At 40.2% G+C, this 288,358-nt stretch overlaps 1 protein-coding gene, 1 non-coding gene and 1 pseudogene across 5 annotated transcripts; 1 reads left to right on the forward strand and 2 right to left on the reverse strand.

The window, feature by feature from the left end:
* Positions 1–369: 369 nt before the first annotated feature.
* GAREM1 (GRB2 associated regulator of MAPK1 subtype 1) lies at positions 370–194,813 on the reverse strand. 3 transcript variants are annotated; one of them, XM_027576738.2, is made up of 7 exons: positions 194,660–194,813; positions 122,462–122,602; positions 42,221–42,351; positions 22,640–23,812; positions 7,469–7,635; positions 4,929–5,778; positions 370–529 (listed from the first exon to the last, which is right to left on the reverse strand). In XM_027576738.2, the coding sequence occupies exons 1-7, from the start codon at positions 194,778–194,780 to the stop codon at positions 500–502; spliced, it is 2,613 nt and encodes an 870-aa protein (XP_027432539.1). In that variant the 5' UTR covers positions 194,781–194,813; the 3' UTR covers positions 370–499. The 3 variants fall into 3 exon arrangements, with proteins under 3 accessions (XP_027432539.1, XP_027432538.1, XP_027432537.1); XM_027576737.2 differs by having other exon boundaries at positions 386–5,775; XM_027576736.2 differs by having other exon boundaries at positions 386–5,778.
* LOC113912893 lies at positions 135,528–136,059 on the forward strand (annotated as a pseudogene). The gene has a single exon (XR_003517028.1). The product of XR_003517028.1 is annotated as a 60S ribosomal protein L30-like (transcript).
* A 28,388-nt stretch (positions 194,814–223,201) lies between the features above and the next one.
* Positions 223,202–223,326, reverse strand: LOC113913418. Its single transcript, XR_003517202.1, has one exon. It is a non-coding gene; the product is annotated as a U6atac minor spliceosomal RNA (small nuclear RNA).
* Between the last annotated feature and the right edge of the window lie 65,032 nt (positions 223,327–288,358).

Consider the following 288,358-nt stretch of genomic DNA (forward strand, 5'->3'; position numbering starts at 1 on the left):
TACCAAGTGCTTAATCATTCTTTTCAATGATTTGGCTTTTTCTAACCTCAAGATATTTGACTCTAACCCACCTTATTAATAAACTCAAATTTACTTTGCAATTTTCAGTTTGGGGGAATCATATGTCCTAGTGTCCGTTTGATGTAAGTACTCCTAGGACCTTGAGATAGATCCTTGCATGCTTTAGCCAACCCCCTCCTACAGGTTCAACGCTACATGGTCTTCCAGTGCTTTTCCCCAAAACCCAGGGAAGTGGCCACCTATGGATTTAGTCATAAGCTTTATCCCTGTGAAACAGGACAGAAGGTTGAAGGCTTAAATAGAAGATGATTCGAACTGCAAGAGGATCAACTTTTAAATTTTCTTTATTTATAGACATTTCGGAACCATTTAAATCAACAATGAATTTTTTTAGACAGAACATACCATGTTTATCTTGAGGTACACATTGGGCCCATTAGATAATGCTCTGGAAAGTAACACAACTGGTAACTGGTAGTTAACACCCCCGGTTTTCCAAGCGAAGAACCTATAAAGACAGTTACAAAATTCTTAAGAATATACCCTTTCCATTTAAATCAAGGAAAACTCCCCCAGTTTTTAATTAATTGAGTTCAATTTTTAGGCTTAGCTTAAACAATTATTTTAAATGGAACTTAATATGAAAATGGGAGAAGAGGTTGATAGCTAAGAAATGATCTGAGCCCGACTACATGAGATTGTAAACAAAGGAAATTTATAATCTGATAAGCTCATTACAAAATTCATAGCCTAAAAATTAGACAGAGCAGCAAAATTACAGAAGATATTTATTTGTACATAGTTTTAACTGATATCACGTTTACCCCTTGTTTCTGGTTTTCACAATGAGATCAATTTTAAAACAAGTTTTTTTTAAAGATTTTATTTATTTATTTGAGAGAGAGAGAATGAGAGACAGAGAGCACGAGAGGGAAGAGGGTCAGAGGGAGAAGCAGACTCCCCGCCGAGCAGGGAGCCCGATGCGGGACTCGATCCTGGGACTCCAGGATCATGACCTGAGCCGAAGGCAGTCGCTTAACCAACTGAGCCACCCAGGCGCCCTTAAAACAAGTTTTAAAGACTAAACTGCAATGTGACTTGACAAGAAGGGGCCATGAGAATTCCACAATATTACAACCCCACAGCATAAAAAATCCTACTTTCTATCATTTGCATTCTGGGCATTTTACTCTTTTTGCCCTAGCAGCCCATTGCCTTTATATTACTAGATAAAGAGTGGGAATTGATAGAATGGTCATAGTTTCTGAAAGTCTCGTGTGTCCAACAGCAGATTTAACTTTTCTGGGGGACTGACGTTGAAATTTCCTTTGAATGGTTCATGAGGTACTTTGGAGAATGGTTTTGTTTTCCAGTTTGTTATTCAAAATGTTAATTTCATGCTCTTTAGGCACGATAAGTAGTGACTTGTTACACAAAGTGTTTGGAAAATGAAGGACCCTCTATCCATCCACATCCACCCCCTGAACTTCTCAAGGAGCTGTATGGATGGTGTGCAGGTGGTTCTGGAATGTGAGCAGAGGGTGTTTATGCATGTGTCTGAAAACAGTTGGAATGGATTGTCATAACAGTTTCCCATAAGATTGTTTTATTTCTACATGAGACAAGAATAAACGTATCAATTTAGTCGAATGGGCAGCTTGCTGAAACTTCATAAACTTGAATGGTATATGTGGGTTGAAAGAGTATAAATGTAAATTTCACAGTTCATAAAGTTGAGCAGCTCAACTTCAAGGAGAAATGGGCTGGCATTTACAAGATTCTAAGAATCGGTCTGGGAGTGTGTGAGTTCTCCCTTCCAGCATGAGTTAGGTCCATATTCTACACTTTAGCTGCTTGGTTTGGCTTATTGCTGATTTTCTTTTCTGATGGGGGCCATGAATTTAAACCCCAAGGAGGGTCCTGTTTAGACAGACACTTTCCCCCAAGCCCCACGGTCACCGCATTGACTGCAGGGAACCTGCCAGATATGCTGTCTTGACCTGGTTGGGTTAGCAAAAGTTCTGCTTCTGGGGATCTCTAGAACATCATTTCTCACTGCGAAACTGCAGCTCTCAGCAGGGAAAGGCCAGTTCCTCCCCATCCCTGCGCTGCGTCTCTTGCTGTGATCCTTTCTGCCTATACGTGCCTTGTCTAGTCAGGGTGCCAAGGTCCTCTACAAAGTGTTCAGCTCAGGAATGGCAACTACATGTATCTGTGCCTTTGGAGATGCCAGGAGATAGTTATCACAGTTAAAAACATTCCTAATCGGTAAAAGAGAACATTAGCCAGTAGGAGTCCGAGACACTGTCAGCCTCCGACATATTCTAAGTTTTCATGATCAAGTGGCGTTGATTTTCTTACCCCTTTAATAAAGCCTGCCATTTCTTCCATCTGTGATTCTTTAAAGACAGAACACACTTAACTCTCCATACATCCAACTGCCCAGAAGATTTCCCGTCTCTTTTACTCACACATTTGCAGTCTCAGCAACTGTGATTTTAAATATAAACATCATGAGCTCCAAGAGGGCTTTTTTTTTTTTCAGCACTGTCGAGTCATACCAGCATAGTGCCTGGCAATAAACGGTGCTCAACAAATTTGAATAGAGGACCCAAAGGCCATAGCGCCTGCCCCCAAGTAGTCTCTATATTACCACCAATACAAACGATGTACACATGCCAGGACAAAAACCAGAAACTATTTGTATCAAGTTTTTGCAAAAGAAAACACAAAAAGAGAAACATACAAGGTGTCAGCTGTTTATGTGGGGCAGCCTTCATAGTAAACCCAAACCCACTCTGTTCTTCCAGCCGGAATCTGAGAATTGTGTCCAAGGGTCAGGTGCTTAAAAGCAGACTGAGCAAGGATTTGCTAGAGAAAAACGTGCAGCGTTTCAACTGCAACCTCTGTTTTTATTTTAAAAGGAAGTGCTGAGAGGTTAATGTTGCCATGGAAGTAGTTGCTCACACAGAAGGATGTTTTTTTAAACATAAACGTCACTGAGGGGTCTCATGTCAGGTGAGTGTAGGACCGGAAACTTCCGTATAGATTTTTCAATTACTTCTGAAGGGGCGCTCCAGTTTTCCTTATGGGATGCATTTTACCAAGAGTATTTACATTTTGGGAGATGTGTGAAGGGAGAAAAAAAAATGCCTTAAAAAAAAAAGATTTAGGATGGAAAATGAGAAGAGGTTCAATTCACCTCAATTCTAAAACAGGAGATGGATTAAGAATATCTTTAATGTCAAGAAATAAAGCCATATTGCATATTGCATGTTGCGTTATCGTGGGTCTTGTCTTTACCTTTGTTTAGGTATTATGGTGAGCAGGAAGAGTGGATAAAAAGATAGAAGCTAATCCTGCAAGTCATATTGACGCCTGGTGGGCTGACCTCAGTCACAGACGTCTGCACATCCAGAATCAGACTAGTGGGGGAGGCAGGGCTAGGGCTGGTGGCTTGCTCAGAGAACTAGAACTTTTCTAAGATTTACATTCCTTCAAAAAGTCAACAATGATGATGAGGCCCTATTTTGGAATTTTTAATTACATCTGTCAAGAACTGTCAGAATAATGTCCTGGAATTCTTGGAATAAAAGTATGGTAATAATGTATTTTCTTTGGACAAGAGGAAAGAAGAGGCTTATGAACGAAACAAGTGTACTTACTGATACTTTATAAAAATTACTCAAAAGATGAAGGTCGTCAGTCTGATTTTTGAGCTCTCCTGAAGCACAAGCGTGTGGAGAACACCTAACACACTCTGAGAAATGCTCTTCAGGCCTCTTGCTGTTAGACACCGGGGAAAAAAGAAGACCCTCAAACTGGAGATGAATTACCCTCTGACAAGAAACTACCATTTTCCCAGACATTGGCATGCAAGTATTACATGCAAACCACCGCCCATGGGCTTACAATCAAATTTAATTCTTTAATACAGACCCTCTACTGATTTCTTCCAAGCTTTCAGTGATGAAGCCGAGTCAGACTGAGCTTCGAGGGGAAGGGTTCTGAGAATCTTTGGAATCATTCTGTCCACTCTTCCTAAGAGCGTCAACTTAGTTAACGGCCCCAAACCTCAATGGATCTTTGAAAGTGAACAGATGTTATCTAAAATATGAGACTAATAATGATGTTTAAAACATGTTTGTATTGTGTATCAAACATGTATATATTCTGGGTTTTTTTCCCCACTGCTCAATAAAACTAGCAGCAGTTACAGATAAATTATTGTGGTCATGATTTGTATTATTTCATACATCCTCTATCAACACGTGACTTTTGGAAAATGCCTTTTGATGAAAAGATCCCCACCAAGCATATAACAAACAGTAAAGTGTCATTTCATATCACTAACATTTTCAGGCACAAGAGTAAAACAATTAGCATTGAGCAATCCAAACGACAGAGCACAGAATAGTTAATTGTCTAAAGTCGATTCCCCCAAAGGAGAGAACTGTTGTTCAAAAAGTGTTTTTTTTTTAAGTTCTTTTTTTGTTTTTTTTTGTTTTTTTGTTTTTTTGATTCTTACGGTTTTCAGCTTTGGCTATTTTGTAATAAATATCATACCTTCTCGCATAAACCTACTTGGGTGAGAATTAATTCTCTGAACATGCCTTTTGTCTTTGAGCAGCTGCTGAGTGATGTACAAGGCACACCTCTAAGTGTTCTGTACGGCATTTTTATTGATGTACAAAATAGCCTGTTCACCATTCAAAAACGTAATCTGCATAGTAAGAGTTTCTCTTATCCCTATTTACAGAGAAGGTTTTTAGTGCAAAAAACATGGAATTGTGTCCCAGCCCACCCCTTCTGGCACACACATTTGTCCATTTTGTTCAATGCTAGCTGGGGTTATTTGGCTATATTTTGGGCCTCCAGCCATTAATGAATTGCATTATTTTCTTCACCTGCAGTTTGCTCAATTTGAAATCCTCGGAGAGGATTTCTTCCGTCAGCTGAACGAGCAAATTCCCATCGATCTTTTCAGTAACGAAGAATGATATGACATCTTCAGACAAACCAATAAACCGTAACGACTTGGACACTTCTTCTATAGAGAGTCCTGACAGGTCAGCGGGCGGCTGCCACGGGGAGCCATCGCCGCAGGACCTGGGGGCCAGCTGGAGGTGGAGCGGAGATGAGAAAGGGTAGGTGACGGAGAAGATGTCCTGCATGCCCTTTTTAACAAAGTACTGGTCTTCAGAGAGGTCCGGTGACCCAGACTCGGGGTCTTCCTCAGCACCATCAATTTTCAGAGGCAAAGGAGAAGTGTCCAAGGCAGCTTTCTCTTCCACTGGTTTTGGAGCCCTGGGGGGTAAGGCAGGGCATGAAATACTCTGCTTGGTTGTGTCAGCAGCCAGAGTTTTCTCATCTGTGCTCTCCACAGAGTAGCTGGCCGACTTGGGACAGGCAGAGACGCTGCCGCTGAATTCTGAAGTGACGGAGCCAGGGGGACTGGCCGAGAGCTCGTGGCCGTCCAAATCAAAGGGTGCTGGGCAGTTTCTCTTTGGTGTGCCTGGCATCTTCTGTCTGGGGTAACTGTAGCTCCTGCTGGGACCCAGCAGGAAGTCGCTCCTGGTCTGGCTCTCCGACGCTCCCGAATAATGGTTGGGCCATGAGAGCCTGGAGGAGAGTGTGTCAGCAGAGGGACTTCCCATCGGGGACTTGAGGTCCACAGAATCAGTTTTCATGCGGTTGCAGGGGTAGCAGGACACAGGTGCACTTTCGGAAGGACTTGTGTCGCTTTTAGGAACGCTGCTTAAGAGCAAACACAGAAAGGGAGGGGAGTCAAAAGTAGAAGCCAAATATCGAGCTGACCCTTATCCCCCAGATGTCACTTGTGAGTAGAAAAGGACAGCTAGGAAGAAAAATACAGTACTTCTTATCATGAATCCGATAAAGTACCTGCTAACTTCACCGGGTTTTAAAAAAAGTCTTTAAGTTACTAAAATTCATCGATAATTACACAGATATGAATTATAATGATTTAAAAGGTTATAGTAGAGGTGGCAAATATATATATATATATATATATTTAATTTAACTAACAAGAAAATCACTGTGAGTGGGTGCCTGGATCTTTACAATGAGAAAAAAAAATTTTTTTTTTAAGATTTTATTTATTTATTTGACAGAGAGAGACACAGTAAGAGAGGGAACACAAGCAGGGGGAGTGGGAGAGGGAGAAGCAGGCTTCCCGCCGAGCAGAGAGCCCGATACGGGGCTCGATCCCAAGGCCCTGTGATCACGACCTGAGCCAAAGGCAGCCGGTTAATGACTGAGCCACCCAGGCGCCCCATGATGAGAAAAATTCTTAAGCCATGTTTAGGCTTATCACCAGTAGGTCGTGTGAATGACGAGTAATGTCTGCAGCGGGTCAGGGTGGCTCGAGAGCTGCAAATGGGGGCCTCGTGCCTGTCATCCTTGGGCCATGTGACAAGACTACAGCACCAGCACCTATGACTCTATTTCCATCCCAAAGTCTGAGGTGAGAAGAAATGCGTCAAACACAATGCTTGCCTTGGCTTCTATTCAACTGAGTAAAACTAGCATAAGGATTTCAACGTCCAGAGAACAAAAAATAACTGCAAAAGAGAGCTATTTTACATGGTGAAGACCAGACATGGAGCAGTGCCTTCAACTCGGGGGCCATATTTTAAGAGTGACAGGGAAGCCAGGGTGTGCTCAGAAGTGGGGTGACCAGGCTAATGAGGGACCAGGCTGCGATGCCAGGGGAAATAGCTGGAGGAACTGAGGCAATCTCTTTGGAGAAGACTTCCATCTTAGCTGACTTCAAATTGTTCACAGGCTGACAAAGAGAAGCAGGGACGATCTTTTTTTTTCCCCCCCAGAGGTAAGAAACAGTTGAAACTTACGTGGAGATAGATTTCAACTGGATATAGGGAAAGATTACCAAAAAATCACTGGCATTTGCCAGCGATGGAATGAGCTGCAGTGCAAAAGGAGGAGCTCACAGCACTGGAAAGATCCAGACAGAAGCGAATGGCTACCAGACTGCAGCGGTCAAGAAGGGATTCCCGTACTGGGTGGAAAGGCAGAACAGAGCCAACAGGACCCTTTCAGCTCTAGGTCCCGGTTGAAGGTGCTGTCGTCTGTCTGCTTGTGCAGAAGTGGGAGTGCAAAGAACGAGAACCTGGTTTGTGAGAGCTGGTGGCACTCCGTGGCTTGCTTTAAAGAGAATCCAGTCGGCCCTTATTGCGGAGTTTCTCACCTCTACTGTGGTTTCTTTCCTTCCTAGGACACTGGTTCTTCCATCCTCGCTTGAAACCAACAGGGGCCCCGTCATGCTTTTCCAGTGAAATTCTTTTGTGTTTAAAGAACATGTCCTCTCCCACCTCCTGCCCAGGCTACAGCTACCCTTGGCACTGTTCTCAAGAACCGGCGAGCTGGCCGACAAGAAGGCGCGTGCCCTGGCGTTAAGACTTACATGTCGTGCAGCCCTGACGAATAGTAGGACAGGGTGGGGCTGGGAGAGCGAGTCTGCTGCCGCGCTGGCTTGGCCGTACGAGGAGGGACCGAGGGGCTTGTGGACAAAGGCTTTGCGCTTCGGGGTGGAACAGGAGGGGCGTTCAGGAGCCGGCACTCTTCCCTGACCTGGCGCAGAAAAGAACACTCCGGGTTAGCAACAGACTGACAGTGGGTCAAGTTGCTACTCTTAAAACAGTAACGGCAGGGGCATAAGGCGGGGGGTGGGGTGGGGGGGGTGGGCGTGGGGGGTGGGGGGTGGGGGGGGGCGGAGCGAGAAGACCGCAGCACATAAGGAGGATGATAAACACAGGTGCTGCCCAAGATCAAATCCACGCCTGTCACGAACTTGGCGGGACAGACCGATTTTCAAGGGGACTGCTTGGCAAAAGCCAGTTGCCACTGAACCGTGGCCAGTAACGTGAACGACAGCGAGTTCAAGGGCCAGTGATGTGTGAGCTGTATAAAACGGAAGTATTAAGAAAATAAGGACGTAAGGCAATTATGATCTTAATAGAGGATCAAACTCTTCTATTGTGTTGTTGTTTATCCCCTGTTCAAACTGAATTCAGTGTGATCCAAACCTTTGGGACTGGAGGCTCTTCTCCAGGGTGGAGGCTCCTTCTGAAGTTATGTGCAGGGCTTCTCCCTCCTAAGTGTGCATGTGAATCACCGGGGATCTCAATGGGCAGACTCTGACTCAGCGGACCTAGGGCGGGGCCCAGGAACCTGAATTTCTAACTAGCTCCCGGGTGTCACGGATGCTGCTGGAACAAGGCTGCAGATGGGGTAGTGAGGCAGACTTCCAAACCCCAAATAGCACTTTTCACGAGGGCTGCCTCTAACTTCCTTCAGCTTCACCTGGGAGAGGATTAGGTGACCTGTGAGGTCCATGGCTTGCACGAGTCTGCGGGCTGTTGCCCCCCCACACCCTCCCTTTTCTGTTCCATTCACAGAGGCATTCGAGAATAGGATTCTTTTTAATGAAGCGGACATTTTTAAATGTACTTCTCTGTGTCAGGCAGCAGGGGGCAGTTTATACCTGGTTCTGCTAGTCTACCCTAAGCCACACAGGTAAAAACAGCCAATTCTGACTTCGTCAGAAAGGTCCTTGCCTGCTTTTAGGCCGTGTTCCCAACAATTTTTTCACCTTTGCTTTCAATTTCTTTCTGTCCCCGCAGCTCTGGGGGTAACGAGGACAATGAAACAGCAAGCTTCCATTAGCTTTGGTATTGGGTTTGCTTAAAACCAAATAAAATAGGTTCACGTGACATTGCATCCTCTACCACCTACATGGCACACTGGGCCTCTAACTGGCTTCCCAGAAAAAAACAGATGTTACGAAAAGTCACATGACCACGCAAACCTCAGTTCTAAGCGAAATGGAAGCAATTTAAAGTCTCATCTGTTACATTTCTTCCTAGCACAGAGGATCATTGCTCCCACCCAGAGGACCCGCAGCTCTGGTTACTGGGACCCACTGGTGATCGTTTTTCATTTGGAAAAGCTCTTTAGGCTGAAACGAAGTATTCTGAGCAGCAGATTCTCTTCTCCAATAGCTGTAGGCTTTTCCCTTTTGAGTTTTTAAAAAAGAGGTAGTGGAATACTACAGAAAGAAAATCTGGGAGGACATGGGTTTGGATAAGGGAGAGAGAGAGGATTATTCAGCTGGCTCGGGGTGGGGGGCGGGGGCTGGGAACTCCTGCACCACTGGAGGGTCTCCTTTTCTTTTTTTTAAGATTTTATTTATTTATTTATTTGACACACAGAGAGAGACAGCTAGAGAGGGAATAGAAGCCGGGGAAGCGGGAGAGGGAGAAACAGGCTCCTGGCTGAGCAGGGAAGCCTATGCGGGGCTCGATCCCAGGACCCTGGGATCATGATCTGAGCCGAAGGCAGACGCTTAACAACTGAGCCGCCCAGGCGCCCCCAGAGCGTCTCCTTCTCTTAAGGAGCTGAGAATCAACTAGGACACTGAAAAGCTCTGGCCGGGTTACCCCACTGGGCTGGCTTTCAGGATTATATATTGGTTACAAAATAAGTAACCAAGATAGTGAGTCAGTTTCCGTCTTGTTAGTGATTTGTACAGGAGCCAACTATGTTTCTTTTCTTTCTTAGGGACTATCTATAGAATCTAGGATGGATGGGTGTTACTTTATTATACATATGCCTGATTCTGTTTATGCTTACGGTAACAGGAATCATGGAAAACATAAGATAAGGAGCCTGCCCTATAGCTTTTTAATTTTTAAAATAAACAGTCCCTTTTCAATACTGGGTTAGAGAAAAGCAGCACGGGGAGAACATGGTTAAGGCTGAATTTGATTTAGAAATTTCTAAGTTCTGGAAGTAGTCATTAACTGTGATGTTTCATTAGGGCTCACTTACCTAGATGTCAATTATGATATGCTGAGATATCATGACAATATGCATCTTAATTCCAAGTAACTGACTGACTTAGGTCTCGGAACACAGAAAAGCGGCCACCTGTGACCTATGGGAAGTCTCCTCTTCCTGTTCTTATAACTAAGGTCACTTTGAGCTGGTTCTGCCAGCCTCTTCTGTAACGGGGCAGTCCCGAAGAGCTTTCCAATAGGTTTCCCACATGAGAGGAGGTGTGGAGAGGAAGTAGTGGAAAGAAGCATTTGTAGGGCCCGGAGCCCGGGGAGGTGAGCTATGGCTTTAACTGGAGTGTTTATAGCTAAACTCCAGTCTATATCAGAGATACAGGAAGCGTTTGGGGTGGCCACAGGACTCCTGAAAGGAGTAACTGTGTGTGTGTGTGTGTGGGGGGGTTCTCACTCTTAGGAGATGGGGTGGAGTCAGTGAAGAGATGCTACTAGAAGGTCAGAGAAAGGTTCTCTTCCTTTGTGAGGAGAGGGCTATTCGGGTGTCATTGTGAGTCTAGTGGCAAAGAATCAGGCTGATTTGAAATCCATTTTGGAGAACAGGTAGTTCTCCAAAAAACCAAAACCAAAAACAAAAACAAAAATGACTTTAAAAGGACCTGGCAAGAATTCAGATGTAATTTTGTAGAGGCACAAAAGGGCCAGCTTATGCTGCTCCAAGTAGGTGCATTAGGGTTGCTTGGCACTGAGCACAGCTGACTACCTGTTCTCTACATGTTACGTTTAACTTGTAGAGGCACAAAAGGGCCAGCTTGTGCTGCTCTAAGCAGGTGCGTTAGGGTCGCTTGGCACTGAGCACAGCTGACTACCTGTTCTCTACATGTTATGTTTAACTTGTTACTTCCTTTCTTTCTATTTGAAAGATTTTGTTTTAAGTCATCCCTACACCCAGCGTGGGGCTCGAACTCACAACCCCGAGACCAAGAGCTGCATGCTCTACCGATGAGCCAGCCAGCAGCCCCCCAACTTTATTACTTTCAACTTATTGCTGCAGATTCTCAAATGAAGTCATATGCAGTTTATGGGAAAAACTATACACTTTGGTGAAATATATACATTTTGGGATCCAGAAGTTACAAATAGTGAGGGTTTACTGTGTCATCTTACTTCCTACCTCCTACGCCCTTATAACAATAATTGTTCTACTTTGCTTCTTGATTGAATTCAACATGGGACATATATATCCAAGAGGAATGTAGTTCTTTTTGAAATGAATTTTATCTGACAATAAAAAGCAATTTACAAGACTGGATGGCCAATCACCCTATTTCCAGTTTCCCTCATATTCAATTCTACTTTCAAGTGCTACATTTTCAGTGGATTCCTTGTAAAAGTCTCAGCATGTGGCTTTCATCACGTTACTTCCCATCTCCAGTGGCACCCTCCGATTGCTGGATAAAGTTCAGCCTCCTCTGCTTCACATTGAAGCCTTCTGCAGTCTTTCTGGCTATAGCTGGTAGCCACAGAAATTATTCCATCTTATTCCATCTTTCTAGTTATTTCTCCCACCACTCCTCTATATGAGCACAGGTCCATCCAAAGAGGCAGGTTCAGCGTCGCCTGGACACGCCTGTCCTTGACTGTTCCTCTCTGCTGTGGTTCTTACTGCCTGTCTCTTCCTAAATGCCACTTCCCAAGGTCCAGTCCCAAACATTACATGCTCGGTCTGGGACCACTGCTCGTGGCCACCTGTACGTGTCACTACTTCTGAACTCAGCTCACACTATTTATATGTACTTACTTTCCGCGTATAGTCAATTAGCCTGCAAGTGAAAATGGTAGGGACTCTCATCGTTGTTATTGGTACCCTGTGGATGACAGAGTTTGGGGATTCATCACCTCGGGTGCAAATATGTCCCACAGAATGCTAGGTAGAGGTTAACAGATGTCACAAAGAAATACAACAAAAAGGCACTTTTATTTAAAAATGTATACTGTAAGAATGCCTTTTATATTTTTATGTGGAAATTGTTATTGATAAGTCATTTGGGCTGGATGTTAATTTTTTGTGTGTCCTCATATTAGTGTCGATCTTGAGAAAAAGTGCGCCAGCAGACCTGGCACATGACCACCCTCAACTCTAGCCCCACCACACTGGACATAGCAGGACTGTGAAAATGACAAGGTATTTCTAAATCGGGAAATTGTCAATCCCCCCGAATAACTACTATTCTCAGTGAGGATATTACAGAATACAGCATGGCTGGTGGACTAGAGTCCTTCTCTTCCTGTCCAACACAACATGTATGGCAGCATGGGAGGGTGAGGTACCTGGATTATCAGGAATAAACCTCCAACGCTAGTCCTGAGCGAGGGGCTGGCGTTACTGTCTATTGCAGGTTATGCATGACCTTTGCTACTGGTTGATCATTTCTGGTTATGAGCAGTTTGGGTGTTTGCAGAGAAGCTCCTGGCTCCTGCTGGTTAGGACAGGGTCAATGAACACAACATGGACTCAGGTGGCAGCAGGGACAGCTGGCTCCCTGCTGTCCCCAGAGCCTTGCTTCACGAATTCTCTGGTCTAAGCTCTTCTTTCCGGGGCGCCTGGGTGGCTCAGTTGGCTGAGTGTCTGACTCTTTTTTTTGGCTCAGGTCATGATCTCAGGGTCATGTGATCAGCCCCGAGTTGGGCTCTGCACTCAGCAGGGAGTCTGCTTGAGATTCTCTCTCTTTCTCCCTCCCTCTTCCCAACCCCCCCCCCCCCCCCCCCCGCTCACATGCACACACAGAATTTCTCTCTGAAAATCAATCAATCAATCTTTTCTTTCCAGGAGTTACACCTCCAGTACAATTACCTCATCCTTGCTCCTTCACGGCAGGGCCTTCCCTTTCATAAAATGCTCAATGATTACATTCTTATCAAATGTAAGATACCACTACTCAGGATTAAGACAACTCTCCTTAGCATTCATGCAGCAGACTGCTAACCCAGGGCTAAATATAAAGGTAATTTATTGAAAGGTGGAAATGGTGAGTTCTGCTCTTTCTAGAACACTCTCTAGTCACCTTTCTTTAGTGTGCAAGGCTTATTCATGTGACTGCCATCTAACACACTGACATAATTTAATAGTCAGGGTTTGAAGTAAGCTGTAAAAGGTCTCTGGGGGCTAAGAGCTGAGATCAGAGCCACTATCTACTTCCACTGTCCCTAAATGTCTGAAGAACATGGCCATCCCTTTCTCTTTTCCTACACACATTAATTCCATTTTGCTATTGATTTGTTCAAATGTATGTTGAGTGCCTATCACATGCTCACTGAGCTAGTGTTACATATACAAAAATGAGTAAGTTCATGGAATTAGTTGGGAAGAAGGGAGACAAACATATAATCAAGACACAAATTGCTCCTGTAATAACAGAAGTAAGAGCAAAGGTTTTATTCAAGGGGACAGAAGAAGAATGAATTCATAGGAAGTTGTACTGAGAAAATCTTCAGGAAGAACGAATTATGAGTGTGCAAAAGGCACAGAGGCATGAAAAAAAAACCCAACAAAGTGATGCTTGGGTCTGGGGGCTTCAATGATGAGGCAAGTACTGGTGCCATTTATCAGACAGAAACTTAGAAGGAAGAACAGAGCTTGGGAGAAGCCAAGGCATTCCATTTTGAAAATACTGAGCTTGAGTTTGATGCTCTACCAACAGGATCTGCGTGATGGTGGCATAGGGATCTCAGACGAGAAGCAAAGCAGGCTGAACCCCTAAGGAATGGGCAGAAGAGGAGACAAAGAAGGAGGAAACGAGTGACTATTTTACCAGTCCCCAAGCAGAACCCTGCCCGAATGGCGTCAAAGAAGTGAAGGGAGGGGAGGACAGCAGAATGGCGGTGTAAGGATGACAGCATGTCAGGAAGTCAGGAAAGGTCTGGAAGATATGTGAGAGTTAGCAGGTCACTGGGGCTCTTAAGTAAAAGAAGTCAGAATGAAAAAAAAAAAGAAAAAGAAAAAGGCTTGGAAGACAGATTCCAGTGAGTCAAAGGTAGAACAGGAGGTGAGGGTGGACTCGGGAGGGCACATCACTCTTTTCAAGAATACTGACTAGAAAGGAAGGGAAGAGGCAGTTATTAGAAAGGGACAGAGGATTGAAGAAAGTATGGCTTTTTTCCCCTTAAGCTTGGAAGAAACTTTAAAAACGTACCCGGCTATATACATGCACACACATAATAACCTGGAAGCCTCCTGGAAGTGCTTACTGACTCCTAGGACCCATGCTTTCCCTTCATCTAAGAAGACGGAGAGGGGAACAGACATTTTTCCATTGCTTTCTGCCTTAGCCATTCCATCACTGGCCACTGTAAAGCTAGGAAAGAAATTAAGGGTAACTTATTGTCTAACAGCCAGAGCAAAGATGGAACACACACCCAACAGAATGAATGACTTAGGAAAAGTTTCATGTTTCTAAGTGAAGGTGGTCAACAAAGTCAAAACCCAACCCCAATCTTTGGTTGAAATCAAACGCGTCACAGAATGGGACTATTTTCTTTATTTTCAGAATACTGTCCACAAAGTTTAACTTGCTTTCCTGACTCCGGGAATAGCATTTAACTGTCCTTTCCCCTCTCCGCTCTCTTCAGCTCTAACTCCGTGTGCCTGGGAGGGAACTGAGCACAGTGTAAAGGACCAATCATTTGTGAAAAATGGACAAGAAGGTCTTCTCCCTAAATAGCCACAGTTAAAAGTAATGCATGAGAATTTATTCGAAGTAACAAAGCTCATTATTGCATGGTTTGAAAACAAGGTTACATGTATTTGTTAATGTATGTTTATTATATGTAACGTTTGTTACACAAAATTGGAGTATTTTATATACATTACCTATGATCTAATTTCTTTCTCCTGTGACATTAAGTTTTTCTGACACTTCTAGGGATTAAAAGAACACAAGAAACCAAGGACACACCAAGTGTTTATGAAACAGCACAGTGTAGGAATGGGGGGTTTTGGTATAATATTCCTTGGAAAGTTTTCATTTCTTTCTTGGAACTCTCTACTTGTCTTCTCTGGAAGAAGTAACACTTTTTATACCTTTTCACTAACTGGACCAAAGAGACTGCTTAGGAAAAGTAAATGGAACACTTACTGTGACATCTTTCGTGTAGCCATCTTTTTTGGGGAAAAAAATCAGTTTTATCGCAGTGTACTCAACTTTTTTAAATCCATGGCAATGGATCTGGAGACACCTGCTGACAAGGACATACACTTCCCTTGTCTGTGGTTTAAAATGTACCATCACATGCCTGAGGGTGAAAATCTTCTGTCTCAAAGATCATGCTGCTTAGAATCATAGGCAGTCACCGAAGAGATTTCGGCATCACTTAGGCGGGGTAAGGATCATTTTGTTTCTTTGTTGACAGTGATTCAGAAAATACCCAGATACTTTAAGTGAGCTTGATCTACAACTGGACTCACCTGTACTGTGAATTTTCTACTCTAAAAAGCCAACTTCAGGATAATGTGAGCAATCGAAAGAAAGGAGTTTTGTAACCATGCTTCCTTGAACTTTGCAACTTTGCCTTCAGTGCATGCCCTCTGCCCTGGGTTTTATATTGCTTCCCACACTCCCTCTCCGAGATAACAAAATCATTACAGCCTTAAGAAATCTTATTTATAAAGAGGCTTTTATACAAAGAGTTCATAACCCTGTCACATACCCATCAGGATATTTTCAGCCAAACAGAAATGAAAGTTTATAATGACAAAATAGCAATAAATGAAACTCTATGTGATTAATTACGCAAGGGTAGATGTGATTTACAGTCAAAATCCTGATTCTTAGATGAATACTTTTTTTTTTTCCTTCCAGTTTTATACACTGACGATAAGGACCTAAAGACAGACCTGGGTTTGAAATGACCTCCAATCTCCAAGCCTCAGGCAAGGGAGGCAAGGCGGAGGCCACTTACTGGGCGGCAAGAAGGGCAAGTGGTTCTCAAAAGAATACTTGTTTAAATTCTAGGGTGCTTCTATGGACTCAGAAGAAGGAATATGCCATTGGGGGAGAGAATAAAGCCCTTTTCTGAGTAAGGAGTATAATACATGATAGATCTATTTAAATAGTATATAACCTTCACATTAATATGATTTTGTGCAAATGGTACTCAAGAGTGCAGATCTGAAAACAAGAGCTATCTCACAGAATATTATAATTATTAGCATTCTCATCATTGAGACTTTCAAACGGACACAGGAGAAAAAACACTTCTTGGTTTAGAAGGTTTCATTTAAAAACAAATAACCTACACGAAACCAGAGGCAATTAATTTCAAAATTACCAAACACAGTAATAATTTAGTCCTTATTTCAATTAACAAATGGGAATGTAGGTATGGCTTGCTCTCAGAGTACTCCTCAAAAGTTGTAATTAAAATTAATTAAATGTCAAATGCCTTAGGAGACCTCATTAATTAGTGGAATCCTGAGAGACAATCTTTTTGTAGAGCAATTACTTTGAAAAATAAAGTCACTTCCAGATTAATCTTTTTAGTACCTAAACCTGAATATTAATATGTCAGATTTATTTAAGAAAATCTGGCTTTTAATGCCTTTTCTAAAGTTAACATTTGATACAGGGCAAAAGCCCAAAGAGAAAATAAAATAAAAACTCACAGTCAAATCAGTTCTCACAGCTACTTCCCTTAGTTTATAACAAGCATCTTTTTACAGCTTTTTTCCTAACTTTGGTAGTCATGTGAGGTCCCTAATTCTGTAGGGTGGATACCTCCAGGTGGTGACACCTGGTTACACTGTGATCTAGCTTAGCCATGCTGAGGAACAGAATTTGCCAAGGCAACTTGTTAGTCTTTTTTTTTTTAAAGATTTATTTATTTATTATTTATTTGTCGAAGGCGGGGGGAAGGAGAGCATGAACAGGGAGCCCGATGTGGGACTTGAGCCCAGGATCCTGGGATCGTGACCTGGCTGAAGGCAGATGCTTAACCAACTGAGCCACCAGGTGTCCCAGCAACTTGTTAGTCTTAATATTTCTATACAGGTTTGTCTGGGAATTCCAGTTTCTTGACATGAGTTTGTAGCCTTGAGCCATGTGTGGCTTTTTCACAGGTACTCTAAAGCTCTTCAAAACCCCAACTGCCCCCACGAAAGGATTAGACATTACTGGGGTCCAGGATGCTGAGCATTTCTGCACCTCTTCGATGAGTACAAATCTGGCTCCACAGCTGGGTAACTATAACGTTAACACCTAGCTTATCAAATGGATATTTTAAAAGTCAGATGAAAAGAATGTTTTGTTATTTTTAAACCCAATTAGGTTTTTGTAATATCTCAGAGACCAGTAAAATGAAACTACCACACATGCTTTTGGAATGTGGGGACAAAGGGCCCCTGCCTGGGTGCTGGACTGACTATGGAGGGAGATGCGCCTGTTCCCGTCAGCCTCCTTGACTCTTTGAAGAGGCCTTATACCCTCATTAAGAAAGGACTGAGGGAAAAAACCTCCCAAAAATCATTTTCCATCTGACCCTAAATTGGAATCTGTCCCATATTAAGTTATGGCTACTATTTATTGAACGCTTACCAAGTGCCAGGGAACAGTGCCAAGTACTTTGTACAGTACACCATGCAATGAAGAAGCTGTTATTCTCCCCACAGGAACTGACTCAGGGAGGTTAAATATTTTGCCAAAGGTATGAAGCTACTATGTGGTAGGGTGAGGAGGATTCAAATCCGTGGCTCCTTTTTTTTTTTTTTTTTAAAGTAGGCCTCACACCCAGCATGGCGCCCAACGCGGGGCTTGAACTCACGTCCTTGAGATCAAGACCTGAGCTGAGATCAAGAGTTGGATGCCCAGGCACCCCTCAAATCCACGGCTCTTAAAGTGATGTTACATGCCTCTAATTATCTACCACATAGTGTGGCAGATCACTTCTCTCCCTGCTTCTGTAAATTCCACTGAGAAGGGGAAATGAAGACTCCTGGGAGGTGTGGCATTTCTTCAACTGTTCAGCCTGAGGCAGATCGGATACTCTTGACTCACTTCGGTATAGCTCAGTCCATTTTTCCAAGCACCTATTGGACTAGGTCCCATCAAATGTGGCATTAAATTCACATTTATGAGTGAGTCTTATTTTTCCCAAATACCAACAACACAGCGTGCTCCACCACAAGAGCTTTATTTATGATGGACTTTCAGCCTTATATAGTGAGTATGCTACCAATCCATCTTATAACAAATCCCTGCACCTAGTTTCTCAGGGGCTATCGGGCATCCCTGTCTATCACCATGGTTAACAAACTCTTCACCAATCTGGCAGTAATAACTGGTTTAAACCAGTGGCTCACAACCTAGTTCCTTTTTTTTTTTTTAAAGATTTTATTTATTTATTTGACAGAGAGACACACAGTGAGAGACGAAACACAAGCAGGGGGAGTGGGAGAGGGAGAAGCAGGCTTCCCGTGGAGGAGGGAGCCCGATGTGGGGCTCGATCCCAGGACCCTGGGACCATGACCTGAGCCGAAGGCAGACGCTTAATGACTGAGCCACCCAGGCGTCTCACAACCTAGTTCCTTTTATGATTTTCTTTTTTCATGAACCTCAGAAATTGCTGTAATGTCAACAACCAAGCAAGAGTGAATATACTTTTTTTCTGTTACTGAGGTTGTGGGAGGATACTAATCCCCGGGTTCTGGAGTCCCCAGGTTGGATACTGCTGCATAAATGGTTTTACAAGAGTCGTGATCCTGCAGTTTTGATAATGACTTGTAATTCAGTGTGTAGACTCGGGCAGTCTGGGACTCAAACCTTCTATTTATAGAATTTTATGCAATATAAAGCCTTTCCATTATTGTTTTCCAAAACGGCATCTTCTAAAGAAGGGGGAAAAAACCCAGCTTGTTGAGTGTTTCTGGGTAAATATTTTAGACCAATTAGCCAGTACCCAGAAAATTAAGATTATGGATAGAGGCCCATGACGTTACAAAGTAGAGGATGTGTTTAGAATAAATGTACAAACCAAAAGGATAATCCACTTAAGAAGGACTGTCAGGTCATTCTGATTTGAGGGCACGTTGCACAATTTAAAAAAGTGAGAATGTCGCCATTCAGTGAGCTGGGTATGCGCCCTCAGTTTGGGCTCATCTGCAACAATTCTGAGGGATACAAGTGGCTACATCCTTCTTAAACTTGGAACTATGCTTACTTTTTCCCGGGATATTCCTATTGGGAAGGGAATAGCCTCTCATATTCTGGAGAAATAAGTGGCAGAGTTTTCTTTAAAAAAAAACCTGTATTCAACAATCTTTACAAAGATACATGAAGACTAGCACATAATTCTAAATAGCCACATCAAATACAAAGTGTAGCACGGCTACACCAATTACTCCCCCACTGAGGATTTTCTACTGAGCCCCACCACCTAGTTTTCCGCTTAAGATAAGGGGAGGAAAGTGACCCAGATGTCGCCAGAATTGCAGCACAATTCGGGAAACACAGTAAGCGTTATCGTCGTAGGGGAAAGATTTACTCTCACGGTCACAGAAAGAAACAAAGACCACCAAAATGTGCTGGAGACAGAGCACAAGTACGTGTTATAACTTCAGACACTGAAGTAGGAAGGGAAGGAGGAAGAGAAGAATTAGGAGAAAAGAAATAGGTGGACATGCAATGGAGCCATTCTATCCCTGGATGTTAACACGAATGGGTCATGCACTGTGGCAAGGAGAGTGCATTCGCCAAGTACCAGCTTTGCTTCCCTTACTATGAAAGACATGCTTTCTTTGACTCCGTTCCATTGCTCCAGCACCTTCAATCCGTAAAGACCTGGTGGGAGTTGTCAACTTCCCAGATAATGTCTCACTTGAAAGCTTATCACTGTCTTTAATTATCAGGCAGGATAGCTGTTGGGTACATGGTATGTCTTTCTCCCAGGACTCACTCACTCCAGTATAACTTTCCAGAGAAGTTTTATTTAATTCTGTGGGAGCACTTGAATTTATGCCCCATTAAAATTCCCTTTTGAAAATTACAAGCTGAAGCCACATCTAACAATTATGACGTTTCTTTGGATCCCACATAGTTCCTAAAAATGGAAAACTCATTTCATGGTCACAGAGCCAAGAAAAAATATGACTTCATTTGGAAATGCCTAATTTTTTAAAGTAAATTAAGTGATTTCAGGTGTTTAAAAAAATTTTTTTTGAGATTATAGCATTCTGTAAACACTGGACATGCTCTGAAAAGACTCTGTTGTAAGATATTACATCTGAGACTAGAGACCAAAACTCTTCCTGTGAAGTTTGCCTTTGCTTTCAAATTTAACTCTCATATTTTTTAGTACCAAGGTCAAGAATACAGCTTCTTAATATTTATGTTCTTACTCATCTTTTATTATGCCACAGAAAAAACAACTGGCGCTAGCTTCCTATTTCTAGACTTAGTTACATAATGACTTAGGGTATGACCATCATGGATGAGTCAATCATCTGACAAACATGAGTTCCGACTATGTGCCAAGTAGGACCAAAGTTCTACAGGAACAGCTCACCTGGTCACGCTCCTATTGAAGATCAGGGTTCCAAGCTTCCAGTAACATCAAATACATAGTTGAATTGAGACACACTGACCACTGCTTACTTTCCAGGAGGACTGTCCCCTTACTTTTTACCTGCTTTTTTGGGGGTGGGTTGGGGTGGAGGAATATCCTCTGACATGAATAAAAATACCAAGGACTCTAACTTCACCAAGACTTCCCCGAAATTTTCCACAGCCCCTACTAGGTACTGGGATCTCTGGGCTTGTGTCTTGGGATCTATGAAGATCCTCCAAGGAGCAAGGTAAAATCCAGGTCTGCAATCTCTGAGGAGTTCCTGCATCTTAGAGCAAATAGCCGGTGGTCGGGGGAGTCCCCCTCAGGAAACTCTGCAGCAATGAGGTCCCTGCATGGACAGCTAAGCAGGATGCCTGCCCAACATTCAGGGCTGTCCATGACCTGGCTCCAGCCTTTTCAGCCATCATTGCCCTTCATACATTCTAGTCACCCTATTCTACTGACTCAACAGCACTTTGTTTTCCCTCACCTGTCTGTCCCAGCTTCCTTCCATACCTTTGCTCATGCTATTCTGTCTGGAATGTCCTTCTTTCTCATCTCTCTGCTCTTTTCACTCATGCATGTTCCGTCAGCTCATTTAAAATGCCATTATCTTCATGAAGACTTCTCTCATGCATCACCCAACTAGAAGTTTCTTTCTCCTCTGAATTCCCACACATCGTGTCTATCTCTCTTCTATTGTTTGTCACTTTTTTTAAAATATTTTTTTAATTTTATTTATTTATTTCAGAGAGAGAGAGAATGAGAGATAGAAAGCACGAGAGGGAAGAGGGTCAGAGGGAGAAGCAGACCCCCCCGCTGAGCAGGGAGCCCGATGTGGGACTTGATCCCGGGACTCCAGGATCATGACCTGAGCCGAAGGCAGTCACCCAACCAACTGAGCCACCCAGGCACCCTGTTTATCACATTTTAACTTGTATGCCAGTCATTGCATTTCATTTGTTAACTTCCCTATAAAACTGAAAGATACCAGAGGCCAGAGGGCAGGTCCTATTTATTTCTTGCATCCCACTCAGTGTTTCCATGGTTTTGAAACTGGGTTCTGCCACGGCTACAGGGTTCCACAGAGGTATCCTGAGACCACCAGGGAGAGCAGAGAGAATGGATGCATACAAGACATCCTCCCCCTAAATGTGCTTCAGTCAGATGGGTTCTGAATCCTTCTATTTACTGTGATTTGTGTAAGCTTTTTTTTTTTTAAAGGATTCTGCCAGAGAAAGGAAAAAAAAAATTGCAGTAGACACTGTCAAATAAATGAACAGAACTATACCCAATGTCTCTAATGCTTCCTCGATTCAGATATAATGAAATCCAATGATTAAAAACAAGGAGCAAAGGTGCAGAGAGTGCCTGTCAATCAAAGAACATGGTCAAAACAGAGGGCCCTTTCTCCTATCCCATACTGACCTTTTTACAGTAAGATTTGATAGAAGCCTCTGGAGCCATGAGTAAGTTATGTTTAAGGTGTCAAATAGAACCACTCTGGCTTGGGTTCTGCTCTGGTGTGTGTCCATGTACACAGGCACATCTACCATGCTTTGATCTCAATGTAATTTCAGGGAAGTTGGAAGGGTTAGAAACGACGCTGATGTCTCTTGATCTTCATTCTCACCCCTCTCCCCCAAATAAATCTACTCTTCCTTCAGTCGGCCCCACCACTGTAACTGGCTCTAATATCCACTCTGTTGCTCAGGCTAAAATTCTAGGAGTTTTCCTTGACTTCCCTCTTTCCTTCACTACCCACACCCAATTTGTCAGGAAGTCCTGTTGGGTCGTTCTGAAGCAGCTCATTTCTCCCCGCCATCCACTGCTACCAGCTGCTGTGGTTCAGGGCATCATCATTTCATACCTCCCTTACCGTAATGTCTCTTCTCTGGTCTCCCACTGTCTTCCCCCTCCTCCCTATTATCCATTCTCCAGGCAGCAGCGAAAGGCATGTTTAAACCTTTTCCTATTCAAAAGTCTCAAGGTTTTAAAAACTTGAACTCCTAACTGGTAAAAATAATCTAGCCAGCATTTATATTTCACTCCAAATGAAGCAAATTTGCTCATCCCGATCATTTCCCACTGGGAAGTTTTCCTTTCATTAGGAAAGAAGATAAATTAGTAGGTGACCGACCAGAGAGACGGAAGGACTGACGCATCACTAGAGAACACAAATGACTTACGGCTTCAGATTTGGGAGGCACTGGAGGTGGAGGTAGGGCAATCTCTGAAGACTTCATGGCTACTCCCAGAGTTCCGGGCACAGGAAGAGGAGAAGTCGCACATTTGGACCGGACGGACCCTCTAGACTGATCGCATCGGCTCTTCTCGCTCAGGGAACGCGTGAGAGGCTGATGGCTGGGCTTGCCGTCCTCCAGCCAGAGCTCTTCATAAGGAAGCTCTGACTTCCCCGGGATGCCTGCCGATTCTTCACCGGCTTCTGGGAAAAGGTAGTCGCTCCCACTGTCACCCAGGTCCTGATAGGGCAGGATGTCATGAGGAAAGGGGGCCCACTCGCCCCCCAGGTCCCTGCAGCCATGGAGGTTCACCTCACTGTTGCCATGGAGATTGTTGCCATACACACAGACGGAGAGCCGGTGGAAGGACTGGGTGAGCTCATCGCGGGCATAGCTAAGAGAATTGGGCACGTGGTTGTGGCCAGAGCACCTGCCCTTCTTGGGGCTCTTGCAGTCCTCATTCCAGTCAGTTTTCACATCTCGGACAGCCCGGGAATACTCGTCGATGTCGAACTGTTCTTGGCAGATACCCAGCCAGTGATGGACCAGGGTCTCGGGCCACACGTCTCCCTTTACCAAGTGTTCTGGGAGGCTAAACTTGGGGACCGTCAAGTGCAAAGGGAAGTGCATGGGGAGGATCTTGTTGTTCCGCAGCACACAGCAAACCACCACCGTCTTGGTCTGGATGTTCACAAACTTGTAGCGATGCCCCTCGCGGATGAAGTGGAGGTCGTACGGGTTCCTGGGTGGAGGGCTGGGCACAGTCACGTTCACGGGGAGCCTGGTTTTCTCCACAATGTTGCGGATGGTGTGTTCGCCCTCCTGCATCTGAAGTTCCAGGGGACTCCGGGTGCTAAATCTGCCCTTGCACTGGAATGGCAGGCTAATGCTTTCATTGGTCCGGTGATTCATGCAGATCAGGCATGGCATTTTGCCTTTTCCCAGCTTGCTGATGGAATTGAGCTTCCCGATCTTTTTGAAGATTGTGTTGAGTCGTGACTTTTCCTTGAAAGTCTTTGCGTACAGGATTTCTGCCTGCCCCATGAGAGTGAGTTCATCCCCAGTACAGAGGGTGATGTTATAAACTTCGGTGTCCTCATTGCATTCACCTGAAGCAACCTACAATAGGATAAACCAAGTTTGAGGTGAGCTGCCTTTAGTCCATTTCCACAGAAAAGTAGAGAACTCGCCATTAAGACACACAAGCACGCATACAAAAAGGAAAATGCTGTTCCCAAACTAAATTTAGCTACTCCATTTCTTTTATAATGTTTATATGGCTAACAGTAACAAGAAGATATTCGTTTAGACTTGTAAAAACACACTTTGTTCTGAAGAAATGAGCAATCTGTTCATTAGTAAAAATTTGGGAAATACAGAGAAAAGACACAAAAAGAAATAACACCCACGGGCCTGATTCAGAAATAGGCACGGTTAATGGTTTGATAAACATTCTTCCAGTTTCTTTGTCTATGCAGAGTAGCATATCATATGGATAATTATTTTGGGACATTACTATTATCATTCTGTCTCTTCCAGTTATTAAAAAAAAAGTTTCCATGAACACCACTGTAGAAAATCCCTTATTTTTTTTTTACTATTAAAATTTTATGAAATTTCCTAAAATTGGAATTGGGACAGAGGATGTAAAAATGTTTTATTTCTCCCTGTTCTTTAATTTTATTATACAAACTATTCATGTTCATTGGCAAAAATATTAGAAAATATAGATGTAAAGATGAACAAATTCTATGGTCTTACTACTAAAGATAATCTGTATTAACAATTTTATATAAATAGAGAAAAAGAGAAATAGATGTGTCATCTATCTTGGAGATATATAAATACACACACACAACTTTGTTGCTTTGTTTCTCACTATATTTATTTTCTTGTGTTTAAGTATAAACGGTCGGTTGCCAATACTGACCTTATGTATTTGATTATCTGGGCATATGCCTTAATTTGTCTGACTAGCTCCTTATTGTTAGACAGATGGGTTTTCCCAATGTTTAGCAATTATAAATAGTACTGCAGTGATTTTTTTTTACAGTTCAACTATTTCCTTAGGAGAAAGGCCCCGAAGTAGAATTGCATGGACAAAGCTGTAGATATATATTTGAAAGGTCTAATATGTATTTCCTATTGTGCTTCATCAATGTTACACTTATTTACACTTCTTCCACTTTATGAAATTATCTGTCTCTCCATACCCATGCTAAGTAAGTTTAAGGTTTACCAATATTAAAGGTAAAGCACGCATCCTGCATTTATTTATTCACGTTTTATTTTGATTTATTTATTAGGGTAGTTGAATATATTTTAGTATTCATTTATCTGGCCATTTAGATCTCTTCCTTTGTGAATGTCTGTGCCCTTCACCCATTTTTCTATTGGGATGGTCATCTTATCGATTACTTTTTATGTCATGTGAATGTCATTTATGCTATATATTTTCCAATTTGTTGGGTGAATTTCAACTTTATAACTTAAGTGCTAAAGTTTTTTCTTCCTACGTAGCAAACATTTTCAAAAATTTTCCTTTGTAATTTCATCCTTGGGTGGTATGCTTCTACTAGTTGAGATATCAGTGGTTCTGAGTTAGGGGTATTTTGCTCCCACTCCCCAGCCCCTGGGGACATTTGACCATGTCTGGAGACATTTATTGATTGTCATGGCTGGGAAGGTGCTACTTATATCTAGCAGGGAGAGGCTAGGTATGTTGCTAAACATGGTACAATGAACAGAACAGCCCTTCACAGCAAAGAATTATCTAGTCCAGATTTCAGTAGTGCTGAGGTTGAGAAAAACTGAGATGATTAGCCAATATTTTCTTCTAGTATTTTGATGGTTTATTAACTGTTTCACTGATTTAATTAAAATTTCTTTGATGGACTATTTAAGGTAGAGGTCTAACTTCAGTTTTTTCTTAAAGATTTATTTATTTGCTTGAGGTGGGGAGGGAAAGAGAGAGACAGAGTCTTAAGCAGACTCCGCGCTGAGTGCGGAGCCCTACACCGGGCTTGATCTCACGACCGTGAGATCACAACCTGAGGGGGAAGCAAGGGTAGGATGCTTAACCGATCGTGCCACCTAGGCACCCCCAACTTTAGTTTTTTAAACAGTTAACTGACTGTCCGGTATACTTCTTAAATAACTATCTCTTTTCATCACTGATTTGAAATGCTACTTTGATCATGTACTAAATTTATAAAACACATACACATTTGTATACTTATATTTGCATCTACTGTGAGACCATTTATCCAAATGACCTTTCTGTCTATTTTCTCATTTTAACTATACTGATTCAATTTCTACATCTTTATCTTACATGTTCAGATCTGAAAACAAAAACCCTCATTTGTGGTTATTCCAATTCAAAAAGTTTTTGGATGGCAAGAAACAAGAGAAGCAAAGTCAAAAATCAAGTAACGGTCTGAGAGAAAATATCTGCAATATCTCCACAAGAGTGAACCTCCCTAATACATAAGCAACTTTTAAAAAATGACCTAAACTGCTCCAGAAAAATAGGTGAAAGTCATGAAAAATCAATTCACTAAAAAAAGGAACACAACAGACTTCAAATCTATAAAAAGACATTCAACTTCTTTTGTAATTAGAGAAAAGTAAATGAAAATTATACTGAGATACCACTTCTTTATCTAGAACACTGATAAATATTCAAAAGCCTGACATCATACTCAGTGGGTGAGGCTCTGGGGAAAGAGGCACTCTCGTTCACAGCTGGTAGAAATGCAAAATGATACAAGTCCTATTGTGGGGAATTTGGCAATACCTAATCAAACTATGCACGTTTATCCTTCCATTCAGCAATCCTACTTCTAGGAAATTACCCGATGACATTCCTCCAACAGTGTGAAAATACAAATGCACCAGGTTATTCACTGTAGCATTATTTGTATTTGCAAAATCTTACAATCAATCTAAATGCCCAAACATAGGAGACTGATTGAATAAACTATGATACAAACACGAAATGTATCATGCAAAAAAGAACAAGAATGATGAGTTCAATGAATTGATAGGAAAACGACTTTCAGGATATAGTAAGTAAAAAAACAAACAAAAAACCCCAAAAAACAAAGTGCATAAAAGCTTATACGGTATACTACACCTTTGGAAAAATCAGTATATATTTTTCTGCTATTTTTGTAAAAAAAAAAAAAAAGGAATACAAGAAAAATAAACCAGAAAACAATGAAATTAGTACTTAAGGGAGGGAGGAAACTGGTGGAAGGGAGTGTTAGCTCTGTGAGTGTACCTAGCTATAGAGTTTTGATGTTTAGGAGGTAAGCCAATGTTCTAACATCTTCAAAAATAAAATTAAGTCAACAAAAAGTTAAAAGAAACTGAAAGCTAAATGCAAATGGAAACAGATGAATCCAATCTTATTTCCAGTGAATAAACTAACCACACAGGGGACGGAGACAGAGAAATCATCCAAGTAACTAAAATGCTTTGACTACAAATTGCCAGTAGGGAAAAAAGACCAACAAATATTGTGTTCTTTTTGGTAGATTTGTTTTGCATATGAGAGTGGGTACGGGGATTCTGAAACAACTTTTTATGTATATTGTAGAAATAAAACATGAGTAAATGTGTTCCTTTGGGAATCAGAGTTTTCACTGTGGACAGAAGACAGAAACATGGAATTAGGAAAGGTAAGAGGAACTCCATTAGGTTGACTGAAATTGGAGGTATTGGTATTATAACCTGAAGAAACTATACATGCACACACATCTATTTCTTAGCTTTGTTTTTTCTAAGGGACTAGACGCAAAGACTCCCATTATCACCGAATATACCTAGCACCCCAAACCATTCTCCACTAAAAGGAATCATGGCTCCTTGGAGAAATGCCTGATTCCAGGGCTAGGGCAGGAAAGTACAAGATGAGCTTGAAATACTGTGTTGTGCAGGAAAGTAAAGAGGTGCTCTTAAGATGACAGGAATGTGTCAAAAGGACACTGGAGCCAGCCTGAGCTGGCCTCCACAGGCCAAACCTGGGACGATTTGAGCATCACAATACACAAAGACTGCAATGAATGATAATCTGCTGAACAAAGTAGGAATGTTGAAGTCCATACTGTTAACAAAAATATGAATGAGTGGAAAAAATGAATGGGGGAAAAGCTGACAAATGTGGAGGAGTGAAGGGACCCAAGATCGGTACATACAAGAAACATCAATGGATGCTCATTTATAGGGTAAGTTTGATTGAGGAGTAGGTTATGTGCCTGGTCTTACAGTGTCTTCTCTTGGAATGCTTACTGATTGCGAAGGGAGAAAAAGTAACTACAGATTGGAGAAACTGGACAACACCTTGACCAGGTGATCACATTTAATATAACTGGAGGGGGATCCCCATGTGTGAGCCTCTGGATGTGATTCCCTGAGAAGGTCAAGACCTCAGTTACAGAACATTCCACCTAAAAATGCATTACTAGAACCTAATTATGAAAAAATATCAGACAAACCCAAATTGAGAAATACTGTATGAAATACCCGGTACATATTTGTGAGAAACGTCCATGTGATGAAAGATAAGAAAGGTTGAAGAATTGCTCCAGATTAAAGTGAATGAAAGACAAAATGCAACATCAATGCAATATGCATGCCTGGAATGGATCCTGAACTAAAGGGAAGAAATGCTATCAAATACACTTTGGTGCACTGTAAAGAAGAGTACCACATCACTGCTAACTCTCCTGAATGTACCGTTTTTACACAAGAAAATATCCTTATTCTTAGGAAATATACACTGATGTATTAAGGTGTAAAGGGTGTAATGTATGTAATTCACTCTGAAATTATTCAGAAAAATGTAAGTTGTGGTCTGCATACGTATGTGTATGTCGGGGGTAGAGGATGAGAAAACAAATGTGGTGAAATGTTTAAAGCTGGTGAATCTGGTGGTGTCGAGGGAGATATTCTATTATGCTTCCAATAATTTTTTAAGACTTCAAGTATTTAAAAAAAATTAAAACATGACAACAGGAAAATCTTGGATATTTTTGCCTATTTTTCCAGATGAACTTCACAATCATTGTCTATGGTTTGAATTGATAATTTTATTGAAAGTGCATTTACCTGCTCTTTTGGCAAGGAGTGACATCATCAAAATATTTCTAAATAGGCACATGGTAATTCTCATCATTTATTGAGATCTTTTATTTCCCTTATTAGTAATTAAGTTTGCCTTCGTTATCAATCTCTGAACATTGCTGTTCGTTTGCCAAGGGCACATATGGTTTGTTGCTATTCTCTATGACCAGTAACTTCACTCTAAGAGTTTTTTCCAGTTGATTATCTTGGGATTCTTAAATGATTAAATCTTATGTAACCAATGCAAAGTTCATCTTCATCTTTTTAGTTTTCATCCCTTTTCCCGGACAACAGTGTGGTGGTGAGAATGTTGTTCCATATTTTAATGTGAATTATTTGATTACAAACTGATCATATGAAAAACTCATTGGTTTGAGATGGATTTTTTTTCTCATATTAGTAATGTCTTTCCAATTCTAGATTTCTAAAAGTTTCTATGAAAAAATTAAAAAAAATTTTTTTAAGATTTCATTTATTTATTTTAGAGAGAGCATGTGAGCAGGGGGAGGAGCAGAGAGAGAAGGAGAGAAAGGGGGAGAGAATCTCAAGCGGACTCCATGGCTGAGCATAGAACCCAACTCGTGGCTCGATCCCACGACCCTGAGATCATGACCTGAGCTGAAACCAAGAGTCGGACACTCAACGAGGTGAACCACCCAGATGCCCTAAAAAATGTTTTTAATCAAATGCCATTTCTGCATCCAATAACAATAAAACAGTCATATGTTTATTTTTAACCTTGAGGTCCTGGTTTTATATTATAATAGTAGATTCCCAAATATTAAAACAACCCTACATGCCTGAAATAATCTGTGTATGATCATGGTGCACTTAAAAGTGTACTGCATGATTCTCTTTGATACTATTTGATCTATGACTTATGTATCTTAGTCACAGGTGAAATTAGTCTATAGTTCTGTTATGTTATCTTTACCAGGTTTTAGTACCAGGCTTATATTAAGGCTAAGATTGATTTTTTCCCTTTTATGTTAATGAAAAAGCATCTGGGTAAAGTGATTGGCAATGTTCATGTTGTTTACTGAGCAGTAATCATCAGTATGTGTTTAGAAGACTTGGCAGTGGCAATCTTTGTAAATAATTTCTCACACACTATTCTAGGTCATCTCTATATAAATTTTAAACTTTGGAACAAGCAATTTGTCAATCCACATTAGTGCTATAAAAAACATTTCTGTTGTCTCTACAGTGAAGTGCATTTCTCTGTAGCAGGCATTTTCAGTACATAAATAACAGCACAATATTATTTTAATGGCAGTTCAGGTCCCTAAGGTTTAAATTCCATTTTAGGTGATTCAGATTAAGTGTTATTAATATTATTTTAAACAAGACCACAACTTAATTGTATTTACTTTCAGACTCAGTATTCACTGGGCTTCTATATTAGAGTTAAGTTTAGGAATCTAAATAAATAAATAAACAATAAACAAACACCATTTAACTTTTTATTTGCAGTAATTCCAGATTTGCGGAAAAGTTGCAAAGCTGTATACCTTTGTCTAACTTCTCCTGTTAACATTCTACACAACCATGGCACATTATCAAAACTAAGAAATTAACACTAAAACAAGATGACTAACTTAACCACAAAGCTTTATTTGGATTTCATTATTTTTTTCCATTAAGGTCTTTTTGCTGTTCCAGGATCAAACCAGGATACCACACCACATCCAGTCCTTGATTCTGTGAGTATCTTGGTCTTTCCTTGTTTTTTATGACCTTGACAGTTTTAAAGAATATAGATTAGGGTTTTTTTTAAGCTAATAAATCATTTATAAATTATAGTACTTGGCCCATATAAGGGCTGAATTTCTTTTCCTACAGGACCTATAAATTCAACATTTCAGTTACTTTATTTCGTTGACTTTGGTCACCAAGAGTCCTTAAAAGGGCTCATTTGCTATTAATTTTAATTTTAGTTTATCCCTAAGGCTTTTATTTTTAGCTAGCATCTAGCTATGTTTACAGCAATACAGATCAGAGGTCAGCAAACTACTGTGCATAGTCCAAATCTGACCCAACATCTGACTTTGTAAATAAAGTTTTATTAGGACACTGCTGTGTCCATTCATTTATGCGTAAGTTATGAGTGCCTTCACTCTGCAGTGGCAGTGTTGAGTAGCTGCAACAGTAACTGTAATGGCCCACAAACTAACATATTTATTCTTTGTCCTTTTATAGAAAGTTTGCTGAACCCAGGTATAGATGAATGAAAAGAACTATGGCCTTTGGAAATTAATTGGGCCAATACTATTAGCTAACTTACAAGCTAAGTTTGAGTCTGCTTTCACTATTAGGTGACCTCAGAAAAAGTATTTTACTTTTTTGAGCCTCAGTGTCCTCATCTATAAAATGAGAACACCACTGTGTACTTCACAAGCATAATTAATGTAGGTAAACAACTTCCCACAGTGGTAAGCTCTCAATAAATGGAGGCCATTACTGTTATTATTACTTCTGTGAACAATAAAACCATTTAAATTCTTTTTTTTTTAAGTAAGCTCTACATCCAACGTGGGGCTTGAACTCATGACCCTGAGATCAAGAGTCATACGCTGTACCGACTGAGCCAGCCAGGTGCCCCCAAAATATTTAAATCCTTTTTTTTTTTTTTTAAGTAGGCTCCATGCCGGGCTTAAATTCACAACCCTGAAATCAAGACCTGAGCTGAGATCAAGAGTAAGATACTTAACTAATCCCTCCAGGTGCCCCAACATTTAAATTCTTAATAATTCTGTTTCACAATGCCTCTCACATCTCTGTATTTTCATGTAGGTTTCTCTTCCTACCCACTACTGTTTTCAAGCCCAAACCACTACTTTAAGCATTATCCTTTCTTCTGTACTGAAGAATTGCTCAAGTTTTTATTCAATGTGTTATCCCAGAATAAAACTTAATTGTCAGAAGAGGGCTTGAAATATCCTTACAGTTATATCCCAAAGGAAGTAAACATATTGAAGTGATTCAAAAAAATATACCGTTTTAAGATAGACCAGCCTCCAAAAACACTCAGATGCACTGCTGTACTTCCTTTCTGGTGAAACTTTGTAAAAAACTTGGCAGTTCATCCATTTGGATCAGGATGGAGACAGAGATGTCGAGAGAAAGAGTTCTCAGGAGACTTCAGAAACACACACACACACACACACACACACACACACACACACACACACTTACTCACACAACAAACTATTTCCAGTTAACACACAAGGAGCCAACAGTGCTTCTCAAATGTGAAGCAATAACAAAGTATATGTTTCTTCTTAGCTCTTTAAATCAATACTTAATATATTTTTCCTAATTTACCTTTATAAACATATACCCTGTAGAATGAAGAAATCATATGGTCTAGTGAGTACCATACACCAGACGAGCTGAGAGTGTCTATGCTGCTTGGGAGATACCAATCAGCCACTATGTGTGCAGATTAAACAGATCAAAATTATCCTTACTAAATGTCATTCTCTGAGCACATTCAACAGTTTTGTCTACGTTTTTGTGTATGTGTATACTTCTAAAGGAAGTTACTCCTACTCCCATACATAAAAATGCATAACATATGTGAGGACAATCTGTAATTCCATGCTCCCAACCTGATGTCATCATTAATGCTAGCAATTAGCTTTGCATAAATTGTGAGACTAACTCCCGACCGATCTTGTGGTCACTGTCAGTGACAGATGAAGAATCTCATAAATAAATGCTCTTCCTTTGGCAATTGAGCCAAACAGTCTCCTCTGGTTTCCACAGATGTGATTTATTTGCATAATTTCTTTCCTTTTTTATTTTTTTAATAGCAAAAGAAACAATGCGTTCTGTCTAAGTGCTTCGGTATGTGTGCCTGGTTAACATTTCCAGTTTCAATGTTTCCTGAGAGGAAGTAATTCAAAGTGTGTTATCTAAACAACTCTAATAGGTCTAATCCAGGAAACTATCAGGGTTTTACTGTTCATAATACCATTCAGAATTAATACCCCATGGTCAAGCAACATTTTAAAACACTGATATAAAATTTTATACACACCCACACTCACAGATGGTTCTGGCAACAGATAATCTGTTTTCTAAGAACAGTTGTTCTAAAGATCAAACATGTAACAGAGGTTAAAATTGCAACTCTTGAAAAAAAATCAGGATTGATCTGACTGCTAGATTAAATAGCTAATATTTGATTAATATTAGATCATTTCCCCCAACACTTCAATTTTTGTAACTTTTTCCTTTGGGAAAATGGCAGAAAATGAGAGACAAAGGGGCGTGAAGAGTTAATTGTCAATCCTGAGTATCTCTCTCTCTCTTTTTTTCAACAGGAAATAGGGCAAAGATGACAAGTACAATGGCAGTGATTTAATTAGTGATGGTACAAGAGAGGGCTTGCCAACTGGCAGCTTTTCAGACAAGGTCTCAAAACCTCAGATGACAAGACAAAAATAAAACAAAACAAAATAAAATCCAAACAAACAAACAGATCCCCACCAAAACCAAAACCCACTAGGCAATCTTCAAACACAGAAATAATTAACCTCACAATTGTATCCAATTTATCATTCTGAATTAATCCTGAAAATAAATGACATCTGACTCATGGTAAAGAAAACATGCCATTTTAAACAACTGGAAAGTAAAAATAAAAATTGGCTACCTCCAAATCCATTCAATCTTCATTTTAAAAATTTGTTCTTACATCTGACAAAATTCAGGTTGCACAGTAATCGATAATTTCTGATCTCTCTGGAATACAGCCAAGAACAAGGCAGTGAGCTAAAGGCCTCTGGGCAGGCAAAAAGATGTGATGTTGATGTTAGGGCTTATAGAAAAGCCTTTAAGGGCCATAATTCAGCACACTTACTCCCATACAATCAAAATTCCATCCAACCTGGTTACCAGCCCACAGGATAACAGAAGTGGAAATTAAAACTGGAAACAGGGATGGTTAATTAAGGCAGGTATTCTAATATAAGAGGCAACAATTTGAATGAGACCACAAAACACCCAATTCTCAGGGTATAAGGTCTCTCCACATAAAGACAAAAGTCATACACATCTCAGGAGATGGAGCGGAGTTTAACTTTTGTTCAAGTACTTCTCGTTAAGACGGCAGAAACATTTCATTTCAGGACATTGAAATGAAATTATAGTTCTTTGGACAGAACTTTTGATAAAATTCACAGCTCCCCCAAAAGCTGGCTAAAATTACTTGTACTCTAAAGGTGCCAGAGAGGAGGTAGAAAATTCCAGAGCAAATGATCCCTATTCACTTTGAACCCTCCTAAGAAAAACCCACCCCTCTTGATTATTATAATCTTACAACATGCGGAGGAGATGCTTTTTCTGAGCTGTCATGACAGACCCTAGGAATGGTATATTAAACTAGGAATGGTGCTTATGCCTGAACTACACTCTTAAAACCACACACACACACACACACACACACACAATTTCCCCAAAGAACACTAATGTTTCAGCACCTCTGTTTTGTATTACTTTACAGGACGGCCATAGAATGGCCAACAGACGCAGAACAGAGTCAGAGTCAACATAGCAAGCTATTTTTGCCTAAAAGACAAAATGATCAGAAAGATGTCAGAGAATAAAATAATTATGACAAGAGTAGAATCACAAGCCGCCCCAAACCTCTCCATTAATATATTCTCAAGGCCTTGTGTGTAGCTGTTCTGTCAAAAGGAGTAAAGAAAGTTAACAGGACATATGTTTAATTTGTTAACTACTTTTACATGGAAATAAGATACAGTCTAACTAGTTGGCAGAAGAGGAAGAGCTTTATTTCTTCACCTTTTTCAGATGGCAACTTTAAAAAGGGTAAGGAATATGTTAAGATAAAAGGCACATGAATTGCCTCAAATTTGTGACTTGGGGGGGAAAAACCAGCTGATTCTCAGTAACTTGGAAGCCTTGGAAAAAATCCAAAGTTTAGCACCAAGTTGCACAAACCACTCACCTTAAATTTTAGAACTCTTGCTTATTTATTCTGTGGTGCGCTGTTGCCATCTTTAACACCGCTCCAAGCAACGATCAAGAGCCCAACTGTATGTAGCCTGGTTTCTATGATAATACTGGGTAATACTTAAAAAATTCTGGGTTAATACTTTACAGAGGTATTTTTGTTATTTTCAAAAGGGTTCGTTTTACACATGCTGCACTGATGTTGATAGTAAGTTAACTTGTAGGATTTTCTTTTTTAAATACTGGCATCAGGAAAGATCTAAAAATCTACACGTAGAATATTCATAAAAGCTGCCAAGTCCTGTGTGTGAGACCATAGCTGTTTCCAAAGTACAAAAGACAGAAGGATTTGGCTGGGTAATAATTATAGGACACATTTATTTAGATTTTTAAATAAGAAAATGAATTAACTGTGTAAGCTACTGTGTCATTGGAAAGCATATTTTGATCACAATCATGAGCCTTATCTCAAATCCACAAATAGCATTCAGGGGAGCGCAAAGATGACCGGACTGAATCGGGAAACCTGGCTTTGCTGCTACGTAGTTTTCTGGCTTTGTGTGAATCAATGAAGTCAGCTAACATCTGTTTCTTAGTTTTCCTATTTGTCAAAAGGAGGAGGAGGACTCAGGGGTGTCTAAGGGCCTTTCCAGATCTAAGATGTGATGATTATAAAAACTCTTGTCTGTAAACTTCCTTAGTCGTGCTGGGTTATTTATAATATTTTATTTTACTCTTGGTCATGTTTCTCAGTATGGAGAAGCTCAGCTATCATTTAAGTTCTCTGAATCTTACAGGATTTTTTTTTCCTATTAAAAAAAGACAACACTGCAATCCTTCTCCCATTAGGATAGCTTTGCCAGTAGACACTGCCACCCCTGCCAAAAACAGGTGCCAAACCCAGTAATCACGAGCTGATATGCAGGTGACAGGAATGTCGGCTCAGCTCTTGCCCTAGACCACATGGTAATGGTTCTTAAGAGGTCTGTGTAGGCAGAAGTGGTGACTATGCTCTGGGTCCGCCTGAAATCTCACTATTCCCCAGTGAGGCATTTCCCCTAGTTGAGACAATGCAAACTTGTTATTTTGCCTGTGGGGAAAATCTATGCTGGAACAGCTGAAACCTTGGACCTCACTAGCTGGAATGAAAATAGCAACATCATAGCATCCAGATTAAGGTATCTGGACTCCCTGACTTGAGAGCACTAATTTTAATGTAGAAAGCTTTTGGGTAAGGGCCATGAAGTCAGAACACCTCTTACGCACTTACCGAGGGTGGCAAGTTACCCAGTGCCAAATTGAAGGCCATCTTTTCTTCCCTCTGCTTACGTCTCCGTAAAGACAGAAGTGAAATTAAGACGTAATTTGTTAGTCACTATTTTGATGGCAGAAAGTAGATGTGTGGGAAAATTTCTCATCATTATTGGGCTTAGTCCAAAGGCTGGAAGATGTTTGAAATAATTCACTGGGTACCAGTATAATAAGTTTCCAAAAAAGTATTTGAGGTGAAGGGGTATTTTGAAGCAACAACAACAGTTACTATGTACCGAGTTTTTAATATCAAGTCCAGGGTACAAAGTACTAAATAAAGAGTAAGTGAAATAATCTGTGGTGGGAATTTTTTTCTTCTAATGTGAAACTTAATTTAGTATGATTTTATGTTCTGAATCAGGGGTTGGCAAACTGTTTCTTACAGGGTCAGACAGTAATAATTTTACGCTTGTGTGCCATATGATCTCTGCTGCCAACTACTCAATTCTACTATTGTAATGTGGGAGCAGTCAGACATTGAACACCTGTATGCATGGGGTGGCTGTGTCCCAATAAAACTTTATTTGCAGAACAGGTGCCTTACCCAAGGCTATAGTTTGCCAACTCTCATACTAGACACTTGCAGAGCACTTTAGTGCATTACTTCATTTAATTCACATGAAAAGTCTCTGAGGAGGATAGAATCATCCCCGTTTTGCAGGTGATGACACCTAGACTCAAGGGGTCACGTGACCTTTCTGTGGTCACAGTCCAGTGTCTGGACTTGGGGTGTGAACTCAGCTCCGAATCCAGAGCCTGAGCTACACTACACAGTCCGATATGCTCTTTAGATCATGGGAGCTTGTTTTAGGAAAGGTGCATGCCTGAAAATTATTCATGTGGTGCTTTTTCTTATTAAAAGGTAGAGGAATGAGTCTTTAGTTGGGGTACCCAACTGACACAGGACATCTGCTGACTCTGGAAATAAAGACGACGATAGAGATGGCTGATGAAAAATTAAAACAAACAATTAAGAAAGAAAATGCCCATTACAGTTAAAAACAAATACGTAAGGGCGCCTGGGTGGCTCAGTTGGTTGGGTGTCCCACTTTTGATTTCGGCTCAGGTCATGATCTCAGGGTCATGGGATCAAGCCCCATGTCGGGCTCCCGCTTGAGATTCTCTTTCTCCCTCTACCCTTCCCCTCACTCTGCTCATGTGCTCTCTCTCTCTCAAAAAAAAAAAAAAAATCTTAAAAAACAACAACAACAACAACAAATATGCAGTAAAGCAGGTAAACAAAAACAGAGCTCTCACCATGGGAACTAGATGGATAAAGGAGACAATGAAAGAGGCAAGTGACTGCCGGTTGTTTTTTTTTTTTTTCTGTTTTGAAATATCGAATGCCATTGGCTTAGGAGGGATTGGAGCCCATGTACACAAATGATGAGCAAGAGGTTACTGGTCCACATATTCTTTCATTTCCTTGATCATCTCATCTTCCATTTTCTGTTCCTACCACCTTAGTTGCCCACTCAAATGGACATACTTAGATATGTTTTTGTCTATTTTTTTTAAGTTTATTTTTTTAAGTAATCTCCACACCCAACATGGGGCTCAAACTCACAACCCTGAGATCAAGAGTTGCGCGTTCCCCAGACTGAGCCAGCCAGGCGCCCCGGACATACTTAGATTTGAAAGAACAGCTACTCCTGCCATTTCCTATATTATTCCCTAAAGTTCAATTTCAAGCATTTTATACTCTACCAATTTTTCACATCACTTTCTTAACCACTTCAGAAGTTCCTTAACCCCGTTAGGATCTCTGGTTTTCACTGAGGTTACACTTCTTGTATTCATACTCTTTATCCAGTGAGGAGTCTATGGCTCATCACTACCTGTCACTCTACGGCACACTTCATCCACACCTTTGCTAATTTCTGTTATACTCATCCAGTAGAGCCCCAACTCTGATTAAACCTACTGCTCTGTCTACTCTGTATGTGCATCCAGGAAGCCAAAGAAAAAAAGTTGGTGCTGAGTAATCTCACTTGAAATGCATATACCTTGACAAAACTCTGGGACCATCCTGCTGTACTTCCCTGGTAAACTTACTTCCTGGGTCTCTGAGCTGATTATTATTTTCTTCCTGTCAAGGCTAACAAGACTTCCATTCTGCTGAATTTAACAGATGGTTCCCAGTCCTCCTCTAATTCATTCAGTAAGTAGCACTTGACACTGTTGTCCATTCCTCTTTGAAACACTTTTTAAAGCCATTTGGCTTCTTCGAACATCTATCCACATGCTCCACCATCTTTCTATTTCATTGTGATTCCCTGCAATCTCTCCTGGACCCCAATGCTGGGGTGTTCCAGGGCTCATTCCTTGGTCTCTCTTCTTTATCTAGTGTCTAGGTCAGACACTTCTCAGCTTTGGCACTACTGACATTTTGGGCCAGATTATTCTTTGATGTGGGGCTCTCCTGTGCACTCTAGGATTTTTAGCAGCACCCTTGTCCTCTACCCACTAGAAACCAGTAGCACTCACCCTTCCCCAAGCTGTAGCAATCAAAACTGTACCCTGACATTATCAGATGTCCCTGGGAGGAAAAAAAAAAAATCACCCTGATTGAGAACCACAGATGTAGGTGAACTCAACTAGCTCTATGGCTTCAAATGCCATCTAGGAGCTGATGAACCCCAAACATACAAGCCCATTCCTTGCCCCAAGCTCCAAACTTGTACACCCAATTGTCTGTCTCCTTGATCTCTTTATTTGGAGGTAGCATTTGTACTTGTATATTTATTGCCTGCCACTTCCACTGATGAGAACCTCCAGAGTTTGCATATTCACTGTTTATTCCCAGTGGCTAGACATACAAGAGGTGCTTTAAAATATATTTGCTGGTTAAAGAATTAAACATTTAACATATATTAATTCACTTCATGCAAGTTAATCAGTGATGGGGCAATCAGGCAGATAATTTCAAACACATCAAGGCATCTTCAAGACATTTAACTTCAAGATAAAAAGAATAGCTTATTTTTAATTTTTTAAAAAGTAATCTCTTCACCCAACGTGGGGTTTGAACTCATGGCCCCACGATCAAGAGTCGCACACTCCACCAACTGAGCCAGCCAGATGCCCCAGGAATGGCTTAATTTTAAATAAATTTGTGAACAGTACTAAACCTATCCATTTAAATTTTAGATAAAATTCTGCTACAGTCTTGGAAGTAACAACCACTAAAGAGTTCCCAATCTTTCAACACCTCTGTTCTACTCCACAGCATTACTATGTTTCGTTTCTATTTGTTCTTGTAAGTATATATGACTCTCTAATATATATATATATATATTTTTCTTTATTTCAATTAATAATTGTGCCTTTTGACTCCCAAGATGCCTGTTAGCTGCCAATTCTTAACTGCAAGTCGTTTCTTCAGTTGTTTATCCTCTTGGTCTAATTTATGCTCTATTTGAAATGGAGTAGAGGGTGAAGTTTTGCAAGGAGATCTGAGTTCTGCTATCACTTAAAAAATTGCTTTCTGGATAATATCTCTATTTATATAATATTTAACACTATCTATTTAATACTATTTATAATAGCTATATTTGTGAGAATATGGTACTGTTGTGTTTTTTTAAGTAAGCTCTACGACCAACATGGGCCTTGAACTGTCGCATGCTCTACCAACTGAGCCAGCCAGGTGCCCCTGTTGTACTAGTTTTTATTTTTTTTCTTCCTCTCCAGGCAAAGTAGTAACCAAGCATACCACTTAGCTCTCCCATTAAGTACTGCACCCATGCACATTATGATCAATTCTTACAGACCATGACTTCCAACACTGTGTTTTGGGGGTGGAGGGTGGTCCAGGTAGTACCCAGACATCTTTTCCATAAACCTCCTTGGTTTATTTATTTACTTGGGTATTTATTCACTAGGCACACAGACTTTTGTGTATTTCTTTGTGCAAATTTCCTGAGGTTCCTTGATCAATTCTTCTTTGAATATAATTGAACGATGTCTTAATGATTAATGCCGGATGGATGTGATAGCATCTTAAAACTTTGTAAGTAATAGACGAGAGGTATTAAATATTTATGTATGCATAGCACAGGAACTCAACCCAAGTCCAGTCAGCTCTGTGGATGCTGTAAACTTATAGTCCATACAGTTACCCATTTGTCTGTGCCTTTGAAATTTTTTTTTGGCTTTTTTAGAAAAATTGTGCTAATGTAAACATAACATAAAATTTATCATCTTAACCATTTTTAAGTATACAGGTCAGCAGTGTTAAATACATTCACATTCCTGTGCTGAGTTTTTAAATGGCATCTCTATTACCTATGTTTGAGTACACTGAGTCAATCCTGGTATTCTGGAAAAAACAAACAAACCATCAAACTATTGATTTCAGTATTATTCTTTCAATCATTGCTGATTTCATACAAATTCACACACACACAAAACAGGTGCTAGAGGCATTTAAAAAAATCTTTTACAAGTACTACATGCCACAAAAGACTTAAAATTTTAATACTTGACAAAATCTTAAAAAATCATAAATTTTTATGCTTGATTTCTCACGATTTATCAGCAAATGCAAGGTTTTAAAGTATGAACTTTCTTTGTAGACAATTTTTTTTTTCCATTTAGGAAATTTTAAATAGAAGCTTTAAGGAAAGATTTAAATCCTATCAAGACAAGAATCAAATAGGATTTGATGAACTTCTGACCAACGAATCTTGGTATGTTTAAAAATGAACATGTTTTCACAGATCTTCAAGGTAAGTTCAAGTTGTCTTGAGGACTCAGAGACTAAGTTACTGAAGGACCTTAAAGTTATAAATATTTTTGAATACCAGCATAATTTAGCTAGTAAAGAATTTAACAGGACACAAAATTTACCCATTTTACTAATAAAACCAAAGAAAGTAGACTACAGCAGCTGTATTTTATTTTTTTTAATTTTTAATTTTTTGACAGCGAGAGCGAGAGAGCACAAGTAGGGGGAACAGTAGAGGGAGAGGGAGAAGCAGGCTTCCCCCCGAGGCGGGGCTCGATCCCAGGACCCTGGGACCATGACCTGAGCCCAAGGCAGACGCTTAACCATCTGAGCCTCCCACGCGCCCCGATAGCAGCTGTATTTTAGAACTAGAAGGATGACTTGGCTTAGCCGATCAAATGGGCAGGACCACTGCTCCAGTAAAGAGGCTGTCTTGGGCATTTTCCCCCTTTCCTGAGGAGTGTGGGTGGAGTGACTCATCCACAAAGACACTGTTACATTCTTGGACTAAGATACCCCAGTCTGTTTTTCATATAGAGTGAATTGCTAACGAACAGGCATCCTGCTCCCCAAATATTGAAATGTTTAGAGAATGTGACTTAGTTGGACTTCCTGCTGAAATGAGGTTAATGCTTTCAATGCGAACACTTTCGAGAATGTTGTAGCATAGCTGTGGGTGTTGCTGAAGAAAACACAGTGGGTTCAGGCAAAGAGGTTGGGCCTCAGTGACACTGCTTTCCCTGGTTAACAGCAGATCTAGTCAAAGGAGCTCGCTCACTATGTAGCCGGGGACAGAACTGTCCCTTTAAGAATGCAAAACGAACACAGCACAGTAAACACTATTCGGCTTTTCTCTGATGAACCAAGATCGATAAATACCTACTGGGCAACATCCTACACATCAGTTTTCTCTGTGTGCACCGACAGAGACAGTCTGCAGAGAATGGAATGAATATAAGCCGGTGTCAGGGCGTACTCTGAAAGTTTCTCTCTTTTTCTTTAAGTGTGCAGTATTAGTTGTGTCATAAGCCTTTTGCTTTTGCTCCCACAAGCGGAGCATCCAGCCCCACAGAGGAGCTGGCCAAACAACTGTTACATATTAGAGAATAAAGTCCAAATTAAAAAAAAAAAAGACCCTTTTGATCTGCCTTGACAGTTGTTCTAGCAAGAGATAATGTTAACATCGTAACCTGTTGGAGAGTCAGGTCAGCTACAGCTCATGCGGTTCTTAAAAAGACCAGTTTTGGCCACTGACACGAACCCATTAGGAGGACAGAACTCTCCTACGAGGCACAGAGGGGAACGTACTGTGTACATAATGACCTGAAAGTTAAATTATTTCAGTGAGGATAAATATTTGGTTCTTCTAGAGCTACCTTCACGTTGAATGTTATTTCCTCCATGACGTACACGCGCTCAGGAAATGCTTTGGCCACCTCCTCCACACTGTTGAAATATTGCACAGGCTCCTTTATATCTCGGTCTTGTTCCAGCAGCTTGAATTGCCCTAAAATACACGATAAACGGAAGAGATGTGAGACGTTTATGCTGGCCGGCTGTCACTGTGGCGACAGCATCCCCCTTTCCTTACGCCCACTCTTCTTTGTCAAAGGTTTCTGATCATTATCATTGGGGGGGAAAAAGTTACCATGGCAGAAGGTTTCCTTCAAACTAGAATCCATAGCGAAAAATCAGCTTACAGATGAAAACAAACACGTTATTTTTTCTTTTTCATTTTTTGTTCACATCGAGAGTTTTGTTACCCGATGACCAAAATCAAACCAAATGGACGCTTATCCGTCATTTGGTCTCAAAGTGAAAATTTACTCGGTTACAAATGATTGCTCATTTTGTGTTTCACAGGAATAACCTTGTCACTGAGTTGTAATTAACACCCACACATGTGATATTCTAAAACGAAGGCCGAGCGACCTGGGGGAGCTGATTTTTCAAAAAATTAGTGTTTAAAAGTCTTGCAGGTAGGACAAAATAGTACTGCGGACCTTTGGCTCTCACAGAATTGATATCCTTGGTTTTTAACAGTGTGTGGGCGATGCTGAGGGCTCGTGAGCCGCGGTAATTTGTGGTGCTGCTGCCGCACAAGTGTGAAGACTGAGCAGAGCGGCGCTGGGCCAGAGGGTGAGCCTCCATCCAGTGAGTGAGCCTGGCGACGAGCCAGGTGGCATCTGGAGCCACATGTGGCTTCCTTCTTTCCTTTTTATTGCTCTGTATGAAGTTCATGGGAAGAATATACCATCATGGTATCCATAATTTGGGGGATTTGCGAAGAACTTTGAACATATTCCTAAAAATGTCAAGGATCTATTGTTGTTTATATACTTTCAATATTGATGACACTTGTGCTCCATTCTGGAGTTGTTGTTTTCAGTTTAGAATAAAAGACCGTATGTACTCAGGGCGAAGACACAGTGTTTCTTGGTAGTCATTTTTCTGAATGCTGTTTACAATCTAACACTTGAGAAACTCGAAAAGGAATTAAAAGCTATAATGAGGCAGATCTCTCAGCATGTGTCTGTGGGGCATCAGGAGGAAATAGGAGAACTTTCATTCATATTCTCAGGACTTTTTTTTAGCATCTATTAGGTGGAGGCATTATCCTAGATGCTGGGGAGAAGTCAATAAATAGGCCAGATAAAGATCTCTATCCTCCTGAATCTTACATTGTAGCAGGAGACAATGATGAATACAATAAATGACTAGGGTATATAATAGGTCAGGGGGTGAGAAATATTGTTAATACGGCTGGGAGAGGGGGACAGAGAGTGCAGGGAGGTGTGTTCTCAGAATTCTTTTTTTTTTTAAGATTTTATTTATTTATTTATTCATGAGAGAGAGAGACAGAGAGAGGCAGAGGGAGAAGCAGGCTCCCAAGGCTCCCAGCAGGGAGCCCGATGTGGGACTTGATCCCAGGACCCTGGGATCATGACCTGAGCCGAAGGCAGACGCTTAACCATCTGAGCCACCCAGGCGCCCGTGTTCTCAGAATTCTAATCATAGGCAATAGTCTAGGCAAAGAGCTGGAGGTCGGTGGGTAGCTGCCCCCTTGGCATGCTACCAGTGTTGGCTGGAGTGGGGTAAGTAAAAGGGAAGAGGGGAGAGAAGTAAAGTCTGAGAAATAACAGGTGGTCAGACTACGTACAGCTTTGAAGACTTGTAGCTCTTTATCTGAGAGCCACTGGGGGGTATGTGTGAAGAAGTGATCTAACCAACGTTATAGAAGGACCACTCTGGTTGTTGTTTTGAGAACACAGTGTGAAGGTGCAAGGTGTAGGGGCAGAGAGCAGTGAGGAGGCCCCTGCAGTCAGCCAGGTGTGAGATGGCAGGGGTTTGGAAAAGGTGAGAAAGTGTTAGGAATTTAGCCTGAGCAGCTGAAGGAAGCAGGCTTGGAGGGGTGGGGGTTGGATCAGTTCAGTCTGAGACGTCTACTAGGCATTCAATAAAGATATTCCAAAAGCTCTTAGATGAACATATACATGTGGAGCTCAGGGAGAAGTTGGGCTGGATAATAAATCTAGGAGTCATCAGCACACAGATGATCTTTAAAGCCATGGCACTTACTGATGAAAGAGCATGGGCTTCAGTGTAGACAGAGAAGAGGTCTAAGGTTTGAGTCCCAGGAGACTCTGAAGGACTGGCTGGAGGGGGGGGGGGTGGTAGTGAGAGGCAAATCCGGAAGGGGTGCATTCTAGAAGCCAGTGATTCGAGCACTTCAAGGAGCTCTGAAATGAAAGCTGACAACTGTCGGGTTTAGCAACTTGTATTTAAGTGGGGACTTCAACAGGAGCAGTGAGCAGGTGGGGTCAAGCCTGCCTGAGCTGGATTTAGGAGAGACTGAGAAGGGAGGAGTGGGAATAGGAAGAACGGACAGCAGGTGACATCTGGGGAGTTTGGCTATGAAGGGGGAGAAGAGACGCGGCGTGGTAGCTGAGGGAGCACATGGAACAGGCCCGAGGAGGTGCTTCTGGTTTCCTTAATATGGGAATGACCAACGGAGGGACAAGCCTAGGAGGGTGGAATTATTGGAGCATGTCCCTGGGTAGGTAGGCAGAGGGGACAGGGGAGTGGAGGGGCTGGTCCTCAGCAGGAGCTCCCGTGTGACAGCTCCGCGGGAGCCGGTGGGAGCTCCCTCTTATTGCTTTAATATTTCCAGCAAAAGTTGGAAGAAAGGCATCCACTGAGAGTACGATTGAGAAATGAGCTGTGGGAGTGCTAAGGGAAGAGGAGAAGGCCATAAAAAGGTCCACTGAGCGTGAATGACACATCATGACTGCTGGACAGCCCTAAGTTCCCACTTGAGTTTCACGGTCATGAATTAAAAGTGAAACCGAACGGTACGGTTCTACGTTTTTCTCCAGCCAAAGTGCGACGCACAGGGGCTGGCACAAAGTGGGCAGAGATCTGGATTCAGCCAGGATTGTAAAACTGCCAAATGAGGATGAGACATGAAGGAGGGCAGAGGAGCCAGGATGTATGCAAGCGAGCGAATATAATGTCTGTCTGGGGAGCCTGAGCTGGACCTAACAGCGTGGGAGGGAGGGATGAGGGTGAAAAGTAGCGGAATCAATGGATAGTGGGTTCTGATGGAGTCGAATTTCGGGAGCGAGGGAGCTCAAGAGCCAAGCAGAGGAGTGGTCAGTGAGGAAGGCATGCACTTTGAGAGAATGGAAGCATGCAGTGGTTGGTGAGGACGCAGTCTAGGGGGCAACCGTGGGAGGTAAAGGTTGAGGTGACGAGAAGCTACAGAATCTAAAAGGCCAGGGGTATTAGAAGGATCGCATATGTATGCATTGAAATCCCCAAGAATGAAGAGAGAAGGAATGCTGGAAAGAAGGGCAGTGAGCCCGGAGTGAAAATTATGGAGAAATGGGGGAGGGATCCTAGATCAGGAGCAACGATGGGGTAGCGGGCAAGAGTCTGAGGACACGAGATTAAAGCCGAGAATTTCTAGGGAGGGGAGGAGTGGAATGGTCAAGGGAGCAATGAAGAACCCAGCTCTTCAACTTTGGGGCAACAAATGGAGCGGCCACCTGAGAGGGCTTCAGGGAAGTGGTGTTTTCAGGGCATACCCAGGTTAGGGTTTAACAAGATAAAAGTAATTTCAGAGAAGAGTTTAACGACATGGGGATTTTGTTGGTGATGGACCCTGAAGGGAGAGTGTTCAGGAGTTAAGGGGAGGGCGATGAGGACAACGTGGAGAATGCACCAGATACGATGTAACAGGTCATATACGTTTAGAGATACGGAGGGGTATGAATAAAACATTCGCAAATATAGTCAAAATATGTTAGATTATACTCTTTTCACAAAAAAACAACAGAGTTTTTAAGAAATTACAGCAATATCAGTACTGCTTAAACAGATTCTGCCTCTATAATAAATCAAACTTTCATTGTCTCTTTCTACTTAGTCCTTGTACAAATTCTTAATAATTATGGAGTATCTCCAGTTTCATCTCCGTTCCTCCCTATATTTTCCGACATCCCCCCACACGACTACACTTAGAAAATTTGCATCACATTTCAGAATTGGATTTAACTATTTTTCTGTTCTCTCTTCAGTGCGTATGAGTTAGGCTACTAAGTGCAAACTCCGCCACCGACAAATGACTAATCCATCTGAGCTTTGTTTCCTCACCCGTAAAGTGGGGACACTTCAAAGGGCTGCAGCAAGGCTTGGCGGAGAGGATTTTCAGTACTTAGTACAACTAACCATTTAGCAACCCTCAGCTCCCTTTCCTGTTCTCAAGATGCACAGAGATTTTCTCTTCTCTTTTTTGGCTTGCTTTTGTGGGATAAATTTTCTAGTGCAGGATTACTAAAGCAAAGGGCACCACACAATTCTTTTTGTTTAACATGCCTGGCTATCCTGCTTTCCAAAATACCTAGACTAATTTATATTTCCACCAGTAGCCAATTTATATTTCTTACATGTGCATCTTAGTTGGACCACAATCTTGCCAGCACTGAGTATTCTTTTTTTTTTCTTAAAGATTTATTTTTGAGAGAGAGAAAGAGAGAGAGAGCGAGCGCACGCACACACGAGTGAGTGTGAGGAGGGGCAGAGGGAGAGGGAGAGAGAAACTTTAGCAGTCTCCTCTCTGAGATTGGAGCCCGAAGTGGGGCTTGATCTCATGACCCTGCAGTCATGACCTGAGCCGAAAGCAAGAGTCAGACACTTAACCAACTGCACCACTCAGGTGCCCCTGCAATAAGTATTCTTTAAGTTAGATAATTCACTGGGTACTAAAAAAGCATCTCTTGCCTGTAATCTGCATTTCTTTGAAGATTGGCAAAGTTAAACAGTTGGATATTTCTTGTGCAAATGGCTGTGTGTATATATATATATATATATATGTAATAAACATATCTGATGTCTAAATTTCTTTTAACTTCTAGAGACATATGTCTAAGAGTCTACTGGATATTTATACCTGTGAGTCTCATTAGCACCAAATTCAACACGTCTCAACCTCACTCACACGCAATAGGTACTTAATAAATGTTCACTGAACAAAAGACAGAAAATTACTTTGGTCCGTCCCAGGACTAGCAAACAATGAAGCAACACATTACTAACTGCAGGTTTTCAAAGTTATAAATAAAAGGTGAACTGCATGACTATATACAAGGTTTGCCTGTTTCTGAACATTAGCTGAATGTTTTCACTCATCAGAGAAAGGAAGCAATGGTGTGTTGTTGGTCTACTTAAAAATCATTATCTGAATCATGCACAGAACCTCAAATAGTACTTTTTAGGGACCAATAAAATAGATTAGATTAGATAAGTCATTGAAGTTATCTTCCAGGATGAAACAGACAATGTTTGAGCATTGGAATTTGATATACAGGAACACAAAAGTAGTTTTCAGTAAGAATTCAAATTTAGAGGTCCACTTGGTTAGAATGTCCAGAATCATCTGACAGAGACACCAATTTTTGCCCAACATTTCCAATTTCTGTAATAATCTGTTACAAGAATAAGAAAAGAAATGGTCGATCTGGAACCCGAACATAATTCAAACTATCATTAAACCAGGTATAGTTTATGAAAACCTACCAGTGATATCGTCTTTCCATAAGTATGAAATACTTTGTTTTAAATTTTGTGATCAGTATTTTAGAACAATTTTCCTAATAGGACAGGGGGATCTGCATGATGCCAAATAGTCATTAAGTGGTCTGCAGATGTTCAATCTCTGAGCTAAGAGATTACCTGAAAGCACATACACCTTTGCTAAATTCCATTCCGTCCCTTTGGAAATGCATTCGTAGGCCAACTGTGTGCTACTGCACCCTCACTTGTCTTAGAATTAGTGCTGCCTAACCGAAATACAGCATGAACCACATACGCGATCCCGTATTTTCTAGTAGCCACGTAAAAAAAGTAGTAAGAGGTGAAATTAATTTTAATCATGTTTTACTTAAACCAATACATCTAAAACAAGAGAATCGTTAATGAGATATTTTACCTTCTTTATTTGCATTAAGTTTTTATTGTTATTATTATTTCTTGCATTAAGTCCTGAAAATCCTGGGTATGTGTTCCACGGCGGCACCCCTCCGTTCACACCAGCCCAGCTGCAGGCACTCAGCAGCCGCATGTGGCTAGGAGTTGCTGTGGTAGATAGTGTGGGTCCTGAACATCTCTGCATTCCCTTCAAACTGCGATCACAGCTACTGTTCAAGTCCTTTCTCGGGTGACAGAGTCCCCTCAGGGGAGAAAAAAGAACGTATCTCCTGACAAAACAGGATGCTTCCTCTCATGAAATAAGAGCTTTAGAACTCTCATCCTTTGTTTTCCTTGCCCTGTTTGTCATGTCTGCTGATAATGTGGTTCATAAAATAGAGCCTGGGATTCCTGATATAACTATGTCTGTCCCTTTAACACCATTTTTCTACTCTCCCAATTTGGGGGCTTGACCTTTAAGCAATTCTTTAGTTCTTTTTCTCTTGTGTTTGTGATCTTATACTAGTAGCAGCCTCGGATTTATTTTGGCTTATGGACCAAATGAATAATCATCTTTGGTATGGTTGTTGTGTCAATATTCAGCTGAATAATTTTTTTTAAAGATTTTATTTATTTATCTGAGAGAGAGAGAGAGAGAGAGAGCAGGGAGAGGGGCAGAGGGAGAACATTTCAAGCAGGCTCCCGCTGAGCGCAGAGCCCCACTTGGGGCTCGATCTCACTACCCTGAGCCGAAACCAAGAGGTGGATGCTCAACAGACTGAGCCACCCAAGGCGCCCCTCAGCCGAATAAATTCTAAACTTCTAGTCTCACCGGTGTTTGCCACCTATGTTGAACAGAAAGACCTGAAATCACATACACATGGGAGTACTTACAAGAAACTATTCTGAGACTGATTAACATACACAGATGAAAGAAAAAGAATAAAAATAAAGTAACAGCTAAATATGACCAAATGTTTTAACATTTGAACACACTGTACCTTAGAAAAATAGATTCCTTTCATTGTTTTAACTGTTCGTTGGACATCCAACAGTCAGTTAACATCCCTTTCCTCTCTTCCATTAATTCCTTCAGACTGTCCTGGAAGATTTTAGTTTATATGTTTCTTTGTGTATGTACATTATTATTTTAAACATTGTTCTAGTCCTCCGTTTGACAATCTAAAACCAAATTATTATTTTACATTTCTTACATCCTACAAACGCCTTCGAAATCTAAATATATCAAAGATCTTTTTTTTCATGATTTTATTTTTAAGTCATCTCTACCCCCAATGTGAGGCTCGAACTTACAACCCCAAGATCGAGTCACATGTTCCACCAACTGAGCCTGCCAGGCACCCCCTACATATACCAACTATCGTAATGTAATGTTCTAAACAATGGGTCACGGTATATATGCAACTTCCTACAGCGGGGGTTGGCAAACTTGTTCTGTAAATATTTTAGGTTTCATGTGCTAAATGGTCTCAGTTGCAACTTCGGCGACGTCTCCTGAAAGCAGCCAGAGACAATACGGAAACCAAACCGGAGCAGCTGTGTCCCAACCAAACTTTATGTGCGAAAACGGGCAGCAGTCAGATCTGGACCGTGGGCCGCACACTTCGCTGACCTCCGTCCCGCTGGAAGGAGTGGAAAGTATGGATCAGGGGAGTGGCAAGAGGACGACGGGACATCAGACTGACAATGACCAGTTCCTTCTATCCCAACACTCTTAAATAGTTACACTGAGGTCTCTTGTAAGGTGCCTTGTAGGGTACACGTCCGTAGCTGACCCATGTTTATCTTAGGATGGTCTACAATGAAAAAGTGTAGGGGCGCCTGGGTGGCTCAGTCGTTGAGCGTCTGCCTTCAGCTCGGGTCATGATCCCGGGGTCCTGGGATTGAGCCCCCGCATAGGGCTCCCTGCTCGGCGGGGAGCCTGCTTCTCCCTCTTCCACTCCCCCTGCTTGTGTTCCCTCTCTCGCTGTCTCTCTCTGTGTCCAAATAAATAAAATCTTAAAAAAAAAAAAAAGAAAGAAAAGAAAACGTGTAAGCTGCAGAAGTGGATCATATTGGAATAGTCCAAATGACAAGCAAACACGAGTGGCTACATTCTCTCATTGTCTTTTATAAGACCAATTTTCTACAAATTTTTACTTAGCTTCTGTTCTTTTACAAAAGAATATGACGCTCGCAGATGAGTCAACTTTAAGTACTCTGGGAAAGATGCTGAGCTCTTGCGTTACTATACTCCCTGTGACTGTTGTGGCCCATCGGAGTCCAAGCCTGGAGCCCATCTAAAGAGTGAAGAGCCAGTTCCCTGCCAAAATGTGAGATCGATTTACATAGCACATATTCCCACAACCCCCACACGAAGGAACTAATTTTTTAACAGACCGTTTCATGAATAACAGAGTCTTTGTGCCACCAAATAAAAACATTTGGAGATCATCGAAACATCTGTTCTGAGATGTTACTGTCAAACTCGGGTCTTGGAGAGGGAGGAAACTGCATTGTTTTTCAACAGCGTTGATGATTTCAGAAAATGTCTCCATTTTGAGAACCGTTCTGTCTGCAGAACCCAGAAACTTGCGGGAACTAACTCAACACCAATGACATGCGCCCATCAATTACAGCTTACCTATATTTACGATAATATTTATTTATTTATTTTTAAATATTTTATTTATTTATTTGACAGAGACACAGCGAGAGAGGGAACACAAGCAGGGCGAGTGGGAGAGGGAGAAGCAGGCTCCCCGCTAAGCAAGGAGCCTGACGCGGGGCTCGATCCCAGGACCCCGGGATCATGACCCAAGCTGCAGGCAGACGCCCAACCGGCTGAGCCACCCAAGAGCCCCTATGATAATATTTAAAAAGCCAAGATTGGTACTAACTGCACCGCTTTCATGATGTGTTTTAAAATTATACTGCATAATTAGTAGGTTGACAAGAAATAGCTGTCATCCAGAAAATATCCATTTCTGTGGGTGTGTCCCTCAAGATAATCAGTGACTGACCTCAGAACGGATGAGGCGTGCAGCATGGCTGAGGCCCGGAGTCCTCCTGCAGGCATCTGCATTTCAGGCACCTGTAGGATGCTATAGAGGCTAGACACCTTCTCCTTTACTTGGAGGGGAAAAGGTCAGTTGTCGGAAATGAAAATGGAAACACACTAATTAAGAAGAGACAGCAATAATGCTGAGACATGTAGAAATAACAGGGAAAGTTAGAGGTGGCCCAATTCAGGTCTGTCGTGTTTGTTACTGGCTGGGAAGTTATGGTCAATAATCAGTGGGAAATAATTTCCATGCCACTGGCAAAGATGGGGCTCCCTGTGATTCGTGCTTCCCGGGTCCCCATCATTGCTGGTAACGAGCATGGCCTGTGTGGTAAATCTTCTTTTACAGCTCAGGTTTTACTGTTCACCACCCCTTTAGCACAGTGGCCCACTTTATGTGTGCAAATAAAAAGAAACGGAATGAGAGCTGAGGCCTCTCTAGTACCCATCTGTGGACCCATAACTTAAGAGAACGATAACACTCTACTGGCATTTCCCTCATTCTGGGAGCAGAAAAACATTGCATACATCGGTGCAAAATGATAAGGCAGAAAACAAAGCAAAAGCAACAAAAATGGCACCAGAAGGCCAAAGCAACCTTAGAATAGCTGAAATGAGCAGAAAAAGGAAACCAGAATGTTGAAATGCCACGACCATGTCTGTGTTATTCAGTGTGGCATGCCCAGCACTGCCCCACACATGGCATACAGTAGGTGCTTATTAAATAATGAATGAGAGCACACATTCTTCTCTTACCTCTTTCAGACACAGGCCACCAACATTACGTTAAAAGCTTTCAGGTCCGTTGTGAGAATGAAATATAATCTAAATGGTTCAAATAACTGGACTTTAAAACCAGTGGGCCATTTCCAAATATGAAGAAAGGAACACTTCTCAAGTGATAGAAATAATAAACCAGTTGCCATTTTTCAAGAAGCAAATAAACCTGGGCAGGAATCTGCACTTATACTCAAGCTTTAACTCTAGACTTACTCTTGTATTTTTTATCTTTACTTACACATGTAGGCTGGAGTTTCCAGAGGATTGAAATGTAGAAGTAGGATTGCCAGGTAAAAGATACGCATCTTGTTATTTTGAATTGCACCAACCAAAAATTGTCCTTTAAAAGCTTTAAGCAAATGGTTACTTCCACCAACAATGTATGAAAACTCATTTACCTAAACCCTCTACCAAAACTGTCAGTGTTCGTGAACAACTTCGCTTCCCTTTTCTGGAGTAAGGGGAAGAGATTTAAAGATTACTTAATATATGCAACTGCCAAAAAATTCACACAGTACCTGAGGGTAGAGGGTGAAAACAGAGTCTCCTTTCCAATATTATCCTCAGATCTCTTTGCAGAGGCAGGGCCATCATTCTCTTGTACATCCATCCAGAGAGAGTATCTGATACAATCTCTCTACACACACAATGCCACTCTTTTCAAAACAACTGGTAGCATTCTGCACAGTTATGTCATTATTCCATACGAGAATCTGTCTCATTCTAAGAGCTGGACCCCGTGCAAATACCATCACTAATTTAACTAGTCCCCTACTGATGGGTATTCAGATTGATTTCAATCTTTTGCAGCCAGGGATGCTGAAGTTCACATCCTCGTACCAAGGGCATTGCATGCTTAATCCAAGTATATTGGGAAAATGCCTAAATGTGGAATCTTTGGGCCAAAGGGTAAGTGCATTTTAATTTTTGACAGATACTATGGAACTAACCTTCATAGAGATTGTGCTCACTTATATTCCCACCAACAGTGTGGTTCCTCCCACCTTTCCGAAGACTTTATTGCCAAATTTTTTATCATTGCCAACTGGATGGGTGAGAAACAGTATTTTATTGGAATTTTAATTGCATTTTTCTTATTATAAAGGTGGATCTCATTTTTATGATAATTAAGTGATTTATATTTCATATTCTGTGAATTTTCTGTTCTTTCTCTTATTACCAATTTTAGAAATTTCCCTTAATCTTGAGCATAATTAAAAAAAATAACACAAACTTGAAATACTACAATGCAGCATTTCCCATTCTAAAATCCAATCCTACATTGTTTCTAGTTAGTTCCTAAAATTATGAGGTTTTAGGGAGGTGAGAGTAGAAAAGGAACTGGGGGAAAAGGAAGGTAAAGAACAAACATGAACCCAAAGGCTCAAAACATAACCACAGAGAACAGGAATTAAAGATAAAGAACAGAAAGAAATCATTAGCCAAAATATGGTGAGTTTCACCATAAATTGCCTGTGGGTATTTTTATTTATTTTTCCTCTTAAGATTATACAACACGAAGTAGTCAGACCATTAGTTTCAACTCTGAAACTCCATCCTTGAACTTAATTAGACCTGGATTCAAAATGGCATCATTCTATTTCACACCGTGCAAATGGTTTCCTTATTTTTTTGAAAATGGGAAAATCGCATTTTCCATTGTATCTAATTGGCCAGTTGCTTCTTCAGAATTATCAGAAATTTTCGGGGGCACAATTATCGTAAACATGATGGAACCTATAAGGATCTTAGATTTGAACGTGGCTGCTGACGAGTTAATGTGGAAATCTTGGGGTCGTCTTCATCTTTCTTCTCCTGTATTCATTTTCCCCTAACTCTCACCCTTTGGACCCTTGCAATCACTCTGCCCTCAGCACTCCCTGCCACTCTTCTGGCTTCGATCCTCATCACTTCATACTGGTATTATAGCTTCAGGTGTTAAGCCTATTCTAATTTCTGCCCTTCGAGGATCATCTTAAAACACAACCTGAATGGATTTCATCGCACTCAAGTGTTCAGTGCTACCTTCTAAAGTAAATAAACCTATAACAGCCCTTCACTTTCTAGCCCCAATCAGGCTCTTCTGCCTTAGTTTTCAAGTCTTTCCATAAACTCACTCCACTCTGCTTCTGCAAGCGTTTCCCCCACCACCTGTGCAATCAATACTCATTCTCTCCCTCTCTGCCTTTGTTCAAGCTTTCTTCTTAGTCTCTGCAAAACTATGGGTACTTTTAGTGCCATTCTAAATTCTGTGCATGACCATCTTCCTCCCTTCTTCTCCTTCTTCTCCTACTCTCTCAAGTTCTCCTGGGGGAACCCCTCTATCATTCTGGTTCCAAGGACCACCTAAAGGCTGACAACACACCAACCTTCCCTCTAGCCAGACCTCACCCGAATTCCACATCAATCCCACCCCATACCTGCTGTGTTATCTCCAACAGCTCTCCCACAAAGCTCTAAAAATTGACAGACGCAAAACCGAACTGATCTTTTTACTTCTTGAACCAAGCAGCCACCCAAGTGAGAACCCTGGGTGGTCATCCTCGACTCCTCCCTCTCCCTAATCTCTTACATCTATCTGGTGTTAATTCAACTTCCTTCCCTTCCTGTTATCAATCAATTCCTTTCTATTTCCACCACTACTGTAAATTCCCAACTGCATCATCTCTCACTTTGGCTAATCTTCTAGTGGATTGCTTTGCCCCCTGACTTCCATTCTAGGAAACTATTCCTTATGCTACTGCTTAAAATTAAAATCTAATCATATTTTAAGTGAGGATGATTTGCAGAGGATAGATTTACAATGAGACTATTGCTAAGGGTGTGGGTGGGCTGCCGGGGAAGCACAGTGATAACCTAGGAATAGCAGCAGAAAAGTACCACCATAGCATGCCGGGACTAGGGGAGGGACTAGTTACTGGAAGAAGAAAGTGATGTTAAATAAGGTCGCCTTGAGAAGGGGAGATGCTCCTGTTCCCTGGTGATCTTCAAGGGAGGAAGACAGAAAATTAAAGACCTTGACCTCACTGTCTTCCTGCCCATCTCCTGCTGGGGCTAGCTATCCACTGGCTGAACTTACCTGGAAATCAAAGAGCAGGGGAGTCTGGTGATTCAGCCCTACAGGTCAGCCTCTGGGACAGAGGCAATGGAGAATGGATTGGGATGTGTGCCCCTCCATCCTCTGACTTTAGTGGCTCTCTATCTACTATAAATTTAACTTCTTAATGAATACACAGGCTGTCCGAGATCTGGCCCTCACTTTCTTCTCATCATGCTAAAATGCATCTAGATGCATCCATGGTGAACTATGCTTCTTCTCATACCGAATTCGGTATGTGGAATGCCTCTCTTCTATTCCCTGGCTTAGCTACTCTATTTATCCAGAATCAGTTCACTCATCACTTACTCTATTAAAAAAAAATCTTATTTCAGGTATATAATTGACCATACTCTTTAGTAATCTCATTATCTGTCTATAGATTTTTATCCAAGCATGTACAATATTTTATTGTCCTTATTTGCTTACATGTCTATGTTTGTACACTAACTAGTAAACTCTCTAAAGAAAACAGGGGATGTGCCTAACACCATTTTATTCCCAGTGCTCAATACTGTTCAAGACACACAGTAGGTACTTAATAAATGATGTCTGAATGAGGGAATGAATTTAAGCAACAGCTCAAACCCAGTCATCCATGAAGTTTTCCCTGATGACTTCAGCCCAGGCTGATTTTCACTCATATTTATTACCAGAGTCTAGCATTCAGTGCTTCCCCACCTACTTCACCTGTTTTTGTATTGTTTTCTTAGTTGACCACAAGCACCCTGACAGCAGGAATCATGCCTTCTGCTCCTCTGACAGCACAGTTTGTGTCTACACTAGACACTTAATAAATGCTTGCTCTGAAGAGTAGGTGTTTAGAAGCAGGAGGAATATAGGTTTTTTAGGGTCTCAAAATCAAGCACTTATATGACCAGAAAGTCTTGTAAACTGGTAAAACTGATAAAAAGGTGGAGACGGTAATCTGATAGCTCTAGCACCTGCTGATTTCCAGAAGCAGGAAATCTGGATTTTTATGGAAACACGTCTGATTTTTAATGGTTTTTAATGGTTGGCTCAAATAAAAAATCTCATCTAACCCAGAGACTACATTTTTGAGAGGAGGGCATGGCTGTGGTTTGAGCAAGGGCTTATAACATCACTGATGTAGGTGATGCCATATGTAAGCGGGTGAATATCGGTCAGGAAGTGTTCAAGAAATTTAGGTGGAAGGTCTGGGCTCTTGGAATGCTTCATTTCTCCCCTCAGCTGAAACAACGACCTTTAGTGGGAGGCCTCTTGTTTATAGCCTTTCAGGTCAGTGTTAAGGGCAAGCTCACATAAGACCTAGACTGTTGACAACCTTCTGTCAGGAAATATCCTGAGTTCCTACTCCTGCCCTGACAAATACATTCAATCCAAAAATGTAATAAAGGATGGTAGGTCCTGCCTGCTTGTGAATGCCAGAGTATGTTAAATGCCAGCACTGGCAAAGATTAGAAGAGACAATCACATACTAAATGACCAGGTTCTTCCTTTTTGAGATTTTATTTATATATTTAGAGCATGATCAGGGGGATGGGCAGAGGGAGAGGGAGAGAGAGCCCGAGGTGGGCTCAACGTGGGGCTCGATCCCAGGACCCTGAGATCATGACCCGAGCTGAAACCAAGAGCCGGATGGATGCTCAACCAACTGAGCCACCCAGATGCCCCTTAAATGACCAGCTTCTTCAGAAAGAGACTCAACACAGGATGTGGAAAGACAAAAGAGGAAAGAGAGAGAAAAATCCAGAGGCGGCCCGAGCCATCTCAGGACGCCTCTTCCCAGCCAGTCTCTCTCTCTCTCTCTCTCTCTCTCTTACACCCGTTATCTCACTCAATGATCCATGAGGGGGCGGGGATTACTGGAGACTTGACCTATGAGGAAACGGAGGTTGGCAGAGATTAAGGACTATGCCTTTGGTCACAGCAAGTCAATAGCAAACCCAGGATGGTAACTCACGTGTTGTCATCCTAAGCCCAACTTTATTTTGCTGCTTCTCCAAACTACCAATACCACCCCCTTCAGGATGAGGTCAATAGGGTAAGAAGCCTTGTGTGTTACTGAAAAAAATATCCTGAAGATAGCAGAAAGAAGTATCATTTATTATTTATGTATGAAGTGAATTCTTTGATAGAGTTTGGATGGGTTTTCAGATTATTTTGTTTAATCCCCAAAATGACCTTGGCAATTGGTTAAATGATAAAACAGGTCTTCACTTAAGTGTAACTTAAGGTTATGGAAGGCATACAGTGTCACTGATAATTTGCCCCATTTTGTGGAATGAGAACACAGCCACTCTTTTTCATCTTTTTCATCTCTGGCATTGTACTCGTCAACGGGATGAAGCAGCTGCTTCTATTAAGGATAAAAAAAAAACCTATGTTAAAAAAAAAAAATCAAGCTTCCAGTAAGTAAAAAGTAACTTTATTTGAGGTAGGATCCTTCTGGGGAAATATAATCTATTTATCTACATAAAAAATTAAGAATAGCAAAATAAAGCTTTAATTTTTTTATTATTTATTTTTTTAGTATGCTCTGTGCCCAATGTGGGGCTTGAACTCATGACCCCAAGATCAAAAGTTGCGTGCTCTACTGACCGAGCCAGCCAGACGCCCAGGGTTTAATTTTTACTTGTAGAATTTAAAATCATATAGTATAAAAAGTGAGGAAGAAAAGGTGAACAGAAAATGGGAAGCAGGGAAGACAAATGAGGGGAAAGGGAGGTAGGGAAACAGATTGTACAAAGAAAATGGGACGTAGAAATTGACACAAGAAAAAAACATTATACACAGATAAACACAATTTCAACCCAGACAAGGGAAAGGAAGAGCGCCCCAATGCAGACAGGCAAAATACGGCTGTGCACGACAAAGACAGACTTTAGAGTCATGCTGTAGCTTACACCTACAGGCAAATAGGAAGCACACTGTATAGAATCAAACCTGAGGTCTAAAGGTTTTCAATACCACAGTTCCTACGATATATGCTTCTTTCCCATGCTTATGGAAGTATGTGAAAAGGAAAAAGAGAGCCAAACTGCATGTCCAAAGTGTGTGTGTGTGGAGGTGGGGGGAACACTCAAGGATTTTAACATTCCACCATTATTTCTCTATTGAAACATGACCCCATTCTTGGCTTCTTATTTGCTCCCTTTTCCACAGCCTAACAGTAAACTCCCACACACCACTGGGACCACAGAGGGGAACAATAATACAAGCAGCTGCTCAAGCTGTGGTTTCCATTAGGAAAAAAAGTGCCTTGATTATAAGGGATTTAGTTTTTAACCTTTCAGCCCAAACTGAAGTGATTAAAACTCCATGTACAGAAACACAAATGGTTTCTTAAAAGTCTGATGTAGAGCACACTCAGCCTTATCAAAGCAAAGTGGGGAGGGCAGTCTCAATTTTGACACCCTCCTTGGCTTAGTGCATGGACTTGGATATGGGAAAGCTAGCAAAGACACAAAATCAAAACCTATCGCATAGGTCCTAAATTTTGTTGTTGTAAAGGTCAGGGATACATTTTCACCAAATTCTTTAGCTCTAAAAAGCAAGGTAATCAAGCCATAAAATGATACAGAGGAACCTTAAGTGCACATGATTGAAGGGAAAGAAGCCAATCTGAGAAGACGACATGTTGTATGATTCCAACTATAGGACATCCTGGAAAAGGCAAAACTATGGAGACAGAAAGAAGATCAGTGGCCTCCAGGGATCAGTGGGGAGGGAAGGATGAAAAGGTAGAGCAGGAGCAGAGAGGACTTTTAGGGCAGTGAAAAGATCCCTCTGTATAATGTCACAATTGTGGACACGCTTGCCAAACAGAATGTACAATCAAGAGTGAACCCTAATGTAAACAGCAGAAGGGGTGATCATGATGTGTTAATGTAGGTTCATCAACTGTCACCCCTTGGGTGGGGGCACGAGGTATGTGGGAAATCTCTGTACCTTCTTCTCCATTTTGCTGTGGACCTAAACCTGCTCTAAAAAAATTCAGTATTTAAAAAAAAAATAGCAAGGCAACTCCTGAAAGGTATGCATTTGATACAAGAGCAGAGCTAAGGTGTAACACCCCTAAATCCAGGCACGTTCTGTTCTCAAGGCTCAGCACACGGGTGGCGCCTTCCGATTTGACATGTACTCATTGGTTGTCCTTTTGCCTCCACAGCGTCCTCTGCACAACAGTTATGTGCAAGAACTTCTGGAGTTGATATCCTGGCTTTCCCCCCTACTGTGCAACTTTGGTTATGTTATAACTTTTCACACCTCCATCTCCCTCCTGGTCCTATAATACAAGGGCAATAAAACCAGTTATCAGTTATTGGGATAAAACATAAAGAGCTTAACACAGTACGTGGCTCATGATAAGGGCTCAATGAATCTCAGATGTGACAAAGATATACTTGTCATGAATGGAAAGGAGTTCACGCTACTATTTTGAATTCCTTTCTGTTTAGGAGAAAAGTATTAGCGCCTGGAACAACTCCGCCAGAGATGAGCCATTAAGAAGTATTCTAGGGGCGCATGGGTGGCTCAGCCGGTAAAGCATTCGACTCTTGATCCCAGCTCAGGTCTTGATCTCCGGGTCGTGAGTTTGAGCCCGGCGTTGGGCTCTGTGCTGGGTGTGGAGCCTACGTTTAAAAAAAAAAGTATTCTAAACTGAACATAGTTAAAGAAGTGGCACAACTGGCCGTCAGGTAGATGGGAAGATGAGAGAAAGAAATACGGAGGACTGGGATTTGGGGTGGCATGCTGCTGCCTGGTAAGAGACTCCTGTTCTGGGAAAGATAGAGAGCCAGAGATAACAAATGCTACCTTTTCTATGACAAACCGCCTCCTGAACTCTCTGCTCAACGAAGAGCAATTCCAATGAAAATGTCTCATGCTTAAGATATAATTACTCTAATATGTTTGTGACCACCATGACTGTGGATGGAGTCCTATGCTCACCAGGAAATCAGCCAAAACAACAGTAAAGAACGGAAACTCCAGCAAAATGAAAAGGACCTATGAGAGAGAGAAGTCTCATTCTTCTCAGATCTTCTTCTCTTACTTAAAAAACGAAGAAGCAATAGTCATGCTGATGCTCTGAGACCGGGGGCTCCATTTTTGTTGAAGTGTTTAATGAATGAGCATGCTTCCCAACAGTAATACATACCTTTGTCCTATACTTCCAGAACCAGCAAATGGTTTCCCCTCTACCTCTTGTGTTTTCGCTGGTCTCTGCGGGCAAAACGCCCCACTCCTGCTCAGCTCCCTTCTTCCAATACTTCCTTTTTGTCCAAACGCCTCCACTTCTATTCCCCACAGATCTAGCTTAGTGAGCATTCCCTGGTGCCTTTCAGGTTTTGTCCCTAGTCCATGTTATACAGGCTGTGGTGCAAGTGCAGGACTGGGCTCAGTAAAATATTCCATCCCACAAGGGCAGTTATGTAAACAGGCTGCTTCTGGCAGAAACATCTGATGGGATAAACAAGGCTGGAGAGAAAAAGTACTCCGCGAGCAGTCACTTTGTCAGGGCACAGAGACATATTTCAAACAAAGAATTCTTGTTCTTAATGTAAGATCTGGCTGTTAATAAACCTAAATTACTGAGGAAAATTAAAAAAACAAAAAACAAAAAAAAAACCAACCCCAGTAAAGACTGAGTCAGCAACTATGATCTCTGAAACCGTACTAAGGGGACTGACTTTCGTTTTCTGGTTCTAGAATTTTATTTTTTCAAAAATAAAAACCAAAACCATTTAAAGTGTCAGGGAAATGAGAAGGCTACTGTAAGAATTTATAACATTTAAGGACCCATAGAGACGCTGAATGAAAGTCATGGCTAATAGTCTACTGATTAAATAAGATACGTAATCATCAGAAAATGAGTAGTTTGTATCCGTGTGGATGTGTTGCTACAGAGGCTTCTGGCTGTCTTAATGCTTGGTCCATAGGAACAGTGATGAAAATGTGGTATTTAGCCTTGCAAACAGGAATTTATGCAAACAATTCACTAGAGGAAGGTGTTGATAGCTCGTAACGGAGAACACAGGTATCAGTAAAACAAACAGGTCTTGTAATACCTGAAACCGGACACCCGCTAATATATGTGGCAAGGAAAGAATGCCTAGAAAGTTTACGGCTTTTGTTTACAAATTTACTGTAAAGCATATAGTGTGATGGATAGTTCATGTCTGAACTGCAGTGCTTGCTATGAAATGTACAACATGCTTGTCAAATCTTTTTGCATAAGTATAAACACATGTTCATTCAGCAAGATCTTACTTAGACTTCTTTTGCGACCTTACTGGTAGGCAACATGAGTAGTGGAGAAGAACCCGGCCCAGGAGCAGGCAGACCTGGGTTTGAATCTCAGCCCTGTCCCCTAGGAGATCTGGGACTTTGAGGAAAGGACCTCTCTCTGGGCTTCGGTTCCCTCACCTATAAAACTGGGATGGTAATACCTATCTCCTGCGATTATTGCAAAGACTGAATGAGACCGTGTATTTACAATACTCTCAAAGAGCAGCATGCACTTGATGAACAGTAAGATGACTGATACCATCTCATATTATCAAGATTCAATAACAGAACTAAAAATGAGGGCTGAATTATTTTCCTTCCTTGGTTTAACTATCAGTCAAAATAATCTAACAATTCCAAGCATATTTATTTACTTACTACTCTGTTCAAAGCAGTGTAGTGTGCAAAGTGCTACAGACATTTCAGGTACTCGGGAGCTTACTGGGCAGAAAAATACTTAGAAACCTGTTTTTTTTTCTCTCTCTCTCTTTCACTTACATGTAAGTTTGAATTTTCCAATGCTGATTCAATTTTTAAGATGTGAATGATTTAGGGTGGCATGTTTTATTTTGCATGCCCTGCCACTAATTCATAAATCCAAAATAATGGGATAGTTCATAAACTCAATCATTGAAAGATACAGTTAACTGGGACCTTAACTGGTGCTGACTGCTATGGCTGACATCCTGTAGGTAAAAGAGACAATGTCAACAAATAAAGGTTTTGTTCGGTAATCACACTGTATTTCCACGTAGGGTCCAGCCGAAACTTTCCAAGGCTGGGATGGAGTGTGTTGACACTGTTTTCGTGAATGTTATTCTTACTCGTCATAGTGCCAGCTTATGCCCTCAGCCCTTCTGAGTCATTTCAATTTATACAAACGTGTGTGGAATGAACGAAGTTAGAGAGGGTTAGAGAAATGGAAAAAATCTTTATATGACAAAGACTGGAAAAGGCAATGTAGTCTTTGGTGTTAGTAAAACAGGATCACTATGGAGAAAAAAAATAAAAATGAATCCCTACCTGACACTATCTCTGGGCAAGGAAGGACAGCAACAATTACATTAAAATTAAAGATTTCTGTTCAGTGAAGGATATTATGGGAAAAGTTGACAGACGGGTGGTGGAACAGATGATGCTTGCAAAGCCTAAAAAATGAAGAGAGATGACATCCAAACTATTCAATGAAATCCTGTAGACCACACACACACACACACACACACACACACATGCACACCAGTGCCAGTATAAGCATGGACCAGTATAAGTGGGCAATTTACTAAGGACACAGCCTAAAGACTAGCAAGCATGTGAAGAGAAGCTGTATAGTCAAATAAATGCAAATCAAGAGCGATGACTTCACTCCTCTTAGACTGCAAAACTGTAAATTCCTGATGGGGGTCAGGAATCCTGCTGGACTGTGGTGGGAGGGAGGCTGGGGCAGCCACTCTGGAGAGTGATCTGGCATCATTTAATCAAATTAGCTCTACTTATTTCTAAGACCCAACTGCTCCCCCCAGCAGTTCCATTCCTGCGTCTGTATCCCAAAGAAATGTTCACCCAAGGCCCTAGGGGGAATGCATAAGGATGCTCGCTGCAGCATGATTTTGGCTATCCACCCTTGGGAAACCATACAAATATACGCAGTAAGAATGGATTTTTAAAACACGGTGCACCCCTAAAACAGAGTGCTATATCGAAAAAAAAAGAAATAGGAGATGTAAAGCACAGTACGATTTATGTTAGTTTAAAATATTTGCACACAAACCCTTGCACTTTTCTAAGAACATATCCAAAGTTAAAAGGTACACTAACCACATTTAAATGGTTGCATACGGGAAGGTGGGAGGGTAATGTACTACACGGGATGAAAGAGAATAAAATCAAATAAATCTCCCTCCCCCCCCCCACATTTACTTCTAAAGAGAAAACTCTTATCATTAGTATTTTTAACATCTACTTAATATATCAGGAAGGGAAGAAAAACGAGTGAAGGAGCCTAAAAGGTAAGAGAAAAGAAGGGAAGGATTTGAGTTTTCTTACACGGCAAGCATTGGGTTTGACCAACAAATGAAAATACTCTTTCTTGAAACAACGGCTGCCTTCCAGCACGGTCTTCAAAATTCCATACAGGCCCCCACAGGGATACACTCTGATACCAATACACCCTCGCCTTTGAAGAGAATGGGAAATACCTCCCAACCTCACCAAGAACTTTAGTTAACAAAAAATCTTTTATCATTTCCACCAAATTGATGTCATATAGAAAACTTTAGGTTCCCCCCCCAATTCTATTCCATTCATTTTGGGGGTAGCAAAAATCTAATGATCTCAAGAACATTTCCTCCTCACATTTGGAGTTACAACCCTTCCAGTATTATACTGCTTTTTATATCAATAGGAGCTTCTCAACGGGTTTCATAGGTTGTGAAGAATTTAATATTGCCCTACATATACCATGTACCCTACCTATACCATTCCTAACCAAAATGAGAGATGACCAGTCCTATGGAAGTAGGTGAAAATCGACCGGAAGAGCTTTCAGGGATGCATCCAAATGTATGTTAAACTGTTACATATAACACTGTAAAAATACAAATGTGGGTAAAATTGCAGATTTATAATTTTATTTTGGAAGCAACATATTAATATATGAAATAAGAAAATAAAGCAACACATCATTCAACTCTTAAGGAGTCACATAAACTTCTGGTTCTCAAACGGGTGTGCTTCGAGGTCACCTGGAGGGCTTGTGACAACGGACTGCCGGGCCCCACCCCACTCTCTGATTCAGAAGGCGTGAGGTGGGGAGTAAGACTGTTTCTACCAAGTTTCCAGATGCTGCTGCTGCTGGTACCCACTTCGAGAACTCCGTGCCAGCTTGGGACAGAACTGGTGGTAACTATGAGACCAGAGAGATCACAATGGCATTGCTGGGACAGAAGAGAAACTGGGACACTAGGGACACCCTGAAGCTGGGCTGGGCTTCGGACAATTAGAGATTATGGAGGAGGTTAGAGTACCTGAGCACAGGAAGAGCCAGGGGAGGAGAGGACAAGCAGTTAGGGACAGCCTGATGGGCTTGGTGACAGGTAAGAAGGCAGACAGGTGAACTCAATCTACTGAAAGGTTGTGAGCAGAGGGCTCACACACACTGTTGCCCTGGACAGCCCTCCTGCCCACGGGGGTATGCACCTCGTCTCGCTGCTACCCTCAGATACGAAGCTGGGGGACAGAACAGCTAAGAGCCCTTACTGGTGAGCGTTTTGGCCCACAGTGCTTTTGTAGCACTTATCATAATTCTAATTAAACAATTATAAAAGGAGTTGTATAAAGTGTATTTCTCCCAGTCATATGTGAGAGATGGCGTGATATTTCCAGCACGTTCCCCTACACAGCTCTGCACAGTATATACGTACTCAGTGAATGAGCACACAGGTAGGACCTCAAACCCAAGCTGGTCAGAGCACAATGAGCTCTTCCTGGCTCCCTCTATGGCTCTCCTTTAGAACTCAGTGCCAAAGCCCATGCTGAGCCTTGTATTTCTCACCCTACTTTGGGCAGAGCCAAAGGTGTATGGTGCAGGGAAGACACACCAGAACCAAGTCTTACCACTCTTAAAAAGGGAGGATAAAAGAGGGAGGGAAGAAAGGTACTTTAGTCCCCAGGCACAAAATCCCCAAGGGAGTTGCCCCCCACTATGTAACCTAGATTGATAATCCATTCATCCTTCCATTCTGAAGTCCGCAGTCAGTCCGTGATGTCGGGACAGGAGTTGGGGAAAGAGTGATGCCTGTTCCCATCTTGGGATAGAACCCAGTTCTTCCTCTTGGCCACCTGACGGGAAGCTGTGAGGACTAAATGGAATGAGCCTAGTAGAGTTTGAGTGCGGTGCTTGGCACTCAGCGCTTTACACATGGAAACGACCGATTCTAAGTTCCTAATGGTGATCCCTCATATGTGCGCCCTGGAAGGCTGCTTGGGCCCTTCACTGAGAATACTGGAATGAAAGACTAAGATTCATCAATATGGTGGTCTAGGACATGGACTGAAATGACCATGACAAAAATAGACACAGCAGAAGGAGGATCCAGTTTAGGGGGTAAAAACATTTTTTTTTCCCCCTTTAGAGCATCTGAGGTTGAGGTGATAATAAGAAAGTGGAAGTGCATTCAGTAGGCAGCTGAACTTTGCAAAGGGAGAAGTCACAAAGTCAAACCTATAGGAGGGGCCAGTGGAGGCTGTGAGGGTTAGGTTTTCTGCAGAGATGACGAGAGAGAAGACAGGCACTGAGTCTTAAGGTCAACGCAGTAGGGATGAACCAAAGAAGACAAAGAAGGAACTGAGAAGATGGAGGGAAGTGGGTCATCAGGAAGAGTGGCAAGAAGAGTTTTGAGGACAGCTCCCACTAGTGTCTGCTGTTGCAGAATCGAGGAGCAGAAATGGGAAAGGCCATGGCTCTGACAACTGGAAGGCACTGTGATGTCCAGAGCCAGGTTTCAAGGGGGAAGTACCGACTGAGAAGACCAAAGGCCCTACAGAATGGCTGTGATCCATTCTCTAAGTCAGAACTTCAAGAGTTCTTGAATAACTTACACTACTTCTCAGGCTAGGTATACAAACTCCAATAAAGTGGAAACCCCGCCTACTCTTTTTCATTCCAAAGAGCCCCAAATACTGCAAGTCTATGTGATTTCCTGTAAAGAGGCAGCTGGATCATAGCATTACAGCTCAGCCTCTGCATCATTAGCTGCTCCAAGTAGTCTTCCTGGCTGATAATGACACTTAACCTGGTGTTGAGGTTTTTTTTAATTTTAGAAATTACCTCTAGGTGCTCATCATTAGTGTAAATTATGTGGGGGGGGAGGGGCGGTGCATAGGGAGCAGTGGTGACTGGTATGGAAAAAAGACTCCGATCTCTATGCAGGCTGATGTGTGATGTGCAGAGCGAAGACTGAAGTCTATTTCCAGTCCATATGAGCATGAAGCCGTGAAAGGCCAGCCCCTGCAGTGCTCGGAAGGATGATCCAGGGCAGGATTCATCAGGGATGCTCAGGGCCATATTGTGCACTGAGTATTTAAGAACACAGTGAAATTACAGTTAGAAACAAGCAGGTGTGTGGGGAGAGGGAGAAAGAGCAAAAACCTACACAAACTGTAACCAAGCCAAATACTTCAATTCCCAATCTAATTTAGCCACTTTCCCATCAGAAAAATCTATGAGAAGAGAGCTATATATAAGGCTTCGTCAATCAGACCCCAAAGGGTGCAAATTTCCGAGGCAGTTCTGAGGAGTGATGAGAAAGCCCAGTGGTATATTTAGACTCCACTGGGAACAGTTTGAGACAGATGACACCCTGAGATGTCAAAATTGTTATTTTTATAGAAATAAAATCCGCTGCCAAGTTTTTATTTACCAAAACTTCTCACCTTAAAGGGAAAATAAATAGAAAACTGCAAATACACTAAAACAGTCCCATTCTGGCGGGAGAATGGAAAAGTGAAAGCAAAGGATGGTTTTGATATTTTTCCAGCCTAATTAACATATGTAGAGGGGAGCTCCAACTTCATGAGGCATAAGGCAGTATCCCCCTGAGTGAGCTTCCACTTGGGAAGAGGGAGACAAAGGAGGTCGGAAAATGGTAAAAACGGAGTTGTTTCAAAGGGCGCAAGCATGGTGCAACCTATTACTGGTATTTTGGTCTCTCATCGATGTTAACTTTGATGAAAACTAAGAATATCCCAATCTTGTCTTCTTCCCTTAGAACATGTCTCTTGGGCTAACCAGGGGAATATAATGCCCATTAGACTCTCACTTCTCTGCTCTTTCTCAGTGAAAACCTACTTCCTCTTGGTAGAAGTGGGAAACTGGTTCAGGTAGGAGATGTGTGGAAACCAGCAGGAGAATGACAGAAATATTGAAGAAGGGGTGTCCCAACAGCACCCTATCTTTGCCACTAATGCCCACTTCCACCGGGGAGCTTTTGGGAACACCCTTTTCACCCACTCCTTCCTCCCGCCACAAATATAGCCACCTCCCCCCCTGCCAATTTTCAAATTAGCACAATGATTAATGACCCAGGCAAGAACTTAATTTCCTGTCCAGTAGTACAAGGCTGATTTCCAATAAAAGAACTCACTCAAGACAACTATTTCCTCTCCACAGCTTCTAATCTTTTATTCAATTGTGGGCATTCTTCCCTCTCAGTGTGAAAGCAGAATCAATTTTTGAACTTCCATTTGGTGACTATTCCAAAGAATCACAGAATGCTAGAGCTGGAAGGGACCTTAAAGGCAATGTAATTCGACCTCCTCTTTTCTTGCAATTCAAGCAGGAAAGGATGCAGGCTTTCACTCCCATCTTCTGTGTGCACATGGTCAAGCTGCAAGCAGAGAGGGAATTACTATCATTAAAGCACACAGCTTGGGTCCTCATTGGTCTCATTATGGAGTTACCTTTAATGAAACAGTCCATTTTAAATTGGGAACTAATCACCATGGGAGAATATTTCTGCAATTATGGGCCCAGGCAAAACACAAACAAAACAAGTGTCAGTGAAACCCGTCAGATACAGCAACACAATTACCATGTTCAATTACCTCAGGACTCCTTAAAGACCCATTGCAGATGTAATGAGTTGTCCTGATTTGAACTACATGTATCCATCTCTTGTCTTTATTTCTCAGAAATGCTTGATAGATAACTCCATTGCTTTCTGTGAAATTAATTCTGAAAAACAGAGGTTCCTAAACTAGATGCTAATGACTGCATAATAGAGTACCTTCTTTAGATGCATGATTTCCCAGAGACAATTCTAGTTACAACTCAGGAAATGCTCTCTGGGCTGCTGCCTAAATTATCTGAAATTCACAAGTGAGGGTATGCAAATGGTGATGGTGATGGGGTTCGGCTGATGGTGGGTTGAGGGATGGCAGAGTGACCACGGTAGCGACAGGGTGTGTTATAAGCAGTAAGCATTAACACTGGAGAACCAGTAACGGACAGGAAGTTTAAAGATCTCAGGGCATATCCTGCTCTATTTACTAGCTATGTACTCTTCCCTAAGTATTGTATTCTTTTTGAGGCTCAGTTTCCTTATCAGTAAACAAGCAATACTTGAGGCCTGCTGGAATGTTATAAAAATCATATTAAATAGTATGATGGAAAGGACCAATCATAGCACCTAGCAAACACTGGTGCTCTAAAAATACTTGTTGAATTTAAATATCTTAATCTCCTCATGTTATACTTTCTTCTTAGCTGAGACATCTTGATTGCCATAAAAATGCATTACTGCATTTCATTATTAATGTTAGCATATAGCAACCATAGGATCCCACAGGTCAAATGTGCATTGGCTCTGATCTATTTCCCACTCAAATGCTCTGATGAACTAAAAATCAAATATGGGTCATACATGGTCCCAGAACTTAATGACCTCAATCTGAACATTGTAATGAGGCGAAGCCTGAAGACTAGAAAAAGCGTGGGCTTCAGACCAAATAAGTTCCACTTACCAGCAGCAAAACCCCTGCACAGATTATTTAACTTCTGAAACTTGCCTTCTTCAACTATAAAGTGAGAACCCTACCAGTGACTTCACAGGTAGTTGAGGATTAAATCATACTAGAGCAGATGTGCACAACACAGCCAGCTGGAATCAGTTCCTGACTCAACACAGGTGACTCAAAATGGCAACTGCTAAAAATATACAGTCCAGGGGGTCTTTATGTCAATGCTATTCCTCTGTTTCCACTTATTTTATAAAACAGTAATGACACCAGCTGTTCTACCTACTGCACAGATTTGTCATGACAATCCAATGAGACAATCTAGGGAGAATTTCAAAACTATGAAGTATTAGCTATTGACTCTATATTCAAGGCAAAAATTACATTTTGGTACTGCCTTTGGGAAAAGCAATCCCTGGAAAACATATTTTTAAAGATTTTATTTATTTATTTGAGAGAGGGAGAGAGAGCGAGCAAGCGAGCAAGCAGAAGCTGGGGAAGAGGCAGAGGGAGAGGGAGAAGCAGACTCCCCACTGAGCAGGGAGCCCGATGCGGGACTCGATCCCAGGACCCTGAGATCATGACCTGAGCCAGAGGCAGATGCTTAACTGACTGAGCCACTCAGGTGCCCCTCTCCCCAGAAAACATTTTTAATGATCTGTTTTTAAGCTCCAAAAAGTTCAAAAAGGTGTCAAAATTGGGACTGATGAAGCCATACGCAATTTGTTGTGCAAGATCAAATGGAGCTTTGGCTACAAACTTAAACTTCATCCACACAAACCAAGGCAGATGATGTACACAAGGGAAGTTTTTGAAAATTTACAATACGAATGTAAGTACGGCCATTAATACACGTTTTGCACTACAACTCAGTATCTAGTATACAAGCTTGAAAATGGTAACTCTAGATAATTTTGTAGGCCTGTGTGGTCCTACTCAGCTTACCCACTCACGGGTGAGATGGTTGCCTGAGGCTCATTGCTTCCCCCTACATTAGTCATAGGAAAGAAGGAAGACCTAGCTTTCATAACCTTTGAGATCCAGATGATCTAAGGTAGAAAGCCACATTTTCAAAACTAAAGTCTTTGCCGCACTTAATATGATAATGGGTAGGGATATGAACCTTCAAAATGGCCAAGAGCTAGAGAGCCAGAAGATATTTCGAAAGGTCATAGAACGTCTCAGCAAGATGTTCTCTTCTATTGAAAAGTCCATCTGTACTCCAAACTTTCCCAGCCTAAAATTAGTGGGTGGCTCATCATCACCCAGAGAACTCAGCCAGTCTGCTACTCTTAAGTTGGATAGCACTTCTACCCGAGCTGGCTCCCTCAGAGGCAGTATTTTGAACTTCTTTGGTTGAATGCAAAACACATTAGCTAACTAACCAAACAAACTGGAAGGAGGCAGGACACAAGACCCAAACCTGGCAAACCTGAGGACGGTGAAAACATGCTCAAATGCTCTGGGGCAGCAGGGAGGGTGACCCAGAGAGTGAAGGAGGTGCTTTCTTTAAAGTTTCAATCCTTACGCATCCACAAATATAGTCACCAAAAACGCAGAATTAGAAAGGCATGAACTGCAAACCTAAATTCTTCTAACTTGAAATACCCACAACCCCAGAGGGACCAAGTAAGGCATATAATCTGGTAAAAATTTTTCCTCTCTTATTCTGAATTCAGGTAGGAGTTCTGAAAGTATTCATTCTCATATTCATTCATGTTCTCTGCACCCGCCTTTCTTCTCCTATGGAAATAGCGTTTCTGGGGTGGGGGGGGGGAGGGAAGGAATGGTTCAATTTAAAGTGAAAGGACCCAGGCTCAATCTAGCCCCTTAATAGCCACCAATTTGGCATGGAACCTAACGTTGCCGGCCTCAGTTTTCTAATCTGTAAAATGGAAAAATACACAAACTGCTTATTTTGGTGCATGAGTGTGTGTGTGCTCTGCCTTTGAAAGGCAATGCAAACTGCAAAACAGAACACAGAAACTAGGGTGCTTAAATAGCTCTAAAGCCAAAAGCAAAGCTCTTGAACTAGGATAAGTAACAAAGGTCTCTGATTCTTTAAGGTTCTCAAAATTCTGGATGTTTTAGGTACTTCACATTTAAGCTCAAGATGATCACACTGAAGTCTGAACCTCCCACAGAGGTTGTCTTACATAGACCTGCAGTATTCCAGAGCTTTCCTGCAGCAGGCTAACGGCACAAGCAAGAACAGCTTAGTAGGTATGATGGTGAATTTTGTGTCAGTTTGGTTCAAATATGGTTTCCAGTTATGTGGTCGAAGACTATTCTAGGTATTTCTGTGAAAGTATTTTCTGGGATGCAATTAACATTTACATCAGCATACTGTAAGTAAAGCACACTGCTCCCCATAATGTGGTGGGCCTCATCTAATCAGTTGAAGGCCTTAAGAGAAAGACTGAGGTTCCTTGAGGAGGTGATTCTCCCAACAGACTCTCTGGTCTCGAAATGCAACTCTTCTCGGTATCTTCAGTCCAATGGCCTACCCTGAAGGACTTGCCAGCACCCTTTTCCTCTTTCTTCACACACACATACCCTACTGCCGTTTCTCTGGAGAAGCCTAATATATCGAGTTTCACCCTTCTTAGTTTTCTTTAACACTAAACCATGAAAATTTCTTTTTTTTTCTTTAAGATTTTCTTTTTTTTTTTAATTTGACAGAGAGACAGACAGCCAGAGAGTGAACACAAGCAGGGGGAGTGGGAGAGGGAGAGGCAGGCTTCCCGCGGAGCAGGGAGCCTGATGCGGGGCTCGATCCCAGGACCCCGGGACCATGACCTGAGCCGAAGGCAGACGTTTAATGACTGAGTCACCCAGGTGCCCCAAACCATGAAAATTTGTTTCATGTTGTCCTTTTCTTCCACTCCAGGTGTTGATGTGAATGCTAGTCGGGTGGCCCACGATGAACGGCTCAAGAAGCATACCTACTAGGATTCCTGCACACCTATTCTGTGACAGCATTGTCCTAGGGCTGCAAGGAGATCTCTGGGGGGCAGATACGACATCGCTGTATAGAATGCCTTTCCTGCAGGCCTTTAAGAAACTGGAAACCCTGGAGACAGTTTCCTTTACAGAAGATGATGGGCTTGGGCTGGGCCCATGGGGAGAGCTGCTGCCTGAAACACCCCATCCATACCTTCAGCCTCTACCTTGTACAGACCTGTATCTCCTAAATCCTTCTCTCCAGCCCAGTCTGCCTGAGCCTCCACTGGACAACTCCTTGAGGATGTCTCATAGACAGTGGACATTTACTAATCTCATTTCATAGTTATTTCTCTGACCTTTCCCCTCTGCTTCTTAACTTCCTAAATGAAAGTCAAAATCCATAAGGTAATACAAAACCAGGAACCCAGATGTCACCTTCAGCATCACCATATGGCGCCACATCTACACCATCACATAGTAGTATTAATTGTTCCATACGAGTATTTCTCGAAGCTGTTCCCTCTGTTCCATCCCTGCTGCCTAAGTTCTAGCTCTCAATAATTTTCATTTCTGCTGATTCTGCACTCCACTCCACCCATCCACCCATCCACTCCACTGGTGTTGGAATGAGCACTCTAAAATGCAATCTAGGGGCGCCTGGGTGGCTCAGATGGTTAAGCATCTGCCTCTGGCTCAGGTCATGATCTCCAGGTCCTGGGATCGAGCCCTGTGTTGGGCTCCCAGCTCAGCAGGGAGCCTGCTTCTCCCTTTCTCCCTTTGCTGTTCCCCCTCTTGTATGCTCTCTCTCTCAAAAGAATAAATAAAATATTTTAAAAAATTAAAAATAAATAAAACACAATCTAATGCTATAGTCATGGCCCTGGCCAAAATCCTGCACCAGCTCCTCAAAGACATCTGCATATAATTCAAAATCCTTGGCAGAAATGACACTATCCTTCAAAATGTATCCACTCCCTCCTCTCTAACATCACTTCTGCCAAGTCTTTGTAGAGCCCAGAGTCTCTCCACACCTACTTGCACTCTTGGTTCTGTGGACACCCTTTTCCTTCTCAGTTTGGCAAAAGGCCGTGCTAGGCACCGGGGGCAGAATGGTGAGTCACATAGACAGTGTTGGCGCTTTAGAGGTTCAAGTCAAGTGATGGGGGTGGATAGGGTGTCAGTTATTAAACAAACAATAACCCAAAGAAATATGTAATTATGACTGGGATAAATGCTACAAAGAAAAAGTGCTCTGAGGTCAGGGGCAGCTGACCTTGTTTCAGGGAGCCTGGGTGGCTCAGCTGGTTGAGTATCCAACTCTCGATTTCAGCTCAGGTCCTGATCTCAGCGTCGTGAGACGGAGCCCTGCACTGGGCTCCAGGCTCAGCAGAGTCTGCTTGAGATTCTCTCTCCCCCTCTCCCTCTGCCCCTACCCACTCTCATATAAAATCTGAAAAAAAGATTGTCTCCTCTCCCTTTGCTCCTTCCCCACTGCTCCCACTTCCCTCTCTTAAAAAAATTTTTTTTAAATGCACTGTAAAGGCAAAGCATGTTTATTTGAACAACTCAATAATAGAGAGGAAAATAAATAATAGCAACAAACACACAGTACTTACTAGCTACTGGGCACTTTCCAAGTGCTTTTCTGCTCTTATTATCATCAGCAACAAGGTACAAAAAGGTTAAGTAACCTGCCCCAGTTAGCAAGCGAGTGTTGGGTAGGGACTCAAGCCACTATGCTAAGGCCACCACCACTTGGCCCATCTCCAATCCCTACTCCCCGAAAGAACGGATGTAAAGTGTTTTACATATGCTTGTATATGTTTTTTCGTGCTCAAATACGTAAGATCAAATAGATTACAGAGAATCAACATATATTTGAATTTTTTCCCTACAAAAGGGAAATTTTGATAACTTAAGAGCAATGGGAAGCCACTTGAGTTTGTTTCTTTTATGGCAGGAAGGCCATCAGATTTGTGTTTTAAAAAGATTCTCACACTCTGGCTCCCAAATGAAGAATGGGTGGGGTGGGGTGGGGTGGGGCGGGGTGGGGCGGGGCAGGGAGAGGTAGAGGTGAGAAGCAACGTGGTAGGAGCCTCCTGCAGTCCTCTGGGCATCCTGTTGCATATTGCAGGATTCCCTTTATCCATTCATCAGTGGACATGGAGGTTGTTTCCACATCTTGCCTGTTGTGAAGAGTACTCCAATGAACACCGAGTGCTAGTATCTCTTCAAGATCCTCACTTCAATTCTTTTGAATAAATACCCAGAAGTGATATTGCTGGAGCAAATGGTAATGGTATTTTTAAACATTTGAGGTATCTCCACATTGTTTTCCCCTGGGGCTCCACCATTTTGCATTCCCACCAACAGTGTACAAAGGTTCCAATTTCTCTACACCCTTACAAACACTTGTTGTCTATTGTTTTTTTGATAATAGCCATCCGAACAGGTGTGCGGTGATTTCTTACTGTGGTTTTGATTTGTATTTCTCTGATGATAAGTAACACTGAGTATCTCTTCATACACTTGATGGGACGTGTGCATGTCTCCTTATATACTTTGGAAATGAACCCTCTGTCAGATACATGGTTTGCAAATACTCTCTCCCATTCTGTAGATTGCCATTTCACTCTGTTGGCTTCCTTCGCCATGCACAAGTTTTTAATGCGATAAGAGTCCCACTTGTCTATTTTTGCCTCTGTTGTCTATGCTTTTGGTGTCATATCCATGAATCCAGAAGCTCTGCCTCTATGTTCCTTCTGAGAGTTTTACAGTTTCAGGTCTTGTGTTTAAATTAAGTCTTTAATCCATTTCCCGTCGTGTTTTGTGTATGGTGTAATATAAGGGTACAATTTCATTCTTTTGCTGGTATATCTAGTGTTCCCAGCACTATTTGTTGAAAAGATGATCCTTTCTCTGTTGTGATTCTTGGCACCCTTGTCAATTTTAGTACATGTGCTGCCGAAGCGAGCACTCTTGGCACCCTTGTCAAAGACCAACTGATTGTATATGTGTGACTTTATTTCTGGGCTCTCTACTCTGTTCCATTGGTCTGTATGTTTGTCCTTATGCCAGTACCAAACTATTTTAATTATTGTGGCTTTTTAATACACTTTGAAATCAGGAAGTGTGATACACCTCCAGCTTTGCTCTTCCTTCTCAAGACTGATTTGGCTATTCACTGTCCTTTGTGGTTCCATATGAATTTCAGAATTTTTCACAAGAGCACTTCTAACTAAACCATGCTTGTTAAAAGAAAACCAAACCCAACCTGCACTTCATATAATCCATCTCCTAGGTTCCAGATTATTACGTATTTTAGTATAACATATTACCATTTGCCTAACATGCATTTACATCATCTTCATAGGAAACAGTGGTTGCCAACTTTAGCGCTGTCTAGATCCATTTCAGCTTAGAAAGACATCCAGTGTCAGCAAGCCACCCACCTCCCCCAGCAGCCCACTGAGGGCAGCAGTCCAGGATATTCACGGGTGCCTCCCACACCCAGCTCTTCTGCCCAGTGCCTGCATTCAGAGAGCTGCAGCCTAGTTCCCTCCCATTCCAAGCACTGGGCCAGGGGGTTCTCCAATGCCTTCCTGGGCACAAAGGCAGTCTTTGGATCATCTCCTGCTCTGTTTCTGGCAAGGTTCAGGTCTCCAGGGGCCTGTGTGCATCCTGTTCTGGTCTTCTCACATCCTACCCTGGAGGAAGTCTTGGAAATGCCTTTTGGTAAGTGGTATTAATATCACCTCTGTGTTATATTCACACGACCATGCTGCCTCCCCCATCCCACCTCCAGACCCCATCTGTCAGTGTTTCTTTTGGATCTGATCTCTTCTTGGACCCAGATATCCAACTAGACTTAGACTGCAAAGGCTAAATTCTTGTTAAAACCTGGGCTTGCACTGCTGGTTTCTTCACAGAAATTATCAATAATTATGTCTAATCATGCTAAATGGAAAAAAAAAAAAAGTAAGCACTTACCATGCTGAATAAACAGCAATTTACTATATCTAGAAATGCCTAATTACTTGAATAATTTTGAGGAAATTAAATTATATGGGTAAAAAATTAAGCTTAAAGATTTCTATTACAAAACCATTTTAAAAATAAAACATTACTTGGGGCGCCTGGGTGGCCCAGTCGGTTAAGCGTCCGACTCGGTTTCAGCTCAGGTCATGATCTTATGGGTCGTGAGATCCAGTCCCACATTGGGCTTCATGCTCAGAGGGGAGTCTGCTTGGAGATTCTCTCCCTCTGCCCCTCCCCCCCCACTCATGCTCTCTCTCTCAAATAAATCTTTAAAAATAAAACACTACCAAATGATAAAACACATGCATATACATATGCATAAATTTGCAGTAATCAAGTGACAGGTCAGAGAGCTAGTAAATAGTCTACAATAAAATAATAGTCTATAAGCAACTAGAAAAGTAAAGTGTATAAGCAAATCAAATATATGCACAGAGTACAATTAATTCTTCATTTACCCAGGGATAAATTAATTACAAAGTCATGGCATTTGTGAAAAGGTTAAAATGACAATAATTCAGTGAAATGTCTATGCTCTAGAAGACCACTGCTGGGAATCCAGTATTACTACCAAAGCATGGGGAGTCTTTTCCACCAATTACATTTTATCTAATGAAACTGTTAAAAATCTGAATCCACAGTAAAATCTGGCAAGTTTTTAAACTGATAATTAGAAATACCATTTAATGACAAACCAGTAAAGCAAAAAAAAATCATGATATAAAAAAGATAAAGGACAAATAATTTCATTTTAATCTATGCTGAGTTCAAGAGACTGAAAAATAGGGAAACCTTTAAGAAGTCTCTCACTACAACCTGGATAAGGCAATGCTAATTTGGTTAAACTGGCAATGAGTATAGGAAATAGCAGTTTCTGGTTAAATTTGCTCAAAAAAGCAAAGGCTTATTTAGTTCTCAAGATGAAAGTAACTGATGAATTTCTCGCTGGGATTTACTTGCCACGTTGATGAAAATGACATTGGGGGCAATGTGACCTGGGTCTCAGATTCAGGTGATGATGGCACTGTTCACTTAAGTAGTCAGAGGAAGGGTCCAGCCAGCCAAAAGCAGAATGCGTGTGGTCCAGCGGTTAATCTTTTCAAGGGTCTAAACATTGGATGTGCTTCCCACTAAGATGGTATTAGGTCTACATTATACTATACTCTGGGCTGGTTTTATTTTAACTCTGATGTTGAAGTCTGGAGTCCCCGCATAAATTGCCATGTTTATGAAAGGTTGACAACATCAACATCAACATATTGCTTAATTATAAACATAACTGAAAAAGAAGTAAGGTAAAGCAAGTATAGAATTTTAAATGTAACCATGAGATATAAACATTTAGGGGTGCTTTCACACAAAATAAAATGGCTTTAAATGGCTTAGATCTATCAATACAAACTCACAATACCATTCTTTTATGAGAATTCCTTTAAGTATTCTGCAATGTTTCATCAATATAAAGCAAATCCTCTTATAAAGTGATGGATATTATTAGAGGTAACTTGCCATATGAAGAATGTGTCCAAGCCCTGGTTGATGGTCCTTTGGTTTCAGACTCTATATAGAAATAAAATTCCAATAAAACCAAAGTATTTGAGATCTCCTTTGGTGGCAGGAGAACAAATGGTTTATTGTTCTGCTTAATTTTTTTTGTTGCATTAATGTTATGGGAATCAGAAAAATGATCAACTTATTACTCCTGGTTGTGTTTCAGACACTGAAAAGTCAAAGGACGTGGCATCATTTGATTTTGGAGAACTTCATAGCATCTGATTCAAGAACTTTTAATAAGGTTCCCAAAACACAAACTTAACATCAGAAGAATATTTATAAAACAGAGTTGAACTGCAGGGGGGAAAAGGCCTTGTGGAAGGCAGCAGATCTGAAAAGAACTTCCCACAATGGGGAAGGAGGTGGACGCCAGGGTTAAAGAGAAGGGAGGAGACATCGTGTGGGCAGCACCTCGGTTCAACTGGATCTCAGTCTCCACTTTGTTGACGCTACATTGCTGTCTGGAAACGGACTTTGGAGAAGTCTGAATATAAACCCACCCTGAGAGAGCCAGGTATGAAGCCTTTAATTTAAGGAACTATGCATCCATTGTGTCCCCAGCTGCTAGCAGTGTACATACAACAATTAAAAAAAAAAAAAAAAAGAAGTGATTTTCAGACGGTTAAGGATAAGAATAGGATAGTTGAGAGAATGTAAGATTCAAGTTTAGTGACAAGAACATTATAACAAACACACATGGCTACAGCTCTCGTCCGCTGAAGTACCGCTCTGCAACCAAGGGAAGCCTCTTCTCCTTGCTGAACAAGGAGAACCTCCCATCCTCCCATCGGCTGCTTGTGCACAACAGGGACAAGAAGGAGCACCTATTGGAAAGAAGGAAATGAGAACTATGAAATGGAACCAAATTCAGAAAAACAATCTTTCCAAAGGTGAACTGAGGGAAATGCACTAACCGGATAATGGACAACGAGTTTGTGTCAATTTGGGAAGACGTCTTGAGGAAGAAAAGGAAGGGCCTTCTTCTTTAGGAAGGGCCATGAGATGCACAAAATAAACAACCTGAACTCAAAATCACAGACAAACTAAATCAAGGTCAATTAAAAGAATGTTATGTATGTTGTACAATATATCAAAAGTGGGAAAAAAGGAACATAATAGGGGTTTATAAGACAGTTCTTGTCCACAGACAATAGTTGTGTCTAACAAACAACAAACTGTGCAGCTTAGTAGAGATTTATCTTCCCTAACCTTTCATGCCGTGTAACTATCTCATTTGCTTAAAGACCTCTATGGTATTCCATTATATAAACATACCTTAAGCACTCACTAATTTTGAGCTGTCACTGCCCTGAGTTAATTTCAGGGAAGGTAAGATCTGGATGTCTGACATGGCTGGGCTTCAGGTCCCTTTCTAGCTCTGCACATTCACTCTTGAAATTCCAAAGACCATGATTCTAAGACAGGAATGAAATGTTGGTCGAGGCCTCCTTGCTAATTTGAAAACTACTTTTGGAATCTGCAATTATTTCTTAAAATAGAGATTTAAAAATCGCTGAATTCAAACTAGATTTTAATTTATCTAGCTTAAACCTGCTTTAGAACTTTTGTAAAATGCCACAAGGGAATGCTGTACAAATTATCAAAAGGATATATTATGTTGCTCAATGAGAACAAAGGGCAGAGAGCCAGGGTTGTAACCATGATTAACAACACTTGTCCTAGTTTTGGCTAGTAGATCAGTCTCAAGAAGTTCCATTATTTTGAATGAATTAAATTTTGGTGTTTGCAAGAAAACTATTTATACCTCACATTACCATAAGAGAAATGAAGAATAGTTAATATCCAACATCAGCCTACAAAAGTCAACCAAAATTCAATTTAAACATTAATATTGGGGCTCCTGGTTGGCTCAGTCGTTAAGCATCTGCCTTCAGCTCAGGTCATGATCCCAGGGCCCTGGGATCGAGCCCCATGTCAGGCTCCCTGCTCCGCAGGAAGCCTGCTTCTCCCTCTCCCACTCTCCCTGCTTGTGTTCCCTCTCTTGCTGTCTCTCTGTCAAAAAAAAAAAAAAAAAAAAAAACCCACAAAACTTTAAGCATTAATATTAAAGGACACCTCTCTTTCCCACCTCATAAATATGTAATTCACCAACTCAAATGAGAGGATATAAGAGAATCAAATATATTTATGATATCAATAACGACTAACTGGTATTTTATTTTTTAGATTAATTAAGTAATTAACGTACATTCACTCTAAGAAAGCCATGTAGACATCATCTGTTTGGTAATTACAAAGAATCGTGTCTGAGGACAAATAAATTTCACAGAATTTATCATATTTATTCCAATCGTCCTAACATGTAGTTAAACTGTCCAGAATTATTCACTTATCCAGGCCTTACCTGTAAAATTTTAGTCAGATTGTATGTTCTTCAAGGATCATTTCAGAACTAAAATTCTACACATTGCTTTGGGTTACATGAGATAACTAGATCAAATATAGTAGATATAAAATAAAACAGGTTTTATTTTAAACCTTGGTTCTCTGAAAGTCCATGAACTTGAATTTATACACACTTTAAAAGTTGGAGGGATTGAACTCTTCATGGTCCTCATAATTTCTCTATAAATGGAAAGTCCATTAAGTTTATTAGGACGAGTGTATACAAAGTCAAACTACTCCTACTCCCTTCAACTGTAGCCATTTCTCTAAATAATCTTCAAAAGCTGTCAGGATTTTCTAATGTTTTGGCTTACAGGCTGAAATTTTTTATTAAGCAATTAGAAATAATTATCTATAGCACAATGGTTTCCAATCAGCTAACCAATAACCAAGAACTATCACAAGATACCTGAAAATTGTGTATACTGAGAAACTTCTACATTTAAGGATCTCTTTCCAAAAATAGGGAGAAGCCATTGTTACTTGTAAAAATTTAAAAATCAATAAATAATATTATAAAATATAAATATAGATCTAAAATATTTGCTGAATGAGGGAATACTAAATTCATCAATTTCCATTTATTAGATTAGCAAATCTTACTGGTTTTACTACCTGATAAACGTTTGGTCACTCTGTATTTCCTTAAGCAGCATTGGTTATCGTGTGGGCCTACAAACTGTCATGCGGTTAAAAATGGATCCTTGATTTTGAAAAGGTAGCATAAAGTACTGAAAACAATGCATGCTTTTTAAATCCAACCCTAAAACTTCAATGAGCTCAAAAAGGACATTTGCTCGAGTCCAGGGAATGTGAACACAGCATGAGAAATGTGAACATTCTTGGTAAGCTGACATCATCATGACAACTTTGGCAGGGCTCCAAGCGTCTGAAGCAGAACCGACCAAGTCTTGTTTATGAAGTGGGAGAAAGAAACTTGGACTTTCTGATTTACACCTTGGCAACAAGGAGAGATAGTTCAAAGAAAGGGAACACTTTTTATGTACAGTATCTGGCAACATTCAGTGAAGAAATGAAAAGCGGAGAAAGCTATCTGAAAAGTTAAAAACCACCCCCCCCTTTTTCAGAATGAGTCATTCAGAGTCTCTCTCCTCCCTAAATATATATATACACATGGAGACATAAAAAAGTCTATTTATGAAAGTAATATAACCACTTTACAGTTTGGAAAGTAAGAAATAAAACAACCCATAACAGTTCAACCTCAATAGAACTACTATTATACTATACTGATGAGGATTTTTGGCTAATATTAGAACATTCTTGCCCCAAGTCCTTTAAAAATAGAGCCAGGGTCTTTAAAGATATTAAAAAATGGACCCAAAGACATTTAAATTAGGTTTAAGGAAGACTAAACATTTCTACTCGAACTTGTGGATGTCAGTATTTCTGACTAAAGATGTGTCCGAGCTGCCACTGCTTCAAACTAAACACAAAACCCCTTTGCTCTAGGAAATTTAAAAACAGCATTTAAATGCAGTTTTAAAAATAGCTTTACATGTTAACTCTTGTAGGTTGTGGATCACTTTTTAAAGGTCTTATTTGGCCGTTTGTCCTTCATTATTTAGCAAACTATAAATGGAAGAGTTTTCATTTCTATTTTATGCAATAAAAAGATAACATGAGTCATAAAAACATCAAAATTTATACTGTAGAAACAAACCAAGCAATGGCTTACTGGTTTCAAAATACACATGACATCCAACTGGTCAAGGTTTTACATTTCTGTTCCACATTAAGTTTTATGGCACATCAGGAATGTAAAGCATGATGTTTTAATAAAATTACAATTTATTAGATAAGTTCCTACTTTTTAATAAACGTACTCTGTTTTCGAACGGTATGCCTATTTTTCACTGGAAAGAACAAACATTAGCAAAACAGTGTGTGAGGAAGTTGACACACACATTTACCTAGGTATCTGTATCTTAAATTAAGTTCTTAGTCTTTTGGCTAAATGTCTGGTACTTTTGTCATTTCAGCTTTTTTTTTTTTAAAGATTTTATTTATTTATTTGACAGAGAGAGACACAGTGAGAGAGGGAACACAAGCAGGGGGAGTGGGAGAGGGAGAAGCAGGCTTCCTGCAGAGCAGGGAGCCCAATGAGGGGCTCGATCCCAGGACCCTGGGATCATGACCTGAGCTGAAGGCAGACGCTTAACGACTGAGCCACCCATGTGCCCCTGTCATTTCAACTTTTCATTTTTATGGTGCAGTTGTATTTCCTTACCTCATTAAAAAACGTTGAAAATCATCAACGATGCTATTTTAATGTAACTAGGAAGTAATTTTCATTCAATTGCGTTAAACTAGAAAGAAGCACCCAAGCACCATTTGAGTGCCTTAGTCACATATTCTTTTTTAATCACTGTATATATTCACTTTCTTAGCTCTCCAGTGGTTTTAAAAGGTTATCTTTAGATTTATTACTCATTAATCTGACTCAAATTTATCAGTAGAGAAGACCTAAGTAAAACTACTGATGCAACCAGGAGAACAACAATTACAGTTCTTGGCCCTAATTTAACGCAGATATAAATAATACAATTATAATAAAGGTTCAGATATTTCCCAGGAAAAGCTGTACAGTGTGGATTAAAGGGCCCATATGACACAAGTTTCATACGACTCAACCAAGTTTATGAGGCACACTTCATTTAGCTAAGTTTAGCCAAGAAAAGTGTGGAGATCATAACCATTCAATGTCCTAGAAACTTGGGGTAATAAATATTCTAACTCATAGTTGAAAAATGAAAATGTGAGTATTTCTAATGCTATGCTTCCCTTTCTTATCAGGCCTCTTACTTAAACAGAAAACATCACTGACACAAAAACCCCAAATTTTGCTCAGCATGACTTAATAGATCCCACAGTTTAAATCTGACCAGCCACCCCATATTAAAACTCTCAGTACATTCTTTGAAAAGATGGATTAAAATATTAGTTTCCATGCCATAAAGAAACGCCTGTGAAAAGGCATCTTTTCCTCAGTGGAGGTACACAGCCGTTGGTAGTGTAGATTTATGGAATTATCTGTATCTGAAATACACGTTTTTCGGTGCAAATGCATTATCGTCTGAAATGCCCAAAGTTAAATGGAGAAATAATATAAACGAAGACGATGCAAAAGTGCTTTTAGAGCTAAGGATTCTCAGTGTTAAAATAAAACCAACAACAAACACCCTTTTCCCTCTCAACCCCCACCCCAAACCAAGCCCTTTAGAGCAGCTGCAGGATACATCTTATCAGAAAAGAGGCAGGCACCAATTTACAAACTTTTGGTGTTGCAAAAGTTCACTTATTAGTCAGTTCTTCAAAACTTTATCATTTTCCCAGGGAAACAAGATTACAATTGGGGATTAAGTCGCCAGATCAGCACACAAAACCCGATTTGAGCTATGATAATACTAAAGGCAGGGCCAAGAGTGCTACAGGAGACTGGGAAAATGCATCCCAGGCCAATCCCACAAGGCGGTGGGAGGAACCCATCTTCTTGCGCGGCCACACTGGTCTGTGAGTGGGAAGCCGGTCCTCCTCACTGCCAGTCACTGTTGGAGGAAACGGGGCTGTAGGCTCCCCAAGGCAGGCCTGGGAAGTGGCCTTTATGATGGCCACAGTTTCAGGGGATGAGGGGCAGAACTGGGGGTTTGGGATGACAAGCTGAATGGGAACACGGAGGGATGTAGAGAAGGGTAAGGAGGGGAGGGGTGGAAGGTGGACTAGAAAGGGGAGTGGGGCTGGGTCTCGGGGTAGGATGGTGAGGACTGACATGAGCCCAAAGTTACCCCCCTCCTTCTTTCTGTGGATCTACTTTCTCTTTCCCCAGGATCAGATTTAAAAGACCAGACCTGTGCACACCTGTGATTATGAGAGAAGGCAAGACTCTCCATGGAAGAAGGGTTTGGAAGGATGGGATGAGAGAGAAATCCAGGCTAATCTGGGGTCTAGAGAAGACAAAAACTCCCCAGTTGTGACTGTGGGATAGAGGAGTTCCCAACTACCTCCCTTCTGGAGCTGCTACTAATATAAACTGGTATAAACTGAGAACACAAAGGGAATTAGAATATAAATAACAAAACAAAGCAGTTCGATGAATTTTTTATTAATAACAGACCAACTCACACTAAATCTTTCAACCATACATTTCCACACGCCAACTAGATCAGCTGAGAGGCAGATGTTAATATGGAAATAAAAGTTACGTTCATTTTCTATTTAGGATGAGAACCTGTATGTCTATCTTTCTCCGCTGCCTTTTATCCCACTTATGCTGAATGAATATTTTTAAATGTCCTCACATAAAGAAATGGACCAAAAAAGTTCTAATCAGATGCTGATAAAGTCAGAGATACATTTTTTTTTCAACAAATACTTTTTGAGGGCCTACTGTGTGCCACGTATTTTCTCAGGGGATACAGCAGTGTTGGGTCAGAGAAGTTCTAAGTGCTCCTTTTATTTCTTAGCGACTTTACCACCAGAAAGGAGGTATCTCAACTTGTAACTGGTCTTTGTGAACCACTACTTATCTACACAACAGCTATTTCATTCATGCATCGCCAACTTTTTTGACCTTGGCCCAACCATAAGGGTTGAAAGAATTTGTCACACTTTGTTAAGTTCTCAAGTCACTGGTATAGTTAATTGAATTTCTTGCTTTGATTACATCAGGATCTTATTTAACTCGAGGCTTTAACTTTTGAGTTATGTTAGGTAAAAGCACATTAGACAGAACACAAAGTCTACCAACAGATATCTGATTACTGTACGCTGAAATCACACCATGGTTGGCAAGTGGATTGTGAAGTGCTTTCTGATGAATCACTTCTATGTTGTTCTAGGAGTGTGTGAAAATACTGGCCAGTGGGACCTGGACCTTTAGGACTTGGAACTGAATATTAATTTAGGATGAGAACTTTAGGCTAGGGAGAGCCTACCAGAGGGATGAAGGGGAAGTTATGGAACTTGGGGAAGGGAGAGGAGAGGCGAGAAGAGGGGAAGAAGGGAGAACTAAAACTCTCCGAAGTCAAGAAAACAAAGTTTTGTCCTTAGAATGATTATACAATTTTCATTTTTAAAATTATTTTTATTTTTAAAATTTTATTTATTTATTTATTTGTTTGTTTGGCAGGGGAGGGGCGGGGGTAGAGAGAGAGAGAGAGAGAGAGAATCCTAAGCAGGCTCCACCTCACAACCTCGAGACCATGACCTGGGCCAAAATCAAGAGTTGGACGCTTCACCAACTGAGCCACCCAGGAGCCCCTATACAATTTTTACTAATAAAATGCCTAGTTAGAAATGAAGGATTACAAATAAAAGATGTCCTATATGGGTCTATGTCAAGCAACTGGTGAATACTGGTGAAGTCAAAGGAACCACAGATAACATACATGAGGTGTAAACCCTCTTATAATCTAAACTGACAAATTCATCAGCATTTTAAGGTTGCAATAAAAATGAAAGAATCATTTAGTACCAGAGGTTGTGCCTTTTCCCCTCCACATTTATATTTTGTGTTCCCTATATTGAAATTCCTATCAGTGATATTTTCAACAATATAAACAAAACAAAATTAGCGAAGGATTATGTGAGTTTTCACAGACTCTGTGTGCACCTCTAAATATGAATAGCTTAGTATGAAAAAAATCATTAAAATACATAGATCTGCCAAGGTTAAAACCACTGTATTACATAATACTTTCTATTTCAGTGCCTAAAAGAGTGCCTAGCACATTAGGTCAATAAATATTTATTACATGACAATGAATGGTAAGACAAAGGCAAGATCACTAGGGCTAGAAAAATTGTGGTTTTCATCTGAGAGTCCAAAATTAACTCAAATTGCCACCAGCACTACCTCCACATGAAAACTTGTTTCTTTTCTACTTACAAAGCAAATTTAAGACTTTAATAACACATTGTCGCCAAGAAACAAGCTATAATTCTCTCTAACCCTCCACAAAATCAGGATTGACATTCTAATCATCCCAGAATGGGTTCTGAAGAGATCTCAGAGACAACAAAGTCTAATTCTCTCAATTCATCGCTCAAACTTGGCCCAGAGAGGTTTAATGATTTGCTTGAGGTCACCCAGCATAGTTGTCATTAGAATTCTATTCCTTATGACCTCCCTCCAGTTTTTTGCTCTTTACTGTATTTAAATAAATGTTTTGTGAGAAACCAGAAGTCACAAGGCAAGATAAGAGGGAGTAACAGAATCTACTGTATTTGCCTGATGATAAATTTACCACAGAGATCACTGTTTCAACAGACTCTGTTCCAGGAAACTCCACAAACAAAATTGTCTTTATAGGCCTTTAAAAGAATGAAAATTTGGAATTAGAGATGGAAGAAAAAATTTTTAAGAGAAGACAGTCTTAGGATCTTTAACTATCTTGAAGGGCTCATGTCTAATCGTGTTTCCCAAAACTATGTATCTGTTACACAATTTTACAGATTTACATCTAATTCCTTAAAAAAAAATCTCGAAACAAGAAGCCCATGATGAAGGAAAAAACAGTGCAACACAGAACTGTATCTTTGGATAAATAAATCAATCAAAATTTCTTACTTTGCATCTTTGGAAAAGGTAAATTTTAGGTATGGCTGTTTTATCTGAATTTCTGTTTATAATAACTATTTGTAAATTTTACTTTAAGAATTCAAGAACAGAGAGAAAAAGTGGTCAAAATTACTAGCTTTCCCCTCATGTTTCAAAGCTTTACACTCAATGTTTCCGTCACTAACAACAGTCAGAGGAAATAAATTCAACCAACATACAAACATATTAGAAATTTCTTATTTCATTTTTACCTTTTCAAATAATGACCAACTAAAAATCTCTGATTTCATCCTGCTATTTATAAATATGGGGGAACTAAGGACTTTTTCCCTAGTATCTTGTCACCCTTAAGTTCAATTTAAATTCACAGAAAGAAAAAAGAGGGTGTTAACAGGTAAAAACTATTCTAGAAAAGAAATGGAGGATTTTGAAGCAAACCAAAGCATTTGAAAGGTGATAAGCCTACCAAACTGAGTACGACTTCGGTCCACACAATTGTTGAAAAAAAGAACACTCAGTAGAGCGAACAGGAAAATTCCACACTCACTTATTATTAGAGAAGGCTTATTTTTGAAAATGAAAATATCTGTAAGTGCTCTTTGTTGCTAGGAGCAACCTTCTTACAACCACATCCTATTGCCTGAATCAGGTCATTACTACCTTTAAACAGACCCTGCCATTCTTGAGAAGCACTTTTTCTTTCATGCAGGATTTCTAAGGAAATGGCTTTCATCTGAGGCAACTAAACATCTGGCTTCTTGGTTTGTTTTAAGGAGCAAAATGGGAAAAGAATGAATCACCACAAAGCAGGTCAGGTTAGCAATTTTTTCCTATTTAAAAAAAAAAAAGTTATAGTCTCCAACAGTTTTTCTTTGAGAAAATAAGTAAATTCAAAATGCACCAGTAATTATAGATCAGGATTTTCAAATATGTCTCATGACCATTCACACTAATCTCCCGTGTTTGCTCTCCAAACTCTCACAAGCTGTTGGACTGCGATTCCTCAAAGTAAAGATGCCAGGAGGAAAAGGAGTGAAATTATCCAGTTTTACTACTAGGCTTTCCGAGTTTTCCCATCACAAAGACAATTAACTTTAAGTGTAATTTTTTGGGTACCTCTCTTTGATTCTCAGTACAGACTCTTCTATTTATCCCTTTCGTACCTAATGGCTGGATAGTTTAATTATTCCTCTGCCCACTTACACTTGTTTCAATTCCTTAAAAACATAACAACACCAACAAAGAAGACTACTATTATTCCCATTACCACTTGATACTGAGAGCTTATTAGATGTCACGTACTGTATATGTGCCTTATATAAGTCTTTCAATCTCTACTATGGTACTTGGTATTAACACACCAATTTTACAAGAAACTGAGGCCACATAGCTAGCAATGAGCAAAACCAGGATTTGAACCCAGGTTTATCTGACAAAGCCTAAAATCTCCACGAAGGTGTGAAAACTACCCCCCTCTCTACACCTTGGATATATGATGATCCAGTTTTGCCTATTCCCCATGTATTAATGGTTCCATGTATCTATAATTTTAAAATGACAACCTTAATGGGCTTTGGGTCCTGGCTGCGTGGTCCCTCCCTGACTTTGCAGTTTAATCCTATGCTCCTCTACTCCTTCCTTTCTGAGCTCTAGGGACACTGACCTTCTTTGAATTCCTTTCACACAAAGGGCTTGTTCCTGCTTCATGTCCTTTGCACATTCTGTTCCCTGTGCTGGCAATACTCTTTCTCCCAACTCATCCTTAGCTATCAGCTTACAAGTCATTTCCTGAACTCAACCTAAATTAGTTCTTCCTTTTCAGCTCTCAAGACATCTTCAACTTTTCATTTATAGACTTTATCTCAATATGTAATGATTAGCATCTTTCCCTCCTGCACTGTGAACTCCCCCATGACAGAGACTGACTTTATCCTGTCTAATTTGCATCTCCAGCATCTAGCACAGTGTCAGGCATGGGACCTAAACAGATGCCCAGAAAAGCCACTGTCGACTGGGAAAATGGAAGGCCTCCGATTGTTCTGTTAGCTTTACCTAGTATTCTAAGGCATGCCTGAGTTAATGTAACTTACGTGGGAGCTGTCACCCTTTACAAAACTGTTTTATCCAAAATGTAAAGAGAGAGAGAGATCATTTCATCTAAGCCACGAGTCACAAACATTTCCTCATACTAAATAGAGCTATCTCTAGAACATTACAATTTTAAATAATTTTAACAACAAATAAGACGTAACTACAAATAAAGTCTTTGAAGAAATACAGCAGAACTCATATATCCAAATTAGCTGTCTTTGAAATGCATCATCTGGGGATGGTGCAATGACCGCCATGACACCATTATTGTTCTAGACATTTCTAAAGCTTCTCTTTGGTAACTGTCTTTAAAATCAGTTTGCTAAACAAACATGAAAACCTGCCTCCTCACTGTATGGTGACAGGCCATCATTCCTTCGTTGGCACTGTCTGCCCCCTCCTTCCATGCACAGGAGACACACTCAGCTCAGCCCCCATCACTGAGCTTGAATGAGTATCCCCCCCACCACCACATGGGCCTTTGGCCAGAAGAGTAGTAAAGATATTCAGTCAGCCCATGGAGGAAGGGGACAGAGGAGAAGTTTTCAGAGACAGCACCAGACTTGAGTGCTTCCCCAAAATGGCATTCTCATTAACACAGGTGGGACAGGCAGATGGCCATGTAATGAGCAGCCAGGAAAAGAGAACGGCCTGCAGAGGGCGTTGCTCATTCCAGGAAGCCAAGTGAGGTCTGTGCGTTGGCCAAAAGGGGCCAGATTTCAGTGGGGGTCCTTTCACACCTCAGAGTCCCCATAAACTTTCTCCCACCATGGTGCAAACAGAGCTTTCCACTCCTCTGTGGCGCAACGCTGATTTTTAAAAACAACTGGGGCTGGGGGCAGGGAGGGATGAATAGGAGGAGCACAGAGGATTCTTAGGGCAATGAAACTACACTGTATGATTTATAATGATGGATATATGTCATTATAAAGTTGTCTAAACCCATGAAATGTACAAACTGCTATAGACTGAATGTGTTCCCCCCAAATTCCTCTGTTGAGATTTTTTTATTAAGATTTTATTTATTCATTTGAGAGAAAGAGAATCTGAAGCAGCCTCTGCACTCAGTGACGTGGGGCTTGATCCCACAACCACAAGATCATGACCTGAGCCGAAAGTAAGAGTTGGACGCTTAACCAACTGAGCCATCCAGCCGTCCCCCTATGTTGAGACTGAATCTCCAGTGTGATGGTATTTGGGGGTGGGAACTTTGGGAAGTGATTAAGTCATAATCCCTCATGAATGGGATTAATGCCCGTATAAAAAGAGCTCCCTTACCCCTTCAGACATGTGAGGACACAAGCCAATGCCTTGATCTCGGGACTTCCCATCCTCTAGAACTATGAGAAATAAATTTCTGTTGTTTATAAGCCATTCAGTCTATGGTATTCTGTTATAGCAGCCAGAACTGACTAATATAAAAACCAAAAGAATGCCCTATTATTTGTTCTATGGACTCCAGGTGATAATGACACATCAGTGTAGGTTCATCAAATGTACCACTCTGGTGGGGGATGGGGACAGCTGTGGAGGCTACGCATCTGCTGGGGCAGGGAGTATAGGGGAAATCTCTATACATTCCTCTCAATTTTGCTATAAATCTGTAAACATTCTAAAAAAAAAAAAAAAAACCCTCTGTCGAATGTCTTCTTTAACAGGACAAAGAATGAACTAATAAAAGACGACAGTACAGTTTTCAGGCGTGTGTGTAATACATGACTCCCAAATTCCCTTGTGAGGAATGTCCATTGACTCCATTCCCTGTGGCCACAGTAATTTCTGGGTGGTGAAAACAACAGGTCACTAGAAGGTCAGGGTCAAAGGAAGTAGTAGCAACCTCAGTCAGGCCAGAATTAAAACAATGTATCTATTAGAAGCAGGTCTGGCTACACAATTTGCAAGGCACAGTGCAAAACGAAAATGTGGGGCCCTTAGTCCCTAAATTACTTAGATTTTCAAGACAGTGAGCGCAGACCATTAACCAAATGTGAGGCCTCTGTGACTGTATGGGATGCAAGCCCATGAAGCCAGACCTGAGAAGAACCAGATAACCCTCCCCAAACTTCCCGCTGCGCATTCAGTTAGCATCCCTCCTGCTGAGACATTCACGGGCTGTTTCAAAACCGTTCGGTGGTAGGCTTTGCAAAAACAATAAAACAAACACCCCTTTGCCTCTTGCTTTAATTTTTTTAAGCAAAGTAAGACATGCCCATAGCTGTAATACCAGATGGTACTGAGTGTCATATAATGGAAAAAGAAAAACAGCAGTCTGTGCCCCACCTCTCCCAACCGGATTCCTGCTCCCCAGCAGAGGTGTACATTTTTAACTGAGCAGTTTCTCCTGACATTTGTCTTTATGATTATGCATATGTATGATTTGTATGTATCACTTACTGATTTCCTGTTATGTAGGAGGCTTATTACACCACCTCTACTCATACCCACTCTCCCTCCCCAATCAGTTCCACGTCAGTGTGGGGATTTTAATCAATATCCAATGTTTATATGATTCAGTTCATGGTGGAACCAAATGGATTACATATCTTTTCCTGTGCCACATTTTGTATTTTCCCCCCAGGGAGATAACTGTCTCATTTATACCTTTGTTTTTTTTTTAAGTAACTATCACTAATTCTTGTTGAACCAAATAATAAACACTCTCTCTATACGGTCAGACACACCAGGTAATCAGTCGGTTCTCTCTTTGAAAACAAAAAAGAATGCTGAAGATCATTTCCACCCATTCCTTTCCTGGAACACCTAGCGTCCAAACGTTGAGACTCCTGGAGACATTCTCTAATTTCTTTTCTGCATTGCAATCTTACACTTCTCTCCTGTAGAAAAATTCCTCATATTTAGCTATCCAATCATTCCACTACATTTCTTTATTTGGGGAATATTTTTACTTTATTTTTTCTTAAGTAAGCTCTATGCCCAACATGGGGCCTGAACTCATGACCCTGAGATCAAGAATCGCATGGTCTACCTACTGAACCAGCCAGATGCTGCTATTTTGGGAATATTTTTAATTTCCAAAAGAACTTGCTTATGGGGACTGCTCCTTTTTTTTTATTTATTAATTTGAGAGAGAGAGTGCGAGAACACATGAGCAGGCGGCGGGGTGGGGGGGCGCAGAGGGAGAGGGAGAAGCAAACCCCCCGCTGAGCAGGGAACCAATGCGGGGTTCAATCCCAGGACCCCAAGTCACCCCCATTCTGAATGCTTCTTTTTTTTTTAACGATTTTATTTATTTATTTGTTTAGTTGGCAGAGAGAGAAAGAGAGAGCACAAGCAAGGGGAGTGGCAGGCCGAGGGAGAAGCGGGCTCCCGGCTGAGCAAGGAGCCCGATGTGACACTCGATCCCAGGACCCTGGGATCATGACCTGAGCCGAAGGCAGACGCTTAACCAACTGAGCCACACAGGAGTCCCAGGACTACTTCTTAAAAAAATATATTCTGGGGGCACCTGACTGGCTCAGTCGGCTAAGCATCTGTCTTCGGCTCAGGTCAGGATCTCAGGGTCCTGGAATTAATTAAGTCTTTCGTCGGCTCCCGACTTAGCAGGGAGTCTACTTCTCCCTCTCCCTCTGCCCCTCACCCCCCAGCTCATGTGTGCTCTCTCAAATAAATAAAATCTTATATATAAATATATATATGTATATGTGTGTGTATATATATATATACACATCTCCTGTTTTTGCTTAATAAATATCCTCTACGTGCCCATCTTTTTCAGGCAGTTAAGGAATTTTTCTTGATTCCTAGAAGGGATTTCTTCCAATATTCTTTTTTCTTGTGACCATCTTGTTGTAGACATTCCTTATAGGCCTGATGCTCCTGTTTGCCAGTTTGGAGCTAAGAGGGAGCACTAAAACTCAAATGGGAAATTTTGTGTGCAGGAAAGGGCTTCCTGACTGGTGATCAGCTGAGAAGCCTACATTTTATTAAGGGACCTCTGAATGTTAATATCCATAGGCCCTTTTTTGAGGATCACTTTTCAAAAACAAAGAAAAAAACAACACCTCCTGCCTGGAGGAATTACACCTGACCAGAAAACTCCAAAGCCCAGTGGCAGAAGGGTCTGGGAGTCACAGTGGGTGTTCTGACTTTCACAGAACTGTTTTCAGTAGAGAGATCTATCTTCACTACGGCTCCACTCTGCTGGAAATTTGGTATATTTATGGGTGAAGTTTTCATAATTTATTCTAGAGATTTTTAATATCTTTCATTCTGTTACTTCCTCTCCTCGTCTGTTTGTTCCTCAGGGTCTATGTGTGTTCCTTTACTTCATTTTCCTGTGCTTGGGGAGAGAGCAAATGCTAAATACCCAAGCCGACTCTGCACCTTTAAATAGACTTTACTGTTTGCTTCAGAAATAATGTTATTATGGCAGCATTTTAGTTAGGGGGAACTATATTTCTACTTAATAGTCTTTTTAAAATACGACAATGCTCACAAATGACAGGCTTCTGATTTTTTTAAATCCAATTGTTCAATCCTGCCATGCAACCATAAGAAAAAAAAAAAAGCACAGCCCTGGGAGGTCCTCTTGGGCAGAGGAGTCTTTCCTCCCTGTCATCAACTACCACCAGCTTCATTTCCCCATCTGGTAACGTGTTCATACACAGATGATCTACTTTGAGGATCACCTACAGATAATCCCCAAATCTCAGACTGCCTCCTTACTTCCCACATCCCTTCATAACCACATATACCTGGCCTACTTCCTCTTTTCTTTTTTTTTTAAGATTTTATTTATTTGACAGAGAGAGAGAGACAGCGAGAGAGGGAACACAAGCAGGGGGAGTGGAAGAGGGAGAAGCAGGCCTCCCGCCGAGCAGGGAGCCTGAGGCAGGGCTCGATCCCAGGACCCCGGGATCATGACCTGAACCGAAGGCAGATGCTTAACGACTGAGCCACCCACGCGCCCCCTCTTTTCTTTTCTTTTTTTCATTTTATTTATTTATTTGACAGAGAGAGGATGAGAGAGAAAGTATGAGCAGAGAGAGGGAGAGGGAGAAACAGACTCCCCAAGGAGCAGGGAGTGCAACTCGGGACTCCATCCCAGGACCCTGGTATCATGACCTGAGCCGAAGGCAGATGCTTAACCGACTGAGCCACCCAGGCACCCACACCTGGCCTACTTCCTCATTTACTTTTTGTTGACTCAGGCTATTTTTCATGTCAGAACCATCCAATCATGGTGAGAGGCAAATCTGTTATAAAAAAATCAATCAAAAATATAATACTATTCCAAAATTAAAATATTTCTGGATATTTGCTTCTCTTCCATAAAATTAAGAAAGAAGAATCAACTAAAATATTACCTCTGAACAAAAGGATCTTACAAACTTTAATAGTATGATTAACCACAAATTCATTTGGGTATATAGGCCAACTCTCTTTTAAGTTCTGATTTTAGATAGAAAATTATTTTCAAGCAAAAGTGTTTGAAAATTGGACTCTCCCCCAACCCCAACAATTGGGAAATGGAATCAAGACATTCTATGAAAGACTTTACATCCATATTTTATCATTTCCAATACCCTGTTTAAGCCAATTAATTTAGAAAAATTCATAAACTATTTTTATTTTCCAGAATTTATAAAAGGTACTATGTTTACCTCATAGAAAATCAACATCAAGAAGTTAAATCTATAGGTAGAAAATGGAATGGAATCTCTCTTTTGAATCCATTCATTCAATTGTCTTTTGAAGGCATATGTGCCAGGTTAGTAACTAAGATGTTGAGTACAGTACAAAAGATCTCCATTTTAAGTGTGATCATCCATATGCACTGCTTAACAATGACTACTTTCAAGCAATGGTACAAAAATAAAAGTTTATAAGCCATTTCTGCTATCTTCAACAGCTACTAGAAATGACCACAGTTGGTCTGGCAAGGGCAGGGGGAAAAGGCAAAGGTACAGAGGTACAATAACCATGCAAATCCTCAATATTTGGACTAAGTAGCTGTGATCTTCAGTATCTCCCACACCAGATGTTGTGGTTCCAAGAATTCCTATCCCAGGACACAGTCTCTCATTCATTCATCTTGGCATCAGTGTTCTCTAGTCACACTTCCTTTCCATTCTGGTACATTTATCCCTAGGGTACTCAAAAGATCTCTCTGGAACCTGTCACTTTCTAAGTTAAGACATTTTCATGCCCTTTGCAACTGATGATGAAATTAAATTCTCTTTTAGAGAATTTTAATGGGTTAATGATCTAACATTCACTGTCATGTACTTTAAATTACAAATAATATTTGAAATTTTAATATTCTTTCAATTCTAATACAAATCTGTAATATAAATATATGCAGCTAATCAATGATGGAAAAACTAAATGTGTGTTGTTCTCAGTTCTTCATCATCGGCTGTAAAGGCCAATTACAGAATAGAAAAATTACTGGGGAACACAAAACACTCAAATATAAAACAGCTGAAAGAGACCAATTTACTACATGGTTTGACCAAATGATGACCAAACTAGTGTTTACGGGAATAAAACACATGGTGCAAGACATCAAAGGGACAACCTAACCATCTACTTATGCTTCAATCTGCCCTGCCACTTTCAATTTCAAAAGAGCAAAATTCAAGACATTTTAACTATCAAAACAAGAGTGTATTCTAACGAAATCTTTATCAGCAGAGATTGCATTTTTAAAACAGTAATATCTCACTAATTATACAGTTGCCCATTTATGCACCTCTCCTTAAAACTGTAAATTTGTATCTCTATTGAATCCCTTTTATACTGACAAGCCAAGGTTGCTCTTCCAAGGAACCCTATGGCAAATATGTCAAGTATATAATCATTTAATTAATTAATTTTTAGAGAGGGGGAGGGGCAGAGGGAGAGAGAGAGAATCTTAAGCAGACTCCCTGATGAGCGTGGAACTAGAGCTTGATCTCACAACCATGAGATCACGAGCTGAGCCCAAATCAAGAGCCAGACACTTAACCGACTGAACCACCCAGGTGTCCCTATATACTCATTTAAATACCTCTATATCTGGCTTTATACATCAAATTTGCTTAAATTGTGGAGGTAAACTGGAATTGTAGCTTGTTAGTATTCAGCTTTGTCAATAAAGTATATGAGGGGTTCGGTTTTGAATCAAAATTGATGGGCCTATCTTAACAAAATAGAAATAATCCTGAAAAACTGGGTATATCACAAGTTCCCTCATGATTATCACAAAAGTATACCTATGCTTCTTAAGGGAAAAAAATATTTTCCTGTGTCTAGGCAAAACAATCTTACTTGAGGACACAGTACACCTTCATTTTTTTTTTAAAGATTATTTATTTATTTATTTGACAGAGAGAGAGACACAGAGGGAGACGGAACACAAGCAGGGGGAGTGGGAGAGGGAGAAGCAGGCTTCCCGCTGAGCAGGGAGCCCGATGTAGGGCTCGATCCCAGGACCCTGGGATCATGACCTGAGCCGAAGGCAGACACTTAACAACTGAGCCAACCAGGCGCCCCCACAGTAAACCTTTAAAACACCAATTATTTTAAGGTTATTAAAAACAACTGCCTCGCTACTAACTTTAATCCATGGCTCCACTCCCTTTTTTTTGGACATTGCTTTGCCAGTTTCTTTATAAAATGAAATGGTGTCATAATTGTATAGTTAATATCCACCTTCATCAGAATTATCAATGATCATCTATGTATTACTTATGACAGGTAAAAGTGAAATAAATAAAATTTTTTAAAGAATTTCCTTGATTTAATAAGATTTTCAATTCTTGGTGGGAGATCCCTTTTGATCCAACCACTGAAAACCTAGGTCTCAGTCTTCATTCCTAATACATCAGGCTTCAATAAAAGATGTGAAAATTCGTAAAATTTTCAAATGTAAGTGTAAGAAAAAGCTTAAGGAGCTAACTCAATGCCCCTACACCCACTCTAGGAATACTGAAACATCCTGAACTTTTTTTTTTTAAAGATTTTATTTATTTATTTGAGAGAGAGAGAGCACAAGCAAGAGTGAGGGGCAGAGGGAGAGGGAGAAGCAGACTCCCTGCTGAGCATGGAGCCTGACATAGGGCTCAATTCCAGGACCCTGAGATCATGACCTGAGCTGAAGGCAGACGCTCATCCAACTGAGGCGCCCCCCTCCTGAACTTTCAAAACAGACAAAGCCTTACAATTAGTGGATCTCCAGTCATCAATATGAAGAAGGGAGTGTCGTTTTGAAGAGGCTCAGGTATTCTTCCTGGAACTTTCTGAAATAACCAAAGAAGCCCTTGCCAGATCTGACTTTAAGGTGTACTCTGGTCAAGGTTATCATTCTGGTAGCATGAAAAGAGTAATTTCAATGTTTCATTTCCATAAACAACTTATCCCAGGCCTCCCCTTCCCAACACAGACCATGCAACGTGGAAACAGTACAAGTGACAGAAAAAATCTAAAAAAGCAAGAAATATATTTATGGATTTTTAAAAAATGTGATATGCTAGTGTTACCAAACATTCTATCTCATGAATACATTAATGCTAATAATAAAATTTATAAAATTGTCTAATTTAGCTCACAGGACTGATGTACAGAAACTATAAACATAAAGCAAATATTAACAGGAGCAGGAAAACATAAGAAAAGTACACGAGGAGATGAAGATAATCAGATCAAAATTTGAAAATAAGAGAATATACCACGTGCGACACGTATGAGCACAAGAAAACATCAAGCCCTTTACATATATTATTTTTAAAGTAAGTTAAAGAGGAAACTGATTTCCAGAGCATTAACTTAATGAAATCACAGAATAGTGAGTAGTAAAACAAAAACTCAAACCCAAGACTACTTCAAACCTGTGTTCTTAGTCATTTATAGGAATTTTTAAAAATAGGCAAAGGGCAGTGAGATGGAATTGTTTTTACGTCCCAGCCTTCAGGAAGAATGTTGGTTCAAAACAGTAATTTCAAATATAAACAGAACCTTTATATATACAAAATTAATTTTATTTTTATTGGGAAACAATAGACATCATTTCAGTTGGCTTTAACTTTGATGTTCTACTATTCTGGCAGTGATAGTTTATTCAACTGGAAAAAAAGTACTAGCCATTCACATCATCATGAAATACTGTCATTCCACACCCATAGTTACACTAAAGCAACAGAAACTATTTTGATTTCAAGTATTCTGGTTGCTGTACAAATGTATCATGGAGATTTCTTGTAAATCCAGTAGTTAAGAGTCCAAATATCTTACAGGAAGTGGCACAAAAATCTTTTATAAGATCATGGTTTCAATTTTTGGTTCAAAAAATATAGATACTATACATAAATGCTATATAGGTAAATGTCCTTTATATATTATGATGGGGAAATGGCAAGTGGAAATGAGGAGGTAGCATTGACCAAAACTGGCCCATGTCTCATTTCAGGACTCCCCCTGCTTCACACTCCAACTGCCTTTTAGTTATCTACCACCCGTGCCACCAAGGCCCTCATCCAAAGGCCTTCCTCTCAACAGTAATCCTAACTCCCTCAGGCTCATTTTGGAAGCAAAGCAACACCATTAAAATAATGCAAAAGACGTGTGATATATATTTTTTCCAGTATGAGTTAAACCTATGGATATAATGCATTTAATAAGGAGAAATTAAAATAGAAATTCCAGTGTAAGGCAGGGGAGGATTTATGGAGGTGGCTGAAGATTTTCGGAACCCCTTCAAATAATATTCCTTAGATGTTGCTGAAAGTCTTAATAAACCACATATGGTCCTCCAGACCAGAATCCTGTTTACCAATTCTACTCCAGCTCCCCATTTTTCCTTCTTCAAATTGTTGGCTTCAGTAGTTTCAAATATAATTTTATTTCATTGACATATACTGCCATCTCTTCCTGTCTGTAACAATCCTCTCCTCTCCCCACTCTGTGACCCAGCAGGAGTACCACCCTGTAATTCTATCAATTCTACTCTAGTTTTGTTAGGAGCCTTTTCTAGACCCTCCTAGCACCTTGTGTTTGCCCTTCTAGTGCATCTTACCACCTTACGCTGTAAAAGTATTTCAGGCAGGCTTAGGATTTCCTTGTACTTCAGTAACTAGCACAGTGTCTGGCATAAAAAAGTCCTCAACAAATAGTGGTTGCATGGATGAACTTTATTTTAAAGTTAGGCAAGGGCCACTCCAAGAGAAGACAAGAAAGAGAAATGTCTTTAGACCACAGTTTCATGTATTTATAGGAAGAGACCTGCATAGAAAAGAGAAATATTCTTGTTCACTGAGAGCCATCCATTCAAAAACATAAAGGGTTGGTAGACTAGAAAGCTTTAACATTGCAGCTTTTAATCATCTTCCCGATCTGTTTTTACAAGAAAGTCTAAACACCATATCATAAATATGAGATATAAACTTTGGTTAAACTATTAACTAAAACTAAGTACCACAGTCAACCGGCAGTTATGCAACAAAGAAGAGCGATTTAAATTATATTTTGCTTCCGTCTGGCTGGGAGGTCTACATACCAAAACTGGGTTGGCAGCTTTTCGGTGTTGAGAAAGTCCTACAAATATTCTGGAAAAAACAGTGGGTGGAATTTAGGTCCTCAGTAATACAGCTTTTACTGTCAACAGGTGAAATGCAAAGTGGACAAAGCAAGTATCATCATGTTAGGGTCATGTGCTTCACACTCAACACCCCGAATTTAAAAAAAAAAAAAACACACTGAATGCTAATAGCTCTATTTAAATTTTTAGAAAAAGGAAAATGGAGAAGTTATCAATGTTATCTAGGCTACATGGAAAGGGCAAGGTTGGGAATCTACTTAAACATCTTAACCTCCCCTAAGCATCCAGCAGTGCTAATGCTCTTTTTTTTTTTAAGATTTTATTTATTTAGGGACGCCTGGGTGGCTCAGTTGGTTAATCGGCTGCCTTCGGGTCAGGTCATGATCCCAGGGTCCTGGGATCGAGTCCTGCATCGGGCTCCTTGCTCAGCAGGGAGCCTGCTTCTCCGAACTCTGCCTGCAGCTCCTCCTGCTTCTGTTCTTGCTCACTCTCTCGTGTGCGCGCGCGCTCTCTCTCTCTAGCACATAAATAAATAAAATCTTAAAAAAAAAAAAGATTTTATTTATTTGAGAGACAGCACAAGTCCAGGGAGGGGGGCAGAAGGAGAGGGAGAAGCAGGCTCCTTGCTGAGCAGGGAGCCTGACAAGAGGGTAGATCCCAGGACTCTGGGATCACAGCCTGAGCCAAAGGCAGTCGCTTAACTGACTAAGCCACCCAGGCGCCCCTACCAGTGCTAATGTTCTTAATTTATAAACTTACATTTCTGATTTTTCAAATGGATTCATGTCAAACAAAACCAATAACAACAAAAAAAGCTGACACAAAATAAAAAGCAGTAAACACTTCACTTTCTTTTATAATGCATTGATGTAAATCCCTTCATTTTCTGCAAAGCAGAAAGTAGAAGGTAGTCTCTATTTAAACAAAACTGATCAACTACTGTTTTCAAAGAGTATTTAAAAGATAATACCAATGAACTAGTAGCAGAAACATCATGATTTCTGACTGGTAGAAAAACACTGCTTAGTAGATATGTATATGCACTTAATACCAGTTGATATGGGTAAAAGCATGTTTTTTCTTACTATAAATTCAGAGGCAATCAACTGGTTGTGCAAGACCAAGACTATAACTTTGAGTCTAAGACTTAGACTTCACCTTTTTCTTCTCCTGCCAGTTTTACAATATCTAGAATTAACCCAAATTCCACTGATTTACAGAAAATATACTCCTCTGTAGAGTTCTTATACTTCACCTAGTTTTGAGATTACCTCCCTGACAAGACAAAACACAGGGAAGAATAATCTATCAATAAGGTCCTCACTGTCGAAGTCCAAATTTTGTTTTGTTTTATTTCTCAAGCATTTGCAAGCTGGGCACTCTCCTAGGTTTCAGGCATACAAGGATGATGTACAGGGTCCAGTCCCAATCCTGAGCCAGCCAGGGAGACACACATGAAATGTAATAACCGTATAAAGTGAAAGGCTATGTGGCAGTAAGAAGAGTGAATTCACTTACAGGAGGGATGACTAACTGCTTAGGGAAGCCAGACAACATTCTGCAATGGGAAGTGACATTAATTGGGGCTTGAGGATGCATAGCCAGAAGGGCATTCCTGTCAGAGTCACAAAGACTATGACGTTTGAGGTGTTCACTTCTACACTAATCTCCTATTCCAGGCAAATCGCATCTACTTACCTTTTTCTTTTTTTTTAAGACTTAAAATAGAGCAGTGTTAAGTTCATAGCAAAACTGAGAAGTACAGACAGTTCCCATATATCTCCTGCTCCCACACAAGCATAGCCTCCCCCCATTACCAACATCCCCCACCGGACTGTGACGTTTATTATAATCAATAAACCTACAGTGACACATCATCATCACCCAAAGTCCATAGTTTACATTAAGGTTCACTCGTGGTGTTGTACATTCTATGAGTTTGGACAAATGAAGGATGACATGTATGACCACTGTACTATCATACAGGGTAGTTTCATGCCTGTCACCCTCTTTCTCATATCACCACTGCTTGGCCTTCCAGAAGAAAACACTGCTTAATAAATGTCTGCAGCCTTCCCAATGTTTACAGCAGCAATGTCCACAACAGTCAAACTATGGGAAGAGCTCAGATGTCCATCGACAGATGAATGGATAAAGAAGATGTGGTATATACATACAATGGAATATTATTCAGCCAACAAAAAACGAAATCTTGTCGTTTGCAATGACGTGGATGGAACTAGAAGGTATTACGCTAAGCGAAGTAAGTCAATCAGAGAAAGACAATTATCATATGATCTCACTGGTATGTGGAATTTAAAGAAACAAAACAGAGGATCATAGGGGAAGAGAGAAAAAAAAAAAAACCAAAAACAAGAACAAGACGAAACCAGAGAGGGAGGCAAACCATTAAGAGACTCTTGATCATAAGAAACAAACTGAAGGTTGCTGGCGGGAAGGGATGGGATAACGGGGTGATAGACATTAAGGAGGGAATGTGATATAATGAGCACTGGGTGTATTTATGTAAGACCGATGAATCACAGACCTGTACCTCGGAAATCAATAATACATTATATATTAATTAAGTGAATTACAGTTAAAGTTAAAAAAAAGCAAAGAAAACAGAAAATCATTTCTGAGATAAGACCGAAAATAAATAAATAAATACATGTATGTCTGCAGCTGGGGTGTCTAGGTGGCTCAGTCAGTTAGGTGTCTGACTCTTGATTTCAGCTCAGGTCATGGTCTCGGGGTTGTGGGATTGAGCTCCACATCACGCTCTGTGCTCGGCGCAGAGTCGGCTTGGGATTCTCCCCCTGCCCCTCTGCCCCTTATCCTGGTCCTGCTCTTGCTCTCTCTCTCTAAAATAAATAAATAACATCTTAAAAAAAAAAAAAAAAACAAATGTCTGCAGCCAATGAGGACCACTGATCAAAACGGAGCTATTTACTATTTGAAAACTTGACCAAACTCCTGTGAACCTAGTGATCTTTGTATCTGTTGGCAGTGCGTCATAGCTGGCCAAGTAATTTTCATGGGCTGTCAGGCAAAAAACCTACATAGTAGAACTGAAAGAGAGGTTTCAGTATTTCTTCTATTAGTAAAAACACCATTCTCCTTTTACACTCTGAGTCATTGTTCCCACTGCCTCACTGATAACCTCTAGATCGCAGGAACTCTATCTTTTTTATATTAAGGCCATAAAGTCTCTATAGACCCTGATGCTAAGTCCAGAGTGATTATTCATTTTAATGAATGGAAGTGGATGCATAAAGACCCTTCCCAACCCAGCCCTAGTTACTTTCCTAGCTCATTCCTTGCCACTCTTTCTTGTTCTTTCACACACTCCTCTCTTCCTCCCCTTCTCACTCCCTTTCCTTCCCCTTCCCTCCCTCTCTCCCACATATGCACACACAATATGAATGTGGCTTTTCAAAAATAGGCTCTGCATTTTGATCAGGAATCTGAGCATCATAGTTCCCTGGCAATAATAAGTAACAGTGAAACTAAACAAACAAAAGGCATAGCTCAGCACTTTCATTTGAATACAGCTAACCAAGAAAAATCGGCTTGGGGCTTCAACGTAAAATGTAGTAAATGTCCTCACAGAAGGTGGACAAATAGTCTGCATTTGATCTGAATGGTACACCTACACTACTGTTCTCCGTGAAGACAGATCAGCACAGGCATCCGAATAATATTTTATTGTCTTGCCCTTCCAACAAACAAGCTTTAAGGATGACTATATTCCAGCAAAGCTGCAAGTTATCAGACCTCCTGAGAACGAGTGAGTGAAAGGCATAACTAATCCCAAAGTATATTCACATTTCAGGGTCCATATGCTTCTTTACAAGATGTAGAATGGCTTTCACATCATGAATTTGGACCCAAATTACTTGGAGTATGCATATGTTAAGCATATATATATATGTATACTTTATATAGAGAGATTTTTTAAATATTTTTTATATTTTAGAGAAAAGATAGTTAGAAATTGGCCTTGTAGAGAGTTTTTTAAAGCTTACAGATCTGAAACTCTTTCTTTCTACTTTCAGCACTAACAAAGAGAAAGATACTTTGTTGACAATGTTACTTGTTGCAGGCTATATATATATATATATATATATATATATATTCTTAATATATATAATATATAAAAATATATATTTACCTTAATATATAACATATGTTAAGCTTAATATATATATTTAACATAATATATATAATAAATATATACTTAAAAATTTATATATAGTTGAAGCCCACATAGTCTTTTAAAATGAGAGAATGGTTAAGTGTATGGTTATTAATAAACAAAACTTTCAGTTGAAAACTAAAAAAAAAATGGGGGATGGAGGTTGGGTCAGGTATCATTCAAAATAAAGACTTCTTACTTAATTTCTTCCTGATTAACTAAACCACATAATGGGGCACCTTGTGTGTTTTAAATACCATGGACCTTTCTGGCTATTCCGTGGGTAGCAAATTTGGGGGGAACAAAACTGGATGCAGTTCAAAGGCTACTGTAAATGAAAAAGGAAGAGAGTTTGAATTAGGGCAGCAGGAATACGGTTTCTTTTAAAAAGGACACATTTGATATGCAGAGTAGATAGAATCAGCAGACTTTTAATCACAGGATGTGGGGGATGAAGTCGTGGGCAGACTACCAAATTTCTGGCTTGGGTGGTGATGCCACCAAACAGGATACAGGAAGAAGAGCAGGTTGAAGGGTAAGTTGACCAAGATGCTCCTAAGGACAAATGTCAGGGAGGGAGAAGAGTGGGCCGGGGATGGCACTCTGGGCGACACCAAGACCTGGTGTGGGTGGCACTGAGAGTGAGCACGGAGAGGAGCTGCGAGCGGGTGGTGATGTCCTGGTGGCCTGGAGAATTCCAAGAAGCAAAACAAACACTTGTCTTGAATGTGGTAGAAAGGTCCGGCAAGGAAAGGACTAGAAAGTGTCCAGTAAGTAGAAAGTAGGATGCACTAAGGATCTTAGTAAAAGCATCTCAGTAAAATTGTAAGAACAAAAGTCAGAGCAAGTTATGAGGTAAGTGAGAGGTGAGGAGTGGAGATGTTTGACAGAGAAATAGGGTTAAAAGCAGGATTTGGGTTGGTTTGTTTTTTTTACATCAGTTGCTATCTCACCACCTAGAGATGGTCAACGTTGACATCTTGGTGGCCATCCTTTCATACGTTCCTCTATGTGATTCTATGTGTGTGTATATATGTGTATGTAAAATATCTATAAAAATACATACATACACAGATAAGCACACAATAATGCAGACACAAAGAACATTTATTGTTGATAAGATCATTAGATACTAATGAAGCAAATTATTTCTTCACACTTAAACCACTTTTAAGACATAAGAATCACAAAAATACACACAAAAAGGAAGTATAGTCTCTCTCTCTTCTAATCAAAACCCAAGACCTCTATGTGACGCACTGTACCCTTTGACAAAACAAATGTTTCTTACTTCTGAGAAACACAGGAAACGGACACACCCAATTCTATTGATTCTTTGGAGAGAGAGAGCCATTACCCACTTGGAATGTTTCCAACGGTGTAAAGATACAATCTGAGGAGTAGAGCCCTAGGAACTATACCTCTGTGGGCAAACAACCTCTTAGCAAGAGGGTACTGATCATATACACCCAAAGAGTGACACCCAGTGAGTCATCAGAGAGGGGCAAGTTCCACCCTGTGAAGCCTCCACACCTGTCTGTCTCACCATGACAAAAAAGAACACCACACAAAGCTCTCTACTGTGGTGTTGCAAAGTCAACAAAGCTGGGAATACTGGTTAAACTGGCCGCGTCAGCTGAACAGCCACTGAATTTGGCGTGGGTTCCCTCCACCAGGAAATGGGGCAAGAGGTCAGAATTGTAACATAATAAAGGTAACCCCCAAGGACTTCCAGAGAAGAAAGCAGGACAAGGGTCGTTCCTGGAGAAAGCTGAGTGCGGAGGGTTTTTTTAGCCCCAGCCTCAAAGCAGCTTCATTCTGGTTATAGTTCCCTCGGCTCTCCCTCGAACTCCTACGCTCACTGTTGTTATGCCAGTTTCCCTCCCCTAGAAGCTCTCCTAGCACTTACCAGAAGGACCCTGTCTGATAAAGCTTTCTGCATTAACCACTCCCCCTAGTCTGTATACAGCAGAAAGATTTAAAAGCACTAATCGCAGATCTCCGTAAGAGCAGATAAATAACCTGAATTTTTATTTTTAATTAGAGAATGAAAAACGAAACAAACAGCCTAGCTGGAGGAGACACGCAAAACTGCTGTTACCAACTTGGAAGATAATACTGTTTCTTATTTATAATGTCAAAACGCAACTCCTTCTGGACGTGTTTTAATAAAGGAGATTTTATCTACTTAGGTAAAAACTAGGTTCCATTTGTGGGGAGCAGAGATTTCTTTCTACTGCCATGGAACAGACATAGGTATAAATAAAGTCAATGGCACCCTGGGGATACAGGAGACAGACTGGGTGAAACTCAAAGCCCAAAGCAACGTGTTCTTCGGGGGGGGGGGGTGCAGGGGGGTGATGAGCCGAAGGGGACACGTCATCTGCTGGACACGTCACTTCCTGTTCTCCCTGGCTGAGTTGTGCAGGGAGTAGAACAGAACATATAGGTGCTCATGTCCCTCACCTACCTTCACTCACAGACAAAGTGGGAAATGGTGTAAAACATAAAGTAAGCTTTCTCTCCTTGAGTAACAACTGCTTGATATCATCTTCTGGTTTGGTCAAATTATAAAAAGAAAAGAAAAAAGACCTATATTTTTCTCTTCCTGCCATTTCCCCAAGAAGACTCTGACAAGAAACTGTGAAAACATGAATCTTCAGGTCTTCGAGGTATATACCTCTACAGGTAAACCACCTGACAATAAGACCTCCGGAAGATGACGCCAACATGGAACAGCGATCATACAACAGGCTCCGGGATTTCCAGATCACTAAGGTTGGTCACGACGTGCCGTCCTATTTTTCAACCTTCACACATAGAGGAACCTGGTCATTTTTCCATCATCCGCTTTAAAGTGGATCAGATTTGCTGTCAGTGGTGTCCATTTATGGCAAGTCTCTTATAATTACTTTCCTAAACCAGTCTTCAAGGCCTTATAAACCTGCAGATGAGAATTTCTAGAAAATGAACCCTAAAATGAAACCACTAGGATTCACCCTGATAAACTATGAACACATAGTGTTCACGACTGACTGATGAGGAATGTGTCAGATTTCCTTTTGCCAATACACCGAAAGGGATGTCCGCCGCCTTCATCGATAACAGAGATAAGACCAACCTGAGTTCTCATATGTGAACTGCTTCAGCTTCAGCTGAAGAGTATGAACCCAGCGTTCACACTACGTATTTCTCAGCAAATGTTTCAAACGTGGTCTTAGAAGACGTGAGAAACATTTAAGTAGATGTTAGAAGGTAAAGCGAGGTCACGTGGTCATCAATTTCTTTTCTAGGCAGTTGGCCAATTTCGTACAATGTGTTCAGTTATTAGGTACCTCTCCACTCCTTGCTCCGTACGATAATTACAGTGCTTCCTTTAATTTGCAGCTTGGTTTTCTAAATATAAATGTATATGTTCTTGGATCAATGGTGTAACTCTCCACCTCCCCTGCCAGTGGTATTTTCCTTGTTTGCCTACGCCCTTATGATAATATTCCACCTCCAGCTTAAGCCAAACTGATAATCATACCTTATGCTAGACCCTTTCTTACATTCAAGCAAAACAAGCATTAGTTTTAAGCAGTACCTCTCTCTCTATATAAATTGTGTACCATGATGATAAGGGAAGACAGAAAAGTAAAGGATGAAAGGCGAAAGGAAAATGCCTGAATGATTCTAAAAGTAAAAATTTTGTAAAATATGAGCCTAAATAATAAATAAGATGGTAAATAAGACATGCAGCAATCTAATACTTGTTCATGCACCCAAGAGCTTATAAGAAAGTAGCAGATACCTGTTAAAGGCATTTTATGTCCTGAAGTCCCAGAAATGGTTTCAATAAGTGTTATGAGACTTACAAGAAGGAAAAGCCCTTCCAACAATGGCATTTGAGGTAAGGGCATTTAGAATGACTTTAAGATCAGGTAACATTTATTCTAAGCACAAAAGACACTTTTCCTAAAGAAGGTGCTAAGTATATGAAAAACTGGGAAAATCTCCATCTACTAAAAGTAATGCTTTGCAAAAGGATAGTTCACAATAGTTTCCAAAAGCTTCTATATATATTTAATATCATAAATGTTACTATCACTCTTTAGAATTTGGGACCTAAGGATAAAGATACCTTTTGAAGTTAAAGAAATAGTAACGTGAACTGCAGAGGCAAGCACTAGAATCTGTAACTTCTGACTCCAACTCTAAAACCCACTGCACTCCACACAGCCACCCAAGAGTCTGCCTACTTGAAAGATCAATTCTTAAGGATGGTGGGACTGCAAATCCTAAACTATATGGGTTTTTTCACAGGTTTGTCTGAGCTTGGGGAACCTCCCTAATCTTACTCGTTCAGACCAGTTAAACTGAGTCAGGAATCACTTGAGAAACCCAATCCATTCAAAAGCCGCCAAGTGGAGTAGTCTTTTCCTTGAATTAGGTCTCATGTAGGTACAGCATCATCATGCTAAATACCCTGCCTATTCTTATAGGCAGTCAAACTGGAAATCATTTCATTCAAGACAACGAATTGATTCCAACACTGAATAGATTTTTTAAAAAGATAATGGTACATGCCTGGCTCTTCAATCCAATTTACATGTACTTTGTTCAGAAAATGACCAAACGGGGCTATCCCAGAGTAAGAACTGCCACCACTGTATAGCCTATCCACGGACTGCCAGGAACCTTAACTTCTAACAGGGGTCTATGTCTACTTAAAGGAATTTGAAAAAAAAAAAATCTGGAAAATGATCTTAAGAAACTGTCTCATTGTATCTCACCATGTTCAGACAAACTGCTGAATAAAAGTATGGTAGAAAATAATCAGGCTCTCTCGAAACAGGTATTTGGAGGAAATCTATAAGTAAGATCCTTCATGTAAAAGTAGGAGGGACATTTAAATATTAAAACGAATCTATACATAACATTTCACATGTTTTCACATGCCGACAAAGAATCGCTGTCTTACTGAGTAAGGGATGTGTTGACATTTCAAGTCTTAACCATCTTCATTTAGATCAAGCAAAGATCTTGTACAATGGAAACAATGTGTTCTGGACGCTCTCCTTACTACTTCGCAAAAATTACATTCTCCACTTGGTTATTTCTAGAATATCAGAAACATTATGGATTTTTATAACCTAATCTTATACTTGACCACTAAATTCTGATATTAATGATAATCTCTGGTTCAGTTATTTACTTGGATTTTCTAGGGAGATATTTTCTTTGTAAGGTATTTTCCCCTTCCTTTCCAAAATCTGGCATCTTGTTTCCTTTTCTGTAGTTTATCAACTACAAAGTAACAGCAACAGCAGCGGGGACTACTTACGGAGAGACAACACTCAGCATAGGCCAGATGCTCTTCTAAACTTGTTAGTGACATACATGCTCATTTCAGCCTCATGGTACTTAAATGAAATAGGTACTATTATCCCTATTTTATAAATGATGAAATTGAGGCATCATTAAAACACAAAAGATCACAAAGCCTCTAAGCAGTTGAGCCAGGTCAATGAACCACCTCTCTACACTGTCATTTTGGTATAGTATGCATTCTAGTTGGGGGGCAAGTTCAAGTTGTCAGGCCGCTGGTAGGAACTGAATGTGTCTCCCTGCCCCTGCCCAATTCATACATCAAAATCCTAAAGCCCAATGTGATGGTATTAGAAAGCAGGGCCTTTGGGAGGTGCTTAGGTCACGAGGGTGGGGCCCTCATGAATGTCATTTGTGCTCTTATAAGAGACCCCACAGAGCTCCCTTGTCCCTTCCACCACGACGGCACAAAGATCTGGGACTTCTCAGCCTCCAGAACTGTGAGAAATAAATTTCTGTTGTCTGTAAGTCACACAGTGTGTGGTATTTTCTTATAGCAGCCCAATAAGACTAAGACAGCCACAAAAGAGTGAAAGTGGGAACCCTCATCTTGTTCCTGATTCCACTTGTCGTTTGCCATAAGGAAGGAGGCGATAAACTTGAGTCTGCCAGGAATCACGGAGCTGATTCAAGGGTGGTTCCTGCTACCTCATCATCTTGGAGCCCATGTCATTCAAGGTCTAGTGTTACTGCTGAGCCAAAGTGTGGCACTGTCTGGCTGGTCAAGCATGAAGACAGTCGTCTAGGGATGACTGGACACCAGGAGCAATAGTGGGTATCGTTCAGCCACACAGGAACACGCTCAGCGGGGATGATGAAACTCACTGGGAACATGGTATCAAAGAGAAGGTGATTTCTTAATAGTTCCAGCAACAGGTAAAATGCATCATCTGACTTTCCCCTCTATCATTTCACAAAAAAAAACTGCTCGCTCACAATGTAACATGCGTATGTGTGTGAATTCAGGAAGAGAGCAGGACTAAGGTGCAGTGAAGTTATATATGCCAGGAATTCGGTGGTTCAGTTTAAATGTCTTTATTCTTTAATTTTCCAGTGGTCTGCCCTCCTAATCCACATGTGGGGTTTTGCTCAAATAAAAGGACTGCTCTTTCCCTCGCCAGTTTATACCTTAGTAACACACAGACCCTTCCGCATGGTGCTCCAAAGGGAGAGAGGGAGAACAAAAAGCCCTTGGATTTGTGCGCTTTGTCTGCTAGACAAGCAGAAGAATGAGACTAGGTAAATAGAAGAACAGTATGTAGGTCTTATGGCTGACAAGCAGCTTTGTTCAATGTAAAGGAAAGATAAAAAACACCGAAAGAACAATTACGGCCTCAATCAAAATGCTTTCTCATACCTGAGATTATATCCTCTTCATGATTCACCCAGCCTGCCCTGAGAGACTTCAGAGCAGTCCCAAAGAACAATGCAATGTATTATTTGCTATTTCCACCTTCCTTATGCAATTTGCGAGTCACAAAAGGCCACCCCCACTTGCTGCCAAAGAGTTATCTCTAAAACACAAATGTAGTATCATGGGAGTGAGCTCACTGCTGACAAGACACAATCCAAACCCAGGAGGTTCATAAGAACCTTGTGGTCCGGCTGCTGTGGCAGGATGCAGGCTGAGTGCTCAGGCTTCACAGTTAGATGGCTTTGGGTTTGAATCTCAACTTCATCTATTGCCTGCAGGACCCCGGCTAAGATCCCACAGCCTTGGTCTCCTCATCTAGAAAGGGCCAGTTTCTATGATTAAATACGAGATGCGCTGGCCCGAGAGCTCACTGTGGTGGGCCGTAAGTGCCACAAGAGGTAAGACTCCCTTCTTTCCAGCTATCTCTCTCCATTCTCTGCCCCATCGCCCAGCGTCTCGTAGGTATTCAGTTTCTCAGTCAGTATCTGAAAATCTCCACAGACCAGCAGGTCTGCTTCCAGGTCTCCTTTCTAGATTTGAACTCCCTCTGTGTTGCCCGAACTTTAAAAAAAAATGCTTTTGTTAAAATGTTGGGAAGGGAGGAGATGTAAAAGAAAAATGGTGATATATTTCCATTTAGGGGGTCTGGGAGGAGGACCCCCAGATCTTGACCCCACACAGCCTCACCTTGTTAAATTCTTAATTTCAGCAGCATTTTAAGAACCATATGTTCTGTGGGTGTATATAATGCAATCCAAAGCAGGGAGACCAGGTTTTACAATGTTGTTTTAATTCTTCTAGAATCTAGGCATTTACACATATACCCTTTGTTAATATAAAGGAAGAAGGCAAGAGCCAGTGTAGTCCTGGAGGATAAACAAAGCTTTGCAACTCAAGGGGTTGCTCCTTTGCTGCCCCCTGAATTTTTCTGCCATGACACCCATGGTTGCCGTTGGCCTCATGCACTGTGTGCAGAAAGTCATGTCTATTCACAAACTGTGTAAGTGGGTTTTTTTTTTTTAAAGCCTGGGCAACGGTTTGTTATGTTTTAGAGATTAACTCTGGCACTGGCTTTCTAGACGATGCCCGTCTGGTAGCCTCTATATAAAAAGTGAGAATTTTTGATAATGCAGCATAGAACTGATGACCAATAATAATAATAATAATAATAATAATTTCTGGTTTCTCCATCTCGACACCTCTGCCACTGCGGGCTGGAGAGCTTTGCTGTGGCAGCTGTCGTGCACATTGCAGGAGGCTCAGCAGCATCCTCAGTTTCTGCCCATAGATGAGAGTAGCTCCCCTGCTCTCATTGTGACAACCATACACATCTCTAGACCTTGCCAAATGTCCCAGGATGGAGAGGTAGGTGCAAACTCCCAACCTGGTTGAGCAACTTGCTTGCTCAAACTTGGTTAAGAACCACTGGTCTGTGTTAAAGAAAGAAAACAATCATTGTTTTCTTAAAGAAGTAACAGAGTTATTAAGAACTGTGATAAATTCCCAGGCGCCAGGGTGGTGCAGTCGGCTGAGCACCTGACTCTTGGTTTCCGCTCAGGGTCTGATCTCAGGGTTGTGAGATCAAGCTCTGTGTCACTCTCCAAGCTTAGTGTGGAGTAGGCTTTAGATTCTCTCTCCCACTGCCCCTCCCTCTCGTGCTTTCTCTCTCTCTCAAATAAATAAAATAAATCTTTAAAAAAATTGTGATAAATTCCATTAACAGATGTTTTGATCTTAACAAGTCCACCTACAATACACATATTCTCCTCCACAGAGGAATTTATTACAGTATTCAAAATATGTGACAGACTGTTTCATTCAATTCATCAATATTTCCTAGATTTTGATGCATAGAACAGACAACTCCTTTTGGATGAAGGAAGGAAGTGCCAAATATAGGCGAAACTATTAAATCTTTACACATCAATCTTTAGAGGCTGAGATTTTTGTACATCCTTTTCTTCACTCCCATCATCTGATCTCTTACTCCAAACATACTTTTCTGTGCAATTATCTCTGATGTACCTGGCATCAGAACTAAACTGGGGGCGCCTGGGTGGCTTAGTCAGTTAAGCATCTGCCTTCAGCTTGGGTTGTGATCTCGGGGTCCTGGGATCAAGCCCCACACTGGGCTCCCTATTAGGTGGGGAGTCTGCTTCTCCTTCTCCCTCTGCCCCTCCCCCCAGCTGGTGCACACCCTCTCTCAAGTAAAATCTTTAAAAAGAAAAAAAAAAAAGAATTAAACTGAAAACTCTAAGGATAACAGCATTGTTCCTGATCTGGAAGCCCAGCACCTGAGATGATGGGAAACTTCTATTAGAAGGCCCTGAATCTTTACTTTCCTACTCTATTTAGTTTTAGGAGGAACTTCAAAGATGTTTTTGTTGTTGTTGCCAACATTTATTTTAAGGGAAAAGAATGTTTTTAGCAAAAAAGAAAATGACGGAAATAAATTAAAACCATTAGGAGAAAGTGTGCATGACCACTTTAAACTGGGAGGTTAAAAAAAAAAGTCTGTTTCCTTAGAAATGGGACCCCAAAAAAAATTTCAGAATTATGCTTTTCCTTGTATCTTGTTCCCTCCATCTAGGTATCAACTTTTCGCTCATCAGCATTTCCCCCAGCCTAGCTCAGGGCTTATTATCTTTCATCAGGTCTATCTGAACAACTTCCTTATCTGGTTTCTCTCACCTTCCGAATCAGTGGGGAAGGTGACAGAGTGTGGGGGGAGGCAGCCTCATGTCATTGTCTAGAAACACAGATTTTGCGAGTGCTCGCCAGGCAGAGAGATGACAACTCCCAATATTTATCCTAGAACTCATATCCCTTCACGGCTTGTTCGAACCTTATTTCCTAAATACTCCCTTCCCCTCTTCCCACAAAGCATTGATATTACTTTCACTTTTGCCTACAATCCAAACCTTTACTCAAGCTGGTACTGTCTAGAACGCTCTTTCCTCCCACGTTCATTTGAAGGCCCTCACCTGCCACTCCCAGACAGCAGGGATCTCCCCTTATTCAACAACTCAAAGCCATTTGTTTGCACCTCTATTATGGCAATTGCTTCCTGGCTTCTTATAGCCATGGAAGGGCTTAAGAGCTCTGTCTGCCTACTCCAAGGGAGTATGAGACCAGACCAGTTCTCCAGGCAGTTCTCAGGCATCTTCTGTCAACCTGCTCAAAAAGTCTGTCCTTTAAAGATGAATCAATTTCAGCTAGGTCAAAAATAATTTAGTTGAGCCCTTGAAGTTGTCAGGCTTGTGATATAACAGGACTGCCCACAAGGAGCCTTTAGCAGAGGGAAAAAGAGCAAGATGAAAACACTCTTGGGCACAATCTGTTATAGGGATTCCCAAATGGAAGGAACAGGAAGACCCTTGTCTCTATATACGGTGTGGAAAATTAGGAAAAGCTTCTTGAGGAAGGTGGTGTTTGAGGTAGGATTTCACAGTTGCACGGTGACTCTGATGTATGAGACCTCCAACCACCAGAAATAGCAAGAGGTAAGGCCAGGCAGCTAGGGCCTGAGGAACAACCAACAGCCCAGGGGAGTTGGCACCCAGTGGGGGCGGGGGCGTGTACTGGACAGTGGAGCCCATAGTTCAGTGGACGCCAGGCCTCGGAAAGGCTCTGTGTTGGACAAGAGTCTGTACTCATGTGGGGACACCTCTGAAAAGTCCTGGCCAGTGGTTAAGTAACAGAGCCATAATGGGGGAAAAATAACCTGCCAACAGCACGGAAGATTGACTGGAGGAGGAGAGGAGACTCTTGCGTCTTCGCAGCAGGTGAGACCCAGTGAGGGTGGTTGGGAAAGGGGAGCAGCTTTGACAGGGACCGTGGAGACAGCATCAGCAACATAGGGCACACAATTACTTCAGGGGTAAAGAGGTGGATGAGAGCTAAAATTCCCACCCAAGGTGACTAGCTTTACTGCTAGAAGTAAGCAAGCCAAGATGATGAAACGGAATGAAGAGCTGTAAGGAAGAACGTAACTGCCACTGAGTATTAAACTCACAGAATGCCAAGACAGGAGGGGAGAAATGGAATATTTCAAAAGTCTATGTGCTCACAGCATTTCATTTACCTACAATGATTTCTAACGTCTAGAAAATAAAAGCTCTGTGTTTATTTTGCTTGTCTCATGCTCTCTCATTGGCCTGATTCACTCTTGGGGACAAACCCCAGGATGTTCTATAAACCGGTCCTAGCAAGTTGGAGGACCCGGTAATGTATACTTTACTAAAAACACACATGGATGTGTCTGAATCATCTCTCCTCTTGCCCTAAATGTCAGAAAAGTCGGCTGGTCCATGTGGTTCCTTGTTTTTCTGTGTAGAATTCACCTGACAACTTCCCAAATGGGGAAGCAGTTTAACAGAGGGCCAGCACACTACCTCACAGAGGATGATTCATAAAGGTAAGTGATTTCAGTTCTAAGCAACAGAGTGGAGGGACTTCACGAAGTTTGACCAGCACTACAATCATGATTGTAGTCTGTTTTCCTCAAAGGAAAACAAAAAACAACAACAACAAAAAACTCAAAGCAATTCCTCAAAGCTGAAAAGGAACCTTTCAAAAGGTCACCTTTTAAAAAAAGATTTGCACTCATTTAGAGGTACAAATCCAACATGGAAATCAAATTATGAAGTGAGACAAGCCCATCCCCGCCCATGCTATAAACACTCCATTAACAGTGTGGTTTCAGGAAGCTTTTTCAAACTTTCCACCTGATGTTAATCACATTATCTCATAGGTTAAATTATACTTGAACTGGAGGTATCCCATTCAAGTACCAACTTTCCATGCAATACCAACATACAAGAAGAAAGGGTCTAGAAAAGAGCAGCCCAGGAGTTTTAAACCCCAAACACCATCCCAGTTTTGTGCCTGGGGGTTTTTTTGTTTTGTTTTTTGATCCTAGATTTTCTACTTGTAGAGTCAGTGTATGATTTACAAGGAGCATAAACAGGCTGAAATGTGAAAATAGCAATCGAGGGATTCTCAAAGTTTTATTAAAGACCTTTTACTAGCTTTATAGATCAAGAGAAGTCACACGGTATGACACCAAATAGCTCTCCACTGAATTTGCTCACACATTTCCCCCTTCCCTATCTCCTGTAAGGCTCTTATTTTAAGAAGAAACTCATAAAAAAATGTTTCCTTTTCTCCCCCAAATCTTACACTCCATTAACCCTTTTACTTAAATCACTACCACCAACTTGGGCACTCCCTGGAAACCGGTCCCTCCCTGCTGAGAGCAATCAAGTCTCCTTGGGAAGCCATGAGTTGGATGGTGCTACCATACTGTGAAAATGGAATCATTTCTTCCCAAGTTCACCTTTAACTGGGTTGCTTCCACAAGCACTCAACATCAGAACAAAACCACCCGGTGAAAGCTGAACTTTCACTCCTGTAGAAATTACCAAAGACTATAAATAAGACTCAAGGATTGAGGCAGAGTGTTTTGGTGGGAAAACCACTTAAGAGTTTTATATCACAATTAACTTTGCTAATGGTTGGCAAGTCACAGTGCTTTTTATTACAAACATTTTCAAACATAGAAAATTGGGGTAATGAATACCGCATTTACTCTTCACCAAAACTGAACAATTTTAACAGCTTGTCTTATATTAATCTATTTTTATGTTTGTTTTAGCTGAAGCATTTTGTAAATTATAATCACATTTCCCCTTAAGTAATTCAGTATGTACCTCTAAAAAACAATGATATCTTCCTCGTAACTATAAAACTGGTATCACCCCTAACAAAATCAAAATAATTTCCTAAAATCATCTCCTCCCGAGTATCATTCATACTTACATTTCCTGGGGTTATTTTTCTTAAGCATTGAGAAGTGAGACTAGAAAGCTCCACCAGAGGTTGGTGATAGTCCTTGAGTCATCCTGTCTCTCAAAGGTAGATGCTTACATGATTTCTTTATCCTTGCTTTGAGTTCAAGTGTCAGGGTAACTGCCCAAAGAGAACATCCACCTAAGCTCTGACTATAAATCTACATTAGTAAAACAGCTACAACAGTTACTTCATGAAGTAAAGAAGTGGAAGGAAAGAGAGAACAAATACCTTTCAAGGAAGAAAAAAATGACAAGGACAATTTCCCAGACACTGGGCTATTATATTACTTAAATAGTCTCCCCCTCTTTTCTCTTCTGAATCATTCCTCCTAGCCTAGATTCTTCAGAATTCATTATCCTTAAAAGTGAGTATTAGAAACTTTTGGCTCTTATGTCCTCTCTCTTGGCTTCTTGTTAATACCTCTTGATAAGAGTAGTTGCTCCTTGCTTGCTCTTCCACTCATTTTTACTGCCTTTTGTTATCTAATTGCCTTGCTTTTATTCACTGACAGCATCCCTCTAAAGACGGACAGTTTCCTTCACCACACTTACAACATGCTTTCTCCAGGCCTCAACCTCCCTGCTCCCAGCAGGCTACCATGCATTGCCCTCTCCAAGTCCAAGGAGCTCCCCGGGAAGCTCTCCTGCCTTTGCTTCTTCCTGGTAATTTATTCAGAGATGGGAATGTTACCTGTTTGCAGATGACTTGCAAATCTGGAAAAGGTCAAGATAAATATATATTTACTTAATTTTCCCCTAGAGTCAGAATATAAACGGTGAGCTGTGTGTGAAAGGAGAGGAAAGTGAAAGAGCGTTCTTCACCTTACTGGCTAATTCTAATAGCTCTCTCTTCTGTACAATGGTTAGAACGCCTTATGTGTGGATAGTGCCTTCTAGCACTTTCCAGGCAATAGCAGTGAGGGAAGCAGGCTCTGGAGCCATATATCCTGGGTTCAAATCACACTTCCTAGCTGTGTAATATTACAAGACCCTTAACATCTTTGAACTTCAATTTGTACCTATGAAAAATGCAGGTAATAATAGAACCCACTTCCTGGGTTTGTTGTGAAAGATACATGAAGAAATAAAAGTAAAATGCTGAGTTAACAAAGTGTCTAGATAATAGTTAGCACTAAATAAATTCTAGTGAATTATGCTAACTGTGACCTAAAGATTCAATTAATGAAAGTGGTTATTTCTTAAGTATCTAATATTTATCACCGGCAAAACTGGCTGGGATAATGTTCCTTGGCATACTTTGTTAGTCCATAGGCCTTTTTGAGAGAAACTTTGACTATTTCCATTTTAACACATAGGCTTTATCTCATGTAATACAGAAAGTACACAAAGTGTTGTTCAATGCTAGTAGTTACTTTTGTAAACGGATGATTCATGCTCATTAAACTTGCAACCCAGGAGAATAAAATTAGCTTGTTTCGACATTTCCTTTTGTTCAGTAATTACACTTCAAGGTTATGTAGATACCACATTACTATAATTTTGCCTGAGAGACAGACTGCACACCCACATTTTTAAAAACAGGCGACTGCCAACAGAAATCCAGGTGCTCGCTGAGTAAGAGCCCTGCAGACTTCATAAGCAAATCTACTAACCTTGTGCTCCAGTGTAATTTATTTCTGTACATACTGTAGCTAGTAAGGAAGTACTGAGATCATTTTTGCTTGTTATAGATTCACCGGATTTGTAGGAGGATGAGAATTTAAAAATAGAAGCCAAACGTGGCTGACGTTTCTCTCCGATGCTTATGTGCCAGCAGCAATCTGTTCACCCACGATGACAGCAAGCGTTCCATCAGATGATTTAGATTTTCATAAACCCAGTCAGAATCCCAGTACTTCTCAAGTGGGGGGGACCCGAGACACACAGATACATCCCATTCTGATCCATTTGGTTTCTCCAAGCTTTGTCTTTATAGACAGCTATTTGGGGATGGCTCTCATGAGGGGTGATAACAAGGAGGTAACACTGATTAGTGCTCAATTACATGCCGGGCACGGCGTTGAGTCACTGACATAAGTTAGATCACAAAGTATCTTCAGGACATCACCTAAGTAAATCTCCTTTCCATAGATTGGGAACGCAGAGCGTAGGAAGGTAAATGAAATTCCAGAGGCAATGGCATGCATATCCAGGTTTTTGGGAAGCCTGAAGTTTCTATTAGTTTTAGAGGAAAAAAAAAGTCAAATTGTGAGTACTGAATTTGGCTGAATGCCCTAGAAGGGGTCGGCATAAATAAGGAATCCTGAGGTAGGAGCTTCCACAGTAACCACCTTATGTCTACCTGATGGACCCCTCGGAGCTGCAGAGACAAAGGAATCTGATGAGCAGAAGCATGAATTGTAAAGTGAAAATCATTCATCTTTAGAAAATCTTGGCTATAATGAAGTCGCACTTGGCTTTAAAAAAATTTTTTTAAATAGATTTGGTTTTTGGTTTAGTATGTCAGCAGGAAAGACGGGGCGGGGGGTGGGGGGGTGTAGTGGGAGGAATGCATGCCGGGTGAATGAGCAGCAGTCTCTGATGAAGTGCCAAGCAGTAATTTACATGGTCTGAGTATGCAGAATGTAGAAACATTCTGAGTTCTTCATTGTATGTTCCTTAGGAAATCTTTGCCCTTTTGGTGCAGTGGAAAGTTAGAAAGTTTAGAAACAATTTATTTGTGATGCCTTCTGAGTAAAACTTGTGTGAAAGCAGCCATCGCTTTTCTCAACACTATGCCAATTTTTCTTGAGCGATTTTTCCACTGTTAGCAAAATATGTGATGCTGACTGAACACATTCTCTCTCTCGGAATCAATTGTTTGTTATACCAAGAAAACTCTTTCTTATCCAAAATGAAAAACTTATTTTGCCAGAATGAGGGAAGGTCTTTCTTTTTTTCCCAAAGCACATCTAACAATTTTAGAATTCAGAATAAGGCAACTCTTATTACCACCATATCAGAGCATGGCTCTCAGAAGAAGTTCAAGTCATAGTTATCTTTTCTCAAAGTTTTATGAAATTATTCCTTTTCACATGAGGAATTTCATGAAAATTTCTGATGAAGAATATGGGAGGGGCGCTCTGAATTGTGATTTCCTAAAAATGCTGAGTTTTCTTATATGCTGGAATACACATGAATAGAGCGGCATACTGCTGCCCAGGCTGTGCACTACACAACTCCAAGGGACACGATTTACACAGAGTGAGGAGTGTTGCCTGGAGCAGGACAGTGCAGGGGCCCTGAGGGAAAGAATGGTTGCTACCTCTGCCATAAAAGAAGGAGCTGCTTGGAAAAATGAAGGGGGAGCATGTCACAGAGATACATGGGCCAGCTGGACCCAAATGGCTAAGTCTGGGACAATCTGAACATCCAAATAAATAAGGACAGGAATAGAATGACATAAGGATCCATAATTCCATAATAGGTAAGTAAATAAATAAATGGGAGAGAAGGAAAAGCTCTCCTTGCCGTACAAAGACAAAGGAAGAAATTAACAGCGGAGTCTGGTTAGAAATGGGCCGTTCTGCGGTAAACATCGAATCAGACAGAAATCAATAGCTGCAACAAGGATGGGGGTGGGGAGGTTTAGAGAAGGACCACTCCTCCTTTCAAAGGTCCTAGCCATCACAAAGTAATCCTCAGGAATGGGATTAGTGCCCTTATCAGAAGAGGCAGGAGAGAGAAGGTGGAATTCTCGCTCCACCAAGTGGGCACGGAGCGAGAAGGCCACCACCTGCAAACCAGGCAGCCAGCCTCACCAGACCCTGGATCCTTCCTGCCTCCAGAACTGTGCGAGATGAACTGTTTATAATCTCCCCCATCTACGGTATTTGTTATAGCAGCCTGAACTAAGACAGTCCTATTTCAAGGTTTTTTCCCTTTAAGATATTCTCTTTCCTTTCATGTGAGGTGGTATGATCTTAGAGTCCACGTTTCCTTTTAGTCTTGGCACCTCAAATTTTCATTTAAAAAAAGTATCACTTTCTTTTCTTTTTAATTTTTTATTTTAATTCCAGTAGAGTTAACATACGGCGTTATGTTAGTTTCAGGTGTACAATCTAGCGATTCAACACTCCCATACATCACCCAGTGCTCATCATGACAAGTGCACTCCTTAATTCTCATCACTTGTTTAATCCATCCCCCCACCCACCTCCCCTCTGGGGCCCGGTTTCCCTGTTAAGTGTACCATCACCTTCCTTATAGATAAAGAGTAAGCTGTTGAACATACCGTATCTTTCTTCCTAGTGGAAGCTGAATGGCTGTTAATAAAAAAATGTTCAAGACAATAAAACACAAATTCTTGGGGAAATATTTTCTTCTGACACTGTGAATATGCACCCCAGAACAGTGGGTCCCAGCCCTGGCTGCATAATTTAACTATATAATTTAAAATCCTGACGCCCAGCTCACACTCAAGACTAGGTACAGCAGAACCTCTGGAGATGGAATCTGGGCATTGGTCATTTTTAAAGCTCTCTAGGACATTCCAATGTGTAGCCAAGTTTGAGTTCCCTAGATCAAGAATCTACAGCAATAAAGAATTCTATCTTTTGTGTATAGATCCAAAGGATTCACAAAGGTTTTTGAGAATTGGTCTCACTGTCTTAGCTGTAGAGAACAAGCAGTTGGGTCACCAGAGGGGAGGTGGGAGGGCAAGGGGTGAAGTAGGTGAAGGATGAAGAGTACATTTATCATGATGAGCACTGAGTCATACCTGGAATTGTTGAGTCACTATATTGCACACCCGAAACTCACATAACACTGTCTATTAACCATGCTAGAATTAAAATTTTTTTTTAAAGTTAAAATAAAAAAGAATTGGGCTCACTTGTTGAGGAATGTACAGTCCCAACTAACAAGTGAAGTTATGTGTCTATCTATCCAGGAAAAGGTAACTGAATGAAGACTGGGGCCTGTGCCAAATGAATGTGAGACACCATAAATACACGTGGAGACTCCACGGGCATAGCAGGGATGCCCGCACCCTCCTAATACAAGGACAGGCCCTGATAAGAGCAAGGCCGAGGAAGGCCACTCCGGCCTGGGAATGGCGTAAATGGAAAAGGAGCCAGTGTGTCCAGCCAACAGTGAGGCAACCCATCTAGCCAGATGGAAGGTTCGCTCTCCAGAGTAGAAAAGGTACGTGTAGAGAAGCCGACTAGAACCAGCCCCAGGGGTTTTGAGAAATAAGCCAACGGGTCTGGTGGCAGTTTGGAGTCTCTAAGGAGATTTAAGCTAAGGACCAAAGACCGCATTGATAAGCTATTCCTAGTGGGGTCAGGGGAAAGACCAAAAACTCAATCTACTACGAGAAGAACACGGTACGTCCGGTAAAATTGCATATATGATGAAGCACAATCTTATACCTTCCTTTACAGTTTTCCACAAAAGACAGGCACCGGGAGTTTGGGCCTCCTAAAAACAGCAAAGATCTCACCTGTCATGGGACCCCCTGACAGGAGAGACTGGGCAGGCCGGAAGGTTTGTCTTGTTCTCTGGTCCCTTTGGCCTGATTCCTAATCCAACAGTTGTCAGTTTTAATACTTTCTGCAGCTATATGTTCCTCCTTTTTCCATGAATGCGACTCCTATGGTCAGCAAATATAATTCTAGGGGACAAAGTTCCAGGCTAGAGACATTCTTTCTTATAATTTTTTTTTAATAAGAATAATTATAGAGAAAAAAAATCAAGATCCTTTACATAATGATCTATAAGCCACAGATACAAATATAGGATAACATGTTTGGTTTTTTTATACTGCGTTTATAAGCCAGCACTGCTGAAACTGTATTCAAGCCACTAGATGTTATCCTGAACTCCTAGACAGCGCTGACACATACGACGTACTCAGTAAAAGTTGGCTCAGTGGCACCGTTGAACTGAATGGTGTTCAAAGTGAGGCGAAATGGCCACTCCCACCCTGATTTAGTAACAACGAAAGCAGTGAGATATATCTCAGTTACCTGTATTCCAAGTGCCTTGTTGCAAAGAGGGCCATGGCCAGGTATCTGAGCTTCCAATCTGTTATTTTTAAAGCCAGACCACAATGCTCACAGGCAAAATGGCATCTTGTAAAGCCATTCCCAAAAGCAACATCCATGTGGTGCCCAGGGTTATTCAGACACTGCAGCTCAGATACTGATTGCCATCCCAAGACGACAGAGACACTCTTTGTGTTTGTAAAGTGTTCATTTTATAAATATCTGATAAGAATCCACACGTAACTACATGCATTAATTAGAAATTACCTATGACAAAATGACACTGAGCTTTCACTGACAGATAAAATAACCAAAAAACGTGTTTGATTCTTCTTTTTCTAAGTCATCATACTCTAGTTTACAGACAAGTCTTATTTTCTCATTCAGAAGGAAAAATTTTGCATATTCAAGTCCCTTCCTCTACCTTCTTGCCCCTTGAGGGGAGTTGTACCTGCATAATGTACTGGAATCTCTATCTTTGGCCCAATGACGTAGTGTCCCTCCTCCAGGCTGTGGGCAGTGATGGTGGTCCACTGACGGCACGAGTGAATCAGAAGGTATTCGTTTTCCCGCAGCCCTTCTATGCATTCTCCTAGAAAAGATAATTTAGTGTAAGAAACCTAGAATTAGCATCTGTTTGCTCCATACTCTGCGATAAAATTTCAATAGTTAAGACTTCACTAATGCAGAAATTGATAGGTCATCCCAAGATGACACAAGCTTGCTTCCGAATTAGCACTAAAAAGGCATTCTACAACAAGTTGACAATTGCACACAGGATTCCCTAAAAATGTTTCCCACTTACCTGTGAAGACATTTTCAAAACCTCATTTTATCTAAATGATTGTACTCAAGGATAATAAAACATTTATTAAGTGCCAACAGTATGTTAGTACTACCTAGATGCTCTGCATGTACTATTTCATATGATGCAATAATATTACGAGGTAGGTATTGTTCCTTCGTTACAGGTGGGAAGAATCAAGGTTCAGAATGTTAAGTGATATGTCTGAGCTCACAGATTTAATAAGCAGGAAAGTGAGGATTCAGGTCCAAGTCAGACTGATTCCAAGGCTTATGCTCTTAATCACTAAAATACAACTACCAAAAATATATGATAAACCTCTCTGTTGAAACAGTACTTGAAATTAAATGCCAGTATCTCCTTTTAAATTTTGTATGTTTTGCCAGTTCTTTCTGGCCCCCTACCAAATTTCCCAATCAATTAAAAATAATGAAGCTTTATAGCATGCAAATGAAATTATTTTTTTCATTTTGATATTTTCTGAGGTCCATTTTTAACATGTGAACCAATGACAAGTTATTTCAAAAAAGAAATCCATCCCCTGAAACTTAAAAAGACCTTTTTTTAGATGCTGAAACGACCCATCTCATTAATTGTGGTTTAGTCATTTTCAATGCTCAGATAATATCTGAAAAGGTTAATTTCTTTATACAGAAAACAACCCTTCTTATTTCTGATGTTGATTATACTGCAATAACCAAAAGAGTCAGTGATTTAACTGGGTGTTTTAGTCATAGTTCACTTAAAAAAGTTTCAGTACTTTTACAAGACAAAAGAAGTCGAGGAGGCTGTAATGATCAATTTGGTTATCACAATCATAAGCCATCAAATCTGTTTCCAATCCAGTAAGGCCACAATCTTGAAAACAGTCTTAATGCAGGAATACTTCATCTTGGTCGCAGGAGACACAGATGAGGAGTGGGGATGAGGGGGATGGGAGAAAAAGCAGCAGATCTGGAAGCAGAGGTATCCTAGCAGGAATGAGAGGTCCAACTCCCCAGGGGTAACTTCCAAAACCAGACTCCCCTGCCCTCACGCTTTGGGAGAACAGGTTCATAAAGTCCTCCCGAGGAGGCTGCTGGTACTTATGAGTGCTCTGCACCCCCTCAAGCATGTTGGAGCGGAAAGAAAGATCTGGAAGGGCTGTTCCAAAGGAGAAATCCTCTGGCCTCCCCTGAGGCTCCCCACCAGGAGGTAGGAAGGTGGGAAGGGCACAGAGACAAGCAAGCAGGGGTTAAAAGCACGGGCCATGAAGTCCAAGAGATTTGGTCTAGTCAAAGCTCTGCCCCCCATCACTGTGCGATCTTGGGCAGAAACCTTCCTTTCAGCCCGTGAGATGGGGCAACAACAGTACCCGCTTCCCAGAGCGGCCGTGAAGATACACAGTGACAAGGATGGGAAACGCGGATGTTTCTGTCATATGATGTTAGGAGGGATCAGGAAACGTCAGCGATTAATTTTATTTACTGCATGCTTTACGTCCCTAGAATTCCATCCTTCTATAAACATTGTAATTTAGGTTATATTATCCTCTTACAGGTGAGGAAATGACTTCAGGGCAGTTAGGAAACGTGCCTAAAGCTGCATAGGAGAAACTGACTTTGGGGTCCCTGTACGTCTCCCCCTGTTCTTCAACACCACACCGAGTTTTGCCTTGAAAACTGCCAACCATAATCCAAAAAACAGAGAGAAACTGACCTTCAGCTCCAAGTCTCACTCAAGGAAGGAGGGAGAAAGTTATCAGCAACAAAAATGAGGAATTAAAATATGAATTCACTAAAAGTGAAAGGTGCTATGGGAAAAAAGAAAAAGTAAAGGGTAAGAAGATCGGGAGGACCGTACATGAGAAAGAAGAGTAATTTGCGGGGAGTCTGGGTGGCTCAGTTGGTTAAGCAACTGCCTTCGGCTCAGGTCATGATCCTGGAGTCCCAGGATCGAGTCCCACATCGGGCTCCCTGCTCAGCAGGGAGTCTGCTTCTCTCTCTGCCCTCTTCCCTCTTGTGCTCTCTCTCAATCTCTCTCTCTCAAATAAATAAATAAAATCTTTAAAAAAAAAAAAGAAGAAGAGTAATTTGCAAGGTTGTCATTTTAAGGTCTATTTCATTCATTTATCCAACAAACATGTATCTCATTTGTTTAGCTTTTTCTAAAAACAGCTTTATTGAGGAATAAGTGATCTACGAAGAACTGCACATATTTAATGTGTCCATGCTGAAGACTGGCAAACATTTATGGAGGATCTTTCACGCACCAAGCAATGGAGGAGTGGGCGAAAATGAAAAGAGAGCTTGGCCCGTGCATTCAAGAAGCTGACATCCTCTTGGTGAGATGTATTCACATGTAATTTTATGTAAGGTAGGAGGACATGACTAGTGCTAGGCAAGAGGAATAAAGAATCTGGAGTGGAGATGGAGACTTTGGCAGAGAAGATCAAGAAAATGTCAAGAGGAATATATAGCTTTTGGGCTGGTCCTAATTCTCTGGCAATGGAGGCCAGCGAAAGGTTTGGGATGAGAGACTGGCCGAAGCTCTGCTTTAGGAAAATTCATCTGTCAATACTCTAAAAGCTGGATTAGAGGGGAAGAAACCAGAGCCATGGGGTGTATGTGAGGAAACTCAGAGAGAAAACACACCACCATTCAGGGAAAAAGAAAACTGTCGTTTTCTGCAACTAACCTGCTATATCATAAAACTGTTTTAATTTTATTCCACAGTGGGCTCTAAAGAGGCAGCCAAGAAACAACTGCAGTCAAGTTAATCAAAATGAAAATTTAATGTTAAGTCCCACTGCTAGCTGATGTAGTAAATACACTTGTCAAGAGGATTCGGAAGGATTTTTAAAGCTATAAAGGAGTAAGAAACCAGTGCCTGTTTTTGAGCTTATGTCTTTTTTATTTTTTTTAAACAACTGAACCATGTGCCTGCTTTAGGCAAAAGAAGTTTCACAAAAATTGTCTAGAAATAAAACTTAATATAATCACTTATATGATTGGCAACCTAGGGTAGGCCACTAATAGAGACACTACATTAAATGAATCCCTAAAGTAAACATTTTTGTGATATAATTATCCTGTTGCTTAACTACTATATATAACATGCTAAAACTTATATATTTAGCTCAAAGATGTAGTAACAAGAAGTCTAAAAGAAATGTGTGTTAAATTCCAAAATATGTTAATATCATCCTGAAATTTCCCCAGATCCAGCATGCTTCTGGGATATACTTTCCTTGCCTGGTTTGACCTTGATCCCCTCAATATTAAGTCTTACACACTTGTTAAAATCATTTTTAACGCTAGGAAAATCAGAACCACGAATTCTTCAAAGTAAGTCTGCTTAAAAAAAAATCAAATTCAAAATTTAAAATAAAAATTTATAAGCCGGACACACACAAATCCTGCTGGTTTGGCTGCCGGGCTACTGTCCTCTCCTGATGCACCTTTCTGATCTCTCCTTGTTACCTTCACGGTTTCCCCCCTTTTCCACATTAGCTCTAACTGTAGGAGTTAATCAAGGTTCCGCCCTTAACCTGCTCACTGTTTCTCTCTCCTTTAGCATCTTCCACACCCCTTAGGGATTCACTTCGTTATGGACAACTGGCATATCCATTCTCTCAGCTACCAACTTGTATTCTGAGCTCCTCAACCAGACTTTATCTTTGACCCTTTTCTGCCTGGGTGTCCCACCATTCACTCAGGCATCCTACATTCATCCAACAAACACATAAGGAGGACCCGCTATGTTCTAGAACCTGGCGATACGGTACTGAACCAAGTCCCTGCTTTCATGGAGCTGACTTCTTGGCTGGGTTTTCAATCCCCCATTCTTCACTGTCAACTTACTTAAATATTGCTGTGGATAAAACTTCCAAGAATACAACATGGCTCATCTTACTCTTTTACTCACATCTGCCTTCAGTGGTTCTCATTCATATAGAATGAGGCCTTAAGTCTTTGGCTCAATAGTCAAGGCCCTCACGATCTATCCACAGAATATAAGAACCTATATCCCCCACACCATACGCTAGAGCCCGAAGGACCTGTTTCCTGCGCCACACACACGGCGCAGCGTCACTCCTCTGGGCCTACTCACTTTCTTTCCTTTGCCTGAGCCTTATCTCCCAATCCGTATTTACTCACTACTCATTATACTCATGCTTGAAAGACCAGCTCAAATGCTCCCTTCATGAACATCTTCCTAATATTTTTCATTTGAACTATATCAATTTTGTAGTTTTGCTAATATTCTATGCTAAATTTATAAATTTCTTTAAGAGCTCAGAGCAGGAGCTTAGGCTGATATTTTAATGTTTATGTATATTTATTTATTTATTTATTTATTTAAGATTTTTATTTATTTGACAGAGAGAGACACAGCAAGAGAGGGAACACAAGCAGGGGGGATGGGAGAGGGAGAAGCAGGCTTCCCGCAGAGCAGGGAGCCCGATGTGGGGCTTGATCCCAGCACCTCGGGATCATGACCTGAGCCAAAGGCAGACGCTTAACGACTGAGCCACCCAGGCGCCCATGTTTATGTGTATTTAAATGACAATAAAACTACTTTAATAATGTGGGAAGTACAGGCATTTTTTTTTTCCTTTTGAAATTGGTCTATACAGTCGTCAATTTTGAGAATCACGGTAATAAGGGTTAAGGAACAAAGATACTTCAGGACCAAAAATGCTGTTAGATAAGATCCTCTCTAAACTGGGGCACCTGGGTGGCTCAGGTCATGATCCTGGAGTCCTGGGATGGAGCCCCATGTTGGGCTCTCTGGTGAGTGGGGAGTCTGCTTCTTCTGCCTGCCCCCCCCCACTTCATGCTCACACTCTCTCTCAAATAAATGAACTCTTAGGAGAAAAAGAAAAAAAAAAATCCTCTCTAAATGACCTTGTCTTACTAGCATCCATAGCAATGCAATGGAGTTGCCCAGACTCATGCCTCATGGTTTTGTTTTGTTTTTTTAATATTCAAATATAATAATGTTTGCATTTATTTAGAATAGTTTCCCCCATTGAATCTTACGTTTTTATGCTGCTTGTAACTATTTTAGCTTTGTTTAAGTTGTAATTAAATTTATCACATTTGGATATACTGAATTAGTGCATAACTATACTGCCTTTTATATGGGTTGCTTAGGATGTGTCTCAATCAGTTCACATAGTTGTATGTCTGTCACAGTAGAATCCAAATCTCTATTAAATGCTTTTTATTTTTAATATAAAGTATGATGTACTTGGATGACAATTTATAATGTTTTGATATTAAACCTGCAAGCTTACTGCTGGTGAGTTTTCTATTAAGGTTGGGCCGAATCCAGATAACACAGACACATACGCAAGTCGGTTTTTTTTTTTTCTTTTTGCTATCTTCATGTCACAAAGAACAAATGCATGATTCTCTAAGCTGTGTTGTGATTTTGGCAATTAAATATTAAAGGGTTTTTGATTTTCCACTTTTGTGTCTCTTTGTTCTTCCCGTTGGCATTTCACACCAGAGTAACAGGTTCAGTCAACAATTTGGGCTGTAGCTCTACAGAGGGCATGCACTTTTAATCCTTTCAGCTTCCAGAATACCTGGTCTTCCAATTTGCATAGCAAATATATAAACTCATATTGCTGATTATCTTTCTTTTTAAAGTGTGACTTTAAAGTATCCCCATTTAGTTTGGTTTCTTCTCAGCCCACTAGGAGAACCGTGTCCATGGTGGATACTCATGTATTTGTTTCATGTATTTGTTGACTGATTAATGAGGCCCCATCAAAATAATCTGATTTGTTAATACATGTGTAATGAGAATCAGATTTACTAACCTTGGCATTGTTTTTATCTGTTATGGATATAAACTGCTCCTAATGTTGTAACTAAATTTATCAACAATGAGTAATGAATAAGTTTTATGTTATCTGTTACTACTTACTACAAATCTAATTTAACAGTTGTGCATTGTTTTATTTTACCAATGTTAAAAAGAAAGCTGGTCAAGTGACAACACTGTATTTTACTTCCTCATTGTTAATAGAGTTGTTTAATTTTAATTACGTGTTTACTTGATCCTACAATCCCTTTCATGTACATAGGAACCCTACTGAGTCAGTGACATACTCAAACCACTCATTTCTCTTTCAACTTAAGACTTTTTTTTTCAGTTTTATTGAAAAATAATTGACATATATCACTGTTTAAGTTTAAGGTGTCCAGCATGATGGTTTGACTTACATATATCATGAAACAACCACATACTAGGTTTAGATACAATAAAAGGAAGAAAAAAAACCCATTTCTTCTTGTGATGAGAACTCTTAGGATCTGCTATCTCAACAACTTCCCTGTACATCACACAGCAAGTGTTAACTGTAGTCATCATGTCAATACATCACATCCCTAGCACTTATCTTTTTAAGAATTTTTTAATTTATTTATTTGACAGAGAGAGACACAGCGAGAGAAAGAGGGAACACAAGCAGGGGGAGTGGGAGAGGGAGAAGCAGGCTTCCCGCGGAGCGGGCAGCCCGATGTGGGACTCGATCCCAGGCCCCTGGAATCACGCCCTGAGCCGAAGGCAGATGCTTAATGACTGAGCAACCCAGGTGCCCCATTTTATCTTCTAACTCGAAGTTTGTACCTTCTGACCACCTTCTTCCAATCCCCTCCCCACTCCATTTTTAAAAAAATACCTTCAGTGAGCAGAAATGCCATTTCCCACTTCCTGTCCTTACCCATGAAAAATGCCCACAAACCATCCTCTCGCTCTTTTGTCGGGCAAGGGCTGAATACTGATTCCCAGGAAGACAGCACAGCTGCCAACAGTTTGGGTCCCTTGATCAATACACAGCGGCACCAACCGCCCGTCGGTGCCCTCACGACCCACTGAGCTGGGATGGGAGAAATACGTTTTGATGTGATATTATGCCAGTGCTGTGTTGTGGTTTTCCTTTTTTGTTTCAGTAATTAGACTCCATTAACTAAAACATCTATATGCATGATCTTCAACACCAGCAAAGCCTCCTGATTATAGTGATCACAAAGGTTTTGTTACAGAGGCTATTCCTTCTAAGTACTCTTCATAAATACAAGCTTGAATTTGCCAAGGTAGCTTCCCCTAAAAATTCCTTTCCTCGTTCTTTTAGTTACATTTTATCCCATAAGCTGAGGGATATAATTAAATGCTACTTAGTTAGCATCTTCAGTGTCAGTGTATTTATTGTGAGAAGAGAACATGGCACTATCATACTATTTCTTTATCTCAAAGAACTACAATCCCAATGACATGGTAAAGAAAGAAAGGATATGGGGACTGGGGAGGTAAAAGAGGGCAAGAAATGATGTCATAGCAAATTGCTCTAAGACCGTGGAAGAGTGATCATGAAACCATGAAATTAAAATGTTGTCTGCAATGAAAAAGCAGTAAGGTGTTCTAAAAAGGAAGTAATAGAAGGTGAGGAAAATCCTAAAAGAATGAACTAATTAGCAACTAATTAAGATACAGAAATTATAAAGTGGTCAGGGAGGATGTGGTTATAGGAAACCATGAAAGCACAGGTCATAATTTTGAAATCAATGGAAACTGAAAACAAACCAAAATTTTGCCAGTGGAAAAGAAAGCTCTAGGAAGAAGAGAATAAACAGAGAATAAACTGCCTTTAGTCTAATGGTAGAAGTATTAGAAGAAAGGGAAGGACAGGAGAGGAAGGATCAGACATAGGCTTTCAATCAAATAAAGGCATCTTAAAACCACTTGATTAAGAGCTTCCCAAAAAGCATAGTAAATAAAAAACAAAGCTTCTGGCACAGACACCATGAATGCAAAGGAAAAGGAATGTCCTACTTCTGGGCAGACACAAGGAATAATTTTAGCAACCTAAGAGTCACCTATAACATTCCCCTGCTCCAAATATCGAGCACTAGCGTGATCCTCCAATGATATGCGCACCTGCATCTCTACTTTCATCCACTTCAACAGGACAGTCCATTTCTAGGTGATGGCATCCTGTGATCACTAAGCCGTATCTTGTGGAACAGAGAAAAGCCTCGGTGGGTAGAAGGGCGTGGAACAGTAGAAAACAGCATTACCTGAGCTTAGCTGTTGTCCAGTTCTAACCACTTCTAAAATGAGACTGTTATCTACTGTCTCTAGTCCTGCCCTACCTTCTTCAGGGGCTGATCACCCCTCATGTGTTAGGGGAGGAACTTACAGCTCCAAGGAACACAGTGGTTCCGACCCCAGGCTGAACAGTCACTGTAATCCTCTGGGGACTTGTAAAAAAAAAAAAGAAACAAAGAAAACCCCCCAGTGGTGGGGAGGGTAAGGGCACACACTAGACCACTGAAATCAGAATCTCTGAGAATGGGATCCAGAAACCTGTAGTGTCCTGAAATCTCCTCGGGCATCCTATTGTGCAGCCTGGGTTCAGAGCACAACTGAGGCAGTTAAGAGCACGGGCCCTGGAGAGACACCATTTACCAGGAGACTCCGTTCTTGCACTTAGTGTGAGAAGGGGGCAAGATCACATTTAGCAGGTGCTTCCAAAGCATCTGACACATAGTAAGCTCTCCAAAAGTATTATTACTCTTATTGTCCTCGGACACCTCAGGTTACGGGATTTTCTCAGGCTAATCAAACTTGCATAGCATTTACTCTCTGCTTTTTTACATTTTGCAGTAACTATAAATTATCCTGTTATTTAACATTTTATGCATATACATTATATTTCTCCAATCAGACTGTGACATTCTTGGGTGCCAGGGACTTTTCTCGTCTTCTTACCAGACCAGGCTCATACACCCAGCTGGTATCAATAAAGCATCACTGATGATTATTTGACATGGTCATTTTTCACTGTTGAGACCCCACAAATTGACACATTGAGCTATCAGCTGAAATTAAAGGTTTTGTTCCTCTTTGTCTTCTATTTTGCAATAAAGAATGAGGGCCACTCTGTTTTCTCAAACCTCTCTTTGTATTTAAACCTTTTTTAAAAACCAGGTTATTATTTCAAACTAATGGGAAGCTTTTCATCAAGAATGACTGTTGACTTAACGACAGTAACTTGCAGCAGTTCTGTTATGATTCACCTTTAACTAGAAGGTGGCAGAAATTACTAGATGTACACCAGTATCTCACTCACTCCTTGGCCTCCGTCATAGTCCCCTTATGTTAGCTGAGCACATGGCTGCCCAGAATACAGAACACTGTTCCCACCTTTCACTATTCCTACCCCCAAGAAGGTATAACAGTGTAACTAAGTTATAGCCAACAGGATATAGTAGTATGTGCCACCTCCAAGATTTACTTTCTAAAAATACCTTTCATATACCAGAAATTCGTGATTAAAATCTACAATTCAATAGTTAGTGTAGTCACAGAGTTGTACAAACACTACAGTCTAATTATAGAACATTTCTATCATCCCAAAGAAACCTCTTACCCATTAGCAGTCCTCACCCTACTTCTCACCCCAGCCTGAGGCAACCACTAATCTAATCCCTGTGTCTATAAATTTGCCCATTCTGGACACTGCATATAAATGGAATTATAAAATATGTGACCTTTTGTGTCCAGCTTCTTAGCATAATGTTTTCAAGATTGATCTACATTGTAGTGTGGATCAGCACTTCATTCCCTTTTGGACAAATAATATTTGAGTGTATGGATATTATACCATGTTTTATTTACCCATTCATCAGAGGATGGACATGCTGCTGATAATGGACATGTGTGTACAAGTTTTTCTGGGGACATTTGTTTTCATTTCTCTTGGAAATATACCTAGGAGTGGAACTGCTAGGTCACATGGGAACTCTACATTTAACTTTTTGAGAACTCCCAGATTGTTTTCTTTTTTAAAGATTTTATTTATTTATTTTAGAGAGGGAATGAGAGAGAGAGCACATGAGGGGGGGGGCAGAGGGAGAAGCAGACTCCCCACCTAGCAGGGAGCCCGATGAGGGACTCGATCCAGGGACTCCAGGATCATGACCTGAGCCGAAGGCAGTCGCCCAACTAACTGAGCCACTCAGGCGCCCTCCCAGATTGTTTTCAAATTGGCTGCCACCATTTTACATGGACAGGGGTTCCAATTTTTCCATATCCTCTCCAACACTTGTTATTATCCATCTTTTTAGTTATAGTTGTAGTAATGGTGTGAAGTATGCCTCACTGTGGTTCTGATTTGTAGTTACCAAATGATGAGTGATGCTGAGCCTCCTTTCATGTGCTTATTGCCCATTCCTATTATCTTTTTTGGAGAAATGTTTATTCAGATCCTTTGCCCAGTTAAATTTGGTTGTCTTTATTGTTGAATTGTAACAGTTTTCTGTATGTTCTGAATGCAAGTTTCTTATCAGATATATGATTTGCAAACATTTCCTCTCATTACAGGGACTGTTCTTCCACTTTCTTGATAGTGTCCTTTGAACCACAAAATTTTTAAATTTTGAAGTCAAATTCATTTTTGTCATTTGTGTTTTTGGTGTCATATGTGAAAAACTGTTGCCTAACCTAGCATCATGAAGATTTGTGTCTACATTTTATAGTTTCTAGTTCTTACATTTAGGTTTGTGACCCATTTTGAGTTAATTTTTGTGCATGCTGTGAGTAGGGGTCCAGCTTCATTCCTTTGAATGTGGATATCCAATTGTCTGAGCACCAGGTGAACTGTCTTGCCTCTTTGTCGAAAATCAACTGACAGTAAGTGTAAGGATTTATTTCGAATGTAAGGGTTTATTTCACCTTAAGTGTATGGATATTTCTATCCTTATGCCAGTACCACAATTTCTTAATTATTGTAGCTTTGTAATAAGTTTTGGAGTTGGGAATGTGAGTCTTCCAACTTTGTTATTCAAGATTGTTGTGGTTTTTCTGGGTCTCTTGCATTTCCGTATGAGCTTTATGCATCAGCTTGTCAATTTTTGCCCCACAAAGAGCAAGCTAGGATATTTCGATGACAGTGACTGTGTGCAACCTATGTATCAATTTGGGGAGGACTGTCATCTTAACAATATTAACTCTTCTGATCCATGAACATGGAATGTCTTTGCATTTATTGAGATCTTTATTTCAATGAGGTTTTGTAGTTTTCAGTGTGCAAGGCTTGTTCTTCTTTTGTTAAATTTATTCCTAAGCATTTTATTCCTTTTGATGGTAGTGCAAATAGAACTGTTTTTAAATTTCATTTTTGGAGTGTTCATTGCTAGTGTAGAGAAGCACAACTGATTTCTATATATTGATCTTTCATAGCCTGAAACCTTACTGAACTTGTTCATTAGTTTAACAGTTTTGGCTTGTTTTTTGTAGATTCCTTAGGGTTTTCTATATACAAGTTCATGTCATCTGCAAACAGAAATAGTTTTACTTCTTCCTCTCCAGTCTGGATGCCATATTTTCTTTTGTTTTTCTTGCCTTAATGCCCCTCGCTAGAGTCCCCAGCACAACACTGAACAAAGTGGCAACCAAGATGTATGTTTGGGAGAGGATGTCCCCTCTTTTCCATCTTTATTCTTCCTGATAGATGGAATGTGGATGTGATTATTGGAGGTGGAATGGTAGTGACCATCTTGGACTTTGAGGGGAACTTAGGACCAGAACTGAGTCCAAGACATAGCAACAACTGAAAAGAAACCTGGTCTTTGCCATCTTGGGCAACATGCCAACCTGTGGTCTTTGCCTTTAGGTCTCCGTAACTTCAAACCAAACTCAGGTTAACATGATACAGGAATATAGAATAAAGTAAGAATTGTGGTGCCTGCATTATTCAATCAAAATATATCAACTAGGTTCAAAAAGGAAAAGAATTTTTGATTTTTTTAAAAAACCAATAGTATTAAAGGTGTCTACGTAAGGAAGTACTGTCTAAGCCTGGCTCCTGGTTTTAAAATCTGAGCAATGTCTGGTATCTTTTTTTTACTTCAAAATAATGCCACAAAATTTAGAGGAATAGCATTCCTCAATATTATGCTTCTGGTAATTTACTTCAAGCTTCCCAAATAGTCTGTGATTGTAGAAGCTATGTAACCAACCCAAGTCTACTTCATAAAGACCAGATTATTACTCAAAAAATCACTAAAAATATTATCACACATTTAATAGAACTCTTCATTTGTATCTAATTACAGGTAGGCGTTATATGTTTGCTCACATTTGCATGGTTAAATTAACATATATGATGAGCTTTGGCTCTAAATTATTTATGAAACCAAATCAGGCTCATGGCTCTAGATGGGGTGATATCAAGTATCTCTAATGCAAACAGAAAAACAATGTATTTAGATTAATGGCCAAAAAACATTATGAGGAATACAGATGAAACAACTTTCCTAGAATTTACCATCAGTAGGAGAAGTAATGTCAGCATTATAGTACTTCAGCGATATCATGGGCATGGTACCATAGAAAGGAAGTCACTCCACAGCCTTCCAGTTATGCATCCATTTGACCATTACTAAGAATAAAGATCCAGGAACTAACTCTCCATTCCTCCCTCTTGTATCTCACTTTGGCTATGAACTGGCAGCATAGCAACTCTAGTATCCATGCTTAGTAGCTGCCTGTATTCTGAAAATGTGTAAGAACGTAAAAGAAAGCAACTTAATTCTTTGAAGCGGAATCTATAATATGCCAACTCAATCAGGGAGGTTTTCTTCCCTTTGAAGCCTCTGGGATATTTTTATTTTTGGAAAATATTCTGATTAAGTTAAAACAAATATGTGCTGTCATAGCAGGTTGACTAATCTAAAAGTGGTTTCTAGTTCCTTTACTGACTAAAAGTATCAAAAGTTTAGAAAGATAAAACAGATGCTAAGGAAGTCCTTAAATCCCCATAGCAGCTCTTTCCTCTCTCGCTCCCGGCCATCTTGGCGGCTGCTCTCGGTGGGCGCCATCCTGAACCTAAGGCAGGACGATGGTGGTGGCCACAAATATGACGAAAAAGTCGCTGGAGTGGATCAACTCTAGGCTCCAGCATGTCACCAACAGTGGAAAGTACATGCTGGGATACAAGCAGACTCTGAAAATGATCAGACACGGCAAAGTGAAACTGGTCATCCTTGCGAACAACTGCACAGCCTTTAGGACATCTGAAATAGAATACTCTGCCATGCTGGCCAAAACTGATGGTCATCACTACAGTGGCAATAATACTGAATTGGGCATGTGGGAAATACTACTGAGTATGCACACCAGCTATCATTGATCCAGGTAATTCTGTTATCATTAGAAGCATGCCAGAACAGACTGGTGAGAAGTAAAACACACAAAATTTTTCTTTAATAAAACTGGCCAGAGTTTGTTTTTTTTTAAAAAAATAAATAAATCCCCATAGCACCTATTTTCACCTGAGTGCTATGCTTGGAACGACTAAGGAACCTTCTCGTCTCCCCAACTAGATCATGTTTGCATTCCAGAGGACTGCTGGGCATAGACCAGGTGCATAATAAATGCTTTATGAATGAAGAATCTTGGGTAGAAATTGGTGAGCATTCACATCAAATACATCTAAGTATAAATCAAGCTCTCAGATCTTAGTTAACATTTAAACATTTCAAGGAAAGAGTATTTAGAAAAGGCTATTTTTTCAGTATCTCCTATTGATCTCTTCCTACCCTAAACAAACATCCAGAAATCTACATTGCCTAAGATCCCCTCTTTAGATGAATATTCTATTCAAAGGCCCAAAGACTGTAGTCTGGGTTCTAAGCATGTGAAAGGATTGTCGTATTTTTACACTTTATCCCAACAAGAAGAAAAGGAAGTAGAGATTAATTTAGACAAAGTACTAAGTGGTAATGTCGTGAAAGAACTTCACAGTGAAATTTAAGCAAAAAGGAATGCATGAAACAAAAGAGAAAGATGTTTAAAATGAGAGAGAGAGAGAGATCAGGGATATATTATTACCTCTTTTCAAATGAACCCTTGGACAAAAGACTCCTTTGTCAGCAGATTGACTGGGAATGATAGATCCCTGCTGTATGAAACAGAAGTATGCCTACTTAAGTCAAATCTGAAATGTTATGCTCTGAAATAGTGAACTGAACCTAATATTTAAAAGATAAGAATTCTTTGCCAAGTGGTTTTTGGAAAAACAGGTGAGCAATTGTACTATCAGTATTTCTACAAACGTTTAAAATATACAAAGCCTAGCACGGTGCCTGGCAAATACCATGGAATCACGTTTCTGGCAGGTGAAGAAGGGGACTCAGATTTACATCGGAAAGCCGACACAAGAAAATTACTCTTTGGCCATCCATAAAGGACGGTAATAGGCATTCCTCTCTCAATGAATCTGACACATCCAGCGTGCCCTCCAGTACGCCCTCCAGTGTTGGGCAGTGCATAAGATGATGCATTTGGTTGGTATGAGGTATGTACTTCTCACATGGTGTGAGGAGGAGGTGTACCTACCAAATAAGGCCCTCAGAGACCGGGAGGACTGAGAGAACCAGAGAAGCAGGCATATCAAGCTACCTGACAGAGGGCAAAGGTCAAATCACCAGGCACATTTCTAGGCTCTCCCATTCCTGCCCCCAGGCTCTGTTTCCACTTCTTCAAATGAATATATAATGACTCCGTAAGTTAGGTGGGAGGCAGTGTGAAATCTCAGAAATAACCTACAGTTTGGAGCCAGATTTAGGTAACTGCGGTTCTAATATTTATTAACTATATGACCACGAGCAAATTACTTAATCTTTGAGCCAGGGTGTTCTCACATTTCCAATGATAGTAATAATACTGTAAGTAAGTTGAAATGATTGAATGAGAACAAATATAAAGAACTCAGGACAGTAGTACCCTGTAGATAAAAGGCTCATGAAAAATAGGACTTCGGTTTTATTTTCTTCTTCAATAAGTGTCCTCTCCCTTATTAGCCTGACTCAGGTACATACTACAGGTTTTTTTGTCCAATAAGAAAATATAACGTGCAATGATTTGCACTTTACGCTTCACTTCTATTTCAATAAAATAAAGGGGTGATATTCACCAGGTGCAAATGTTATGTTAAAGCCAACAATTTTATGTCAAGAGGATAAACTGAGCCACAGGTCAAGTTATGGGATTTTCATTGTTATTTTTAGTTTCAAATTTGATCTAGATCCCCTGGAACTTTATTATGTGACAAATAAAACAAACATAAAATACTAAAGAATTACACTTAAAAATGATTCGGGATGCCTGGGTGGCTCAGTCAGTTAAGCGTCTGCCTTCGGCTCAGGTCATGATCCCAGGGTCCTGGGATCAAGCCCCACACTGGTCTCCTTGCTCAGCAGGGAGCCTACTTCTCCCTGTGCCTGCCACTCCCCCTGCTTGTGCTCTCTCTCTCTCTCTCTCTCTCTCTCTGGTACATAAATAAATAAATAAATAAATAAATAAAATCTTAAATTTAAAAATGATTCACTGCCATCGAAGTCACAACCCAGAAGATATATCCTTAAGAAAAATATTTGAATTACGTATTTGACAATTTTTAGAATTTTCTCATATTAAGCAGATTTCTAAAAATCCTGCATAGCCTTAAAAACTAAACCAAACAAGATTTTGAAAAAAAGAAACAAAGACTCACACATACACCACTGCTGAAAATCTCATGTTTCTAGTACCAACACACAAAAACAGTGAGTTTTAGTATTCTCTGTACACATAAAAGAGGGTTAATAAGAAAAATGCAAACACCAAATAACACCTGAGTTTTTAATTTTTCCAGGTAGGCTGCCCTGAAGGCAAAAAGCCAGACAACAACTTTGCCTCTATAACTTCAAAATACATACAATAAAAAACTTCAATATGAAAGAACATCATATACTAAAATACTAGAAATAAACAAAGACTTAAGAAAAATCAGATCACCAAATTTTATAGACACGTCTATAGAGATATAGTAGGCCTAAAGGAAATGCGAAGCATGTGTGAAAAGGAAGGTGCAACTTCTTAAAATAGAACTGGAAAACAAAGTAAAAAACCATCTGTTCTTTCCAAAAATCTAAAAAAACCCAAAACCCCAAACACCAGTAGTTTACAGCTACTGACCGGAAGACATCATTAATTAAATTGGTACTGTGGTTACTTACATCCCCTAACCAACTATATTGCTTAAAGATAAATTATTAATACAATTTTCCAAGGCAAAATATAACAAAGAAAACCACCTTGACATTGATTCCTCTGTATACAGGGCCATCTCCTAAATGCGAAATCTGAGACATGGAATATTAAATGGCTTGAGCAGAGGCAAGAGTTCTCAAGTGTATTATGTGTACGTATACTTTTTAAAATAAAAAATCTATTTTAGTGGACCAAAATTACATTGGCAATTATAGATAAAAGCTCTATATTTGTAAAGTTTAGATTAGGTTAAATTTAAATGACATTTTAAAAGTTTTCACAGACATTGACAAATAAGGGATAGCACAGCCTGACTCAATAAATGTGGGTCCCCAACCAGGGTCTGATGGTGAGTCACTATGTGAATGTAACCAAATGAACTCAAAGTATTCTAAGCTTGCCCAGATAGACTGATAATTAGAATCTATTTAAGCATCTATAAAGATATTAGATTTTTCTCAGACAAGGGCAAACCTAATTAGTTTACCTGAATAATGTGCATACATTAAAAACGAATATAAAAAGCTTGCTACGCCATCCCCTTCTCCCTTCCAGATCTAAGAAATAAGGAAATCATTTTACAAATTATTCAGTGGACCATCCAGTGTCCAGGATATTATTTCATTACTTAATAAAAAGAGAGACTATTTCCTTCCATTTCAATATGCTTTTTTCTAGATCCAAGAGAAATACTAGGTAAAGGGTCCAAATAAAACCAAGGAGACAAAAATAGAACAATCACACACACAGAATGCGTTCTTTTCCCTTGACGTGAGACAGTCATATTGAGACACTTTCTTCTTGGCATGCTTACAGATTTCACTAGCGGGACTTCAATGTCCATGATTCCTCAACTGCTCCTTGTTACTGGGTACTCTGAACACCCACCAGCACATCTCATACATCTCTGTCTGTTCTCAGTCCCCATCCCACCTCTGCTATGGGATAACCATGTACCGCTCTTTTGCTTGTTTTCAACCCATGAAATGGGAACAGCAGACACAGTCCAATGGATAACGTGAGAAACAGCTACAGTATGATATAACATCACCAAGAATTAAATCACAAAAGTGAAAAGGAATGGAAACTTTAAGCATGACACTTTAACAGTATAAAAATGGAGAGATTAAGGCCTTCCCTACCTCCCCCCGACAGGATGAAACCTATACTGAGAATCATAGTAAGAAAGAACCAGTAAGATTGGGCTCAGGGTTTTATTTTATTTAAGATTATTTACTTATTCGAGAGTGAGAGGGAGTGAGAGTGTGCACTCACATGAGCAGGGGTTGGCGGGGGAGGCAGAGGGAGAGAAGTAGACTCCCCACTGAGTGTGGAGCCTGATGGGGGAGTTCGATCCCACAACCCTGAGATCATGACCCAGCCGAAACCAAGAATCAGATGTTTAACCAACTGTGCCACCCAGGTGCCCCTGGACTCAAGGTGTTAGAAGAGGAGGAAAGAAATTGGGAGTCTCCTTAGTACAATGCAATAGTGGCTATTAAGGCAACAAATGGAAAACATACTACTGCAAGCTTTAGAGATGCTAACACTGCAACTCTGAAGACCAATGATCAGCATTAGTAGAGAGAAATGCAGCAAGGGACAGTGTATTAGTTTTCTCTTGCTATATAACAAATTACCACAAACTTAGCAGCTTAAAAATAGCACAGAAATCTGGCATGCATGGCTGGGTTCTCTGTTCAGGTTGAAATCAAGCTGTTGGCTGTCCAGGTTCTCACCTGGAGCTCGGGGTCCTCATCGAAGCTCATGTGTTGTTGGTAGAATTCAGCTGCAGTTGTAAAACTGAAGTCCTTTTTTTGCTGGCTATTGACTGCAGACTGACCTCAGTTCCTAAAGGGCGCACACAGGTCCTTGCCTGGTGGCTACCTCCTTTTCTGAGCAATGGAAAAACCTGTCTCACCTTGAATCCTTCTCCTGCCCTGAGTATCTCTGACCTCGCCCCTGTAACTGGCCAGAGAAAACTCTCAGTTTTGAAGGGCTTGTCTGATTAGGTTGGGTTCTCCAAGGGTAATCTCTCTATCTTAAAGTTAACTGATTGGGGACCTTAAATACGTCTGCAAAATGCCCAGTGCCATATAACATGACATAATCTCGTGTAACACCAGGGCATGGAGATCAAGGGGCCATCTCAGAATCCTGTCTACCACAGAAGGTAAGACCGAAAAGAAGCTACTTACTCCAGTAGAGAGCAGATACAGAATTTGAGTCAAGAGTATCATGGATAGACTTTGTGTTTAAACAGTAACTTCCAAAGTGATTTTATGGCTAAAAGCAATCAAAATCAACTTATACTTTGAGATATTAGGATATGAAAACAGTTGTTACCTTGACCAAGGTGAGTGGAAGGGCCAAAAGATCACTTAGACTTGAGGTAAGTAGAATCTTACAATCAGATAAATTTCAATGAAAAATGAATGTAGCAAAAACATATTAGTCCATACTTAAGAATAGAATTTTATGTAATTTCCAAAGATTTCACTAGGTTTTTTAAAGTTAACTGAATATAACTGTCAAAGCTTTAGATCATTTCAAAATTATTACTCTATATATGATGCTTAGGTCTCCATACTTCTTTGCTATGTTCTTTTGATTGTATTTTTAAACCTTAGATTAGAGGGGAAAAGAAAACAGGGAGCTCTTCTTTGCTTGCCACTGACATGAGAGGAAACATGTACTTCCGTTTAAACTCCTGGGCATCTCTGCCTCCTGGGATGATGCATCCCACTACCGGTGGGCACTGGCTCCTGTGGATTCCTCTACTCTTTGGATTCCACGTTCCTGATCCCATCACCCTGGCTGGGGTTAAACCCACCAACTTGCTCATTCATTCAAAGGACCACCAGGAAGCCACACACTCTTGGAAAAAGGCTTGTAAAGAACATTTCTATTTTAATTGTAAAGATGGAATCCAAAGCTGGATGCAAGAGAGCTGCTACTTTTTAATCATCCTGCTTTCACAAACATGCATGTTATGTACTGTGGAGATGTCTTCATTACAGAAACTCTGGCAGCCCTGGGGCTCCTTAGACTCTTCCCACTCATGCTGATGCAAGAGTTCCCTCCCCAGCATGTGTGTTGCATGTACCTATGCAGAGGAAGGGCATAAAGTTCTACCCAGTCCTTCAGAGAGAGGGTAAGTATGACTAGTTTGTCCTGATACCAACTGTACTTAGAGTTGCACATCACCGTCAAGCACAGACCCATCCTGAGCTCCAGGTCCAGATGAACAACATGGGTCTGAACTGTGCAGGTCCACATGTACGGGGATTTCTTACAGTACTGTGAATGTATTTTCCTTAGGATTTTCTTAATAACACTTACTTTTCTTTAGGTTACTTTATTATAAAAATACAGTAAATAATACACATATAAAATATGTGTTAGTCACCTATTTATGTTATTAGTAAGGCTTCCAGTCAATAGTGGGCTATTAGTAGCTAAGTTTTTGAGTAGTCAAATGCTATATGAGGTGTTTTGACTGCACAGGGGATTGGTACCCCTAAGGCCCACATTGTTTAAGGGTTAGTGGTATATCCAATTGCCTTCTACATATCACCAGCTGAAATCCCCACAAGAACCTGGAAACTCAGTATTATCCCCAAATTATTATAGTTCCTCCAAAAGCGTCTCCCTGCTCCTCATATCTCTGTAAGTGGTATCTCTACCCTCTTTGTCAACCAAGCATCCATCATCAATGACTCTTCTCCCCTCGTCACCTACATCTAACTCCTCCCCACATCTTAGAGATGCTTACTGATTCAGAGGCAACAGAATGTAGTTACTCAAAGTGTGGACTCTAGACACAGATAGCCTTAGCTCACATTCCCAAACTGCCACTTACTGGCTGTGTAACCCATCAAGTTATTTAATGTCTCTGTGCTTCATCTGTAAAATGCAGGTAATAATAGTACTAGTGCTTACTTCATAGGGCTGTTGTGAGGATTAAATGAGTTAGTAACTATCAAGAACTTACACCAGACATCTGGTATACTCAGTAACTATCTCAGCTAACGCTACTGTCGTCATTACTGGAACTCAGTCTCTCTCAGCTCCATCCCCTTCTCTATCTACTACCCTTCTGCTCTTGGCTTAACATACGCTCCCACGGCCCTCAGTTGGAATACTGTGAGGGTCTCTGTCAAGATTCTGAGCCCTCTCATCTAGCTTCCATTTTGCTGCCATTAGAGTCTTCCAAAAGCAAATCTGCTGTCATTATTACTTGCTTCAGTTCTTCACTGCTCAGAGGAATAAAACCCCAAACTCCATGGGATACAGTATGAAACCCTTCCTGAGCTTCCACAGCAATTACACTGGGAAAGTCTGAGGTCTGGAAGGGCTGCAGAAGGGCCTACAGATGAACAGCATGATCCCATGTGCTATCTATCTTGGGTCTCCACGGATTTTTTCCTCACGCTTATCTTGTTGCCTAGAATAACCTTCCCCCACAATGTGCAAACCAGAAATTTCAGAGTCTAACACTGCCTCTTCTGCCATCTTTGTAAGAGATCCACTTTTCCTTACTTTCTTAAAATGTCTCCTTAATGCCTACGATAGTCTCAAGTCCATACAAGACTTTCCCAAGCTCGCTAAGATTACCTCTCCAGCATGTCATCCTCCTCTAACGTATGACACAAACAGAACTACCAGAAATTCTCTGCAGCCGTCTCCTTACAGCTTCTTCTCCTCAGTACATGCCTCCGTTTACCTAAAATGGGTCTACCATCCTTTCTGGTAAAACCCCTTTCTAGGTGAAGTCTTGGCTGTTACATCTCTTCTATTTTCCACTCCACAGATGCCACTGTTTCTTATACTCTCTTGGCACTCTGTACACATCTTTCCCAGGGTCCTTTTTTTAAAAAAAATACTTTATTAATTTATTTTGAGAGAGAGAGTGCGCACGAACAGGGGGGAGGGGCAGACAGAGAGGAAGAAGCAGGCTCCCCACTGAGCAGGCAGTCTGATGTGGGGCTTGATCCCAGGACCCTGGGATGATGACGTGAGCTGAAGGCAGATGCTTAGCCGACTGAGCCACCCAGGTGTCCCAGGGTCCTTCTAGTTACACTCACATTTCATACATTTCGTATTTGTGTGTCTGCCTTCCTGCTAAGCTGGGAGCTCAAGGTCTTCGCAACCCAAGTACTTAATACTGCTGCTCGATTTACATTTGCTGAATGAACTCCTGTGTAACTGGCATTCTGTTGTCATTTTCCACTCTTCAAATTCAGGATGAGTGCTCTCACCATGTGACACTATTACCTACCGAACAGAATTTGATATGCGAAAAATCTTCTCCGAGTCACCACAAAGGGATTCTGTTGCTACACTCTCCAAAGTTCAAAGTTTATCAATTCCTGGCATAGACTGTTAGGAGAGACTTAATGCAAAAACATGGGCTCATCATGTGAGGCAAGTAATTTTTTAAAATTTTTTTAAAATTCTGAATGGAAGAGTAATAATTAAATTTGGAATCAGAAAATTTTAGAACTAGAAAGGAGTCTGGAGAACCTAATGGCCAATTGCCTTCACTTCCTAATTGAGGAAATGCACACAAGGTCCCCGATCAGCTGGTGGCAACAGAAGACTAGCAGCCCGCTTCCTGCTTTTGTCTTCAACCACTCTATCCCAGTATGCCCGATGTAAAGGAAAACTACGTTGGTGATGCTCAGATTTCACGCAAGCACGTATGTAGTTCACCTACACTGTGTATCTCAGTGTAGTTTTTAAAGCAAATCCAGCTTAGATGTACCCTGGGAAACAACAGACAGACAGACAACTGGTCTTGAAGTCTGAAAACGGAGTCTGAATCCTCCCACCCTAGCTGCATGATCCCCTTCAACTCACAATATCCTTGAAGGTGGTTTTCATACTGAAATGCAAAGAATGCTGCCTGCTTCATAAATTGTTGTGAGGATGAAATCAGAACATGATGAATGCATTATGTGAATCATAAATGCCACATGATTGCCGTATATGAATAAAATGAAAGGTAAAGTATTAGTTTACACTGCATCTTTTTTTTTTTTTTTTAGCATTATGAACTCATCCTAATTATCCTAATACTTTAGATCCCTCTCTCTCTCTTTTTTTTTTTTACTCTGGCACTTGCTCTGCTCATTAGAACTGCACTAGCTCCTAAGTAAGGAAAAGAAAGGAAAAGCAGGTATTACTTGAATATGCAAAAATTCAGGTTTTTCCCTAGGCTCTACTGCCAGTGATAAAATATAAATATCTCTTTAAAATAAGGTCACAAGTGGGGTGCTTGGGTGGCTCAGTAGGTTGAGCATCTAACTCTGGCTCAGGTGATGATCTCGGGGTCCTGGGATTAAGCCCTGAGACAGGCTCCATGCTCAGCGGGGATTCCGCTTGTCTCTCTGCCCCTCCCCCTGCTTAAGCGCGAGCCCTCTCGCTCTCTCTCTCTCTAATAAATAAATAAAATCTTTAAAAATAATAATAAATAAAATAAAATAAGGTCACAAGTATATATAAACAGCCAAAACTGTGTAACACAAATTGCTACTTATCCATATATTCATACAGACTATAGGTCTCACACAAGCTTGATGTCAGTGAAGACTACAATCTTCAAGGCTTCAATTCAAGAGGCATTAGGGAACCATCTAATCCCTATCTTTTTTTCTTTGACAGAATTTTTTTAAGACTTTATTTATTTATTTGAGACCGAGAGAGAGAGCATGAGCAGAGGGAAGGGAGAGTGGGACAAGCAGACTCCCAGGCTCGATCCCAGAACCCCAAGATCATGACCTGAGCCGAAGGCAGACACTTAACTGACTGAGCCACCCAAGTGCTCCTAAACCCAATCTTTTCTTTAAAGCATATTTAAGTGAAAAGCCTAACTAGAAAAAAAAAATCACAAATTATACTATTTTACATTTCAACACATGTTAATGATTTCATAGACTGTACCTGACTATAGATGTCTATTTATAAATTAGGAGAACAACATTTGAATGTCCCACGGTAGTACTCTCATATGCTAAAATCTGTAATAAATTAAACTTGAGATACTTAGCTTGTGACACTGAAATATAAATAGAAGTACTATAAAAATTTTGACAGTTATTTTTCCCTTCCGACATGAAATCTCACTGACCTTTATTATATTTGTCTATGCGTAGATATGTAAACCTATAAACAGTGTAATTTCCACTTGGGATTCCATTTTTAGGAAAAAAACCATAATTACTGAAGATTACAAACTAAGATAAGATACTAGGATAAGATCAAAGTCAAATCTGAGAAAAGGAAATAATCGTGAATGGGTCCCATGTTATAAATCAGCATTGCATGAATTTGGTTAATATAAATCAAATAACCAGGGCCTGATAATTTCAAACCAACAAGGCAAAAAATTGGATTCTGAAATAGCATCAACTGTATCAAGATGTGGTATATATTTGAAACCAGATAACATCATTTTCTCTCAGCATACATATTCATAGGTATTGAATAAAATTTTAAAAATAAAGTTTTAAGCATGGCTTTATACTGCTATCGTTACATATAAATAGAACTTGTAAACATCAGATGTTTTACCCACTTTCCTTTGTGAAACATCCTTATAACATTCCCTTAATTCAGCATGTTGTCAAATAGTACTTATTAAGCACTATTCTCAGTAAATGAAACAGAACAGTCCCTTGTTCTGTGTTGTAATTTGGCACAGACAACGTCCACACAGGCCAGGCTTCCAAAGGGTATATCAGAACTGTTCTAAAGAAAGATCACAACAGTAAGGCCCAAGAAAAAGGCACTTAAAATTCTGTACCAGTCCCAATTTAGTGTTTGTGATTGAGTGAAGTGTCAACCAAATGATCACTTGGCTCCTCCCTTCCACTATTTTTACCCCACTGGGTTAGCATACGTTAATTAGTTACCACTCACTTATATGTTCCACTATAAATGTGCTTAGGGAATTTCAAACTATTTCGCTTTTAAACTCTATCAACTCAGCAGCTCCTACCTTTTGAAAAAAGAACCTTTCCCACATTTCGTGATAGGAAACATAGTTACTTAACCAATTTACTCTATTGCGGCACAAAATTTTATTTGGAGACTTTTCCCATTAACTGGTGAAAATCTCCCTAAGAAAAGAGTTTCTACTTTTAAATGGAATTGTTTTCTGTTGGAGGTGATGGTGATTCCAAGTATGCTGATTTAACGATTACAGGGGAAAATCTGCCTCCGTTGTCTGCTAGTTCCTCAGAGCTAAGAGTGTCTTTCAGTGGGGACAAGAATTCGTTTTGTGTTCTGTACTACCTTATAATGTGAAGAAAGAAGGGAGTTGAGGAAGCAAAAGAGAGAGACTAACATCCATGAAAGAACCAAGAAATACAAGAGAGTACCACATAAAGTGCTACTTTTAGGGCTGAGATTTTAAGTCTCTATAGATGTTGGGTGAAGGCATTTCGCTGACCTCACAGGGACACAGCACAGCCAGCCAAGGACCCAGGGCTGTCTAGTCCCATCCAAGATGTGTAGAACAGGTAGTGTGACCACAGATTTCACGCCTCGCTCTCCCCTTTCCAAGAAGTCCTTCTTTTTATCTAACCCGAAGTCTCTGTGAACCATTTCCCTTCAGTTCTTAGTGAGAAAGGAAACAACCACTCAGCACCCTCCTCACGACAACCCTTCACATATTTGAAGACCATTATTAAGTGGCCTCTTGAACTTCTCTTCAAACTAAAGATTCACAACTCCTTTACCCTTTCCTCATGGGCCTTATTTTTTTTTAATAATCCTTTGGTTCCTTCCATTGCTCTTCTCTGGATCCTTTCCAGCTTTCTTTCTTTAATTCTAGAGTCCAAAAGAGAATATAAAATATTCTACTAATGGCCTCGCCAACAAGGGGCAAAGCAGGATTATTTTATTATTCTTAAAAATTGTAAAAAAAAAAAAAATGTATTCTTTTATTGATATTAAAATGTGAGTCCCAGGATCTAAGGTAAAATACACACACAACAGCAATTCTCACTTCAACCTATACTTTGTTCTCTCAGCTTCCTTCTTCCACTTCATGTATGTGAGTTTGAGTCTAAGTGCATTACCACCCTTTTCTTTATTTTATAGGAATTTATCTTTTAATTCTTGGAACTTTCACAGTTTAATCAATTCAATCGGTTTCATATTACCTGAATAGCTATGGATCTTGCCACTTACTCCATCAGTTCACTCCTAAGTCTGTATGACCCTCACTGCCCCAATTTCCCATGACAGCACTTGGGAGCTCCAAGTTTTGGAGAGCCATATACAACTGCTTCTGCAAAGCAACAAAGGAGATATCAGATTAAGTAGGGTGGGAGCTTTTCATTGGTGAAGTTACATTTTGCAAGAAACCCCTCATTTACTAAAAATGAACAGTAATTACCATGTTGTGAGCAATGATTGTTTTCCAGGAACTGCGTTAAGTATTGTTTTTAAAGACCAGTAGTTCTATAAGCTCTTTTCTCCGAATATGCAGATGAGAAAATTACAGCTCATATATAGGTGAAATAATTAGCCGAGGGTCACCTTGTTCATAAATGACAGAGCTGGAGAGAGAACCAATAGTGTATGCCTTCCACAGTTGGATATGGAAATCAAGAGCTCAGTATCAATTGGTGACAACGGTGTTACATGTGAGGTAGCTGTGGTCTGGGTGTACCACCACTACCATCAGAAGAATACACAGAAAAGCTGATAGAAGCTTTTTTGCTTCTAAGCAAGTTTGCTTACCACCCATAACCACACATGAAAATTTCTACTCCAAAGGGCTGTATCATTATATTCTGTCATGTTGCAAAAATCAAAGTCAGGCATATGGAGTTAAGTGATACTCTGCATTTAAATTAAGCATCTAACCTTACAGAAAAATTGGCATTAAACTCAGACAACTATAATGACTCACAAATATTTCCGATTTTCCTTCCAACCATAAAAAATGTGACCTTTCCAAAAATGCCACATCATTTACTGATACATTAAAGCTATATTTTCTAAATTTGAAAGTTAAATTTCTCAGGTCTTAAAAAAAAATTCCAACACACAGCATCATGAGGAAAGAGAAGGAAAGGAGTCCAGCACAATTTAAGTAAAATTACATGAAAGAATAGGACTATATATGGAGGGAAAGTGTATTATAAAGAGCTCCAAAATGGTGATGGGATTCTGTAAGAGGAAAGGGAAATCATCCCTTTAAAACAGATACTACCATTTGGGGCACCTGGATGGCGCAGGTAGTTGAGTGCCCGACTCTTGGTTTCGGGTCAGGTCGTGATCTCAGGGTCATGGGATCAAGCACCACCTTGAGCTTTGTGCTCAGCACAGAGTCGGCTTAGGACTCTCTCTCCCTCTCCCTCTCCTTCTGCCCCTAGCCCCTGTGCACATGCACGCTCTCTCTCTCTCAAGTAAATAAATAAGTAAGTAATAAAAAATATAATACCATTAGAAATGCAGTGATCGTTGAGATATAGAGCAGTTACCAGGAAGAAAACTGTTAGAACAGTATGACAGCTTGTGAATGAAAATGGTTGAAAAACTTACTATATTTGCAAGTTTGATAAATTTTGTAACATTCCTAAAAGCCACACACCATTAGAGGCTTTAATTATAATACGCTGGTAAGTTTAAACATGGTTTTGTAAGAGATCACATTGGGGGGGTTGTCTAGTTTAACCCTTTACCATTAAATGTCACTCTTCCTACATAGAGGAGGAAGTCCAGAGGGCAACATTTGGACTCCATGCCCAACTTCCCAGGTATAGCTGATTGGCTCAAGGGTAGACCCATCACCCAAAATGAGCTGATTAGACCATTTTCCATCTTTTCAGTTCAGTCCTTTGCTCCATTCTTGCCCTTGGATCCCATGAGACTCTTGTATTCTTTTCTGATCAAATAGCTTGAATTTGTTTTTATCATCTGCAAAGCCATGGCAAAAGTTTCCATATTCAATAGCATTTTTTTAATACAATTAATTTGGTCTCTTTGTCTACTGCCCTTCCCTTGTCCCCTCCTCTGAAAAAAATGACTCTCAAAAAATGAAGACTGCATGATCACTTCCTTTTATTAGTGGGGAAAAACAGGGCAAGGTCAAGTTTGGGGATCTTGAATCCAGGACCCATATTACCATTTACGATCTCCATGAAAGAATAAAGAGAAATACCCCAGTTCAAATTTGTATTCACCATTAAGCTTTATGTACATTGGTAACAATCAAGTTAATTAAAACTATATATCATTCTACACTAGCTATTAGAAATGTATTCCTCTTGAACCTCCCCAGTGATATTCTAAATCATTTAGTGACTTTGACACCAATGATCTAACACCTAGAATTGTTTCTATCATGAAAATCATCATATAAATAAGAACTTCAGCATTCTGGATAATAATGTTTACCCCCCAGAATCACTGTTATCAGCACTCAATAACTAGGTCTAAGCCTTTCTTCCCAACAAACAAATCCTTTCATCAAACGTAGCTATAGTTACCTCAAAGGGAGAGGCTCCTTGCCATTCTGAATTCTGGTGCTGCCACGATATGTTTGAACCTCACAACACAGTACTGTCAAATTCTAAAAGCGAATTCAAGCTGTAAAGATAGGATGTTGAGAGAAGCCAGAGAGCGCTTCAGCTCTCCAGCTGTGTTTCCAGTGTGGGCTCTTGATAACATTTCAATCTATGCTGATAAAGGACACATTACATCTTTAATGAAAAGCACTGATCCAACCAGAGGTCAACTCTAATTCTAAATGAACAGCCTTTCCAATTCATCCTTTCCTGGTGCAGGGGAAGAAGGACGTTCTTTAATTTTTATTGCTGTTGGCCTAGAGTATGCATGTAAAAAAGCAAGAAAAAAACCCATAAATATTTGGCCACTTTCTGCATACAAGGATTGGTTAACATACTCAAAAAAGACCCAGATTCACGGTTTGTCATGACAATCCAGTAACAAACTGAGGAACACAATATAGCATGAATTTCGTTTCAGACACCATGTCACAGTGTGTCTTCATTTGAACTAAGAAACACAATGGATGAATTTTTAAAAAGCCCGGTCCTCTTCTGTTGGCAAAAACATTACAGGTCAAATGTCATGGCATAATCACCAATCAAGTTCTAGAATACTATTTACATACCAGTACTATAGTACTACCATCAGAATGGACAACAGTTGTTGCTGAGGGAGGTCAAAAGTCAGAGGAGGGTGGTAACTGGAAGAAACAATTCAGAGAGAAGTACAACTTTGCATGCCCTTGCACCAGGCAAACAGCTCATGTCAGAGAGTGCTGGTGTTTCAGGGTGTCTTAAAAACATGAAATCCAACCTTTAAAATGTGTTACCAAATGAATCTGACTATATCACAAATGAATGGTGTACATAAGTACACTAAAGGGATGGAGGGAGCTGACCCTAGTAGCTTTGGAGGCAGTGTTTTTGAGTTGGTATTATAATGTTAAACTAAAAAAACCTATACACAAATACTGTAACTGGAAAATTTGTTTCTCATAGGAGCGTGGGTTCAGAAACTCCTCTTTATCTCTCAGTCTCTCTACACACACACACACACACACACACACTCACTCACTCACGGGTTGAACAAGAAAGCAAATATATTGAAAGCAAGGGGGACAGACAGCCTGGCTGGGGCTCTCAGAAGAGCCACAGCCTTCCTAGATTCTTTCAAGATTCTAGATAAGATAGAGTAAGAAACTGCCACTCTTGTCTCTCCACTGAATGCAATTACAAACTATGGACAGAATGCATAGATCAGGATTCTATCAACAAGCCGACTGGAGAAGGGGACAAGAATGTGGCATAGCAAAACACCAGAGGCTTAAAACAGATCAATGGTAGTGGCCATGGTGGCAAGAGCAGGGCAGCTGTGTTTCCAGTTTCCAAGTTTCCCTGAAACTTGGAGGAGGGGAATCCTCACTGATCAAATTAGTAGTGGTCCCAAGACGATGGGCAAATAATCATTGTTGCTTTTTCGTTTCTCCATCCTCTTGCAATGTGGCCCTGGACACACATGCAATCCTGAGAAGTGCAGGGCAAACAAGAAAAACCAGAGAGTTTGCACTTTTTGGCTAGAGGATTGGGAAGAGTATGCCAAGGAGCCAGAACGTGGCAGTGGCATGACAGAGAGAAGGGAGCTCAAGGGAGCACTCCCATAAAGTCGTAAAGAACTTGTGGGCTCACCTCCAAGCTGTATGTGATCTGAATTTCAACAAACTATCAAAGCCTTGAGAATGAACTACACACTGGCTAAGGGGTGGCGCCTAAGAGGTCAGGCCCAGTGATCACAGCAAAGGCAGTGAAAACTGAACTGACACTGGAACCACAGCCCATAAAAGCAGGTTGAAACCTGTAACCTGAACCTAACCTGCTGAATGCCTGTTAACACTGAGCAAAACAAAAATCAGTTTTCTACTTAAAATTTAAACAAGACCCTGAATTTCATAAGAGAAATTCAACATGTCCAGATTAAAACCAAAATTATTTGGCATACAAAAAACCAGGAAAATTTCAACTTGCCAGGGAGAAGAGACAGTGACCTAAATATTGGAATTATGAGAGAAAGACTTTAAAGCAGCTGTTAAAACTACAGTTTAAGAAGTAACTGTGAACGCTCATGAAATAAATAGATAAAAAGTCTCTGCCCTTCCCCTAAAAAAATATAAAGGAGCAAATGGAAACCTTGGAACTGAAAAACACAGTACTAAAATAAAATATTAACTGATAGGTTCTATAGCAGAATGGAGATAACAAAGGAAAAATCCAGTGAGTTTGTAGATAAATCAATAGAAATTATCCAACAGAAAAGGAAAAAAAGACTGAGGGAAAAAACCAAACACCTTCTTCATACCCAAGTGTCCAATAATTTGTGGGACAATACCAAAATGTCTCATAATTTGTGTCATCAGAGTCTCAGAAGAGAGAAGAGCATGGTGCTGAAAAAATGTCCCAATAATGGCTGAAAACTTTAAAACTGTAGATATAAATTTACAGATTCCAAAATCTCAGCAAATACCACACAGAATAAGCTCAAAGAAATCCATGCCCCAACACACACAAACTGCTGATCACTGAAGACAAAGGCAGACACCCTGAAAGCAGACCACTTATAATGACACACTACCTAAAAAAACAATGGCTGAAATGATTACTGATTTTTCGTCAGAAATCATGGAAATCAGAAAGAAGTAGAGCAACATTTTTCAAGTCCTGAAAGAAAAGAATTATCATCCAGTGAATTCTATATCCAGTGAAAATACTCTTGACAAATAAAGATGAAATAAAGCCATTCTCAGAGAAAGTAAAACTAAGAGAAAATTTGTTGCCAGCAGATTTACTCTACAAAAAATGGTAAAGAAAGTCCTTTAACAGAAGAGAAATGGTACCAGAAGGAAATATGCAACATCGGGAATGAAGGAGAACAACAAAAATGGTAAATATCTGGGTAATTATACTATTGTTCTACTCTTAATTTCTATAAGATGTGATGGCTAAATAAGCAAAAATTATAACAATATTTTGAAATTTTCAGTGTACGTGGGCGGCTACTATAGCAATGATTAGAAGGGTAATTAAAAGGCAGAGTAAAAAAAAAAAAAAGTAGAGTGAGGGGAGCCTCAGGGGCTCAGTTGGGTAAGCATCTGCCCTCAGCTCAGGTCATGATCCCAGAGTCCTGGGCTTGAGCCCCATGTCTAGCTCTCTGCTCAGCGGGGAGCCAGCTTCTTCCTCTCCCTTTGCCTGCCAGTCCCCCTGCTTGTGCTCTCTCTCTCTGTCAAATAAAACCAATAAAATCTTTAAAAAAAAATAAAAAATAAAAAGCAGAGTGAGATAGGGGCGCCTGGGTGGCTCAGTTGATTAAGCAGACAACTCTTGATTTCGGCTCAGGTCATGATCTCAGGGTTGTGAGATCACCCCGTGTTGGGCTCCACACTGAGTGTGGAACATGCATAAGATTCTCTCTCTCTCTCTCTCTCTCTCTCTCTGCCCCTTGCCCCATGCGCACACATGTTCTCTCTCTCTCTCTCATTTTCTCCCTCAAACAAAAAAAAGCAGTGTGAGATAAACCCAAAGCAATCAGATGGAAGGAAATAACAAATTTTTAAAATGTTAAAGAGAGGAAGGAAATGAAAGCAGAAATCAATGGAATTAAAAACAGAAAAACAGGTGGGGGGGAAAAATCAATCAAACCTAAACCTAGTTCTCTGAAAAGGTCAATAAAATTGATAAATCTCTAGCCAGACTGACTAGAAGAGACAAAAATTATCAGAAGGAGAAAGAGGGGGTATCGATAAGATCTAGCAAGGCATAAAAAGCAAAAAGTAACACTTAAGAACAAGTCTACACATGTAAATTCAACAATTAAGATAAAATGGACTAATTTCTCAAAAATCACAAAGTACCAAAACTCACTGAAGGAAAAAAAAAAAAGATAACCTGATTAATCTTCTATTTAAGAAATTAAATTTGTATTTAGAAAAACCTTTCCAAAAAATAAATCCCAAAGCCTGGATAGTTTCATTGGCAAATTCTACCAAACATTTAATGAAGACATAACACCAATTCTATAATCCCTTTAAGAAAACCTAAGGGAAAGCATAGTTCCTAACTCATTCTATGGGGCCAGAATTACCATGATACCAGAATCAAAGAATACAGGAAAAGAGAATTACACCAATATCCTTCATCAACCTACAATTAAAAATCCTCGATAAAATATTAACATTAGTAGAAATACACCATTTCCAACTGGAGTTTATGCTGGGAATTCAAGGCTATATTAATATTTGAAGACAACTAAGTATTCAGCACATGAATAGACTGTAAGAAAACAACTCACACTGGATCATTTCAATTGATCAGGCGCCTGGGTGGCTCAGCTGGTTAAACGACTGCCTTCGGCTCAGGTCATGATCCTGGAGTCTCAGGATAGAGTCCCGCATCGGGCTCCCTGCTCAGCAGGGAGTCTGCTTCTCCCTCGGACCCTCCCCCCTCTCATGTGCTCTCTCTCTCAAACAAATAAATAAAATCTTTAAAAAAAGCATTTCACAAAATTCAACACTCATTCATGATAAAAACTTACAGCAAACTAACCTGATAAAGGGCATCTATAAAGAAAATCCAGAGCTAACATCACACATCATGGTAAAAGAATGAGTGTTTGTGTTTCCCCCTTAAGATCCATTGAGAACATAGTGAGGACATTCTTCTCCCTACTTTATTCAACATAATATTGGAAGTCCTAGCCACTGCAATTAAAGGAAAAAAAGAAATAAAGAAGCATATGATTGGAAAGGAAGAAATAAAATTGCTCCTATTTGCAAAGAAAGTGAATTTTTACAAAGATAAAGAATCCACAAAATTCTTAGAATAAGAAATGTTGAAGATTAAGTTAACGTACATTTCTGTAAGAATATTAAGTTAATTACATTTCTGTATTATAGCAATGGACATACTAGAAACAGAAATTTTAAATACTATCACTTACAATAGCTCCTCCCCCAAAAAACACTTAAGTATAAATCTAACAAAACATGTACAGAATCTCTATGTTGGAAACTACAAAACCTTTGAAGGAAATAAGACAATGTAAAATAAATGGACACACACAGCAGGGTTCATGGGCTGGAAGACTCATTATAGTTAAGAGTATCAATTCTCCCCAAAATGATTTATAGATTTAATGAAATTACAATCAAAGTCCTGGCAAGAGTTTGTTTGGATTTTGTTTTTGGTAAATATAGACAAACTAATTCTAATATTTATAGGGAAAGGCAAAGGAACTAGACAGACAAACAATTTTGATTACATTAGGAGTCATACAACCTGACAACAGACTTACTATAAATCAAGACTGTGGTATTGGTGAATAGACAGATACAAAGATGGGTGGTACAGAACAGAGAATCCAAAAACAGATCCAAACAGATATGGTCAATTGGTTTTTGATAATGAGAGCCAGTTTCTGACTGTTGGAAAAAGAAGTCACAAATAAGCAAAAGAAGACAGTTAAAACGAACACTGTGCTAGATATCAACCGGAGGTTATACCTATGGACTCCCCAAATCATACACAGATAGATACGGAAACATGTAGAGATGTATGTGTGTGCACATTTGTTAGTTTCCATACGAATACTTCCTAACTCTATCCGCTGAGAGGCGTGAAGCAGTGACACTTCCAGTAGCAATAAACATACCTTCATTAAAAGGAACTAAGGCTCCTTGGTGAAGTGGCTGATTCCAAGGCTGAGGCAGAGAAAATGAGCCTGGAACATCTTGTAGGGTCAGAAAGTAAGAAAGTGTTTTAAAAAGAAAAAAATGGGCGGCACATTGAAGGACACAGAAGCCAACATGAGAACTCCCTGTGGCCAAAGCTGGAACAATTTGGGCAACAAAGTAAAGAGCAATAATACTGGGTTATAACACAAAGAACAAAATACATATCCATGAATTCATGCTGAAATAAATTAATAACATATAAATGAATAAATATGAGAGAATACAAATCTTCCTCACAGAAGAATTCCAATTCATAAATGTAGAAGTGACAAGGGGAAAAGGAAACCACCATTAAACCACCACTGTAACATTGCTGCAGGCTAGATCTGCATATTCAAAATGAGTGGGCAGGAGCGCCTGGGTGGCTCAATTGGTTAAGCCTTTGGCTCAGGGCATGATCCCGGGGTCTTGATATTGAGCCCCATGTGGAGCTCCCAGCTCAACATGGAGTCTGATTCTCCCTCTGCCTCTGCCCCTCCCCCTGCTCTCTCTCAAATAAATAAAATCTTTATAAAAATAAAAATAAAATAAAATAAGATGAGTGGGCAATGTGGAGAAAAGGGAAGCAAGCCTCTTGCACTGTTGTTGGAAATATAAACTGGTGCAACCACTGTGGAAAACAATAGGGAGATTCCTCAAAAAATTAAAAATAAAAATGTCCTATAACCCAGCAATTCCATTAATGGATATTAACCCAAACAAAATGAAAACATTAATTCGAAAGATACATGCAACACTATGTTCATTGCAGCATTATTTACAGTAGCCATCATATGGAAGCAACACAAGTATCCATCGACAGATGAATGGATAAAGAAGGTGTGGTATGTGTGTAGACACACACACACACCATGGACTATTACTCAGCCATAAAACAGAATGAAAGCTTGCCATTTGCAACAACATGGATGGACCTAAAGGGTATTATGCTAAGTGAAATGTCAGACAGAAAAGACAAATACTATATGATTTCACTTACATTTGGAATCTAAAAAAACAAAACAAATGAACAGACAGACTCTTAAATACAGAGAACCAAACTGCGGTTGCTAAAGGGGAGGTGGGTGGGGGCATGGGCAAAACAGGGGAAGGGGATTAAGAGGTACAAACTTCCAGTTAAAAAATAAGTCACAGAGTTGAAAGTACAACATAGGGAATATAATCAATAATATTTTAATAGTGTTATATGGTGACAGATGGTAAGTATACTTACCATGGTGAGCACTGAGTAATGCAGAATTGTTGAATCGCTATGTTGTACACCCGAAACTAACTAATAACACTGTATGTGAACTATACTTCAATTAAAAAACATGAATGGGCAAAAAGAGAAAGAAGATATATGCACAGTCTCAGAGTGTCTCCCCCCAAATATTTATTCATTATCAAGGGAATAATAGTAACTTTACAATGGAGAAATCTGGGGGGGGGACCACCCTACCCAAGTGATCAAGGTTGGCATCACTTGTAATAAGCTATACTGACATCATGTACCTTGACATAGCAAGTTGAGAAGAGAACACCACCTTTGCAGTACTCACAACCTCAATCTAGAGAAAACATCAGACAAACTCAAATTCAGGAGTTTCTACAAAATAAATGACCAGTAGTCTTCGAAAGTGTTAGGATCAAAAAAGTGTTAAGATCATGAAAGACAAGGAGAGACCAAGAAACTGTTACAAATTAGAGAAGCCTAAGGAGACAGAACGACTGAATGTAATGGGGATCCTAGATTTAGATTAAGTCTTGGAATAGAAAAAGGACAACAATCCAAATGAAGCCTATTGTTTAATTAATAGTATCAGACGAATGTTAGTTTGGCAGTTTTGATCATTGTACTATGATTATCAGAGGAAGATAGGTTATGGGTATCTGGGAACCTGCTATACTATTTTTGTAATTCATGTAAATCTAAAATTATTTCAAAATACAAAGTTAAAAAAAAACAAAGCCAAAGTTTTCTTTCTAACATTTATTATTAAACTGGCTATCTGAATACTGGATCATTTTTGTTTGTAGAAACATTATACTTGGGGGCACCTGGGTGGCTCAGTTGGTTAAGTGTCTGCCTTCGGCTCGGGTCATGATCTCTGGGTCCTGGGATCGAGCCCCGCATCGAGCCCTGCATCCGGCTCCTTGCTCAGCGGGGAGTCCGCTTTTCTCGCTCTCTCTTTCTCCCCCTCTGCCCCTCCCCACCACTCATTCTCTCTCTCTCTCAAATAAATAAATAAAATCTTAAAAAAAAAGAAACATTATATTTGGTGGTCAGTGTACAGGATATCCCACAAAGTCTATTTAACCAATAATGGATTTTTTTTTTAATATACTAGGAGAAATCAATGTAGTTATAATGCTAGTAATTGAAGATAATGGTGACGCAGAATAAAAAACTGGTTAACATGTTGCTACATAAAGTACATTTAAGGAGACAGATGTTGCTAATAGATGTAAAATTTCATGAAATTGCTGAAGATTTTAATGTGCCCAACTTCACAATGGAACCCAGAAGGCAGTGAAGGACAAAGGTGAGGAGTGCTCATGCTTGAATTCCTAAGTGTGCCAAGCAGTTTTAGGTGATTTCATGCATGCCTCTTAGCTAATCTTTCTTATTACCTTGTGAGGGAGGGATTGTTGGCCCTGTTTCACACATTAAAAAAAAATGTCACTGAGGTCTCATGGCTAATGAAACGGGAGAACCAAGTTTCAGTCCCAGGTCTGACTCATTTCAATGCCTCATTCTCTGTATGTACCGCCTTGAATGAAAACTGAGTGTAAGCCTCCTGAGATAAAGGGCACATACATCGTCAGAGGCTGAGAAGGAAAGGCACCGAACGGGCTGAGGGTCAGAAGAGAATCAAGAAGACAGAACTAGTTAAATGTTAAAAGGTAAAAGAAAAATTCTGTAGAAGAGGTTTTAGGTTAGTGTTAGGCACACAAAGGCTGCAGGATTGGGGGGATGGGAAGGGATGTTACAGACGCAGCCCAGAACAAGCCTGCAGAAGAGCTGTTCTCTAGAGAACCCCGGAAGGTCAAGGAAGGAGAGCAACATAGAACACAGAGCTGGTACAGTGTTACACTCTAGGAATTCCTGTCCCTCTGCTTGACTATTCAATTGGGGTGTGTGTGTGTGTGTGTGTGTGTGTGTGTGTGTGTGTGTGTGAAAATGTTTTAAATCACAGTTAGGAGAGGACATGTATTTATTTACATCTTTCTAACCTAACACTTCAAATTAACAGCTGGAACATCAATTCTGAGTAAAGGTTTACAAAATTAAAACAAGGTCTCTCTTTTTTAAGCCAAATATTGATGTCATTTCTTATCCAACTAATTAACCCAATGAAGCAGCTAAAGTCAGATGTCATTTCCGTAACTTCAAACAGCTTCATTCTTAGGGCTGTTTAAATGCATCACCTTACTCATTCCAACAGTTTCCTTTGAATTTTATTTTTAAATTAAAGCAAAGCAGGACTATAACAGTTTAAGGAAAACCCCATTATTCTGGTTAGCCCTTTTCAGATTTAAAATGGATAAAAATCTCAAGTGTGAGGGTTCTTACTATTCTGAATATGTAACTAGGGGTACTGAGAGGGCAGAGATTTTGAAGACTAGGGAAACAGTTTCAAATCTTAGCTCCCTCACTGCCCAGCTGTGGGCCTTTAAGCAAGACTTCTTTTGAGCCCACAGAGGTGAAAACCTACTTTAAAGGTTATCATGGAATTAACCTAGAAATACCCTGTGTCTCTCTCAACCCGGCATCTGCAGGCAGCAAGCCTTTAATAGAGGAGTTGAAACAAAGTAACCATATCACATGGTTCTTCACACATGGGCCTTAAACCATTATAATGATACGGAATCATTCAAATAAGAAAAGTGACAGCTGGACAACAAACAAGTCCAACCGACCAAAGCAATCTGTTCTGGTTAAAATAGCACCAGACAGAGCCCGGAGACATGGGCTTTAGTTATATTTCGACTGCGGCTCAGCCGGTGACCTTGAGACGAGTACGCCATCTCTTGCACTTGCCTCCTCCATCATATGAAGAGGACAGGGTGGGCCTGTCCGGGTGCTTGCTTCGAGAACCAAAGTCCTGACAGCCCACCACGCTATATACTGTACTGGGGACTTGGGAAAGCATGGAGTGAGAAAAATTGTAAAGGGATAAAAACTGACAGGAGTTCTAGAAGGAAAGGAAAAAGGAGGAAGCACCTTGCCAGTCTGCAAGCATCCCACAGGTGATCCCAAGCTCTTTGGGTCTTAAACTCTACAGTCAGAGATGCTGGTGGAAACAGTTTCTAGGGGTTACATACAGGCCAAGGAGAGAGCGAGCATCAGGGATGATGAACGTCAAGGAGGTGGATCACACCCTGAAACAGGCTGCCAGGCAGAATGTTCCTGAAAAGTCAAGGCAAGGCCATCCCACCTCTGTAGAGGACAGATTTACCTACAGACAGAACTCAAACTACAAGGGGGTTTACATAAGGAAAAAGGGAAAAAGAATGATACTTCAGTTGCTCTATCTGCTTCTATCTTAAAACTTCAATACAAATAATCAGACGTCTTAAAGAATGTTTCAGTTTTAAATCTGGAAGCTTTTATTCAGTTCTAATGCTCTTCCCACACTTAAACTAAGCAAACTGAGCTTTTATGCAGTGTTTATTACAACCACGTTTCATCTAAAAACAACTGGATTGATCTCTTTAAAATAATAAACTAGGGGCGCCTGGGTGGGCAGTCTCAGGTTAAGCATCCAACTCTTGGTTTCGGCTGAGGTTGTGATCACAGGCTCATGAGATTGAGCCCCTTGGGCTCTGCACCTCAGCGTGGAATCTGCTTCAGATTCTCTCTCCCTCTGCCTCTGCCCCTCTCCCTTGTGCTCCCTCCCTCCCTCTAATAAATAAATAAATCTTTAAAAAAATAAACAAAATAAAATAATAAACTAAGGTCCAAGAGATCAAAACCACCAAAATCCAGCATTCTTTAAGCCTGGAATAAAAACTGTTTATTGAACAGACTACTGCTCTTAACCAAAAATGTGAGGACCTAAACATGTACAGACCCCTCCCCTCCCCCATTTCTATATTCTTTCTTTCTTTCTTGGAAAGGAATGAACTTCAGCTGCCATTTCTACTCTCAGAAAAAATAAGGGAGAAGGCCTGTGATACACAACTAAATTAAAGAGACAAAAATAAACATGCTTTATCTGGCAGAGAAAAGTTTGCTCTGGTCTAAACCCAGGCTCGAATGCAAGCTAGCAGTCTCAGGATGGCCACCAGCCCTGTGGATTTAAAGCCCTAATCCGTGAACTTCCTTCCACGGGTCTAGCTAAGCCCACACACTTCCCGCACGTTGACCCCCCTGCCTGGTTAGTGCTGTACCATGTAGCCCCGTTTGCCCTAGGGGCAGCTGAACCCCTTAACAGACTCTTCCCCTCAGGGAGCTGTGAATCACACAACCAACCTGACCTTCAGCTGAGAAAGATGATCAGAAACAAGGACAGCCCTCCATTCCTCACTGACCCTGGAACAAAAGAGGGTCAAGAACAAAAGCATGTCAAATTCTCACCCTGATAAATGACACTGAAACTGGACAACAAGGAACTGACTTTGAAGGATTTGTAAGTTTATAATGGAACTTATCTTTTATCTTTGGGCAATTACCTAAGTGCTGAATCTCAGTTTTCTTATCTGTAAAATGAAAAACATTAACAGTACCACCTTCCAAGGTTGCTTTCAAGATCTATATGGCTACCAATAAGAATTCCAAAGTAATTATCGCTAAAGTAAGTGTTAAGTTTCTCAGAGTGACCCATCTGGAGCTTCAGGGTTGGAGGATGGAAAGCGAAGGAGCACGGATTTGACTTTTGTCCCCCACCCCCCATAGCCCCATGGGTAGTAGTGGCTTGTGACAGTAAGGACTCTTGATGGGGTGGGGATGGTGAATATATATTGTTTGGGAAAGGCCCTCAGCTCATCCCTAGTCCCACCCTTACCCCTGCTTTAGACAGAGGTGGGATATCTAAGTGTGACCTAGTGTGAGCAACTTAATGGAACAGGCACTAGTATTCGCAAAACTAAGAGCTTAAGCTGCAAGATTGCAGAGGATCCTCCAATAGCTCTCTGAAGTAAATGCCAGTTTTCCTTCTTGAGAGACAACAAAAAGGACTCTGGAAGATTGCCGGGCACCGAAAGGCAGGTCTATAGAATTCTAAAGTCCATTTACTTTGCACTGTAGTCACAGCTTCTGTTACTGACGAGGAGTTCCAGAGAAATGAAAGTTGAGTTCTTCCCCCAAAAGAACAGAGAAGAAAGTAGAATTATATGAAATAAGAGCCTTGGTTCTGCCCTAGGCTGAGGTCCAATAAACATGAAATTGGCTCACAGACCAAGAACCCAAAGTAGGATAACTGTTTGTGAAAGGAGAAATTCCATGACTGCTCAGGTAAACTTACTACTGATGAGGTGATGCTTCGGGTTTCTCCAGTCCTATAAAACCTCTCCAACTGAAGAGGACGCCATAGATTTACAGACCTGTGGGTTGGCCCTTATCCTGGGTCATTTCTGGACCAAAAGATATTGAAGAAGCAGTTAAAATGCTTTGGATGGAAAGTCACAGAATGACCAAATTATCTCTAATTAAAAAGCAAAACAAAACTTTACTAGGTGGGGTAATTTTAGGTAAGAATATTCCCAGTCAGTGGTTGAGACAGTTGACAGAGAGCAACGCTGGGGGTTTCCTTTGCTCCCTACAGTCTCCACCAGTTACCAACCTCTATTTCTGACACACACATGACCTTTATCTACACTCAGGGAAAGTGCTATGTAGACTAAGCGGTAAGCCCTGCCTCCCACTCCCTAGGCCCCAACCCTACCATGGGATTCCCATTGTTAGGCTCCTCCAGCAGGGAAGGAGGCCCTCATGGCCACCATGGGCCCTCTCCTATAGTTTCTGCACATCTGCTCCATTCTCCTTTCTGTTGGCTGGCCTCTGTTTATACCTAGTTCTCTGCTTCCTGATGATATCATTTATTTGTTTGTTCACTAATTTATTTAACACAAATAGCACTTACCAATATATAAAGCAATATTTTAAGTTAAGTAACTTCATTAAGATCACACAGCTTTGCTTGGCTATAATGGCCTTCTGGTACCTCTCTATATCATGATATAGTTTCAGATCCCAGTTCAAATTCCCAGCCACCATGCTTAATACTTGCTTTAATACTTAACACGTATACTTACTTAATAGTTAGTACATTGCCTTTATTCGTGTAATCATCACTAATAATTAGCACAAGTACATTCAAGAGCTAAAATGAGCCCCATTAGATGTGATGAAGTTAAGAAATCTGAGCTTTTGGGGGCGCCTGGGTGGCTCAGTTGTTGGGCGTCTGTCTGCCTTCGGCTCAGGTCATGATCCCAGGGTCCTGGGATCCAGCCCCACGTCGGGCTCCCTGCTCGGTGGGAAGCCTGCTTCTCCCTCTCCCACTACCCCCTGCTTGTGTTCCCTCTCTCAATATGTCTCTCTCTGTCAAATAAATAGATAAAATCTTTAAATAAAAAAAAAAGAAATCTGAGCTTTTGATTTTGCATCTTCCTCTAATACTGCAATACTACATTTTGATTTTACAATGAATCTCCAGAGTTGGGCTACATCTCACAACCATGCTGGCCAGCCTACCTACTAGAACTTGTAGTTTGGAAGAAAAGCCTGGAGACAACAGTAGAGCATTCCTAAGAAATGCTGTCTCAATCCTCAACAATGCTCTTGCTGTCACAGAGGACAATATTATGTGGAACAACATGGACATCTATGGCTAAGTGAAAAAATAATGCAGAAGAGATGAACGTGGAAGGTAAAGAACACTGTAATTTGTTTCACATGCGTTTTCTTGTTTCTATGGCCCAAAAGTTTTCATCTACATCTGAGCAAAACCTCAAAGAGCTTATTTAACAAGTATAAAACAAAATTTTAGGTGATAAAAAGCACTGTTAGAAACTTCTTTCTTAGCTATATATGTAAAATATTAGTGCCTCTTACAACTGACGCTTTTGTAAGATTTAATAAACTACAGAAACTGTAATCACAACTAGCAGAATGTGTCTCAGAGATGTACGGAACCTCAGGATGCCAGCTCCTATACTTTGAGAGGGAAAAAGATCCTCTGAGAAAGCCCAGAGGTGCAGGTGCAAGTTCTCAGGTAATAGGAGTCAATATATGGAAAGCAGTATCTATTGTAACTAGGAATACTGAAAAATTTTCCCCAAAGTTCACCAAACAATTTGGGCTCTGGCAGCCCAACTCCACAGACACCCTTCCTTCCCCATTCTCCTCTGGAAGATGGGGATGACAGTCCTTCACTTGGTGCTGCTGTGGGGATCAAATAAGCCACCCAAGGAAAGCACACCACTCGGTATAGATTAAACACTCGATCAATGTTAGCTACTCCTACTCGTCACCAATCAAGAAAATGCAGCTTAAAAAAAAAAAAAAAAAAGAGGAAGGAGCACATAAGGAAAGGTGCTACCTGTTATACCCAAGCACATGACTTCAACGTCTTCTGTGATCATGTTCTTTATTTAATGACTGCTCACCCAGACACAAGCAATTCTTCAACAGACAGAGCCTTCCCTTATATCCTGAACAAAAGCAGCCCCCACTGCAGTTTTATTTCTCTGTTTCTGTAATCACATCCAGATCTGAAAGGGTTCCTTCTTCGGACACAAGCCAACCCACAGGGCAAATCTCTCCATGCACAGCCCACCCTCCCAACCCCATACAGAAAGAAAAGTGCTCTTAAAGTCATCTGGAGAGACAATGTGCCAATATTTTTGCTTGCATTCCAAAATACAGCAAACTTCCTGTCCCTGGTGCAGCCTACCAAGTTCCTTGGAAAGGTCACTGTAACAGCACTGGAAACAACTCACAACAAGCCCGGGAGCATAACCTCTGCGGCTGAACGCTGCTTCCACCCATTTTCTAGGCAGGTGCAAACTGTGATTTCTCTCTCCAGAAGAAATCCCTCTGAAGTGGCTCAAGCAGTTCTGCCAAATAGTAAACTGAATTACTGAACTGCTACATGAAAATCATTATTGATCTATCATTTAAGAATAAAAATCAGTATCGAAAATCTGTTGTTCTATGTCATACTGCTAAGTAAACCATTTTATGGTTTTGTATAGCGCCCACTACCCTTGATATCGCAAGTATGACAGTATCAGATAACTTTCAATTTTTATATTCATGGCCATCAAGTGTGAAACTAAGCTGTGTACAACAACACAATTTTAACAACCTGAACAGCTAAGCATACCAAAATAATAACGAAAGAATACAAACCAACTAATGTGAATTCAGTGCAAAGATTCTGTCTCAGCTTTTTATTCAACGGGTGACATTTCAGGAAAGCTTAAGCTCTTTGAAATATAAAGTACATTTTAAGAGGTATTGACACCCTGAAATTTAAAACACGTTCTTTACAAAAAGAGCAGTATCGCTGAACGCCAAACTAAGTATATCAAAGAACTAAAAAACATCCTGATTTAATGAAAAATAAAAATAGCAGAGGACTTTATAAGAAAATTTTGTAGCATATTATTTGAGGAGCAGAACAGACAGTGAAGTTTCCCAAACTGAACTTTGGTATGGATGTAAATTTTCCACACTCAGAGCATACGGGATGTGGCAGTTTCCAAGTCACCTGCATGTCCTAAGCTTTTGCCCTCTACTCAGAAGCTTTGTTCATTGTGCAGATAAGAGGCTGATGGGAAGAGAGATGCTTTCATTAAAAGATCCCAAACAAATGTTCCCAGAAAATGAAGATATTGTTCTAGAACAGAGACCAACTGTTCAGGTTTACAGAGCGAGAGTCTTCAGTACTACACTGTCTTGTATTGGCTACTGTAAAAGAGAACATGTGTATTCTTCAGCTCACAATAGCATTAGGCTTAAAAAAATGGAAATTAATCACTGTATGTCAGTAAGTTGATTCCCCCAAATGACCAACGGAAGACACAGAAGAGTGGAAAATGGAGTTTTTTTAAAACTCCTCATGTAATTTCATGTGGACTGAAACACCAGAAATATTTTAAAGATAAAACAGCTGGAAAAAGATGGATAAACCATTACTTAAAAGTAATCCATACAAAAATCAACGCAAATTGGAAAGACATGAACATAAGAGTTAACACTATAAAAACTCTTAGAACGACATGTAGAAGTAGTGTTGTGACCCTGGAGTAAGCAATAAGTTTTGTTTTTGTTTTTGTTTTTGTGTGACACTAAAAGCGTAGTGACAAAATAAAAAACAGATAAACTAGAAATCACCAAAACTTAAAATTTTATGTTTCAAAGGACGCATCAAGAAAGTGAAAAGATAACTCACATATGGGAGAAAATACTTTCAAAGCATACCTGAAAAGGGCATGTATCCACAATACACAAGGAACTTTCACAACAAATATAACCCAATTAAAAATGGGCAAATAATTTGAATACACATTTCTCCAAAGAATATACACAAATGGCCAATGAGCACATATAAAAGATGCTCAATATCATTAGTTATGAGGGAAATGCAATGAGGTATCACTTCACACTCTAGACAATGGCTATCATTAAAAAGACAGACAATAAGAATGTGCAGAAATTAGAACCTTCATACATTGCTGGCAGGGATGTAAAATGGTACAGACATTTTGGGGAAGAGTCTAGCAGTTCCTTACATGATTGAACAGAGTTACCGCATGACCCAGAAATCTACTCCTAGGCATATATCTAAGAGAAATGAAAACAGGAACACAAAAAGTTGTACACGAATGTTCATACCCAGCAGTATTCATAAGAGCCAAAAGTAGAAAGAACACAAATGTCTGTCAATTGATGAATGGATACATACCATGAGATAGATCCATACAGTGGATGATTATTCAGGCACGAAAAGGAACGAAGTACTAACACGTGCTACAGTAAGAATGAACCCTGAAAACATGATGCTGTGTAAAAGAAGCCAGTCACAAAAGACCGCTTATTGTACGAGTCCATTTATACAAAAAGTCTAGGACAGGCAAATCCATACAGACAGAAAGTAGATTGGTAGTTCCCAAGGGCTAGGGAGAGGAAGGTGAGAAGTGACTGCTAATGGGTACACGGTTTCTTCTGATGGTGATAAAAATATTCTGGAATTAGACAGTGGTGATGATTATATAACTCCATGAGCATACTAAAAACCACTGAATTGTACACTTTAAAGGAGTGAGTTTTATGGTTTGTGAATTATTCTCAATAAAGCTGTTAGTAAATTAAAAAAAAAAAAATCATCTACCCTGCAGATAGCATGAGGCTCAGAGGTAGGGATCTAGAGTCCTGTTCTGTTTATGTCCCCAGGCTTGCTAAACGCTAGTGGCTCTTTGAGCCTTAGTTTCTGTGTCAACTGCTTGACTCATGCTCTGGGTTGGAAGGCCCTCCCCAGCTTCGATGAGGTGATTCTTTGATCATGCCAGATCTCAAAACGCAGCAACAATCCCACTTCCTACTTGGGAGTCACTAGAGATTTCACATTCTATCCAAATGAAGGTACAGTCATCACATGAGGCATAATTGTCGAGAGAATTAATACTTCCCAAAATGAAAAAGATCAAAAAGGAAACAGTAAAACCAGCTGAACCAAGCCACCCCTGGAAAGCCCAACCACCCCACAGTGCCAGATAACACCCTAGTTCTTTCCAAACTGCCCTGATAAATTAACCCAGCACTGGCAAGGGAAAAATTCTCTGTATCCCTTTTCCTAGATGGACTGGTTCAAAAATATCTATACTGAATGTACACGTTCTTATGGCACAAGCATTTAAAAGGATGTAACTTTCACAGGTTAATACAAGATCACATCCAGGTAAAAGGTGTTCGAGACACAGAAGAACACAAGCCAGCCCTCTTCAGCTGGCTAATTCCTATCTGACTTTCAAGACTCAGCACAGGCAGCAAGTCCTCTGGAAGCATACCCCACACCCCTTTCCCAAGTCCCACCTTTATGCCATCCCAGAACACCACAGATGGGAACAAGCAACAGTTTGGAGGACATCTCCACCTGGACTTCCCACCACCAACTCAGGCTTAGCATGTCCAACCCGTGACCTCATCATCTGGTCTCTCCACTACCTAACCCAAGCCTGTTTTCTTATTTTTCATTTTGGAGAATGGCATCACCATCTGTACAGACTAATGGATGCAAGTGGAAAACTCTACACACATTAGTAAAAAGGATGTATTATAGAGTTTTTTGAAAAGGTAATACAGCTTTCATTCAGGATCACACACACGAAAAGGCCAAAAAACTATTATAGATTTTCCTGAGCACCTTTTAGGCACAAAAGAGAATATATTAAAAAGTAGCATGTGTACTATTATTATGTGTATTATTTATGCGTAAAATAGTTTATCAGAAATACTTAACAGCAGTCTGCTCCTCAAAAGGAGTTACAGTTGGTCCTGGAACAACACAGGGGTTAGGGGCGCTGACCCCCCTATAAATAGAAAATCTGCGTATAATTTCTGACTCCTCAAACACTTAACTACTAATAGCCTACTACTGACTGAGAGCCTTATTGATAACATAATCAGTTAACACATATTTTGTATATGTCTTACTGTATTCTTATGATAAAGTAAGCTACAGAAAAGAAAGTGTTACTAGAAAATCTTAAGAGAAAATACATTTATAGTACTGTATTGTATTTGTAAATAAATAAATAAATAAAAATCCACATATAAGTGGGCCCAAGCAGTTCAAACCTATGTTGTTCCAGGGCAAATAGTATATATTCCCCTAGTACACCATTCACATTGTTACTTGAAAAACAAGAAAGAGAAGAAAAAAGAATGGTAGAAATAAAAAGTTCTGTCAAAATTATTTCATATGGTAAATTCTGAATTCATGAATCAATAATTTCTTGCCTCTGAATATAAACCAGAGATCTTCTGATGACATACGACTAAGTCAAGATGAATGGCTGAAGCTAAAGACTCCTAGTTAAAAACACTGAAGTTCTGTGTGTAAATATAATTTAGTTTATTTTGTAGGATTTAATGCACAGTCATCTTACTATAGCACAACAAATGATTTCCACCTCCTCAACAGTTCAAAATTTCTACAGTAAATCTCAAACATTTAATTAGCATATATAATAATCCCAGAGTTAAATCATATAGATTGAACTAGATTCACTTTTCTAGCAAAAAAATAAGACCATGGTCACATGACAGAAATTATTCTCACAAATTATCCTTTCAGTAGCAAAACCATGTTATCCCAGGAAACATATTGTTGAGGTAGAGTTTATGGTGCTCATCAAAAGAATTGCTCTAAGTTCTAAATGACACTTTGTCACAAGGTTACCACAGCCTTCAAATTAATTCTATAACAGACAGGGATGGGTACTGAAACAATGATACACAGAGCTGTGCAGCAGAAATTTCTATTTTTTTTAAATACAGTAGTAATTATTCCTTTCAAAATACTGATTACCCAAACACAGTAAACGATTACCCAAATATTCTCTCCATTTCTCAGATAGCAACTTCCCCATAGGATGTATGTAAAACACAGACTTGTAAAATGAAATCAATCACCTTTATTATAGAATTCACGGTTATCTACTGTAACGAAAATTTTATTTTTATGAATCAAAAGAACCATGTTCTTCATTTTCACTTCATTTCATATAATCAACACACATCACAACAAGACTAGGAGGGAGGTATTACAACACCTCACCTATGGACTGGTTGTCCATATAATGTTCTGTCCAAACAAGACATTTCAAAGAGCGAAAGAAGCACTATTAAGAGTTATGCTGAGGGGCGCCTGGGTGGCTCAGTCAGTTAAGCGTCTGCCTTTGGCTCAGATCAGGATCCCAGGGTCCTGGGATCGAGCCCTGCATCGGGCTCCCTGCTCATCGGGGAGTCTGCCTCTCCCTCTCTCTCTGTCCCTCTACCCCCACTTGTGCACGCTCTCTCTCTGTCTCAAATAAATAAATAAATAATCTCTTTAAAAAAACAACATTTATAAAAAAAAATTAAGTTTTGCTGGGGCAGGAGGTACAAACTGGGACTATCTTAGACAACCAAGATCATCCATACAAGGAAACAAATTCAGAAAAGTTCTTTCATTTCCTGAATTTACACACAGGGTCCAGAGAGAATTGAGGTTGAAACCCAATTCTGACTGGGGTCTAAAACAATAACCATTTCCAAAACAAAACAAAAACCAGGAGGAAGTCAACTCATGTAGCACCAGTACCTGTGTTGCATATATTGCTAGAATCGTGAGCTCCGCAATATGACTTATCCAGGCTTCTTGAGTTAGTCTTGCTTCCACTCACACTCACTCCAATCCCCTTGCAATTCCTATAATTATGCTAAGTAAGTACCCATGGGAGTTAAATTTTCAAGACACCAGGAGGAAGAAACACTACAAAGTGCAGAATGGAAACAGAAAAACCTCACCTTGGTGAGTGTTACCAAGCACAATCTTCCAACAGTTACAGGGGAGCGGTATCTTATTAAGGGACGTTTACTGTATACATCATCCCAGGAGGCTCAACTGCCCCAAGACATCAATGGCTCTAATTGTACTGTATATACAGAGAGCACTAAGTACTTGCAATCTTCTGCCTTTGCAACTACATAGGCTGTTCCAACCACCAGCGTGAACAAATAGCACTCACAACTGTTCACACAGATTAACAGTATCTGTTACCATCTCATTTACATTCAGTAGGAAGCTGTGAGTGGGTTTCCCGTAATTCATTTACATTTGCTACGCAAATTATTCTTCCATGTTTTAAGCCAAAGAACCCCTTTCACCAAATTTAAGACAATTGTTTTTCTTCTGGTTGGAATTTGGTACGTATGGCTCTAATAAAAAATTGGGCTAGGGGCCCCGGGTGGCTCAGTCGTTAAGCGTCTGCCTTCAGCTCAGGTCATGGTCCCAGGGTCCTGGGATTGAGCCCGCATCAGGCTCCCTGCTCCGCGGAAGCCTGCTTCTCCCTCTCCCACTCCCCCCGCTTGTGTTCCTTCTCTCGCTGTGTCTCTCTCTGTCAAATAAATAAATAAAATCTTAAAAAAAAAAAAATCGGGTTAATTTAGCTGTATCAAAACATTCAAGTAAATTCTCTATTTTCAAATTTTAGTTTTGCATATTTAAAGGTTATTAAACAAAACTGTTCATCATATAAATTTCTAAGTCATAGTCCTACTGTTATGATGACATATACTCCTCTCTATATTACAAAAATCGTTTCTTGGCTTTATAGAAAAGTAAACTTTTTAGAACATTTTTAAAAAAGATTTTATTTGAGAGAGAGGGAGAGAGGAAGAGAGCGCGTGTGCATGCGCAAGCAGGGGCGGGGGGTGGGGGGCAGAGGGAGAGCGGGACAGCAGACTCCCCACTGAGCAAGGAGCCGCCAGGGGCTCTATCCCAGGACCCTGAGATCACAACCTAAGCCCAAGTCAGACACTTAACCAACTGTGCCACCCAGGTGCCCTGAAAAGTAAACTTTTTAAAATAGGAAATATACACACATTAATGCTTTTCCTTTTTTATCCTATCAATTTAGTGGTGAAGTCTAGGTAAACTATATCTGTTTTACATGAATCAATGAATGCTTTAATTACCTCTCAGGATTGGTAAAGATTCAGTTCTCCCAAATCTACTGGACTAGTTGTAAAAAGGTGATAGAATGCTAGCACTAAAAGATAAAGTACTAAATTTTAAATTTCTTGAGGACGGCGGGGGCGGGGCGGACCTAGACTTGGTTGTGCCTCCCATCTGAATTACACATCACAGGCATGTTCCCAAGACTGCCATTTCTATTTCTAGACAGTTCTTAGTGACATTAATGAAAAGAGGTACTCTGGATAATCCAGGAAACCGTGTAATTTAGAATTTATGTTGCTGAAAATCATTATGTGTAATTACTGAGGTGGTTTTGCTTTCCTGATTCTATGCTATGTAGTGTTATACTAAATAATTAAGTTTATATTGACAAAGTGGACTCTGAGAGGGCACTGGAGAACCTGGTCTGGGATGAAAATTATGCGGTTTCACAAATAGGTCAGGATACAACCAATAAACAACTGTATACAGTGTTGTTAAAGGGGTTTATTTGGGGATCCCTCCTGCCCTGTTTTCAAAGAGCTATCTACCATTTATTAAACCCACTGTTAAATGAGCATACAAGAGACCGGGTCTATGCCCACATTAGTTTCTCCAAACGTACATACATATCTATCTACTTTCACCTATGTAAATAAATAATACTAATCTCAAAGAAAACCGAGTTAAGAGCAGATGGCTTAGGATAAGGGTTGGCAAACTTTTTTCCGTCAACTGCCAGAGAGTAAACATTTTAGCCTTTGTGAGGTATAGTCTGTGTCATAACCATTCAACTCTGCAGAAGCAACCATAGACAATATCTGATGACAAGGGTGTGTCTGTCTTCTAGTAAAACTTCATTTACTTAAACAGGCAGCAGGCCACGTTTGGCCGTGCCTTAGGTAAGCTCAGTGATATTTGGTGGCGGGGGGGAGAGGAAGGGGGAAGTGGATGGGGGGCTCAAGTAGAGCAAAATCAGAATTGTGTGCATAGTGCATGTTTCGGTTTTTGAGAAGCCTTCCCTACTACTTTCCACTCCAGGGTACCTCCCCCCTCCCACCCGGGTAAAATCCCATCCTGAAAGCTATCCCGTAAACTGAAGATTTTACAATAAAATAATAAAATACTATGATGAGGTGTGTCTTTCCATTCCCAATGGCATCAGTGGCTGTCCCGTGCTGCACTCCCACGTGCCCCACGGCGAGCTGGCCACCACGTACTGTGCGGTGAAGAAACACACGAGCTCGGGGTTCTGAGTCCTGGGCTTCGGGAAAGAGGTGGGGTGGGCAAGACACACTTTGAAGGTATGTGAAAAACTGTTTATACACATGTCTACTTGCAGCTTTCATCAGATCTCCAAAAAGTTACGCAAGAATCACTGCTCAAGTTGTGCTAATCAATACACAATGTAAAAATGCCGCCCAGTAGAGTGAGTACTGGGGGAGAAGGGGATCGGCTGCTGGTGTTGGAGCCTAAGTGTGAGCACACACCGTGATCACATCTCTTGTGTTCTCGTCACTTCTGATGGCACCAGCCTCCCTTGGTTTCCACAATATTTGCTTGGATCCCATAGCATCTGCTATTTCACTCTATAACTGTAAAACACACTGCTCTTCAGTTTCAGGATAAGGACTTGACTACAGGCATGGGCTCTGTTGACTGATGCACATCAAAAGCAGAGCCTCTCGGGGAAGAAGGCTGGAGTTTTGCCAAGTCTCACCCCAAGGTAAGTGAAGGATATTACTATACTTACGGGTTTATGGGTTTATGTATAGAAGTACCACATATATGAATGTGCAGATGGAGGTAATGTGTTTTACCTGTCACATTCCACCCCAAGTCTTTCTTGTTGGGGACGGTGGGAGAGGAAGACAATGAATATTTAAAATAGAAAACCTGGGCGCCTGGGCGGCTCAGTCAGTTGGGCGTCTGCCTTTGGCTCAGGTCATTATCCCAGGGTCCTGGGATGGGGTCCCGCATCCAGCTCCCTGTTCCACAGGGATTCTGCTTCTCCCTCTGCCTCTCCTCCCATTTGGTCTCTCAATCTCTCTCTCTCAAATAATAAATAAAATTTTTTTAAAAAATAAATAAAATAGAAAACCCACCTTAGTAATTCCCAGTGTCCAGTTTAGTTCCTTAAAAAAAATAAATAGAAACCCCACCTCAGTTAATTCCCGGTGTCCAGTTTAGTTCCCATCATCTATTAACAGTTCTGTGGGGCTGTTGTGGTTCTCGTGACTTCAATCAGGGCAACCAGGCCCATCATCCTGGGTACCTTGCCTGTTAGTAGTTCAGTTCTAATAAAGATGATTGACAAAAGGGTTTCTTATTCTGTAATGTGCAATATGAGCGGGAAAAGACTCCTGTTGGCCTGAGAATTGGGAGAGGCAAGCTAGAAGAACCGTTAAAAGTTAGAACTGACTGGCTGCTGGCTTCACTTTCCAGCTTGAGCTTAATTATTGCCCTTTGCTCAACCTCTGTTCCTTGTAGGTTGCCTTATGTCAAAGAGTACCTGTGAAAATTAAATGAGATAATGTACATAATGTATTGTACAATAGCTAGCACCATAATTAGTCCTCAATAAATGTTAATTATAATGATCATCCAGGAGTAAACACCAATGACGTATTCCCCCAATGTTTGGGGAATACAGAACAGTTACTTTTAATAGTTTTATGTGTCTTGTCAAGAAGGTAAAAGCTATAGCTTTGTTGTTCTTTTCTTTTTAAGCCTTCACAGTTTAGAGCTATCAAAAAGTAGAAGTTCTATGAATACTTGTTCACCTCGAGTGTAAAGACCAGAATTACCATTTTACCATCACTACTATCATAATTCTGCAAAATTTCCTTCAGAGAAATAACGGTGACATGCATTAAACCAGGTTTGTTTTTTTCATTTTCCTGAGAAGTACATAATCTTGAAGGAGGGAAGTTTATTGGGGGTAATCACATATGTCTATATGAAAAGTTTAAAGAATGAGTAATTTAGGTGTAGACCCCAATGGAGGTTGGGCAGGCAAAAGCACAAGAACCTTTTAAGAGAATGGAGACAGAAAAAGCATGTCTCCTTATGTAGATACACTGGGCCAATAGGGAAAAGTGCAATTTAACTACCTCCCTTTGCCAGTAATTGGAGCTATAAAAAGAGTATCATTACAGCAAGGGTAAGCCCGTATCTTTCTGTTTGAGGCACAAGCAGTCAGAAATTTTATAAGGATTCTAATTTTCTGAGTACTCAGCAATCTTAGTATCAATCAACTTGTAACTGTTCTTCAGATCAAACTACAATAACTATTCTTTGCAACACTTTTTCTTCCCTGCTGGGTGAGAAAATTGGCTGAAATCCTACTGCAAAATCTAAAGGCACCTTTTAAATTACTAAATGCTAGTCAGTGATTTTGGAGTCTAAGAAAGCTAAATTCTGCTTAAGTGATTAATTCAATTCCTATGCCAACATTTACTTAAAATTATTTAAAAGTTATAACAAACTGCTAAAAAAATACCGCTTAGGGTTGCAACATTCATAACCACAAGCTTATTAACCTTGATCTTTTACCATCATTAGCTCAGCTTCTATTCCCTCCTGATCAATTCACTCCTGTGGCTTGTTCTATGACCTTTACATTGAAATCTTCCAATACTCTTTCTCTAGCCCTGAACGCTGTCAAGATGCAAGCCCAGATTTCCAGTTCCTTCTGAGCTAAATTTCCCTGAAATAAATACCTCAAGTTTAACATTTCCACAAATTAGTATGCTGCCTTTCCACACCTGCCCCCACAATGATCGCTGGAGTCACATTCCCAGTATAGGGAAAGACTGCACATCTCTATCCTCTTGAAAGTTAGGTGTGGCCGTGAGATTTGCCACTAACAATGGAGTGTGAGAGGGACACAAGGGACATCACTTCTACATAGAAGCCCTAAGGGGCCAAGACATGATCTGCCATATTCTCTCTAGTGCCTCAACAAGTGTGGAAGCATACACAAGGGCTGGGTCCTGCAGTGAGGGTGAGGACAGAGCACAGCCCCCAGCCAAATCATCATAAACACGTGGCACAAGAGAGAAATAAGCCTCTGCTCTTTTAAACTACTGCTATCTCAGCATTGGTACCACTGCCTACCCTGGCCTAGCCTGACCAATGCAGCCACCTGCAGCCTGCCGTTCTCATCTCTGATAAGGGCATCAGCACCCAAGCCAGTAAACTCAGGACTACCGAATGCTTCCTTCTTCCTCATAGCCCCCATATCCAAACGTAAGTCCTAGAAATCTGACCTTTGAAATATTTCCAATTCACCCCCTCCTCTATATTCCCATGGAACTATTTCTGGTTAGAGGCCATCTTTCTCCTTGATTATAACCCTACAGCTTCCAAATATTGTCATTCCAGTATCCCAAATTTTCCTACTCTAAATGATCTTCCAAAATGACACCACAACGACCCTTCTATAGAAATTAAATATGATGGGGTGCTTCCCATACTGAAAGCCCTTCAACATTTTCCCACTGCTCATATTAACAAACACTTGAGAAGCACTTTTGTAAACAAGCACTGTGCTGGGTACTCTGGGAACAACGATGAGTCATTTGCTTAACACTGATCTTCACACTGAGATATGGTGACATAGCTGTTGTAGAATGTGTTGCTCAATACCAGTATTTAGGGAAGTATTAAAGCTTCTTGGATAATTTATTCTTTTTAAAAAAGATTTATTTATTTATTTGAGAGAGTGCGTGCACGTGAGTAGGGGGAGGGGGAGAGGAAAGGCAGACTTAGCTGAGTGCGTGGGGCGGGGGTGGTTCGATCCCACAACGCTGATATCATGACCTGAGCGGAAACCAAGAGTTGGACGCTTAACTGACTGAGCCACCCAAGAGCCCCTAATTTATTCTTAAAATAAAAACTAGAGTGCACTCAAGTTGAAAACTTGACTCAAATTCTTTTTTTTTAAAGACAGAGTATGTGAGCGTGGGGGGGGGGAGGGGCAGAGGCAGAGGGAGAGAGAATCCCAAGCAGGCTCCATACCCAGCGTGGAGCCCAATGCAGGGCTCTATCTCATAACCCTGAGATAATGATCTAAGCTGAAATCAGGAGTTGGACACCCAACTGCCTAAGCCACCCAGGTGCCCTGACTCACTCAAATTCTAAAAAGTTTTCTAAATTCTAAATTCCAAAAAGTTTCTCTCTGGAGACTGCCACTGCCATTAGTAGCTTACCTGTTATTAGAATACAGATCATTGTAGTTCATTATTTACTAATTTTTATGTTGGAGTTCACCAAAATTTCAGACCCGAGTGGTTTCTGTGACAGTCTACAGTCTACAGTCTACAAAGCTAGTTTTACTGCACTTTGCTTTATTGTGCTTTGAAGATGATGCATTTTTTTACAAGTTGAAGGTCTGTGGCAACTCTGCATTGAACACACCATTTTTCCAACAGCATATGCCCACTTCGTGTCTATCACCTTGTGGTAATTTTCACAATGTCAAACTTCTTCATTATTATATTTGTTATGGTGATCTGTGACCAGTGATTATGACTTTCAGAGAGCTCCAATGATGGTTAGCATGTTTTTGGAATAAAGCACTTTGTAATTAAGGTATGTACCTTGTTTATTTAGAGATAATGCTATTACACACTTAACAGACTACAGTATAGTATAAAGAACAACATATATGTACACACACTGGGAAACTAAACAATTCATCTGACTTGCTTGATGGGGATAGTCGCTTTACTGTGGTGGTCTGGAACCAAACCTGCAATATCCCTGAGCTACGCCTGTATTCTGTTCTAACACCCTTCTGTTATCTGTGTCCTGGAAGGGGGGGCGGCGCACAAAAGGCTAAGGGCCACCAGTTTAGCCACAAGATAAAGGTCAAACTTCAACATGTTACAGCTCTTCAAAATCTGCTTCCAACTTGCCTTTGGGGCCTTGTCTCCTATCACCCTCCATCAGCTGCCTCTGCTCAGGACGTTCCTAACCTCTTGTTAGAAATAGCATTCCCCTTCTTCCAAACCCACCAAAACTCTACCCGCTCTTCCGGGACTAGCTCAGTAGTCAATTAACATTTTCTGTGAAACTTTCCTCAAGAGCTCTTGGCAATATTAAGCTGACCTTTAGAATGAAGCATTTCAATGCTTATTACATGTTAATAGTTGTCTAAGAATAGACAAGATGCTAAGTCAAAGAGCAGTCAATAAAGATGCTCCCAGCGGGCCTCTGAACTCCAAGGTCAGGACTACATTTATTCACATTCATGTACCCAGCACTTAGTACTACGCTTATAAGACAGCAGGCATGGGATCCACAGTTGCTAAATGAATACCATTATGAAAACCACATTCCATAATCCCACGTATGCATCAGCCTACTGATGGGTGCTAGGGTCAACTATTATTTTGAAAATCTAGAAAAGAAGGTTATATACTTGTAACTTCTAACTTTAAAAGATTATCATTTTTTTTAAAACTATAGGCTAGCAAAAATGGTGTACTTACATATGTTTGTGCTTCTGTGCATGCGTGTACTTACGTATGTATGGTAGTTTCCCTTGGCTGCCATAATAAATTTTCACAAACTGAGTGATTTAAAACAACAGAAATTTATACGCTCACAGTTCTGGATGCCTAAAGTACAAAATCAAGCTGTGGGCAGGGCTGCACTTCCTTGAAAGGCCCTGGGGGAGATTCTGTTCCCTGCCTCTTTCAGCTTCTTGTGGGTTCAGGCAATCTTGGTTTGTGGCTCTATCACTCCAGTCTCTGCCGCCTCCTCTTCTGTCTCAAGTCTCCCTCTGCCTTTCTTCTCTTGAAATGGCACTTGTCCTTGGATTTAGAGCCCACTCAGGTAATCCGGGATGATCTCATCTTAAGACTCTAACTTTAATTACATCTGCAAAGACTCGTTTTCCAAATAAGGCAACAAATAACTTACAGCTATTTGGACATGGACCCATCTTTTTGGAAGCCACCATTCAACCCACTACACTGTGAGTGTGTATGTGTGTGTGTTGTAGACTGCGCCAAAGAACAGTCCTCAAACCACGCTTGACTGAACACATACATGTTGCCCAGGTGACAGTTTGGAAACTGCTAGGTGCTGGGAACACCATGATGAACATGAAAGACAGTGCCTGCCCTCATGGAGGACAGAATATGGTGGGGGATATAGAAATCAAGTTATTTTTGGGGCGCCTGGGCGGCTGAGTCAGTTAAGCGTCTGCCTTTGGCTCAGGTCATGATCTCAGGTCCTGGGATCAAGCCTTGCGTTGCGCACCTTGCTCCACGGGAAACCGGTTTCTCCCTCTCCCTCTCTCTGCTCATGCTTTCTCTCTCATTTTCTCTCTCTCAAATAAATTAAGTTAAATTAAATTAAATAATCAAGTTATTTCTTAAAGTTGAAAAATGTAGTATGAGGGAAAATTATACCATGGTTGTATAGAACAGGGAACCTCGCCTTACCTGTTGTTAAATGTTACATGTAACCCTGATATTTTCTCAATGAGAGGTGGATAGTTCAGAGAACATTCCTTGATTTTCAGGTTAGATTATCTCCCACCCTGTGCTGGACCATCCACAAAAAGTCCTTGTTTCACATGTGTGCTTCATACTTTAAATTATCTGACTCAAAGATACTCCATGGAACCATCATAGTTTGCATAATTAAGGACGTCATCCCTTGTAATACAGTCATTACTTCACAACAATCAAGAAAGAATAAACATGGCTGATTAAACTATGACATGCCATTCATTATAAGATGCATCCCAATTTCAGGGCTATTAAAATGCACACTTTGGAATTAGTGAAATATGTCCATTTCCATTTTCAAATACATTCTCACAATGCATCAGGACAAATTAAACAGCTTTTGATTAAATAGTATCACCAAATCTCAAGGTTCTTCCAGCAAAATTTTAATGCTGAGTTGACTTCACCCAGACTCAGAATATTTTTCACCTTCTTTCCATGAGGTTAATATATGTAAATATAATTCAGTTAAGTCCTAAAATAAGACATACCCTCATACACTGAGTCTCTTCTAAGCTTGAGATAATTTCAGAAGTCAGAGATTGGGAAAGAACTCTCAAAAAACCCCCAAACTGAAAAGCAGGAAGGAGTGGCTACTGGAATGATCATTCCTTCCTTGCCCAGAACTTGCTAACAGGTCACAAGGTGAAGAAAAGAGTGCAGGCACCTCTGTGGGAAGTGGGGCAGGGCTTGCAAATGCTTTAGGGGTAAGCTAGAGTACCCCCAAGACCCCATGCCAGGGTCCTGCTATACCCTGTGAAATGTACAAGGGGAAGAGAAGCCCAGACGTCTGCTCTCAGATGGCTTAGAAAGACGTATCTAAAAAGAAACGTGATAAAACTTCTACACATACCTGCCTCCAACCTATTAAAAGTTCCTCATGGGATGCAGCATTGAGATTTTGTTTAGTTTGATGCAGAGGTCATGCAGGAGAAAAAGTTTCAGAGAATAATCTGTTCTGAGTCTCTTCTCACCCTATTTATTTTCTCCTTTATTTACGCAGTCTGGGTTTTGACATTGAGATATAAGGCCCATGTTGCCCTATGTTTTTCCTAAAAAGAGTTAATGTTGGTCCTTGAATGTGAAATGAAGAGGACTCAGGAAGACAATGCCATCAAGGATTTTGTGGGAGGTAAGGAATATGTAAGAGAAATTTACTTTAAGTCTTTAAAAATGAACAGATGTAGGACATTATGAAATTTTTTAACACACACATATATATTATGAATGGTGTGTGAGGGGTGCCTGGATGGCTCAGTTGGTTAAGTGTCTACCTTTAGCTGAGGTCGTGATCCCAGGGTCCTGGGATCCAGCCCCGTTAATGGGCTCCCTGATGGGCTCCCTGCTCGGCGGGGAGTCTGCTTCTCCTTTTCCCCCTCCACGCTCCCCCTGCTTGTGGTGTCTCTCTCTCTCTCAAGTAAATAAATAAAATCTTAAAAAAAAAAAAAAAAGAATGATGTGTGAAAAGGGCACCTTGCTGACTCAGTCAATGGAGCATGCCACTCTTGATCTCAGGGTTGTGGGTTCAAGCCCCATGCTGGGTGTAGAGATTACTTAAATATAAAATAAAATAAAAAATAAAAATAGAAGAATGGTGTGTCAAAGTGTGCCCCTCATCCAAAAAATAATGGAGGAAATACACTTTCAATTAAGTAGTTTAAAGTTGAGGGCAACTTGCAAATGCTTCTTAAATTCTGAAAGGCACATTCTCTGCCTCTCTCTCTCTCTCTCTCTCTCTCTCTCTCTCACACACACACACACACACACACACACACACACACACACACACACGAACAGCAGCTTAGTAAAGTATCATTTTAAAAGAGTTTCTCCCCTGGAGAAAACTTATTGCCAAAGCATCTGGCCTATATTCCAGAAGGCATTTAACAAGTTACTATCATTTCCCAGACTCACCAGGGTAGCGCTGGCTTTAAAATGAATTAAAATTTTCTTTAGAAAAACAAATCTCAGGCCTCCCACAGCCACTGGAAAAGAGGAGTAAGTCAAGATTGGGGTGGCCCTAGCCACTTCTCTTCTTTGAGGAATAAAGGATTTTTTTCAAATTTCATTAACTGCAAGTATTCTTAGATCATAGCCCAATGCGTTCCCTGAAAGACAAGTGCAGTTGAAATGTATTTTTTCTACTTTTAAAGAGCAAAATAAATTTGACAAAAATAGTTCAATTCAGTAGTTAAGCAAACTTTTGAGTAAATGGGCTGGCATAACAACAGTCTGGAAGAAAACAAAAATCTTACATCATATTTAAAAATTAATTCCAGACAGATTAAAGACTTAAATAAAAAAACTTTGAAATCTTCCTAGAACATCTAAGAGACTACACATATATTCTAGGGGTCAGGAAGATCTTTCTTAGCCAAAAGTGAAAACACAAGAGACTTGTCTGTCCATATAAAAATTAAAAATTCTGAAATGGATAAATGTAACATAAACAAAGTCAATAGATAAAGGTAAATAAGGAAAAATCTCTCTATAATATACAAATAGCATCTAGAAATTGGCAAGAATGAGTCAACAACAGAAAAACCATCAAAAAGTATGATTTCATTTTGCAGAAGAGCATTCTAAGTGGTAAACAATCATATAAAAAGGGCACAAAATCACTAATAGCCAGGGAAATGCAAATTAACATAGCAACAAGATCTCGTTTTGTATCCATTAAGCTGGCAAATATTTTTTAAAAACTTTATAATAGCTAATGTTGACATGGACTTGGAGAACTAGCAGTCTCATACATCAATGATGGAAATGAGAATTGTTATGGACTTTTTGGACAGCATTTTGGTAACATCTATTAAATCAATTCCACTTCTGTGAACTGCGATACTGGGAAGGAAGACCCACTTTCCCCTATATTTTTTCTAAAAAGATTTAATTTTGATCTTTGCGTGTGTGATTAAGAGAATCAGTAAGACAGCGCTATCAAAGATGTTTTGGGAGAAGTAAAATGTATGAGATAGGAATCACAGACTTCTATAGAAACAATGAGCGAATTAATGACTTAGGTATATTGAGGTTTAGTGAAGTATAATTCAGAGGCTAATAATTAGAAACAAACTGAACACCAATCAATAGAGGGAGTATTTCCACTCTGTGGAATATTATGCAGCTATGAAAAAAGAATGAATGTTTTACACCCAATATTTCATAAAAATTCCGAGTGATATAACCAAAAGACAAAAAAAAATGAATATAATCCCATTTTTATAAAGCAATGACACCCTTCTCTTCCAGTATGTGCCTTTGTATGTGTATCTAATGTTGATGTGGGATTATGTGAGAATGGAGAAAAGAAGGATATGTACTGGATTCATGAAGTGGGTTGGTGGATAGGCAGGGTTGGGTTGGAGGAATGGGGGTTGACGTGAAGGGAGAAAGCAAAAAAAAAAAAAAAAACCTAAAATGCTTAGTTCATGTAAAATTGTAAGGGTGTGTGTGTGTCTGTGTGTGTGAATAAAGGATATATGAGAAGGGCAGTCACCAAAATGTCGATGGTGGTTATCTCAAGGTGGTAGGAGCTCAGATTATCTTTAGCTTTTAAATATTTCTATGTATTCAAATTCTTCATAATGAATGTATTATGTTAATCAACAAGGGAAATGAAGTTTTGGTTCATTGTGACAATTTTGAAACTAGATATTTATACGTAGTTCATGTATTTTCCTCCTTCCCTTCTCTCTGGTCTCCACTTATTAGCATAAAACTCCCGTAGTATCTATTGCACAGTACTTTTTTTTACAGATTTTATTTATTTATTTGAGAGAAAGAGAGCACAAACAGGGGAGAAGCGGTAGTGGGGAAGCAGGACTCCCCGCTGAGCAGGGAGCCCAATGCGGGACTCGATCCCAGGACGCTGGGATCATGACCTGAGCTGAAGGCAGCTGCTTAACTGACTGAGCCACCCAGGTGCCCATATTGCACAGTATTCAATTGCAGAGTCTACTCAGATTTCTATCTTCCCAACTGACTCAAGAAAAGGAGAGTGAGCAGGGTATCTGGGTGGCTTAGGGGTTAAGCATCTCTGACTCCTTGGTTTCCACTCAGATCATGATCTTCGGGTCATGGGATCAAGCCCCTGTGGGGCTCCGCACTCAGCGGGCAGTCTGCTAGGGATTCCCTCTGCCCCCTCACCCCGCGTTCTCTTTCTCTCTCTCTCTCTCCAATAAATAAATCTTAAAAAAAAAAAATAGGGAGAGTGAGGAGGAGAGGAGGGAGAAAGAAAAAGCGGGAAGGGAAGAGAGAGAGAGAAGACTGGGGGAGGGATAAAACAGTTCATAAACTACCTGATCTACTATAAAGTTAATTTGAAGCTTCCTCTTTGGCAGTAAAAAATAATCTTAAAGTCATCTTGTACTTTACTTTTAGCAACTGTCACCTCAATCCACTGATAAGTAGAACTATTCAGAGTCCTCTATGCCAAGTTAGTAAAGGGATATGCATTTTATTCCCCATCAATCACTGCCTACACATAGAGAATTAAACTGGGCTTTTTCCCCTTATCTGTGGTTCCCTTCTTCTTAGACATTACACTGAAGCTGACACTGACACAGATATTCAACAGAAGAAATGAAATGACATTCAAGCCATCATGTTTGCTTTTTCCCCTGATGTCTGGAAGCTGTCTGTGAATCTCTATTATTTATTCTCTCACATCAGCACTCAGGTTCTAAGCTTCAACAGGCTCTCACATTGCTGTCGTCCACCTTTTGTAAAAGAGAGAATAGAAAACTCCAACTGCCCCAAATGTAGTAAACTTGTCAACTTCTTCTTGGCCCTGAAAACCAAATAGTGATGAACCTTACTGCTCAGCTTAGTTTCATGCAATGCACAGGAATTTATCAACAACAAAGTATCCATGGGGTCCTCTCCATGACTTGAATTCATGTTATGAATACACAGCATGGTTTTACCAAGACTTTCATGAGATTATTATATTTTATACAATGGAAGAAGATTCCTTCTTCACAATGCAACAATGAACGTAACACTAAAACCAATATCCAGGTTGACCAAGAAAAGTACAGCTTTGGAAAACTCTACCAAAAAATGGAACAAAGGGCTCATAAAATTCACCAAATATGATAAAATTATTGGTGATATTCTACTAGTAATCAAAGAAACACAAATTAGAAAAAGTGCCGATTTTTAAATCATCTAAATTGGCAAAGACTAAGAAATAACTATGATAGTCAATGATGTATAAAGTGATAAGCTTACCCATTCACTGCTAATGGTACAAACTTTTCTGGATACAATTTAGCAACACGTATCAACAATCTAAAAATAATAAATTCTGAATAATAATCCCATTTCCAGGAAACCCAAATAATGAAATGATATAAAACTGACCAATTCACTTACAAAGAGATCCTCAAAAACACAATACTCAAAAAACTAAATGTCTAACAACTAAAAAATGGTCAGGTAAATAATGGTTTATTGCTAATAACAGAATCCCATTCAGTCGTAATAATTTTATTTTCAAGGGATACTAACAATGAAGGAAAATGCTCATGATCCAACATGAAATCAAAAATGCAGTTTTATATGGTTTGGTCTGATTTTTTCCACTTTTATAGTCTCCATTTACATGCCATGCCTGCATAACAGGAAAATGTTAATAATGGTTACATAACAAGTTATGTAACTTCTGGAATTAAAACTGATACTCATTTTCGTCATTTTTTGGTCTATATTTTCCAAATTCTCAATAATAACGATATCTGGAGGAAAACAGTAAATCCTTTTTAAAACACAACCACCAAGCCTTTCTGGCAAAAGAAATAAAGCAGGGAGAAAAAAGCACCCTTAAACAACTGGACAACTATTCCCATTTTGTGCATCAGATCAGAGAGAAAATCTGAAAAGCAGAAAGCCAAGTAAGAATGTGAGGAGTGTGTTATAACAATTTTTTACAAGTACACAACTTTTCATGGCTTACTTATAAAGTACTTTCACATCTAATAGAGCGTATTTCAATGGAACTGCTTTAAGGTTTTAGCTCATCCTCAAGGATGAAAAGAGAAAAGCTGGAGCAAGACGTTCAAACTATCTGAGCTAAAGAAAAACCTATACAAGATGTTAAGGAATTCAGGGGGCGCCTGAGTGGCTCAGTAGTTGTTAAGCGTCTGCCTTTGGCTCAAGTCATGATCCCAGGTTCCTGGGATCGAGCCCCAATTGGGGCTCGATGCATCGGGCTCCCTGCTCAGCAGGGAGGCCTGCTTCTCCCTCTCCCACTTCCACTGCTTGTGTTCCCTCTCTCGCTGTGTCTCTTCTGTCAAATAAATAAATAAAACCTTAAAAAAAAAAAAGATGTTAAGGAATTCAGGCCAAATGCATAGCTATTTTGCTAAGGTTTTGTGTAGGAAAAAAGGTGAAGAAAAAACACGTAAGCACAAATCTAAATGGCAGAGACTGCTAAACAGCTCCCAATATCCAATGCTCCCCTCTCCTGTAGTAAGAACTCGTGTCCAGTTAAGACTTCAGTTCCTTACTTTCCTGCCTATAGAGAAGTCCTGACCAATGAGATGTAAGTGAAGTGCTGTGTTAGGACTGGTGGTAAGGCATACCCTTTTACCCTCCTGCTGTATGAGATGCAGACATGATGGCTAGAGCTCCAGTAGCCATTAAGGACCATGAAGCGAAAACCACCTCCTAAGGATGAAGAGCAGAAAGACACCAAGAGCCTGGGTCCTTCATTCTGGATCTGCCATATCTATCCTGGAATATATGCCTTCAGACTCCTTTTATATGAAAAGAAAGAAATCTCCATGTTGCATAAATCACTTTTTTTCTGTTATGCACTACTAAAATTAACTTTAATTGATGTACCTGGCCATGATGAGCTTGTGAAAATTTCTTCTGAGCCTGTCTATTCTCAGTGGCTCTCTGTTTCTCCCAAAAGATGGGACCAAAATAAAAGGGGGGGGGGGAGCCAGAAGAATATCTGTATAAAGCCTCACGTTACTTACTTATGTTTAAGTAGGTAATCTCTATCTTCTAGAGCTCTCTCTTTAAACACAACAAATTAAACTGTTTTTCAGTTGGGTCTGGTGCTTGGTTGATTTTGTGGGTCACTGTGGGTCAAGGTAAAAAATGGATCTTGCATTATTTCAACTGTTAACCGAAACAGACTAAAATTGAAGATCTCAAGCATAAGCTTTCTGATGACCAGCAATGACAATGGAATAGATGCTAGTTCTTTGACTCCAACCGTCCTTTGCTCATATGTTGCTGATAAAGGAAGAGAGAGGCAATTCAAAGTGAGTATCAATCCATGGATATGTTTCCTGAGGCATTTCATTAACCTGATTTTGAATGCATGACAGACTGTTACAACCAGTGCTTCCTAATTACCTACAAGGTAACAGAATATTAAAATAGAAAAGTAAACATTTATCCCTTTTTGGTTACTTTTAGATATTTGAATCTAGTTTCCTGCCAGGAGGAAAACACGGTCAGTGTAAACTAATTATTCAAACTAATTATCAAGAGCAGATCTTCATTTCCAACACCATAAACTCTGGTATTGAGAAAACTGTCATATTTGAAAAAGAAAATGTCTGACCAAGGAAGTTTTCCTCTACTGAGTGGAGAAAAACAGAACATAACTTACTTCAAATCTTCACAGGGATATATCTTTAAGCACTGTTTATTCCCTTCTAAGCTGTAACCAGGCCTAATCATAATAACTTACTGAAGATGTTAAATATTAACCTAAATAACAAATATCTTCATAACTATAAGACTTCACATTGCATTCAATAACTTGGTATTTATTAAACAACCATTAAGCCATCAAAGCCCAAGTGGTATTTAAATACTTCAAACTAGGTTTAAGAATTAGCAGAGTCAATTAAAATGACTTGCCCTTTAATTACAAAGTAATTCATCCACAAAACTGGAAAAAGGCTTGGGAACATTGTTTTTTCCTTCTTTTACCACCATGTAATACTCCCACAAGGGCATAAAAGGAAACTCATTGTCTGGGATTAAGACACTAAGGTTTCAAGTCAATCTTGGGGCTATTCTAGGAAGATGACAACTGTACCAAATTAGCAGTTGTAGTTTTTAACACTACTTAAACCAAGTGGCTTACTTTGCTTAGAAGTAAAATCCCTGGTACCCTGAGAAGATGAAACATTGGAGAGTTAAATGGTTAGCTGACTATCCAATCAGTCCTATTCTTTATTATACTATAAGAGTTGACTAAATCTGAAGACTGATGGTATTCTAGTCCATACAAAATTAAAAATTCAATGACATAGCTACATGTAATATGTAAAGGAGGCATCTTAATTTTGGAACCAAAGAACTAGCAAGAGAGCAAAGAATCTAAAAAGGAGTTGTAATTTCTAGAAGTAATTTATTTAAAATATTAGTAACTAATGATCCTAAGAATCATTATTTCATCACGTTGGTCCACTAAGTCTTTATTTTCCCTACTGCTAATTTTAAGACCAACCATCTTAGTTCCAATTTATGTATTTACGAATATGCCTATCACAGTGAAATTTTATTTCAAACATGCATAGTCATAGATGCTTTAGTAATACAGACATTTTGGACCTGAAAATTTTTAATTCTGAGAGCTGTTCATTCATGTATTAACTGCTTATAAAATATCTTTTATACACCAGGCATTGTGCTAGGAGCTGGGAAATAGCAAAAATAATTGTAGATACCTTTCACCTGAAATTCAAGTAAACATTTTTGTGCCACTAAGGAGTAGGAATGGGGGCTGAGATGTGGGGGAGCATCTTCTCGTGGAAATGTCTTCTAAACGGCTTAAATCCCATGAGACTTAAAAATATTTTAGCAGGTATTTTCTCTTTTGTCAAATATGACAAAATAATACATAAAGCAGCAATAAAAGTTATTTTTCAAGTTACATATAATAGCTGGTGTTCTTAAGATTGATAGTCCTGCTGAAGACCAGAGGGAGTTTCTGAGTCTTCCTAGAACTGCAGCTCAGTAAGTAAAAAGACATACCTCAGGAATCTCAAAAATAAACGAGTTTACAAGCTGGCCTACTAGGACTTGCTATTTCAATAAGGCAGCCAAAAGGAGCAAAAGAGACTCAAATATGCTCTTTAAACTATGATACAGTCGATCACAACGGTCAAACCAGTTTTCCTTTTACAGTTGACCAAGTGACTTAAGGCTTCCAAAAAAGCCATCTTACTTGAAAAGCAAGAGCACTGAAGGAGCTCTGTCCAAATCTTGTCTTGTGGGTCTGAATGCTTATCACTGCCCAGAACGTCCCTTCCTAGTCTTTTTTCATTAATTTGTAGGCATGGCCAATTAGAACAGCTGGTAACTAGAGGAAAGTGAAAGAATATGGTATATGAAAGAATATTCAAGAGGCTTTCTTTATCACCCACCTGGTATATAACATTATACAAGGCACTCCTTTCCTGCTAACAGTTATATAAGTGCTCAGAAAATCATTATCAACCCAGTAAAAGTAGCGATGAGTATCTACTAGAAAAAGATTCAAGGGTCTTGGTAGCATTTGTTCAGACTTACATGTGATGCTGGATTAAGCTAAAAGTTTCTTTCCTAACTTCCTACTCTGGTCGCTCCCAAATACAATCTTGGGTTAGTTAGTTCATAACACTTTCTCTCTGATAAAGATCTTAATGCCACCTTTTTATAACCTGTGGATTACCAGATCTGAAATACTCAGAAGGAAATAGACTAAAGTCACCCAGAGTGCTCCCCTCAGTATCTTTAGCTGTACAAAAATAATAAAGTATTTTTCAGTGCACTTCTGATATACTTTGAAGCCTCCCTCTCAACTGGTCTACACCTTCACTACTCCAATCTTACGTATGTGTGCTGTTTTGCAATACACATGTATTTCACATATTTGCATTTAACTCTTATAGTAAGCAGATACACAAGAATGCAGGCTGCATGAAGACAGAGATTCCTGATTTGTTCAGTTTTATTGTCCCCATACTTATAACAGGGCTTGACACATAGCAGGGGCTTACTAAATATTAGCTGATTGAATAAACAAATTAACCAGTAACCATGAGATACATGGACCAGTATAATGTACATCTTCTGCATGAGATTTCTACAAATCAAAAGGTGCCACGAAGGCACGTAACTATGAAATGGCAGCCCCTGAACCTGAGCGGAGAGCTTTCTAGGCTCCAAATCCAGCATCCTTTCACCTACTGTCTCTCCACCCTGGGGCATATGTACCCTCTTACAATATAGAATGTTAGGGGAAATGAAGCCATGGAGAAGCATATCTTCTGGGAACAAGATTGGCACTAAGTTAATTTAGAAAAAAATTACCCACACACACACACATCAATCATGGAGATTTTGAGAACTTATTTTCAAAAATAAAACACAGATCTAGAAACACCTCTGACATCTGCAAACGGCCAAATGGAGCCTAGCCGTGTTCAGTGTTCACGTCTCTGTTCCTTCAGCCTTCCGGGGACTTACATGCTAGTTGGAGAAGCACTTCAGTACAAAGCAAGGACCAAGCTCCCACAGTGCCAACACACCTGGGGCTGAGCACCGGCTCTGATTCCTCTGCACAGCTGGAAAGGAGAGGTTGCTGCTGATCCATCACTGCAGCTGCCTCCAACTCTACCATCTTTTTCTCCCTCCCAGTCATTCCATACAGGCTTGGTATTCCTCTTCCTTTCAGCAAACAGGGCCATGAACTCATCTTTCACTGATGGAGGCCAGCATTCTTCAAACAGGGGTACATACTTGATGCAAAACCAATACTTACCATCATAGCTGTAGGGGAGTCAATTTCCTGAGCCCCAACTTCCCAATATTCTCTTGTCTAAAAATTGATTTGCCTGGGATCATGGCTATGACGGACGGACACCACCCCAGGATGAATGGAAGCTGTCCTCCACCACCTCCCCGTCACAAAGACCCTTCACCCACTTTACAGAAACAATGCATCTTTAGATCTTTCTAAACTGCATGACCCCAGGGTGTAAAGACCTCAGGGTGACCAACAAAGAAACAAATAAAAACGCTAATGCATGTAAAGGAGTGAGGCTTTAGCATCTGGGCTGCAAGGCCTTTTCTAAATCAGATAATTTCCAATTCTTCATTTCAAACAACCGGGAACATTCAACTATGAAGAGCCCTAAGGTCAAAAGAAATATAAAATATTGGGTTTCAATTTATATGTATTTTTATTACAGAAAGTATGACAGAGTGATCAATAAGACACTTTCAAGCATAAAAATATATTAGATTGGGATAGAATTCTGTAAGGGAAGGAAAACGAAACTGAATTTAAGGAGAAAAAAGGTGTAAAGATTTTAACTGTTTAAGAACTTATTCATGCTTTTAAAAATGAATGATACTAGGAATCAATTATAGACCTACTAAAATATTTTTAATGATGTAAGAATTTAAAAGGTCAAGATTTATAATATGCTGAAAAATGACATCCTTTGCAACTGTTTTAAATCTAAGAGGAAAAGTTTTAGCAATCAGCTTAAAAATGTGCCTAGGGTACAGACTTCTACAGGATTTTTTAGGAGCTACAGGAACAAAAAAGGTGGAAGAACACTGCTATAGACCAACCACTGGAGCCTTTCTAAGGCAAAATAACTGAAGAGACAAAGAATGAACAATTTCCCACCTATCTAGTTGTGAGCTAGGATGGGCTGGAGATGGGGTGGGGATTAGCATTTGCTCCACCCTCTTCTTGGTCATAAACACATCTGTTGAACCTGGTTCTACAGCCAACAGTTTCTAAGGCTGATGACCATGTTAAATATCTAATCTCAACTGCATTGCTGATGGGGTTAGCCCTTGGCTGATGAGCTTGTATCTTACTCCCTAAGGAGAATTGCTACTTCTTGAGTACTTTTCTTTGTGTTTTCCAGAAAAATTCATGAGGCAATACCATGAAGGCTCACTATTTTTATTTCTCTTATCATACGATGACAAATTTCACCACTGGGGATGCAATATTGAATGTGTCTATCTGACTGGCATTTCAGACATAACATCCATTACGCAAAGAATTGGAGAGTTCCTTACTGTGTTAATTTTTAAGTATGGCAAATGTACTGAGGAATAATCTCAACAGGCCCATCTATGTACAGAAGCCCTCAGATACCATGTTTTTCCTTCTTTTTCTGATTTCGTACTCTCTTCTTCCCCACTGCCCCTTACGTCTTGTCAGCCACTCCTTTGGGAAGCAGAAAGCAGTCTAAATATGATGGATGAGGCCAGCACTTAACTCGGTGTCTACACTGTTTGAAAAATATTGACTTTCCGGTCCTCAAGCTCTCAGAGAGACAGTGGGGCTATTTAGAGTAGACATTAGACCTACTTTAAACCTGCTCCCATTTAGTACGAGTAGGTGAAGTTTGAGATAAAAGGTCTTTCTTTAGAGTCAGAAAGTTGGCTGAAAATCCCACTCCACACATTTACCAAGTATGTCACTCAACTTCTCTGAATCTCAGGTTCCCAAAGTCCTTAAAATGGGGTGCTGAGAATTTGAGACCATACGCATCAAGCACCTAGAAACGTACAGCATGTAGTAGGCGTTCAATAGTCTACATTTATGAAGTTAGATGTTTAATGTTCTTTAATGACTGTTTAAAATTAGCCAATAGTTCTCTCTTGGCATCATGTCGGCTAGTGGCATGTTTTTCCGTTTCTTTCTAGTCTCTTAAAATAAGTGATTTGGAAAATGACTACCTTTCATGTCAAGTATGGAGTCTGTGTGTGTGTGTGTGTGTGTGTGTGTGTAAAATGTACCTGCAGTACTAAAACTGGCAAAAGGACACAGAATGAGGACTGCACAAAACTTGAGCTTTCACCTACAGCTTTTATAAATATGGAGACATGTCCTGAATACGTCCTAAGCATTGCTGTGAAACGTGATTAAAAATAAGCATGGCATCAATGATCGACTCTTGGATACTCTAAAGGTTATCCAAATTTAATTGGAAAGCTAACACTTTCCCCTCATCAGATTAGCAAAGTTTTTTGTTTGTTTGTTCGTTTTTTAAGGTTATTTAATATTGTAAAGCTGTGGGGAGAGTGGCACTCCCACAATTCTCATGGTAGTCGAAATGAGTATCACCTTTAGACTCTGAAGCAATCTGACAATGTATATGAAGGACTCAAAAAGGATTCACAAGTTTATTCAGAAAGGCAGGACTATATACCAGCCCGAACAAACAGATTTATGGGTAAGGGTCTTCATTACATCACAACTTGTAATAGTAAAAAAACGGAGCAGCTGATGTCCACCATAGGGAACTAGATTATACAGTATAGCCACCCCCTGGAATAGTATGCAGCTATTAAAGACAAGAAAAAATTTAAATAAGATGGGATTGTTAAGTGAAAGAAACAAGGTATAAAGCAGTATTTGGCTATGATTCCAAATTTGTATGTGCCACTGTTGATTCTCAAGGGGTAAGAAGAGAATATTTACAATCAAGAATTGGAATTACACAATGATCAAAATCCATTCCACAGCTTGAAAGGACACAGTGTTAGGACTTGCAACCCACGTCCTAATTTTAAAAAGAAGTGTGGGATGAGTACACTGCTGATTCAGATCCTTCTTATGAATGACAGGCATAGGAAAGCAGATAATAAAGCTAAAAGTTCTACCTGCAACTGACATTCGGCCTCTTTAAACTTTCAACTTAATGAAGCTTTTGGGTGACTTTTATACCACATGCATCAATGCTCTCTGCCTAGGTAAGAAGTTTTGGCAATCTGCAGTGATGAGAGAAGGTTGGAAAAGGTGAGGATTCAAAACCTTCCAATATATACAATTTTGCACAGCAGAAGAGGAAATGAAACACTGTGAATATGAACACACACACACACACACACACAGTTTCAGGCATAGTTAAAGCAAGGAACACTTTCCCATCCCACTGCAAGCAGAAATGCCTCAACACACCACCTGTCCTTCCTGGGTTCATCTGCACTTCATTACTAGCTTGCAAACTCCTAGTTTATTCCCACCACTACCAAGTCCAACCAAACAAGGCTAGAAATCATGGCCAAGATTGCTTTCATGAACTTTCTTGCATTTATTTCTCACATCAGTACTTCAAATGTCTCATCTAACCCCACAGATAAGAAAGAATAAAAATGCCTTTGGACATTTACACATCTCATGTTACACACCGTTGTACTCCAAAAAAGGAGTAACCCAAATCCATGTGACTTGAAATGACATCTTTCTGCTCAGTGCTCTTCTTTCTGACTTGGCCTGTGTGACCACAGTTCTATCTGCTCACCTGCCAACCTGGGCCCAAGTGCTTTCCAGCAGCCCCACGGCAGAGCCATGTTTCTGAAAACAGTCTAAAATTACCTGAAGCCCAAATCAACTGAAGTTAATGTGAAAACACAAGACAAGACACACCTAAATTGCCACCTTACATGTTACAATGCAAACTGAAAGGGGTCTACTTGCTTGACAGTATGCACTTGTTTGCAGATGTCACACTGCAGAGCGAACAGCTGGGGGATGTTTGGTTGATTTCTGGTGGTCAGTTTCAGGAAATACAAGCATATCTTAGTTTTGAGCTCAGGTTCCTAATCAATATAGGTTTTGGAGACTTAAATTTTTTCCAGGCTCGAAATGTGCTAAGCTAATAATTAACCTTAAGCATACCATCACTTCTGCTGAAAACATTTTCTACACTCAGCCCCAAATTACTTTCAGTTCGGTTAAACAAAACAGACAAGCTGTAATAAAAGGTCTCTGAGAAATGTGATCCCTTTCATTGGTCACCCAGGAGCTTTTCTTCTTAAATCTGCTGCTTCTTGGGGGGGGGGGGGGGGAAGGAGAGCATCCAAAATAAAGATGCCACCCAAAGCACAATGCTTTTGTAAGTAAGTTGCCTAAGATAACTCTTCAGGGTTTCCCAGGTCGAGTAATTCTTGCAGGCGGGTGGGGAGGGACAGCTCGCCTCCAAAATTACTATCTGCAGAGGTTTCCCAATGTTGATTTTTTTTTTTTTTTAAGGCGTCCTTTTTAATTACACTGTAAGGGCTCTGATTTTCACATCTCTAGCTGCTGCCGGGGGTAGCTGAGAGCAGCGCGGCAGGGCTGCGGCAGCCGCTCCGGCCAACTCCAGCGCCGGGGGCGCGGGGGCGGGTAGCCCACTCCCCACCCGGTCCCACCCTCCCCAGCACACCCGCGCACATCAGCGCCGAGACTGCGGTCCGCGCCGGTCTGCCCTGAGCTGGCGGCCGGGCCGGGACTCACCGCTGTCCAGCCGCGCGATCTGGGGCAGCCTGTAAGTGCTGACCAGCAGGTCGAGCGGAACGGCCACCGAGCTCCACTTCACATCCTTGAGGCTGCAGCCCAGCGAGGGCGCCGGGTCCATCTTCCCCGCCTCCTCCTGCCCCGCGCTCCCGCCGCCGCCGCCGGCCACCACCCGCGCCTCGGCGGCCGCGACTGCTCGCGCTCGCGGTCTGGGGCGCGCGGGAGGCGCCGGGCACTCCGGCCGCGGGCAGCCCGGGGGCACGGCGGCTGAAGCGGCCGGGAAGGAGGGGGCCCGAGCCCGGCTCAGCTACCAATGCGGGGCATGGCCAGGGCGCCCCGCGTGCCCTCAAGCCCGGAGAGGACTCGCAGCAGCCCAGAGGCTGCGGGCGGCGGCGGCCGGGGTGGCTGCGGCGGCGGCCGGGGTGGCTGCGGCGGCTCCCGCTCCGCCTCCTTCTCTGGCCCCGGGTCTGCAGCTGCGGCGGCCGCCCGCTCGCCTCCTCCTCCTCTTACCCCTCCTTCCCTCCGCCTCAAGCGTGTGAGGAGGAGCCGCGGGTCTGAGAAACGCCATAGCAGCGCTCCCAGCACTGACCAACAAGGTACAAGCAACGCCTGCGCAGCTCGGGGAGACACCGCCTCCGCCTCCGCCTCCCCGGCGCCGCCCGCTCCGCCTCCCGCTCGGCCTCCGCCTCCCGCGGCCCGGCGGGCTCGGCTGGGCGTCAGCCGCCCGGCCGCGGCCGCCGACGCCTGTGGGTCGGCGCGCTCTGCAAGCTTTAGCTCTCGCTCCCCCGTCCGACCGCTCCGGCGCCCTGCAGCCTCCCGGGCGTCACTGCGCGCCCAGACTCCTTCCCAGCCCAGGGCCCATCCCGGAGCCCAGCAGGAGCGGAGCGAGCTCGGGAATCTTTCTCCTAGTCGTGGCGTCGGGCACTGTCCCTTGCTACTCCCCACCCTGCCTCTGGAGTTGCTGATACGGGCCACAAAAGGGACCTCTTTGGTGTTCACCTCTTGAGAGTGTCACAGACAGACCAGGAGGGAAAAGGCAGCCGTGGAGCACTCCTTGGCGTTTCTCCGCCAACCCCACAACTCTACCAATGGAGCTGGAAGTTAATCCTACCAGTCTAGACTTTGCTAGGCAGCCGGGAAAATGCCGAAGCACCGAGATGGAGAGAGGTGATGATGAGTGATCAGTGCCCACAGAAGGGAAGGTGACCATTCGGTTCAGTACCTTCGTTGGACGAACAAGATGCTGGAGACCATGGGGTGTGAGGTCACCAACCCCCATAAACACGCCAAGGGAAAGAGCAGACTAGGTTACCTGGAGCCGCCTGGGGCCAGCTGTTTTCACATGCTTTTCTCAATTCTCTTCCAGTCTTTAAGGTTGGGATAATTCCCTTTTTCTAGATACGCATACCAAGACATTATGTAGTTTGGCCAGATTACACAGCTTGTACACAGCAGTGCTAGGATTCAAATCCACAGTTTACTCTCCATGATAAATCGTTGTTTCCCCCAGTATTGCGCGTGGCCTGCTCGAAGTGCTCAGAAGGTAAAGGTGGCTGTAGAGTTCCTCTTTATCTAAGCAGATCCTGACCTTTGTGTGCTAATCTTTTTTTTTTTAGCATTATTTTACACTAGCAGAGGTGAGTGGGTGCGAGGTGAAAGGGTTGCATATCAACTCTTTCTGTTTTTCAACACTTATTCAGTGTTTAGTGCATGATAAGGCAGAACAAGCACCTGCTTCGCCCACCCAAGGGGACTTGAAAGCACCCTGCTGCCTTTCGGTGGGCTGACTTAGGTCTGTGCCAATGAACAAACCACTCCATTAGCAACTGAAGAAAAACATGGAGATTGTTCTACACCCACCTTCCTTTGTCTTCTCACTTTGAAGCATTGGCCACCTCACAAAATTTTTTGCCTGAAAGGTTTGACCTCTATGTCATGCACATCAATTTTTTGAAAAAGTCTTGGGGAAAAGTGAGAAATATTTTAATATATTATTTTACTCAGAATCACAGGCCCATTAAAGTTCTAAGATTTTGTTCACATGAAGAAGAATTTTGAAAAACCATAAGTAGCTAGGGGTGCCTGGCTGGCTCAGTGGGTAGAGCATGCCATTCTTGATCTAGGTGTTCATGAGTTCAGCCCCAAATTGGGCGGAGAGTTTACTTAATAATAACAATAAAAACAAAAAAGCCTAAGGAGCTAAGTGCCAGCTAATTTTTTTCTATCTAAATTATTGTTTTAAAAATTATTTTTTAAGTTCTTATTTTAAACCCAGTTGGTTAACATACAGTGCAATATTAGTTTCAGGTGTAAAATACAGTGATTCAGCAATTCCATACATCACCCGGTGCTCATCATGATCTAAATAATTATTTTTGGAAATAAAGTTCAGACTCCAAAAATGACATAGGGAGCATCTAAGAATGGGCAGGGTGGAGGTCCTTTAACTAGGTAGATCCTGAAACCTTATATGATAGAATGATTTCTTTAAAAAAATAATTTTCTGCTGTTATGATATCCTCTTTGAAAGCTTCAGGGAACAAAATTCCTATAATTCCCTCGCATGCAAGGATTGGTGACTTATGACCTAAGGACAAGATAAAAAGTAAAAAGATTAATGCAGTCAACTTTTTTTTAATCAATAAAGAACTTACATTAGATTTGCTCTTATTGCTGACCTTGCAGAAAAGGTTTCATTTTAATCTTGAGTATTAAAGGGAAGACACTTTAATGAGCTACAAATTCTTATGTGAGTCTTCATGTCCTAGGAGAATGCTTACAGAAAGATCTTATTTGTGATATGGAGAGAGTTTTGGTTAACCTGTAAGGAAAATCATTTAAGAAAGGTAATTTTTCTGTCTAGCTGAACTGCACTTCCAGACATGGTACGAGGAATTAATGTTTCTTAAGATTGTTGGACCGATGCAAACCATGTAGATAAAGGCATAACAACTGGGTACAGGGACAAAACTTCTAGGATTTTGTAGTTTATTAAAAAGGGAGTATCCAAGAAAAGTTTTCTATAAAGCAAAATTCCATATACCAGTCCCTTGTTTCCTACTAGGTACCTTGTAAAATTGAGATTTGTGAGAGGGAACACATTATGGTGATTAAAAATATCAACTCCAGAGCCTGATGGCTTAAATATGATTAGTGCCTCTGTTCTCATGTGGGATCTTGGGCAACTTGCTACTTCCTCCTCTGAAAAATGAGGGTAATTGCTACAGATTTGAATGTTTGTGTCCCCATCCCCCGAATTCTTATGTTAAAACCTAATCCCCAAAGTGATGGTATTTGGAGGCGGGGCCTTTGGGAGACGACTAGGGGTATGAAACAGGAAGTGGCTCTCTTGAGACATGGAATCTGCCAGTACCTTGATCTTAAGACTTTGCAGCCTCCAGAACCCCGAGAAATAAATTTCTATTCCTTTTAAGCCACCCGGTCTGTGGTATTCTGTTATAGCAGCTTGAATAGGGTAAGACAATAATAATAGTTATTGTCTTATCGGGTTGATATGAAAATTTAATCATTTAATATATGTGGAGCATTTAGAATAGTGCCTGACACATAGGAACTGCTGTGGAAGTACCTACTGTTATTATTAAAAGAAGTATTGGCTTTGAATGGAGCAAATTTTAGAGAAAAGATGAAGAGACAAATGGAGCTGTGAAGTAATGATTAGATTTTGGCAGAACAGTTTGTATTAACGAAGAGTAGAGGAACATTCTTCAAATGGGAAACCCGAGTGCCTGCTCCCAGCTATGAGACCTCACTCCTCAGATCTAGAGTCTGTGGAGTTAACTTCTTCCACAGTGAGCCAGCCCTGCTACATAGCAGATCCAGACAGTGATCCTGATGGCTCTTCAGATGCTGATCTAATGATGTTGATAAACCCAAGGGTGAATCAGGCATATATTACTATAGGACTCATATGAGGGACACTTCACAGCTTCCCAACTGTGAAACTATTGTTTATACACACATAACTTGTTAACTCCCTGTATTATCAGCTTTGAAAGATAAAAATATTACATGTTGGTTTTCCTCATATCAGCGTGTCCTGGGTCACATAATAGGCTAGCAGTCAAGTGTGATACCGAAGTTCACAGCCCCAGTGATTTTCTAGGTCTCTAAACTCTTTTCCCTTTCAATTAATTTCCACACCGTTGCCAGAGTTGACTTAAAAGTTACTCCCTGACTAAAACCTCGCACGGTGTCTGTATCCTCCTTGTCTGTGGAATATAATATAAAGCCTTCTGCATGATATAAAAAGTTCTTCCTGTATGTGACTGAGTCTGCCTCCCCAGCCTCATTTCGGTTGACCACCTTCTGACACCCTAGGATCTAGCAGCAGTATCTTCCTGTAGTTCCCCAAAGGTGCCATGCTAACGCACACCCTTGAAGACGTCGTCCTGTCAGCATGGAATGCCTTTCTCCCTTTCTCTTCCTGTGAAACTTCTATTCCAGCTCCGTCTACAAGTAGTTCCCCCTTTATCCGTGGTTTTGCTTACCTTGGTTTCAGTATCCCGGTTAACCGCAGTCCGGAAGCAGATGATCCTCCTTACGACCCGTGGCTGGGAAGGTCAGTCGCAGCCTGTCGCTGTCTCAAGCCCGCGTCACTCACTTCACTTCATCTTTTTATGCAGGCATTTTACCGTCTCACATCTTCACAAGAAGCAAGGTGAGTACAGTACAAGGTGAGTACAATACTTTGAGAGAGAGAGACTACATTTACATAGCTTATTACAGTACGTTTTTATAATTGTTCTATTTTATTACAGCTATTGTTGTTACTCTCTTACAGTGCGTAATTTATAAATTAGGCTTTATTGTAGGTGTGTACGTATAGGAAAAAACATTATTTCGCAGTGCTCGAGGGTCCGGCATGGCCCCTGGTTTTCAGACACCCACTGGGGTCTTATAAGTATCCTCTGTGGAGCAGGGACTACTGTACTTGCATTTCGGTGAAATGCTGGTCTCCTCCTCCAAGACGCTGACCACTTCTTTTCCTGTATCACCATTGTACCTGGCAATACCCCTTTCTAATTGTGCTAATTGCACTATGGTGTGTGATCTGTTTTTATGTTACCTTTTGCTACTAGACAGCAATTCACCGTGGCCACTGAAAGTGTATTTTATTCACCTTTGTTTCTCTGGCTCCGACCACCCTGGCTGGCATGTGGAAAGTATTCAACCAATGTTTGTCAAACTGAGTAACAAGCTGAGTCATCTCTTGCTCTGGATTACTCCATAGGTCACTGCATCTTTGGATTATAAACAATTACTATTCATTCATCAAGTCCAGAAAACAACGTTTACTATAAAATTGGCTCCCGATTTTGTTCATTCACCTGAAAATTTGAGTTCCGTTGAGATCAAGATCTGCACTTTTGCCATTGAACTGGAGATATACCTCTAGACTATCAGTTACAACATTTACTAAAACCGTTAGCATATTGTTAGCTTATGGTGTGTTAATTTGTAGCCTCCCTTACTAAGACTTTACCCTCAGAGGGGCTTGCTTTATTATCTTTGCATCCCTAGCACCTGGCATTTAGTAGGCCATCTCAATAGATGCCAGATAGATAGATAGATAGATAGATAGATAGATAGATAGATAGATAAATTGATCTTTCTTTCATCTATCTATCTAATCTAGCTTATTGAGAAAATGGATAAATGAAATCCCATAAAGAAACATATCCCACATGGGTACTTTCAGGAAGGATTTGAAAGCATACTCAGAAATTTACTTTTCATCTCTTCCTTTCTTGCTTTTGATGTAGGTTATGCCTTTCTTAAATAGATAACCAAATAACAGATATTACAAGTGCCAATATAGGAATGTTAAGGAAAACTATTTCAAAAATATCCCTAGTTTACAAATCGGGTATCCTGGGGCATGTTTGCTTTTCAAAACAATACACAACATATTGTATCCCCATTTAAATATACACTCAGGATGCCTGGGTGGTTCAGTTGGTTAAGAGTCTACTTTCGGCTCAGGTCATGATCCCAGGGTCCTGGGATCAAGTCCCACATGGGCTCCTTACTCAATGGGGAGCCTGCTTCTCCCTCTGCCTGCCATTTCCCCTGCTTGTGCACGCATACTCTCTCCCTCTCTCTCTCTCTCTGACAAATAAATAAATAAAATCTTTAAAAAGCATACATATCACATTGTAAGCCAATACACACATTCATATATAACTGAAATTAGTTTTACGAAATAATACTTTTTTTGGTTTCTAATGTGTACTCCATCCTGATCTTGTAATCTATTCTTTTATGTTTAATTTTTTTTTTTTATTTGAGAGAGAGAATGAGAGACAGAGAGTACAAGAGGGAAGAGGGTCAGAGGGAGAAGCAGACTCCCTGCTGAGCAGGGAGCCCAATGTGGGACTCGATCCCAGGACTCCAGGATCATGACCTGAGCCGAAGGCAGTGGCTTAACCAACTGAGCCACCCAGGCGCCCTTATGTTTAATTTTTTTAATATTAGTCATGACCCACTAATTTTATAGTCTATATGCAACCTATCGTGTTAAAACCACTGTTTTAAATAGTAGTTCTTCCTGTGCTTTAGGTGTTTACGGTTCACCAAAAGAGGGAACATTATGATTGAAGTAGCAGGAACTTCTAAAATTCTAGAATAATCAGAAATGAAAAGGCAAATGATAATTTAATTATTGAATTTACCAAAATCATCGTGGGGTTATGTGTGTATGTGTATAGTTTCACTGGTTATAAGTTTGGGTTTATGGAAGCAGCTAGCTCTTTGTAAGTGGTGTTGTTCCTCCCAACCAAGCACAAGACCTCAGTTTGAGGAGCTGCTGGTAATGAGTAGTGGTCCTGGGTCTAGTGTGGTTTTGTAAATTTTGAGCAAGGCTTTCCAAAGGAGTGCTTAAGTGATTCATAGGTTAGCTATACAGCTCTGCAGTTTCAAGAAATCCTTTACTAAAATAAAGTGCAATTACTGACTAATCACTATTTTACATATATTAATAAATTGTTTTTAATGATACATTTAAAGAATTGGTTAAAGAAATAGATAGCTTAATTGGCTCTTATCACTTATAAAGTAGATAAGCTAAGGTTCTTTGCACCTAGTAGAGTCTATAGTTCATGACATAATTTAGATTTTTCTTAATAAATTTATTTAATGTGGCAAAGCACAGGTAGAAAAACTTTCATTTTATTAGTGCCAAAATTAATTAATATTATCAAATATTTCCTAGTGCCAAAATCTTTTCAGGATATGTATAAGTTTGTGGTTGGCATTCTGGTGATTTGAAGCTTCAAATGAGTTTTAATGTCAGAGGCAGTTATGGATAGGTTCTGTTTTTAAGCCTCTCTCCAGAAAGATAATGAGATTTTAGATCCCTGCTGACAAGTCTTCTAAAGAAAGACCATCATATAGGTTTTACCCCTCTTTTGTAGTAAACAGTGAAAAAGAAAGACAGGAAGACTGATTATGCTGCACCTCTCCTATAACTTGACTACCCTGATCCAAGCTGGATGTGCTTTTCCTCCCTAACTGTTCCCATTATTCAGGTTCCTGGTCTGTGAAGGCTAGAGCATGCCACCGTAATTTATTTAGAATTGCTTAAGATCACATTTAACTATTTTCTATTCACTCTCAAACCTACTTCTTAAAGAATTTGTCTTTCACCCACCTCAGAAGCAAATTTAAAAATTCCCCCAAATGGTGTTTAAAAAATGTCTTTTTTATAAAATGTTTTAAATATAGAAAAATCCAATGAAGAAAAAAATATGACCTATAATCCCACCACCCTGAGTTAACTATTTCTCAATCTTCATATTTGGTGTATATTCTTCTACTTATAGTATACATGTATGTGTGTGCATCTTTTTAACTGGGACCAACCTACCATTTTGTAGTCTACCTTTTTCACTTAATATTTTGTGAATGTTTTCCCATGTCAGTAAGTATTCCAAAATGTGGCTTTTAAATGACTGGATAGTTTCCCATCATATGAACATACCATAATTTGTCCAACTCTTCATGATTTGCCATGTTTATTGTTTATTTTTTTTTATTATTAATAATGCCTTCTTGACTATCCTTGTAAATAAATCTTTGGGCATATCTGTGACTTTCTTTCTTAATATAATTCCCATATGGGGAATTGCTGTATTAAAAGGTATGAACTTTTTTAAAGTTTTTTTTACATACTTCCAATTTACTTTCCAGAAATGTATAAATTTTCACTTCCATTGCTTTAAAATTAAAGCTACTATGTTATCTTGTCCTTTTACATAATTAGGCAAAAACTAAAAATACTTAAAGAAGTAATACGAAGTGACAAAAATTGAGTGTAGTTAGCAATTAGTCCATACGAGTCTATGCATGGAGAAGATTATTTAATAAGAGATGCATGAACCTGGATAACATATTCTTCCTAAATTCAGTAAGAATGCTTATTAACAGAAGAATAAGAAAAACTTTGGAAATATTTGGGGAGGCCAAATTTAAAGAGAAAATTCTCAAAGTACAGGAGTACAGTAGGAGGCCCCTGAATGTCAAGATAAGAAACAGGAGGAGAGGGGCACCTGAGTGGCTCAGTCAGTTGGGTGACTGCCTTTGCCTCAAGTTATGATCCCAGAGTCCCCAGGATCCAGTCCCTGCTCAGCGGGGAGTCTGCTTCTCCCTCTGACCCTCCCCCCTCTCGTGCTCTCTCTCAAATAAATAAGTAAAATCTTTAAAAAAAAGAAAGAAAGCAGGAGGAGAGTATTTATGTGTCTAACTATCCATTAAAAATTTATATGTACTTTGATTAAAATGCTATATAAAGACTGCTTCTGTTCCAGATCTACATTTGTAGATTAACAATATAAAAAGATAAAACATATCTAGCTTAAGTTGATCTACCCTCAAAATCACACGATATTTAAATAAGTGCTAGGGAGTCATAGCGAAGGGAAAAACCAAGTTCCACTTTGCTCTAAACTAGTCAAGCGAATGTGGTGGAAGAAGGTACCTTTAGAAAGATTGTGGAAACTCTAGGTGTCGTCAAAGGTTCTGATTCAGTACTTGTGAAAAATATCTCTGCTTTCCTTCCCAAGCTCCCCTTCACATTCTATTTTGAGACACATTTATCTTGTACTATTATTTATCTCAGATGATTAAAATATCTTCATTGTGTTCACTACTTCTTCTGTAGCAACAATTGGAAGTCCTATATACTCTTTTCCAAATATTTTTCACTATGTATCATCTGTGCTCTGTACTTTCTTTTCCCTTCCCTGTCACATACTTCATAGTCACACCTGAACTTAGTACCATCAGTCTTTTCCAAGGACTCAAGTCATTTATGACATTTTCTTTGAATTGATATAAATGGGAATGAATTCACTAAGGAGAAAGAGAAGAAGGAGAAGGAGAGCAAAGTATACAATATTAATATAAACTCTGTTCATTATATACTTCAGTGTTATAAACGCTTTACATTTACCATTTAAAAAGGGGCTAAAGATACCAATTTGAAAATAATAACTATGTTCTACTTTATCCATTATATATGTCTAATTTATCAGGGGCTTAGGGTCTCTGGCTGGCTCAGTTGGTAGAGCATACAACTCTTGATCTCCTGGTCCTGAGTTTGAGCCCCACATTGGAGGTAGAGTTTACTTAAAAAAAAAAAAAAATAATAAAGAGAGAGATTAGCAGGAGAAAAAGAAAATATTTATTGGAACAGCAGCCAGATCTTATCCTATTGTTGGTATGTTTATCATACTAATGCCTTTTCAGTAGAGCACCATACTGTAGTCTGTCCATTTTTCCATTCATTAAAATTTTAAATGTACTTTGATTAAATTTCTATATAAATATTCATAGCTCATCTCCCACTCTTCATTCATCTATCCACTCATCTACCCATTCATTCAATAAATATTTATTGAATATTTATGTGCCCGCTACCATTCAAGCCAATAGGAATGGAAAGATGAGTTCTTGCTCTCAAGTATCTTACTCTAGTGGAGGAGCCAGAAACACAATAAATACATGTAATTACAATCCAGTGTGTTAAGGGTTAGAGATAGGTAGTGGTATTTTGAGAGTGCAAGCAGGATCCTCTTACATAGGAAAGAATTGGATGAGAACACCATGGACTTCTTTGAAGAGATGACGTACTAGAGAAACATGCAATAGACTGTCTCCAAGTCAAGACAGAGCATGGGGAGAGGACTAGGAATTGAATACTAGAGAAAAGGAACAGTATGAGAAATGGTGTGGAGGCAAGAAGAAGCATACTATATGGGAGGAACTTAATCATTTTGGTTTTGCTGTATCTTGAGATTTAAAGTAGGAAGTGGCTAAGATGAGGCTGGAGAGTTAGACAGGATTCAGATCATGGAGAGGTTTGTCTGTCCTATGAAGAAACTTGAACTTTATCTTGAAGGACCTATAATAAATGATCTGTGGTGTTAGTGATTGGAGCTACTGATATTGGGGGGTGAGTCTTAAGCAGAGGATTTGTAGTCAGGTATGAATTTTGAAAAGAAAATTTGAATAGAAAGAGTATACAAGCTAGATTTGAAGAGATTCAGACTGAAGAGACAGGACAAGTAGGAGGTAGTAGAAGCTGGTTGTAGGTGATAAAGGGTTAAACCAGGATAAAGTATTCCCAGAGATAGAAAAAGGAAACAGAGAGAAGATATTTGTTAAAGAGGTGAAATTCTCAGAACTTGTTTATTAATTCACTTCATGGGGTGAAGCAACTCTCCAGAAGTGATGATGATTCCATTGGACACCAAGGTGATCTGTGTACAATCCAGTTTGACTAGGCATATAGATAATGCACAGGGACAAATATGAGGAGCCAACAAGAACTTTGAAATAAGAATAATAATACTGGGGGTGCCTGGGTAGCTCAGTCAGTTAAGTGTGCCTTCGGCTCAGGTCATGATCCTAGGGTCCTGCAATCGAGCCCCTCGTTGGGCTCCCTGCTCAATGAGGAGCCTGCTTCTCCCTCTCCCTCTGCCCTTCCCCCTGCTTGTACTCTCTGGCTCTCTCTATCTCTCTGTCAAATAAATAAATAAAATCTTTAAAAAAATGAATAATAATATTGAACTATCAAGTCAACCAATAATAGATTGCAATAGAGATAAAGCAGTCACTTTGAAGGGACAAGACAACTCCCAAGTCTAAAGTCTTTATTGACAGTATCAACACGTAACAGGCTTCAGTAGCATAGTTTATTTCAGGCTGATACTATTAAATTAGCTTTTCTTTGCTCTGATGACATACCTACCTAGCAATGAGAACTTTTTGTGGATTTCTTGCCTGAGACCCTAGGAATGATTATTCCATTAACAGTTATGGGGAGGAAGAGACAATTGAGTACATCAGGGAAAGAGAGAATGGGTTCAATTTTGGACATGTTAAGTTTGAGTCACCTGTAAAATATCCAGATGTGAAGTAGGCAATTGGAAACAGGGAGCTGGGGCTTGGAAAGAAATTAGAGACAGACGTGCATATTTGGTAACTAACTCATATGAATGGATAGAATTTCCCAAGAAAGAACATACATTGCAAAGAGAAGTGGGACAATGACAGAATCTTGGGTGACTCCAACAAAGGAGGAACCAGAGAAGATACTGAGAAAGAATGGCCAGAGAAATAGGAATAGAAGGATAATTTATGCTTTCCTTTTACTATATGAGTTCCTTTTCTTAACTTCCTACATGAAACTGTCTCTTGGACAGAATCAGTTTTGTTCTTTTCTATAGTATTTTGGATAACCGTTATTAGAGTGATAACACAGTATAGTTGTCTGTGTGCTTTTCTTACATTTTTATTAAATAGTACATTTTTTGATGGCACTGTCAAGAACCGTGAAGGTTTAAGAGTTTACCTACTTGAAGGCTAACAAGTTAGTCTGCCACAGCTTCATGGATGTTGGCAGTAGACAGGAGACTCCTGGATCAGAGACAAAGAATTATTCTTAGTATATCAGGTAGCATGAACTTTAATTCTCTTTGTCCCAAGTCCCATGCAGGGACTCAGAGTGACCCAGGTGGATGTTACATACATAGTAGGTTTATGTTATAGCAAAAAACCCTTGAGATGAGGGAAGCAAATCTTTGACAAGCAAACCTGGCCTTCCTTTTCTCCAGAGGGATATGTTCTTTCTTATTATACTAGGCATTACAGAAACTGCCTTCTGCTCTAAAAGGAGACATTATCTTTACCTTCCAAGCCTGTTCACTGTATAAACATCCTTGAAAAGATGATCCAAAACAAAATCTGTCAATGCCTCTGCTCACAAGGCATGCAGAAACATTGGAGACCCAAGGAGATTTGTCTCCCTGTAGGCACACTTAATGTCTTGTATATTTTCCTATACCCCTTTCATCTCCCAAGTTAGTGCCTTGCATATGACAGGGCTAATAAATATTTGTTGAAATAGTGATTTTGAAATCACATCAACAATAGAAAGAGTTTAAAAGATGTTTCCCCAGAATTATTTACCATAGATCAGTACAAAGTTTGTTTTTAACTTCTGCCATATACTATTTAGATAAACAGTTCATTTATAGCTGTAACCTTCTTGAGAACAACAACGCATATTGTTTTTTGCTTCCTCGAGACTAAAACAGAGCTTAGAATATGGTAATAGAGAAACAAAGATTTGTTGAATAAATTGAAATATGTGGACCATCACACAGATGCAAATGATGCAGAATTCAGAGTAAGCTGTTTGCCCTTTTTTAGCTCTTCTGCTACTCCTCGGTAACAACACTCCCAGTTTTTATACTCTCCAAACCATCTGAAGAAAGGAAGATGAAAACACCAATTCCTGATAAATGCTAGTGACTTGGTAGATTACTTCTATGCAAAGCTTTTTTTTTTTTTTTTTTTTTTTTTTACCTCAGGAGCAGTCTGAATGGCCAAGGACAGGATGAAATGGACTTTCTCATATCTTGTTGGTGGAAATGTAAATTGGTCTTTATTTAGATATTTGGCTATTTTCAATGAGGCTTTAAATGCCTACCCAGCAATTTAATTTTCAGAAAACCACCCTAATTAAATTAACTTAACTACAGAAAAGAACTTTTATGTATAAATATATCAAACCCAAAACTTTATTTGTGATAGCATAAAATTTGGAAATTTTTATTCAGCTTAAGAAGGAGTTCTACCCTGAAGTGGTGAATCTCTGTATAGACCATGAAAAGACACTGCCAAGTTTTCCTCCTTGGAGATCTTTAAGAAGAATAAATTATCACCATTCCTAGACAATTTAAATATTGGTGCCATGTGTCTTTCCCAAGGTCTTTTCCATTTCATTTGATCTGGGCTTTATGATCTATACTTCTCTGTAAGGACAAGTAATGTGGTTTTCAATTGCTTCTCATATTCGGGGGTTGATTTTTTAATACAGTGATACTCAGCTAGAAGGAAGGAATTGAACTCTCTGGGGATGCATATTCAATATTAAACATTTTACATTTCTAATAGTGGGGGAAGGTATTGACTTCAAAATCGTTTGAGTCTAGAGAGTTTCTTTTTAAACTTTGTTGTAATATAGAATCATCCTGGGGTGCCTGGCGGGCTCAGCCAGGAGAGTATATCACTTGATCTCGGGGTCGTGAGTTTAAGCCCGATGTCGGGGGGTAGATTTTAGTTAAAAAATATAGACTCATCCAATATTATTTGTATTTACTCAGACATTGAGGAAATCAGATGGGATCTTATCAATTTATGTTCTATTATTCTGCCCCCAAAAGTGTCACCAGTTCATATCAAACCAGGAAGCAGTAGGCAGAGGACAAGAATACTTACTTAAGGCTTATTTCATGTAAAAATATAAAATCCTGTTGAAGTCTATTTAGTACTTTCAGGATTTCATTAAATTAAGTGTTGCTACTAGATTTGTGCAATGTCAAAAAGCAAATCCCACATCTGGAGGGAAGTAATTTAATAAAGCATTTGACCTTTTCATATTAGTCATAATTCTATCCAGAGAAAGAGTTAATAGAGTTCTTTTTATTAGTAAATCTCATTGATGCCAAGGTATTCATTGGTGTATTTAACTTGCTTTTATTTGAAGTATGCATTCTTGGGTCTCATTGATATAAATGTGAGATTTGGTGTCTTTGATTTTCAGGGATCCCCCCCCAACACACACACACTCAGTGAGCAGTTTATACCACCGTTCTCAGGATTTTTTAAATATGATTTTTATTTTTAAGTAATCTCTACACCCAACATGAGGATCGAACTCACAACCCCAAGATCAAGAGTCGCATGCTCCACCAACTGAGCCAGCCAGGAGCCTCTACACCACCTTTCTCAGGATTAAAGAAAACAAGAGTGCAGTTGGGCAATATGGGTTTTTCTACTGTCTTTACATTTCTGTGGTCAATGTATAAAAAATGAAAATGATAGGATTACTATCTTCTGCGATGAATCCATCTCAGGCTCTCCAGGAAGGAAAGAGGAGAATGTCCTATTACTTTTCTGACAAAAGTGATAGAGAAGGTAAAAGATAGGGTAGGAATTGAGAGAAAACCTGAAAATGGGAACATGGAGAGGGAAGGTCAAGGTGGAACAAAAGAGATAGAGGACTGTGGGATGCCTGAGGAAAAAGCCTACTAGAGATGACTGAGCTATGACTGGGAAAGAACTGTGTCACTGGGGGTTATGGCAACAGTGAAGAATAAGTAGAAACCCTTGAGGGAGATGATGAGGAAGGGGGGTTTGTGAGAGGGAGCGATGGGGGGAAGAAAGAGGGAAGAGAAATCGTAAGATAAAATCAAATTTGTGCTAATAAGTTTTCTTTTCTTTTCCTGGCATGGAAGTGGGTACAGGAATGCAAAATTTTCCTATGTCCTGAGAAATCCATTACTGGTTTCTGAGACCCCCTAAATTTATTTTAATCACCCGTAATATATACCAGTGGGAATATTGCTTCAAACATATAGAGAAGCTAATTTAAGCCAACAAATATTCCATGTTAATTACTCACATACATATATTTCACATTTTCCCTTTCATATCAAATGGAAACGTTTACTGGTCCAACAACATGGGCTATATTATACACCACCTGACAATACTGAGAAAGATTGGGTTAGTATTTCATTATGAAATATTATTGAGATTTTCCTGGATTACTATAAAAGTCGTTTTAAAATTAGTTGTTCTTCTACCTCTTTTTTTTAACATGTGAAATTTCAGAAATACAATTTATTTAGGATTTGATAAAGTAACATGTGAAACAGCCACCATTTTGGTCCTCTTTAGCCGAATATAGTCCTTTTGTATCCATGTAATATTCGTACCCATCAATCTACATGTACCTTTGGATCTCCATTGTGCCCTAAAGAGACATCATGCTATTACCTTAAAATAGTTATAAAAAGCAAGCTTTTTATAGTAGCTTAAGGATAGAGCCCTCACTTTCATCTTTTGCTTTGTTTTATGTTTTAGCATAGACTCAAGAAAGGAATGAAAGGTAGTCAGCGATTAATATAGTAAAGTTTTTGTCGTTAAGTGTATTTATATAGCTGTTAAGTACCTTAGTATAAAGGCAGTGTGAAGTAACTTTAATTCTCACCATGAACAATTTATGACCATTTTAAGAGGTCTGAGGATTTTATTTGAAGTACTTGCAAAGAATTATTTAATACTAGATTTTGTCATATTTTAGATGACTTGCTCCAGTTGGATTGAAGACAAATCCACATTTATCTCGGAAGAGAAACTTGTTTCACATGGACTATGGCGGAAAGAACATCATCCACCTTTCTCACTTATCTGCAAGGCTGAGTCGGGTCTAGGTTGGGTTGCGGAGCTGCAGGCTGTGGGTTGGTGTGGGTCAGAGAGCAGGCCGAATGGGAACAGAATCGATGGCAATGATCCCAGGGGAATTTGCTTGTGTTATATGCCTCGAGTAGGGTGAGTTAAGAGAAATAGGAGTTTATCCATTGGACGGTGTGTTGCTAATTGAATGAAAGATACCTGTGATCATCATTTACTCGTCATAATCTGAAATTACTTCCCACCTAAGGTGGCTTTGGGACTTTCTGGTCAACCTCTGTTACCTTATAGAACTGGGTGTTCTGGCTAAGCCTCCCTCAAAAGGCTTAAGTCACTCGAATAAAGGAAGCAAAATATCCCTGGGAATTTCCTGAGTAACCTGAAGAAGATTTGAGGTTTTTCAGATATTCAGGTAGAGGTGAAATGTATTAATATTGATACAACTTCATAGGTACATAAGCTGGTAGAACCTGGGACCTCTGTGTTACAGCTATGGAGTAGGAGAGGAGAAAGATAGGAGAGGGAATGAATATAAAAGGAGCAAAAGATTAGGGCGCTTGGGTGGCTCAGTTGGTTAAGCGACTGCCTTCGGCTCAGGTCATGATCCTGGAGTCCCAGGATCGAGTCCCACATCAGGCTCCCTGCTCAGCAAGGAGCCTGCTTCTCCCTCTGGCCCTCCCCACTCTCATGTGCTCTCTCTCTCTCTCTCACTCTCTCGAAATAAATAAATAAATCTTAAAAAAAAAAGGAGCAAAAGATTACATAAGTAAACTGATTTTTTATTTTTAAAATTTTATTATGAAATGTTTCAAATAATAAAAGGGTATGGAGAATAATATGACTATAATAATAATAATGGTATATAAATGGTATATAAATGGTATATAAATAATAATATGATAGAGATTTGTTAAAATTGCATAGTATGATTTTGGATTTATCAGTTCCTACTTGCAATTGCATTTTGAAGTTTTTGTTTTGTTGTTAGGCTCATAAAAGTTTATAATTGTCATATCATTTTGGTGGCTTGACTATCCTGTTGTGCATCTTTATCTCTACCTGTCTTATTCTATTTTCTCTGATATATATATATATATATCCTTCATCAGATTTCTTTCGGGCAGTATTTGGCTAATATATCTTTTCTACCATTTTTCTTTATATATTTCTGTGCTATCATGTTTTAGGGGTATATCTTAACAACAATGTATAGCTGGATTTTCAAAAAATACAGTCTGATCTGAGAAGCAGGAGAGAGCTGTCTTATTGTGGAAAAGTGCTAGGTTTACTTCAGCCATTCCAATTTGTTTATAGCCTTAATCTCCATTGTCTCTTCGGTATAAAACTTCTTAGTGAGAAATACAAGATGCTCTAACAGTTCCAAGGAAACAGAGACTTAAGTTTATATAGTAATATGTCAAGATGCCCAAAGCAGGCAATAAATCCAACACTTAATTTGGTTTTCTTGTGTGCCTGCAGAAATTAGGGGAGAAATGATTCTGCAGGTACACTAAAAGAACAATTTAATAAATTCTACTTTGCTTTCTATTATTTTCCCCTTTAGTTTTCATAGACGATAAATCTTGGGAAGGAATTTTGCCATAACCTACACAGACAGATGATTTCATACCCTCACTAAATTGTAAACTTTTCAAAGGCAGACACATCTTATACATGTTTGTCTATCTAGTGCATACAGTTGAAGCCTAAGAGTTGACCTGAACTGAACTATTAATTTTATGGAGGGAAGAAGGAAAAAGTAAAACAATGGAAATGTACAAGGTATTTTTTTCTTTAAGACATCAATTATTGTGAAGGAATGGGAACATTGCTAGAATTTTTATTGTACTTTTTTACTGATCTGAGTTATGGCCTCAGTGACCATTTTTACAAATATGCTCAAGTATATTATTAATACTTTACAAAGGAGTAAGTGACAGGAAATTTCAGAATATATAAAGTATCCCCCTGTATCAATCACACCGTTAGCTCCTCGAAAGAAGTACCATGTCTTCTCATTTTTGTGACCCTAGTTAATTGTGACAGTGCCTGGCACATAGTAGGCTTTCAATAATTGTTTGAATGAGTAGATGGCTGGAGGTCATCATGCAAATCAACATTACGTAACCTTACCTGTACTGAAAAATTTGCAAATTCATGTCATTTCTTTCTTTACCTTCAAATGCAGGTTGAAATTCTTTCATTTCTGCACAAGATTTCTGGCATCCCAAAGAAAGAAGTAACTGTTCTTCTTTGTGTTCCCACTTTGTCCATTATGTTGAGACAGGACTTTTTTTTTTTTTAATCACATTGCAGGTAGCTATTTACATTATCTGTCCCAATTCTAGTTTATGGAGAATTGTTTCTTAATCATTTTAAAAATCTGCTGTATATTTGTTGCACGATATATAATAGAAGTGTCAGCAAATCTTTCTTGAATTAGATTTTAAAAGAGTAAAAATTAAGTGTAAATATTTATTGAACATCTACTAAGTTTTAGACCCTGGGCAAGAAAATTTAAAGACATTTTTCCTTTGGTTCTCATAATAATCCTATGAAGTATGAATTATTAATCCCTTTCAGTGTATAAGAAAAGTAAGAACAAAGTGGTTAAGACAGCCACTGAATTAAGGCCTAGGCCTTAATCGTAGGCCAGGCATTCAGGAAGTGAGGAAGGTGGAACTAACTCACATGCTCTTTTTACCTGACCATGCTACCCCCAGCTTACTCCTAGAACAAAACTGAGCTCATAATGAAGCCGACACCTGGAGACTTTGTCCTTGGAGTCTTTTTTGGATCATACTATTTACCTCAGAACGTACACTATTGTTTTTAGTTGAGACATGTTCACCTCTAAAAACAAATATTCCTCCTAGGATCCAAACACCTGGAAAGGAGGGATTATGCCTTGTTATACTAAATGATCACCCAGTCTGTTGTCCAGAGCATTCCTTGGTGTGATACTCGGGCCACAGATCTGTCCTCTAGTTGCTTACAATCTATGAGAGAATTGAAGGGAATTCCAAGCCTGATAGTGAACATTAATGTACTTGCTGATTATGATAAAGAATTTCCTCCACATTTTTTGGCTTTGTGGTCAGATATGCCTGTGCTTGAATCTTTGTTCTAATTCCCTCCTAGCTAAATGCTCTTGAGCAAGTTACTTTAGCTATCCCGGCCATAATTTCCTCAACTGTAAAACAAGAATAAATATACCTGCCTCAAGGGTTAAATAAGATCATGCCCATCCTATGGTGGGTAGCCATTGTTGTTATTATTAACTCCCATCCCCCTCAGAAAAGCATGTTATCCAAAAACAATGAACAAGTTAGATTTGTCTATATGGGTTAAATGTCTAGCTAATACTAGTTACTTAATACCACCTAGTGGTCTCAGGGCTACTCCCAAACCAGTGCAGAGACAAATGAGTAGAGAAGTTCCCCAGACACAGGTTAATGCCCCAGACAGAGATTGAAGAGAACACAAGTATCATTTCCTTCTATTCCTGTACAGCAGTTTATAGGGGCATTAGAGTAGGATGTGACATAAATTTTATAAAGATATTGTACATTAAATATACATACTATTACACCCCATCTAGAATTACAGCCACATCAATTATGAGTATTACTTGTCAGTCACTATTACTGGTGTTCTCTCTATAAACAAACTCAAAAGTCCTGTGGTGATCTATTAGAGGTTTTCCATATCCTTCCTCCACCCCCTTCTGATCCTTTTAGGCTCTTATGAGCAAACTGTTGATCATGACTAAAAGCAGCTAAGTGCTTTCTTTCTTGGTGCTTAGCAGTTTCTCTGGAAGTCAGCAGACAATAATGTAGCCCTTAATACAGACTCAGACCAAATTTAGTGAGTGGGGGAAAGAGCATGATAGAAAGTTAAGGAAACATGGTCTTCAAGAAGACAAATGAAGACAAATATTTTCAAGGTAACCTTAAAGTCACATGGCTGGGAACATTTTCCTTTACAAATTTCCTCTATAAATTACTTCTCAACCTTTAGTCCTGTAGAAAAAACTACTAAAAGAAATGGAATGGGCTAGTTGCTTAAATGACAGAAATAGAAATTTGTAAGTTATACATACCAGATATCAGTTGGTAAAATGGTGGAACAACTCCTCTAAGTCTTAGGATAAAAATAAGAGTAAACTCTGAATTAGCATCCTCCCTGTTCGCTGTCAAAGAAAAATCCCTTCAGTAGAGAGGAACCCTGTCTTTTGCAGGTACCCTGTCAGACAGGAACTGCTTGGGCAGTGTTCTTGCCTTTTCTCTTGGTCATCCACTCAGACATCGTAGTCACCGAGGAAGTTTGGGGTAAATTCCAAAGAGACACCTTAGTTCTCTTCCTGGAGCAGAGTCAACCATTTTCGCCCCTGCCACCCAGTACAATGGTATTGCCATTCTACCAATAATATAACTTTGGGTGTAGAATTATACAATTAGGACCGCAAAGGATATATCATACCAGTGTTAATATTTTTGAAGTAAACATTATAGACTGATTTGTTTTATCAATAATATGTATTAAGAAAAGAAAAATTACAGTGAGTCCTCAAATGATGAATTTGCTTTGTAGAGAGGCTGTTGTACCTTTTATCTCTCATGCTTCGAGGTCCTCTTTGGGTTTTGAGGCAACATAAACTACAATTAGGCATGCTATACCAGACCATTTACTGGGTAACCCCATAAACTGGGTTTTTAGTGGGACCTGAAATAGGAAAGAGCTCTGAAATAGGTTCAGGCTGCAGTTCAGGCAGTCTTTCCATGTGGACCCTGTGGCCAAGCAAAACCGATGGTCTGCTCTATCTGCTGGTGGCAGATAGAGATGCTATATGGCATCTGGCAAGCCTCACCAGCAGAATCACAACAGATACCCTAGAGCTTTGGAATAAGGCTGTATTCTATTCTGCCAACAACTATTCATTAGGAAAGAAGATACTTGACTGGCTGCTGGTCTTGGAACAGATTGAATGCTTGACCATGGGATATCCAAATTGCCAAACTTGTGCTTTCTGATCCACTGAACCATAAAATTGGATGTGCACAGTGCATTCTATTATAAAATAGAAGTAGCATATATCAGGGGTCAGCAAATTTTATCTATAAAGGGCCAGATAATAAATATTTTAGGCTTTCCAGGCCATATAGTTTCTGTTGCGACTGTTCGTTTCTGCTGCTATAGCTCAAAAGTGGCCATAAGCAATACGTAAATGCATGGCTGTGGCTGTGTTCCAATAAAACTTTATTTATTGACACTGGAATTTGAATTTCATATCATTTTAAATGTCATGATATATTATTCTTATTGTGATTTTTTTCCCCAACCATTCAAAAATGTAAAAACCATTCTAAGCTTGCAAAGATGCACGCTACAAAACAAACGGTAGGCTGGATTTGGGCCATGAGCAGTGGTTTGCCAATGCCTGGTATATATGAAACTAGACCCAAGTAGGTCCAGAAGGTACAACAAACTGCCCAAGCAGAGCCAGTCGCCCAGGCTCCCTTGGTGCCTGCTTACTGGTTTTCCTTTTCTCCTTCAATCCTTTCTATAATGCATTACCAGGAAAGAAGATGTGGGCACAGCATATGAATGTGTCTGCATGGTATCCTGCAACAGGAAGACATGGATGGCTCCTGCATCACAATCCCAGTGCCAATCAGCTCAACCCTGAGCAGTACCTATGTTGCCCACTTCATGTGGAAGGAAAAATGGCCTGAGAAGTAGTTCTATATTAATTCAAGAGCAGTTGAGAATAGGTTTTTACACTCAGGAACTTGGAAAGAAATTGGGGAGAAGTACGTTGATGAATTTCTTGGAATGGAAAGAGCATGAAAATATTTGTGTCCCATATAAACGTTCATCAGAGACCATTCGTAGTGGAAGAGGCTCATAATAATCAGGTAGACAAGATGACTCATTCTGTCAATGTCAGTGCCTTTCTCCAGACAGCCCAGTGTGTGCTTAATGGGCAGTAGCAGCAGGGACAGTAGCTACAGGCTCACCAACTTGGTCTAACCGTTATTAACATTGATCTGACTAGCACTATTTGCCAACTGGTGCAGAGTTTATCAGATTGTGGTTATTTGTCTATTAATAGTTAAAAATGGACGAGGGACTAACAGCATTGATAGGGGAGGAGGTTATTATTGGCAGAGAGAGAGGGCTGCCAGATGTCAAGGTGGTCGAGAAAGACAATGAGCCAAATTGAAAATAATTAAGACTCTATCACTTATTGTGAAAGTATAAGCAAGAATCTAAACAGGAAACAGGTAACAATTCTCCAGTGTTCCATGTTCTCCATGGAGGGGCACTGGGCAAGGGTCAGATGTATCAGTGCAGAAGTCGGGGGCTGAAGGGAAGGACACTGTGTCATTCCTGAAGGAGCTGGAGCCAAAAACTCTTACAGGTGGGGAGGAGAGGGGGCAGGGCTCATTGTGGAAAGGGTTTGAATACTGGGTCAGAGGGGAGAAAAGTGTTCAGGGCCCCCTAATAAAGAGGTCTTGGCGGAGGCACTTGAACAATTTCTCAGCTGAGACCTGTCCCAGTAAAGAGGCTTCCAGCTGGAGGCTTCTAGGCTAGGAGTACAGATATGTGGAAGAGCACGGCTGACCCACAGAGGGGTGAGCGTGGGGGGGGGGCGGGCTCTGAGTCCTGACTGCAGCTCCCTCCAGAGGCTGTGCACCACCTCTGGTGGGGAATTAGAGTAGTTCCTCCACCCACAGGCCTGCCAGAGAACATCTTGGTAATTGTCTATTGTCCGGTCTGAGAGATGATACATAGGATTTTGACCTTGTACTCTCTGGGGAACTGATTACTGGAGAAAATTTGGTTCCTCCTGCACCATGGAACAGAACTATGTCTGGAATTCAGAGCATTTACTTTTAGGGGGTGTGCACTCCCTTTTGCTTAATATTCCGTTTTCCAATAGCCTTACAATGGAAAACTGAGATAATTGAATAAGGGCAAGGCCACCAAAGGCTTGTATCCTACAGAAATGAAGGTCTGGGTCACCCTACCAGGTTAAGATGCCCATCAGACTGAGGTGCTGGCAGAGAGTAAGGGGAACATGGAATGGGTAGTGGAAGAAGGTAGTTAGTGTTACCAGCTTAGATCTTGTACATACACACACACACACACACACACACACACACACATTAGCAGCAATTATACTCATGCTCTATAATTGGCCTTCTCTCTGCTACTTTACTTGAAAAACACCAGTAGAGGCCAACATTTTAAGTTGAGATGGCAGTCTGAGAGAACTGACTGCATCCTGCTATCAGTTAGTAGCTGATGGTACCCCGTGTATACTGTTGTTTGAGGACAGGAATTTTTCAAATGGATGTGGGAGAAGAGGCAATACTGAGGGGCAAAAAAAGTGTATTTTGCTGGATATCTTCCATTTGTTCCTCTACATCCACTTTCCACATCTTTCTACCCTACTCTTTGCTCCTGGAGGCAGTTCTGTATGGTCTACATAACAAAATTCCTCTTGCCTTCTGGCTTCTGATTGGGTTTGGTCAATGAGGAAACCAGGCAGGAGATGGGATAAGGGGAGAGGAGAGTGAGGTAAAGGTATATATTCTTCCAGCTTTTTTCCTGCAGGTTTGCTTAGGTTGGTGGTGACCCTTGACCCAAAGTCATTGCTCTCCTCAAGGTCATGGCTCCTCTCAAGGTGGTCACTTTCCCACAATACTCCCCTTTGGCTTTCCAGTGGCTGCTCTCTCTCCCCTCATCCTTCAGCCATACCAGGGGTAACAACTACACTGTTACTCACCCCTGGGTTCTGAGCTACCTGTTATATTCTCCAATACCCTGTCCATGACTTTGTAAATAGTCCTTCTGTTAAACCTTCCTTGAATTATCCTAAGTAGTGTGTCCCTTCTCTTTGGTGTTGCAGCTCTAATTTATAAAATCCACCCCCAACTCTCCTTTTAAAAATTATTCTGAGCTTGGTGTTCTCAAGTCAAAAATTTTGAAGTTATTACTTAATAATGGTCAATTAATTGTCAATATTCCAAGTTGATATCATTTATGACCACTGTGCATCATTTACTAAGATATTTCTCCTCTTTAAAGGGAGAGTGCCAGGAAATATCTTAGTAAATGACCATATGGCTCCAGAGGATATTTCTGAAAGGCAAATTGTAGCAAACCCCTACTCTCCCTAAAATCCCTAGTGGCCCACCTTCACATATGAAATGATGTTGACATTCCTCGTCAGGCTGCATCAGGACCATTCTCCAGCCCATCCTGACGTGGTTTTCCCCTACCCACTCTACCTTCCAGTCACACTGAAATCACATTTCCCCCGTTGGAAATTCTCAGCACAAGTAGCTGACTCCTCTCTGCTTTGCAAGCCATTTCCTTTCTTTCAAGACTCAGCTCAAGAATCATCTCTCCCTGCAAACTTCCTTCCAGCACCCTAACACACTCCTCTTTGTTCCCACAGTGTGAGTAAAAATTTTATTTTAAAATTTTACACTTCTTTTTAAAACTATTTGACTTCTCTCAATAAACTTAATAGTTTTCAAGGGATAGAAATATCCTTCTGTCTAAAATGTAATTAAGTATTGGGCGCCTGGGTGGCTCAGATGGTTAAGCGTCTGCCTTCAGCTCAGGTCATGATCCCGGGCTCCTGGGATCGAGTCCCACATCGGGCTCCCTGCTCCTTGGGAGCCTGCTTCTCCCTCTGCCTCTCTCTCTCTCTCTCTGTCTTTCATGAATGAATAAATAAAAATCTTTAAAAAAATATTAAAAAAATGTAATTAAGTATTTTGTAACTGTTGGATTAAATCCTTTAATATTTAAAAAATGATCTATGTGGGGCGCCTGGGTGGCTCGGTCAGTTAAGCGGTTAAATGGCTGCCTTTGGCCCAGGTCATGATCCTGGGTCCTAGGATTGAGTCCGGTATGGGGCTCCCTGCTCGGCAGGGAGTCTGCTTCTCCCTCTCCCCCACTTGTGCATGTGCTCACTCTCTCTCTCAGATAAATAAACAATTCTTTAAAAAAAATAAATGAGCTATGAGTTCAATGTCTGTGGTCTCCTTCTTCCTTGGGCTTCAGAGAAGCTGGTCTTTTCCTTAATCATCTTCCTTTTGAAGTAAAATCTTCCCTTTTCCCCTCTGACGTAGTTATGTCCTCTGAGTTGTAATTCTTAGTTCTATTCCCTACAGAAAATCTCCCTCATGAGACTGAGCAAATCTTTCTCTGAAATTGTCATTGTACACTAGAGACCTGTAGTAACTTAATTATTTCTCTGATTCCTGCCAAACCCTCAAGAAATCTTTGAGAAGATAAATTACCAGGTTGGAGTTTTAAGCCACACACTTATTTTAATATGCAAAGATATTAATTAAAACATAATTGTATTCAATTCCAAAATCTACATAAGGTAAACAGAATTTTGCATACTGTCACATATTTCCTAGGAATTAAGCTAGTCTGCTGCCTTTGATAATAATTGACTTAGGCCAAGATAAAGTCAGGTGGTTGGTTTTAATTTGGTAATCTCTTAAATTATACAACATACTTACAGAAACATCCAGAAATAGTTTGATTTTAATTCAGGTTTTAGTAGACAGTGGAGCTAGAGGTAAGGATTAAATGTTTCTCTGTGGCCCCAGACTGTGAGTCCCAACTGTAAACAAAAATTTCAAAAGTATCTGCTGTGAATTATAATACATGTATTTGGATTAGTGTATTTTTCTATCTCTCTTTTTACACAAAAGACATAAACAGGATAAAAAAAAAACAATAGGTACAGTGTATAAGAGCTCATTTGAAAAATTACTTTTCCAATTTGCTCTTCAAACAAGCTTCTGAGTAGGTCTCTTGTATTTCCACGGACAAGATTAGGAAAGAAGCAAAACAGATGATTCATTATATGTGTTTTGGAGTTTGTAGGCTTCACCATAAGATTAATATGGCTTTTAGTCTAAATAGCTAATGCAAGGGCAAATCTAAATAAGGAAATATACTTACATTAGCATCTTTCCTTTTCTTTCCATGTGATTTGAAAAAAGTGAAGGAGACTGAATTGCTTGCTGGAATTCAGGGGGAAAAATGTCAATTTAACTCAGTGCAATCATTCAGCATGAGTTCTGTATTGAGAGAACAATCCTACCTTACCATTCAATTCCAAATAGTATTTAATTGCTTTCTGAATCTCTTCCAACTTCAATTAGTGTTAATTTAGTGTGTAACTAAATATATTACCCTAAAATAATTAGGAATGGTACGGTGTCCTCCATAACATATGTGGTTTGTATTAGCAGCCTTGGTTCCCAAGAGTCTCAAGTAGGGAAATAGACAAAGAATCTCTTTTCTCAATATGATCTGTTCTCAGCCATACACAAAAAATATACATGCACACACATACATGGACTTAATTAGCAATAGATTCCTTTTGTCATTTGGGAGACACAGTCTGTTATTCGTTATGTGGAGTATGGTCTAAGTGCCTTGGCATGACATACCAGGCCCTCTAAGATTTGACTTCTCCTTCATCTCTGGCCTTGCCTCCCACACTCCGATTCCACTAATGTGACATGTTTTGTTTTCTCACACTTCCGTGTTTTTGTTTTTGTTTTTGTTGTGCTATCTGCTAAAGTGCCCTCCTAACTGAGCCACACCTACTCACATTTCCAGGCTCCTATCAACGGTGAGTGTGCTGGTTATTTTCTCTCTGCCCCTCCAGTTCTGCTTCTCACCCAGCTTTGTGCCCCAGGGGCTGGTGTGGGACGTCTCCTCCATCACTGTGCAACTCTGAGCTCTAGCTTGCAATTGAAGTTGGACAATGGGAGGCCCCATTGACAGGATGATTAGAGGGCAGGAGGAGAAAGAGGTTTGGGTATTTATTCCCTCCGCTTCTGCATGCTTTCATCCTTGCTGGTCTGCGCTTTGGTAGTGGCTTTGCTCTTCTCTCTGATGCCGTAGCTCCCATAGCTACAGCTCTCCCTTGATACTGGAAACAAAACCGGTCTATGGGTTTAATACTTCTTCCCACTCTTGTTCATCCTCGGGGCCTTCATCATCCTTGTTGGTTCTCTTAACCCTGCCCATACCTCTGTAAATAGTCTTTACGGCAAACTCTTCTCAGTGATACCTTGGAGTATGCCATTTCTCCCTTGCTGGGACATTAATACAGTTAGCCTCTTTATGACTCCACCTCCTGGGATAGACTTGAAGTTTTGTGCTCTCACTGAATCCATGGCAGACTTATATCATACAATCTGACATACTTGATTGCACCATTTCCTTAAAAGTTTATTTCCTTCTACAGTCAGAGGAATCCCTGTCGGCATCACTAGGGTAAAACTCAGTGCCTTGCACATATTTGGTGCTCCTTAAATTTTTTTGAATAAATTGATAAATATTATGAATGGTTGGTGTGATTATTAATAATAACATGCTTTTTGAACATACATTATCTCATTTAACCATTACAGTAACTCTACAGAGCAGGATTAACATCTTCCTTTTACTGATGAGTAGACTGAACCTAGAGAGTATAAATAAGTGATTCAAGTAACAGTAAATGAAAAACTAAACCCAGGTCTTTTTTTTATTCTAAAGCTTGTTCTTGTAACCATTATGCTACAAAGCCTAAATAATGAGGGGTTCCTACAGAAACCCACAGAGTTTAGCCAAAGCCTTAGAAATATTTTTGAGTGGCTTCCTTATATTTTCTAAGATGTCCCAATCTCCATCTTGACCCTTGCTCAGGGACAAACATCTCTGTGTTAACTACATTAAAATGATTGTTCAGGCAACTGTGAAATGTTAATTTGTGGTATCATATGTGAATTTTCAGAGGTTCAATGGAAAAAGTTCCATACAATTTGTACATTTGACTTCTGGTTTTTCAAACTTATTATTTAATTTTACTTGGAAATGCATAATTCCCTTGGGATCGGGGGTGGAGTGAAATAGAATCCATCAAGAAGTAGGAGGGAGGGGCGCCTGGGTGGCTCAGTCGTTAAGCGTCTGCCTTCGGCTCAGGTCATGGTCCCAGGGTCCTGGGATCGAGCCTCGCATCGGGCTCCCTGGTTGGCGGGAAGCCTGCTTCTCCCTCTCCCACCCCTGCTGCTTGTGTTCCTTCTCTTGCTGTGTCTCTCTCTGTCAAATAAATAAATAAAATCTTTATAAAAAAATAATAATAAATAAAAAAAATAAAAAAAAGAAGTAGGAGGGATGGGGGAACAGTCATAATCCAGTTGGGATAGATTTCAGTCATGGAATCATAGTAGAAAACCACACATTTTAGACCTATGCCAGGATTTACCAAGATAATCAGTGCAAGGTTACTCCTTGACCATTTGATAACTGATACATGGTTTATAGTGTTCAGATTATATTATAATTTCTTTTGTTACTATTTAAATAAAAATTCTTAAGCCTTTTTACTATAAGCCAGCTCTATATCTGGTTTGTGTCCCATAGTGTTTACACTCTCTACCAAATGAATCAGCCCAATGTTTAAAATGGCAAGAATGGGGTGCCTGGGTGGCTCAGTTGGTTAGACGTTTACCTTCTGCTCCAGTCGTAATTGGGGTCCTGGGGTCAAGACCCGCACTGGGCTCCTTGCTCAAGGGGGAGCATAATTCTCGCTCTCCCTCTGTTGCTCCCCCTGCTTGTACTCTCTCCCACTCTCTTAATGCTTAACTGACTGCACCATCCAGGGGCCCCTCATTTGTTTTGTTTCTTAAAAAAAAGATAGTTAGAAAAAAAACAAAAAACAAATAATAGTTAGATGCCACAAAGTAGGTGGCCATGCCTTAACAGTATGTGTGTTGTCAGGCCCGAGGTCTTCTTCCTTCCTTGTCTGGGGAGTGCTAACCTTGTCTCCTTTCATACAACACTCTAGTACAGATTTTTTTAAAAGCAAGAAAGGGAAAAATTGGACATAGTTCCTGACTTCCAGGACTTGTATTTTAAATGTCCTGGTTATGACAAAGAAAGCCTCTATTTAAGACTGAATGGAATTATCATGATCCCACAATCAGTAATCATTAATGATATAATTACAAACAAGAATCATTCTAAATACAGCTATTTGTTCTTCAAAATGTGGGACAATTGGGCACTTTAATTTTTTTATTCAATACCTATTTATGGAGCATCTACTGTAGGCTAGCTGTTTCTAATGCTTGGGAATCATCGATGAACAAATAAAATGTCCTTACCCTTGTGGATCTTGTGCATTTTCATGGAATGTGTTCTGTACATATGGACAACCGAAGAGCGCTGTTTTCAGAATCATAACCCTACCCAAATTTTATTCCTTATTTCTAAAAAATTTTAAAAGAACACAGAAGAAATCCATATAAGTGACACATAATGCATGTGAGTTGTCAGCATACTTTACACATATTAACTAATTTAACTTTCACAAAAGCTCTATGACAAGACTTTCATTCTCATTTTATAGATGAGGACATGAGGCAGGGAGAGGGTAAAAAATACTTGCTAACATCAAACAACTTTGCCTCCAGCGCAGCTGGGACTTAAAGCTGGGTCATTTATCCTCCTGGTCTTTGTTCTAACCCACCACATGATTCTGTTTTGCTGGGTTAGACCTTCAGCCAAAGCCTCCCAGAAGTTTTCATGTGGATACAGGTTTATAAACTCATTCAGTAAAATATCTCCTTCATTTCAGGAATCCCCCAAATAAGGATGTTCAGAAGGGAATAACTTATTGCTTCTAAAACAGCCTGAGTAGAAATATGTTTCTGGTAGCTTATTTTGTCAGGGCCTGGTTCTATCTTGAAAACTCTATAGAATAATATCATTCCTCCCTCACGTGACAAAGCCCTTCAATTATTGGCAGGTGACAATATTTGCCCATGCCCTTCCCCGACCCCACCGCTTTTGACAACTTCCTCCTTTTTTTAGGTTAAACAACTTCTTATTCCACAATTATCTAGAAGTAAAAGTTAAAATAAATTGAATGATGGGGGCGCCTGGGTGGCTCAGTCGAACCCTTGTTCCCAGGGTCCTGGGATCAAGCCCCGCATCGGGCTCCCTGCTCTGCGGGAAGCCTGCTTCTCCCTCTCCCACTCTCCCTGCTTGTGTTCTCTCTCCTGCTGTCTCTCTCTGTCAAATAAATAAATAAATAAATAATCTTAAAAAAAATAAATTGAATGATGAAAACTTTAGGTCATTTCTTTCAAAGTCATTTCCAGTGCTGCATTAAAAAGAGGGGGAAAAACAGCAATCCACAAGCACAACAATAAATGAGGTATGCGATTTAATTCTGGATATTACAGAGAGGCTTAATGAAGCAGAGAAGTGGATTTCTGGAGAAGGAGAGATTAAAGTCTGGAAAAGAAGTATACCTGTCTGGGGATTAAAAAACAAACAACTTTAAAAGGTCAAGGAACTTAGAAAGGAAACTCATAAAGGTAACATTTGGACTTCCAAAGTAACTGAAGATGACAACAGTTAGCTGAGAATGGACTTATTGAAATAAAATGCTGCCATAAGAAATCATTTTCTTTGAAAAAGTAATTTTCACATTGAGGAGCCAAGGACTAATTATTAGGGAAGTTCAGACCCTCTAAGAGAGTAGTTACTTCTGATTAAATAATAGGTATAAAAACACATTAACAAGTTAAAAATAACTGTATAGCAATTTTATTTTTTGTGTAAAATTTTAATTTAGGTAGAACAAAAGTTGTTATCTTTTGTAGCACATAACAAGACTAATGAAATGTTAAAGCCTTTTGTTTCAAACTCACTTTAGTAAGGGCTTGAAAGTTTCTTGGATAAACCTGAAATTATGGGTGAGAATGGGGCATATCTGTGTGTCTAAATATTTTTCAAATATTAAAAACAAAACAAAACACCTCAATAGCACAAGAAACCCCAAGGAGAAGATGGGACAATCTACTAGCCATCTCGTTCTTCTAAACTTAACCCTAAAAAATATGTTGTGTCTGAAATGAACTATGGCCCTATATAATAAGGTGTGAAAATTTGATTAGATATTGAAAATTATTAAAATTTATTATTTTTTAAAGATTTTATTTATTTGAGAAAGAAAGAATGAGAGACAGAGAGCATGAAAGGGAGGAGGGTCAGAGGGAGAAGCAGACTCCCTGCTGAGCAGGGAGCCCAATGCAGGACTCGATCCCAGGACTCCAGGATCATGACCTGAGCTGAAGGCAGTCGCTTAACCAACTGAGCCACCCAGGCGCCCCTGAAAATGATTAAAATTTAATAAATAGTTACTATACTAGATGATTTATTCACCAGGGAACAAAGAGAGATGAATAAGGGAACAAAGAGAAATCTCTTCAGGTCTGGTTTGTTTTGCTGCAATGTGTGTCTCTGAAATGAGAAATAACAAAATTAGCTCATATGGGATGCATAAATAGGGGAATGGTGTCAGCAAAGTGCTGAGGTCTCCACGGTTTATGGCTTTTCCGAGCACATTAATGCTTTGTACCCCCAATTAACAGCAGCTTAACATGAAGTAAGAGGGTTGAAAGCAGCAAGCCATGGGCGAGCCCAGTCATACCAAGTTTTCCTCTTGCTCATGTGACTGTATACTCTGTCTTACAAGTGCTTAATAAGAGTGAGTCTTTCCAGTCTTCGTGCAATTTACCTTGCCTCTACAATTTATATCAGCCTCAACCCTTTCTCATACCCATGTCCCTCAAGCTACTATCACTTTTTCTAAAGGTAACGTCCTATATATTCTGTAGCATTATCTTTTTTTAAAAATTTTTTTTATTTATTCATGAGAGACAGAGACAGAGAGAGAGACAGAGGGAGAAGCAGACTCCCTGCTGAGCAGGGAGCCCGATGCGGGACTTGATCCCAGGACCCTGGGATCATGACCCGAGCCGAAGGCAGACGCTCAACCATCTGAGCCACCCAGGCGCCCCTCTGTAGCATTATCTTGTTTATTAAAGATTTGGCATGTCTTTTCAATTGTGCAATGTTTTTTAAAGATTGTTATTGATACCTCTGGTTTCCAGACTAGCCAGTTTTAAGTTTTCTGTTCCTAATGCCATTTCCCCCTGTACCTTGTTACGTGTGGAATGCTGTTTTGTTAACACTTCTGCATTATGTGAATGGAAATCTCAGTCCTTGGAGTCCCCATGAGAAGATTTACGTGGGGACCCGTGCTTGAATGAGGACAGCAGAAGGAAAGTAGCAAGCAAAAAGCAGTTTATTAAAGAGAAAGTACACTCTCAAGGCGGGAGATCAGGCAGCTTCCACAAAGTGGAACTGGGCCCTAGGTGGTTTTGGGATTAGATATTGCTGGGTCTCTCTGGGCTGGACATAGCTGCCAGGTAGAGTGGCGTGGTCTCTAATGGAGGCTGCTTCCAATCATTTGGGGAAACTCCTCCCACAGTTTGGGAGGGGGAGTTTTTGACTCTACAAGCTTTATACTGGAACCATCAGGTCAGCCTTTCTCAGTGGCATGGGGAGGAAGGGGCTACACCGCAATGCAAATGTATTATAAGGAGTCTAGGGGTTACCCTGGGGCACAGGTGGAAGAGGAGAATGCATGCCCTGCACCCTGTGGCCCTTGATAGGTCAACCCCGGCTCTTGGAAGCCACAAGGTCAGGATGCTGTTCTCCACCCCGCCCCCCACACACGCCAGGGGCTTTTAGTGTGTAGCTATTTATCATCATCCTTGCCTCCAGCTCTTGTCTCTATTACTCCCCTTCAGGGACTTGGGACTCTGTCCCTGGGCATTCCTTCCCCTGCTGAGGCCTAGCTTCTACCTAACAGTTTTAGAGGATGTGAAATTTTTCAGGAAATGCCTTCTAATATTGTGTCCTCACATGGTTTCCCTCTTTTGTATATCTATGTCCTAATCTCCTCTTCTTATAAGGACACCAGTCTTGGTTTAGGTCCCGCCCATAATGACCTCATTTTACCTTATCTCTTTAAAAGACCCTGTCCCCAACTACAGTCACATTCTGAGGTATTGAAGATTAGGATTTCAACACATGAATTTTGGAAGAATAGAAATCAGCCCGTAACCAGACACATATCTATAAATACTTTTTATGTAGCCATCTCTATCTTAAACTGTTAAAAAAACAAAACAAAACAAAACATGAGTTCATACTGATGTCTCTAGCTCAAGGAAGTTTTTAAAGAAAACTTTTAATATTAAAATAATTATAAATTCACAGCTAGTTGAAGAAATAGTACAGAGAGGTCTAGTTTCTGATTTCATCCAGTTTCTCCTGATGGTTATATTTTAGATAACTATAGTATAGTATAATATCAAAATTCAAAAATCGACATTGGTAAAATGGGTGTTCTAGCTGGACACCATTTTACCGCATATGCTGATTCATGTAACCACCACCCAAACAAGACACAGAACCATTCCAACAACACAAAGCTCTCCCTCCTGCTACCCTTTATACTCACACTTCTCACCCTGCTCCCTTCCTCACATGATCCCCTATCACTGGCAACCACTAATTGCTTTTCCATCTTTATAATTATGTGATTTGGGGAATGTTATATGAGCAGAATTATACATTACTAGACTTTTTGAAGCTTGATTGTTTTCACCCGGAGATCCGTCCAAGTTGTTCATCCTTTTTTATTCCTATGTAATATTCCATGATGTGGATGGGCCACGATTTGTTCAACCATTCAGGATTGAAGGACATTTTGGTTGTTCCCAGTTTTGAAAAATTACAAATAAAGTGGCTATGAACATTAGTGTACAGGATTTCGTGTGGACATAAAATTTCATTTCTCTGGAATAATTTCCAAGGAATGTGATATTATTTCAAAAATAAGGCATGGAAAGAAGCTATATCACATAACAGTGCAACCAGTAGAGTGATTGTCATATTCATGAGCCTGCTAATTACTCCAAATGGCATTTACTCTGTACACTTCTGACATTTGGTTCTACCCCTTTAGATCTCTTTATTTTTTCTTTTTGTGAAATTCACATCATTGTTTTCCATCACTCTTTCAAAGCTATGTCTGATGATGAATATGCTTGTGTGCAGACATTCTCAGGATGGAGTCTGGGGACCCTTAAGAGTCTCAGTGCTCCTTTCAGGGAGTCTGTGAGATCAAACAATTTTTATAATAATTTGAAAATGTTATTGGTCTTTTCATTCTCATTCTTTCCAGAGGCTACATGATGTGTGATGACATTATTACTAATGGGATGTGTGCTTGTGTATTAAAATTTTCTGTTCTAGTTCTTCTACTAGATTGATAGATGATACAGATCTAGATAAAACCTACACAAAAACTTTTAGTGATCCTTAATAATGTTAATGGTGTAAAGTTGTTCTGAGACCAAAGGGTTTGAGACTCACTAGTTTCCATTATTTGTGTTAACATTCCTGGTTGTTCTGTATACCTTATTAGACCATAAGCTCTTCAATGGCAGAAGGTATATTTTCACAATTCTTTGTAACTATCAGTAGTGCCTAAGACGGTGATATGGGAACACAGTAAGTGGTGATAAATGCATGATAAAATGGAGATGTGATAATCAGGCAATAATATTGCTTTTCTGGGACACATTTACGAGATATAATTTCAGAAAGAAGTGCCTACTTAACCCAGGAGACAACTTTCTTCTGTAGCTTTCAGGGGGAGACTTTATGATTCTATTTGAAAGAGGGCCTTGGCCCACCTCTGAGATGGATCACAAGTAGATTTATTCCGGTGGTGGGAGAGAATGGAGGTGGTTTATTATTTGCCAAAATATCACCCTCTGTGGAGGAATAATAATAGTGTAACTTTGAATAGTTTTTTTTCCGTAAAAATAATAGATTAAAGGTTTTCGCTGTGCTTTCCAGGGGTAAAATCACAACCTTTTCCTTCTCAAGATTCCCAAAGACTGTCCTTTTAATATGAAAAGACACAATTAGAATCACTATATTGTACACCTGAAGCTAATATAACACTGTATGTTAACTATACTGGAATTAAAATTAAAAAAAAAAAGAAAGACATAATTAAACATATAGTAATTTAGCTCTTATTTTGTACCAGGTACTGTATTTTTTAAAAAAAATATGAAAGGAAAGCCATGATTCTTTTTTTTCCCATTTATTTGAATGAGTGAGAGAGAGAGAGAGATCACAAGTAGGGGGAAAGGGTAGAGGGAGAAGCAGACTCCCAACTGATCCCAGAGCCCGATGTGGGACTCCATCCCAGAACCCCGGGATCATGACCTGAGCCAAAGGCAGACACTTAAATGCCTGAGCCACCAGGTACCTGAAAGCCATGATTCTTATCATAAATAGATTCACAGTTTAATACTGATTTAATTTTTGAATCCCAAAATGTAGCTTTAGGCCCCTTCATATGCTCTGGTTCTACCCTCAAAGGAAGGTGTTTGCCCTGGGACACTCACTTTTTTCCTAATCTGACTAAAAAGTAGCCTGCAGTCCTCTTATCCTCTCAAACAATCTTTTGTAAATAACAAAATGGCAGAACAATTCTAAATAAGAGCATTTGGACAAGACTATTCTAGGTACTGAGATAATGTTTATACTAACCAAAGATAGATGAAGTGGTAAGACATTTGTGGTCTTGGCCTATTTGAAAGCTACAATTTGAAAAAGCACTCTGTTTTTCATTATTAAAAAGTATTTTTTATAAAGATTTTATTTATTTATTTGAGAGAGAGAGCACAGAGGGAGAGAGAAAGAAGCAGACTCCCCACTGAGCAGGGAGCCCCATGTGGGGCTTGATCCCAGGACCCTGAGATGGTGACCTGAGCCGAAGGCAGATGCTTAACCAACTGAGCCACCCAGGCACCCCTAAAAGGATTTTTTTTTTTTACAAAGAGTATAAATACATTTATGTATGATTTTTTAAAATGCTACGTTTCCAATTCTGCAACTAGGGGCCCATGTGGAAAAGCTAGTCTGACAATCTTCACTTGACCTCTATAATGTAGAATGTCTCTTTTTTATTGTATGACTTAGTTCTTTTTATTTCTTTGCAATCCGTGTATGACCCATCTCCTTTCTCCTGTTACAGTTCTTGCTTTTTAATTAGGCTAGTGCATGCTAATGTACAGCTGATTGTAGGGGAATATTTGAAGTTTTATTTTAACTGCAATACAATAGTCTTGTGCTAAATATTTGCAAAGGTCAAAATTTTTACATGGAAAAGGCACTTCCACAGAGAATGAAGGGTATGTTGAGTAGCTTTTCATATACTTAGCACTTGGTAGAGACTTGATAAATATATGTCTAGTGACTGGAATGGAAACATACATTGAAGTTCTCTTATGATACCATTGTCAATTCATTCAGTTATACACGTATTGTGTATTGTGTACATTCTTTGTGCCAGGAACAGTGTAAGGGATTAAAAAATTAGTAGGATGTGTTTGCCTTCAAATACCCCAGAGTCCAGAAGAGGAGACCCACTTCTTCTAGTATATGTGCTGCCAAAGCGAGCACGAGACCCACTTCTTCTAAGCAGATATTTTCAATATACTGTGATGGTAAGAATGAGAGTGGCATGCATAAATACTCTGGGAACAAAAACTGGGGGCTATCTAACCCAGATTCAGCGGGTCAAGGATGGCTTCAAAGATGAATTAGGGGCGCCTGGGTGGCTCAGTCATTGGGCGTCTGCCTTCGGCTCGGGTCATGATCCCGGGGTCCTGGGATTGAGCCCCGCGTCGGGCTCCCTGCTCGGCCAGGAGGCCTGCTTCTCCCTCTCCCACTCCCCCTGCTTGTGTTCCCTCTCTCGCTATGTCTCTCTCTGTCAAATAAATAAAATCTTAAAAAAAAATGAATTAATCCCTACCTGGGTAACAAAGGAATTCATGTCAACTGATGAGGGGTGTGGGGAGGAAGGGCAGTGTAGGCATAGAGAAAGCAAGAGAAAAGGCACAGAGAGGTAAGCAGGAGAAGGAAAAAAGGTGGGGAGGGACCACCTAGAGATGAGAGGGCCAGTGAGGATCCTTGAGGGGGCTGAAAGTCCATTTCATTGGTCCAGGATGGAAATGTAAGGGTGATGACAAGAAAGGGATAGACAGGACTTACTTTCTTCTCTGCTATTCTTCACCCTGAAGAGGGACCTCAACTGCAGCTGACCTTAGGGCTTGCTGTTAATCCACGGGGGACATGGAAAAGGAACAGTATTCAAAGGGAAGGGTTAGTGATACACCTGAACCCCTTGGGGCCTGGGGCTATGTACCCTACCCCATGTAGAAGCCATGGTTACATCAAGATCAAAGATCCCACTACAATGCTCCTCTTACATGGGGACAGCTCCTTTTCTGGACTGCTTTCCTTTTGGATTGTTTTCTTCTGATGGTTGCTTTCTGCTGTTGCCTGCCATCATCCTGGTAATTCTCTCATGCTTCTGGGTACAGTAAGGGGCACTCAGGGGAAACATGTCCCCCAAATGTAGCAACTTGTGGGGGGTTTAGGGAAAAAGGGGTGAAGTAATTTGTAATCTGTTTAAACTTCTTTTGGGGGCTCCTGGCTGGCTCAGTTGGTGGAGCATGAAACTCCTTGTCTTGGAGTTGTAAGTTTGAGCCCCACATTGGGTGTAGATTACTAAAAATAAAAATCTTTAAAAAAAAAAACCTCGCTTTTAATCTAGGCCTAAATATAGATGGACAAACTGATTCTCCAATATGGTTTGGCCAATATCAGCAAGTAAGAGAGTGTTGGGATCGCACTAGTAATAATGAATGTATAACAGGGTCTTATTTCCCCACACTATGTTCCAGACACTCTTGAAAGAAACAAAGCAAATTTTCCGTCCTTTACCCATAGGAGGATTATCCAGGTCTTTGTTCATTTGGGGAGCCAGAAAGAGGTCTTGCTGTTTGCATAGTGACAAGGTCTATGGTGTGGACATGTGATTATGTGATTGAAGTGAAGGAGAAGTAAAGGTGATGGAGGTGAGAAGGTCAAGAAGCTCCATCACATCAGGATGCTGAATGGATTTCACCTATGTTGGAGCTAGGGTGGAGATGAAATCTAAGTTCTAATTATCAGAGTCCTCAATAGATTTGTTAGAATAATCTGGTGAGAATGCTAAGAAATGTTAGAGGGGTGCCTGGGTGGCTCAGTTGGTTAAGCATCTGCCTTTGGCTCAGATCATGATCCCGGGATCCTGGGATTGAGTCCAGCATCGGGTTCCCTGCTCAGCGGAGAGTCTGCTTCTCCCTCTCCCTCAGCCCCTCTCCCTGCTTGTGCTCTCTCTCTCTCAAATATATAAATAAAATGTTGTATAAAAGAAATGTTAGAGAACAGTGAAATGAAAAGTGTGAACTTTAGAAGAAGATTTTCTTATTGCACGAATGTGGAAGAATATCTGAAAGAAGCTAGTATACATTTGTTTGCTCAGTTACTTTGTCTAATGATAGTATACTATGTCCTGGGTATATTAGTTTGCTAGCCTTACCATCACAACGTGCCACAAACCGAGTGGCTTAAACAAAAAGAAACTGTTCTGGAGGCTAGCAGTCCAAGATCAATGTGTAAATAGGGTGGTTCCTTCTGAGGGCTGTGAAGAAGGATCTCTAACTTCTAGGGGTTTACTGGCAATGTTTGGTTTCCTTGACTTGTAGAAGCATCACTCTGATCTCTTCCTGGACCTTCACATGGCATTCTAGGTGTGTGTGTGTCCAAATGCTCCCCCCTCCCTTTTCTTTTTTAAAGGTTTATTTATTTACTTTAGAGAGAGAGAGAGAGAGCGAGCATGTGGGGGCAGGCAGAGAGACAGAGGGAGAGGGAGAGAGACTCCTTAAGCAGACTCCCCACTGAACGAGGAGCCCAATGCAGGGCTTGATCCCAGGATCCTGAGATCATGACCTGAGCCCAAATCAAGAGTTGGCCACTTAACTGACTGAGCCACATAGGTGCCCCTAAATTTCCCGGTTTTATAAGGATACTGGTCATATTGAATTTGTGCTCACCTTAATGACCTCATTTTAACTAATTATATCTGCAATGACTCTCTTTCTAAGTAAAGTCACATTCTGAGGTACTGGGGGTTAGGACTTCAGTATATCTTTTTGGGGTGACACAGTTCAACCATAAAACCATCTTGATTTTGAAAATCTTGATGTATTTAAAAACTTAACTATGACAGTAAAAATACTGTCATTGGCAACTGCTAGAACTAATGACTTTTTTTTCCAGAGACATGACCAATAAACTCAATTGTTTATTTATTTATTTATTGTTTATTTTTTTAGATTTTATTTTTTTTCATTTGAGATAGAGAGATACAGAGAGAGAGAGAGCATGAGCAGGGGTAGAGGCAGAGGGAGAGGAAGAAGCAGACTCCCCACCGAGCAGGGAGCCCTACATGGGGCTCGATCCCAGGAACTGAAGATCATGACCAGAACCGAAGGCAGACGCTCAACCATCTGAGCCACTAAGGCACCCCTAAACTCAATTATGTAAACATTAACTTGTAGGCTGAACTAGCACCATCTCACCCACCCATCTATGTGTTCGGCCCATGTATTTTGTCCACCTACAATGTATGCCTGGGACAAATAAGACATAGTTCATATTCCTAAGAAATTCACAGTCATAAAGAGGAGACAGATATATAAATATTCACAGGATACCTTGTAATAAGTGCTGTGATAGAAGCTATTTCCCCATCAATGCGTTCATCTTCTAAGAAACTAGTTAAATCTGTAGTGTGAACCTTACTGATGGAAGTTGTAGCCCAATTAGAGCATGGGCCATGGAGGCATTTCTACAGGACTGTTCAAATTCTGTGTAGTTAATTTTCCTTTGTGTTGTTTTAATACTGGAGAATCAGGTGTCTGGGTGGCTCAGTTGGTTAAGCATCTGCCTTCGGCTCAGGTCATGATCTCAGGGTCCTGGGATGGAGTGCCGCGCATCGGGCTCCCTGCTCAGAAGGGAGTCTGCTTCTCCCTCTCCCTCCACTTCTCCCTCTCCCCCTGCTTGTGCTCTCTCCCACCGTGTATTACTGTGGTCAGGGATATGAACTTTATCAACCCTCCTCAGTCCCACTTGTGCATTCCTATAAAGATGCAAGGCATTGAGTTGCCTGGCTGGCTTAGTTAGTAGAGCATGCAACTCTTGATCTCAGGGTCATGAGTTCAAGCCCCATATTGGACGTAGAGCTCACAAAAAAAAAAAAAAAGAAAGAAAGAAAGAAAGAAAGAAAGATGCTAGGCATCTCTAGCTTTAGAATTGAGATCTAGCTTGACTATCAGAACTTGACTGATTTGCTGACAACAGCCCTGGCACAAATAGTTTTCAACAGCAGTTATTTTACTGAGCTGAACTTTCTTAACATATCAGATCATTACTCTTAAGTACAAATATGTAGTCTTAGTGAAGTAACGGGGCATAGCCTGTATTGGATTTTGATAGTTCTGGCGTTTGGTTCAGCAGTAGCTTGACCCTGAGTTAATTAGACTGACAATTCCTGCTGGCTGTTTAATCAAAACACTGCAACTTTCAACTTCATCAGTAATTTAGTTCATTTGTCTTTATTCTGATTCCATGATTATTTCTGGTTGGAAGACTAGTATTTTTGATAATTGTAATATTAATGATGAATGGCAATAATAATGTCTGTGTAAAGAAATATGCATTAATATATCTACAATAACATGATGGGCTTTAAAAATAAATTTCTTTTTTTTTTAAAGATTTTATTTATTTATTTGAGAGAGAATGAGAGATAGAGAGCACGAGAGGGAAGAGGGTCAGAGGGAGAAGCAGACTCCCTGCTGAGCAGGGAGCCCGATGTGGGACTCGATCCCAGGACTCCAGGATCATGACCTGAGCCGAAGGCAGTCGCTTAACCAACTGAGCCACCCAGGTGCCCTAAAAATAAATTTCTTTGAAGGAAAGAAGATAGCAACTGTTTCCCTAACACTCAAACTATCTTTCTTATGTTTTGATTATTTACTTATTTTTTCAAGATTTTATTTATTTACTTAGAGAGACAGCGAGCGTGAGTGGGGGGCAGAGGCAGAGGGAGAGAGAGAAGCAGACTCCCCGCTGAGCAGGGAGCCTGATGCAGGCTCAATCCCAGGACCCCAAGATCATGACCTGAGCCGAAGGCAGACGCTTAACCGACTGAGCCACCCAGGCGCCCCTATTTTGATAATTTATAAATTACCATCAATGATTAAGAAAACATTCAATCCAAGAGAAGGAAACAGTTTCTTCCCCAAAATAAGTTTAATATTAAAAAAATTTTAGAGATAACTTCATAAGACGTGTAAGAATAGGGGCACCTGGCTGGCTCAGTTGGTAGGGCATGTGACTCTTGGTCTCAGGGTCATGAGTTCAAGTCCCATAGAGCTTACTTTAAAAAAAGTATAGGAATTTATTAAAAAGATACTCCTCCAATCTACTTCCTTAACAAATCACTTATATTTTCCATGTTTTTTTCCAATCTTGTTTGCATGCATAACCAATTTTATACAGTTGCAATTACAGTGTAGATTCAATTTTGTATTCTGCTTTTTTCACTTAGCATTATTCTTCCATAATAATTTAAAGAGAGTTTTATATATGGTTATTTCAAATGTAGAGAATATAATTTTCTAAACTGTACTTAAGTAATTTTCTAAACTGTACTTAAGTGCTCGATTTAAATATTTTAATGGCCAACCCAAATCATCAAATGTATTCTAGATAGGGGTGCGTTATAGTTAATGCTTAATATTTCAGGAAGCAACTTGCATACACATTACATTAAAGTCAAATGGTATATGCAAGTGGAAATGAGGACATTAAAGGCTGGTCGTCTTTATGTATTTGGACATTTTTCTACAGTCAGATGTACTTCTAGAATTGGTTAGTCTGGCTGCTAAATTTTCATGCCCTGAACTAATTCAGCCAGTTGTAAAATTGTACCTTTCTGCAGATGACTTAACATGTGCACCTCATTTATACTTGAACTTAGTATGATTCAGATAGCATTATCCTAAATGATGTTAAGAAATTGTTCATTTTCTGTGTCAGCGAAAAATGAGGAAAGGCCAACTACATTTCGCCTGAAGAGAGTCATGTCAGAACTGACATCTTGGCAGATACAAAAATGCAAGTAAGATATTTTAACAGGGCATACTAAAACTAATGAACTGAGGACCAATATACACTTCTACATTGTATTAAAGTGGCATTACTGAATTTACAAATGTTAAAAGACATGCTTTATTAGTTGCTGTAGGAGTCCTATTTCATTTTAGTTTATCAGTTAAAAAATAAATTTGCTTTCCTTTTGTGCAATTTTTAACCCTTATTCTAAAATGTGATTTGAGAAGATGGATTTTGAAAGTTAACTGTTCTAATATAAAATATTAAAGGAAAAATTGACTATTCACCTATCTCTGTATATTTATTAAAGAAACACAATCTGATCAACAAAATTTTGCTTGACAAAATAAGTAGCCTAGTGAGGTCTTTCCTAAGCAATATTGTGCTTTAATTTAAAAAGCTAATATGATACTTGGATATTTTAAAATTAGTGAGTTATTTGCAAGAGCTGGAAAAGATTATTTCCACTTAAATCACTTTCTATTTGGCCCTTATTAACGTATGGTGTCCAATTTTAATTTCTATATTTTCAGGGTGATTTTTTTTTTTTTACCTAGAGAATTTAGGGAAAGGCAGCACAATTTATGAAAAGGATATCAATTGAAAGATTAAATCTGATTGGGTTTTTCCTGAAGGAGAAACTAAATGTTTACTTATTACTCTCCTCAGGTATATTGCTTATTATAATGGTCAAAAAGAGCAATTTCAGTTAGCCACCTCAATTTTATTTAGAACAGAAGTTCTCCAAGTATGGTCCCCACACCAGCCCCATCAGTATCCCCTGGGTACCTGTGAGAAATGCAAATTCTTGGGGCTCACCCCAACCTACTGTGTCAGAAACTCTGCCGATGAAGCCCAGCAATTGGTTTTATCAACTTTCCAAGTGATTCTGATGTGCACTAAAGTTCTCAAACTAATATTTTAGAAGTAGTTTAGGGAAAAGAACAAGTATTAAAAATTGAGATAAATTAGAAAAATGGATAAATGAATTTGTTTTGACATTAAGATGAACCTTTCTAGGTATTGTGGTGGTTATATTGTACCTATATATATATATATAGGAAGCTTCAGTATTTTTTTTTTAAATAAGCTCTAGACCCAGTGTGGGGCTCAAACTCATAACCCTGAGATCGAGTCATATGGTCTACTGCCTGAGACAGCCAGGCACCCCTCATAGTCTCATTCTTGAGGCTGCCTCAAGGGGAAGGGGCACATCTTCCCAATAAAAGATGAAGAACCATCTTCATGATGAAGAACAGAAGAATTTAGTTAGCTGCATCATTATTTTATTGAAACACTGAAAATTTACATATCACCTTAGATTTTCTTCTCAACTCCCTCCCTCAAGATGCCCTGAGGATCTGCATACTTTCCATCCACTTGATTTGGAAGAATAAGTCATATTCAGTCTGGAGTTGTCAAGTGAATCAGTTCTTTAAATTCCTCTCCTCTTTTCAATCCTGTAAAATAACATATAGAAGAGCTTTGGGAATGAAAAAGACACTCTTATTCAAATGTGAAATGAAAATGTAAGCAACATTATGAACTTGTTTGTCTCCCAACTCTTTTTAAAGCTTGGGAAGGTACTGGCTCAACAGTGGGAAAGGAATTGACTTTTCCTCCACAGGCTTTGCCAAGACATCTGGGTTTACTCTTGAAGAATGCTTTAAGTGTTGTCTGCAGATGTGTCTAGGTTCTTGGTAATTGGAAGGTGAGCACAGCAGGGCCAGAATTAGGCATTTCCATCCTTTATATTGGGCCTACTGGCTGTCAACTCCTGGAGGACATGAGCCATGTGTTTCCTCTCTATTTACAGTATCTTTGTGTGCAGACTGAAGGACGGCAGCCGGGAACTCAGGGAATGTATTCTCTTCCAACGAGTTTAGTAGGGCATAATGGGAATCAGGAAAGGTCCACACTCTTTAAATTTATGCCCCAATAATTTATGCCTGATATTCCTCCCTGCTTTATTTTCTCCCCCACAGCAATGATCACTTTCTAACATTCCAAATCATTTACTGATCTGGTTTATTTTTATCTCCCTCAGTGCACCATAAGGAGAGAGATTTCCACTTGTTTGATTCACTGCTGTGCCTTCCCAGAGACCACATAAAACAGTGTAGACAATGGAATAAAGGAGGCAGTCAAGAAATAGTAACTGAATGAATGAAGAATTGCTGTCACATTTATTCAGAAACTGTCCATTATGTTGCACACCTAAAATGAAGATAATGTTATATGCCTCTCAGTAGTAATAATAGTAATAAATAATAGTAATAGTAGTAGTAAAAAACAGTAATAGTAATAATAATAGTAAAAAAAAGGACTGTTCACTGAGCACTGTGTTCTGAGTTTAGTGTTAAGGTAGATTTTTTTTTTTAAAGATTTTATTTATTTATTTGAGAGAGACTGAGAGATAGAGAGCACGAGAGGGAAGAGGGTCAGAGGGAGAAGCAGACTCCCTGCTGAGCAGGGAGCCCGATGTGGGACTCGATCCCGGGACTCCAGGATCATGACCTGAGCCGAAGGCAGTCACTTAACCAACTGAGCCACCCAGGCACCCAATGTGCTAAGGTAGATATTGAATAACTGAATTCGCCCCCTGATCTCAGAGTTAACAGTTTGTTCTCATCCCTACCCTCTCTAGGTCCTACTGCATTTTATTCCCCTGTAGGATTGACATGTCTGTTATGGTTGTAGTTTTCTCCTATAACAAAGCATTCCAGCCAAGACTGGAACAGTGCTTCTCGAGCTATAGTCCCCAGACCAGCAGCACGAAGAAGTGTTAGAAATACATTTCAGATCTCATCCTAAAGCAGCAGAATTAGAAACTTGGGGTGTAGTACTCAATCTGTGTTTCAACAATGTCCTGGTGATTTGATACATTCAGTTTGGGGAATAACTAATAGAGGACTGAATTCAAAAGCTATCAGGTGAGTACTTTTAAGAAAGAAATTAGAGGCTACTGATATACTGGTAGTTCCACTGCTCAATTCACTTTATGGGGCTTTAGCCCTGGGGCTAAAGCTCACTGAAAACAAGTGCCATAGCGTTTCTAGTTAACAAGGTATCAAGAACAGGAAAAAATAAATGGGATTTAAATTAATTTCCTATTACTGTTGTATCAAATTACCACAAATTATCTTACAGTTCTGGAGGTCAAATTTCCAAAATATGCTTCACTGGGCCAAAATCAAGATGTTGGCAGAGTTGTGTTCCTTCAGGAGGCTCAAGGGAGCCTTGACTTTTCCAGGCTATAGAAGTTGTCTGTGTTTCTTGGATTGCTGCCCTTTCCTTCATTTTCAAAGCCAGCAGTTCTCTGACCCTTACTCTCTTGCTTCCTTCTTTCAGTTCTAAAGACCCTTGTGACTGCTTTGGGCCCACCCAGTGAAATCCAGGATCATGTCCCCACCTCGGTATCCTTAATGTAATCACATCTACAAAGCCCCTTTTGCTATGCAAGGTACCATATTCACACGTTCCAGGGATTAGAATGTGTGCGTCTTTGGGGGATGATTATTCTACCTACCATAACATTCATGAAGTGGAATAAAATACCAAGCAACTCATGTCTTCGAAATGATGACTTCAAAATGTCAAAGCAATTGCTTGAGGAGTAACAAAAAGCAGCAATTACAGAGAGCTAGACAAAAGGCAAGTCTTTAAGACCTATTAAAAATCCATTAGAAATGAAACATTTTATGTGGTCAGTAATAAAAGAGATAGATACTTAGACCTATTATATTTATGATGACTGAAACTGCAGAGTAAGGCTCAGTTCGGTGGATAGAAGGGATGGACAGTCCCAGTTCGGAGCAACCAGAGCTGGGATTATTTGAGGGGTGCTGGGAAGAGCCCTCTAATCTAAAATACCTCTATAACAACACTATTGAGCTCTTTACTCAGACATGTTTATCTTTAAAGTGGAGAGACACCTAGAAAGGGCCATTTCTAATTAAGGCCTGAGCCAATTCTTTGCTTCACCATAATTTATATGTGAAATTCAGTTAAAACAGACGTGATTGATTGCCTGGAAGAAGGACAACCACAAACAGAAAAGTCTGGGGCATTATTTACTAACAGTATGAGGCTTAGTTTTCTTTTCTGTAAAATCCACTTGTTATTCTTTTATCATAAAGTTATTGTGTGAACTAAAAGATATAAAACATCTGAAACACTTATCCCAAACCTTGGAACATAATGAATTGTTCAGTAAGTGCTAGCTGCACTTATTACTGTGTTATCTTCATTATTATTATTTTTTATAAATCGAATCTCTTTTGAGGAAGATAAACGTGAATGTATTGCCTTCCTTTATTGTTGGTGATAGATTTCAGAGGCTGCACCTGCCATACTCTAAGGGCTCAATAAATGTTTACTGAATGAATGAATTCTGTCCCTTTTTGGGGAGCCCTCACTGTATTCTCAGGTCATAGACTCCTTATGGCTAAACTGAAAAATGGGGTGACCCCAACTTCTGCCTTCAAGTCCCTGGGGCTAAATATCATAGCTTATGCCACTTTCTTAGTGAAGTGTCCTAAGATCTCCTTGGTTTGCACACTTCCTTTATATTACGTACATCTCTTTTTACCACTTTAAGCATGACTCTCTCTTTGTATGCCCTACTGTAAGCTCACTGAAAACAAGTGCCATATTTTATTCATCTTTGTATTTCTAAATCTAGCACAAAGCCTGGAGCAGAGTAGGCGTTTAATAAAGATTTGTTTACTTTACAAAAATGAATGATGAACAATTTCAGTAAGGTTTTGGTTTTAAGAGTTTAGACTACAGTGATGAAAGGATCATTATTACAGATGATAAAGGCCACAGAACCAGGGCTGTGTGTTGGTTAGTGGTGGTGACAAAGGTAATAAGTAGAGAGAAGGGGCTTTAAAAGAAGAGAGGCAGAGAAAACATTTCTATATGAATACAGAATGATCTTTCCTTCCCTAAGAACATACACTGGAAGGAGGGTAATGGAGGGATCATGAGGGAGACTGTTCAAGGCCGTCCATCTTCTCAAAACCAGAATTTCTCTATTTTTATTCCCCTTCCCCTCCTTCCTTCTTTTATCGAAGGAAAATGTGCTGCTCTTTCAAGAGCAATTTCTCCACATGTGGTGTCATCTTGTTCTCTCCTGTCTTCTGGCCCCATTGATCACATGCTTCTTTCTTCCATGTCAATCTTCTTTCTCTTCTTGATCCTTCTGCCTCCAATGAATATGCCCAAGGCTTCCTTACTCAACAGTTAGCCCTTCCTTTGTCCTTGTTACTTCTTTTGAGCTTTGCTCTTAATTTTTCTTTTTGTAGTCTCCATGCCCAATATGGGGCTTGAACTCACAACCCTGAGATTGAGAGTTGCACGGTCTACTGACTGAGCCAGCCAGCCAGGCACCCCCAAGCTTTGCTCTTAATTTTTGTTTCTCCTTCATCGTTAATCAAGTCATCTGCATTCCTGCCTCTGTTTCTTCACCACTTAACTTGTCCAGTTTGGTGGCATTGCTGTGCTGAAACTGTTCACTGATCACCATCAGTGATCTCGTAGTCACAAAACACATTATAATTTCTTAGCCCTCAATCCACTAAATCTCTTTGAAGCATTTCATGCTTTTTGCCAAAATATAACAGTCAGCATTTCTACCTAGAAATGCTCTCTATATTAATTAGCTGATTGATTAAACAAACATTTGAGTGGCTACTATAGACCAGGACCATCCCGGAGCAAAAACAGATTAGGTACTTTACCCTGGTGGAGGTGAAAGTTGAACTGGGGAGGAAGACAGTTAATTGATCAACAGGTGACATAACATCGCAGTTATAAAAAGGGCTACCAAGGAATCCTCCAAGAGGGAGATGTGACATCGTCAGGGAGGGCAGGCGAGGTTGCTCTGGTAGAAGGTCATTTAAGTTGGTATCTGAGGGGTGTGTAGGAATTAATCAGCCTGAGGGAAAAATGGCAGACTGTTTATGCAAAGGGGAGCAGCATGGTCCACTGTGTATTGTAGGAGGACTTGTGAAGTATGTGAGGGACTGAAAAAAAGACCTGTTGGTTAGAGTGGAGAGCACCAAGGGGTGCCTCTGTGGGTGCCGGGAGGGAGATGTCACAGGAGCTGGGTCCCCATGTTCAAAAGTGAAGCAATAGGAAGCTACTGAGGAATTTTAAGCAGGTGGATGCAAAAATCAGATTCATGTTTTGAAAAGGTTGTTCTGGTTGCAGCATACCCTGGGGTGGGGCAGAATGGATGGGGCTTAACAGCCAGTCAGGAGGCTGCTGCATAGTATAGGCAAGAAATGAGGGTAGCTGATACCCGAAGAAGTGGTGGTGAAGGATTAAATAAAGTACTTGATTTAACAGGTCTCGGTATAATACAAGGGCAATCAAGAAAAATTAATGTTCCTTCCATTTATTGGTAAATATCTTCAATGGTCAGATTACTCTATGGCATATTTGTGCCCAACTACATTCTCCTCCTTGACATTTCCACCCTGATCTGATTTGCTTACCTCAGCATGCTCCCCTGTCCTTATCTCTCTCACAGCATTTCTCATTTTGCACTGCATTTCTTGGTTTGCTTGTTTGTCTCCTCCAATAAAATGTAGGCTCCTTAAATACGGATGATGTGTTATGCTAGTTGTTCTCAAATTTAATGTGCATAAGAATCACATGGGGATTTTGTTAACATGCATATTTGACTTATGAGGTGTGGAGTGGGGTCTGAAATGATTAATTTCTTTTTTATTTTAACAGGTTGGCAATTTCTTTTCTTTTTTTTTTAAAGATTTTTTAAAATTTATTTATTCATGAAAGACAGAGAGAGAGAGAGAGAGAGAGAGAGAGAGGCAGAGGGAGAAGCAGGCTCCCAAGGAGCAGGGAGCCCGATGCGGGACTCGACCAGGACCCTGGGATCATGACCTGAGCTGAAGGCAGATGCTTAATGACTGAGCCACCCAGGTGCCCCTGAAATGATTAATTTCTAATAAAACCCCAGGTCATGCCAAAGCTGCTGGCCTGGAGGGACCACTTTGGGTAGAAAAGTCCTTATACAAAATCTTATCCCCAGTACCTACTAGAGTTCCTGGTACATAACAGATTCTGGACAAATGTCTATTGAATGAATAGTCTAGTCTACTTTTCCAAACTCATCTGCTGATATTTTCCTTCATGTACCTAAATCTCAAAGCACTGGCAGAACATCAGCCCATATTCCGTTTCCCATGTCATTTTCCTTGTTCACTTGGAGAGATAGCTCACCTTTACCTCAAGTTAAAAACAATTCTGCGGGGGCGCCTGGGTTGCTCCGTCGTTAAGCGTCTGACTGCCTTCGGCTCAGGGCATGATCCCAGGGTCCTGGGATCGAGCCCCGCATCGAGCCCCCAATCGAGCAATTGGGCTCCCTGCTCAGTAGGAAGCCTGCTTCTCCTTCTCTCACTTCCCTTGCTTGTGTTCCTTCTCACCCTGCATCTCTCTCTGTCAAATAAATAAATAAAATCTTTAATAAAAAAAAGAAAACAAGTCTGCAAATCCATCTCAACTACCATATCCTCTAAAGGTTTTTTCACTTATCCCAAGAGAGAAGTAATTTTTCTCTTTCTCCCCCCGATTTCACTTCCCTATAAAGATAGAAAACAGGCATGTCTGTTTTTCTCTCTTTCTTATATACTGTCATGTTATGTTTGCTTTGTTCAAATCTTGTTTCAATTGCCATCCCAAAACCAGATCATCCAGACTACATATGCCTTAGGGGGAAGGGAGTCTCAAGCTTTTATTCTCTAATTATTACATTTGTAATAGTATCCAGTAAGTACTCATAGAACAAACGAATCAGTAAATGTGGGTGAACGAGTCAAGGCATAACTTTATGGAAAGAGATAGGACCTCAGCTTCGCTTCTTTATTTCTTATATATGCGATAGCTTGGGGGAATTTTTCACTAGCACACATATCTTCCAGCATCTGGAAGTAGGCAATGGGTAACTAGGCAATGTAGATAAGGAAGAGTGAGTGGCACGTTGTATCAATGATGTGGAGGATTTTTGCTGTTTAGATATTTAAGGGACGGGGATGGTGCAAGTACGTCATGGTGTCACACCTCTGTTGGCTGTTCCTCCTCCTACTCAGGGGATATAATCACTCTGAATCATCTTGACACCTGTTTCTGTGAAAGTATTTCATGTGCATGTAAAAACTAGTGTTCCAGAGGCTGGTTAGGTCTTTTGATCTGCAGTCATCTACCTGAAGGTCAGGGGATTTGAGAGTCTCCTGAATAAAGTGACTTTGTTCCTTGGTATATAAGTAGAAGCTAAATGCAAATTTAATCTCAGAACATAGCAACATACATATCGTATACAAATTGAGAGTATGCTTTTGAAATAACAAAGAATTCTATCGATCCTAACTTTTATTTTGCTTTATATAAATAAAAGATAGATGGTCCAAATTGTAAAAAAGAAAAATAGTCTACCGTTGGGTTATTTCATGACTGTGTTCATGGAAAATAGGCTACATTTTTCCCATTTGAAACTTAGACACATCTAGTTGTGATACTGAGCAGGGTGAGGTATTGTTTGCTTTGGTAGATCAAACAGTGTCTCTTCAGTCCTTTTTTACATTATTAATTTGACAGCCATTTAAAAAAATAAATGAAAGGAAAATTTTCTCAAGATGAGATTTATCACAATTTCTGAATTAGTGGGGTCTAATTTAAAGGGTTTTCCACATTCATCTACCCTCTATCTCTTCCAGTTTGGTTTTTTCATATGCTCCTATCACTAACCAGATGAGCTAGATGAGATTGGATCTGGACACAAGTAATATCATTTATAAACACCTAAAAGTACTCCTTCACTTTTGTCTCCAGAGACAATACTTCAAAGAAAAATTGAGAGTGGGTCAATAATCAGATCATTTATTTATTTTATTTGAAATAGAGTATTTACTTCATCTTCTCCATTAAGACCCCCCCCCCAAAAAAAAAGTTGAGTCATAGCAATCAAGACTTGCCAATGTTTTGAAAAATACATCCATCAAAACATTAAACTGAGTGGGGTTCAAAGCATTGAGAAATGCTCAGAGGCAGGCAGGCAGGAGGCTGGCTGGAGAGCAAGAGGATGGAGATACAGGTTGTATTAAACCAAACAGAGTACTTCGGGCAGAGTTTCTTCTGAGAGAGTTATTTTAGGATTCCAGGTAAATCAATCTTTGCTACTGCTCTCTCTTCAGTTCACCACGTCCTCCTTCCCAAGTGCCCTTAATTTTTATGAGGTGCCATTTAATAAATTGTTGTCATAAGGATCTTCACTGTCTCCCACCACATGTAGGCTTGTGGGTTTGTTTGCTCTCTGCAGCTCTTCTGTACCACTCCCTCCTGCTTCCCCGCCCACCACTTCCTGCCCTCCCTTCGAGGCTGGACATCGCCCTCTTTCCAGCTCTCTTCCCACCTACTTTCATCTCCCACAGCCTGGCTCTGCTCTCCACGATGGCCTCATGAACGAGTAGAACCTTTAGTAGTCATTGATGTGACAGGTGCTGCTGTGTGCATGACATCAGACCTCATGGGTCCCCCCCCACCCCCAATCACATAAAGGAACAGTTCTTTCAAAGAGTTTGGGCATTTTTAAACATATAAGAAAATGCTACTATCGCCAGCAAGGGGAAATTGCCATCTTAGTTCTTTTCTTTTTTTTAAAGATTTATTATTATTATTATTATTATTATTATTATTATTTTAGTTTACTAACATATAATGTATTATTTGTTTCAGGGGTACAGGTCTGTGATTCATCGGTCTTACACAATTCACAGCGCTCACCATAGCACATACCCTCCCCAATGTCCATCACCCAGCCACCCCATCCCTTCCACCCCCATTACAATTTTTTTTTTTTTTTAGAGAGGGAGAGAGTGAGAGCATGCACATGGGTGCAGGTAGGGGAGGGGCAGAGGAAAGGGGAGAGAGAGAATTTCAGGCAGACTCCCTGTTGAGTTGGAGCCTGACGTGGGGCTCCATCTCATGATCCTGAGATCATGACCTGAGCTGAAATCAAGAGTTGGAGGCTTAACAGACTGAGCCATCCAGGGGCCCCAACCATCTTAATTCTTATACATTTTTAGGAGTGTGTTAATCATAGAGAAAAACAAGTTTTTAAAAAAAATATATCTCTATTGGTTGATCTCTTCTTTATTCTTCTCACCATGACATATCTGCTCATCCTTCATAGATGTTTTTAGAGTCTTTTACCCACTTCTTACAAACTTTGTGATTTGACTTTCAAAGTCTAGTTTTCTACAAGGGAAATAAATAAATAAGAAGCTTGTTTATTATTCTGTCATTATTGCTTTATCATCATGGCATGAAATACTGAATAATGAGGATGCAAACACCCATTTTATGGGCCTATTTCAGTCTTCCCTGTATAATTAATATCTATCATTAGATGAAAGTCATATCATTTGCAATTTGATGCAGCTTTCTTTAGAATTTCTTGATGACTCTAAGGTAGTTTATATGCTAGTGCACCTGTTGCTTGTAATCAGCTTGTATTAGATAAATAGGCATCTAGTCCTTTGCATGCTCCCCTTCACTACTCATCTTCTCAAAGGACCACTTGCAGTGGTGAAAAGCAGCCTGTATTATAGCTCCTTTGCATAATAAGGTTGTCTCTCCCTTCTTCTGCCTCCTCGCCTCCCACCAGAAGGAAATATTGCCTCTGTCTCTATAAGGGCATTCAGTCTGGATGGCCTTGTTATAAAGCACAGAAGTTGGAGGCATATAAATCTAACACATCCCCATAAAAAGAACTTGTCACAGAGTAGACTCAGGGCACTCTGCTTGAGCTCTCTGGTTTATCCTATTCCTGGAAACAAGAGCTGTTGCTGACATTAAAAACACAGCTTCTTATAATAGTTTCTTATCTCTTCCCTTAACTGCACAAAGCCAGAGAGAAATTCGTCACACATTCGCAGGGTTTAAGTTTACATGGGAACTTGCTCTTTTTCTTTGTCTTAGGCTCCAAGGTAGCTAAGGTTGTTGCTAATCTCATATATCACAACAACACCACCCGTTGAATCCTGGTGTCCTCAGAGGTACTTGTCATGGCTCACATTTGGGCCAGAGGAGCCTGAGAGTGCACACAGAGATGAGTGCAAATCCATCACCACTACTCAACTGGCAATTCCGATGTCGTGCCCTCCTGATGGTGGGTCAATGGACCCGGCCTCGCGTATGAAGGATGGCTCATTCCTTCATTTGGCACAGCTTTCCCCTGACCCAGAACGCTGAGGATGAGTAAGCTCATCCTAAGATTCAGAAGGCCTGGATACTTAAAAGCCTTAGCACCACCCACACAGTTCATTGCACAATTTCCTGATTTATACAACTCCAGAACCCTCCTTCCTCTCCTCTGAAGGTACAAGGTTTCACTAGTGCAACAGATAAGAAGGATGAGATGGTGTGCTAATAAACATGTCTGCAAGTATCAATTACTAAAGTGTACGATGTATTTGTGGAGGAGCCAGAAAGTCTAGTAACCAATCCTAGTTTAGCAGATAATTGTTTTCCTTTCTCTCTCTCTTTAAAAAGTACCTTTTTTTTTTTTTTTTACCTTGGGTACCTAAAAAAATTTCTCCCTCATTTTTCCCTCATTTTTGTTAGAATAGAGTTTCTATAAAAGTATTTCTGGGGAGACAGTTCATCAAATGATTAAGAGTATAGTCAGGCTTCCTGGGTCTTAATTTCTTCTTTTGCACGCTGAATAGACTTGTGAACAAGTAACTTCTCCGAACTGGATTTTTCTCATCCGTAAAATGGGAATGATCATGGTACCCACCTCATAAAGTTGTTCATGTGAGTGACTCTGTGTAAAAGAGTACATTTAATGCCATAGAAAAGCAAGAGCTTGGGAGACAGACAGACTCGGGGTTGAATCCTGGGTCTTCAGCACCCCATGTGATGTTAGGCAAATATTTAACCTCTCTGTGCCTCAGTTTTTTCCGTAAGGGTAGGGATAACTATTCCTCCTAGAACAGATTTTAAGAGTTATATGAGTTAATATGATTAATACATCTGGGATATTATAGGTGCTTAATAAATATTAAGTTTTCTTTCATATTAAATTGCTGGAAACAAGCTGGTAGAACTGAAAAGCATGAACTTTGGATAGAAATTGATTTGAAACTTGACTCTACCATTTAACAGCATCATGGCCTCAACTTGGACAAATTGCCCTTTTTTTTCTTTTTTTTTTTTAAAGATTTTATTTATTTATTTGAGACAGAGAGAAGAGAGAGAGAGAGCACATGAGAGGGGGGGAGGGTCAGAGGGAGAAGCAGATTCCCTGCCGAGCAGGAGCCTGATGCGGGACTAGATCCAGGGACTCCAGGATCATGACCTGAGCCGAAGGCAGTTGCTTAACCAACTGAGCCACCCAGGCACCCCCCTTTTTTTTTCTTTTTTGAACTTCAGTCTCTCATCTGTAACATTATCAGATTGCTATGAAAATTAAATGAAAAATAAAACTCTATTTATAGAAAGCTCATGGCTTATAGTCAATATAATGTCTCCCCTCCTCCTTCTTTTGGGCTACAAGAAGTCAAGTATTTAAAAAAATAAAGCAAAGCAGGACACCTGGGTGGCTCAGTTGGTTAAGCGTCTGCCTTTGGCTCAGGTCATGATCCCAGGGTCCTGGGATCAAGCCCTACGGGGCTCCCTGCTCAGCGGGGACTCTGCTTCTGCCCCCCCTCCCCCACATGAGTGCGCTCTCTCTCTCTCTCTCTCTCTCTCTCTCGAATAGATAATGTCTTTAAACAAAATAAAGCAAAGCAAACAAACAGCAGTAACAACAACGTTTGGAACTCTGGAGGGAAAGTTTAAATAATAAGGACTAGCACTTCTTATTTCAGATAAGAACATCAACCAAACCATATACCCGTTGGTCTTCAGGTCTACTGTATATTGAGAGGATTGTTTATAAAATGCAGTGGGTGAATATTCAAGGATACAATTAGGCATTGAAGATCCCATTCTGATCAGTTTTCCATGAGGAAGAATCTAGGGACAGCTGCTGGCTTGACTCAGGCAGATTTCAAGATAGAAAACAACTAGCCCATCTTCTCTTGGGTGTGTGACAGTTTCAGGGAAACCTGACTTACAAGGACAGAATGACATCTTTCCAGGCTTATAAATGGTCCAAGGGAGTCAAGCAGCCCCACCCTTTCTTGGCATGCCTTGGTACTGAAAATTTTCCATTTTTATGTGGAACTTGAGACCTTATAGTGAAACCTTACATTTGAGGCCCTATTCTTTAAAAAAAAAATGTTACAAGAAATTATAGAGGGAGCTTGCACAGCTGGTGACTGTTAGCAAACAAAGCAAACCAAGAAAAGCAGGCCAACATAAATTCTCACCAGAAAACAGAGGGTGTGAGTGCCCTCTGGCCAAAAGGAATTCCATAAAGCAAGGGATTTGAGGGGCTGAGATTAACTCTGTTCAACTCTTAGGGTTCCTCACTTTGACTTTATGAATAAAATGTAAGCAACAAAGACCCTCTACATTGTGTCCTGGGTTCTCACCCTGAGGTTCAGAATACTGCCAATCCTTGAACACTGGTTTGAACTGCGTAAGTCCATTTATTCAGATTTTTTTCCCAATAAATACAGTACAGTATTATAAATGTATTTTCTCTCTCTTATAATTTTCTTTTTTTTTTTAAGATTTTATTTATTTATTTGACAGAGAGCACGGCAGGCTCCCCACTGAGCAAGGAGCCCGATGTGGGACTCGATCCCAGGATGCTGGGATCATGACCTGAGCTGAAGGCAGCCATTCAACTGACTGAGCCACCCAGGCGACTTGTTAATTTTAGCTATTATGACTGGTGTGAGGTGGTATCTCACTGAGGTTTTGATTTAGATTTCTCTGATGCTGAGTGATGTTGAGCACTTTTTCATGTATCTGTTGGCCATCGGGATGTCTTCTTTGCAGAAATATCTGTTCATGTCTTCTGCCCATTTCTTGATTGGATTAGTTCTTTGGATGTTGAGTTTGATAAGTTCTTTATAGATTTTGGATACTAGCCCTTTATCTAATATGTCATTTGCAAATATCTTCTCCCATTCTGTCGATTGTCTTTTGGTTTTGTTGACTGTTTCCTTTGCTGTGCAAAAGCTTTTTATCTTGATGAAGTCCCAATAGTTCATTTTTGCCCTTGCTTCCCTTGCCTTTGGCGATGTTTCTAGGAAGAAGTTGCTGCGGCTGAGGTCAAAGAGGTTGCTGCCCGTGTTCTCCTCAAGGATTTTGATGGATTCCTGTCTCACATTTAGGTCTTTTATCCATTTTGAGTCTATTTTTGCGTGTGGTGTAAGGAAATGGTCCGGTTTCATTCTTCTGCATGTGGCTGTCCAGTTTTCCCAACACCATTTGTTGAAGAGACAGTCTTTTTTCCATTGGACATTCTTTCCGGCTTTCTCAAAAATTAGTTGACCATAGAGTTGAGGGTCCATTTCTGGGCTCTCTGTTATGTTCCATTGATCTGTCTGTTTTTGTGCCAGTACCATACTGTCTTGATGATCACAGCTCCAAAACATAGTCTTGATGACTGCTTTTTATTTGGATGAGTCCTTAATTTCCTCTTGTATACCCTATCTCTTTCCGTGCATTCTTCTCTGCATTTCCATCTTTGTGATCCCCAGACACTTGCCTTTACAGAATGCCAAATATAGGGGAAAAAAGGAGCTTGAAAAGGAAGGGGTTGTTTCAAAGCAAACAGCGTAAACTGTCATAAAGCAAAGTGATATTAAGGATGAGTCTCATATTACTAGCCTGGTCTGTAGCAGCTAAAATTAAAAGAAAAATTTACCTTATTAAATTTTTCTCCTTAATAATACCTACTCATTATCAGCAATAGTCAATCTAAATGAAAACATGTCATATAGAGAAAGAAAGCTTCTTTCTTCAAAATTCACTCCCTAGGAGCAACTCCCTTTAGTCATCTGCACAGCCTTCCTGACTTTTAAAAATCCACTTAAAAACACCCATGTGAACATTTTATTCTTAAATACTATGAAATCATTCTAGACATAGTGCTTTGCAACTTACGATTCTTACTTTGGGTATCAAAGACTTCTTTCCACTTAGTTTATATAGTTCTACCTCATGCTCTTCTGACAAGTGCATGGTACTCCATTGTATGGATGAGCCATAATTTATATGAATTATGTGGTTTTGGAATATAAGTGAGGTTTGGTGGGGTGAGGTCGAGAGCTGATGACCAAGAAAGAATTCCTGAGACGTCTTTGGTGCAAAATGGTGGTTTATTAAAGCACAGGGGACAGGACCCAAGCGCAGAAGGAGCTGCTGCACCAGGTCTTGAGGAGTGGTGGGAGTAAGGAAAAGGGAGGTTTCAAAAGAACTTTCATATGCTAAAGAGGACGGACCTACAAGATATCTACAAGATACCAGAGGCCTTGCCATTGTCACGTTAAGGTTTTTTCCCCCCTCTAGCAAGGTATTAACATTAAGATAGTTGGGAGATTCCCGGAAGAATGTCACACTTGTCCCACCCAGGAGTTGGGGCTGGGGGGAGGTTGCAGGGTGTCAGCTTATGCTTTGTCTTCAGCGAGCCTTCTGCTCCCTCATCGTGACCATCCTCTGATTAATTGACATTTGGGTTATCAATTTCTTTTTGTTATTCAATAGCGCTGCAATTGACATCCTTATGGACATTGCCCATTTACATTTTTAAAAGAAATATTCTAGAAGTAGAGTGGCTTGGTCAAAGTTATGGGTGATTGTATTTTGTTGGAAGGTGGTAGATCCCTCTCTGAAAAGGTCCTATCAGTGTATCCACCACTAGCAATGCACAAGACTGCCCATTTCCTACACCCTTGTCTTCTCAAAAGGTGGGGAGTGCTGAGTCTGATGCAAACCATGTCAAGACAAAATTTTTCTCTTATTTGGTGTATCTCTATTTACCCTTTCTCTGTTACACACCAAATGAAAAAAAATTGTTTGGGGGGAGAGGCAGAGAACAAATAGAGGAGAAGGATGAAGAAATGGTCTGGTCATCTTCTGCTTGGTTTTGCGGTTTGCCGTCACTGGGTAAGTAGATTAGAAACTTGAGGGCAGCTAAAGGAGGTTGTAATGTCTTGCCATCTGGATGCTTTTTTTTTTTTTCCAAAAAATGTTTTATTGTGGTAAAATACACATTAATGTAAAATTTACTCTCTTAACTAGTTTTAAAGGTACAGCTCAGAGGTATTAAGTACATTAATATTGTAAAACAGTCACCACCATCCATCTCCAGAACTTTTGTTCTGATAAAACTAAACTCTATACACATTGCACAATAAATCCTCATTTCCCCCTCCCCCAGCCCTTGACAACTACCATTTTCTGTCTCTATGAATTGACTATTCTAGATATCTCATAAGAATGGGTTCATACAGTATTTGGGGGTGTATGTGTGTGTGTGTGACTGGCTTATTTCACTTAGCATGATATCCTCAAGGCTCATCCATGTGACAGCATATGTCAGCATTTCCCTCCTTTTTAAGGTTGAATAATATTCCATTGTATGTATGTACCACATTTTGCTTAATCATTCATCTGTTGATGGACAGTTGGATTGCTTCCATATTTTAGCTACCTGAATAATGCTGCTGTGAACATGGGTTACAAATATATCTCTTTGAGACCCATTTTCAATTCTTTCAGGTGTATACCCAGAAATGGAATTGCTGGAGCATTTGGTAAATCTTTTTTTTTTTTTTTTGAGGAATGGCCATATTGTTTTCCACAGTGGCTGTGTCCTTTTCCATTCCCACCAAGAGTACCCAAGGGTTCTAATTTCTCCGCATCCTTGATAACACTTGTAACTCTGTTTTTTTGATAGTACTCATCCTAACAGGTGTGAGGGGTTTGGGAAGCTTCTCGAACAGCAGTGCTTTCTCAGAGAGGTCCAGCTGAGGTCAGCCCAAGTGTTAGCTTGGAGATGCTCACAGTAGTAACACTTCAGCTCTCTGGGGCTTAAAGACCTACCTTTAACATGGTTGAGGGGTGAGCAGAGGAGGGGGCGAGGGACTGATACCACTCCACTAACTCAACTTCTCAGCTGTGCTACTAACTACTCAGCATGCTGATGTTGAAGAAGGAATGAGAATGAATGTCAAGGGCAGAGAAATAGCCCTTCCCAGCTGCCACTGGGAAACCCTCTCATGGCCCCTTTTTTGCATTTGCCTCGGTGAAATTAAGTACTTAGTTAGGTGACTCAGTTTAGTTTCCCTCCTTTCCTTCCAACTGCAGGATTCCTGAGGGCAGGAGATGGCCGGGTCTGTCTGGTTCACCCATGTTCCCCTAGCACAGCCACCAGCACAAAATAAGTGCTTAATAATGACCTGATAAACATATGCAAAGGAGCATGCCTCCCATTTCCTTCTTCACAGATGCCTAAGGACCTACATTGTACAGTAGAAACAGTTATAGCAATGACAATTTAAAAAGGACTTGACTTTTTTAAAGCACGTTTAGGTTGAGAGCAAAACTGAGTGGGAAGTACAGAGTGTTCCCATATCTCCCTTGTCTGCACACATGCAAACCTCTCTCACTATCAACATCCTACGCCAGAGTGCTACAGTTTTATGATCAATGCACCTACACTGTCACATCATCATCACCCAAAGTTCATAGTTTACTTTAGGGTTCACTCTGTGGGTTGGACAAATGTATGGCATGTATGTACCACTATAGTATCATACAGAGTAGTTTCACTGCCCTAAAAACAATGATCTCGTTAAAAAAGTTTGTGTTTTTGGGGCGCCTGGGTGGCTCAGATGGTTAAGCGTCTGCCTTCGGCTCAGGTGATCCTGAGGGTCCTAGGATCGAGTCCCGCATCAGGCTCCCTGCTCCCTGGGAGCCTGCTTCTCCCTCTGCCTCACTCTCTCTCTCTCTCTCTCTCTCTGTCTCTCATGAATAAATAAATAAAATCTTAAAAAAAAAAAGTTTGTGTTTTTTTTTAAACGTTTTTTGTATTTAGCATTCAAAATTGTTTAAAGGTAAAAAGAACGTGTTTGACATCTATAAACAGAAGGCTTACATGGGCACTGGATGCCAGGGACTGTGGAACACACAGCACCCCAAGCTAGACCCTATGTGAGCGCTCACCAGGCTGCAGAGGGCTCCTGTAGAATCAGGGAGCCTGTGCAGAAGCCAGGGTGACTCTGGTAACTGGGGTTTGATTAGGAGTCAAGGGTCACAGGGCTTGGGGAACCCAGCAAGTATTTTCTAGTTCGGTGTGGACAAAGACAGGCAAGCAGGAATAGGGCCAAGCTCTGAAATGGCATCTAGAGGCCAAGATTTTCTTGTAAGTACTGGCTGAAGTGCTCGCTTAAGCCTCTTAATTAGGGGATTTAATCCCCCAGCAGGTGAAAAGGACCGAGGGCTTTTTCCATGGAGCGTTTTGCCAAATTCTAAGGGTAAGCACAGTCCAGAGGCTGTTAGCCTTCTGCCAATATAAGAACAGATCAAAATTAATGTGAGAGAATTAAAACCAAGGTTAGATTAAGTTAAGAAATGATTAAAAACAGTTTAAGGGAATCAGGAAGTTCTGTGATGTGTACCTAAGTAGTTTTCTTTCATTAAGTCTTGTTTCAAATAATATATATTATATACATAATATGTAACATATTATATATATGAGTATAATATATATTTCAAATATATATTATTTGAAATAAGAATAAGTGTATATATATAAAATAGATATTACTATTGTTAAATGCACGCGTGGAGTCATTTCTGTTTAATCTGTAGAGATTGTTATTTTAGTAAGGGTATAATGCTATGGAAAGTAGCATACAGGAAACGGAACTTGATGCTTAGCACAGAGAAGTTAATCATCTTCCCTGATGAGAAGAAACCCTGACCTAGGGTCCCCCTAAGAGGCACCACCACCACCTGGTGGCCCTTGATGACGTTGCAAGTCCATCAGGCTCAGAGAAAGCCTTGAACTTCTGGGGATCACTTCTAGCAAATGCAAATTCTTATGGTGAAAATGACTGCCAGGGTTGCAATACTGCTAAAGATTTAATATTTCCTGAGCATCTATTTTATGACAGCAAATACTGCAGGGGCTCTGGGTATCTCATCCTATCCAGCACCCCTATATGGTGCATAATATCATAATCACCATTTTTCAGAGAGGAAACTGAGGCATAGCAAGATTAAGTGACTTGTCCAGGGTCAGAGAGCTAGGCCTGCTGGACCTGTGGGTTGAAATCAGATTTGCCTGACTGCAGGGAGTATGCTTTTCTAATACTTTCGGTCTGAATTTTGCATAACAAAGGGTAGTGAGATGCTTTGTGATTTTTTTTAAAGGGGTGATCTAGAATTTAGAGCTATAGTTAATGTGTTCATTTGGGGGAACATTTAACAATTAGTATTTTAACAAACCAGATCAAGATATTGGTCTTCAGTTTCGGAAAACTGGATGAGATCTTTTGCCAAGGCGGTCTGGGTACACAAGAGAAATAAGAGAAAGTTAAGTCTATTAAAACATGTCTACAAATTAAGACTAACTTACCAAGTATTAACTGAGGTTAATTGTATTATACCCGACATGATGAAACACACATGAATTGGATATGATTCCTGCCTACAAAGGACTCGTTATAGACAGGTAACATCACAATTTTATACCTTTATTCTAGCACATAACTCTAAGTAATCTCTTGGAAACAAAAAACAGTATTAATTAAGAAGTGGTACCACTCTTAACTTGGCCTTCCTCCTACCTTGGAGACCCCTTACCTCCTATTTTTTTCTTCCTCTTGGTCAACATTCAGGTTCTGATTTTAGCTCTTTTCTCTTTCTACCCATTTTTTCATGTTGACCCTCCTTATTACCATTGCTTTAACTACCATCCTTTGTAATAATTCCCAAACTGATGTGCAGACTTTCTTCTTGAGCTCCACACCCTACATTCCAATGGCCTCATTACTCAGCATGCTCAAAATTCTTCCTTTCTCAATTTCAGTTAAAGTCACTCTCATCCACCCTGTTTTCTAAGCCAGAAATCTGGGCATCATTTTAGATTTCTCTTGCTCTTTTACTTTGACATTGAGCTGGTCACCGGTTCTAGAAAGGATACTTGTTAAAGATCTCACGTCTCTCCCTGCTCAAAATTCCCACTCTTTAATCTGAACACATGTCACCTTCTACCTGGAATACTACAACAGCACTCCTTCCTCCAATGTCCTTCCCCCACCCCGCCTCCAATTCAGCCTTTTCCTTCCACACAGGACCTTTCCGAAGTGCGAATTTGGTGTCATTATTTCCATTTGAATAGTTTAGTTGACTCACCCCTCTTAGAGTGTAAGGTGTGGTTAAGAGTAAGAACTCGGGAGCCAGTGTGCCTCAGTGGGAACCCCAGCTCCATCCTGACAGGCTTAAGCTTATACAAGGGTTGGTTATTTAATCTCTGTGTCAATTTCCTCATTGTAAGATGGGGGGGCAATGGTAGCATTCATTGCATAGGGTTTTGTTCAAGGATTAAAGGAGTTAATATTCGTAATGCACTTAAAACAGTACCTGGTACACATCAATCTCTAAAGGAGTGTTTGTTAACTAAATAAGGTTCAAATATATGACTATAGTGTATAAGACCTGCAGTGACTTCTCTGGTCTGTGTTCCTTTTCCATTGCGTTATTTCCCTCCATGCACTTATAGTCCAGCCAAATCGAACCAAAAACTCAGCGCTCTCGCATACCTCCAGCCCTTTGCACATTCTATATCATCTGCATAAGTTTCCTTTCACTATGATCTCTTGAAGATTTCTACTTATGCTGTAAAGTTTATTTAGGGGTCACCTCCTTCATGAAGACTGGAAAGCAGTTAGCTTCTTCTCTGTGCTTCCATAGCAGGGCGTACATCCATTTATAGCACTTGCCATATTGCTCTGACTATTCGTTTACGAGGATATCTAACACCTAGAGTGTTAGGCCTGCAAGGACAGGGACCGACTTTGTTTTGTTTTGTATCTCCATCCCAGATGTGTGCTGTATACATGTTTGTTATTGTTATTGTCTTTTACTATAATGTTACAGTTGGAAGGGACTTAAAACACACAGCCTCACTTCCTTAAATTGCATATGTAGAAACTGAGGACAAAGAGGTAAAGATTTGCCTGAGGTCTTTTTATTAGTGGGACTAGAAACTAATTTCCTTTCTTCTCTATCAATGCTTTTTTGTCTGCATTATAGCGTGGAACTCCTCTTCCTCCACTGTCTACAGGTCTGGAAAGAGTTGCGGACCAAATGACCTATATACACCCTACTTTATGTTTGCCAGCTTAATACACTTGCAGGAATTTCATATTCTGAGAAGAGGCCACACTCCACCTGGTGGCAATTTACCTAAACTGCAAGTACTTCTCCTTTGGTGTTCGTGTTTCTGTTTTTAATGATTCCTCTTGATTTCTTTCATGGGTTTCTCTTCTTTTGCCTGTTCAGTAAATATCACAATTTCTTTGGGTGATTGGCCCTCTTATTTTACACACTTTCTTTGGTGGTGGTGGGATTCATCTACTGTTGAGCTTCAAATATTATCTACATGCCGATAACCCTAAAGACTTCATTTTCAATGAGAGTCTCTCTCCTGAGCCCCAGCCAGAGCCACCATATGCATTTGGACAGTTTGGGCACTGCCCTTACATGGAAGGTCATTCTCACTGTAGTCCATGTGATTGGCACCCCCCTGGTGTTGGGTAGGACACGCAGCAATATGCACTAGGCTTTCTTTCTTTCTTTCTTTTTTTTTTTAAAGATTTTATTTATTTATTCATGAGCGACAGAGGTGGGGGGGGAGAGAGAGAGAGAGAGAGAGGGAGAGAGAGAGGCAGAGGGAGAAGCAGGCTCCCAAGGAGCAGGGAGCCCGATGCGGGACTCGATCCCAGGACCCTGGGATCATGACCTGAGCCGAAGGCAGACGCTGAACCACCTGAGCCACCCAGGCGCCCTGCACTAGGCTTTCTTTAGGAATCCCAAAAATAACATGACCCAAACTCGACTCATTATTACCCCTCTGAAAGCGACTTGTTCTCCCGGATTCTCATATCAAGAGGGGTTGTGTCCTACATTTCCTTTGTCATTGTTTACTCTTCTCTTCCTGACCACCAGCCCATCTGCTCAATTGCCAAGTATTGTGGATCCTACTATCTAATAATGCTTGTGACCATTTGCTTATCCACCCCAACCTAGCTCTGACCTTGGGTCCTGATGACCTGCATTCTGCTACAGCCTTCTAACTGACCTCCCTGAATCCAATTTTGCCCATCTTTAATCTTATCTCCACACTGTTGCAGAATGAACTTTCTAGAATATAGATTTGATCATGTCAGTTTTCTTTTGAAGCCCTTACAGTTGTTTCCCATTGCCTCCAGCTTAAGTTTACATTCTTTTTTTAAAAAGATTTATTTATTTATTTAAGAGAGAGAATGCCCAAGCATGTGCTTGTGCAAGTTGGGGGAGGGGCAGAGAGAGAGGGAAAGAATCTCAAGCAGACTCCCCGCTGAGTGTGGAGCTGATGTGGGGCTCCATCTCACGAACCTGAGATCATGACCTGAGCTGAAACCAAGGGTTGGATGCTTAACCCACTGAGCCACCCAGGCGCCTCTACATTCTTTACAGTGGCTTGCAAAGCCCTCCAAGATCTGGGCCTTGATTTTACTCTTAGTTCCCTTCTTTTGCTCCACTATTCACTCTCTGTTTTGGAAGTAGAAGTAGTTTTCTAAATGAAACATGATCACTTGTGACCTCATTTCCTTTACATGCCCACTCTTCTCAGTATATTATTCTTCCTTCTATTTGTCTGGCCAACGCTAACTGGTCTTTGGGGGCTCAGCCGAGCTATAACCTTCTCCAGGAAGCCCTCCTGGACCTCCCAAAGCCGGGTTAGGTACTCTTCTGTGCTTCCAGAGGATGCTGTTGTCTCCTCGACAAAGCCTTTATCTTGTCGTATTGCAATTTAGCTGTTCATTTCCCCACTTTCCACATTAGATTTATCTTCTTTAAGGGACTACTTCTTGTCCACAGCTGTATCCATTAGCACTCAATGTCCATCCCAGACAGAGAGTCAGTAATTTCTTTTGGAGTGAACAAACAAATGACAAGAAGAAAAGAACCTCATTTGTAGTTCCTTTGCAATTCCAAATCTTCAAGGGATGGCAAATGCCAGCAGTTTTATCTGAAGGCACAAGTTTTGGTTGGGGAGCAAGAATGTCATACCCCCTTCAAGGTCCTTCTAGCTGGACTAAGAATCAAATTGACATGGAATAGAATAACAGGAGGAAGTCAGATTTAATTTTATACGCACAGGGAATCCGCACAGACATGAAAATTTCAAAGATAGGCAAAATGAGGTATATTTGTCATTTAACTAAGGAGAAGGGGGTAGGGACCTTGTACTTCAAAGGCAAAGAATGCGATTCACAGGAAGATGAAAAAGAGTAAATGTTTGGGAAACAAATGTTTACTGGGTCACTGGGCAACAATGAGATGTAGAGGACTTTGATCAAACAGGTCTTGCTAGATTCCTTCTTAATCTACCATACCTAGTTCACAGTATAATGTAGTTCTCTGTGGGGTTAGCTCTCTTCTGGAGCAGGTCCTCTATCTAAATTCGTTGTAGGCAGTTGTAGGGGACGTAGAGAACTTTTCCTGAATCTGCTGGGGTTTGATAGCTTTTTAACTCAAAATAATCTTCATGCAAAAGTGACCTATCTTAAGGCAGCTTGCCTTTGGCACCTACAGTTTGCAGGCTGGGATCTTATTCCAGAGAAGTGGCAGGATCCTATGCAGGGCGGACTAGCTTGCACCATGGCTAATGGCCTAGAAAATGTAGGTTGACTTTAAGGATGGGAAAGTACTCTATGTCCAAACATCTTTTTCCACATGCACACATGAAATTCTTATGTAGAAAAGCCAATCTTTTAGCTTAAAAATTAACTCCAGTTCAACTGGAACAGCCCCTGCCCCCATGCCCACACCTTGAAAACAATCAATTATACTCTAATATGAATTAATCCCAAATATTCTTCCAAGAGGCAATTATAACAGGGAACAAGCATGAAGTTAGTGGGCACTTGACGAGGGAAAGAGGGATCATTTTAAAGTTGGACAAAATGTTCAAAACTAAGAGGCTAAGACAATGGGATAAAGTTTGAACATTTCATAATTTTACTGGATTGGCCTTTTTGTACACATCATTGAAAATCCATCAGTTCTACTGAATGTCCTTGGCTTCTAGACAAATCAGTTCTCCTCGTCCCCAAAGAGAAACAAACAGAATGAGTTAGCAAGAGTGTTTAAGATGGTATGATTCTTACTGTAAAAAATAGTATGGGAATAGAGAATAAATTTCATCCTTTCAAAAATGGTGACCGTTAAAATGATATGTTAGAATGACAAGTCAAGGAGCAAATTTAAAATTTTATTATTAAAATTCACTTTAAAGATATTGGAAATGTAATGTAAAATAAAATGACCCCCAAGTTTTTCTTTGTCAAAAGCTAAATTCAGATTATTGTTTTCAATAATCTCCGTGGAAGTTACCTTTGAAGTCATGGTTTTTAAAAAACAGTATTTAAGTCAGCTGTGTATATAAGTAATGGAGTTTCAGATAGCTCAACTGCTTCCACATTCCTAAAATGATTCTGAAACCTCAAGGAACCCTTTTGCAGTATTGGCAAAGCCACGCAGAGCTTTATTCTTTACACACAGAACTTCAGCCTACCCTCAACCCCATGAAAGATGGCCTTGCTTAGGGTAAAAGTAATAATTTTTAATATCACCTTTCTATTAGTTCTAGTCTAATGCACAGGAAGGCGTAACTCACTTCTGTAACAATAAGAGAGAAATGCATGTATGGATGGATGTCATCAGTAAATGCCTTTGGCTGAATAAGGTACAATTGATTTGAAGGGCATACATCTGAATGGGCCTTTGAGTGGCCCAAGGATGGAGAGGAATTCATAACTGTCAGTGTTCATTGTAGATGCCCCCCTTCCTTTCTCCCTCTCCCTCTTCCTCTCTGTCTTCCCTTCCCTTCCGTGTCTACCTTGCCCTCCTACATATTCTCCTCTTTCCCCTCCCCTCCCCCTCCTGCTTTCTCTCCTTGAGGTGGATAACTGATAAATGAAAATATATATGGTAATTGGAGAGGAATGCAGTCACACTAGATGTTAGAAGAAATGCAGGTGGAGGTTCAATTAACTAAAGGAATTAAATGGAATAAATATGTCAAAGCACAGCATGATCAGAGGGCGGGTGAGAGAAAAGAAAATGTTTGAGATAATAACAACAAAGGATAAAAAAATTTGATTTTTTTTGAGGAATTTAACAGAGAAAAGCAAAAATGTTCTTTCTTTCTAGTTGCCGGCGCTTAAAGAATTTTAGGATTTGGACTTTGTAGAGGCAGAGGTTAGCACAGTTTTGTTGGTCAACATCAAGTGAGTCAAAGCCAATAAACAATTCTGGCTGGAGCCTTTACCTGCTGTCAAGCAGACAGATTTGTGAAGCAGAACTTGGGATGTGGAAAAGTCGACTATTAAAAGCAGATGGAGGGGCGCCTGGGTGGCTCAGATGGTTAAGCATCTGCCTTCGGCTCAGGTCATGATCCCAGGGTCCTGGGATCGAGTCCCGCATCGGGCTCCCTGCTCCTTGGGAGCCTGCTTCTCCCTCTGCTTCTCTCTCTCTCTCTCTGTCTGTCATGAATAAATAAATAAAATCTTAAAAAAAAAAAAAGAAAGAAAAGCAGATGGAAATATGGACCATTACAGTTCATGAGATGTAGTTTTTGTCAAAACCACAACAGCAGCACAAAACTATAGCAGCTCAAGTATCCCCATTGTACCAGCACTGTTTTAACTTTAACAGATCTTTTTGGAGTACAATCAAAATGCTGTTGTGTCATTGAAAAATAAAGGGCAACAAAACAATGTTTCCAAGTTGGTTATAAGCAGATGTCACTGGGGAGAAGAAAAAAAAATGCGTCACAAAATTGAGACACATAGTATACCATTATCCAGAGAAATGTACACATCTATGAAAAAATACATTTTGAAAAGCATTACATTTTGTGAAAAGCATCAACCTCTCAGGTCTGGAGTTGAAGAATGAGTCACTTCTGGAAGCAGGGAAGTGCTTGTGACTTAGCATTTTAACTCTTGGGGAAGGGCTTTACTCAAAATAGCCACAAAGATTTAGCAAAATTGGCACCTTCTCTTTAGAGGAGCAAAGCTGCAGGATTTCTGGGAAAACTGGGCACAGTTGACAACGGATGCTTTTAGTCAATGAGTGTTGTGAAAGGCAAGAATAAAATAATAATGACCTTTCAAATTAAAATGACGTCAAGGCTATTAATAATCCTAATGTAGAGATGGCTATGATGTGTAGACAGAGCCTAGCTACTAGGCTGGTTCAAGACTGCTTAAGTGTTTGGAGAAAGATGAAGCTCATCCATGCCCTGCCTTCACTCCTTGACTACCAACTCCCTCCCATCCCGTTTTCTGCATCTTTAAGGCTGTGTGGAACGCTCATTAGTCTTTTTTTTTCTTTTTTAAAGATTTTATTTTTAAGTAATCTCTACGCCCAACGTGGGGCTCAAACTCACAACCATGAGATCAAGAGTCGCATGCTAACGCTCACTGGTCTTGACCTTCCTTACGAGATTAGCCTTATAAAAACAATGGCCTAGCAATAATCATGTCATCCAAATCACTGTTCTTCCAGGTACCAGACTCAAAATTTCAGAGTCTTTTTTAATATCTTCCTCGATCTCATCTCTCATGTCTTGTAAATTGTGCCTTCAGGTTCTTTTCAGAAATAGCTGAGCTTTGTCTCTTCTTTTCTAAGTCTAAAGCCACGCCAGTCTGACATCTAATTATCTCGTGCCTGGAACACTAAAATCGCTTCCTGGAGGCAACTCTGCTATGACAATAAAAGTATGCCCATAAATTTGAAGTGCTTTCATTACCCTTGATGATAAGTCTGTAAATGCTAACAATTTTTATTAGCTTTATTAAATTATTAAATTTATTAAATTATCTATAAAATTATTAATTGTGTTAAATTGATCAAAGCCATATAAATATATTATAAAATTTGATAATTATTAAATATAAAATGCAAGGCCTATTGAAAATGCATCTGCTATTGGGATGGATAGAGCTGGCTTTTTACCCCTTTATGAACCTACAGATGAATGTTATTTGTCACTAGAAGGTGACAGTTCAACTTCAGGTTCCTCTTTCTCTGATGGTCTCCCCTCTCCTTCCTTTCCTTCTTCCCCACCCTCTCCCTCCCTCCTTTTTAAAAAGATTTATTTATTTGAGAGAGAAAGAGAGAGAGCTTGTGGGAGTGGGGGGGGGCAGGGGGAAGAGAGAGAGAATCTCAAGCAGACTCCCTGATGGCCGCAGAGCCCAGTGTGAGGCTGGATCCCACAACCCTGAGATCATGATCCAAGCTGAAATCAAGAGTCCATCCCTCAACAAACTGAACCACCCAAGTGCCCCCTTTCTTTCCTTTCTTAATCAGATGTAGGGACTGAAGAAATTTGCTGGCAAAAGTTGGCTGGAATGGAAGGAGTTTTGATGTAGGAATATCATTTAGTTATTTGAAGTTCTTTTGCGATGTATGCCAAAAGGATGTAATAATCTATAATAAAAATTATTTTTTGATTATTTAGCAGTCGATGACCTCATAATGACCATTTAATTTGGCAAAAGGCAAGAATTGGAAACCATCTGATTTGCAAAAGGATTTGTTACCCAGCCATTAAAATCATTTAATTTCTCAATATCTGTGAAGTGTATTAAAAAGACTATAATATAATTTATTAGCTATTATTCTATTAGTCTTTAACTTAAAGTTCCCTTTACATAAAACTGGGGTAAAAAAATAACCCTGTAAAGTTGGACTTTCATGCTTTAGGAATTTACCCATCACTTTTGAACACAGATCTATATATTAATGCTAAGTTTAAGTTATCAAGGAAGTCACCTCAAAGTCTTTAAAAGTTATAACACTTGGGAATTATTATATATAAATAGATTCTAATTTTATTTCATGATGAAAAAGGATTTTTTATAACTATATATTTGGCAGAATTGGAACAGATTTGAATCTGCAAAAGAGGAACCAATTCTAATTAAGTGATGCTGGTTTTTCTAGAATTTAAGATATTAGATCCTAGGATATATTTTAGAAACATTTTGTCTCACATCTGCATGTAGGAGGACAGTCTGTTTTTAAGAATGCAGGTTTATGGGCGCCTGGGTGGCTCAGTTGGTTAAGCAACTGCCTTCGGCTCAGGTCATGATCCTGGAGTCCCAGGATCGAGTCCCACATCGGGCTCCCTGCTCAGCAAGGAGTCTGCTTCTCCCTCTGACCCTCCCCCCTCTCATGTGCTCTCTCTCTCTCTCTCATTCTCTCTCTCTCAAATAAATAAATAAAATCTTTAAAAAAAAAAAAAAGAATGCAGGTTTATATTTTTATAAAAATTGACATTAAAAACTCTATGGCCACTATTAATTCTAGGGCATAAACGATGTATTAAAAGATGCATCAAGCTAAGAGATGAATTAAATGCTACTGCTAAGTGTATGAGTTACGGTAGAAAGCTCTAACCTAATCTCTCTATTTTAATAGTAAGCCCCAAAGTATGTGGAATGAATGAACACGGAAATAGTTGACAAATGCAAGCATGTGAGAGAGTTGTACAGTATCTAGTGTTTTAGCAAAGGGTAATGAAAATGTTTCTTCTACCTATGTGAATAGTATAAGAAAATATAAGACATTAACTTACCTAGTACCCGTAAATACTTTCACTTAAAAATATACTGGTATTCTATAGAAGTAATCATGGAAATTTTTACCTCCTCTGGAATCATAAAGTTTGCAAAATAGGCAATGGAGGCACTCTGGCCTGGGTTCCCTCCTCCAGCAGAGCCTGAGACAAGGTCTTGCAGGCAGGTGGCTTGTTTTGAGACGTGATCCCAAAGAATAGAAGGAGTGGACATGGGGAGGATTGAAAGGGGGAAGGAGGAAAAGCCAATCCAGGGATGTGTTATTGAGCCGAGTTGCCACTGTGGGCAATTGCAGCTCAATCCTGCTAAGGACCCTTTGAAGTATCTTGTGAAATGCCTGAAAATTGTCCACCCAGAAGTAGTCACCCTCTGGTTCTTGTTCTATCAGTCAAGGGTCACCTTATGGAATATTAACTGTCTCCCTTCCAGGTCTGTGTGGGTGTCCGATGTGGGTGTCCCTCGTGGCAGCAGCGGAGGGGCTGGGGTAGAAAGTGAGAGACCGGAGGTACCACTGGGGTGACACCCGTGTGCGCAACTGTGTGGGCTAGAGTGTGTGGTGGGCCTGGAGGAGGGCAGATGGGGCACGAGAAGTGTCTGATTGACACCTCGACACCAAATGCTGTTATTACTAAGAGGCTGGATTTGCAGCAGGTTGGTTTCCCAGCATGCTCTTTGTTTTGCTTGGTTTGGTTTTACAAACACAATTCTAACATAAGACCTGGGAATCTTGCCCTGGTGTTGTCACCCCGGGGGAATAAGGTGGTACTTTTTCACTTTTTACCCACACCCTTTTCTTTGCTTTTCCATGACCCTCCCTCAGAAGAGCTGCATCCTCCGACACTCATGTAGAGGGCAGAAGAGGTCCCCGTTCTACCATATAATCAGTATTATAATCGAAGGAGGCCTCGCTTATAGCGATATTTGAAATTTCCCTGTTCTTTGGTATTCTTGACATCTTTACACCATAGTTCAGTTTGTGAACTGGGTGGGTGAGAGGTAAGTCTTTCATTCCTGAAGTGGGGTCCCGGTCGGGTTTCCGTGAAAGGGGGGAGTGGGAAAGGAGAACCAGGAAAATCCTTCCGCAGGTTCTCAAGCAGGTCAAACTCAGGAAAAAAAACACAAATGGAAGTTGAGGATATGGCAGTTGAATTCCTTACCACTATCCACATCCGTGTACACCTCAGGAAGTCTGTCTTTTCCAAGGATTCTCCCACCTTAGTGGATGTCTGAGGTATGTGATGTTATTACCCGCTTTGCTGTTGCTTCCTGTAACCTGGATAAAATCCTCGGGCCGATACCTAGAGGGATTTATTGCATTGCTGGCATGAGCTTTCATGGGCACCTGGGCTGGAGAGAAGATCTGTGAAGTGTGGAGGTTGTTTTCTTGACAAACTTCTGTGTTCTGGAATTGGTGAGAGGATAAGCAGACATCCTTGTCTTCATGCTCAACAGTACGACATTTGAATGCTTCTTCAGATTCTTTCTTAGAACTTGTTTCTCAAACAATCACAGGAGGTTATTCACGAAAGTCAATGAAACTGAAATGTTCTTTGTCAGCAAGAGAATATAACTAGATGTGCTCTCATTATATCCATTGGAAGCATTTCCTCTGATCCTCAAAATATATTATTACATTTTGAATGACATTAAGAGATAAGTCTTTAATCACGGAGTTCTGGTAGGAGGGAAAAAAAAAGTAGTTTTGGTTATTTTCTTTATTATTGTTGTTAAAATGTGAATCATGCCCTTCAGTTGATGAATTCTCATTGAAGCTTCAATGGAAGGGGAAGATGAAATAACATAAATGATAGCTATAATTAATTTTATACTAAGCTTCCTTGATGAAATTAATATTGTCAGATGGAAATGTAATTTAAGCAAAATATGCTTATATGCTCATGTAAGCTGAGTTACACATTTGGACTTTAAGAAAAAAATCACTCTTGCATTTCATAGAACCGCTTACAAAATGATTTAGCTTAATTGTTTGTACAGCTTCCTAGACATTATAGCTCTTTAAAGGAAATAAGGGCACATGAGATGAAGGAGGGAAAGACAAAGTGTCATATTAAATATGCTTCTATTATTTAAAAAAAACAAAACAAAAACAACCCATAATATGCGGGACACTTCTGATTCCCAAAGAAACTGTTCTTTTTTTTTTTTTACATATATGTTAATTTAGTGTGGCAGTAGTTTTGTATTTATAAAAAAAAGGAAAATTCTGGCAATTTAAAGCAATTTAAATCTGAACTGAAATAAGTTAAAGTGGCTTGTTAAGTAAATTTCAAAACATATTGACCCAAAAGGTCAGCAAATGTTAGTGAAAATATACGAGTCAATATCTATTGCATGCCTGAATTCTTTGTCTTTATATGACATTTCAAGCAATTTTCGTAACTGGTCAGGAAAAAGTAAAAAATAAGAAACATCAAGACAGCTCACTGATTTCAGATAAAATCTTCCATGGTCTCAAAAAAAAATACCCATAAGCATCAGAAACTGACATTGATTACTATTCTAAAAAAAAAAACCCAACATCTGCAACTTGTTTCTTAATACGAAACCAAACATTATGTAACATAATGAAAATTCGAAATATCAGTCAATTGTTAATATTTCTTCCCTAAAGAATCTGCTCCCGGTGGACAGTCAATACAATACTTATTAAATTAGCTAATTACAAGAGTGGAGAGCTCATGTGTGGGACTACGGAAACTCTAGTTGATGTGCCGGAAGAGAGGGCGGTTTACCAGTGAAGTCAGCGTTCTTCTCTACACCCACATAGGGGAATACACGATAATGCTTTACCTTTTTTCCTTCAGAATAAATTGAATCTATATAGCTGTGTCAGAGATATGGTATATGTATGAGAACGTAAGGATCTCATAGATGAGATTGCTGTGGTCTTTGTTATTAAACGGCTGAGCTGTAAGCTTTACTCTTGATCACCGCACTGTACTTTCCCCCCAGATCTAGCAGACAGTAGGTGCATCAGGCAACACTTGGGTCCTTATCTTCCTCCCATGGCCATAGAGGTTGGTTGTAAAATCTCAGGCAACAAGAGCCAGCAGGAAGAAGCAAAGTCCCTTCACATTTTGGATGAAGTGTCTAGGTGACAGCTTCTTGCCATCTTTTCCACAAAGTATGGTAAAAAATTCTCTGTTGAGAACTCAGAGCTTTAACTAGCTAATTGGAGGCCTGTTACACAGTAGGGGCATCTTTGTTGCAAGCCTCTAAGGAGAAGCCTGAGTCTTGAGGGGTTTAGGAAAAGGCAACCCAATTTTGTTACAGATACTATCTGGGTGACCAGAGGTAAGCACTCGCTTCCTTAGAGCATTGCTTCTCAAAATGGAATTTGGTGGAAACACACATCCATTCATCTCCTGGTGTGCAGACTCCTGGGCCCCTTCACCAATCCCACTGTTCATGAAGACATTCAATACAGGGAGTTAAGTGCTTACAAATCATTGAAAGAGGAATCCGAATAAGCTATAGGTCGGGACCCCAGAATGCTACAGAATGGACCCACTAGGGGAGCTACTGCCTTTGAGGCTGCCATGAGAGATAGGAGTCAACAATTCATTGCTGTAGGTGTGACCCAAGTTCAAGAAGTTACTGCTGCTACCAGGGTCACTTGCTGTAAAGGACTTTCAGCAAGCTGGAAAGTGGACACGTGTAGCTGTGAGCCATGGGTCAGAAAGCCAGAATCAAGAATCCACCACTGTGCTAGCTGCCCCCACAACTGCATATCAACACCAGGAAGCGGGAATGTGTTTCTACAACCTCGCTTGCCAAAGGAAACAGCCAAGACAGATGGGGAAATTGCCTCTGCTTTGCTTGCACTCCCAAATCTCGTAGAAGTCCTTCTAATAGGCTGAGCCTCGTTCGTATGCAGAACCCTAGTGGTTTTTATCTTTCCAACCTCTCCTACCAGAAGGAGGCAGTCAGGGCAGTTGAGAAGGCCAGTCTGCAGTCCTTTCCACACTGTGGTTAACGGTTTCAGAGGTATCCTCATACAGTTTTCCCCACATTATATTGTCGCATATAATTTATATATAAAAGTTTGCTTAAACATATTGTACTGTGACTTGTCTTTTTTTCCCCCCAAAAAATATGTCTTAGGGCTCTTTCTTCATCAGTACGAGTGGATGTAACTCATTATTTTGATAAACAGGACCTGGCATGTGCATATAGGTTGTTTCTAGTTTTTGTTGGAACAAGTATGCAGTAACATGCTTGGACCTGCATCTTGGTGCACATGTGTGAGCGATTTCATGGTGTAGATTCCTAGAAATCAAAATTTTGTGAGATATGGTCACATTGCAAGAGTAAAAATATTGTATCAAAGTATTCTCCTATGGAATAGACGTTCAGGAGGTTCTTGTTTTGATCATGTCCTTGTCAATACTGGATATTTATTTTCTGCCACTCTGAAGATAGAAGAAAAATATTTCATTGAAAAAATTATCAAGTGTGGCCAGAGGAGCCCACCATGAATAACAAGGCCGCTCCAATCACTGGGGAAATTCTAAGAGTTTATAGGTTGCCTCCCTGGAGCTGGGGCAAAGACCAGATCTCTCTCTCGGTACAGTTTATTCTTTACCACACAGATATTTCATAATTAAAAAAAATTTTAAGCTTCTAATATTTTTAGAATTCTATTTTTATGGCTGATACAATATATAAATTCCAATTTCCAAATGAGTAGCTATTTGTCTCAAGATCACTTGAGTATTATATCCTTTCCCATTATTTTGAAACGCCATCTTTATCATATATTAAATATTCATATATATATGTGGCTGTGTTTCTGAATCTCTATTCTGGCTTATTTATCTTTTTACTACATCTGCTCTGTTATCACACTGTTTGTATTGCTATAACTTTATACTATTGTTTTCATAGTAAGCTTTGATAACCAATAGGTCAAATTCCACTTGATTGTTCTTTTTTTATTTCACGTCATTCCTTTCCCAAAATATTTTGGCCCTTGTGTATTTTCTTTTCCATATAAACTTTATAATTTGGTCAGATACCACAAACAGATCTCAATGGGATTTTAGCTGGGATTTTACTGACTTAATTGCTTTAAGGAAATTGGCATCATTAGAATATGAAAATTTTTCACTCAGGATGATGGCATGCTACTCTATTTGCTCAGTTCCTTTATTTATTTTTTTTTTAAGATTTTATTTATTTATTTGAGAGAGAGAGAGAATGAGAGATAGAAAGCATGAGAGGGAAGAGGGTCAGAGGGAGAAGCAGACTCCCTGCTGAGCAGGAAGCCCGATGCGGCACTCGATCCCGGGACTCCAGGATCATGACCTGAGCCGAAGGCAGTCGCTTAACCAACTGAGCCACCCAGGCACCCTGCTCAGTTCCTTTAAAAAATGTCCTCCAGTAAGGTATTATTTCCTGTCCATATTTCTTGTATGCTTTAAAGATAATTTCTAGGGATGTTGTTTCTTTGTATGCAATTATGAATGGAAAACTTTTTTCTGTTCCTGTTTCTAACTGATTATTGCCTTCATATAGGAAAGCTATGGATTTGGGCGCCTGGGTGGCTCAGTTGGTTAAGCGACTGCCTTCGGCTCAGGTCATGATCCTGGAGTCCTGGGATCGAGTCCCACATCGGGCTCCCTGCTCAGCAGGGAGTCTGCTTCTCCCTCTGACCCTCTTCCCTCTCGTGCTCTCTGTCTCTCGTTCTCTCTCTCTCAAATAAATAAATAAATAAAATCTTAAAAAAAAAAGGAAAGCTGTGGATTTATGTCTTAAATCTAATACATTATTAAATTATATTTATTAGTTCTGATAGTTGCTCAGTTAATTATTTTAGATATTTTTAGATAGATAATTGTATCATCTGCATAATGATACTATTGTCTCCTTATGAATAAATATTGGAATATGGAGATACAGCAAATAGTGGGGAATAGATGTCTTAATTGATATTGTTCAGCTCATAATTTTAATGTGAATGGTTCTAATGTTTCACTCTTAACTAAGACATTTGTGATATATATCTATTTACCTCCTTTTTTTTACTGAGTTTTTTTCCCCCTTTCCAGCATTTATTTTTATTTTTTTTTCAAAGATTTTATTTATTTATTTGACAGAGAGAGACACAGCGAGAGAGGGAACACAAGGGGGAAGTAGAAGCAAGCTTCCCACCGAGCAGGGAGCCCAATGCAGGGCTCGATCACAGGGCCCTGGGATCATGACCTGAGCCGAAGGCAGATGCTTAACGACTGAGCCACCCAGGTGCCCCTCTATATTATCTCCTTTGTCAATTTTAGTAAGTTGCTCCTATTTCCAGCATTAAGTAAGTTTTAACCAGGAATAACTTACAAAATGCTTTGGAATTTAGCAAGGTCACTTTATATTATTTCATTTTTTAAAAAGATTTTATTTATTTATTTTAGAGAGAGAGTGCAAGTGGGGGTGGGGGAGGCGGATGAGCAGACTCCACGCTAAGCATGGAGCCTGTCTCGGGCTCAATCCCATGAATTTGAGATCATGACCTGAGCTGAAATCAAGAGTTGGATGCCCAACTGACTGAGGACTGAGTCACCCAGGTGCCCCTATGTTATTTCATTTGTTCTGTATTAATTAATAGTGAATTACATGACTACATTTCTTAATATGAAATTATTTTTCTATTCTTTAATTAAACATAGTTGAATCATATATAGCATACTTTAATATACTGTAAAAGTTAATTTGCTAAAGTTTTTATTAGGATTTTCATAAATTGTTTTGATCAACAGGATTTTTAGTATTCTCTTCACCTGGAATTGGCATCAGAATTATGCTATCTTTGGGGTGCTTGGGTGGCTCAGTCGGTTAAGCTTCTGCCTTCGGCTTGGGTCATGATCTCGGGGTCCTGGGATCGAGCCCCAAGTGGGGCTTCCTGCTCGGCAGGGAGTCTGCTTCTCCTTCTCCCTCTGCCTCTCCCCCCCAACCCCGCTCATTCTCACTGTCTCTCTCTCTCAAATAAATAAAAAAAATCTTTAAAAAAATTATGCTGTCCTCAGGGAGTGAGGTTGGAAAACTTCCCATAATTTTCTATGCTTTGGAACAATTTAAATAATACAGGGATTATTTTTTTAATTGGTAGAAATTACTGTATAGCCACCCAAGATTTATGCATCTTTCAGGAATAGAGATCTGACCAATATTTCAGATTTGGGGCACTGCCAGTTTTTGTAAATAAAGGTTTATTAGAACACAACCATGCTCCTTAGTTTATGTATTGTTTTGGCTACTTTCACACTCTACTGGCAAAATTGAGTAATTGCAATGGAGACCATATGACCCACAGAGCCTAAAGTATTTACTATTTGGCCCTTTACAGAAAAATATTTGCTGACTCCTGCACTTAGTTCAGCATGCATCTTACTCCCTCTGAGACTAAAGTGATCGTTCTTCTGAACCCCTGTGGTATTTTTTTTTTCTAATACACTCATCTGACTCTTCTATTTTTTTTTTTTTTAAGTAGGCTCCATGCCCAACATGGAGCTTAATGTGGGGCTTGAACTCATGACCCTGAGATCAGGACCTGAGCTGGGATCGAGACTTGGATGCTTAACTGACTGAGCCACCCAGGTGTCCCACGACTCTTCTAATTCATTATCATGTGTTATTTTTTAGTGAAGGTGTCTTGCTTTCCAATTAGATTAAAGCCTCTTAAAAGGCAGAAACTCTGTGCTATTTGTTTCCATTACAGTGTTATGCATGTACACACACACACACACACACCCACAGATGCAAAATAACTATTCATTAATTTATTTATGTTATATAGTTGCAAATGTCATTGCTTGCTCTGCCCAGAACTTCTAGAAAACTTGCCCCACCTGGAAAAGTCAAGGCTAAGTGCCATGTGATTACTGTCCTGGTCAACAAGCATTCAGATTCTTTCTTGAAAGTTTGAACTAAGACACTGAGTGAATGCTGTTCGTATCTATCAGAGAATTGCTTCAGATAAATAAGAGCTGCCTTTTCCGGGGTCTACACACTAACTTCCTTCACATTAGTCCCCTGCCCTTCTCCTGAGAGCGTTCCCCCAATAAATACCTTGAGCAAGAATTCCCCATTTCAGGCTCTGCTTGTAGGGAATCTCACTTGAGAGCTAAGACGAGGACCTTAACTCAAACTCAGACTTCAGGGAGGTCCAAGTCTGAATCAAATCTCCAGAATATATTAGATCTATAAAGACAACTGCTACTGTGTTGGAGAAGTGAGAATCCTTGCCAGTGTCCTCATTGTACACGGGAGAAGGGAAATCCTCCCAGTGGACAATCTTTCTTTTATATCAAACTTAAAGTAGCTTACTAGCTTGCTAAGGAAGTATCCATAAGTTGATGTAGTTGGGGTTCGCTGAACCAGTCCTACAACTTACCTTAATGTGATCATCTCACCTTCAAAGTTGGTAAGGGGCCCCAATGCTACAAGATGTGTATACAAGTCTGGGTGGGTAGGACAATGAGGCAAGAGTTTCTATTACTCCCCTGACACATATGCTTGAACCTGGTGCTGTCTTGTAGATGTTTTTCATTTTTCCCCTCTAATTTTTTCTATGTCCTGTCTTTCCTCTTAATATATATTTGGAGGTGGTGACTACCATTTAGTCCATAGGTTGCAAGATTGTGAGATGGAGCTAGAGAGGAAGAGACTTCACTTGGAGAAAATAATCTCCATCACCTCAGGCTAGATATGACTTTGGATTTTTCCTGTTGGGTGGAGGTAAATGTGATTATGGCTTTAATAGGGATACTCAGAACATGTAGATATGCACACACGCTTTTAGGTTTGCATATGCTAGGGCGAGCGAATGTGCCACATACGTGTGATTGATGACCTTGCTTTGGCCCTTTCTAGTGAAATCACTGTGCTAACAGCTGCTGGTTGGAGCACCCCCCTTAAAACATGCCACTTTCCTCATCCATTCCCCATTGTGGCCAACTAAACCAGGATGGGCTCTCAGCCAAGACCCGTTGGGTCAATCCTATGGCTGACCAGTCACCATTCAGATTCCCTCCTGAGAACTGGAATTAATAAAAAGAGAGACTGGTGATGGTGCTTGGTTCTGAACTCTGGAGCTTGGAGTTCACACAGACTCAAGGACTGAATCCACGCATCCACAAGGATAGGAAACCAGCTTGGAGAAAGATGAAAGTGCTAAAAAAAGATGAAGAGACAATAATGGTGCTAAGAGATGGGAAAGAAGGTGCAGAGAATCCATGGGAGAAAGAGACAGAAATGAAAAAAGACTTCCCAAACTCACCTTTGTGCTTCACATTTCATTTCCCATCTTCTGTGCCCATGAGACATATATTTGACTTTGGCACCCATCTCAAATAACAAATATAATCTCTGCTCTCTAGAAGCTTATAAGATAAAAGAAACAGCACTCAGATGAGCTATCTTACACGGAAGACTGAGGCGTTAAATGCTCAAGGATAAGTACAGATAAAGCATAATAATATGCTAGAAATAATATTCTATTTTACCTGCTGTCCCTACAGAGTGTGAGATTTCCTCACATTCTCTGAATAAGCTTCTCTTGCTTTCTTGATCCAGCATGAGAGAATTTATGTTCCATGTAACAAAAAGAGCCTTGACTAAAATACGTCAACTAATGAGAGACACTTTCCAGAGCTTGGCAGAACAGACTCATCAGGATTCTAGATCCTTGGGGAGTAGAATTAGAATCCACAGTGACCCTATTAATTTTGAGGAGAGATTGAAAATGTGGACAATGAAGGGCAGTGTCAATACGCAGGGGAAATAAAGACAACCTTTCAAAAAAACTTGGGAAGGCAAAAGCCAGGCGATGCAAAATATGGCAGAAGAGGCAGAAATGGAATGAAGCCTGGATCAGGGCCAGCCGTGTAGCTCGGTGGTTTCAAAGTACAGTTAGCTCAGTGCTGAACACAAACAGAACATATTGACAGTGGAGAGAATGTTCCTTTTTTATTTAATATTGTCAAATTCAAACCAATAAAATGTAGGCAGTGCATATTTGCCTGCCTAAAAAACACAATTTCTGCTTTCCAGTGTTTTATAGGCTAGAAGAGACAATGTTCCGATTAGCTTTTACATAAAGAAGAGTTGAAACATTTAATGCAGAAGCTTAATTACAAATAAAGCATTGGAATACTTTAGAAAAAAAATGTTCCGTTAACTTTTAAAAGCACTTTCAATACCTCCCTTGTTTTTAATGACAAGCAGTGCAGACTTTGGACACCAACTGGATTCAGAATCCGGCTGCGCAGCTCCCCTTCTGAAAGTCCACGGACAAGCCATTTTAGCCACTTTGATTCTTAGTTTCTTGATTTGAAAACTGGAGATGGTAATTGCCACCTGGCAGGGTTGCCCCTTTTAGACCCGGCATCTGAGATTCAGCTTGCCACAGTTAGGACCGCAGCTTCGTGTTCATTGGCTCACTTTGCTCAAGACTGGGAGCGTCTTTGTGCCTTAGGGTTTGCCATCACCTGGGTCAAGTTTGTTACTTAGAAGAGAACTTCAGAGTTGAAAAAAACACGATGAAATATTAGAGGAACCAAGGAAATAGGCGGTGTGGTGGTAAAACTTGATTAGCTCAACTGCGTGTCCTTGGGCAAGTCACCTCAACTCTGTGGGATTCGGTTCCTTCCTATTTTAAGTTGCGGTGTTGGGGAGGGGGTGTGACAATGGGAAGGTAGTTGCTTGAGATGATTTCTAGTATCACTTCCAGCTATACATTTGATGCTTCTCTAAGATCAGGAACAAATTTAAATGTTCTTTGACACGGAAGGCTCATAAACAAAAGACCATGGCCAGCTTTAGTATATCTTCCCTGAGGATAGAATTACAGGAAATAAACAGAAAAAAAAAAAAAAAGAAAAGAAAAAAAAACTTCTCTTGATTTAGGTTAGAGATAAGAAAGACATTCCAGACTGTGAGAATTATTTATCGGTGTGAATTAACAAGAGAGAATGGGACGTTCTGGCAGGATAGATTTCTATCTCTTTCTGGCAGGGTAGGATCCTGAAGACCAGGTTTCCAGGGAGCAAGGGAGCGCTGGGGAATGTGGGGTGGGGAGAGCTATGAAGAGATGACCGCCGGCCCAAGGCTCTGTGTTTAACTTGCTGACTTGTAGTTTCGGGTTTCACGGAGTTAATACACCTAGGAATGTACAACGAGCTTGGTGGCTAGCAGCGAGTTACAACTATCAGTGTGCTTTGCATTCGGGCCCAACAGGATGGTTAAGGAAGGCATTAATTAGCGCACGGAATAGAACAAGTCTAAGCGTCACAATTTCCAGTTAGTTTTTAGCATTGTGGTTGAAAAGATAGTAAAGTTCTAGAAGATGCTAATATTCTCAAAGTGGTCAATCTGGGGGCTCATAAAACAAAACAGCCACTGCACCGCCCCAATTCCCAAATGGACCAGGCAGAGCATCTGTGGGGGTGACACTACAGGGAAAACGTTGTGCTGACCAGTAGGACCTGGCAAAGCTGGGACCCTCCGTATCACAGGCTGCCTCCAGCCCTTTGGGAAGGACCCCTCCATTCCCTCGTTAATGATGGCAGTCTGGTCAGCTATATTGAGACCAGATGACCACTTTGATGGCGTTCTTCTAATCTTTACTTTGTGTTTTATTTAATTTTAATTCCATTTTACTGCCTACTGTCTCCATGGTCAGTTTCTCTGTATTCAGCCTCATTGTCTGAGCTTCAGTTTTTGTTGTTGTTTGTATGTTTTCTGCGTGATGGACTCTTTATAGAAAATATTTCCTTGCATCTCAAGACATTCTTATTTTCACCTATAAGATGAATAGGTGAAACGGAAAAAAAAACAATAAACCATAAAGGTTTATTATTTTGTCTGCATTTGGTCTCAGCCAGTGCAACCTGGAAGTCCTGTAGCCCCACTAGAGGGCCACAAGTGCTGTAGTCTGAGCCGCTGTAAGCTGCTGGCCCACAGTTCTAGAAAGTTAAGACTGACACACACTTGAGAAAAGACAAAGTGTGGCTGTGACCATAGTGAGCTACAGATCCCTTCGTTCTGGTGCTGCAGCCAGTGATAATCGTCAGATTTGCTATTTTAAATGATGCTGGGTACTTGGGAACATGGTTTTCTTTGAGAGCAGAGAGGAAATTTCAGGAAAAGCCCCTATGCCTCAGCGATGTGTGGCCTTGTGAGATGCTTGAGAAAAGTTGGTCAGGGCTTCGAGGCCTGATGTGTAGGAACCTCTCCTGCCTCTGTTCTCTCCCTATTTCATTCACCTGTTCCGCTCCTGGCAGATTAATCTTCCCCAAACGACTGCAGTCATCACATTATTGCCTATCAGCAGGGATGCCATTATCTAGACCCAAACTTCCAATCTTTCAGACTAATAGATTCCTTTTAATGTCATAATAATAAAAAAGGGCACAGCCACATGGTATTTTTAGAATCATTTCACTACCCTTTCAAGTGAATTTGTATTTAAGTATTTATGGCAGCATCTATGGGCTTAAAAAAAATGGTACAGGTGGGAGAAGGTATTTACTCAGTCAGCTTGCCTAACCTCTGGATTCCTGGACCGCTTGGAATGACCCCAGGTTTCTGTGAACCTTGGGCCAGAAGTATCAGCCTAGCATTGCGAGGATGTGTTACCAGGCAGCATTCTCTGCTTCCATTGACTTTCTGAGTATAGATGGCTATCTGGGTGTGTCCTCCCTCCTGTCCCGTAACCCTTGGGACATCCCCTAGCCATTCTACACCCTTCTGGATTTTCCATCATTCCCTTTTCAAGCAACATTTTTCTTTGCAGCCCTGAATATGCTCAAGTATCAAGTAACTTAAAATACCACCCCTCCCATCCTTAATATCCTCTGCCCTTTCTAGCTGGCCAGTGCTGTTTTCTTCTGTGGGCCAGTAAACACTCATTCACACGTCCTCCTCATAGCCACTGCCTCATTTCAGTCCCTCATCATTTTATACTTATTGTCTCTAATTATCCGAGATTTAGATTGGTGCCTAAGTAATCCTCATAATATCCCTATAATAGATGTAACACATCCGAACTATGTTAATGACAGAAGCTGGAAATGATGTCTTAACCAAACAACCAAGAAGCTTTAATGGTGACATCATTTGCAAGAATAAAAAAAAAAAATTGAGCTCCCTTGGTGCGTGACCCCTCTCTGTTCTCCACCTGGTATCTGTGGGTAGCCTTGCTGGCATGGGGTTACTGCACCTTATTTTAATCTACGTTTTCCAAATCGCTTTGTTTTCAGCATTCCAAAGATGATCATCTTGGGAGAACTGAAGCTGCTTACTCTCTACTAACTATTAAAAAATAGCATTTTCAACGATCAAAGCATGCTTATCATCATGCCATTTCATTTGGGTCAAAGAAAAACAGCAAAAACATGATTATCCTTATTGTCCTTTAAATAGTGAATTCAACATTGTAATTCCTGGCAGATAGTAGATGCTCTAGATGTACTTACAAGTTGTGGAGTGGCAGTTGATCAATGACTAGTCTTTCAATTCCTGTCTATTTCTTCATTTGTTCATTTGGTTATTGAGGCAATGAATATTGCGTGCTCACTGTGTGACAGCTGTTGTACCAGGTGTGTAGGGGGTAGTAATAAACATGGTAAACATAGTTATGACCCTCAGGGATCAACATTCTGGTGGGTGAGACAGATGAGTGGTAGATAATTTTCATATGGTGAAGTGAGAGCTATGAAAGAGGAAGGACAGATGCTGTACACACACTAGGGAAAGTCTCTTAACTGAGGTAGGGGCAGGAGAGCACTCAAGGAAGGCTTCCTGGAAGAAGTGATATCTAAGCTCAAACAGAAAAGAGTAGAAAATTCAATTAAACTTAATTTGGAATGGCAGTCTCCAAAGAGTTATTATGGCCTTGAGTCCTAAGGCTACCTATTGAAAGCTTTAGAGATGTTGCTGGCTATAAGAGGAAAAGATGGTATTACAAATGCCCCAAGATTGCACGTTATGAGGAATACTGATTATGATATTGGTATTTTGGGAACACAGGTAAATTTAGAAACTGTAATTTAAAAGTTTAATTGCTGAGAATACCAAGAAAAAAAATTAACTTTCTTACAAACATGCCTGAAAAAAATTATTTCTTTTTTCTTTCTTTCTCCTTTATTCATGTAATTTGTGTATTAAAAGAAGTTACATCATTTTAATTAAAAAAGTTCAATAAATCTTGGTTGAATGAGCAAGTCCTGTCTTTTCTATTTCAATATTTCTCAAATACTTAAATACTGCCTCTGTGTCATCCTTTAAAATTTTTCTTTAGAGCACTCCAGAGTCTACGAGGAGACACTGTCAGGTGACCACATGGGAGAAGAACATAAACAATCATCATGACATGCTCCCCGCCCCCCGACTTTTATCTCATTACTCCATGCTCCCATCCTGCATACTTGTGGGGCTCCAAAGATTCCACGCTCTCTCTTGTCTCAGGACCTTGCATCTACTCCCTCTGTCTATAATACCCACTTCCGCCCTCCACCCTAGTCCTCAGAGATCTTTTATTGCACACTGCCCATCTTTTCCAAATGGGTTAGTTTCCATGTACACAGCCCCCTGCCCCCCCGCAGAACTCCGTGCAATTCCTTCACTATAGCACTTAATCCACTGCATCGCCACAAGCCGTTTGTTTCCCTTGTTAGACTGAAAGCTTATTAAAGTAGGGACTGTGCCTTATTTCCATTGATCTCCCAGGGACGGCATAGTGCCCAGCAGACAGTAGCACTGAATACATATTTAATGACTGAATAATAATTGCACAAGTTATATTTTTCATGGGGCATTATTTACATATGTCACCACACTGGTTTCTCAGTAAAACTCTGGTGCCTAAGTGTTGTTATTATCCCTGTTTCACAGTGGGAACCTGGGCACGAATAAGTTAAGAGACTCAGCCAAATTACCATAGTTGTTTTATCTATTGCTTCATTCAGAAGTACGTGGTTATCACGGGTAATTTAGGAAGTGGTTGCTTTTGGATATCTGGCTGTTTTGAATGTGGCATCTTCCAGAAATCAAGTGTCACCTCTTTTCCTGATTAAAAGATTAAAATGTCAAGCATATTATGATTTTAATTCTCCTGGGAATACTCTTAAGCTATGTCTACTGTCAAAGGAAGAAGGATAGGAAAATCTTCTAAAGGGAAAGTATATATCTAGAGGCCTGTTTAAACCAAATAGTCCCTGGGCAAATAAAATAAAATTGTGGCTAGATTTTGCTGGAAGTTGAATATTACCGTATCTGTGTACCACCAGTATGAGTAATGTTGAAAGATAAAGCAACTACCCACCTACTAAAGTAAATAAGTGGTCTAAATAGTAATAAGACAAAAAAATATAGAAAAAATTATATATAGTCAGCCAATCTTATATTAGGCCCTTGATATAGCTCACTAAACCAGAGAAATTTGACCATGCTGTAGCTAAACTCATTTGTGTCAGAGGTAGATCTATAGAGGGATGGCAATTTACATAAAGAAAACTGATTTAAAATTTGTCTTCAGAATTTGCCATTTTTCCTTCATATTCCCTTTGCTATTCTTTACTATCCCCCAACCCTTTTCTAAGGACTATGGACAGTTGATATTCTCAGGTAGCTATGGGACATCCTATTTCTAAGGATGATGCTGTGGTTTATTTGTTTATTGTGGGTGTAAATGACCCAGTCTATTTCATTTTTTGAGGTTTCTTTTAAAAGATTTTATTTAGGGGCACCTGGGTGGCTCAGTTGGTTAAGTGACTGCCTTCGGCTCAGGTCATGATTCTGGAGTCCCGGGATCAAGTCCCACATTGGGCTCCCTGCTCAGCGGGGAGTCTGCTTTTCCCTCTGACCTTCCCCCCTCTCATGCTCTCTCTCTCTCATTCTCTCTCTCAAATAAATAAATAAAATCTTTTTAAAGATTTTATTTATTTATTTATTTGTCAGAGAGAAAACACACAAGCAGGGGGAAGAGCAGGCTCCCCGCTGAGCGAGGAGCCCAACGGGGGACTTGATCCCAGGACCCCAGGATCATGACCTGAGCTGAAGGCAGACACTCATCTGACTGAGCCACCCAGCCTTCCTTTTTGAGGTATTTTAAAGATGATTGCATAGAGAGGCCAATGCTTAGCTCAGAGGAATAAATCTCACAAAAATAGAAAGTAGATTTTCAAGCACTTGCTTTGACAGGCAATGATGTTTTGGGGTCAGGAAACTTTTTGTTGCCTTTGAATTTATACCATGTAAGTGACAGTCTGTCCTGAGTATACATAAGATAAGCCCTTTCTAGAGATATAAACACTTCACTAAAATCAGGGCTAAGCCAAGGGGGGTCATAAACTGTAGAGCTTCCTGAAAGCTGGAATACTTGGGGACTACATAGAATTGACTGTATTGAGATTGATTCCATAGTGGCTCAGGAGGTCTTAGATTAAATTGGTCAAGACAGAATCATTTAAATGGTCGTTGAATATGATAAGCCTTCCAGCAATTCAAATCAGCTTGAGTGTGGGGGGGGTCGGGGGGGTCGGGGTGGGGGGAACGGGACTACCCAGGCCTTTCGTTCCAGTACCATTGAGCCTCTCTGAGCTGGGATTTACCTGTGGGCAAGTAAATGGTTAAGCAGCAAGTCGGTAATCCATTGTCTGAAGTTGCAGGGGAGATGGCCTTGGGAAGAAATAAGGTGACTTGGTCTAATGGCAGACTTCCTGCAAACAAAATAGTGGTACTTATTAGCAGGAGAGCCCTAAACTATGAAATGCTTTTAGCAGGGTGAACCTGGTTGTCTGGGATTCCTTATGGCGAACGAACCTAGAATCTGTGGATTTGGGGGCATGGTTCCTGGAAAATGTCATGAAAACAATGTAACTAACTGAGGATTACACAGAAATGCTTTATGATCAAAATGCCTACTTCCAGGGGGCACCTGGCTGGCTCAGTCGGTGGAGCATGTGACTCTTGATCTCAGAGTTGTGAGTTCGAGCCCCATGGTAGGGGTAGAGATTACTTAAAAAAAAAATCATTAAAAAAAAAAAAAGACTCTTTCTGAGTAAGTGATGTGATCATATACGTAGCTTAGAGACATCACTTGGTAGATCGGGGCCTAGAGGTCATCCAGTATGGCAAAAAATATAATCTGGGGAACTGACTGATGTGCTGAACCTGTCCTGCTTCACTTCCATCTTACTTGTATCCTTGAGATTATTAGGAAAGTTTGATATTGCAGGTTAGATATATTTCTTATGTGTTAGTCTGATTTAATAATCTGATTTTTTTGTGTTATCTCACCTTGTTGCTTTTGCTGGTATAAAATTACCAGTTGGTGGTTTTTGGATTAATTGTAGCGCCATTTACTGATTAAGCCTGTTACATCAATTTAGTATACAACTTAAACTCTGTCTCAGTTTCTCCTTTTGTGAAATGGGATTGATAAATACCTGTACTGGATTCTTCTGTCTTCCTCAGGAAAAATCTGTGAAGACTGATCAAATAATTATTCTGACAGTGTTGTTTGAGGGTGGATCTTTGAAAGGAAGGAGGTAAATGAATCAGTCATATTCACGAATTAGTCATATATAAATGAATTGAGTCATATTTTAGTGGTGTCTAAGATATCCCCAAGAAGAAGTTGTGCCCTGAGAACTCGATCTGACTCCATTTCATCTTTACTCTTCCATGCCAGAGCTCCATTTTGGGAAATTCAGAAAAACTGCTTCTTACAGAATAATTTATTTATAAGAATTAGATGTCTTTAAACATTCCCTATACCATTTTCCTAGAAAAATGGACAGTAGAATTTAAGAAGTTTAATGGTACAATGGTAATAGAAGTAGTTCAATGTAGCTTAGTACTCATCCTTTCTAGATGTTGGAGCTAAAATTCCAGAAGGTTTGGGCACTTACCCAAGTTTACTAGCTATTAAAGTTACAGCTGGGTCTTGAACCCTCTTCCTGGTTATAGAACTCACCATCCTTTTTCCTTGTGGGAACTACCCACTTCGCATTCTCACTTCATATGGTTCTGATGTGTTCCAAAGGTGGGTATGTGGCCAGAATCTAGCCAGTCAGAGTAGTTTATTCTCCTGTGGGTTCAGAAACAGACTCATGACCAATGAGAGGCAGATTTGGACTTCTTCTGAAGCTGGTGGGGAAGAGAAGTTCTCTTTATGCTGGGACTACTCAATGGAGTGAACACAACTCCTGGAGGTTCCTGATGCCAGCCCATGAGGAGGATGGGTTTGACTGTGAATAAAGAGGGAGCCACTTAGGGAGAAAGAGAGAGATGTTGACCTTGTTAAGGCAGCTGAACTCTTCGATTTCTCAGTTACATAAGGCAATGGATCCTCTTTTTGATTTGAATTTGATTTGAGTTTCTTTTTCATGTAAAAGAAGAGTTCTAACTTATATATCATTGTATTATGTTCTCAAGCTCTATTATAAACATTTTTACCCTTTCTACTGGTGTGAAAATATTTCAGTTTTGCAAGAACACCCAATGCAACAGCATATATGTTTAGCTGTGGATTCAGATATAACTTTGGAAGAAGAAAATAGCTTGTTTTTCTAGCTGATCCCAGCAAGTGAAAGATTCTTCTCTACTCCATTCTTGTATAGCTTTCTATTGTAGGAATTCTGTGATTGATTTCCTCTGTTCACGTATCCTCCTCACATTAGACTGTAAGCTTCCTGAAGACAGGGGCTGTATATTTTTATCTCATATTTCTAGGAACCAGTAAAAGCAATATTGATAGAGCCTAATACTTGTTGAGTGTTTACTGTGTGTGCCAGGCCCAGATTCATGTTTGGCTCACTTAATCCTCACAACAAACTTAGGAGGTGGGTACCATTCTATAGATGGAGAAATGTACTCGTGTTCATGACACATAAGTGGTGGAGTTGGGATTCAAACCTATACAGTCTGTCTCTTACCCAGTGCCCCCCCCGCACCTGCCACTTCTCCTGATTTATAGTTGTACTCAGCAAATACTTGTTAAGTGAAAGAATACATAGCTGTGACATTGGGATGGAAAACTTTTATGATGCCCATTTTACATTTGGACACACTGAGTCAGTATGGAGAGGAACTAGAGCCTACAACTCTTGACTCCTACTGGGGCACTCTTTCCATCATCTAGTGCTTACTAATGGATCACAAAGCTAGGCAAGTACTTTAATTGGAAGTTCCAGGTAAAATTTCAGTTAGCATCACTTCTATTTTCACAAAAGACTATCTTGTACATTAAAACACTTAAAAGAATGATCTTCTTATTTAATAAATAATACAACAATAATAATGAGAAAATCAACTAAAATACAAACAATTTCTAAGCCTCTTCCCAGGGAATGAAGGAAAAAATTAATGTGGTTGAGGGTCGATCAGTTCTCCATAAATATAGCAGGTGGCATTACTTGTGTTGTTATATATCATGTTAATAACCTGAAGATAAGCTAAACTGAATATAAACTATTTCTTTTATTTGTAATTTCAAAAGCCTACAATAAAGGGCTCTAAGACAAAGATAGGCCATGTTCTCCATGAAAGATTCCTGGAAACTGAAAAATAAGGTCTTTTAACATTTTGTGATATAACTGTTTTTCTTGGCTTAAGCGTAGGTTTTAAAAAATGGTGCTCATTGTTTTGCTTCTAGTTCTTTTATGCATGGACAACCGTGCTGATGATGCATTCAGTTTAGGAGAATTTTCCAATTGAAAAAGTGCTCTGGAGAAGTTTAAGCGCCATGAATCACCCAGACCTCATCTAAGTCTCGTGAAGGCAAAGGCTGTGAAAGGCAGTCACAGAGAGAAGACATATTGTAGTTGTGCTGCCTGATTCAACTAAATAGAAAAATATTTTGTAAAGACATGAGAATTTCAGGCATCTGACAGAGTGGTAAGGATAAATGTCACATTCTGTCAGAAAGGCAAAATCGAGTGACCTGGCACTCACCCTCCCGCCTCTTTTTTTTCCCCTTGAGAGGGGCAGACCTGGAATCCCGGTCTCATTCCTACCTAACATACTAAACTAAAGCCTCTTGGTTACCCTTAGGAAAGCACTGTGAATGCAATGGGGCATTTTCCCCTAATTATTTCCTAATAGCTTTCGGACATCCAAAATGTTTTTTTTTTTTATTTTTAAGATTTTATTTATTTATTTGAGAGAGAGAGGGAGCATACACGAGTGGGGAGAGGGGGAGGAAGACTCCCCACTGAGCAGGGAGCCCTGTAGGGCTTGATTCCAGGGCCCTGGGATCATGACCTGAGCCTAAGGCAGACGCCTAACCGACTGAGCCACCCAGCGCCCCTCTTTCAGTTATCCAAAATGGCCTTGATTGGGTGAGTAAGTCAATACATTTTTCCAGTGTGAAGGAAGTAGATGCTCATAATAATAATAATAATATAGCAGCAGTGGCAGCAAACATCTTCTGTTCAGAAGGATTGGCTGTCTCTCTCCTCATTTGCCCAGGTAAGATTAGGAGCAGAGGGGCAGAGCTTCCCTATTGGCCTGCCCTTTAAACTGGCATTGAATTCTGAATAGAATACATATCTTACTATTTCTCAGTTATTAAAACATAGTAAAAATACCTGATGCTTGGGCCCTCTTCTTCCCAACTTTACTTGCACCTAATTTTTTCTTAAAAATTTCTCCTTCAGGGCTTGGAAGCCTTTCTCTTCTCATGCCTCTGAGTCCTAGCTCCATCGGATGGGAATTTTTAGCCCATGAAAATGTCTAAATGCTGTGGCTGCACAGAGATGGCCTTTTGAGTCTGCAGCTCTCAATGGGGAATTATGTAGTAAAGGGCTTCACTTGTCTGCCCAACTTTCTACATCCACTGTGCTCCCAGTTTAAAAAAGAAGGAAAATGTGGACAATGTGATCTGTTATGCAGGTGAACTGAGGACAGATTTGGGATTTTTTTTTTTAACATATTTCTTAGACATTGCATCCCCTGCCCCAGCAAGCAAAAAATGATACTTTTCCAAAATGTCCAGTGCATTCCGCAGAACTTGAAATGGACTGCTTTGAAAGGGGTGTGTGTATTACAGGGCCGTTCCAAGCAGCAAATCACTGGGCAGGCTGACCTCGGGGCTTTTTAAATCCTGATGTCCAGTAAAGCCTTATCTCCTTAGAGCCACCTCATTTGGGGGCTGAACAGCCAAAGGAGTGGTTAACAAGTGGAGGCCATCATACTTTGCCTTCTTCTGTTTGATAAACACTAGCTCATGTCTTTGTTTATTCCATAGGGGCGCTCTTGTTTGCTATTAATAGCTATTTTCATATTACCATCTCTTAATTCATAGCAAGCAATTTGACGGTTTCACAAAGGATAAATAAAAATGGGGTTGCTTTAAAGGCTAAAGTAGGGACTGCAAGTTTGACTGGCTGTAGGCAAACATTGGTCAGGTAAATGTGGTCTTGAGTCTACTCAAAGTACCTTGGCTCCCTTGGCCTACTGAGGTACCCCGGAAGAACAGTTCTGAGGTCTCCTGAGATGTCTAAATGTCAGCCAATAGAACCCTGGTTGAGTAGTGATTGTAGGTTGTGGTCACAGGCAACAGAAATGATACTGGGACTAGTTCTCCATAAGGTCTCCACCGATTCTCTTAACCCTTCCATTTTCTGGAGTGCATCTCAGCCCTATGTGGTGCTCTGGCTGTGCTTTGTATTGATGTGCACATGAACTCCAAACTGTAAGCTTACTTTTCCTTTGCCAAAAATCACTGCTCTCTCCAGATTGCATTACCAGGATGCCCCAACTGAAATGATTTAAGTTGCAATGGTTTGATTGCACATCAAAGTCACTAATGTCACTCAGTTTTATGTATGTTGATTTTGTTTTCCCCAATAAACAAAATTTTCTTGACTTTCCCGTTCACATTGTCTGGAGTTGGGCATACAACCTGCCTTTAATAGTTGCATATTGAACAACAGCATGTTTCTAAGTTGCTGTGTGTGCAACCAAGACACACACATTTTAGGTTTAGGGCTTGGTTTTTAACAGTGATTCAGCTTAATGGATTATGAAATTGAGGGTCAAGAATGATGCACTAATAAAGGGGAAGAGCAAAAGGAGGTAAGAGAAGCACAGCTTGCCTGGAAAGCCGTGGTGTGTTAGCAAGAGCCAAGCTGCTTCGAAGGGTCTAGTTCAACTCCCTGTTGTGCCATGGATAAGCTGAGAAGCCTGATCCATCTGCTTCCCCTTGAAGGCTCTCAATTCCTCATCGGGAATAGGAATAATCCCACTCCTTATCTCATAGTGTGGCTGTAAGTGCAAAGCAAATGAAATAAGGCCCGTGAAAATACTTCATAAAATGTAAAGTGCACCACAAGTGAAGTGGTTGTCAAGACAATTGTTACTGGAATGCTCTTAATTCTTCCCTGAATCTCATCGTGCCCTGAGAGCAATACTCTATATTCCTAAGAAGAACCTGGAAAAATTCAGGGGCACCTGGGTGGCTCAGTCGTTAAGCGTCTGCCTTTGGCTCAGGTCATGATCCTGGGGTCCTGGTCTCGGGCCCCGCATCAGGCTCCCTGCTCCGTGAGAAGCCTGCTTCTTCCTCTCCCACTCCCTCTGCTTGTATTCCCTCTCTCGCTGTGTCTCTCTCTGTCAAATAAATAAATAAAATATTTAAAAAAAAAGAACTTGGAAAAATTCGAAGGTGATTTACAACCATAATTTCCCCCCATTCCTCTTCACTAGTATCTATTCGTTTCCCCTTCTATCCCATTTCTAGAGAAATGAAACCCACATGAGCCATTTTCTCTGATAACAGGTGAACTATGCGCCAGCATGAAGAAGGACAGTTAATTCCCATTAGTCACAAGAGATATGTTCTGTAAAGTTACCAAGAACAATGAATTAATGAATACTGAACCATTGCTCCTGGGTGGGGGGAGAAATATAGGATTAGGCTTCTAGGAGCTTCTGGTCACAACGTATTTATCAACCAATCAACACATAACCTCATTTACGTGTGTTTTTGTTAGGC

This window comes from Zalophus californianus, chromosome 14 (assembly GCF_009762305.2).
Source record: "Zalophus californianus isolate mZalCal1 chromosome 14, mZalCal1.pri.v2, whole genome shotgun sequence".
In the NCBI taxonomy this organism is placed as follows: domain Eukaryota; kingdom Metazoa; phylum Chordata; class Mammalia; order Carnivora; family Otariidae; genus Zalophus; species Zalophus californianus.

Bases quoted from the DNA above. Each gene is read 5' to 3' on its own strand.
- GAREM1 (XM_027576736.2), bottom strand. From the start codon at position 194,780: ATGGACCCGGCGCCCTCGCTGGGCTGCAGCCTCAAGGATGTGAAGTGG. The intron at 7,636-22,639 runs GTAAGTCATTTG...TTTCTGCGCCAG, and splicing joins TGCCTCCCAAATCTGAAGCC to GTCAGGGAAGAGTGCCGGCT. The intron at 5,779-7,468 runs GTAAGTCTTAAC...TTTGCTCTTAAG, and splicing joins TCGTCAGGGCTGCACGACAT to CAGCGTTCCTAAAAGCGACA.